General features: G+C 45.9%; 1 protein-coding gene across 1 annotated transcript; it reads left to right on the top strand.

The window, feature by feature from the left end:
* Positions 1-5,108: 5,108 nt before the first annotated feature.
* On the top strand, positions 5,109-242,392 carry ST6GALNAC2 (ST6 N-acetylgalactosaminide alpha-2,6-sialyltransferase 2). The gene is made up of 10 exons (XM_085616909.1): positions 5,109-6,036; positions 144,026-144,118; positions 160,892-160,946; positions 161,725-161,896; positions 206,051-206,213; positions 219,535-219,673; positions 225,088-225,191; positions 238,415-238,498; positions 238,694-238,793; positions 239,699-242,392. The coding sequence occupies exons 1-10, from the start codon at positions 5,897-5,899 to the stop codon at positions 239,864-239,866; spliced, it is 1,218 nt and encodes a 405-aa protein (XP_085473035.1). The 5' UTR covers positions 5,109-5,896; the 3' UTR covers positions 239,867-242,392.
* The last annotated feature ends 45,966 nt before the right edge of the window (positions 242,393-288,358 follow it).

Here is a 288,358-nt window from a genome sequence, read left to right on the forward strand (position 1 = left end):
GAGCGTCTTTTCAGACCACTCAGGCCAATCACTGCGCTGCTCTCAAGCATGAAAGCAGCGCTGGGGATTGGATGGGTGTCTGCGATGCTGCTCCAGTGCCTGCTGGGGCAAGGAAGTTCACCAAGGAGCGAGGCTAGAGGTGGCCAGCAGGATAACGTAAGTGTTCTTTTTTCCTAACTGTTTTTTTCTTTTTTTTAAATTATTACCCACACCCCCACTGTGCGGTCCCCCTCCCGCACTCCCCCAGACCATCTCCACCTGCCCTACCACCTATTAATTGTGTTGGCTGCCATTGACTGCACCGTAACAAAAGAATCTCTGTAACAAAAAGCAGTAACCCACTGAGCTATGCACATGAAATAATGTTCTGTGATTGGCATAGTAAACGCTGTTTGGGGCAGAGATATTAACTTCTGTGCTACCTTAGATGAGTCAAAACTACCACTGGACAAAACTCCAACGAGCAGGTACATTAATCACCAGAGTTATTTTGTCACTTTAGTGGTGTTAAAACTGCTGCACTGCTACAAAACCGGCCCCCAGTAACAAAAGCGCCCCCACGGACCCTTCCAGCCTCTCGAGGAAACGCCCGATGCCTGGTATAGCCAGTCCGGCTTTGCTGTCAATCCGTATGGTTTTAGGTCTCGCCTAGGCAGCGCATGCGCTGCATGCGTGGTCTCGAAGAGACATGTAGTATCTAAGATATGGGCTTCAAAAACGCACCACCTTTAGATTTGGTCCTCTTACTGTCCTTTAGAAATGCTGGCTCATCATTGGTGAATAAACTTAGTATTCCCGCCTTTTGTTCTGCCCTGGAGATTGACCCTGCTACATGAAAACTTTCACTACAGGCCATATGTTTTGATTCAGTGCACTTCTTTATCTTTCGCTCTGTCCTCGCTGCTGCTCCCAGTTCACTTAATCTCCATGCCCTTCCCAAAACACCTCCTGCACCTCGCAGCTTGTTTGGATTCGAAACAGCTGCTTTTCACTCCCTCTCATGAGCTGCTGCTGCCTCCCATTTATACATCCTACCTTAAAAACAATAAATTTGTGTGTCCCCCCGCCCCCCAACATTGAAACGTGGGTCATCCTCACAGGAGCCAAATGGGAAGCTTAAGACACAAGGCAGTGGGTTTGTGCGCTTACAGTGAGACTCCTATGAACCCTGTGGTCTTGACGCAGAGTCTGAATACATGGGCTACTGTGAGCTTGGTAATATTTGTACAAATTATTGCAGACTGTGCGGTAATGTTAATAATAAAACACATGATCTTTATTAGTTTTGTCATTCAGCCCCAAGAGGCCCTGGCAACATATATCACGGCAACCAAAATATTCTCGATAATGAACTAACGCATAGCGTGGTAGCAACAAACATCAAATATTGCATTCACTTTCAGGTCTCCCACACTCCCTCCCTCACCCCCATCCACATCCCCTTTTCACAGCAGATGACAACCCCAATACCACACAGCAATCATCATACTGTGGCACTGTCATCAGCAGCCCCTGGGGGAGATATTAACAGGTGCTCCTAAGGGCGGGCCCTTTCACATTCTGCCACTGGTGGCCGTTCACCTTGTACTTCAGAGAAAAAGGCAAGGCCGTTGGGAAGAGATTGGTGGACTAGGGCTGGCCCCAGACACTGACGACATGTTTTTGGCATGTGAAGTGGTTGGGGCTGGATCCAGACACTGTCCTATGGGCACTGAAGGCATGCCTGTGGCACGTGATGGCTGGGCCGGGGCTGGCACCAGACACAGTACTTTGGGCACTGAGGACATGTCTGTTGCATGTGATGGCTGGGCTGCAGCCAAGGATATTCCTACGGGTACTGAAGACTTGACAGTGGCATGTGAGGGGGGCTGGCACCAGAGCTGCAGAAAAGCTTATTTTGGTGAAAAGTTTTCAGGTTTTTGGAGGTGGGAGCCCAAGTGCCTTGTTCCATCAAATGACATTACCCCTTAACCCCCTCGCTCATTTGAGGCAGCTTTCTCCAGGGGACGTCTTGTGGAACAAAATCCCTAGTAGAAGTTGCAATTACAACAGAGGCCTGTTGTTAAGGTGCAGGTCAACCGGCTCTTGTATTGGAGGAGTTTGCCCAGCCATTTGTCCTCCCAATGTTGATAAGGCGACTATCGTCTAGTGGGTGATAGACCACAGCTACTGTTTAAAATATTGCAAAACTCTGACAATAAGCATAATTTGTTATAAAGAGGATCGCACTAATTTAGGTAGTCATTGTAACAAAAGCCTGATGTAAAAAAACATAATTTATTACACAGAGGATCGCAACAATATAGGAAATTATTGTAACAACAAGCACGATGTCAAAAAACATAATTTATTATACAGAGGACTACAACAGTATAGGTAATTATTGTAACAAGCTTGAAGTAAAAATCATAATTTATCACAAAAAGGGTCGCAATAATATAGGTACTTATTATGATATTAATAATAACGGTGTACATAGTTCACAACACAAACCAAATTGTCTCTCATGGATCTTTAGACAGCACCAGCCATCGATGCAAAACTCAGTAGCCCCCATTTTACCGACTTAGTAGTAACAACAGACCAAGCCAGCCCTGTCAGGTTTGAACCTGTGGTACATTTGAATCTAGAGCTGGCCTCTTATCAGGTCACCCGCCATGTTGGATGGCCTTGGCAGAAATTCCAGTTGTCGAGTTGCAAATGGGTTCTATCTGATCCAGTTGCATCCGTGGGTTCTAGGACAGTAAAGTACCTGTAAAAAGATGCAAGAAACACGTAGAACGACACTCAGAAACCAATAAAAAACATTATAAAAGATGCCCACTTCCAGAATCCACCTGGGGTCCACTAGGAAGCAGTTCACTGGATCTCCAAAAGGTTGCAGGGCAGCCAGAACCTGGATCCAGAGGTCAGCTGTTGTAATTGGGCAAGAGAAACTTTCACCAGGGGCGTTAACAAAACAAGCACAGCCAGAAGGCAGACTAGGTCTTGCTATGCCTGGGGAAGATTTAGAGCGCAGATTGTTTTGCACAAATTTCTCATATCAAACCCAGTGGTGATTCCACATTCTTAGTCCTCTAGATAGTGCTGCTACCCGCTACTCTGGTTTCGTCTGTAGTTCCTCATTCTGAGTCCTCTAGGCAGTGCTGCAGCTGCGTCTGGTCACCGTGGTAATGTCTCATTCTAAGTTTTCTAGACATTGCTACAGCTGCGTCCCTGGTTCCAGTGGTAATTCCTCATTCTAAGTCCTCTAGGCAGTGCTGCTGGCTGATTCTCTGGTACCAGTGGTCATTTTCCTTTCTTAGTCCTCTAGGCAGTGTCGGAGGTGTGTCTCTGTTCCCAGTTGTAATTCCACATTCATAGTTCTCTAGACAGTGCTGCTAGCTGGTTTTCGGGTACCAGTGGTAATTCCTCATTCTCAGTCCTCTAGGCAGTTCTGCTAGCTGCTTCTCCGGTCCCAGTGGTAATTCTTCATTCTTAGTCCTCTAGACAGTGCTGCAGCTGTGTCTCTGGTCCTAGCGGCAATTCCTCATTCTTAGTCCTCTAGACAGAGCTGCAGCTGTGTCTCTGGTCCCAGAAGTAATTCTACATTCTTAGTCCTCTAGGCAGTGTTGCGAGCTGCTTCTCTGGTCCAGTCGGTAATTCCTCATTCTAAGTGCTCTAGACAGTGCTGCAGCTGCTTATGTAGGCCCAGTGGCATTTCATCATTCCATTTCCTCTAGGCAGTGTTGCAGCTGTGCCTCTCTTCCCAGTGGCAATTCCTCATTCTTAGTCCTCTAGTAAAAAACATTATAATTTACAAACCCTAACTTTCAAATGCAAGAGCAATTGCATTGCAAATGCTTGTTTTGTGTGTTTGTGGGGGTGTAATCTGTGTTACAGAGAGCAAGTGTGAACCTGTGTGAGAATGTGTGAAAGAGAAAGCGGGAGTATGTGAGAGAAGATGTGGGTATATGAAAGTGTGGGTGTGAGACTGATTACCATGTGGATCTCTGTGCGTAAGAATAGGATAGAAGTTTTAAAAGGCTTGGCGAGGTTTACACTCCGTGTTCAAAGTTTGAATTGTAAAAAAAAGCAATGCCTCCTCTGAGAGAGGGGCATGTTTGCCTCTCCCAGCCCCCTCTGCATTGTAAACATGTCCACAATGGAGAGTTCACGCTGGGGTGGAGAGAGCCAGGCGAGTGGAGGCTGCGGATTCCTTTCATAGTCTTCACACCCACTGGGCTTTGCATATCTTTTGTCGGCCTGACCGAGGGCTGCCAGAAGGGGCAGGAAAATCCCAGACTCGGAGGCACAGCCGAAGTTTGTTCTTGTCCGTGTTTTCAATAGGGTGTTGTGCCAAGCCTCGGTACTGGCCATTCGTCGTTTTCTGTTGGTCAGTGCAAGCCTAGCGGGCCGGCTAAACTTTAATTGTGGCCACCTGAGCACGACCCAGCAGGGTTGCTTCTCGTTTAAAGAAACAGTAGCAGCTTTTTTCCGAAACGCTAATATTCTTATATTGGCAGAACAGGTGTTATGTGACTACGTTTTTGTACCTTTATAGGTAGATCTGGACAGTTCCCAGAGGGCATTTTAATTGGCAGTACCGATGGGGCAGCGATCCCAAGAGAACCGCTTCGCCTCAATTGGACGGTACAAGCCCTTCTGATTCCCGTTTCAGCCCAAGGGCTCCGAATTCATGCCAGATTTTCAGGAAAACCTTAGTTTCATTGCACGTAAATGGACAGTGAAAGTCCCTCAAAGCAAGACGGGCATATTTTAAACTGGGAAGTACCGGCGTCTCACAGGAACCGGGGGCCAGCTATAATCATATTGGGACAGTAACAAACTTTTCCGCCTTATGCCAGTAGCAACCAGCAGTTTGTTCCCAACATGACTTGCTAATTGTTTTAATGAGATTGCATACTATTCTTAGCAAGACTCTTGTGTCTTTCAGTGTGCAGCACTGCTGTGCCTCCTCTGAGACAGAGAGAGTACCAGCTCTCCTGTTTCTCATGTCAACGCGCGCGCTCCGTCTGATGTCTTTTTGTTGTGGGAGGGACAGGTGAAAGGAAGTACGGAATGTGAACCTGCATTTTTGCCCACATGACAGCAGCAAGCAAATGTTTAATCCCAAACACAGGGAAGAGGACCCAGGCTCGAGATAGCTGGAATCGGTGTGCCCTTGGCAAGTCTAAACCGGTCGAAAAGTCAGTTCCTCGCACCATCCCTCTGCTCCGCCCGCCCCTCCGCCCTCTTAGCAACAAGTAGCGGCATCAACACCTCGCAGCCAGAAGGTGCAGCTGCTGGCGGGTGCCTGCGAGAGGCAGGCACAGGGGAGGACGAAGAACAAGGGGGCAGATAAGGTGGAAGAAACGCGCGTGGGAGGGGATTCGTGAGTGTGCTACACACCCGGGAAGGGACCTCTCCGACAACAACAGAAGACTCCGGACTCCCGATGGGGAGGAAGTGAGTCTGTCAAAGATGGGGCACGGGGGCAGATCGCTGGGCGCTGCACCGGGTCCCCGCGGAGCTCGGTGGGGGGATTGAAGTACTGTTTTGGAAGTACAAGTGACCTCCCCCGCCTGCGACTTGTGAGGGTACATTCAGCTATACACCTACCGGCACACTGCCGAGCTTCGAATGTGTAGCTTCCCGGGCATACACAGAGCCCCACGGTCGGCGCATTAACCTACCCTACAGTTTTACTGGAATTGGAACCTTTGACTTCGTCGGCTCGCGCAGAGCTCTGCAGCCGGCGCATGCACCTAACGAGATTGGAACACATAGCACTCCATTGCCTCACCGCGCTCTCTTAAACGGACCTTGAACTGACCCATACACTCGCGTTCCCGCAGAGCCTGAAGTAACTGTTAGTTAAGGGGAGGGGCAGACTCCCCAAACGTAGCCTCCAGGAATGAAAGTATTTTGCCCACGGGCTCCCCGGCTGAACCGCTGCGGCCTCTTTTGGATGGCCATAGTCACCCTCTCCACTCTCCTCCTGGGGCACTATTACACCACAGAGGACCGCCGAGTACCCTTCACGAGGGGATCCAGGTAAGGCTTGTAGAGACCAAGCCCCTTTTCGGAACACGGGCCATTTTCTACAGTTATAAGTATTATGCTAACTTGTTACTGTCTTGATTTGTTTGACAAGTGAATGGGGGTGTTGTTGCAAGGATGTGGCCTAACGGCTAGAGCAGTCGACCTCGAAGCTGGGGAACCGGGTTCGAGCCTCGGGAGGCACGCTCAACATCATGTGATTGTGGGAAAATCACTTGAAGCCCCTGCTTAACAAAATGAATGTGTCCGTCTGTAACGCAGCTGGTGCTCACTAAAGCGCTCTGATACCTTCAGGTCGAGTTTGCGCTATAAGTAATTTTATCGACCCTTGGAGGATGAAGAGAAGACCCCCCACTCCCATTCACCCACCCAGCCCTAGAGCCAACGAAGAGATATTCAAAGTCCTTCAAATCTATTGCTTCAGGATAGGTTTTTCAGGGGGAGGGGGGGGCTTGGTGGTGGTGTTGCAGAAGAAGGAGGGAGAGGCAGTGCATTTTCTAAGCACCTGGGCATACAGATGTTAAAGTAAACTCTGCCTCGCGGGCTTCTTCTAACATGGGTTTAGTGAGAACTTCTGTGACAAAGGGTGCTTGATGCCGCCTCAGTGGGCAAGAAGGAGGTATTCTAACAGTGTACAACAGTTCCGGTAAATGTCTGCAGACAGGCCTATATGTCTTTAATTCTAAAACATACACGTTTGTTTGGTAGAGATGGTCAACAAAATTATCCACCGCAAGTATTGAGAACAGGTGATAATGTCCCGGAGCAGGCCAACAGCCACGGCTAACCCTGCTAGACTCTTAAAGTTTGTCAGATGGTAAGGCGGGGCTCACGGGACGGCACCTGCAGTATGTGCTGGCCCTTAGTGCCAATTTCAGCTACACTCACCAGCCCTCCCGCAGCAACATACAGGTAGCATAAATAAGCAGACAAGACAACTTTTTGGTGGAGAAAATTGCTGCAGGTTTATTAGCATACTAAATATGCCAACATGGTGGGTTATCTTACAGGCGATCCAAAGGCAAGCCGCCCCTCGCGGCCTACCACCTGATGGGCCAACTTGCATCATGGTCTTAGCCAATCGGTGCTTAGCGGTTGTGGTGAGGGCGAGGGGACAAAGAGGCAGCAAGGGGGGTGGGGGAGGACTATATACCTCTCCCTGAACACCCCCCCCCCCTGGCCAGAAGTGACGCGCGGGACCCCAGGAGGGGTCTCTGGCCAAAACACTAGGCTGCCTTGTGTGCCATCTTGTGGCACTAAAGGGGCCGCCCACTTATGAGGGACCCCTGCGGGGACTGTGTCAGTCAGCCTGCAGTTCAAGGCGAGAGGACGCATCTTAGTGGCGCAGCAGGCGCTCCACCTAAGCCACACCAGCTTCTAGGCCGAGGATGGGCGAAGGAAGACGGGTGCCAGCACATGTTTTATTTCTTTCTCAGTGTCTCTTCAGACATTTGCTAGGTTTCGCCGGCATAGTGCTTACACTGTTCTTGCAAAATCTCCTATGAAGAAGGAAAGAAATAATCTTAAAAGGGGCTTAGAGCCGCCCATTACTTACCTTTTACTTTCCATTGGTTGGCTCCCATGTCACTTTTGTTTGCATGGTTCCTATTGGTCAGAGCCTCCTCCTCACACCTGGCTTCCTCCTGGGCTTTCAGTCTTCCTCCATGCAGTGGAGCATGGACCAGGTACTGCTTCCTGGGACCAGTGTCTTTCCTCTGGTCAGCAGGTAATACTCCTTCTCTTTTTCTCCCCACATGCAATCTTAATGAGTGCATATCTCTGCAGTCCCTCTTCTTCACACCTGCTTGTTTGACCCCCTTCCTCCTGTTTGTTGTGTTTTTACACCCCTGTTCGTCATTGTTTTGAACCCACGCCATTGTTTTGACCCTCCCACTCACCGTTGTTTTGGCCCACCTGCCTCCTGCTCGCCACTGTTTTGAACCACCACCACCTCCTCCGTTCACCATTATTTTGACCCCCCCCACCGTTGTTTTGACCCATCACACCATCCCGCTCACCATTGTCTTGACCCACCCGACTCCTGGTCTCTGTTGTTTTGACCCTCCCACTTGCTGTTGTTTTTGACCAACCAGGCTCTCCCTTCTCCTGATTGCTGTTGTTTTTATCTACAACCCTTCCGTTCGCCCTTCTTTACAATCACCCCACCCTCCTCTCAACATCCGTTGTTTTCTCCTACCCACCGTTTTTTTGAGCCATTGTTTTCTAATGTTAGTTGGAACCACCCCGTCTCCCTCTTACCTCCAACTGCTCACCAATGTTTTGTGACATGTCAGAAGTGAGCCCTTGACACTGCTTTAATTGACCACTTTTATTAATTAATCCAATGTGGAAGATTGCAAAGTGATGCCAGATAAAATATTTTATTTGATGGCATTTGGGGAATGCATACTCCTCTTTAGGTGTATTGGTTCATATACCACAGCGGATTTGTTGACGTTGGAGACTCTCGTAATCAATGAGGGGTCACTAATGGTATATAGGTAAGAGTTTAAAAAAAAAAAAAGCAAAATGCACTGCTTAAAAGTGCAGTTCTCCTCTTAGGACCAAGGTGAGAAGCAGGGGCACTTGGATTTCAGGTAGCCCATTCATGTGTGGGACAATCATCCAGTCCTAGTGTTTCAGTCAATTGCATTTACAAGGTGCTGTTTTTGAGCTAATACAACAATCACAAAATGACAATTCCCACAATGCAACTGGGGGCTGGCTAACAACCAGGAGTGGCTGATTGTCACTGGGGACACAAGATACTTGGCAGCTATGTTTTTGGGGCTTAAGGGGTTACGTGCTGACATGGGCTTATTGTGATGAGAGATGAAACACATCTTAAAGAGGTAGCACCAGGTATACAAAGTAAGGTGAGGACCTACAACCAATTTCTCATCTCTCCAGGCGCACAGAGGTACTGTCCCTTGTTTTGAATCATCCCGCTTCCTTCTCCCGCTTGCCATTGTTTTTATCAGTGGCCCAAGCCCTCTGCCCACTGGCCATTGTTTTGACCCACCCCCTTCCCGCTCCTGTTTTAACCCACCCCTCTGCCGATCGCCGTTGTTTTGTCCCATGTCAGAAGTGAGATCTTTCTCATACTTTACTACTTCCAATTTGCCTCCTACTCTCCATTGTTTTCACCCACCCACCTCCACCCTTGTGTTGCTTGACAAATCTCCGCGAGCTGTTAGCCACGAGTTGACATAAAGGAACAAGCATTGGTAAATGCATTAGGTTTCACCTTTGTGATTAATAATAAGCTGTTTTTTGTTGTGAGTTGTAGCTTGCTGAGTAGTTGTACAATCGACGTTACAGAAAGTCTGTTAAAGTGTTATGACTTGTTTATGTGCAAAAGTTTGTGCTGTTACTAGTGGTATAGTGCGGGTAATACCAACATTTTGAAAAATGAAATGAGAGGGAATAATAGAGTTCATTGATGTAATAGCAGCATTATGTGTTTAGAGTAGTTCTGACAACCTTTGGCCCCGGGGCTACTGCACCCGCAGCACAATTGAAATCACAGCCCTGGTGCCTGCTAAATAACTGCATCTGTGACTGCCTGTTTAGTAGCAAAGTTTAGCAATATTCTGCAGTTAGTGGGGTCCTGGTATAGCAATATTTGGTGTTTAGAGGAGTTCTGACAACTTCTTGCCCCAGTGCCACTTCACCTGCTGCACCACTCAAATTAAGTCCCTTTTGACTGAAATGATGACTGCCTGTTTAGTACTCAAATATAGCAACATTGTGTGTTTAGAGGAGTTCTGACAACTTTTGGCCCCAGTGCCACTGCACCTGCTACATCAATTAAATCCAGTCCCTTTCAACTGCAAGGTAACTGCAATTTGACTGCCTGTTTAGCAGTTAGATATAGCAATATTGTGTGTTTAGAAGAGTTCTGACAACTTTTGGCCCCCAGTGCCACTGCACCTGCTGCACCATTCAAATCATGACCCTGTTGTCTGCCAAGTAATTGCACTTGTGACTGCCTGTTTAGTAGTAAAATATAGAAATTTTAGTTGTTTAGTGGGGTGTCTCTAGTATTTGGTCCTGGTGTCGCTGCACCTGCTGCACCATTAAAATCGTGACACTATTGTCTGCAAGATAACTGCACTTGTGACTTCCTGTTTAGTTAAAATTTTTAGCAATAATTTGGGTTTAGTGGGATCCCTAGAGCTATTACCCCTGTTACCTCTGCACCTGCTGCACCATTCACATCCGGTCCCTTTTAACTGCAATTTTAGAAGTAAAATATAGTATAGCACTTCTATATTAACTTTATTTTTAACGTGCAATGTTTATTACAACATTTAGAATTTGATCATAATGACCAAATAGATATGTTGAAAAATCAATCCGATAATGCCTACAACGTGCAAAGAAATGCACTAAGGCATGAATAGGAAATGCCACAAACTTTCTAAGTGGAAAGCATCTGCTTTACACAAATAAGCATTAAAAAGCAAGCATTCCAGAATACTGTTAGAAACTGTCTGCCTTTTTCTGTGGGAAGGTATCTTATCATGACAGTAAATGGGGCTTAAACAGTGTGAACAGCTTTAGTAGAAGAATCATAAATGCGTGCAGCCAGGGGAAGTTAACAAATAAAGTTCTAAACAAAAGCAAAACAAACTAATTCAGCGATGGGAACTGATAAGAGCCCCCTTTTAAGATATATTAAATAAAGAGATTTCATAAGCACAGGCAAGTGGAACTTAAAAAAGCACTATGATACGTTCAATGCTGGCCGTGTCATAGTGCTTTTTTCCCCCTTTAATTCAAGCCATGTGGCACAGCAACCCCTGCTGTTGTGCAACATGTAAAACAAAATTGACAAAGCCAAAAACAGGATTTTGCATAGGCAAAACCTACTGGTTTTGCCAATGCTTGTTAGCAGCTGCTACGTGCATTGTTTTGACAATAAGATCTTTTGCATGCTAGTTTATGTTTTTTCAAAGTGTGTAAATGTTGGCCCTTAAGCAGTGAGATGTGGTCTATTTGCGAGGGTGTCTCCCTAAGCTGTTTAACCCTTAATTGCCTACAAAAATGGCAGAATGTCAGGAGATACATTTTATTTTGCATTTCACAACTGCAGCTATGACCTATAATTGATCAGCTATTCCTGGCTTTTCAGCTAATAGCATATTGCATTATGGGGCATGTTGTGCTTTTAATACTGCCCTTATGTGCTGGAAACCCCATCCCGCAAAGCACTATTCGCAAAATTGACCAAAGTTGTCATACGTGCCATGGAGCCATTTGTCGGCTACCTTTTAAAATTGAACAAAGTTGTCTCTGCCAAATGTTGCAAGCATCAAACCAAAAGAAAATTCTGTTGACATATTTGTTTTAGGGTTCACTGTTTCTTTTACATCACATATCAAAACAAGCATTGGCAATGCAAATCGTTTTGCCCTTTGTGTAGTGGAGAGTTTTATACAGAGCTTCGTAACAAAGCTACACCATGGGCAGCAGCAGTGCACCATTTTCTAACACAAATACATAAATGGCAGGTAGCAGTGCACACAACGTTGCCACTGCCAAAATAAAGCTTCCCATTTACCCCCTACTCCACCCTCCCACCCCATGTCCGAGGCGGTAGCATACATTTACTACCTGCTGGTAAGTCTATGAACTAAACCCTATAGATTTGGGAAATCCATGTGATTTTTACAATTGGTAAATTCAGCCCCACATAGTAATTGTCCATTCCATGGGGTAGAAATCGCAATCCACGGCACTGGCACAGTGTTGCCACATGGTAACATTATTTTCACATGCAGGTACTGCATAACTTGTTATCAGCCCCTAAAGAGTGAGTGAGAGCAGTTACAACTGTTGTACACTAACTGTAAATACATATAAGAAGTACCCACTCATGGAGGAAACACCCAAACCTCGTATGGAATTAACATACAGTCATATACTTTTCATAGGATGATGTGGTATGCTTCAACAGTGGGTTGTACAACTAGCACTAGGAAGCATCCAAGAGTTCTACTGCTCACTAGTGGTACAGTCCTCTAGTTATGGGTTCCCTAGGTTGGGTGAGGTTATATCCCTTATGTTGGTATGTATCTTCTACCTTTATTTTTAAAATAGTGGTCAAGAGAGGGGTGTAGAAGGACTTTCAAGCTCTGCTAGGCATCTCAGGTCTGAGTAAGCGGTCTAAGAGCTTCCACAGAAGGAAAGGTCAGCAGCAGTAAGGCAGGGCAGCAAAACTTTAGCAGCGCCTTCACGCTTAACCTAAGCCACAAGGAAATGGGCATCCTACCAGCTCCATACCCAGGTTGCACCGCTTGAGTACTCACAACATTTTCCCAGCAGCTACAAAGTATGGTCTGTGGTGGGTCTAAAGGCCGTGTTGATGCCAGCTCGGTAGGAGAGGGGCTTTACTGGGGGAAGGGCGGGAGGGGGAGTAAGGAGGTTGTAGGGGAAGCAAAGCATGTACATTGAGTGGTCAATGAGTTATGGAGTTATTTTGAGGGTTTCTTTCACTGCTGCCCTCTAAATGAAGCCTCAGTCTACAAGAGTTATAGATTTGACAGTACTGTGTTATGCTGTATCTGAACCGCCATCCCTCTACCGCACTGGGGGTAAGCCTTCTCTGCTTGCTCTTTCGCTACCTTGGGAGAGTCAAGTGTACAAATGAAGTAACTTGATTATTGAATTGGAATGATTGCACAATATTAAACCAAAACACCTGGGATCAATCCCGGCTTCCCTACTTGACCAAATTGTGTGATACTAGGCAATTGTTTTATTTCACTTTCCCTACTTTTTCTTCATGATCACATATAAGAGCACATTGAAATACATGAGTTCTGGATATGCACTGTACAAATCATTTTCTTGTATTTCATTTATTATTAATTATGTCCATGTATACTAGCAACCCAGGGTACCCACAGGGTTCCACATAACAACTTACTTGTCTCTAAGTACATTCTTCGCATTGATGTTAGGGTGGGGGAGGCATTGATGTTTACACATTCAATTTTGAAAAAATGCTTCTCAATACACTGATATCTGTTGTACTAAGGTATAATGCTTCTGCATCTTTATGAAGTACTCTTTATTGGATTTTGAAGAGACTTTATCATATTTTTACAAGTTTGGTGCAACATGTCTAAAAAATGAATGTGTTCCTAAAGTTAAGTGGTGCAAGACACCTGATATGCATCTTTTCTTTTATGTAAATAAATTCTTGCTTGTTTAACCCCTTCGCCGCGGCGCAAATTCCTCCGCGGCGCTGAGGGGGTGCGGGGTGAGCGCGGCGCCGCCATGCTCGTGACGGAACCACGCCGTCATGAGTCACGGGCGAGCTGTGCTTATGACGGCGTGGTTCCGTCACGACACCGCCCACTCTTCATTTTGCCCGCACAGGCGGGGAATCAGCGACGCGTGGGCGGAGCGGCCGCAGCATGACAGAACCACTCCGTTATGAGCACACGCCGCCCGTGACTCATGACGGCGTGGTTCCATCATGCACACGCAAGGGGTTAATTAACATACTTTTGCATGTTGATGCTCTTTCAAGTAAACAGCAGCCCAGTGTTTTCATTCAGCAGGGGCTGCATGTGAAGGTCGGGATGGCTGCATGTGACCCCCGGGCCCTACTTTGAGTATCATTGCAGTACAACAGCAAGGGACCATGCAGGTCCAAGAGCTCATCAACAAGCTGCATGGACCCAGTACATTATAACAGTGCTTGATTTGAGCCCGTGGTTGCAGGTGGGAATCAACTGCACCTATTTTTTGGGACTGGCACACATTTTTCCTCAGCTGACTTTGACCCAGAGCAGGAAAGAGAAAAACACACAATGGGGAAATAAAGGAAAAGAGAAATACAGAAAAAACTGTGACACAGGATGTAAGTGGGAACCTGCAAGAAAGAGATAAAGAGGCAGGAAGTGGCTGGTGGCAGATTAAAGAGGCACGAGGTGAAATCAAGACAATTCAGCAATGATATTCAGCACCCTGACATTCAATAGCGCAGATCACTGGCTTCTGGTAAAACTTTGGACCCGGCACTTATTCTTTTACAAATTAAGCACAGATTATAGATATAAGTTAGTAAAATCAAAATGTCTTGTCCAATGCCAAACCTACAAATATAGGCAGAACTTCAGGGATAAAATAATCCAGTATCGGCAATGCTAGTTATCAGCTTTGTCAATGTGTTTTGAAGCCATGTTGTACTGCAGCATAGCTGCTGTGCAACATGATTGAAAGCAAAAAAAAAGCAATATGATTCTGCCAGCATGGACTGTGTCCTAGCCCTTCTTAAACAAGCATTGAAAATGCAATAGGCCTCGCCTTTTATTAAGTTAAAGCCATTTGCTTTGCTATATAATACCATTAGCAAAGCAAATGGCTGTAACTTAATAAAAGTCTCGCATTTATGCGAGTTTGAGCTATTGAATTTGCAAATAACAATGCCTTTTATTTTTGTTTCGTTATTCAAACATAAATAAAAGGCATTGTCATTTACAATGCCAATAGCTTAAACTCGCATTAATGCGAGACCTATTTATTGCAAATGCTTTTATAGGTAGAGCCTATGCAGCGCATGTTGTATTCACTCTGTGGGCTTACACCGCACTCATGTGAAGTAACAGTAGATGTTGGGGCACCCAAGATAATGTGCTACGTACCTAAACACTTATAAGGTCCCAAAGGCGACACCTATTGGCTATACCAATGCTTGTTTAAAGTTTGGGAGGGTGAGCAACTCAATTTGTTTCTGAAAAAAGGGTAAAGTACATACGAACACGCAATTTAAGATTCACACACAAAACCAGAAAGGGTGGACGCAGCTTTGGAAGATTATCCTGTGCCATCTGGAATGCTATAATGGCCAAAATCCACAACTTAAATCGACCAAAAGTCCTTCCCAAAAAATCTAAAAACGGCTACTTAGCCAAGCCTGTTATTTCACTTAATACTCTCTTTGACGCTCATAGGCTTGAATTGTTTATGTCTCAGTAAATAGTGTCAAGAATCCATTGGTGAGAGAGTGCTATACGCAAATAATTGACATAACATACACCATAGTGTCTCTTAGTTTAAACACATTACACTCGGACTGCTGAACTCGGACTGCTGAACTATCAGCAAGGTCTGGAAGACATAGGACATTCGGAAGCAGAAAAAGAAGGATGATCAAATATATAGTGAGAGTGTTGTGTGGCAAATAAAATGGTGTCTGGAGCACTATATTAGTCCTCCAATGGTTAAGTACGGCAATAAGGAATAACCCGGAAACACGCATTTGGCAAGGTGGCAGAGTAAGCTTTACGTATTGCATGCAGAAATCTTGGGATACGTCCCTAAGGTTGGGGTAGTACTGCAACAAAAGCTTTTCGGGGGAGGGCGGGCTCCCGATCCCAAACTCAAAAGTATCCCATCATAACCGACTATTTTCAGCAAGATTAGCATGCAGGTGCTGGATCCAAGCTGCAGACAAAAAAAATATGAAAAATAATCCAAGGCGGCGAAAAGAGGCCGATGCAACCAAAACTGGAATCATGCCTACTTGACAGGCAAAATACACAGGAGGGAAGGGCAATGTCAAGCATAGTGCAAGGTTGTGCACGTCTTAAAGGGATCATGCACGTCTTCGAGGGATTGATTATTAAGGGGAAAAAGGTACGCCGCGGTTGAGGGCCCTGTACATTCAAGAAGTACTGCAACCATGTTTGGGGTGCAGTGCACGCACTACTGTATGGGTGAGGCAATACTGCAGATTTGTGAGAAGGGGTGGTGCATATTAATGGGGCTGTACATGCGAAGGGGGCGAAGTGCATTGCTGTAACTGGGGTGATAAATATTTGAGGCAATGGGGAATCCATACAGAGAACGACATGCCAAATAGAAGTGGCATCCGCGGCGCAAACACTGAACTGGGCAGCCTGTCGCACACCCTCACCTCGTCCTGCAGCAGAGAACCCGACATGGTATCCCTGTCCTTGCTCTCAGCTCTCTCTACAACGTAAATCGTGCCCCGGCCGTGCAGCCTACCTGCCCTCCAACCGCCCAGTCTTAGGGTCCCCTCTCTGCAAATCCACCACCTGTGCACCCTCCCTCACCTCACCTCATTAATATAAGGTGCCGAGCGGCGGCGCTGCACGGACGGCTCCTCTGGGCCCAGCTGCGGCTCCTTCACTCCGCAGCGCCGCGGACATAGAGGCGCTCAGCGGGGCCGCAATTTTCTCCCTACTCCCGCGCGCCGCTACCAAGTTCCGGTCTGCAGAAACCGTGCACGCGCATGCGACACCCTGTAGCGTGACTGTAGGTGGCCCTCGCAGGACTGCAGCCACGACTTGAGGTAAACGGTGAATATTGTGGACAAATTATCCGCTTACTGAAGTAGTGGCCGTTTAAACAAGGTCTGAGGCAACGGAGCGCCGAGGTGCGCTGGAGGGAGGCATAAGGATGGGCAGCAAAAGGTCGGGTTACGGGGTAAGGCGGGGAAGCAGGCCTCGCAGGGGGAGGGTTGTTGGAAGCGGCAGGCCACGCATGAAAGGTTTTCTTGTCTTTATGGGGCCATTTGTTTGAAACACATATGCCCATAAAGATAAGAAAACCTTTTACCACAGACGTAAAGGAACCGAGCCAGTCCAACTGGGACGGCTCTAAAAGCGAAAAGTGTACGTCACGAGACGCTCTTTTCCAATGGCTGGCCACCGTTTAGCATAAACGGTGACGCCAGCCAATGGAAAAGAGGGGCGGGGCTTAAAGCCCAGTAGAGAAATCTAACCAAAACGTTAAATCTCGCCAGCGAGACTGCGCATGTCTGCGCAGTCTTACGCCAGGCGAGACCTAAAAATTACTGTCCGCCAGAAGCTGTGCTCCTTTAAAACATGATTAAAACACATTGACAAAGCCAGTCGATCTTGCATAGGTGAGACCCATTGCTTTGCTATTACTTGTTTATTTTGTTACATATCAGTCTGGGCTAGAATTTTTTTTTTTCTTGTTAAAGCATGCAAATCATAAAGAATATTGCATATTTGGCTGCAGTATAATAATTTAGTGTGTTGTTTCACTGCCAAACTGCAATTTCTTACATGGCCAAACGTATTACCACAACATAAGTTTCGAAAGACTGAGACTGAGCTGCTTGCTACCCTCATCTATAGCATTGGTTCACAATATCAACATGTCACTACACATCTTAAAATTATTGCCATCTGCCTGTTAGGTGGCACAGCATGCACCAGGCAACAGATGGCAAATACAGCTCACGATCCCAGACATGTATCTCAAAATTACTGTTCAACGATAGAAGTTAGACATGAAAGTGCTGTATCTAGCTTGTTGCTTTGGAAGAACGTGGATGTGAATGATTCTTTTAACAATTCATTAAAAACCCTATGACCCTCATAATGATGACAGAGGGGCAAGCAACCACAACATGCATCGTCGACTGGGGAAGCAACAAGATAAAAAAGTACTTAAAACCGAGCACGAGCAGTGGAAGGACAAGCATTGGGCACCGAAATTAGTTCTTGGGCTATGCTCCAGGGGTGGGGCAAACTTGCATAGAGGAAGTGAAACTGGTATGCACTGCTAAAAGAGAAGCAAGGAAATAGTGACAATGAATCCATGCAGCGGTAAGCTATAGATGGGCACTAGACCCCTTGTAAGCTAACAAAATATCTAACATGTGACAGAGCATGGGTTGCCTCAGGCTAGACCTAAAAAATAGCAGATGAGATGAGCTGCATAGTGTTTCCAGGTCTTCTTGATGTGCGGTACTTCTAGTGATACAAGCTAAATTACACGCCCCAAAATGACAAGTTCTTGGTTAAAAAGCCAGCACTTACTGAAGGTTTCACATATAGTATCGAACTACTGTGCAGCTGTAATGTCTCTCCGGTGCTAAAGTAGGTTGAAATCATACGTATGCTGTGTGATTTTTCCTAAGTATTCCTCTTGTGTGACTGACAAATAGAAGAGGTCTGTATGAACCTGTGACCATCCCTTAGTGTCCAAGGCATGCACTACTTCACACACTAAGCCATTGCCAACAGGGAAACAATGATTCAGTGGTTATCTGGGGCCTTTTCTCCCCGCAAGGACTGCAGAGCATTTTGGTATCTACTTACCCGCTCCATTTGCCATTGTGACCCAGATACATTCCGCTCTCACTATGGTAGCTGCTTCAATTTATTGGGACCATATTAAACTTTCCTAAACTTTCCCTGCTTCATTTCCTTGCATGGCTTCAAAGAAAGATCACATCACCATCCTATCTTCCCACTATATGTCCTACCTTTCTGACACACACAGTACTGTGCTCGTTTTATGCCCACCCTCTCTCACAAAGTGGTTGATCCCTTTAAGCCTTGTTGCAGCTTCATTTCCCAAAACCATGTGCTGCCCTTTCACCTGTTGCCACATAGCACACTCCAATGCCCTCTCATGACGTGTCTCATGCTTTGCCCATAGTCCCATGCACCACTTTCAGGTAAAATAAACTTGGTCTTCTGCTCCCGTTACCTACAAACATGTCTACTTTGTTGCCTTCTGCCATGCAACATCCATGCCCCTCACGTGTAGAGATATCCAGTCTCATTCTACTGCTACCAATGACCGCTCTCACTACCTCCCCTTCTAAAATGCCCTTTCCCATGCCACTGACTGTTGCCCTTCATTCTTTGCCATGTCCCGTACCATTGCCCAGAAGCTGAAACCTGCTACCATACCCGTCTGTTTCCCCTCTTAATATTAGTAGCATCTCTCTTCTACCACCCAGTTTGTTCCCTCCCCCTGCTGCCATACATCACAACCACGCTCTGACCCATCGCCATGCATCCTCTCAAGCCACATTGGCAATTACTACTCCCTTCCGCTTCCGATACCATGTTCAAATCCACTGACCTCTACCACTCCCGCACACGGTCCCTATAGTATGTGCCATCCCGTTGCTTGAGTGTCGGCCATTTTACTGTGCTAAGAATGATGCTGAAGTGACCCAAGTTGGGTTTCAGAATGCTCTAATATTCCTTTTCCAGTGGTGCCTCTGTTGAAGAAGCCGGTCACCACCCTGATTGGTTAGGAATTGGATCACTGTGCAGCCACTGCATGTTGATGTTCCCGGATCATGGCTGTTCCTTTCCTTACACACATCCTACACATTTGTGCCTGGAGTAATATACATATTTTTCAGGTTGAATATGCTCTATTAGCTCATGCCTTAATAAGCAAAGATTGGGCTCAAGGTGCCCACTCCTTGCATTATCCCAGCATCTCGCTTGCTCTCTTCTTGCTGTCCTCACCCGCCTTCTCCACCGTACCCATATCTCTTGCTCCCACTTGCTTCCCGCGCTCATGTTATACCCTGTCTCTTATCCTGCCACCACCACAAGGGAGCCTTTCCCTGCACCCCTGAGGACACAGCTGTTCCTGAAGATACTAGCGGACACCCTGTCACAAAGACTTTGAGTGCTTCTGGTGGGTGAAGCCACCCTTCCGCCCAGCACGACAGACCTGCATGCTGCGTTTCCTTGCCTGGAGTGCATGTCAGCCAGTTTCACTCCAGACAATCCACCGCTTTCTGTCTGGTATGCATATCGACTTGGTTGCGAAGCTCTGTTTGTCAGTGCCTAATTTGTCAAATAAATAGGTGCCAGGGCCCTCGGCAGGAGGGCACTGCAGCTGGCACCACCCATTGCCCCTGCCGGGGCTGCCAGTGACATAACCAATACAACTACACCCTCCAAGTGTGACAGTTCCGAATATTTCGGCTCTCAAAGCTATAACAATGGCTTGGGCAGCAGGTATTCATTATTTTTAATATACATTGAATTAATAAAAAACTGTTGTTGTGTTCATCTCTAATTTAGACAAACAGCACCACCATGTAGCAGACTGTGATAAGTGCCGATGTTGATAATTTAGTGATGGTGCCAAGCACCGGAAACCACCAGCTCAAATGAAGCACTGCTGTCTGTGCTCCTGGGATCACTGCATGCTGAGTGACCGAAAACCACTAGAAATGCCACTAGATCTGGCTTTAAAATGCTTAAAAACATAAGCATCCACAAAAGGAATACTACTCCTGGGACCTTTCAAACAAAATTACTGGTCTGGTGCCCATCATAACCCTCTCTCACTTGAAGCCAGCTAACAGTTGTACTATAGACTTAGAAGCCTTAGGGCCACCATTATGTCAAACTATGGAGAATAACTACATTTTACAAGCCAAAAGCCATAGAGTAACCGCAGAAAAATATGTGGCATTAAGGGCAGTGAGGCAGGGTTTGGGGAACCTGCATCCGAGTGCTTTAAGAGCATAAAAACAAACAGAGAAAATGAAAACTAGCAATGGCAAAGCCAATAGCTCTCGCCCATGGACAAGCCATTGGCTTTGGCAATCGGGTGGGGGAGAAGAGCTATGATGTGGCCAGCTTTGACTGTGTCATAGCTCTAATATAGTACATAAATTCCAGTGCGAGCAGCAGATGGCCAGTGGAGAGTCGCTAATCAAAAGCTGATTAATCTGTACTTATTGTTTTTAGCATAATTATAGATATACCACTTTTGGCACATAATCCATCACCTGTTGCATAATCTACAGATTTTAACAATAAAAAATTGTCTCAAACGGGTCGAAATTTTACTAAAAAAGCAGGGATACATGTTGCTGCGCAGTGGAGGGCCCTTTGCAAAGCTTGACTGGTCATTTTTAGGTCTCGCCAGACCCAGCGCATGCACTGGTCTGGCGAGACTTATTGAGAGGGCTCCAAAAAGTGCTACCAGGCGAGCCTAGAGCTACAGTGCATGTGCGCGGGCGCGCGTCACGCTTTACCGCGATTACGTTCACTTTCGCGGCCGCATGGGCGCTTTGAAGTTTGATCGCGATCACTTTAACTTTTGCGGCCGCTTGGCATAGCCAATAGGTCTCACTTTTGGGACCTTATAAGTATTTAGGTATGCAACTGTTGCATGGCTAAACACTTATAAGGTCCCAAAGGTGAGACCTATTGGCTATGCCAATGCTTGTTCTTTCTGTTGGTTATTGCTCTATTTGGGTGTTAAACTGGTTCTAATGAGGTGCAACCAATGCCCAGCCAATGTTAAGGAGAGTAAAAATGACAAAATAATGAAGTAAAACTATCACAAAATGTGCCTTATTACGCTGCATAATTTGCCTTTTATTGCAGCATAATTTAGTGAACTCTGCCCCATAATTTGGCCCTCCACTGCCACATAATTCCAGTGGACCTGGTATATGGTTGTAGTAGGGAGACTTTAATGTGAATTGTCATTTTATGTAGCATAATCAGGGCCTCTGGAATACAATGGAGGTGCAGTTGTGGAGTTTTACGTACAATTATGAAGTTGCCAAATTTGCTATAAAATCTACTGTCTCCTGCATAGTTTGCAGATTTCAACAAAAAATAATCGAAAACTTTTTTTAAAACACACAACACTGTGCAGTGCCAGACTCTGAGCAAAGTTTAACTTGTCACTTTTAAGTAGGTGATTACTGTATTCAGATATTAAAAGGGGACTAATGAGGTGAATCTTTTACCCAAATAGAAATAAAGTGACCTAAAATTTTGAAAAGATTAAATGATGCGTTCAGAGAATAGGATGCATTATGCAAGTTCCTTTTCTTTCCACCCTCTATAGTCAGTCAGTCAGTCAGTCAAAAAAGTCTTTATTCGATTCGCATCATAAAAGACATACTACACATATTAAGACAATTCAACTACAATACAATTCATTTTACAGTACAAAATCAGACTTATAAAACCTTTAAAATATTACATAAAATGGTAGATTAAAATGGTCGCAACATAATAAAAATACAATAAAGTGCAAATTGGGACACGTCATTTAACCCAGGGACCAAAATAAAATGCTAGTTAATGACAGCTAACACAGATCACGACTTAAGTTTCCTAGCCCTAAGGATCCATGCCCAGCTAATAAATAAAATCTATAGTTAACCATGAACATGCTGTGGCCCGCCATTCCTGTATAAGGAGATATTCAAGGAATCGTGCTGTATTAGTACACGGTAGGGAACGCTTCCAGATGTGAACAAGTTGGACACATCCACCAGAACACCCAATGAACACCAGGTGGCTGAGTACATAGGTCGGGTGCACCTATATCTGCTTTGGGTAAAGGCCAGAGTGGGCAACCACGCCCTGGCTATTTTGGAGTGCCCCTTGAGTTGGAGAAGGGTTTTGTTTTAGAGTACACAATATTGCTTGGGCACAATACTGCAAAATCAAACACACAATGCAATATACTGTACTATAGCTGTATTTATAAAGCGCTTCACACCTCTGATGAGACGCTGAAGGGCATTGGCACGTCTGTTGCAAGATGCATTGTGCACATGCTCGGATGGAAGACAGCCTGTCTGGTGTGGCTTGTAGCATGTTTCGGTGTCATGCATGAGGCCCTGAGCCGTGCTTATGTACAGAAATTACAACTTTCTCCGTGATTGTTATAGTAGCTCTATTTTGTTTGATCTGTGTTTCATGCACCATCTTTCATTTGGTGAAAAGTAAACCTGTAGCACACCAAAGATAACACAGAGGCCCTTCTTTCCAGTCATTGGTCACCAGGGGTATTTTTCAAGTGTGAAGTTTTGTGCAAGTAACTAGTGCCTGGAAATGGAGGCCACTGGGCCCACTTGATTTTGCTTGGCACTAGAATTTGTACATGTACTTTTGAATATTGTGCAGGAAAGGGGGCCTCCCTCGTTTTGCCCTCTGGCTCCTGATTCAAAGTGGGTATATATATAATTTAATTGTCAGTTTGAAACTTTTAGATACACTGTCTTTCTGTGCTGAGCCAAGGTGAGAACTGTCTGTGGTAGTTGACACTTTTCTAATTATCAAGAAATAATTGGAACTTTCGATTTTTTTCCCCCCATCAAAGCAGCCATGTTTTGCCTTCTACTTCAGGCTCTGCGTGATGTATCATGGACTTTCCTAAGTTCTACTGAACTCTCAGAAGCCTCTTTTACAGATTAAAAAAACACAGGATATGATTCAAGGACGCCCACGGCAGACTTACAACAGCTACAGTAAACGCCGGCTTTATATGCATCCGCCGTCCCCACACGCAAGTGAGGGGGGCACAACAGATGCAAACCACTCCTGCTTCTTATGCACACATTCTCTCACCCCACTCTTTACACAGGCAGTGAGGAAGGGATTGGTGCCCACAACAGATGCACGACACCTGCTCCAGGCCACGTTTTCACGTGCTAGAAACCGGGATTCTCGTGCGCAGCTGCCAAGCAGGCCCAGACCACAGAGGCGCAGCCGCGTGGACATAAATTAGCTCGGTGAAGGCGACCTCGCGGGCTGAAGCATTCAGCAGATGTCACAGCGACCAAGAAGAGACAAAGAGTTGGTTTCTGTGACAACACTGCATCCCCTCCAACCCTTTGACCCGGACTCTCCTTCTCTGCACGTCACACATCGCACTTCACCAGCCCACAGCATGGCGGGATCACCCATCACCAGCAGAGATCCCAGAATGAGAATTGGCCCCAGCCAGCGACATTTTAAGGATTTTGGTGGCCCTGGGCAGAAAAGCTTTTAATGTTTGACCCAATTTGGGCTTTTAATGCCCTCTTTGGACAGGTCGCTGACATTACATAGGCACACTGGTCCAAATTCTAAATACGTTTCCATTAATATTCAGGGATAGTGCTGTGTGCTTTCAATATTGTAATAGAGCATTACACAGGCACACTGGTCCAAATTCTAAATACGTTTCCATTAATATTCGGGAAAAGTGCTGTGTGCTTTCAATATTGTGATCGAGAATTACACAGGCACACTGGTACACATTCTAAATGCGTTTCCATTAATATTCGGGGATAGTGCTGTGTGCTTTCAATATTGTGATAGAGCATTACACAGGCACACTGGTACACATTCTAAATGCGTTTCCATTAATATTCGGGAAAAGTGCTGTGTGCTTTCAATATTGTGATCGAGAATTACACAGGCACACTGGTACACATTCTAAATGCGTTTCCATTAATATTCGGGGATAGTGCTGTGTGCTTTCAATGTTGTGATAGAGCATTACACAGGCACACTGGTCCAAATTCTAAATACGTTTCCATTAATATTCGGGAAAAGTGCTGTGTGCTTTCAATATTGTGATCGAGAATTACACAGGCACACTGGTACACATTCTAAATGCGTTTCCATTAATATTCGGGGATAGTGCTGTGTGCTTTCAATATTGTGATAGAGCATTACACAGGCACACTGGTACACATTCTAAATGCGTTTCCATTAATATTCGGGGATAGTGCTGTGTGCTTTCAATATTGTGATAGAGCATTACACAGGCACACTGGTACACATTCTAAATGCGTTTCCATTAATATTCGGGGATAGTGCTGTGTGCTTTCAATATTGTGAAAGAGCATTACACAGGCACACTGGTACACATTCTAAATGCGTTTCCATTAATATTCGGGGATAGTGCTGTGTGCTTTCAATATTGTGATAGAGCATTACACAGGCACACTGGTACACATTCTAAATGCGTTTCCATTAATATTCGGGGATAGTGCTGTGTGCTTTCAATATTGTGATAGAGCATTACACAGGCACACTGGTACACATTCTAAATGCGTTTCCATTAATATTCGGGAAAAGTGCTGTGTGCTTTCAATGTTGTGATAGAGCAGCAGCTCAGTGATATTATTGAAACTAATCTATTCGACCCACTGCCATTTCTCATATGTGAGGTCCTGTTTTGATCTAAAAGGAACTTGTTTGTGGATGTTGCATGATTTTGAAAAACACACAACACTGCAAAATGTCTGTAATAGACTTCCACACATCACCTGTATTTAAAAATGAATTAAAGCAAAAGGGTATTTAAACCAGTCTATGTTTAAGAATCATTTAATATCACCAGAGGAGGACTGTGTGGGGAATAGAGCTGTAACTATTAGGGCCCCCCCCTGAAAGAGTGGGGCCCTGTGCCAGAGCCCACTTTGCCCATGCCTTCAAACGTCTCTGGCCCCAGCTTTGTTACTTTCCCATTGACCTATTGTACAACCATGTAAAATTAAATAAACTGAACTGGCGCAGTGGATTGTGGGAATAAAATAAACAGACTTTTTATTTATTTTTTATAAAGAAAACACGAGCAGCTTGAGTGCCTTACCTCTGTATCCAATGATTTTCCCTTTATAGGTTTAGACAGGTGACACCATGTTGTAAGGCACTATATTCTCTTAGAAATCATTGTAACCTAAACTTCAGTCCAAAATATTTCGAAGGCTGATGTAATACATACGAGGTCTTCAGAATTGTTTAGGTTGAGCCCCCCCAGCTAACATTTTTTAGATGTCACACCCCCCCACCACCTGATAGAAATGTTTGGGATCTGGTACACTACATACTCTACCACCATATTCAGGGGTAATTACAATTAAATAAAAGACATATCCATCCAAATGCCCTTCCCAAACACCTATGAATTGTTATTTAATGCACACCTCTAGGGGTGTAATCAATCCTTTGGTAACATGCATCCATCACAAAGTAGATGAGAAAAAAGTGAATTGAACATACTAAATGAAATGAAAAAGGTGAAAAAAGTAAAGAAAAAAAACGAAGCGTAGACTACATCATTTCATAATGCGCATAAACTAAAACCTTTCACCTCCTCTTGATGCTACTCGACATGCTTGGTGTCAGTGAACCATCACCCGACATTAAAACCAAAAACGTGCGGATACATCTCTCTGTTCAACGGGAACAACATCATTACAACATGTTTCTCAATCGCAACTTGAATGTGCAATATACCTTGAACCGTAACCGCGCCCCATCTTGCCAAACACAGAAGTGGTAATGTACGATTTAAATGACCATGAGCGTCTCCAGAGTTTTTGAATCATCCCACGTGACAAAAAAACCATGAAACTAAACAAACTATGATCTCTCATTACGTGCCCCTTCTCAAACCCATAAAAAATAAAAACAGTGAAACATGCAAACATTTCTCCTCATTAAATGTTTAGTTTAAAAAACATAATCATTGACACAGAAACAAAATTGCTTTAAAATTCAAACTAATGATAAATTCGTCCATGGACAAGGTGCCTAAATGTCGCCAACTCAGTAAATGTCCACACTATCTTCATGAAATCGTTGCATAATTGAAACTGCAGGCAAAGCCAGCTGATGCGCTCAATGCCTTAATTTTATCAGAGTAGGGAATCTCCAGTGTTGAATTTTCCTTTAACTGTTTCTTTCACAAATGTTCATTTTCATCACAATTTTAACGTAAGGGTGCAAACTAACTGATTGGACAGAAAGAGGTATATGTCAATTCTTCAGAAATTCCAAGGTGACAGGCGACAATTACAACACATTTGAGCATCAAAAAAGTTTTTAACGCAGGCAATTTGGTGTGCATTCTACACATTCTAAATAATTGGCATGCCCATACAATGTAATGTAAAGAAACGTTGCCTCCTTTCTGTGAAGAACTAACGGTCCCGGGACTGTTCGTTCCGACCGCTGACGAGCTTCGCCTGCAGTGGGAGGCAGGGAGTCTCCTGTGCTGTGAAACCCAAAGCAAACTGCTTTCACTGTCTTTAACAATCCCAAAAGTATGGGCACCTTGTGCCCCATCGATGAGGAAAGTGGGAAACCATGAGATGCTAGGGTGGAGTGCGCGCCCCAAAGTTTGAAGAACTGTGACCTAGGGTGTGGCTTCTTTCCAAGTCTGCTAATGGGTTGCACAGTGAATGTATATTGACAGTGATGTGGGTTGCTTGTTTTATAAAAATCAATCTAAATTGTTAAAAAAATATTGTGAATGCAAGTACAGATGTACTCTTCTAAACTCCACATCCTGTGTACTTTGAAAATATAAGTATATAAATACCATTGCAAATTGAATGATGTTCTAGTCCTATCCATATCTGTGCATCCACGGGAAGCCGTCTCAGAACATGGCTCTGCAGCCTTTCATGCTTGTGTCGCCAGGTGCCCAACATTGATGCCTGAGCTGCTGTGCAACATGTAAAAAACAAGCATTGGCATAGCCAATAGGTCTCGCCTTTGGGACCTTATAAGTGTTTAGCAATGCAACAGTGGCATAACTAAATACTTATAAGGTCCCAAAAGCGAGACCTAATGGCTATGCAAAGCAGCCGTGCGGCCGCGAAAGTGAAAGTGATCGCTGATTGCGATCAGGATCAAACATCAAAGCGGCCGGGGGGGGGGCCGTGAAAGTATTCGCGGTAAAGCACAGCGCGCACGCCCGCGCACATGCACTGTAGCTCTAGGCTGGCCTGGTAGCACTTTTTGGAGCCCTCTCAATAAGTCTCGCCAGACCAGCGCATGCGCTGGGTCAGGCGAGACCCTATACGCCAATAAAGTGTGTGTTTGAGTGGTAGAATGAGTTACTGCCATAGGTTTTGGTGGTTGTCAATCTAAGGGTCTTGAGATGAGTAGTGCTGCCTTCTTTAATAGGCACCTACTCTCTGAATTTTATAGTGGGTTTGACTTCACCTCTGAGAGCTACTTTGAAGGTACTGGCGAGCTACCAGTAGCTCCCGAGCTACTCGTTCAAGACCCCTGGTTTAATTGCTGCTTGTTTTTTTCCACCTTGGCTCAGATAAAATAGCCAGTTTCTGCACAGTGAGTAGATGATGTGCTATTGTTTATTTTGCTAAAAACATAATACTACAAGTTAAGCCTTATTAAAACACTGTCAATAACAGCTCTGCTTTTGATAATACCCAGACTTGCGCCAAAAGCTCTTAGTCTCTCACCCTTGCACTAATCAGTGCAAGGGTTGGGTGTAGGGTAAAGCAACACCAGGGAGGAGGGTGTGAAACAGAGTGGAAAGCTGGAGTAGGGCGGGGGGGTGCTTGACAAACAACGGCGAAAGGGCATGGGTGGTTGACAAACAAAAGCAAGTGGGAGGAGGGCGGTGGTTGGTTGACAAACAACGGCGAGCAGGAGGGGGCGGGGTGGATGGAAAAAAATGGTGGGAGCAGTAAGTGGTGGAGGAAAAGCAACCGAGGGTGGGGGTGAAAAAGATGGACTGCTGGGGCATGCACTCAATAAGAGTACAGTCGAAAAGTAACAAAAGATTACCTGCGACCAGTGGAAGTACACTGGCCGCAGACAGGAAGTTCCACTTGGTCCATGCTCCACGGCAGCGACACAGACAAAGACCCAGGAGGAGGCACTGACCAATAGGAAGCAAGGAAATGACAGTGGCGTGGGAGCTTAATAATGGTAAGTAAAGGTAAGTAATGGATGGGGTATAAGCCTCTTTTAGGATTTCTTTTTCTTTACAAGCGATTTTGCAGGCACGGAGCATGTGCTTTGCAGGCGAAGCCTAAAAAGTGAACTGCCAAACCATGTACTTGGACAAAGATGACTGACTCGGAGGTTTACCTTGGAGTCTTGTATGCAGCTGCCATACGGCTGTTTCGCGTTGGTGCTTTTGACTTTCATAGGGTACTAGGGAGTAGCTGTCCCGTTCTGGGGTTCTGCTACCTCATTCTGTCCCTTTCACACAAACAGGAGGCTCTGTCTTTCGTCCCGGCAGCCGCCATTCTGGCAGGGGCGCTGGAATTACGGGCAGATTATTTTGAGAAATTTCCAACAGAGCTTGGATTCTATTTTCCTTCAGCCTTTGGTCTGTTCAGTGAGTCAAAGTTAAGTGTAATTAAACCAAAAAGGGACTGTCTGTTGCAAAGACTGTGTGCTTTTATCCATCTTTAAATGCCTTTGGCTGACTCATAGTGCCAGTAATGCTGGCCTGTGACAGAACAAATGTTTTGAGTGGAGTGAACACACAAACATGTGACATTTATTTTACCTCATATGATGTAACAAGACAGGAACCACTTTGCATCTTTTTTTTTTTGTGTATCTCCGGATTCCGTTGACAGCGATACACATACCAACCCACAAATTAGTGTATTTTATGACACAACAGGCAATCTAGTGGTAGGTTATGTTACCAGATTTTCGACTGTGGTATTCATGTTTTAGTCTGATTATTTATTTTATTTTTTTTTGGGGGGGGGGGGATGCGCGCAGCAGAAGCATGAATCATATGTTTTTATCAACTGCTAATGCAATTAAAAGTTTATTGTTGATGGTCCAGGATGGACTAAGTACAATTTCATAACATACAATACCAAAAATATCTTTATTTATAAGGAGCTCTGATAGTCAATGCAATGTCAAGAACAGAGCTCTACGGTATTCTAGGTAACAGTAGCTCAGAAAGGATGCCATGGACCCTGGTGCAAGCAAGGAAAATTACCTCTTTTGACAGATGTTGAGGAAGTAAAATATAGCAATTATCAGGGTTCAAATAATGGTCCTCTTGGCTCTGGGTTCTATGGCACTGCACCTGCTGCACAATAGTAGTTACTCCCCTGCTAGGTATTATCAAAAAATGAGTTCTTCATGACCCATGGAATTTTATGTCGCATAGCTGTGAGAGACTAAGAGCTTTTGGCGCAAGTCTGGGTATTATCAAAAGCAGAGCTGTTATTGACAGTGTTTTAATAAGGCTTAACTTGTAGTATTATGTTTTTAGCAAAATACACAATAGCACATCATCTACTCACTGTGCAGAAACTGGCTATTTTATCTGAGCCGAGGTGGAAAAAAACAAGCAGCAATTAAACCAGGGGTCTCGAACGAGTAGCTCGGGAGCTACTGGTAGCTCGCCAGTACCTTCAAAGTAGCTCTCAGAGGTGAAGTCAAACCCACTATAAAATTCAGAGAGTAGGTGCCTATTAAAGAAGGCAGCACTACTCATCTCAAGACCCTTAGATTGACAGCCACCAAAACCTATGGCAGTAACTCATACTCCCACTCAAACACACACTGTATTGGCGTATAGGGTCTGCCACTTGACACTCTGTATCCAATCTCAATATAACTAAGCCACAAGGAGATTGACCATGTTCTAGTCCCTGCTTTATCAATCACAACGTGTGTGAACAGTGGACCATGAAAGAAGTAGGCAGCATTAGCATGCGCAGTAATCAGTGCTGACCCACCAAGGTGTGAGACTGCAGGAGTCAGAGTGAACATGTGACAGTTGGGTGCATGATAAGCTCAAGACCTGAGGAGAACAGGGCATGATCCAGACCAGAGAAAATTAAGAGACTCATCAGCATTTATGTGCGTTCATAATAAACACTATTGTTTCCTGAAAGCTACTCCTGGTGTCGAGCCCCAGCAAATGTGTATGCTAGCCCCCATTATGAGGGTGTTATCTCTGATCTAATTGTGTCCGTTCTTGGCATAATAATGGTCATCCTTTTCTATTTTGGGTATTTTTGGTCAAGTTGTGGTATACTGGCAGCCATCATTTACATAGTAGGAGCATGACTGGCCTACAATGACCTATTCCTGGAATATTAATGGTAATGACTGATATATGGTTTCTGGCTTCTCTTCTGGAAAATTGAGTTTGTTTGCCCAAAATTGAAAGTGGTATTTGTTAGAAAATGTGCATTTTCAGAAACTAAACTGATGAATGATAATTCATGTTAAGCCGGGGAGACCTACTGTTGTACTTATGTCTTTTGTGCCGTAGGGCATGTCAAGATTTGAATGTTACTTCATAAGTCAGGTGGAGGCATTTTATATTGATGAATGTTTTCCTAGCATTTCTGATGGTAACCGCACCTAGAATAATTGGGTGATAACTACTGATAATCCTGCTTAGGTAGGTCATAGTGCAGTCACTGTTTTACAGTTCTAAAATTGGCTAGTAGCTCAGGAAGACTTTCTTTGAGCAGAAGTAGCTCTAACTACAGAACAGGTTGGAGACCCCTGATCTAAACAAACCTTTTTAAAATAATATCACAGAATATGCAAGTCTTAATTAAATATCAAGTAACAAGGATGGTCACTTGAGATTCAAGATTCAAAACAATCACAAATGTATCTACCTGTGATTTGATAATTATGGTGAGAGTAGAACTTCGCCCTACAATATTCGGATGCCAAATTCTGTGACTGAGTAACCTGTGGACATGATCCAGGTCCAATGTTGGAAGCAGCATTCTTCCATAGCTGAGCATTACGCTGTATACACATTTTACATAAATAAAAACTGATGATCACCTGTAACTAACAAACTCAACTTCCTGCACTCTCTGACTATACCTTCTTGAATTTAGCTATTACATTGTTGGTGTACTAACTTGTTTCCTTTCTGAAATCAGAACGTTCTTATAGAATTATTTATATAAAAACTAAATATTATCAGGAAATGTTTCTCCGCAAAGCACTACATTGAGGCATTGTTCGGTCTGGCGTAAGCCAAGACCTTTTGGTTTAATTACATTTATATGTATAATAGACTTACCTTTAGGGGCTTTAAGCCAACCCTCTTTCCTTAAGTGCAAGGCACTACTGAGTGATGTGTGCTTTTTAAGACCAAAACATAGTTTTATTGTTAGTCAGTGTTTTTTTTCTTTGATTGATGAGGCCATGGTAGCATTCCCAACTATTAAGTTTTGTAAAAACTATGACAAAGCAAGCATTGACAAAATCAAAAGAATGCTAACCAATGCCAGACCGTTAGGCTTTGCCAATGCTTAGTTAATTCTTGTAACACAGCAATTGAGATAGCAGTTCTACCTGTGATGTGTTTGAACCACGGCACAGTGCTTCTGATAGTCCTTATTTATCTGTTCATTGCATTTGTTATGAGCATTAATAAGCTGTGACGCTATGTTTTAGGCTGAGCAAGTTTTTGCTCACAAACATTCTGGTAGACTATTGATAACTCTGTCTGGGCACAGTAGTATTGCATGCTTTTTTGAGCTACAAAGGGCTACTACATCAGGGTAGTGTTACAAATTACAAAGCATTAGATTAATTCACAAGATCCCTATTAGACCACCTTAAGCTCAAAATCATACTTTAGGCGTGGCGGTCAGCGGCGTAGCTAGAGCTTGTGGCGCCCGGGGCTATCCCTCAGATTGCCGCCCTTACCCCCCCCAGGGATGGAGGGGGGGATAGAGGGCATGCACTTCAAAGAGGTCCGAGAGACACGTAGTATCGCCGCTAATAGTTACCTTGATCATGCAAGTTACATGCACATACATGACACGGTCCAAGGCTACACAGTTGAATACACCGGTGACTGGCAGTACAAAATTGAACACACAGACTGCATGATCTATCTGGGAACTCAGAAAAACCGCATGTGACATCCATCAGAGAGCTGCGTGAACAATTACCTGGTAATCCCCTCAACACAATGCAAACATGCACATACATGACACTGTTCATGTAACCTTCATCTACAGCTGACATTAAATGACCATACATCATGGTCCCCCCCCATTAAAGCAGTGGGGACCTGCACAAACGTGATGTGCTCTGTGGACCCAAAACCAACTTAACAGTGTCGAAGCCTGTGATTCTTTATCTTTCAAAAACAGCAAATTAATTATTCACAGGGAATGACTCACTGTGTGCCCTTAAAACTAAACGCAGCACAAAGGGGTCAGTCAGCTCCACCTTGCCAACACAGACCGGATACAAAGCCCACTCTGGTGGCCCAAAGGCAACAACCAGGGGTCGCTCCCTGTCATTACTTCCAAGCAGCAGCAACCAACTCCCTGGGAATGAAAAGACATGTGCTCTTGGTACCCAAAACCAGCTTGTAATAGTGCATCTCTCCTTCACAGCAGCCTCAGCACACACATGGTGCACAGCCTGCCTGTGGGCCCAAAGCTAAAATACAGGGAGGGGCGACACATTATGATCACAATCCTTAAACACAGTTGTGGGGGCCATGGGAACTTGTTCAACTCTATCCAAGACCCGGGACAAACTGTTCCGGCGCTGCGACACTCCTTGAATATTCAGAAGAAACAAGAAAAATAGGACCAGTAAAACTCACTCTTTTCCAAATCTCTTTCTAAATATTATCACTTTCCATGTAATGTTCCTTTGATGGGAAGAGGAGGTTTCTGAGGTGGGAGTATCAGGCAAGTGATTCTACGCAGGCTCCATCTGTTCGAGCCTTCATGGAGGATCCCTCTTCATTACTACATCCATCTGACTCCGGACTCTGCAACGCACTCCCTTACAGGCTCCCTCTGTGCGAGCCTTCAGGGAGAATCCTTCTTCATTACTACCTCCACCTGACCCCGGACTCGGCAACGCTCTCCCTTACAGGCTTGATTATCCACTACTCCTCTCTCCAGTGCACCTTATCTCACAGCTGACCTTGGGCCCCAGCCCCATATCAGGCACCATCGGGCTCCACTTTGCTTTTTCCCGGTAAAAACATTAGTAAAATCACCTTCAAACTTAAAACATTGAATATAGCAGTAAATATAATTAGCATGCACTTTAAAGTATGTTCCACAGTAGCCCTTATGACCCGACTGCTAATTAAATAAACAAAAACAGAAAGGCCATGACAGGGCCGGCTTTAGCGCTGATGCGACAGTCTTTTTTGGCGCCACACTAATAACCTTTTTATCCGTAAATACCTTCACTACCACCTTCCAACTGTGCCCCTCATCCCTCCATGGCCCCCCTAGTGACCTCCTCCTCAGATTCCCTCACTGCCTCATGCCACAAGTGCCCCTCATCTCCCCATAGCCCCTCCCCCTCATGACCTCCTCCTTGGACTCCCTCACTGCCACCATCCACCAGTGCCCCTTATCTCTCTGTAGCCTCTCCCTCTCATGACCTCCTCCTCAGACTCCCTCACTACCACCCTCCACCAGTGCTCCTCATCTCACCCTAGCTCCCCCTCCACACCATGACCTCTTCCTCGGATTCCCTCACTGTCACCCAGGGCACAAGTCCTAAAAAAAGAAGTGGGGGGACGCTGACATCACAACAGCAAGTGATGTCACGAAAGGTGGCTTGCACCATCAGACTCATTGCCTCCCCTCGCTCACCCCTTAGATGCCATTGCATCAGAGAAGCCAGCGCGTGAGCAGCATTCTGAATGAGCTCCGATCTCGCCCCAGAGAGGCCAAAGAGTAAATGTGTGGCTCGATTTGCTCCAGTAATCGAGCTCCCATTAAAATAAGTGAGGGGACGCCGTCCACCCGCCTGGTACCCTGACTCGAGCCCTGCAGTCACCCACCACCAGTGCCCCTCATCGCTCCACAGCCCCTCCAACTACCTCCTCCTCAGATTCCCTCACTGCCACCCTCCACCAGTGCCCCTCATCGCTCCGTAGCCCCTCTCTCATATGCATTTGTTGTTTAGCGCCACTCATATCAGTGTAGTGTATCAGCACTTTACACCACAAACACATTATACAGAGACAATGAATCATACAAGTATGTAAATCAGTCTACAGGGAATGTCACATAAGCCAATGAGGATTACAAGATGTAGGAATCACATGTCATCCATACTGGTGGGCAGTATATTTTGAGAGGGTTTGGTCTGGGGAAACACAACCTTAGGATTTAAAAAGTATTCCATGGGGGTCAGCTTTACTGATAAAAATGTGTATCTGCCCAAACATACTCATTTTAGCAACATTAGAATGATGAAAGACTGAGGAAGTTCTAACTATATCACAAAACAAAAAATCTATACCATTCATGTTTGTATGCAGCTCTTTGGTGACAGTTCATTGGTCACTGTCCTATGTTAGGATTGTAACTTCTGAACTGCAAGTAACATAAGGATCTCTGTGGCAAAGGCAGCAACCCACTGAGCTTCCACACAAAATACAGTTCATCTGCATTTAAAAACTACTAACAGACAAATTATTGCTCTCCTGCGGATCATTAATCACCAGCGTTATTGGGACATTTGTTATTGTCTTATTGTTGTTCTGCATCAGCCATGATAATGATAAAACCTGTGTAAATGAAGCGCACACGAAGTACGTGTCCTGCTGGGCCTGCGCATATTTTTAAAAAGAAAAGAAAATAGTCACACATTCTCTTACCTACTACTCCATTACGTCAAACTTTGTGTCACAGCCTGATGTGATAAGCAGCTGCAGGGGTCAGGAAAGGTGCTTTTCTCCTGCGCTGCAGAGAAAACGAATTATCCACGCAGCAGACTGCCCAGGCCACAAATTGGGTCCTCACGAGAGTGCGTAGTGGTGAAGCTCGTGACGCGTCACCGCTATGTTCTCATCGCGAGGGCCGGGCAAAAATGTAGCCCAGGGCCGTCATTGGTAGCGCTGGCGCGCGCTCTCCAAGATTGACGGCCCTGGAGCAGGCTGGGATGGGACCAGTTTACGCGGGCGGCGGGCAGATTAAAGACGGTCATGGACCATGGTGGCAATTGCAGCAGGGCACTGGCGCACTCAACCAAGTAGGTCAGTGCGCGCAGTGCGCAGCACTCTGCTTGCACTTAAACTGGGCCACCCGGTCGCGCGCACCGTTGCGGCCGCTGCGGCGGCGGACTTTATAATTTATTTAGCGACACTCACTGTGTCCCTAAATAAATTATAAAGGCCGCGGCCGCCGCAGCCGCAACGGGCCACCAGTGCCGAGCGGCCGCCCTAATATAGTGCCGCCTGGGGCGGTCCGCCCCCCCCTAGCTTCGCGCTTGGTGGCGGTCCTGAAAATTCTTCATATCACAATCCAGGGAAAGGGAGAAAAGGTAGCAAGGACGATTGTTCTCCAAATAAATGAACCACAAGTAGTGGTCCTTGCTGAAGTGTAAAAACTCTACTATCTATAGAGTATGCAAAGAAGTATTATTGTTTTCAAAACAAAAAGTCCTCGCCAGTGGTCGAAGTGCATTCAAAAAATATGGGAACTGTTATGTTGTGCAGAATGGGGGCACGGGGTGAGTCAGTGTGGAGGTGTGGAAAGAACTGTGAACATGTAAGACATTATTTTAAACTTGCATTCCACACAGTGCTGCTACAAAATAGACAAAAAGGTATAAGATAAAAAAAGTGCTTCCAAAATATGGATTTTAGTAATACCGAGAATGTACATAGTTCAATTTTTTTTAAAGTTCATACTTCACAGCTTAGATGGTAACTCTCTTACAATACCTCTATAAAGAATAAATGGTGTCGTCAGGAAGCATTTTTTTTTACTGTCTTTTAAAAGCACACACCACATCTAAGCTGGTAGCTCCCTTACAATACCTCTCAACAAGAATAAATGTGTGTCATCAGGAAGCTTCAAGTGAGTCCATCAATTAAAGGCAATGCCCACTTCCAAGCACCCTTTACATTTGCAGATTGACCAGTTGCCTACATTTGCATTTCTTTTAGGGAAGCAGGCACCCTGACAAGAAGGTTTGTTTATCTGTCTGCTCCTCCCTCAGTTTCACAGCACAGGAGACTCCCTGACTTAAACATCTTTTGAAGCATTTCAACTGTCGGAAGTAACTGTTCCGGGCCGGTTGTCTTTTCACAAAAAGTAAGGGAACTGTTTTTCTCAAATTAAAAAGGTATGGGCACATCGTGCCCCTTAGTTCCCACCTCCCCTCCCCCCAGTTTGACCACTGCTCCTCACCCGACCTTTGGGTGGCTTGCGTCCTGATTGGGCCCTTCTTGGCACCAGTCTCAATTATCCAAATGCGAGCTACTACCCTACTGTAGGGGAGCTCGTGAGATGTGCTATGAAGCTGGAAGTAGGCTGGCTATTATCTGGAGAGTGCCTGTGAATGATGGATAAACGGGCTAAGCTGCAGAGGGGAATGAGCATAAATGACTTACATTTCTCATGTGGAATAAAACCTACTATGATGCTCTGTGACTTTGATAGAGGTGTCTCATTGTATGAGCATACATCACAGACCATGGCACCTGAATGATGATCACTTACTGATGTCAAATCATGCCATACTGTAAAATATCATACATAAGTATACAGCTTGGGACCTGGTATGTGTCACACAGGGAAGGTGATGCCCATGGCTAACCGCTCAAGGGTTGCTTGGCTATGTGGGTTTTGGCCAGTACACCATGTGAAATATTCACTCTTGCTCTGAGAATCCGGAGTTGAGCTGTAATGCCACACAGCTCCAGACTATGAAAGCAAAAGGGGTTGGGGGAACTGTGCGTGTGTGAAGGGTCGGTAGCCGTCATTCAGCCCAATTGAAATGGTGGCCATCAGCTTTCCAGTGCCACAATGTGCATCAGTGGTCCAAAGTCAGTGGCTGGCCCTTCATCACACAAACACTAAATTAAAGTTTGTAGTACAACCAATCGGATTGTGGCTCAAGTAACATGGTGATTGGCTGTGTCAATGACCCTGCACAACCAATCACACTGCTACTGTGAGCTTAGGTCCTGCCAAGACTCCAGATGTGGGAATCTGTAGCCAGAGACTGACCTGGACTTTCAGATGATAAGATGGTGATGTGATGTCAACCCCTTGTGTCCAGTTTGCCGTGGCACAATAATGGTACCTTTTAGCAAACTTCGGCGATCTGTAGCATGATGATGCCCCTCTCTGCCGGAATGCTTGCCTTGGCATATAAGTGGTAATGCTTGGAGTATTGGGGATATCCGTAGTGGGATAGTTTCATCTCTGATATAACTCTGGCCTTGGCTTTATGGCGGTAATTCTAAGCATGTTGCGTGCAATCTTAATGATGCCCATTCTTGGTGTAAAACTGGCCATGGCACAACAGTGGTAATTATTGGCATATTATAGATACACTTGACATGAGCTCGTCACGGCATTAAAGTGGACTTTTTTTGGTGTATGGTGCACATCTCTGGCGTGGATCCCGATAATGGTCATGCAATGGCAAATCTATGAATGAGCGGTACACGTACATGCACATATATTATTTGGGAATGAGAAACTGTTACTTAGTCGCTAAATGTAGAAATAAATAGATAATATTTTAGGACAAAAATGTCTTTTTAAATGAAACTGATAAGCTTTTGTTATGGGGAATTTATAGCTACAAAATAATTGAAAACCTGTTTTTTGATCAGAGATAGTTTCTATAAAGGGACAAGCTGATGTAAGGAACAACATAATCATATTTTCGATTAAAGCCGATGGTTCAGTGAAAATCAACACTGCTAGCCTAAAGGCTAATGTGACTTTTGGCCTCTATGACCTCGCAAGGTCTCGCAGTGATAGCTCTGTTATACAAGTCATTTTCTCCATTTGAATACGGATTTATTTTCTGTATCCTCTTTAAAGTTATAAACTAGTTAAGTGACATTGGAACATTGTCGCTGCCTGTGATTTGAATGATCAGCCAGATGGATATATATTTTTTTCTTCTTCACAAATAATAAAGTGATTTTCACAACTCCAAGGCTTTTTATTTAAAAAACGTCTCTAGTAAAAGGACCACACCAGGTAGTTGTTTTTCCTTTATTAAACTTTTTGCAGCATATGCTTGGAATAAGCAATAAAGAGACACAACCATCGCACCAGCATGCCCTGCCCAGATCTGTACGCTTTATCAAAAATTGTTTCAAAATGTTCACAAGGGAGAGACCTCTATTGAACCCGCCTCCAAGAAGTCAGTCTTGATTGGTGCAGTTGGACAGAGATTTTTTCCACATTAAACAAGCATTTTCAATGCAATAGGTCTCGCATTTGCGAATATTTAAGCTATTGGCATTGTAAATGACAATACCTTTTATTTATGTGTTTTTAAAAGCATCACATACATAAAAGGCACTGTTATTTTTAATGCTAATAGCTCAAACTCTCGCAAATGCGAGACCGCTTTAATGGTGGCCGTTCCCTTTTTTTAGATGCTGTTTCTGTATTCAGGGTACAGTGAGCAGCGTCTAAACAAAGGGGTGCGTCCACATTAAAGTGCCGTATATTAAATAACTGAATCAGTGTGGCGGCTATAGTTAAAGCGGACCGCGCTGTAATTTGAATAAATACATTACTCTTAAAATAAAAGCGGGCGGATGCTGCGATGTCATGGGGGGGGGAGAGCATTAAAGAAAATAGTGCTCACCGACTTATAAAGCAGACCATGTAACAACACCAGTAAAAGGTCTTGTCGTTATGGGAAGTAACAAATGCAGACAAGGCGGTACCAAGGAGGGACTAACAAGCCTATTCACAAATGAAAAGCAACCATTTAGCAAAGACAGTAACAGGAGTCAATTAAAAAGATGGGCGGGTAAATGGGCGGAGCTTGTATGTCATACCTCAATACAACATGCTGCAAAGAAGTGCACGAGCTTCCTAAGCTCGACCTAAAAATCACCAGCAGCCTGCTGTGCCCAAGTGGTGCAAGGAACATGTTATGGTTGTCGAAATCTGGATCACAAAATAAATTCGAAACTTTTTAAAGGATGTTCTTGCATTTTTTTGGAACTCCGAACGTGCCAGCTCTTAGCATTGGCAGCGATGACAGACCAGAAAGTCTGCTGATATGTCAATCCGTTGCAAATTCCCGATAAGATCTAACTGCAGCCAGCCCTTTCCACTGCAGAAGAACCTGCTCTTGCCAATTGCACACCGAGAACAAACGGGAATTTCCCTCTTTCACTTCCCCCACACCATGGGAAGCTTACACTATACTAGCTTCCCTCGCATGGACCACAGTTAGAGGTCGCCTGGGGTAACCGCTGCTACCCCCGATTTTCCTCTTTAACCTGGACACAGCCCTTATGAACTGAAATGAAAGTAAGAGCTGACATTTTTCGTTCTGAAGTGTTATTCCGGCCCCCTTAAAGTCTTCAAAACTTATCCTAAGGTGTAATTGGGCTCCCTATCTGTTGTACCAACAATTTAAATGTAATCTTGGAAAAAAATATACATTAACGTTGCCCTTAAATAATGCAAAGATCTTGTGCTGGATTACACTGGTGGCGGTTGCTAGTACGAATGAAAGTCTAGTTAATTGGAATATTCCTTCCTTAGCCACACCCTTTATTTCAGCACATAACACTCTCTCTCACACTTCTGTCAGTTTCTGTGTAAGAACTATATGAATTTTCGTAAATCCCTGCGCACTCTAGCAAAATGACCCCTTCATCGAAAATTACGACTTTGTCACGTGCATAGCTTCTTCTAAAGTCTGCAGCATGAGTTGTGCTGCTGCACCTATAGACGAATGAAACTTTTGAAAGTATTTTTAGGTCTCGCCTAACAGCGCACACGTGCTTTTGCTGCAAGGGTATTGTTTACAGTAAAGGGCTTGAAGCCCATCCCTTACTTAACATTTGTTGGCTTAATTTTCTTTCTTTCTGACTGCCTCCTAATTGGCCATCATATAGCTCATGTCGCTTCGTTTTAGTTCTCTGGAGCATGGACCAAGTACCAATTGATTTAATTTGGTTAGCGTTCATCCGCTGTCCTTCTGCTGCTCATGCTGTGATTCAGGGTACTTTTTTTCATTCTTCTGTCAATCATTTAATCTTCCAGGCTACACCTTTTGGATTACTTTCACCTTTCATCCTACAGGTTTATTTGTTGTTGCTTTAATTTGTTTTGGAATTCAGTGCTTCCTTTTACAGCACCAAACAAATGGCATGGACTATTAAAGCAGTTTGTGATTTTGTTTTACAGTTCAACGCTTCCTACAATATTACCAAGCGAATAGCACACACTATTTAAGCAGTCAATGTGACTGCATATGTTTGTAGGCTGCTCCTCTTCTCTGCACAAAGCATGTGTAAACCAGACTCCACAGTCTTTCCAGACAAGCAGTCCAGCCACATGTTTCAGGCTAGGCTGTCACTAAGCAACATAAGCATTTTAGACATATCTGTGCCTTTTTAAACTTAAAGTATTTGGCTTTTAAAAGTGCCTCAATTTTGGGCAGCCATGCAGTTAATCAATTTCACCTTAAAACCTGTGTCTATTCCACCTCTTCTCTGTGCATACAAAATATGTGTCTGTTTAAAGAGCTTCTTTATTGTGCAGCTCAGCAACTACTCAATTTCTCTATAAAACCTGTCTCTAAGTCCACATTGTTATATGCACTTAGGTGCAAGAGATGTAGCCTAACAGCCACAGCTCCACTCCATTCCAATCTAATACACTCCACTTTATGCCACTCCAATATACCCCAGTCTACTCCACTCTACCCCGCTCCAATCTATTACACTCTAATCTACCCCACCCATTCCAATCTAACCTAATGTACCCCACTCCACTCTATCCCACCCCACTTCCCCCTACGCCAGTCTACCCTATTCAATCTATCCCAATCTACTTCACTCCACCCAAATCTACCCCACTCCACTCCACCTCAGTCTACCCTATTCAATCTACTGTACTCTACCCCACTCTACTACACTCCACTACAAACTACCCTGCTCGATCCCAATACACCACACTCCAATCTACCCCACTCTACTCCAGTCCACCGCAGTCTATCCCACTTCAGTCTACCCAGTCTTTCATTCCAGTCTACCTATATCCAACCCACTCTACCCCAATCCCCCACTCAATCTACTCCACTCTACCTAATCACCCTAATCTGCCCGCTCCAATCTACCCCACTCAAATCTATTAAGATCTACCACATGTCACTCCAATCTGCTCCAAACTACTAATATGCTCATATCTACCCCACTCCTCTGTACCCCAACCCACTCCACTCTAATCTACCCAAATTTATATCACTCCACTTAATCTACCCCTCTCCAATCTTCCCACTCCACTCTACCCAAATCTACCCCACTTCACTCTACCGCATTCCACTCCATTCTACCCCACTTCACTCTACCACAACCTACCCTCTCCAGTCTATCCCACTCCAGTCTATCCCACTCCACCTCCATCTGTGCCATGCTAATCTACTCCACTCCACCCAAATCTACCCCACTCAAATCTACCCTACTCCACTTCAGTCTACCCCACTGCACCCCACTACAAACTACCTCAATCTACCCCAATATACTGCACCCCAATCTAGCCCACTCTACTCCAGTCCACCCAAATCTATCCCACTCCAATCTACCCCAGTCTATCTAACTCCAGACTGCCCCAATCCAGTCCAATCTACCCCACATCACTTCAATCTACTCCACTGCACACAATCTACCCTAATCTACACCACTCCAATCTACTATAATCTATCACAATCTACCCCATTCCACTTAAATCTAACTTAATATACCTCAATCTACCGCACTCCTATTTACCTTACTCCAATCTACCCCACTCCAAACTAGCCCGATCCAATCTACCCCACTCCACTCCACTCTATCACACTCCAATCTATCACACCCCACTCAATCCACCTCACTCCACCCCAATTTACCGAACTCTACTTGATCTATGCCACTCAACTCCAAACTATCCCAACCTACTCCACTCTGATCTACCCAAATCTATCCCACTCCAATCTACACACTCTACCCTGATCTCTTCACTTCAATCGACCCCCCTCTTCTCCATTCCACTCCAAACTACCCCATTCTACCTTAATATTCCCCAATCTACCCCACTCCTATCTACCCCCACTCCAATCTACTTCACTCCAGTCTACCCCAATCAAATCTACCACAATCTACTCCACTCTACCCCACTCTATTCCCATCCAAACTACCCCACTCCAACCTACCAGATCTACCTTAATATACCCCATCCTACTGCACTCCTATCTACCTTACCCCAATTTGCCTAGTCTACTTCACTCCACTCTTCCTCAAGCTACCCCACTCCATTACACTTCAGTCTAACACACTCTAATCTACCCCACCCCAGTCGACCCCTGTCTAAACCAATCTACCCCACTCCATCCCAATCTGCCCCACTCCACCCCAATCTACCCCAACCTACCCATTCTACCCAAATCTATCATACTCCATTCCAGTCTACCCCTCTCCACCCTTTCTACCCTAATCTATCTCACTCCAATCTGCATCCCACTCCACTCACATCTACCCCTCTCTACTCCAATCTACCTCACTCCAATCTACCCCACTCCACTCTACCCCAGTCTATCCAATTTACCCCATTCAATTTACCTCACTCCACTGAATCTACCCTAATCCACCTCACTCCAATCTACCCCAATCCCATTCCACTCCAGTTTAGCCCAATCTACCTTAATATACCTGAACCTACCCCACTCATATCTACTTCACTCCAATCTATCCCATTCCACTCAAGTGTACCCTACTCCAATCAAGTCTACCCCACCCCACTCCAATCTAACTCACTCCATGCTAAATTACGAAACTCCACTCTACCCCACTCCATACCACCCCATCTACCCCAAAGTACCCAACTTCACCCTAATATAGCCCACTCAACTCCATCTACCCCACTTCACTCTACCCAATTAGAAGCTACCCAACTCCACTCCAATCTACCTCACTCACTCTACCTCACTCTAATCTACCTTCTCCACTTCAATTTACCCCACTCCACTCTACCCCATTCCAATCTTCACAACTCCACTCCAGTCCACCCAATCTCCCCCACTCACTCTACCCCACTCCAATCTACCTCCTCCACTTCAATTTACCCCACTTGTCCCTACTCTACCCCATTCCAATCTCCCTAATCCACTCCAATCTCCCCCCACTCACTCTACACCACTCCAATCTACCTCCTCCGCTTCAGTAACCCCACTCTACACCACTTTACTCAAATCTACATCCGTGTTCTCCACTCCAGTTTACCACATTCCACCCCACTCAACCGTGCTCCACTCCAATCTACTCCACCCCACCCTACTCTACTCTACCTCACTCCACCCAACCCCACTCCCTCTACTCCACTCCAACCTACTCCACTCAGCTCCAATCTACCCTAAACTTCCCCACACACTTCAATTTCCCCTCTCCACTCCAATCCACATTACCCCACTGCAGTTCAGTCTACCTCACTCTACCACTCACTAATCTAGCCCACTCCACTCTAACCCAGTCTACCCCACTCGACTCCAGCCCACCCCAATCTATCACACTCCACCTCAATAAACCCCACTCCACTCTACCTCACTCCACTCCATCCCACTCCAATTTATCCCACGCCACTGCAATCTGCTCCACTCTATCCTGATCTCCCCATTCAAATCTACCACGCTGCAATCTACCCCACTCCTATCTACCTCACTCAAATAAACCCCATTCCACTCAAGTCTACTCCAATCTACCCCACTTCCCTCCACTCTACCCCACTCCACTCTACTCCATTTCAATCTACCCCATTTCAATCTACCCACTCCACTCTAGACCAATCTATCCCACTCCAGTTCACCCCACTCTATCCCATTCCAGTTAACTTCACTCTACCCCACTGCGCTCCAATCTACCCCACTGCGCTCCAATCTACCCCACTGTGCTCCAATCGACCCCACTGTGCTCCAATCGACCCCACTGTGCTCCAATCGACCCCACTAATCCCTGATCTCCCCACTCTAATCTGCCCCAATCTACTCCACTCCAATCTACCCTTCCCAACCCAATACACTCCACCCCAATCTACTCCACTTCAATCTACCCCACTCCAATTTTCCTCACTCCACTTCAATCTACACTACTCCACCCTACCCCACTCCAATCTAGCCTAATCCACGCTACACCAATCTACCCCACTCTAGTCCACCCCAATCTATTCCACTCCACTACAATGTACCTCACTTTACCCTGATCAACCCACTGAAATCTATCTCACTCCAATCCATCGTACCCCAATCTAACCCATTCCACTCCAAGCTATCCATTCCACTCAATATACCCCACTCCACCCCAATTGACCTGTCTACCCTAATCTACCCTGTTACCCTAATCTACCCCACTCCAGTCTATCCCAATCCAGCCCATCCCACTCTACCCCAATCTACCTTAATATACCCCAAGCTACCTTACTCCTATCTACCTCACTCCATACTATACCATTCCACTCCACCCCAATCTATCCCAATCTAACCCACTCCACCCCAATCTACCCAAATCTACTCCACTCCACGTGCTCCAATCTACTCCACTCTACCCCAACATCCTTCAGTCCACTCACTCCAATATTCTCCTCTCCACTCCACTTTAATATTCTCCACTCTACCCCACCCACTCTACCTCACCCCACCCTGCCCCATTCCAATCTACCCCACTCTACTCCACTCTCCCCACTGCACCCTATCTTTCCCACCCACTCTACCCCGCTCCACTTGAATTTACCCCATCTACCCCACTTCAATCAACCCCTGTATACCCAGCTACACTCTACCCCACTCGAACCCAATCTACCACACTCCAACCCCACTCTCTCTGTCCCACTTCACTCCAGTCTACCAAAACCTAGCCCACTCCAATCTACCCAAATATATCTCACTTCAATCTACCCCATCCCCCTCCAATCCACTCCACACTAGCCTGATCTCCTCACTCCAATCTACCCATTCTACCCTCCTGCCCCAACCTGCCCTACTCCAATTCAATCTACCTCATTCCACTCCAATCTACCCCATACTGCTCAAATCTACCCACTCTACCCACTCCACTCCAATTTAACCCACTCCAATCTACAATAATCTACCCCAACCCAATCTACTCCATTCCACTCTGATCTACCCTGATCTACCTTAGTATACCCCAATCTACCGCACTCCTATCTTCCCCACTCCATTCTACTCCAATTTGCTCCATCTACTCCACTCCAAGCAACCCCGATATACACCACTCCACTCTACCCCACTGTACTCAACACTGCTCTAATCTACCCCACTCTTACCCACTCAACTCCAATCTAGCCTATGCCACTGCACTGTACCCCAACCACAATACCCCAAAGCATTCGACTCTAATCTACTTCACTCCAATCGACCTCACTCTACCCCTCTTCACTGCACTTGAATCTACTCCACTCCATCTACCCCACTCCAATCTGTCCCACTCTACCCCAATCTTTCCCTCTCAATCTACCCCACTCCAATCCACTCAATCCCACTGTACTCCACTCCACACCAATGTAGCCCACTCAAATCTACCCCACCCCATCCCACTCCACCCCACTAACATATAGCCGTTCCGAACAGCAACCACACTGGTGTACAAGGAGGCTAAAACACATTACCAAAGCTAATAGCTATTGCGTAGGTGAGATCTACTGGCTTTGCCAGTGCTTGTTATCCTTTCAATTCATGCTTCTCGTTGCTCCTTCACTCCTTAGAACCACATTCTCTTCAGCATTCTTCCTGGCCTCAGTCTGTTCCATTTCTTTCATGCAGAAATCAGATTCTTCTAAAATCTCTGCAATATTAATTTGTCTCTGGCTGACTATATTGACAGACATTGCCAATCTCTTATTGGCTTCTTCATACTCTTCTGAATTGTCTAATCCCATCGCCATTGGTACAAACACTAACTGGTTTTGACCTTCCTTTCCCAAAGCATTGGCTAACAATGCTCTCTTTCTTTTAAGTTCAAAGAATTTTATTGAAAAGAAATTGAAGTGACTGAACACAATATGCAAAATAAATTGTACATCTTCACATTCCAAGCTCATCCTATACAGAGGAAAAGTATCGGACCAATAACGTAAAGGTGAAACAGAAAAATACAGAACACTTGAGATATATGTGCCATTTAGATAAATAGAAAAGACTTATGGAACAATTAGGGAGTCCAGGGTGGTTTAAGAACCTCCTGTTGAGAAGGGTTTGGTAGCGAACATTGTTTAGCACTTGTATCAATAAACATTGACCAAACATTGAACATAAACCATAGATCCACGCGTTTTGCAGCCAAACATGGAGGAAATACAAAAGCAGTATCTAACCTGTGATTATGGCAGACAGTATACCACCAAGCCCTGTAAGAGATTTTCGATGAGTCTTTCCAATTGACAGTGATTTGTTGAAAGGCCACCGCTAATAATAAGTCAATCTTGACATTGAAAGGCGCATCAACCCAGATAGGAGAAAGACTACCTAAGAAGATATGAGTAAAGGAAAAAGGAAACTTAGTGTAGTAAATTAGGTTAATTTGAGCCCAAACTTGTTGTCAGAAGCTGTGTACCTGTGAGCAATTAAACAACATGTGAAATAAGTCAGCATTGGGAGAGGAACACGTCCAACACGTATCTGGGGTAGATGAGAAGTGTTTAGAAAGGGTAGCTGGTGTAAATAGCAGTCTATTGTAGACAAAAAATAATGTTTGGGTAATATTTGCTGCTCGTGAGGCCTTACGTAATTTAATCCATATGCCTTTCCATAGTGATAAAGGCCAACATGTAGTGAAGTCCCGTTCCCATGCTTTTTCAATTTTTGTGATCTGTCTGTTAGTGTCATTGCCCTGTAAGTATCTGTAAACAATAGACGCCTTAGGTATTGTCACTAACAAAGTCTGAAGACTGGTAGAGGGTTCTGGGCCAATAGAAGTGTCTTGAAAAGTGGGGAAATGTGAAAGAGATTCCAACACACTACTTTTGAGTAAGTTATACTTCTTGATAAAGGAGGCTGGTAAATTTAATAATATCATGAGCTTATCAAAAGATATGAATTGTGAATCTGAAAATAAATGATGAATCCAAACTAAGCCTCTCGGTCTCCAAGACTTCCAATAGAAAGGCTTATTATGGATCAACAAGTTTTTACTATGCCAAATTGTTGAATTTAAAAAGGAATCTTTTGTGAGCACAATTTAAGCAATTTGGAAGTGTGCTTTATTATAGGAGTAGAAATAGATTGTGTTTTACGTGAGAAGGAGAGATATTCACAAAAGGAATAAGGAGCTAAAAAGAGGCGTTCCATTGAGGTCCAAAGAGGACAGTCATCTGTGGAGTCGAGCAACCATAGAGAAGCCTGACGCAGCAAGAAAGATTTCTGATAAGCCTGGAAATCAGGGAAATTGACTCCTCCTTCTGATTTGGGGCAAATTCATTTTAGCAGGGACATTCTGGGTTTTTTATTACTCCACAAAAAAGAGGATAAAATGGAATTAACTTTTTAAAATAATTTAGAGGCAATTGGGACCGGGATGTGCGAAATAGTGAATAAAACTATAGGCGATAGCATCATCTTGATGGTATCCAAGCGACCCCACCAAGACAGATACAGAGGATGCCATTTAGAAGTCAAATCTGAAAGCTTTTGAATGCACTTGTTCATGCATAAAGTTACCTTTTCCGAAAATGAAGGTGTAAAATCTAGGCCCAAGGATTTAATGTTATTCGGACTCCAATTAAAACGGGAAGCTTGAAACTCTGAACTAAAAGTATACTTTGTCAAAGGCAAAATTTCGCATTTATCATTGTTTAACTTATATCCAGAAATGGAAGAGTAGGATTGCACCTCCGCTAAAAAAGCTGGAATCGATTCTTCTGGCTTGGAAATAAAGAGTAAAATATCATCGGTGTATGCTACAAGTTTAATGTGGACATTCGAGGATTGAAACTCGAAAATGTTAGGATTTTGATGCAATTTTTGGATAAAAATGGTTCGAGGGTTAAATTGAAAAGGAAAGGCGAAAGAGGACAACCTTGACGTACTCCTCTGCCTAAATAAAAAAAGGGGAGACTAAGCCATTAGCGCAAATTGCTGCGCGAGGATTAGAATAGAGAAGAGAAAGTAAATTTATGAAGTTAGGGCCAAATCCAAACCATTTGAGAGTATAGAATAAATATTTCCATTCAACTCTATCCAAAGCCTTTTCGGCGTCTAGTGCTATTGCCGCCAAAGAGTGATTAAGATGGGATGATTTGGATAGAATATCAAGAGTCGTGTGTTATCAGTAATGACTCTACCTTTGACGAAGCCAGATTGTTCTTTCCCTAAAATATTTGGTAAATCGGAATCTAGGCGTATGGCTAGGGCTTTAGAAAAAAATGTATAATCAATATTAACAAGTGAAATAGGTCTATAGGTTTTGCAATATCTGGAATCTTTACCTTCCTTGGGGATAAGACAAATGTGAGCTTCAGAAAAGGAACCGGAAGAATTATTGGCGGAAGAAAAAAAACTAATAAGAGAGTGTAACTTGGGAATTAAAAGCTGAGAGAAATGGGTATAAAATTCGACAGTGAAGCCAGGAGCTTTATCTTTTTTGAGATTTTGAAGAGCAGTAAAAAGTTCCTGCTGGGATAGATCCGATTCTAAGCGAGACAAATCCGGAGGGGCATCCTGAGGCTTCTGGATATTAGAGAAGAACTGCGACAACTAATGGTCCGTGGGTTGAGTTTCCGAAGAGTATAAGGATTTATAGAAGAGAGAGAACTCGTTCAGGATTTTGACGTCTTTAAACTTTAAAAATGAATGTTCATCAAAGACAGTCAATATTCAATTTATTTTGGCGAATCTTTAAATAATTCGCTAAGATTTTCCCGGCCTTGATTTTACCCCCATAGAAGTTTGCGCTTGATTTTACCAAGTAAAGGGAGGCATCCTCTGCTGACTTTTTATTAAATTTCAATTTAGCATTAATAAGAGCCCGTAAGCATTCCTCCAAATGGGATGTGTAGTATGAGTACTCTAGTGCCTTAATGTCTTGGAGGAGGTCTGTTGTAATCTTATGTGCATATTTCCGCTTCTTAGCAACAAAATTTATGATAAAGTCTCTCGCTGACGCCTTAAAGGCATCCCAAATAGTTGCGGGTGATAAAGATTCTGTGGAATTTCTGTCAAAGTAATCAACGAAGAAGGAAGTAAAGGAAGATAGGAATTTGGGGTCCAAAAGGAGAGTGTTATTAAAACTCTATCTTCTAGGGGCATTATTTCTGGGTAATATATCAAATCCAATGGAAATAGGTGCATGATCTGATAAAAGAATGGGACCAATATCTGCATATGTGAGGGATTGCAAAATATTATGAGAGACAAAGACATAGTCAATTCTTGACTGGGTATGGTGTGTTGAGGAGTAAAAGGAATATTCCCTAGTGGTTGGATTACAGAGGCACCAAGCTTCAAGCAATTTATGTTGGGCTATAGTATGAACAAAGGACTTCTGCGTTTTATTGGGGATGAAAGGCCCTTTGGAGTTCCTGTCTATAAAAGGGTCTAACACTTGGTTACAATCTCCAGCCATAATAAAATTATCCTCAATGCAATTAGTTATACAAATGGCCAAAGTATTCCAAAAAGAAGTATCACCCCCCGTAGGTGCGTATACATTAAGAAGAGAGAAAGGAACACCTTTGAGTGATAATTTAACAATAAGCCATCTCCCTGTAACATCAATTTCTTGCGACAATAATGTGACTTGCAACATAATATCCCAACACCATTACGTTTGCCATCCCCAGGAGAAAAATAAGCTTCACACACCCAACCTCTTTTTAATTTCAAAGACTCACTATCTGTAAGATGTGTTTCTTGTAAAAAGACAATGTCAGCATTTAACTTAGCTAAATGTGCTAAAACCCTCTGTCTTTTAATAGGAGAGTTTATTCCCCTAATGTCCCACAAAACCAACTTAAGCGTCATAACAGATTCAAACAGAGTATAAATAACAGTTTAAAACAATAGTCCGAATCACAACAATATGATAAGCAACATCAAAAGAATTCAAGTTTATGATGCTAAAATCCAAATCCATGTAAAGACATTGTAAATTGTTGAAGGAGAAAATAAGAAGAGTGACGTGAGCCTAGAATAATGAGAATTATAAGAAGTATACAAGCAAGGGGAAGAAAGGAGAGAGAGAACAGTCACATGAGAAAGATTTAGTACAAAAATAGGATGGTGAAGGAAAAAGATAGAGGAATGTGTTACAAAGCATAGAACGAAAGACAGAAGAAAAGACATACCAACACAAAACATACCTACACAAGGAAGACTCAGGGAGATACGGGAGGGGGGATGGAACCACATGGGATAGGCGATGCAACTGGGGTCAGCCAAACGGGAGATCCAGGAGAAACCACGATACGGGAATGAAAAATCTGTAAGGGCGCGGAATAATAAGGGTTAGAACCAACATTGAAACAACAATTGAGCTAAATTTTGTAACATCCAAAAACAGAAGCAACGTTAAAAAGCTGAGGAAGTAGTCTAAACAAATCAGCAACATGTAATCCTGTGGAACAGAGGACAGTGAACAGAAGGGAAGGCGATAAAAGATACAATGAACAGGAAACCAGGAAACAGAAAAACGGAACAATTCCAATAGAACAAACAAAATTCAAGGCAAGAGAACACTAAGAGATGTGGTTCAGGTAGTCTAAGGAACTAACTTAAAGATAAGATGCCACACAGGATAAACCAAAACCTGAATAAAAATGGGAAAGTTATATAAAAAACCAACATTGAGTAAATAAGGAATCATAGGGAAGATTAAACATGTAATCCAGGAGGGATCAGAGAATGTACAATTACAAGAAGTACATAAAGTCAAGAAGTATCCGAAGGAGAAGGTCGTTGAGTATCCATAGCATTTGGGTTACATGAATTAATAAAGCTCTGTAGCCTTACTGGATCGTCATACATTGTGGTTCTATTTTTTGTATGTAACCTTGAACAGGCATGGGTGAAAGAGGCCATAGCGGGCTCCCAGTGAGCGAAGAGCTGGCCTCAAATTAAGAAAAGCTTTTCGTCTGTTAGCAGTGGCCTTAGCATAGTCCTGCGCAAAAAACAAAGTTGAGCCAGACCAGGTAATGCGTTGAGCAGATTTAACCGCAGACAGCACCAATAACAGATCTGTGTACTCCAGGAAGTATATAATTACTCCTCTTGGTCGTTGTGAAGATGACATGTTGGAGGAAGGACGGCCTAGTCTGTGTGCTCTTTGAATATTTAGATTTGTGCCCTCAGCTAGACGTAATACCTTGGGAAGGAAAGACGCAAAGAAGAGGAGGGAGTCGGACCCCTAAACCCCCTCCTCCAAACCATAAATACGTAGATTATTCCTCCTGCTGCGATTTTTCAAGGTCCTCAATCTGCTTCTGGAGCATTGAAACTTGAGACTGAAGCTGGGAGACGTTCGCAGTCGTATCCTTAAAGGTGGAGATGCTCTGTTCAACTACAGTGACTCATGGGTCGATTTGAGACCAGTTGTCTGTGAGGATTTGTAGTTTAGAATTGGTTTCCTCCATAAAGGGTCGAAGGGCTCTTATCTCATCCAACAGCAACTCCATGGAGACTAGAGAAGCTGATTTAGGAGGAGAAGGGGAATTGTGCTTTAAGCGCTTAGTAAGCGACTTCCCAGGTGGTGTAGGTAGGGGATCCATATCAGCCGCCAGGGAGCTAGGCGGCCGCTGCAAAGAATCTTCTAGTTTTAGAGTAAGCAGTGAAAATCTTAGAATTTTTAATAAAGACATGCTTTTGTATCGTCTTTGTCGGTGAAACACCCTTCGTTCTGCCCATTAAAAAAAACCGATGTAGCCCCTTAGGCAAAAAATAGGCCAAAAAAAAAGGATCACTGTGAAGTAAAGTTATAGATAATAAAAGAAGCGACGTGAGTGGCAATCAAATGTTCAAATACACATCCAAATCAAATTCGCAGCATCTGGCAGTGCAGAGGCAAAATAGACAAGTTCACTGCTATAGTAATATTTGGTCAAGACACAAAAGAGAAAAGTCAGTGTGGCTCAAGCATTGTTGATTAGGGCTGCAGCAAATGGAACAAAATGATGTCTAAAGTTCCAATGGGCTGAGGTGAATGGGTCAAAGGAAATCATGGCAGCACACAAAATGGCTGTCAGAAATGCTCTTCCAGTCAAAAAAGCTTAAAGAATCAGCTTCTTGGTAAAAAGAGGGAAAAAAAAAAGAAAACCTCCATACTCCATGCATTAGAATGTGTTAAGCAGGAAACATGCCCAAAAAGATCAAATATACAAGTGAGGCAGCATTGGGGAGAGCCTCGCGGTAAATATAAAGTAATCTGCTGAACTCGGGTAAATCAAAATGGCGGCCGCAACTTCGTGTCTTCACAAAATGAACTCACTTGTAAAAAAAAATGCATGTACCGGTGAAGGTGAGCTTCGGCAAAACACTTGCGCTACTCAGCGCATGTTCCGACGTCTTATGTGCGTCGTCTTTTCGCCCGTCATAAAGGTGGACCGCGGAAACTCGCAGACCCTCCGGAGCACTTTACCCCAGCGCCGCCATACACCCGGGCGCCAAGCCACGCCCCCAATGCTCTTTCTTGATGGCCTAAAATTTAATCCACCCATTGCCTGAAAATAATTCTCAAAAATATCAATTGACTTCTCCCATTCTGTAGAAGGTGGACCTGGTTATGGAAAAAACATTAAAGTAGGCACAGCAATCTGTATGGGCCGGCTTTCAGTGTTTGTGATTGTCTTGCTTTGGTAACAAGAATCACACTAATGATGAGCACACAATATTTAACCTTATATGCTTGCACGCTATTATTCCACAGGTGTTTCTTTCACAAAAGTTATATTATTAAAATTGTTTTTTCTGTTTCCTGGTCTACTTTTCCTTGTAGTCCTCTTTCTGTCTCGATGTTTCTAATTTGCCAACTGCTCCCACGGGGAAGCACATCACAACTCATTGCGATAAAAGGAACATTACATGGGATTGTGATGCAGCAAAATTGAATGGCGTTAGTACTGTAATGCACTTGTAATAGGGAGGGCGGGCTATGTGTGACTGAGTACCCTGTCTGCCAAACTCTGAATCAAGCCCAAAGGTAGCTTTTGGCAGCCATCTAATGTCGCCAGCATTTTAGGCTATGTCCATACCTTTTAATCCACTGGTGAAACTTTGAGTTATCAGCCTGCCAGACCATATAAAAAAAAACATTTTCAGACTTAGTGAGTGATGGCCCAGATGCTTTGAAACATATTTTAAAGTGTAGCTTGGACTCTCTGCACTCACTTGGTCCATCTCCATGCTGCCATGACTCATGGGCATGCTGGGATGCGTGCCACTGGTTTTTCAGGAGATGTCACGGCTATGCTTAGGAGTTTGTTCTCCGATAGTGAGCAGCTACTCTGCTTGAAGGACGAGCCCTTTTTGGAATGCTTCCAGAATAGTGTTCTGCCTGTTCTCTGACCCTTGCCCCCCCTGCACGGCAATTCCACCAACAACAGTATCCTAATTTTTATGGATAGTCTAGGGCTGTGCAGTCTCCACAAAGCAGCTCAGCCCATTCAGACACCCCAGCAACTACACTCCTCTAGTTGGGGCAGGGGTGGATTGAAGGCGCATAGCCAACAGCAGTAGATCCGGTCCCCACCATCCTCTGCAGGCTTTGCTACTTACGAACCCACAGGGTTGCTCACTTGGAGGAGGTTTTTGGTTCTGATTGGGATGTCCTGACTGTGGAGGATAAGATTATGGTAGAAGGAGGATTATGAGTCTACGACTGATCACCTCTTGACACTTTAAATATTCATGTTGTCCTTTGCTTCGACATGAAGAATGGCCTAAATATTTCAACCAAAAGTAACACACCTCCTAGAACCCCTTTGGGGAACTTTTCACCTTTCAAGACAGTAATTTGGAAGGTGGCGAAAGCATTGAAATTTGCATCTCCTTCTGCGAAAGCAAAATCTACCTTTCTGACAGAAGTTTTGCAACCTTCTGCAGCAGGGGCAGAGCCCTTATTTCTATTGATCGAGGCCCTCCTGGAGCTATCGTTTCTGCATGTCAGAAACCTATTTAAGGCCCAACAGTCCATAGGCAGATTGCCAGATGCCATAGACTCACTCCAGATTACTCACATCATTTGTCCTCCCAAGCATCGCTGGAGCCTGGTTGTTTAGGCATTGTCCTTGAAGTAGAATCCCTTTGCTTTTTCTTTGTCTTCTTAGAAAGGGAATCCAGGAAGCTTAATAACCTTGCATCACAAAGTTTTTGCCTTTAGCAGTTTGGCCCTGCACAAAGCAAATGCCACCAGCCTTTGAGGCTGATATGCCCAATATTTATTGGAACTGGGGAAACTTACAGTTGCAAATCATATGAAAAAGCAGTTCACTGGCCTCAGAACAGGAAGCGTCCCTAATTTTCTGCCATACAGTTTCCAGCAGATGGGTCCCTGTGGGATGCTTGCAGGTTTACCTGGTCTCAGCCCTGCTGCATGCGATCTTACTTCTGTTTAAAACAGTGCGGAAAGTGTGAAAAGATCTGATGCAGTTGATTCGGATCACTCCAGACTGGACAATGAGGATCCGGTGTGCACATCTATTGGCACTCCGCATTTGACCACTTCTTCCCATACCGCAGAGAGCAGACCTGATCTCACAGCAGGATGGTCGGCTCCTCCACTTCAATCCCTAAAGGCTGCAGCTACTTGTGTGCAGACTGAGTTGTGCCAGCTAGAATACTGTTAGCTTCCTTATGAGGTTGCAGATGTCCTCTTGAGAGTCTAGAAGACTCCCATCAGATCCTTCTACACAAGCTGTTGAGAAACATGTTATGCACGGGTGTGGGTCAGATTTCATTAATTATTTCTGCCTGGCTGATGTCTCGATCTTTGACTGTCCCTTGCTCAGCAGGGGTGGCTGCAGCTACAGTTAAGGGCTACCATGCAGCTCTGCCAGCTTTTGTGTATTTCTGCCCAACCTTCCAACTGAAGGTTTACTTTACATGGACTACACTCCCTCTCCATTTATTATTCCTCGTGTGGATTTTGACCTTGCTTTCACCATTTTTAGGTCTCACCTCAGCCAGCGCATGCACTGGTCTGGCGAGACATTTAGTGAGTGGGATTTAGAAATCCGACCACAAGCTTTTGCTTGTGGCCTAAAGCTTGCGGTTAAGTGCGCGGGCACGCGCACAGCCGCCATGTGGCTTTCTTTGCGGCACCCTTACAGCGCGCGATCAGGTGCCATCTGGCTTTCCTCTCGCTTGCTCTTCCAAGCACCTCACTCTGCCCCTCCCCCACCACAGAGCGCGTGCCGTGGCCGCGCGTCTTGTTTCCTTCCCTTTCCTACCCATGCATGCCTCCCAGTTGTCTGTATTATTTCCTGCAGCCAGTTCACTCTTTCCACCTCTGCCAGTAATAGGGCCTGACCTTCCACCCCCCGTATTACCATTTACTGTGCCCCTGCCCGCACACTACTTGGCACGTCTCGCTTTCTACCGTGTCTGGCTGCCACTGTTTTGGTAGACTAACGCGGTGCACAAACGTGCACTGTTGCACCCGTACAGCTGCGCCCTGGATGTAAACTTCAGCGTTCACTGTCCAGTTGATCGCTGTTCTGGCCCTGTTCTTTCTTCCTTGCTCCCTCTTCGTTCTCATCGCTCTAATCTGTCACACTTCCTACTCATTTCCTTCCTAGTAGCTTCTTCCCTCTATTTACATGTTCCTTTCTCCCCCCCTCTCTTTAAGCAATTTTTTTCTTTCACTCTGTCTTTGCTCTTTCTGCTCTGTCTGTACTTCCGCAGAGCAGACCGTCTTGTATGAAGCACAGAACGGACGGGGTGGGGAAACTTAAGAGGAAACAATACATCTTTCTTAGTCCCCGTCAGGCTCCCTCCTCCTCAGTTTTCTCCTGCCAAGGGTTCAACGACTGCAACACAGTCCATCCAGAGGGGTACAGAACTGCACCCTGAAGGGGGAAGCGCAGCGGGTTGCACCTTTCTGTGGCTGAATGTGTGGGCGCAGGTGTTCGCTCAATTCAGACCTGAATGCACAGGTAGCAACCAGTGCATCTGCAGCAATCTTTACTAACCCCCCACCCTTGTTACTCATACTTTTGCCCGCATTAAAACAAACTAACACTTTACCATACTGCACTTCCTGCTTTCTCCCTCCCTCTTTCTTAAGTCACTTCTGCTTTAGCTACATGCCACTCCTATTTCCTTGCCATCTTCCGCGCTCCTAACCCTCCCTTTCTCCATCAGGCCCCTACTGTTTTTTTTTTTATAATACACCATACCATTTGCACACAATACTACCTTACTCTTACCCAACTGCTATTCGCTCGTTTTCTCCCTCCCTGTCTCTACCTACTACAGCATCCATTTTAATATAACAATTTGGAGCTTTACTGCAACTTTTGTATTTCGGCTACTTCTCGTTATTGTTTAATTGTTTTTATATGTTATTACCATCAGCACCACCACAGCGTCACTCAGCACCACCACAGCGTCACTCAGCACCACCACAGCGTCACTCAGCACTACCACAGCGTCACTCAGCACTACCACAGCGTCACTCAGGGCCAGCACAGCATCGCTCAGCACCACCACAGCATCAGTCTGCACCACCACATCATTACTCAGCACTACCACAGCATCACTCAGCACCACCACAGCATCACTCGGTACCACCACAGCATCACTCTAAAGCGCAACAGCGTCAATCAGCATCAACACAGCATCAGTCGGGCTGCCGCAGCATCACTCAGGGCCAGCACAGAATCACTCAATGCCACCACAGCATCAGTCAGCACCACCACAGCGTCCCTCAGCAACACCACAGCGTCCCTCAGCAACACCACAGCGTCCCTCAGCAACACCACAGCGTCCCTCAGCAACACCACAGCGTCCCTCAGCAACACCACAGCGTCCCTCAGCAACACCACAGCGTCCCTCAGCAACACCACAGCGTCCCTCAGCAACACCACAGCGTCCCTCAGCAACACCACAGCGTCCCTCAGCAACACCACAGCGTCCCTCAGCAACACCACAGCGTCCCTCAGCAACACCACAGCGTCCCTCAGCAACACCACAGCGTCCCTCAGCAGCACCACAGCGTCCCTCAGCAGCACCACAGCGTCCCTCAGCAGCACCACAGCGTCCCTCAGCAGCCCCACAGCGTCCCTCAGCAGCCCCACAGCGTCCCTCAGCGGCACCACAGCGTCCCTCAGCGGCACCACAGCTTCCCTCAGCATCACTCGGCACCACCACAGCATCACTCACCTTCACCACAGCATCACTCAGCACCACCACAGCATCACTTACCTTCACCACAGCATCACTTACCTTCACCACAACATCACTCACCTTCACCACAGCATCACTCAGTACTACCACAGCATCACTCAGTGCTTCTTACACTTTTTAATTACAACTTCTCACCATGCTGCACAGCAGCCACACTTCTCTATTGAACAGCTTAGAAACATTGGCAAAGTCAATAGCTCTACCTAAACACTTATAAGGCACCACAATGCATAGCCGATAGGTCTCGCCTTTGGAACATTATAAGTGTTTAGTTATCCAGCACAATATCCTTTATTAAACAACATCAACTGTTGCATGGCTAAACACTTATAAGGTCCCAAAAGCGAGACCTATTGGCTATGCCAATGCTTGTTTTAAATTGCTCTTAGAGTTTTTACTCTTCAGAATGATATGCATCACCCATTTGACAGATGTCTTTGTTATTTTGAGGGCCCAGGCCATCTAACATCGTCAAAAGTGATTTATTACAGCAAAAACAATTTCGCATTACAACCATCATCAAAATTGAACTGAAACCATTGTCTGGTCTGGCCTCGCGTGTGTCGGAGTGCTGCCCTGCAAGTGGCTGGTCTACCCCAGAGGCCCCTGTCAAGTATCGTTACATAGATCTGTGCCAATTGTTCTGCCACCCTCGGAGGTCAAGCTACCCTGCCATGTCATAATCGCCATTACATTGAGTATTTATATTCCTACATTTGTCATTAACTTGACTGCTGTACACGTGTTGGGTGTTCTAGTGCTTCCGCCATGTGTGCCTGCAGTCTTATGCTTTGGTTCAGGGGGTCGCTCTTCTATTTCACAGTGAGATTTGTCAAGATAGTGTCCGTTATTGTGGATTGCCCCACCCTTTCCTTTACGGTTGTTTTGCGAGGGGGTTGTTCTTCACGGTAGCCCTTCTGTACAGATCTTCTAACCATATCGTAATGAGTGGCGCTTCTGCAGCTTTCCATGATGTGGCTATTCTGCACTGTTTCCAATCAACAGCTCAATGACTTTACTTATGCCGTTGGATATTATATTTTTTGTTGTCTATGCATTTGTCAAAGCAAACAAGTGTCAGAAGTATTTCCCCAAGATCTGCCGGTTACTCCTGAAGTTAAGACCATCAGTGCCTTCCAGTGCTTTATTAACACTGTGATCGAGATTGGCTGCTGGTGTTCTGCAGCTCGGGCCCTCGTCTGCTGCTCTGCTGGAGCTGCAGCATGTTCTCTTCAGAGGAAGGCATGTCTGGTGTCGATTCATAAACTGTGTGAATTTCAATCTGGGCTTTCTAAACACGTTTTTGAAAATTGTAGGCTCTTTACCCTTTCTATGTCTGAGAGGTCCTTGCTTAGCGTTTGACTCCTATTTTCCTTTCAGCATCGTGGTATCTGTGTAAGACTTAAATGGTGTCATGTTGTATAGTGTTATGGCTGGTTAACTTGGCCAAATGTCAGTACTAGCTGTAATAAATTTGGCTTGGGTGATTCGTCTTGTCTTGTCTTACTTGAGGTATCCCTTTTAGCGCCTATGCACAGTTGTGTGGTTCAACTTCTTGCTCTGATAGCAGTTCTGTTAGTGATACTTACTTCTCTGCTCACAGAATTACAGAACTCCAGATCTTTTCTATCGGACTGCCCTTCAGTTTTCTACCTATATAGGTTGCTTGCCCAGTCTTCTAACCAAGGTGCTGTCTGTCTTTCATACAGGCCATTCTATTATCCTTCCATCTTTCTGCTACCAACATTCCCACTATCGACCAAGGAGGACCCTAGGCTGTATCCAAGGCGTGTGGTGTCGTACCATATCAACTGGACATATGACAAGATACAGGGTTGATGATCAGATCTTTGAGGGCTTTATTGGACCTAAAAGGGCAAAACTGGGACCAGGTGCATAATTTTATATTGGAGTCCTCAAGATCTGCTATGCCCTAACTAAGAAAGATTATCGAGAACGCCTTCATACTCATTCAACTAAGGCCATGGCTGCATCACCAGCTCTCTCCATATCCTCGTTGCTGATATCTGCTAGGCACCTACATGGTTGTTCTTGCATACTTCTGCAGAGCACTAATGCCTCATGTCCTCCGGACACAGTGACAGTACTTTGAGCCGAGTTGCATAATTTCTCTGGTTACTGGCACTGCTCAGTCCCATCTCCTATGGAGCACTGCTTTGGGTCTCATTTATAATTTTGGGAATTTGCAGAAAGATGTATCCATCAGAAGAAAATGTAACTTGCCTACAGAAACCATATTCTGGGCAGATTCATAATCTTACTGCAGATTATTCACAAACCTTTTCTTCCCCAATGAACTAGTGTCATGATTAATAACATACTATGGTATGGAACCATATTATGTGCTGTATTTGTCACTGATGTGGTTCTCTCAGTTCATCTCTGCACACCGTGATGGGGCATGGAAAAACATCAGGAACTGATGTCATTGCACAGGTTGGCACCTAATAAACTCCAGTGACCTCACATCTGGACATGGTGTCACACCTGGAGCCACACAGTGGCGTAACAATAGCCCACACAGTGCGGAGGGGCCCCTCTGACACTGTGCATGGGTGGGTCTGAGAACTCCTCTGAGTTCGGAGTGTGGGGCCCCCCTCTATGCACTTTGCAGGGGAGCCCCCTTAAGTTTTGTTATGCCACTGGAGCCACATGGTACCACCTTACAGAGCCAGAGAATAATTGATAAATAATTTTTCAGGATAAGTCTGAGGCCTAGAAGACGTATTCATAAGATTAGAACGATTCTGTTTGCACCAGAAATATCATTACTGAAGGTTAGTAATTTTCTCTTTTGTTCAAATAGAATGCAGAATGGCTCCACATTTAAATTCACTCTTATTTATGGCAATAGTAGGGGAGCGGGCCACCTCTCAACCTCTCAGACCTCCTTACACCAGGTTGACCCCTAAACTAACATAAATGATGACAGAAAATTGGAGGCATAAAATAATCTAGCCATAGACACAAAGAGGATTCTACGTTTTACAGACAACCTTATGCTTAAATTTCGAATTGGCAGAGGGAATCTCCCCAAATTGGGTTGACTAGATTGCATCTCTTTGTCCAGAGCAGTGTCTATAGGATTAACACGAGGAGAACCTTTATGTAGGGTGATCTGCCCCTCAACTTGGGTGGTCTTCCTGATCCATCCTGAAGCCCCACACCAAAGCTCATCCGCCAGCGTTTGCTAACCTGGACTTCTAAAGAGATCTATGCGACACACAGCCTGGCTCTGACCAATTCAAGACCACATACTGGAGCATATCTGAATCCTGATTATGCTTGTACCATTCGGTCATGCCCATCTGATACCTTCCATGCCTGGTAGGGGCAAAGACCAGCTATTGCTAAGGCAGAACTGGTTCTAAGGAGGCACTTTCTAAACAGACATCCTCCTTCACACTGCTGAAGGTGATTCTCTTGTTGATTTGGAGCAGTGGAGTTGTCGGAGGTGATGTGTTATTTGGCTGCGGCGGGGGATGTCCAGGACCAGTCTGGCTGCGGCATTTTGGATGGTCTGTAGTTTCCTTAGCTGTTTCTGGGTGACGCCGGTGTAGAGTACGTTGCCGTAGTCCAGTCTGCTAGGGATGAGTGCCTTGGTGACCGTCTTTCTGGCTTCTGTGGGGATCCATCTGAATGTGTTTCGAAGCAGGAGGAGCATATAAATGCATATTGAGGATACAGGGTTGATTTGGTGGTTCATTGTGAGAGAGGAGTCCAGTATGATACCGAGGTTGTGTACATGGTCCGGTGGGGCGGGAGGGGTTCCTAGTGTGGCAGGCTGACAGGGCAGGTACCAGGCTGACGGGGGTGCCAGGATGAGTACTTTGGTCTTGTCCGAGTTGAGCTGGAGGCATCTGTCTTTTATCCAGGTGGCAACGGCATTCATTCAGCGGTGAAAGTTGACTCTGGCAGCTGTGGGTTCGTTGGTGAGGGAGAGGATCAGCTGGGTGTCATCGGCGTAGGAGACTATGTTGAGTCCGTTGTTTCTAACGATGGCTGTGAGGGGGGCATGTAGATGTTGAAGAGGGTAGGGCACGAGGAGGAGCCCAGGGGCACTCTGCAGCTGATCTCTGTAGGTTCTGAGCAGATCGGGGGTAGTCTGACTTTCTGTGTTGGGCCTGTAAGGAAGGAGTGGATCCAGTCCAGTGTCTTGTCGTGAACGCAGGACTCGTGGAATCTCATGATTAGGGTGCGGTGGGCGATGGTGTCGAAGGCGGAAGAGAGGTCTAGTAGGATGAGGGCTAGCAGTAGAGGAGGGAGTGGATGTCGTTGGTGGCATCAAGGAATATGGTCTTGGTGCTGTGGTTACTTTAGAAGCAGAATTGGGAGGTGTTCAGGATGGAGGTTCTCTTCCATGAACTCAGAGACATAGGCATTTTCCGATGACCTTGGCTGGGAAGGGGAGGAGGGAGCTGGGCCGGAAGTTCTTTAGGTTTGTTGGTTCAGCTGACGGCTTCTTCAGCAGGGAGTTAATCTCAGCATGTTTCCAGTCATTGGGGAAGGTGGCGGTTTCAATGGAGCAGTTGATGGCACGGCAAAGCTCGGAGGCGTCTGCTCTATGGAAGATGTGTTACGAGTAAGAATCTGATGGGGCTCCGGAGTGGATGCTCTTCATGGTCTTGAATGTGTCGTCTGTGGTGAGCCGAGTCCAGTTAAGCACGATTTCTTTGGGGTGCAGTGTGGTTGCCCGCAGTGGTGGTGGGCTTTGTGGCAGGGTCTTGGGTGTTGAAGCTGTCATAGATCTGCCTGATCTTGTGGTGGAAGAAAGAGCCACATTTGTTGCAGAGGTCTTGGGAGGGTTGGACGTCTGTGGTCTCGCTGTTGGGCCTGGCAAACTCCTTCACGATGGCTAAGAGTTCTTTTTTGTTGTGTGTGTTGGTGTTGATTCTGTCTTGGAGGGCCATTTTCTTTGTGGTTTTGAGGAGCAGGTGGTGTGCGTTGATGGCGGTTTTGAAGGTTGCGTGGGTTTCCGGAGTTTTGTTGTTCTTGCATCTTTTCTCAAGTAGTCTGCAGGTGCGTCTGGACTCGTGGTGGGCAGGAGTGAACCAGCTGGCTTTCTTGGTGTTGCGTGCCTGGTGTCTTCTTGAGGGGTGCCAGAGTGTCGGCGTAGTTGGAGATCAATTGGTGAAGGTTGCGTGCTGCGGTGTTGGCGTCTGTTGGTGGTGTGGTCGTGCTGCGGAAGGCGACGAGAAGCTCTTCAGGGACCTTGTTTCAGCTACGACAGGTGGGGGGTGAGGGTAGTGGTGAACGGTGGGAGTGGTGATGGCAAAGGCTGTGTAAGCTGATGCGGTGACTAACTGCTTGAGTTAGATATTGGCATGGTTCTCCAGTAGGGAGGTGGTGTTCTGGTCATTGGGGTTGTCCAGGTGGAAGTTGAGGCCTCCGAGTAGGATATAATCGGTGGATGCGAGAGCCTAGGGTGTGATGAGGTCTATGATGGTGTCGGTGAATGGCAGGCTGGGTTCAGGGGGCCTGAAGACCAGGGTGTCTCGGAGGGTGGTGTTGGGGTTGGTCTGGATCTGGAAGTTGAGGTGTTCTATGGCTGTCGTTTGGTTGTTTAAGTGGTCAGTCGGAGGGTGTTTTTGTGAACGATGGCGGTGCCTCCTCCTGGTCGGTCGGCGCAGTCCTCGCGGGTGATTTTGTATACGGGTAGGCGGAATTTGCGAAATGCACTTTCGCGAATTATCGCGAAAATGTTAAAAATTATCGCAAACACGAAATATCGCGGGGATGCTGAAGTTTTTTTCCCGCATGTTCGAGATTTTCTGCATGGTTGCGGTTCGCCAACTTACCCATGTGGTTGCTCGCGGGCGCGGCCATCTTGTTTTCAGTTGTCTCGCGGTGCATGATCGCGAGAAGAAAGACGTGATCGCACGACGCATGACGTCACTGCGTGCGCGAAATGTCGCGAGACAGCGCAAATAGCTAAAAACAATACAACATCTCATGGAGAACGCGACCGGATCAAGAAAACTTGTCGGCGAACGCAGGGATTCAGGTAAGGCGATCGCGCGCGCGAGAATGTATTATTTTACAGCGCGAGCAAGAAACAAATTATCGCCAAGCTGCGGAATGCAGAAATTTTGACATTTTCGCGCTTTCCGCGGAACGCGAAAATGTCAAATTATCGCAATTTCCGCGAACGGAACGAAATTTTAGCCCAGGTCTAATTTTGTAGTCATCATGGATGGTGGTAGTGATGTCCGGTCCAGAACAGGGGTTGGTCCAGGTTTCCGTGAAAAAAGCAATGTCTGGAGAGGCGGCTTTGAGGAGGTCCCGGATTTCTGTGGTGTGTTTGTGGAGGGAGTGCGTGTTGAGGAGGATGTAGTGAGCCGGTCGGCGCTGTTGGTCGGCTGGGCGGAGAATGAGCTAGTGTGTTGGTTAAGGTGTGGCTGCAGTTCTGGCAGGAGAAGGGTCCTTGGGTCTCCTTCGGCGATTTTGAAGTGGCAGGCGGCGTGGCGTCCTGAGTAGAGGGCGAGGAGGGTGCTGGCGTCTTTGTGGTGGAAGGTCTGAGAACCAAGGTCCCTGGCACTGGGCGTGGAAGGGCACAGACAGTATTACCTTTGCTGCGCCAGCGGCCACCATTAAGTTGTGCTGGGGGGGGGGGGTGGGGGGGGGGGGGGCTTACCCGCTTTTCGATGGGAAACGCGGGGGATGGGAGGGGTCACGGGAGGGAACGGGCCACAGGGGATCGCAATGGTGACGTAGAAGCAAAAAACACAGGAAAAGGAAAGAAAAGCAGAAGCTGGACATGCAGAAAAAGAGAGACAGAAGGGCTGTCAAACAGCAGAGCAGTGACTCTATCACTAGACCACCAGGGATGGGGCATAGGCAGGAGCAGGGGCGTAACAAAAGCCCCTGCAGTGCGGGGGGCCCCTGAGCTCCATGGGGCCCCCTCAGCACAGTACCATGGCTTGAGAGCTTAGGAGTTAAGTCCGGAAGGGGGGGGGGGGTCTTCCATGCACTTTGCAGGGGCCCCCCCTCAAGTATTGTTACGCCACTGTGCAGGAGCCTGCTGGTGGAGGAGGGCCTCGAATTCTTGACCAGAGGGTCAGCAGCAGCGACGGGGGTAGCCACAGTTACCAGGTGGAGCTGTGCTGCGAAGGGTGCAGTGTGCTAGAAGGTCAGGTGAGTAGTGCCAGGAGATATCACCACCAGACAGGCGGGCAACTAGAGCCAAATTTCGGGGGGGGCTGAAAAACATTTCGGGGGGGGCTAAGTCTTCCAGCCATAGGCAGAGTGTCTGTAAGATGGGGCGAAAACTCAACAAAAGCCTCATTAACGTGTAAATGGTCTTTTAAAGACCCGTGAAGTACTCCGGTGCGGCTGCAATTAGACGGACGCCAGCCCGCGAGGCTGTCTCAGCCCGGCTGACACACATGACGGGGGGGGCTGAAGCCCGGTGAGCCCAATGGGTGTTGCGCGCCTGCCACCAGGTACGGTGCAGTGATATTATACTGGTTTGTTATGCATACCCTGGCTGTAGGAGCAGTGATCCACTTCTGATGTCCACCATCTTTCTTCACATAACTACCCCCGAACTAGATGCCCAAAGGCAGTTTTGTTGCTCATTGTACAGCTCTCAATACAACAGATCTTTATCTAAGGGGGGAAAAAGGATTTTTCTTATTTGCAACTTTTCTTTTGTCTGTTTCTTTCTCTAAGAGAAGAGTCGTGGACTGAGATAGATTAACTGTTGCTATAGTGCCAAGCAAAAAATCAGAATGCCAGGAACAGGCTGTGGTGAGTGTTTTCAATTCAACAGTAGCTGCTCTTACAGGCATGATTATCTCTGCATGGCTTCAACAATGCTGAAGCGACTGTGTGCTTAATGCAAGAACCCCGCATGCTTTTCTTGGAGGTAATTGCTCGACCAATAATAACGTCGGACATCTGTGGTGGGATCTGGGCATTGAGTGAGAGCCGATGGGTCTCTTGAGTACAGTGACTCGGGGGCACTAGTTGCTATTAAGGAGTGGAGAAACCAAAATGGTTATGTAATGAAACATATTTCCCTTTTTACCGAAGGACACCGAGGTCACGTAGAGTCCTTAAGTATCGTTTGTGCAGCTGGTGCAGTGTTACCAGAGCCTGAGTGGCGAACTGCATCCAAAATATGCGAATATTTTACTACATAACATGTGGGTATGGTGGCTTGCACTGGGGCCCAGGGCACCCTTGCCACACCACTAAAGTTCCAATCAACTCAACTGGCGCATTAGTATACCATTGGAGCTGGAAGTAGGGGTGCAGGGGTGTTGCAGCCTCCCCGAAATAAACGTGCTTGAATTCCGAAGGTGAACGAGCACTAAAGATGCGTTTAAATTTTGTTTTTATCTTGTTGCAGTTGTTCTGGGTTCAAAGACTGATGACTAATTTCATACTAGGTCGTCTGACAAATTACTGCTTAATCTTTTAACATGGGGATTTGTGTTTACTTTTTCTGACTGCAAAGTTAGAGGATTAAAGTGAACTTTATGACAATCTTGCTGGGTATATGGAGTGTGAAAGGAAAGGCTCTAATACATCAATTTGTTTCTAACACACAACAAAATGTGGATACCTCTAAATGAACTGTAGAAATATTTGTGAATCTTTCAAGTTGGGAAAGTCAAATGAAGCGCATTTTTGTATTTCTGACCTGTGATGGACACAAAGATTTAAATTTGATCAAATCAATACACCTGGTGATGCGTAAATTAAATATTCAGTGAAACTCAATTTCCTTGCATCGTTCGGACCCTAAATAGTTTTGCCACTAAAACTGCATGCTTGTTCAAATTTAGTGGCCATTTCAATGGAAATTGTGCTGTCTGTAAATGATAGTACATTCGTATGCCTTGCTTTTGTAATATATTTCCAACAGTGTGCTCCTAAATGCACCACAGATGCATACTGCACACTTACTGCTCTCCTCTGAATACATCTATTTGTGTGATGCTTGGATGTTTCGCAATCGCTATGACTTAAGAGATGTAATATTGATGGCAGGCCCACCACTCTGAAAACTGTCCCCCGCCACTGGACTATTCTGTGCCCCTCTCAACTGCCTTGACCTGCTTTGAGTTATTCGTGCTGTTGTTTTAGGTAGAACTTTGGAAAGACGCTGCATGTATCCTTGTGTTTGCTTCAGTGCCTTACTTGTGAACAGGCAATGTAGGTCAGTTATTCCAAATTGGTAATTCCTCATTTCACTCGGATTCCTATCCGGAAGTTTAACCAGCTTTTAGCTTTTCAAATGTATGGGTCATGAACGCCAAGATTAGGGTGTTCCCACATCTCTTGTTCTTGATTCAGATGGCATTTCAATATTACCGGCGACTCAAGAACACACCAAGAATGAGAGTCTCTGTTTTTTTCTTCTAATCGTCTCTCTTTTGGTTGGCCTGACTGGACATAGTTTCCTGTTAGGGTACGTCTTCTTGATATTATATTCAAGTTATTGAGGTTCTGCCCCCACATTACCTTGTGCCTTGCGCGCAGGCTCGTCAGTTGTGTTCTTTGTTTCACTGGGAGTCGATGGGTAGAGTCTATGTTGCTGCAGATGAGTAGATTTCTCTTTGCCGAGGATGGTAAACTCTGCTAGAGGAAGCTGAGAAATAAGTATTATAGGAAAATTCAAAGGGGAGGTCAGAGATATAGCAACTAAGATTCAACTGAAACACGTGAACAGTTAAGAGTTTGGGGCTTTGGAACCCTAGTGAGAAGTACAAGAGGGCACACGCAAGCGGAATCTTGTGCTATTCGATGCCCAAAGCGAACCAAAACCAGCAGTAAAGGCAGCAAAGGAAATGATGGTACAGGCAGAAACATGAATGTGTTACTACTGTAGGCCATGTGGGGGTTCTCACCTGCACTATTGTGTCCAGGTATAGACTCCTCATCTGAAGAGTTGCCTAGTTCTGCAGGCCATAATTGGACAATTGGATCTAGCTCTGAAGGACCCATCTAAAAACAGACTTACCCGGTGTACACCAAAAGTCCTAAGGAATAAGAGATGAATAGAAGTACACTGCAAGAAGGGAGATGTGTTAAAAAAAAATTAAACACACCAGACCAGCAAATGCAATAGTTAGGGTAGACAAATTCTAGCTTACCCATGGAACCTTAATCAAGATTGTTTGGTGAACAAAGAAATGCAATTTAATTCACAGAGGATCTGCCATACAGAAAAAGTATGGTGGCAAATACAGTAAGACATTTAAGAAGTGCTGGAAAATACACCCTGGATTATAGGAGATGGGAATAGGGCTGAACTCATTGTGGAACAGCCACCATTGGTACAGGAAGACCAAACTGCACCATGATGTTCTTTACCTGTTGCAAATTGTAATGTTTCTGTAACTTACCTTTGCTGATCACCTGGCACCACAGGAGCAGCAATAGACGCATGTGCTAAGTAACTCACAGCATTGTTTTTAGGCCTGTACTCTGAGGAGCAGAAAAATGGAGTGGGAACAAGGGAGCCAGAACAACTTTATATTTGTAATATCTGTAATTGTTTTCAGCTATGCTGTTTACCAGATGCAGGAGATTACTGGTGATAGGTTTGTGCTGCTTTCAGGGCTGTTGAGAAAGAATACAACCTGCGCTTGGAGGTGGCTCTCGATAAAGCGAAGCTATGATTGATTAAAGTTGTTATCTGCCTGGTACACATACATCACTCAGATGAATTATCGGTTAAGGAGCTCATTTTGCTACAGACTGATACTTGGGGTGAGTGGGTGGCAATTCCGCACTTGAGGGATATAGATACCACTACGTGTAGAATTCACTGGGTGCGATATTACTGCCATATTCCCAGTCTCGCAGTGTAATACTACATGTTTTCCCTAGATCCAAGGTGCAAAACTCCTGAGTGTGTGATAATTTTGACATATTTCCCTGGCGAAAGATTTGTGAGCGGGAGAAGTGAAATATTGCCTCCTATGTTGTAATACAATGGGGGTGAAGCCCTAAGGTAGTCCTTTAGACCCTCGCAGAGGTTCCTTCAGTGTGCATGGCAGAGATATCTGTTCTGTAAAGGGGGCTGCCCCCTTTACTGAGGTAGTTCCCCTCACAGAACACAGGTTTGACAATCAGATTTATGCTATGGTTAAAACATCTGCTTGGAAAACATTTGTTAAGAGAAAAGAAACTACCAAAGTAGAAATTTATTTTCTCTAAACAACAAAAATGGCCCCAAAGCATAGGGAGTTTTCTCCCTTGTTGTTGGAGCTATTTTGCATTTTCCCTGCCTGCGTCTCCCATTCCTCACACGACAGACGTGTGCCGGGAAAATCCATGATGGTTTCTGTTGGAAAGTGGATTATTAGTAGTTGTAGATATGCATCTGCCGCAGGCAAGAGGGCTCAGAAAATCATTCCAATGCTCAACCCTTGTTAGCTTGGCTGTGAGCAAGCAGGCTTAACTTCAAAGACAGTTCTGTAAAGCATTTAAAGACACTAATTCAGTAAATAAGGCACAATACCCAATAAAAAAATCCAACACCAATTTATAAAAATAGGAAATATTTTTATCTTTAAAATGACACTACAACAAAAAAAATCTAATGTAGGGAACCGGAGATATGAATTTTTAAAGATTTAGCACTATACAGCAAATAAAAACCTATAGCGCCTATTGAAACATCTGGTTGTGCTGCACCAGTACAAAGTCAAAATTAGTTTTGCAGTCCGACCGAGCGAGTACGATGCGGCCGTATGCTGTCGGACTCGGTTCGGTCGGACTCCCATAGAAGTAAATGGGAGCCGGTCGTACGACGCGTACATGGGCTCCCATTGACTGAATGGGTACGTCGCGGACAAGTGCACCCCCTACAGTGAGTACGCATCAGTGCCATCCGCACCGTACATGCTTGTGTTGGGGAGACCCATGGGTCTCCCCCCGTGTCCGAGTCGTAGGGCTGCGGGTGACAGGGGGTCCGACACGGACCCCCAAAGGCAACCACCCGGACGATTTACGGAACTTGTATAATCTATTTTAGGTGCAGGTTGTGGGGTTTATAGGGGTAAAGGGTGGAAAGTAATTTGTTTAATTAATGAGTTAATTAATAATCAAATTGAAAATTAAATATGGATTTTGTGTAATTTTAGGTGTGGGTTGTGGGGTTTATTGGGGTAAAGGTTGGAAAGTAATGTTTTGTTTAATTAAAAAGTAGTTGATCATTAATATTAATTTATATTTAATTAGGGTATTTGTTTTTATTTTGTGTGTGCAGGTTTTATTGGTATAGGGGTACAGTGTTGGTATTACATTTATTTAACTTACTTTATAATTAAGTACTATTCGCTTTAATTGAAAATAAGTTTTAATTTTGCAATTTTTTTTAAAGTTTGATTTTAGTTTGTTGTTGTGGGGATTATAGTGGTAAAGTGTCGGAAGTTCAATAATTTTTATGAGTTTTAATTTGTTTTTTAATTAATATTTCATTAACTGTTAATTAATTATGTTAGTTGAGGAAGTACATTTGTTTTTAAATTTAGATGTGAGTTGTGAATTGTGTGGTGTTACAGGGTAGGAAATAAAAAGTAAATTTATGTAGTAATGTTTTTGTTTCTAAATAATTTTACTAAACTTTTTTTTTGATTGGAAATTGTTTTTCCTTTATTTAATATAATATTTGTAGGTATTTGTTATATGTATTTAACATTATAAAATGTTTTTTTGAGAAATATTTATATTAAATATATTTGTATTTGAATTTTTCACGTTCTATATTTTATTTATTTATTTTGTTTTTGAAATATTTTTATTGTTAATTTTGTTTGTTTTTAATTTTGAACGGACTGGAGTGAGAACAATAATTGTTAACCCTCCGCTATCCAATACTTTCCCTACTGTTGCACTCACTGGAGTGAGAAATGTAAATTTGAAGATTTTTTAATAATTTAATGTCTTGTTTTAATTGAAAATAGAATGATTTTCTTAAATTAGATTTTATGTTCTTGACATACACCTTTACTTGTTTTAAAATGAATATATATGAATTATGTATGTGTGTTTAACTTATTTGAATTTATTATATTTTAATTTATTTTTAAATCTAGTTACTTTTTTATATTAATATAATTGATTTTTATTTTATGAAAATATATATAAATTAGATATTTTTTAGAACTATATTTATTACATCAATAATTTTGTACTTACCTGTTTGAGTATAGGGAGTCATTATTTTGCATTCTTTAGTTTTGCTTCAATATTTTTTACTTCCATATTTTTAGCATCGATATTTTGTCAGTGAACTCATGTCAATCACAGGGGTACCCTAACCCATAGTGTACCCTAGAATATGTATGTGTTTTCACTGTATTCCAAGTGTATGTTCAGCATAGCACTGGCCATGGGCCTTCTTGCTAGGCGGAGCCCAGGGACGGTCAGTCAGCTACCACCAGTACCATTCAGCAAAAAAAAAAAGGGGGTGCCCAGGGCACCGGATAACTTTGCAACAGTCGCTCTGCCCTTAAAGGGGTTCGGTGACCCCGCAGAGCAAACTGAGGATCTGCTGATGGTAACCCAGTGGTTCTCCCACCTGTAAATGGGGTAGGGAAAGCGCAGCATTGGCTGGGCGCAAATACCTGCACTTTTATTGTGTTACCCAAACCTTAAAAGTGTCTTTTCTGCTATGGGAAAAGATTCACACTATATAAAATGTAGCAACTGGAAACAGGAATAGGATAAGGAAAATAATACAAAATGATGCAGTCAGAAATGACAAAAACGGGAATGGTGGTATGTATTCATTTTCACGATCTCATTCTGTGTTACATGGGATAGCTGTGCTACTTCTCCTGATCATAAAAGATCTGTGAATCCGTGGGAACTGTTGTTTTTAGTAACGCAAACAAGATTGTAAGTACTATTGAACTCGCACTATAGCTCTGGTGCCTAGAGAGAATGTTATAAAACTTACATCATCTATGGGAAGTCTCCACTGTCAAAGCTGTGGCATTTAGTAGTAGGTGTAAGGATTGCCGGTAAAATCGGTATAACCTGAGTGAACTCTGCGGATAGGAAGAGAAAGTCCAGGGGCGTAACAAACACCCCCGCAGCTCCTGCGGTGCAGGGGGTCACAGTCTTCAGTATGGGAAGGGGGCCCCCTCAGCTCATCTGCAGAGGGCAATGAGATGCTTGCTCTAAAGCAGCTGCAATCTGCAGCCTGCTCTGAGCTAGTCTGCGCTGACCCAGGACTGAAGAGAAACAAAGTAACAAGATACATTGTTTCTCTTCAGTCAGAGCCCGGCTGGAACAAGGATGAGGGCCCTCAGCAGGACTCGGGCCTGGCAGGGCAAGCTGGAGAGCTGTGTTTCGCTGCCGAAAGTCCTTCTACATTGAACTAGCAGGGATTCAAAGTATCCTCCCTTTCAGCCACATGTTTAATCCGACCCAGAGAGCCAAATGCGATCCTTTTTAGGTCTTGGCTAGCGTGGCTGCGCACATGCGCAGCTCGCTCAACGAGAGTAACTTCTGTAAAGGGCTTTAAGCCCCGCCCCTCTTTTCCATTGGCCGACGTCACCGTTTATGCTAAATGGTGGCCAGCCATTGGAAAAGAGCTCTTTATGTCGTATACGTTAGGCTTTTTCGGCCGGCCCACTTGGAATGCCTCGCCTGCTTTCCTTCTGCCGTGAAAGGTTTCTTATCTTTATGGGGCCATGTGTTTCAAACACATGGCCCCATAAAGACAGTAAATTGGCTGCAGCGCGGTCCTGTTAAGTTGTGTGTGCCTGTGTCTGCCCCCTCCCATGGTTGAGACTCCACTCTGTGTATTTCTTTTGTAATGCATGGCTGCTGAAATCAATGAACACAAACTTGCCATTGGCGCCGGCGACTTGCAGCCTCTCATCCCTGTCCTGCCCCCGGGCGCTGTAACAACGCAAATACCACTTGCCGCCCGGGTAAGTTGATATTCCTAAATACCTTCCTTTTCATGCTTATTCACGTACTCTGGCTGCGACTAGGATCGACGAGCGAGTGCGCCTGCTCTCAAAAAGCAGCAGATCTCCCCTGTTACAGAAGCTCAAATCGGAGCACAACAGATGGTCGTTTAACTACAACCGAATGAAATTCAAGAGTCTTAAAGGTACAGTCACATAAGAAAAGCAAGAAACTGGCTTCTTATGACGCGCTGTCGCCAGTCGAAAGCGATGCTAGGACTTTCAAGACCGCTTTCGTTTGAAAACGAATGTTGATTTTTACACTCCCATATCTGGCACCTCACTCCACCCTTGCCCCAGCAACTCTGCCACTGGGGTCCTACTGCAAAACAAAACTCTTAAATCCTGGGAGAGCTTATTCCGAACACACCGACCTCACGTCTGAAACAGTGAGTTACATAAATGTAGCTAATGTGCTGCATAAGTGTCTCTAACTGACTGTTACCCTCCCTGCGTCTTTCCTTCAAAGGGAGGCCCGTGAGTGGGGCCAACACACGAGGAGGGTCTAGCCTGGCCGCTGGGCCCACCGCCTTTCACCAGGGTTGTTGTAGTAGGTTTCTTTTTATTTTCATTGCGTTTTTGCGTTTAAAATATGTATAGTTACTTACGGTGCACTTGTGCGTTTAAAATGTTTAGTTACTCTATCTTCATGTTTAAATGGAATGTGCAGTGCTGTACACAAGCCCCACCTCTCCCACGTTTACAGCTGCGGACGTCACGACCCCTTGCTGCTCGCAGAGAATTGTGAGGTGCAAAAGTATTAAAAGATCAATGAGGCTACTAAAGCTGGCCGTTGGGCAACTTGAATAGTCGATCCCCATACACCAATGGTTCCTAATTGATACATACTGCTTCTGAGCACAATCAAGCACATCTGCTGCACTCGGTAAACAGACCGCCCGAATGGCCACCGTCCATGTTAACTGCCCTCCGTGTTGCCTCCCACCCCGCAGAAAACATAAGTGGTGTGACATGCCTAGCGCGGACTGCTTTTTATGAGCCCACGCCGCTCGTGTCCATGTTGCACCCTCATGCGCCCACCTTCTGTTTTTTCCCGCTGTCCCTCCAATCACCAGTCCTACCAAAAATACGACTTTTCAAACCAAAGGCATCCTACCCATAAATGCTGTTGAAAAAGCACAAGAGGCTACTTAAAACTAACACTGTCCTCACGTGCCTAGCCCTAGTCCCTATAAATGTCGAAGTGTGCCCATGCTTGTTGACTAAATGAAGGTACTTGCATGGAAATCCTTATTCAAATATGGTAGCAATAGAAACATTTCTCAAAATCATTGGGATGTTTACAATAAAACCAAAACACTGACGCACACCACTGCGGTGCAAGGAGACTGGCATTCCTTTCCGTAATCAATGTTTTTAAATAACTTTCTTAATGTGCTTGCTCCCTTGTTTAAATTTGATACATTATGTACTAAAATGCATTTTTTGGCGAACGTGGTCATATGCCTACATACAAACGACTAGGGCACACAACGAGCATGAATCCATTCTTAATAACGAGCTAGACGTATAGAAGTGAAAGCAGCTAGACCTGTGATGAAGCCAACAGCGCGAAGCTCAATATGTTATTTGGAAACCTTATTAGCTCCTGTGATGTTTTGCCTTGCAGCCTCAATTAGTGCCCCACAGATATTTAGTTGCAGCAGTTCAAGCCACTAAACGCAGCTGCTCCCCAGCAGACCCTACGCATTGTTGTCTGTAAGGTTTTAATAAAAAATAGTGGCACTGAATAACCTAGAGGGACTATGTTTCCACAAATGTTGTATGTGGAAATTGTGTTTTCATAGATTCAAATATCCATTTTAACGAAGTTGCATGAACGGAAAAGTTGAATTCTAGATTTTCCTTATGCAAAGCATAACTTTTTTAAGTTTGTGCTCAGCGCATTACTTTAGTGCACAGAAATTCAGGGCGGAATCTGACTTGTTGTTGTTGTAGCAATTCATGTTAATTTTGAGTTTATGCTACATTTGTGTATTGTTCTACTAGTGCTGTGCAGAAAAACACAATTTTAATCGTATTTCTTCAAGACCAATGAGAGATCACTTTGCCTCTCACTTCCCAGAATGATCAAATTCCAACAAAGGACATTTTTTGTTTGAACGATTGCAGACAGACCGAGCAAACCAATCAGCCCAAACATGCCCTTTAAAAGGAGACTGTAAAAATTCCCAAAAAGTTCAATTGAGATCAGAAAGCCTCTAAAAGGAGAGAGAATGTCTATAGTTCGTGCAGTCACACGTTTCCAACCTATAGCAATTCAGAAAGCCCCGACTTCATTGAAGTACTTGAATTGATCAGAGACTCTGAAGACTGCTATTGGATCTCGCATACATCAAACAGGCAAGGTGAGCCGGTGTTCCTCCGAGCAAGGGAGAAGCCAGGAAATTAAAATACAACCCACTTTCAACCTAAGGTCTTATGGCACGAGCAGGCAAAACAAGTCATTTTGACCCTCCCCAGAAGAGCCTGCTTGTCTCTTCCACCCAAGCATCTATCCATTCATCTTTTCTTCCTTCCATGAACCTGCTGATATCCACCATTTCATCCTTACATTTTGTCATTCTTTCAGTCAACACTCAGTCTGTCACCATTCTGTCTATTCATCCGCTCATCCATATCCAAACCTCTCATCTATCTATAAACCTATCCATAACACAAACCCATCCTTTCACTCAGTCATCCATCCTTCCACTTATCCATCCACCCTTTCATCCATTCATCAATCCATCCATCCTTTCAGTGATTCATCCATCCATCCTTTTACTCATCATCCACCTTTTCACTTATCCAACCATATGCTTTATACATCCGTCCTCACTTATCCATCCATCCTTCGACCCAGCCATCCATTTACCTTTTTACTCAAACATCCTTTCACTAACTCCTCCATCTACGCTTTGACTTATTAGTCCATCCATTCACCCTTTCAATCATCCATCCGTCTACCCTTTCATCCAGCCATCCATCTACCCTCCCTTTCACTCATCCATTCATTCCTTCACTCACCCATCCTCACAGCTATTCTTTAAACTGACCCATCCAACCGTTCACTCATCCATCTACCCTCCACTCAGTCCATCAATCTGCTCATCAATCCATCCATTTACCCTTTCACTCATTGATAGATCCTTTCACTCACTCATCCATTCATCCATCCATTTTTCCACCCATCTATCCATTCTTTCACTCACTCATCTATCCTTCCTCTTTTATGCCTTGATCCATCCTTACATCAATCATTTTACTCACTCATTCATGCATGTATCCATCAATCTTTTCACTCACCTGCGATCCACCATTTCACTCACACATCTATACATCCATTTATGCTTTCACTCACTCATCCATCCATCCTTTCACTCATTAATCCATCCATCTTTTTGCTCATCATCCCTCCACCCTTTCACACCATCCATTCATTCATTCATCCATCCTTCCTTCCTTCCTTCCTTCCTCCCTTTCACTCATCCAACCTTACATCACATACCTTACATTAAATCACGGAGCAAACAAAGACTCAATAAATACATGCATGAGAGAAGTTTTTTTTGACAAAACCAATAAATCACAAATTATATGGATTTATGGACTAATTAATAGATTCTTTCTACCCCACCAAAGAGCTCAACAGTGAATTAAGCTAAAATGACAAAAACATGAACATATGTATCCCCCAGGCTAACCATTCATACAATACACTCACTACTTTACATAAGACAAATTTAATATGTACAATATATATAAAAAAGGCAGGGACCCACAAATAATGAAAGGCAAAAATACACCAGGTTGGTGTTGTCGGTAGTGTGTCGCCCAGGGGTCTCTGACTTGCACGGTGCCGACGCGTGTTTCGGTGCTGAGCCACCAAGTAGCTATCAACTTCCTCAGGGCACTGGAGATTAAGATTCTGGAGCGAGCACTAGGGTGGGGAAGTCCAGGCAGGATGGGACAGGGAAGGGGTTTGTAAGGCCAGCTCCGCCTCTATGTCACATGTACATTTGTTATAACCAGCAGCTCCGTAAAAGCAACAAAGCAAATAAACAATTAAGGCCATTCTCCCCTAAACAAGGATAAATTAAATGGACAACAAACGGTTTCCAAACAATTCACCCGGAAGAAAAAATGTGTGCAGAAATGAAATCTAGGAAACTGGTGTAGGAAGAGCCCAAAACGTTAGCGAAGGATAAAGAAGAAAAGAATTCCAGTCTGGAAATGGGTAGCTCCAAGAAGTTCACAATAGCCATAGGATATAAGGAGAGGGAGGTTCCTGTGTATCTGTAGAGACTAAGATCGTGACCTTATAGATGTGTCTAGAGGAGTATAAAGTGGTGACAAGTAAACTGCCAAGGTGACAGGTATATTAACGCTGGTCTACTATGGAAATGAGAAAGTCAGGAGTTGATACCAAAAGTGCTAGCCAACTTACTACAGGTCCGGTTGTAAGTCAATCCTCGAGAGTATTCTGGCGAACAACTGACCGGCACCACTGCTGGTATATGTAGGGTAAATAGATGTTCCAATGGGGGCAGTGTCCGTGGTAATGGCGTCAGAATGAGGAATGATCTGAAACACATACAGACCCAACTGTGAAGAAATAACACAAGGGGTAATGGGGTACAAGAACAGCCAATGGTCAGTAACAGAAGCGAGGGATCTTGCACATAGGTCGGTAGAAGAATTTTATACCTTCAGGAGGAAGTCCTGCCCAGTAACAAGAGAGAATCCGGTTAAAGCGTGGGCTTGTCACCAAGGTCGCTCTCATACAGTCGTAGATACCGAATAGGAGAAGTCACATATCTGCAACCAACACAGTAGAACAAGAATGAACTGAACAATATAACGGGGAAATGCATAATACCCCCAAAAAATTAGGGCGGCCATCTGGAAAGGATGAACGCCTAGGTTACTAATGCTGGTTAAGGAAGTTAAGAATGGTAATGTGAAGCGCAGTGGGGTAAAGGGGTCGTGGTGGAGGATAAAGTCTCGAAAGGTAAAGAACACCCACTTTAAAAAGGGGGCTTACAAAAGGCAGCGGGGGAGAAACGGTAATCTCTAAAGCCCGGACTAGAGGGAGAGAATACCAAAGGGCCGAGATTCTTACCTCGAGTTGTGAGGGTGGGCGCCGAGTCGCCCCGAATCCAGACACGGGCAAGCTGGGCGACGAAAGGTCCCAGGGGGCGGGAGGGAAACAGCGTTCTCCTCCAAGCGTGGCGGCAGGATGCCGGTAAATACGATGCTTCCGTGTAGAGTAAGAGATTCGTCTAGTCAGGATCTCAGGAAAAGGAGATGGAAGGCTGGCTGAAGATCCAAGTTATTTAGTAGGCAATGCAGTGATATGACGTAAAATGTCGACCAATTAGCAGATTTAAGCGATCATACAACACTCACGGGCATGCGTCCCAAATCGAAACTATGGAGTCCAATCGCACTCAATGTCAATGACTCGACATTCCTCCAAGATGGAGAGACCCTCGAGTAGTCCACTCTTTATTTCTCGTACCTCCACTGCAGAACCCTGCTCTTAATTCTGCCGTGTGATTGGACTCTGTAGTTTCGATTTGGGACGCTTGCCCGTGAGTGTTTTGTATGAATGGTTAGACTGGGGGATACATATGTTCATGTTTTTATCATTTTAGCTTAATTCACTGTTGAGCTCTTTGGTGGGGTAGAAATAATCTATTAATTAGTCCATAAATACATATCATTTGTGATTTATTGGTTTTGTCAAAACCTTTTTTCTCATGCATGTATTTATTGAGTCTTTGTTTGCTCTGTGATGAAATCCTAGAAACACTAACAAACGTGTAATTTTTATTTCCAATTAATATATATATGATTACTGTATTTCTGTGCATGGTACAGCTTTTTTATGTATTCAGTTCTCCTCTAAACTTCATGATTTGCCTCCTTTTATCCTTTCTGAGACGTTACTACACTCTTGAAATACTTAGTGGCAGGTGACAACCTCCTTCCTTGCCCCTGGGATTGGAATTTTCTGTCTTGTCATCATACCAACTCAGGACTACAGTTTAGAGCATAATCGTTCTCACGAGACAACTAAGAAACATCAACTCAAGGAATTATAATTATATGAAATTACACTCTACAAAATACAATAAAACTCCTCCTGAAAGGACCTAACAAGCATTAGCGCACTAGGTGTCGATTATCCTCCAGTGCTTGTCAGAATAGGTAACCATCACCAAAACACAACTACGGCAATCCGTGAAACTTGAGGAAAAAATATCTCTTCGTGGATTTTAATACAGTGTAGAAACAATCCACCCTTATGTGCATATTGGCTTTAACATATTCTTTACAAAATAAATAAGTTAGGCCAACCTTGTTATAATAAGTCGGGCCTACTGTATGGAGAATAAGCTTACTCAATGGCAACCAACAAGCATACAGTCCTAAAATAAAATGTTTATAAAATTACAGCAAAAAATACAGTCCTTTTAAAAGAGCTTAACAGGGATTATCACTGTGCAAATATTCTACCTCTGGGTTTGTCTGAGGAAGTAGTCACACCAAAACCCTTGCCAACTACTGTAATCTATGACTTTCCATGTCAAAAAATACTTCTCTAAAGACTTTAACCCAGTTTAATAACAATGCCTCTTGTATGCCTTTTGGCTATAACTTGCTTGTCACACTATGTGTCAGTCTTATTGACTTTGTTGTAACTTTAAACCATCAATTGATTAGACCTATAACCCTGATCATTAAATTGGCACTGTAATCAACTCAGTTATGCTATATTCAGCACAAGTTTCCCCACCACGCTAAAAGTGCAATACAAGCATTTTCATTCCAGAGGAAACACTCCACTGGGGTCTAATCAGATGTCCTATTCAAGTTAATCATCGTGTGCGGAACTAAAGCCCTTTGCTCAGTTGTGCTATAGAAAGCTCTTTTTTCTGTTTATCACATTATGTCTGTTAACAGCTGCTCTGTCAAGTCTGATCTGAACGCTGAAACATATACAGGTTTAGCACTGTGGGGCTGGGCTGGAGTTTGGCCTCAGACCAGGACCTGTGCCCAGAGTCCACAGTGTATGCTCAAAGGTTGTACACATCTTGTACGGCGGAAATTGGTTCAGTGGCACAAAGACTGGCTAAGAGCCTGGCCATGCCCAGAGCATGCCATACACTTCCGATGGCCATGCACAGCTGATCCTGAGGTATGGCGCCTTGTGCAGGACCAGAACCTTTGAGTGTCTGCATGCATATACATCTATTACACAGAGTAGCAAGTTTGGATGCCCAGAGGTTAGGCACGTGACAGCGAGGAGTGCGTATTTGCCACAGGCCAAAGTCTATCTGCAGTGAGATTGGGTAGGCAGTAGGGTGACAACAATAACAAACAGAGGAGTGGAGGGTCTAAGGGAACTTTTTAAGACCACAGCATAGACATATTCCCCAAACTATATATGATAAACACAAAAATATCCGTGGGTCTGAGCGAGCCTAAAAATCACTCGCAGAGCAACTGGCATTGACTACTAGACAAAGAGGGAAAAAAAAGGAAAGCAATCATACCCTCTTGTGTAGTTTGTGGAAAGTCCTTTTAAAAGGACGGAATCCTATCACTCATCATAATGGGGCACTTATTCGCCCTTCATTAAATCTTGCTGTGCTGCCTGAGAAAGGCGAGGCAACGCAGCAGGTGGCTTTTTAAACCGTTTAGCATGTGTTCCTGTGGTAAGAGAGGGTCGGAGGAAATGTGAGCCAGCCTGTACCACACGGTGATAATGTGCGCGCTCACTCGACTCTCTCAAAAATCGGGACATTTGAAAAAAGTGCCGGGACAGTCCTCGCGCAATAACCACTCCAACGCTGACCGTTAGCGTAAAAGGCCATTTATTTAGGACAGGGTTGACAACAGCAATTAACCAAACATCAATAACTTAACAACAATCCCCCAACGTCATGTCTTTCATCCCTCATCCATTCCCATACTCCAGTTACTCTCTCCCGCTTCACTCAGCGATCTCCTCCCTTCCCTCCATTCCTTCCACACATCTTTCAACCTCATCCAGCATCTCCAGCCATCGCACTCTTGCATTCCGCACCCCCATAATGCACCTGTAACCCCCTCCCCATGGGGGGTGAGTATGCCCGTCATAGATGCCCCATCCCTCCCTATACTGCCAACCAGGGAACCCCCGGAGGGTGGTTACCTGCCCCACCTAAGTTCAGTGCACCTTTCGCCCTCAATCCGGTCAGCACCAAATGAACTTGTTCCACAGTTTACTGATGACATCCCTCATTTCCATCATATAATATGCGTTACCTATGTGCGAAAGATGCACCCCATTATCGCGAAACACTAGAGGATCTTCCAGCCGCAAACCCGCATGTGCGATCACCTTGATCCCCGTGTTACCACAAAAAACCCTCATAGCACGGTTCAGTTTCCTTCACGCTTTTTCGATAGAAGCTGGCTTAAAAGCTCCCCTCCAGATTCTCCGCGGCACAAACTCTGTCCAAACAATGCATGCGCCTGCAAGATTGCTCTTCATGGCTTCCAAGTCGCGTTGCATCAAATGTAACCGGGAAACACCAGACTGCTTTATTAAGTCATTTCCCCCTAAATGGATCACCAGCATGTCCAGGCAACCTCTTTGGGCCACCTTCTTTGTGAGCCAGGGCAACAATGCCCCCCAGCACATCCCACGCTTCCCCCACTAGTGCACTTCATGGTAGCTGCTGCGCAGGCCCAGGCTACGGCCGTATACCTGCCTGTCTGCATACTTCTATGCCCAATGTACAAACGAGTGCCCGACAATCCAGGTAACCGTCTTGGCTCCCGGGCCCCCAACACAACCTATGAATAGAAACAAGTGTTAATACAAACTGTCCGCAAATGCAAAACTTTTGCAGCCCTCCTACCGCCAAACCTGACTTACTTACGCACGTAGCGCTCACAGCAACGAGATCATCACCGCCCAATTTGGCGTATCTTATCCTAGGACCACCCCAACCGCACCGCCGCTGTCGCCGCGCCTATGCAAAAGGAATGCGTACCAAACATAGCTGAATCCCTGCCCAGCCGTCTCAACGCCATTCGCAACACCGCCAGCAACTGATGCGCCGTCACTCTCTTCTGCGAAGCATGACAGAAAATTTCACCAGACACACCCCAAGCCCGCTGACAAAAACCTTGCCACTCCTGCACCGGGCACGCCCCTTTCACAACCTGTTTCACACAAACACCCACTTACCCCTGCCCGCTTGGTCAGTTTTAGAACGACCCAGCCAAATACCCAAACGTCGGCCATCCAAGCACACATCGTCAAACACTCTTCCCCCCCCCCCATTCCCCCGTGCACCCAACAACTCTGAGACCTGAAACGCTCCTAAAAACATCCAAATCATTCGTAAATGGAACAACTCAACTTCATGTACATCGTAACAACAATGCGGCAACTACGCCAACAAACCCAGCAAGAGCTCAAAAGTAATAGCTTCCCAAGGTGCCTCACCACCCCCCCCCTTCTTCACTCCGCTCCCGTCCCCAACCTTTCAACATCCGGCTTAACAAATTACTCCTGGCTGGATCATAGCCCATGTACAACATGCTGTAAAAAGAGATCCCCGCCAATTTCCCCCCAATCGTCGTCTGCGACAAACCTTTGTCAATGCAATCCAAAACAAAACGAATAACTCCCTGTTCACAGTCCTGCCGTGACGTGCCACGTCTCACTGGTCCATCCCAGAAAAGCTCCAAATTCAGACCACGCCAATCTGTAAGTACGCCCTGTAGATTCAGCCACGGACTTCATGACGAGGCCCACCACTCTCACTCCCCCCAGGCCCAGATGCCATCCGGCACCTTGGTCTTGCACGCATCTGCTCCTGGTGCCAGGCGCCTGAAACGCTGCCACTGCGAACGAGACAATGCATCCGCAACGTCATTGCTTGCGCCAGGGACATGCTGCATGTGAAACATCACATTCAGTCGCAAGCATTGTAACATAAAACTACGCAGCAGGTGCAGCACTCACAAGTCTCTTGCCTTCTGGCCATTCACCAAGTCCACTACTGTCCTGTTGTCTACATGAAACAAAACTGATCTGTTCTTGAACTCCGCGCCCCACACCTCCAAAGCGACCAACAGAGGAAAGAATTCCTAGAAAGCAATGCTCCTGCCCTGTTGCAGCCAATGTTCCGGCCATCATTCAGCGCACCACCTCCCGTCCCAGAAGATCCCAAAACCGGAAGCCCCTGCGGCATTAGAGGAGTTGCACCTGCCAGACCCTCTTATCTTCCTCAAAATCCAGTGACACACCATTGAACTCTGACAGAAACATCTGCCACACCCGAAGGTCCTGCCCTCTTCCCTTGGTAATGTGCCACTGCTCCGAGGGCATGGCCAGAGTGAAACATTGCGTAACAAGATGGCGTCCGCCACACTTGGAGCACTCGTGCTTGAATTTGCAGGGGTGTTGTGTGCAGAAACTCTTGTTAAAGTTCCAGCAGGCACCTGTGTTAGCCCCTGTGGGCTTGGGTGACTGACCTGTTGACTCAGTGTAAGTGCTCTGTCCTCCCGCCCCAGTGGAAGCGCCCTGCCCTCCCGCCCCAGACTGGGCGGGACAAGACTGAAAAGGCCGGTATGTGACCGGGAGGCCACTGGCCGTGTGTGTAGAAGCCGACTACTGAGAAGAGGCCATCCACTGCATCCAGAGTTCCTGATCTACCTCTCCCCATGGTTTATCCGGATTGACGCTAAGCCTGGCCCTAAACTCCTCATCGTAGCTGAGCCACGCAAAACTGCCGAAATGCATCTGAGCTTTCCGGATAATATCCATATACTAAGCAACGCTATCGCCCTGTCCAAATGCTTCTCGCAATATATACTTGCGTAGATCAGAAACACCAATGTCCAATTTTCCATATTTACCAGCACCCTTGGACGGCTAGTCAATTCCCACTCCTCCTCTTTGGAATCCTCCTTGGCCTGTATCTCACTATGCAAGAGCTTGAACACATCCGCATACTCATGCTTCCAAATACTGGACTTAGTTTTCTCTGACAAGTGGGATCCCAGTGCCATCGCCAAACCCATGTGCGGTAGTTTCTTCCTGTGTTTGTCTTCGCCCTTGTCATCCTTACCGCCCTGATCGTCAGTCTTATCAGTCTGTACGCTTGCGCCAACCAAGAGCTTACCACTACTCCCACAACACCACTGCTGCTGTTGCAGGCGCTCCTGGGTCCCTCACGGACCCCTCCCCCACACCCACCGACTAGCAGGCCTTCTTACGCCGCCCTTTAACACCATCCTCCCAAGCGCCCCACCAAGCACCCTCACCTGACAGCTGAGTAGGCATCTCCCGCTCTGCTTCTCAGGCGCCAACAGTCTTTTGGGCTGCCTTCTTCGTCTCGCTGGTGCTGGCCTGGGTAGCCTGCAAAACACCAAGCCTTTCTGCTGCTGCCTTCGGCCTCCCCCCAATCCCCACAGTCACGCACCTCGCCCTCTTCCAATTCCTCACTCTCGTCATCATAGTACAGCTGCTTCTCTTGCTCCACTGCATCTGCCACTCCCAACCTTTCTTGCACCACTCTCTTCCCACCTTTTCCTTTCACACCAGGCACAAAATCACACTCAGCTGTCGCTGGTGCCCGCTCCCTCGGTGGAGGGCAGGCTGCCGCGGACCCCCCTGTAACTTCTGCCCAGCGTCCTGGAGCCGTCTTACACCCTGCCGGCCCACCCATGCCTCTGCCAGCTATCACCGCTGGCTTGTGCCCCCCACCTGTTGGAACCTGAGGGGGCCCCAGCGCCACTGGGCCTCGAAGCTGTCATGGCCGTCCCTACTCCTAGTGTGGGGCCCATCTCATCCACCCAAACGCATTTGCCACGGGGCCCCTCGGCCCCCTGGCCACGCCCAGAACCCATGACCCCCACCACATGGGGGGCTGGGGCCCAGTTCCCCCGGTACAAGCCCCAAATCCCACCTCCCGGGCTGCACACAACACCTGCCACCGCAATTCTGTCTCCTGGATAATGCGACGTTGGTGGCGTATCCGCTCCTCAAGTGACATATCTTCCCACCTGGGCAGTCCCGACCGAAACTGCTGGTCCTCAAACCCCTGAGTCCCAGAAGGGCCCGGCACGCTGACCCTGGCTGCCTCCCCTTGCTTCTGCTTGCCACTGGCTTTCTCCGCCCCCCCCCCACTGGGGTTGACCCCCCACCTCCCCTGGACAGATCCATGGGCACCACCTCCCCAGCAAACTCAACCTCCCCCCTCGGACTCTTCCCCTGAGAGAAGGAGCTGGAAATCGTCAGCCGCACTCTTCTCCAAACCTGAACCTTCATCCCCCCCCTCCCTCCACAGCGTCCATCCCCACGTCCGTGCCCAAATGTTGCCACTCCTGGGGATGCAGAATAACCTGTGTGGAAGCGGATGCGGCGGCCTCTGCTTTGCGCTGCTGCAGGGGAGTGCACCCGCCCCTCCCCCGGGCCTGGAATCTCCCTGGTGGCTGCCGCATCTGTCTGCACCCGCGCTTTCCTTTCTCATCGGCCCCCATGACCTGGCCCCGCCCAGACGTACCTCCTCACAGTGATGGTGGCTCCTCCTGGCACGCCTTCAGTGCCGCCGCAACCCCGCCGAGGCCATGCGAGGCGTCCGGGTCATCCCGACCCACGCCTCATCAAGAACGCCGGGCCGCAGGAGATCCGCTCTCCCGGCGCGGCCCAGCAGCAGAAGCGCCGCGTGGACCGCCTCCGCGTCCGACGCCGCCATGGGGGTTCCGTGCTGTTGCCGCTCACCCTGGGGTCCGTAACTGCAAAAATAGCCCGTCCACGTCACACCAGGACGCTGCAACAAAGTGACAAATTACCGCCCAATCCGACCAGATGGGCCTACCTACTTAATTAAACCTCACAACTCACTATCGATTAACTCAAAGACCCTACCCTAATGGCGCTGAGGGCACGAAGAGGCTAAAACTCCTCCCCTGCCCTCTTTATACCCTAACCTTAACATCACCCCTAAACCAGCCCCCTAGCCCTAACTAACAACCCTGTCCTGGTCACGCGTGAAAGCCCCGGGGGAAGACTGGTCTGCTGACCCTACTTCCCCCCCAGGGGCTGCAATGAAACACCAGGACTGTCCGAGCAAATCCGCGACGTCTGGACACCCAAGTATACAGGAGTTTGGGCGCAGGGTTTGGGCGCAGGCCTGCCCAGTTGAGGTGGGTGCTTGGAAGGCGCACACATGTACGGGCTGCAGGCCTGGCACCAGCCATCCACCACTCCGCATGCCAATGATAATGGACTGCTGGTAATATATGCTTTCTTCTGCAGAAAAGACATAAACTTAATAATTTAAAAGAAAAAAAATCCCTTAAAAATACAGCATGAAAGTGAAGACGTGGTTACTAAACAAAAACGAAAACCCCGAAAAATGGCCATTTATGGTTAGCTTTAAAAACCATTAATCATTCCCACGCCAAGCAAACTTGCAGCTCTGAAAACCCGATCTGTCATTACAAAGAATAGCTTTACGAAGAAATATTTGTTATTTTTACAGAGTCACCACTACAGAGAAAAGTTATTACAGAAAAAATCCTTTACGGGAAACCACAACAGACAAACCTCAAAAGCCCGTTTTAATTAACATTTGGAACCCTAAGGGGAAAGACAAACTCCTTTGCAATGAAACCAGATTTCTTCAAACCACTCTTGTCTGACCCTAACCCTACACGTAATCCTGAACCAGACCTTCTAGTTCACAGGGTCCCACTTTGTGTCGCACAATGCCAGCTGCCTTCACATGGTCTTCTGGTAAAGAGGCGATTCCAGCTGCAGTTCAAACTCTGTACAGCTGAATCCCCTCCAGCGGGTGAAACCTCCCTGCCCAGGGCATCTCTAGCAGCCCCAGAAGGTTGTGTTTGTGGGGTGGCTAGTGGAAGTGCCGCCGCCTCCAACACCCCACCCACCTCCTCACACAGTGAAAAGTTTTCAGAAGTTGATAATTGGAAGTGAAGTGTCAGGATCTCCAGAACAGTCTTGAGGCATCCGACCTGCTAGATGGTGAGAGTGCAAAAACTAAACTAAAGAGAAGTGCGGGGAGATCCCCATAGGGTGTGCTTTCTGGGAGGCCGGCAGGGCTTGGGCAAAGTCAGTTATGTCTGGTTTATTGCACATTGAGAAATTGTCTCGTCTTATATAATACTGCTAAAAAAGAATCTAAAGGCAACTTTCTAGTTGTCTATTTGTGTCTAACCCATGGTATGAGGTAAAGGATGTCCCAGAAATAATACATTAACCTTAGGATCCCAAAGCACCCTCTGTTAGATTAGTGAATTACGTTTTTTTTTTTGCATCTACTTTTTTGTAAGGTCGTTTAAGGTATCTTGATTCACGTGTTCACGCTACCAAGACGTTCTAGTGTTTTTATGGTGTTGCAACACAGTATGAACGTTCAAGCGCCCTCGGGAGAGAAGCATATCTGATCTGTTACCGAGGTGTAAGAATTTTGTTCCATATAGTGTTACCGAGGAGCAGAGCTGTACTTAAATTCATGCCTAAACTATATCAAATCCGCACATGAATTCTGAGTACTAGCGGTAGTTTCAAAGCAGTCCTCTGAACTCATGCAAAAGTCACATGAATAAAAACACTTTTTTTGTTTAATGTGGGTTTGTGCGCCAGAGGTGTCCTCACGGTTGACTAATTTCTAGTTAAATATTAACATGCATGCATGAACACCGGCATCTTGAAATGATCTCTGTTTGGACAGGTTATAATGATGTTGTCCTAGGGCGTCACTTTAAGCTTTGCCGCAGGTGTTTTATGCATGATGGAGCTATGTTTATCTGCACTGATTTATTATTGACCTATGCATTTGGTAATCCAGCGGTGGATAGGCCTTTATTTGCAGTAATAGTTAGCTTTAATGGGAGTAAGTATTTTACCAACTTGATGGCGAAACCTTTGGTCCTGAATTAACAGACTGTCAATCATACAGGAGGTGGGCCATTGAGAGCTAGCAGGGAGGTATTTTACAGGGTCCTCGTATTTTTAAAAGAGACCTGGGCCCTTTTTGCCCCTGCATTGTTCAACTTCATAACAAAAGAGCCTGAGACTGTAGGTATTGCAGCTTCCAGGGTGCACCCAGGGCATACTGATCTGGTTTTACACTACTGAAAACTTAACAAAAAATATAACCTTTTGCTTTGGCATTCAAGTAGTACAGAAATAGTTTAGGAATAATTCTGATCGACTATGTCCAAACTTCTCTACAAACCTACGCAAAAAGCAGGCAGAAGAGCAGAGCTGCCCCCCTTTTATCACTCAAGCCACTTAGATAAAAGAAACAATTGAAAGCTGCGAGCAGGAGATTGTATCAGTGGCAGTGTCAAAAACTCAACAACTGCTAAACACAAAGTGAACTTCAAGTGCCACCAAAGCGATACACAAAACTAGACTTTTTTTTCTGACTCTTCATTGCTATATATATATCAGGCTCCAAGAAAGATGCAAAGCACTCACGGGACACGTTTCAGGTAGATTTATTTAGCAAATGCATTTCGACATTAAGCCTTCCTCAGTGCTGATCAATCCGGCATTACACAGATTTTGAATGCATAATCCCAGGATTTTATTGGAGGAACACAAAGTCATGGGCAGCAACGAAGGACTCCTTAGGTTGAGGTCATGATACCTCTCTCCCTGGCGGCCATGACAGCATGTCTTTGATGATATATCACCTGATCGTGAACACTTCATTACTTTTTTGTAAAGGTTCTCAGTCTCTCATAGACAATTTACAATTGAAATGTTAGATGTTGCTCACAAGCCTTATGACATATCCAGTCCCCCGAAGCTGAATCAGCCATTGTGCCTCCAGATTGCCGGTGCCACAGCACCGGCAATCTGAAGGCACAATGGCTGATTATATATATATATATATATATATATATATATATATATATATATATATATATATATATATATATATATATATATATATAGTCACAAAGGGAGGAATTTAGTGCTCCAGCAGTTTCTAATTGAAGTTCTGCGATCTCTGTTTTCCTGTGCTATACAATGCTTAATTTGTGTCAATATGAGTGAAACTGGTGCTTGTGAAAGGCAGTGAATTGAAAGTGCTGGGGTCTAAGGCACGCCACATTGGTGTCAAATCGTCATCTTGCCACACTGCCAACCAGTGCTATCCCCTTAAGCCAGCCTCCTTTGACGGTTTATCACACTGTCCCCCAGTGTCCTCTACCCAAGGTTCCCATCACTGACAACGAACGTTTTATGCTGTCCATCAATGCCCGGTGGTGAATATGGACACTGTTCATTGGAAGCTCCTTCACTGTCCGCATTGTCAATTCTGCGCAGCAATTATCCTAATTGTGGCTAAATGTACGAAGCATTTTTGTGGTCCGAAATGAGCCATCGGGCGGTGTCCGACCACAAAAATGCTTTTACAAAAGAGACCTGCACACTTTAAACAGTGCACAGTCAGCCCTCTGCCTACCTCTCCTCTCTTCTGCCACTCAGCAGGCCCACCCAGTCCTCACACTCAGATCAGGACGGGCAGATGAAAAAATGGTAATAAATTACCCTTTTATTTTTCATCTCTGGAGTTTTTGGGGGGCATTTAAGTGGGGCGACGCTCCTCCGCTCCACTGTAGGAGCCACCCTTGCATGTTGTCTCTTTGTTAGCACCTCACCCACCTATCCGTATCCGTTACTCACACTCTCCAACATTGCCAGCTTCACAAGTTGCCCACCAGGACAGGCTTCTCAGACTGACCACCTCTCATGCTGTCCACCAGTTTCTGCTCCTCCTCTACCAGCCAGTACCTGCTCATCACAAAGATCACCAGTGCCTGGTCCTCTCGTTTCACATTACTACCAGCTTTAACAGTGGTAATGAATCACATTACCAATCAAAGTGTACTCCTCACTCTGCCAACAAAAGCTAGTTCTTTAACCCCGTCTGTGCCCCGCCCTTTCCCCGCCCTGTGCCGGGCTTTTTATTAGCGGGCGGAGTTCATGACGAGATGGTCTCGTCATGGGCACAGCGCAACCGCGGCCCATGACGAGACCATCTCGTCATGGGCACTGAAGGGGTTAAGATGCCCATAAGGGCGAACTAGCACACTGACTTCAAGTACCAATCAATCACTGTGCTTTATTTGTTGAGACCACGCTCTGCCCACCAGGGCTGGGTCTTCACAATGACCACCAATGCCTGTTCCTCACAATTCACATTTGTGTCGCCTTCTCTCACTGCCACCAGTGACCATGAATCACACTGCCAATCAAAGTGTACTCTACACTCTGCCCAATATACCCTGCTCTTAAAACTGCCCATCAGCCCCTGCTCCTCATACTGACTTCAAGTGCCCATCACTCACTCAGCTCATCATTGTTGAGACCTCACACTGCCCAGCCCTCATGCTGCCCTTAGGTTTCTGCTTTTCACTCAGCCATCCAGTGGAACATCTTCACACTGCTCACCAGTGCCTGCTCCTCACATTGCTCATCAGTGCTGAATTCTCACACTGCCCTCCAGTGCCAGCTCCTCACACTGCACACAAGCCTCACACACGCTCCCTATCATTGTCACATCTGCTACCCAAGAATAGCCCACACAGCAGCTCCTATCTTTGGCCCCGCATCTCAGCTCATCGTGCTGCCCACTAGTACCAGTTTGTCACACAGTTCAATAGAGCGAGGTCCTTCCATTGTCCACCAGTGACGGATCATCCTAGTGGACACGATAAGACTCTATGACCAGTCAGTGTTTGGCCTCTCAGCTGCGCTGGCATCTATTGTGCTGGTTTTGATTTTCTTTTCAAGCCAATTCATACTAGTAGTCGTATTCTCTCTTGCTCTTCCTCAGCACTACTTTAAATAACATTATCATGTTCCAGCCCCTGCCTATCCTGCACATTTTCGTCTTTTGTATAACATTTCCCTCACTCTACTCTTCTTCTCGTCCTTTCACTTTATCAATATTTTTCTCTACTTATTGATCTACCCCTGTTTCCTCTCACCACCTCCTCCTTGCTTTCACTCTTTTTCCTGCTCCTGTTTTTTTTCTTTTTCCATTCCTTTATCACTGCCACTCACCATCTCTTCTTCTCTCAGCAGTAACTTCCTGTCTTGTGCATGCACAGGAGATGCGCTCCGAGGTGAAAAACTGGGAAGTACGGACAGGCTTCAGTCCTAGCTCTCAAATAACCCTCATTTAGGGTGTGACCTCGTTTTACCCAACTCTCCTTTACTAGACGCGCATCCACAATGGTGATGGAGAGTGGGGTCAACCTGCATTTCACCATCGTAGGAGTCGAGCAACTCTGATGGGCGATGTGTGAATATTGTCCATGGGCCCACACTGAGGTGCAGCTAGTTCAACACGAGAAAAGCAAAATACAAAAAACCAAATGCAAAACCATTAAGCAGCGATAAGGAAAACGCACGTGTTGCACTTCACAGTAGGATATTCCATAGAGATTGGCAATGAAGACCTATGTTTTACATGCGTTCATGAAGAGGGTAATGCCTCCATTGCTTACCAGTAATCTTCATTACTCAGAGTGTCCCTTCCTCATACTAGTACTTAAATTCTTGAATACAAGCCCTGCCCCTTTTTGTTTAAGCTTCTCTTCACTCTCTATTGAAATCCGGCTTAAACCCACCTACTTTCATAAAGGGCTTCCATGTCCTCCCCATATCCTATACTTTCTTTATGCCGGATCTTGGTTTTGGTTTCATGGGTCAGTCTGGACTTGCTGGGGGTGATGTGCTATTTCAAGACTCAAGGGTAACAGAGGGGCAGCATTGCAGTACCACAGGGTGCTGGAGGGAAAGACCCATGACCCAGCACCCCAAAAACCAATAGAGTGAATTCCGGGATCCTTATGCTATCGGAAACCCACTGAATGTAGTGTGATTGGTCAATTACTCCATGAAGGATACATAACCTACAATATTTAACAACCGTGAAGGGCATCCCAGAGCAAGGTTAAAAGATGCAAAAAGAGATGGCCTTTCCCATAGTTAATTCAGAAAGACAGATTGCTGATAGTGCCCTCAGAGTCTTGGCTAATCACAAATGTATGTATTTAGTGTTTCCGCACAGTGCTTTGAGACTCAGGCACGCTGCCTTACACTACAGCCTCTTGTTCACGATTTTCATGGTCCCTCTACCGGACTGTGGCACCGGATCCACAGGCAGCCAGAGGGATCTTGCTCTCCAGTGAAGGTTCAATCAAAAGTGCTGTTTTAGATGGAAAGCTCACAAAAGGAGATTTAACCATAGAGGAGTAAGTAAAAGTTGAGGCAAATCTGGGACCGCGCGTTCTATGCAGTGGTATGTAATGAGAATAATAAAGAGGCTTAAAAAAGGTGGCATTAATCACTGGCCCCCTGCTCCCAAAGTCCTCCAAGGTGCATCTTTTGGAACTAAAGGACTAGTGCATCCTGGCTGCCCCGTGGCTGTAGGACCCAGGCAATGAAGGACTTCCAGTTCACTTGACCGTCAGTTGCCATACCTCGTGTCCTGAGGCTGGGCAGTGCTTGGGTGTTGGGGCTTTCGCTCGGGTTGTCAGGACAAGTACAGGTTACTTATTACCTTCTTGTTTCTGGAGTATATCTACCCTGTTGTAAAGTATACATTGCTATGATAGTTTTGCACAACATCCCTGACGAAAAGGCATACATTGCAATCCCTCTTTCCACAATTATCGAATTATAAAGCATATTTTGCAAAGGCGCTTCCCACTTGCACTGCATGTAAGGGAATATTGCCATGACTATTTGCATAGTGCTCCTCTGTGCAAAGCATGTTTGCCATGACCATCTCAACACTGGCCCTACATGTAAAGCATACCTTCCCATGGCAGATTCTATAAAACCACTGTAGGTATTTGTGCTACCCTATCTCTCTACCCTGGCTAAATGAAAAGACAGAAACGCAAAACTAATGGTTAACTAGCATTGTAAAAGCCAATAGGTCTCACTTTTCTTAAACATGCAATAGCAAAGCTCATAGGTGTGTCTTTTTGTGAGGGGAAGTGTTTGGCAATTGGCAAAGTGTGTGTTGCTCAGTCTGGCCTAGAACGAAAATATCATATTGAAGACTGTTCTTGGCCTACAATAATATGGGAGCTTTGTTGAACAGACTGCATTGATGGACTTAAATGTTAACTTCCAAGAAGAGTGTTGTGACAAGGAGCCGTGTAGGCTGCTACTTAATGGCGGGGGCAGGTCGTTTTTTTTAGGGGGGGGTATTAAAAAGTCAATAAAACTCACTTTCCTGTCTTCCAGCCGTCGCCTCTCGGTCCTCTTCACCCGCTTCCAGGACTCCAGGGTCAGGAACAGGAACCACACAGGCTTCCAGACTCCCCTAGCTAATCACAACACTGTCGATAGCAGTGTTGTGATTGGTCTGAGCATCGTGGTTCGGCACTCAAAGAGGGAGTGGAAGGCTGGGTATGTTCTCCACCAGGCTGTGCAATACAGCCTCGTGGAGAACACGCAAAGTGCAGATGAAAGTTTGGCTGGACCCAAAAAGGCCGGCCAAACCGTCATGCACATTTAGAGTGCTCACCACTCCTCCCCCAGCTCCAGTCACAGCCAGCCCACCCCTAACCAGCTGAGCAACAAAGGAAAAATACAATTATAATAACAATGTGTTAGAAGGTGGTTCTGACACTATGGGCCGCCCGGATTTTTTGATTTTTGAGCACCTAATTGTTGAGCTTTTACTGTGTGGGAGCCTCATGAATTGGGACTCACCCACAGTGAACTCAGGATGTAAGAGACTGCATGGGGATTTTACCGGTGTTCCCCTGGCTTGACCAGGCCACTGCGCAGCAGCTGGAGTAAGGGACACCGGGCTGGTTACATGCAGACACATGTGTACCTGCGTGTGCACACAGGTACGGGCTGCGCAGGGGAGATTCCTAGCGTGCGCAGTCCAGGAGCAGCTACAAAGTGAATGGTGTGGCAGGACTTATGCAGTATTGGTTGGTGATATGGAATAGGCTTTATACGCTGGAAAGAAACATGCCAGGGAAAGTCAGTGTGTTTTACTGTGTTTTCACTTCATTATTTCCCTAAGGGAATGTGGGGCCCATGGCTAAATTAACTTCCACAAGGCCTACAGTTTCCAGACCTGTACTAAAGCCCATTGTATTGGAGGTGAAAAGACTATCCTGCAGAGTCCAAAGTCATATTTGTACTGCTTTTGAGTCATCCAGAACTGTCATATTTCTGTGAGCCAGCCAGGACCAGACCCAGGCTGAGGGCTGACCTCAGCTGGATGGATTGATAACCTTTCTTCCACACACGAGGGCCTCCTCTCCAGGAAGAGCAGATGGGAGGGGATACAGGCTCATCAATTAGCAGCTGTCACGGGGTGCCAGGCACCAGGCTGCACAAGGAGGGAAGGCAGCGTGGGGGATGAGGCTTCAGACATGTGGCCAGAAACCCTGGACGACGCCATTATTGAACAAGCTCAGAGGCTGGACAAGAAGGAGGGAGCAGGGGCAGGGACGTGATGTGTTGCTGTTTGATAGGACCAACAGAGATTCCTGCCAGCCCCCTACTCAACTTTTAAAAAGTGCTTGCACAGGAAGAGAAGGGCTCTCTGGGGTGTGCTCGGCTGAGGCTGAAGGTGCTGGAGCCTGGCGCAATGGGCAGTTGGAAGGAGAGACCCCCTGACTGCCCCCAGGACCCTATCAGCACCAGAAGAAGAGCCCAGGACTGGTGCACAGAAGCAGAGGCCTCTGCGTAGGGAGAAGAAGTCCCAGAAGGAGAGCCTGACGAGAGGCTGGCGCAGGGACCCAGTGAAGACAGCACCCTGCTGAGTCAGAGACCCTGAGGGCGGAGGAGAGTGTACCCAGTGGCGGGGGCTGGTGGAGAGGAGCATGAAGCGCCCCATGGTGCCTCGCCGGGCATTTGGAAATCTGCTGTTTTGGTGCTTTGCAGCCCCCAGAGGAGAGGGGTCACCCTCACTTGTGAAAAGGTGCTGGGGGAGCCGCTGGAGAGGCCCAGTCTTCCCCCCCACAGCACGAAGAAGTCTGCCATTTTGGTGCCCAGAGGAGGGGGTCACCCTCACCTGTGAAAAGGGGTGCAGGGGGGCTGCAGGAGCCCCGCAGTCTCCCCCAGCATAAAGAAGAACAGTCCACCCCTAAGTTTCACGGGGCATCTGAAAGAATAACCCCTTCAGGGCTCAGCCAGCCTTTAACACCTTCTAGGCTGGAACTTATGTTCTACAGCTGAGGGTGTACTATGAAGTGCATCACGGATTGAAGGGCTGAGTTGGGGGATGTCTGGAGAAGGGCATCCCCTGGAGGTGAAGTGGTGTAATTGCACCGAAATGCATTTACTATTGGTTATTTCTTTTTAGGTGGACTGAAAGTCACATGTGTAAAGTGAAGTACCTGTGTAAGGTGATGTTAAGCTAAATGGAGTTATGGTGCTGGACCTTCCTGCTAGGGGGTCGGGCTGTATTTACGTAATCTCATGCTTTTACCTGGGATTCCTTTTAAAGTGAAGAGGCACACTGCAGGAGAAGTGTAGCTGCCAGGAGTACTTCTTTTGAAGGGACTGTAAGTCACATGTGTAAGGAGATGTCATAAGCCAAGTGGGGCTATGTTGCCAGACAGTCCTTCTAGGGTGTCTGGCTGTATATGCGCAATCCTGTGATTTCATCTGTGATGCCTTTAGGGGCTGTAATTGCAATGCATTCAAATGATCAACCAAGGTGATGAGTACTGTCATTCTAAAGTGTGCGTAAACATGGATTCTTGCTGCTGCGCTTAGGTGAAGACCCCAGATAGCTAGCCCTTAAGATATAGAGGTGCATACTTTATGGTCAGTAGGAGATGCTCAGTCAGGGTCATGTGTCACCAAGGCAGGTTTACCCCTTTTTAATGCTTGTTGAGGTAATGGGGTGGGTCGCCACTGGAATGGTGCCAGTGCGCAGGGCCCTCGCTCCAGGTTATGTTCAACTAACTGCATTGGGGGCAAGTTGATGTGCATACATGGGAGTGGTGGTACTAGATCCCACCCCCCCCCCGTAGGAGGGGTGGAGATGTTATGCAATGTCACAAAGTAATTCTAACAGCTTATGTATATTTGTAAATTGGTGCATAGTATTGAGTGGTGTGTGTGTTTAATAAATGTACTCTTACTTTTATAAAGCAAAGTACAGACTGGACAATCAATTATTGAGTGTTATTTTTGTGAACCTGCAAATGGCGATTACTAGCCCACACCACCTCCCTTGAGTAAGCCTCAGACTGCTCTGCAACGCTACCCTCTGAGAGTCAGGCGCTACAATTGGGTGTTTGGTTCCCAGTGAAGGACAAATGTAGTCATGTTATTTGTGCAGGCCTCACAGATGCTGCCTCGTTTTCCAACACAATGCATTATAATCATTTTATTTTTTCATTTTTGACCTTCTCACTTAGCAGTGTGGTGCCGCTCCTCCCCCTTTGCAGAGGTGCCACCCCTAAAAAGCAGTCCGAGGATCACTTTTGCACTGAAGGTGGCGAACCCAAGCCATGAAGAGCAAAGTATTGCACAGCTGATATTTTGACCATGTGCCAGTATTTTGGGAGGCACAGGGTCAAGACTGATTTGCATATGGCCATGTCTAAACTGGGGTGGTGTAGTGGGCAAAAGAACGATGGATTTAACCCAGATTTCTTGACTGGGGGAGAATGTATGCATTGTCAGCATTCCGTCCATCATTTGTTTGTTGTAACGCTTTTCGCCCTAAGTGGGATGGGTTTTCCCAGACGTGGGACCCGTGCTCACTACGCCACTGGAGTCAAGCTATCCTGGCTGATGACGGCTGATAGCCAGAAACCGGTCCTAGGATGCTTGATTCCGGTCCAGGGAAGACATGGCTTTGCAGTTCGGGCTGGACTGTTCCCATGAGGCACAGGGTCAAGACTGATTTGCATATGGCCATGTCTAAACTGGGGTGGTGTAGTGGGCAAAAGAACGATGGATTTAACCCAGATCTCTTGACTGGGGGAGAATGTATGCATTGTCAGCATTCCGTCCATCATTTGTTTGTTGTAAAGTATTTTGGGTGCAGCAATAAGAAAGCTTATGTGTGTGTGTGTGCATGTCATTACTTTGTAAACAAAAATCTGCATGCGAATAAGGTAGCAAACAACTGAATTTGCCTGGGTGACTAATGAATCGCCTTAGGCTGCTGAGGCATACAACGAGGCACTTCCTAAAATTACAAGCTACATGTCAAGTTGCTTTTCAGTGGCGGCGGAGGAGCGTCGCCCCACTGCTTTTGAGCAGTGTAAAGTAAAGGAAATATAAAATGATGATAATTTGAGTTATCATTTTATGTTTCCTTTGCGGGCGGGTCGGCCGGGCTGCTTTGCTCTCGGAGCATTGCCTGTTCTGAAGTGCGCAATTACTGTTTTCTCGGCTCTCTCGGGCCGCCCAAAGTCATGTGCACTTTCCCCGTTCTCCATGCATGCTACATTACTGCCTGCGTGGAGAACAAGCCCAGGCCCCCATTCTATGGTTGAGCATCGAACCTGGATGCTCAAAACCAATCACAACCCTGCATTGCAGCATTGTGATTGATCTGGGGTGCCTGGCTGTTCTTCCTGTTCCTCGAGTCCCATGAGGGGAGCAGGAACAAGGAGCAGAGACGCGGGACCTGGCAGCAAGGTAAGCGTTTTTTTTTTAAATGTTTTATTGGGCTCTTGTAGTTCTATTTCTAGTACACATTGCTTCTTTCATTTGATTCCAAATCCCTAAATCTTATGAATATTTTTATTTGAAAAGCTAATCACTTCACATAAAATTAAACTTTTCATGATAACATATAGAGTAATCCTTTAACACTCATAAATGTATTAAATGTTCCTTATTTCGTATCAGATCATGTTTAATTTAACTTCAAATACACAAAATTAATCTCTTATTTACAATCTTGAGCTCATAATGATACACTTAAAAAAAGATGTATCTATACTAACCAGGCATCTCTCATTCAAACTGCCTATGTATGTTTTGTTTAGAGAGTATTATATGCCATCTTAAAATTTACATCAATATTTATATGATCTCAAAACTATTTCAGAAGATTATCTCCCAGAACATCAGCACCATTTTGTTGATGTTCTGTTCTCAATATTGTATACAAAGATTCAGCTGCTGTGTCACTTTTCACCTTAATCAGAATATTTTCTGTTGTGGCACCTGTTATGGTGACACTCTTCAATGAGAAGACGGTGTCTCTCTTGAAACAAGCATTGCCTTTGGGATTTATTGGCTGTCAATGGTTCTATTCATGGTTCTTAGGGGGGAAAAAGCATATGGAGAGACAGGCTGTCATTTTGTAGGGGCAAGGAAAAAGCACGGATACAAAATGACGGAAGGGCTTTATTTCATTTTGTTTTGCTAATCCAGTTTGGATCAGTAAACAATTTTTTTTTCAAAGTAGGGCAGGTTGTGAGAAACAACATGGAGGAAAGCGTAAGCCGCACAGTGGGCTTGGGTAGGGGGAAATCAACACAGAGTGTGGGAGGTGTATAGGAAGACGGAGGGCCTGGGTGGGGGAAAGAACACAAAAGACATGGGTGTGTCAGGGAGCAAACAGCTGATCGTGAGAGCACAATGTGGAACTGAGTGGGGGGGTATGTGGTCGATAAAGCAACGAGGTGGTCAAGTGGGGTGCATAAGCCCATGTGGGTGGAGGAAAATCGCACATCCAGGGCAAGAGTAACACAAGTGTGACGGAGGTGAAGGAGTACACGAGGTAGACTGCTGGAACGGCAAAACACATGCACTTTAACTGAGTGCTTAAACAAAAAGTAAAAAGTGGCATCTGGAAAGGGATCAGGTGAAGGGCAGAAGCAATGGTCCCATGCTCCAAGTAAGAGACAAACACAAGATGTGGAAGGAAAGCCTACAAGCGCTATCGAATGAGAAGCTAGCAAATAAGAGTGACAATGAAGCCAACCACTGGTAAGCAATGGACAGGCTCTAAGTCCACTGTAAATAACAAAATGTCTCACAAGCAACCATGCATGCACTGTCTTAGGCAGGACATAAAATGGGAGCGGTATGTTATCTATTGCATAGAAGCAATTACTCTGTATTCTGTAAGGGCAATTATTCCCCAAATTCAAAACATTCCAGTTGTAAATAAAATTTGGATCTTTAAAAAAAAAACATATTCTATGCTGCCTGAGAATGCTTCTCAATGGTACATGTTCTTAAATAGTGTTTTACAATTAATATGTACCCGGACTTCATATAATCTCCTAATGGACGCAAGACACCATTTCTGGGTTTTTGTTTAACAGCCTAATGCATTCTAGAACCAGTAGTCCCAGTTGATTGAATGCACATGAAAAGAATGTTTTGTAAAAGAAAAGCTCCGAATTGGAGTATCTTGGCCTTGCGGACATAAAATAACCTGGCGACCAGTGACATAAAGAAGCTGTGCTTAAAGCCAAAGAGTTCCATGATTTCATCTGGTTAGGGGGCATTATTCCAGGAATAATTCAAGTTGTTCCATGTGCTTTGTCAGTGCTGGTTTCTGAACAGTTTCAATTACTGACTACACTTGATAGCAGACGGGGCTGTCACAGCTTTTTGTGGGATACAGATTGTATCTGATATTCAACCTTTTTCCCCCACCTGCCTAATTCTGCCTCCACCCGAGACAACAAGCATCGACAAAGCCAATACGTCTGGGATTGGTAGCCAGTCTTTTGGTTTTGGCAATTCTTGTTTTGTGCAAAACCTTATTGTTGGTGAAGCAGTCAGGCAATAAATCTACAAAAAGCACTGGCTACAGCCAAAAACACACATTACCAAAGTAGTCCCTAACGCCATAAGAGGACTACTTTGTGCTTGGATGCGCTTCTTGTGAAAGCTATACCTGGCTGATGATCGCTATTCTGGGTGAAACCGGTCCTGGGTTGCTTGTGTTTTGTTTCAGGGAGGACCTGGCCTGACAATCTAGGCTGGAAAGTTCCCACTAGAGCACAGTCAAGACTGATTGGCATATGGCCGAATCCAAACTGAGGTAGCATGTTGTGCAGAATAACGATGAACTGGGATGCAGCCAGGGTAACTAGCAGTGGCTGAGATTAATTCATGCATTCCATCCATCACTTTTATGTGTGCTTCCTTCCTTGCATGATGTAACTCAAATGGAAATCAGCCAGTGGATGAAGTGTGCTAACCCACTGCCCCAGGATACATGCTGCAGTAGCTGGAAACAATGTGAATGATACAACAAACGACTAATGGATGAAGTCTGGCTGAAAATCCCTAAATGTAACTTTGTGTTCTACATTACTGTAGAAAAATCAAAAGGTCTTGGATAACACCAGACCTAAACAAGCATTTGCAATACAACAGGTCTCGCATTTATGCGAGTTATTGCTATTGGCATTGTAAATGGCAATGCTTTTTATTTATGTTTTATGTTTTTAAAACCTAAATGAAAGGCATTGTCATTTACGAAGCCAATAGCTTAAACTCGTGTAAATGCGAGACCTATTGCATTGCAAATGCTTGTTTATTATGTAACACCTCGTCTGGGGTAGAAGGCACTATATAAATGCAGATTTACATCGGTCATGTAACAGAAGAGCAGATCCCCCAAAAAACGCAAAACCTAGGCTAGAGTGTCCCAGCTGTCGTCTGTTAACTATGTCCCAAACATCAGGGCCTGCTGTTCTTTATTCTGCCAGCTCATGAAGCAAGCACACTGCGTCAAAGAGTGCATCAAGAAATGAGAGAATGGCAATCCTGAATGCCTGACTGCATTCATTCTCAAGGTCTGCCATCGAGCTCCACTGTGTGCACCCCACCCAGGCAGACTCAAGGTGGCCCAGGCCTGGACCCAAGCCGATGCGTCGCTGCAGCTGGCCCAGATGTTTGCCCTCTACTAGTTGCTCGCCGCTGCTCACCCCAGTTGTCGACTTTCAGCGCAGATACAAGCTTTTAATGCCAGGAGCCCCTGTGTGTGCCAGCAGCTGCATTAATGGCTCGGGGCTGATAACGGCGCCTGATGAAGAGGCGGCCACCGCCCTAGAGCAATTAATAAGGGGACGCACAGCGCACCAGCTATTGTCGGGGGTAGGGGTGGTCACAGAATAATGGCACGTGGGTCACCATAATCACGAGGCCAAATATCCGGCGGCCACCAAGTGCGAGGCATGCACCATTATATGCCAACTGTGGCAGCGCTGTGAATACAGCGTGTGACCATGGCAGGAAAGAGCAGTGAAGGCATGTTATTAAGTCAGCATCGCAAGCCCCAGAGCCCCACGCCTCCCGTCGGGTTACTCTGCAGACTATAAATTAAAGCGAAGCTGCACACCATGCTCCATTCCACAACCTTGTGGCGTGGGGAGCCTGGTTACACCAGTGCACTACCCGTTTCCACCACTAGGGAGCATGGGCCTTCACCTGCCCACGGGCAGCCCACCCCACATGCTTTCTACCAAGGAGGGCACACAGGCTACGACTGCCCCCAGCCCGCCTCTCCTCCGCCGGCGCTTTTGATGGCCTCAGCATTAGCAGTCGTGGCTGGCGGCTCGTCAGCAGTAAAACGGTTAAAACTAGATGGTAAATCTGACCCGGTAAAACCACGGCGATGTCAGTCGAGTCATCTGCTATCAATCTGAATGTCATATGACAGGAAAGAGGCTGAGATTAACAGGGAGACGGGGAAAGATAGAGAGAAAGTTGTTGAACAAAACAGAGGAGCGGGCCACAGTGACACTGGGTTGGTCACAGTGGCACTCAGTGGAAAACTCAGTGGGACACTGTTCGAAAGGGGGTAAGAACCCCGAGACACACACGGCCACACAGAGAAACAGGCGGAAACTGACTGGGAGACATAGTGTTGAAAAGACATGTAGAGAGTCAGAGTACCTGTGAGAACAGCGCCAGAGAAAGAGACCGGATGTGACAGAGGTATGGAGAGAGCAGGGGGCCACGGCGGCACAACGTGGTGCGCACAGTCAGGCATGTGAGGAGAAACACGAGGGTCACCGAGAAACATTCAAAAACACAGAAGAAAGAGACAGGGCGGCCAGCGAGGCGCTCTATGAAACATTTCAGTAGGATATTGAGAGAGGTAGATGAAGAGAGGAGGAAAAGAAAATCAAACATGGACACTGAGATAAAAGAGACTTTGGCACTGGAAGAAAGACACCGTTTGGCACAGAGGGAGCGTAAAGGGACCGCATTGGGGAGAAGATGAATGAACAGAGTGACATCAAGACGAAAAACTGGAACTGATGAAGCTGGGAGAACGAGGACAGCAGGCAGACTTGGTGTGACTGGATCACACTGAGGCCACTCAGTCAAGAGGCAGATTGCGACCTGGAGAGACGGATCAGAGTAGCAATGGAAGGAAGAGACAGAGAATGACATTCGGAGAACAGGACAAAGTGTCACCGAGAGATATAGACGAGAGGAAAAAATGCACTCAGTGAAGTAGAGTTACTCCGAGGGAGGCTGGGGTAAGGTGACAGCAGGGGTAGCTGGCACAAAGAGAAACAGGGACTCCGGGAGGAAAAGACATGGGGACGCCGAAAGAGTCAAAGTGTGACACTGAGAGAAAGAGACAAACATAGACCTCCCTTCGAGGGCAGAGGGGGGCTTGGAGAATATAGAAAGTTGTAGAGAGGATGATAAGAAGCAGAGGCACTGGGTAAAAGAGAGAGGGGACCCCAGTGGAACAGGGTGTCACTAGAGAGAAGGCACAGCCACAACTGAAGGAACCAGCACTCGCCATTGCGGGAAGACAGGGGCCATCATCTGTTTTCAGTCAGCTGCGTGTTTATATTTGCATCGCGCTTTCACTTTAAGTCAAAGCGTCATGCAAAAATAAACACGGGACTGAGTGAAAACAGATGGCCCCCATAAAGATAAGAAATTGCTTTGCGACAGCAGCAAAGCAGATGGCAAAAGGGCGCCAACAAAAAAACCTCATTTCCAAAGGCAGGCCACCGTTTAGCATAAATGGTGACGCCAGCCAATGAAAATGAGGGGCGGGGCTTCAAGTCCCCTTCTCAAATCTACTCTCACTATAGGTCTTGCCGAGCAAGCTGCGCAGGCGCTGCAATGCTAGGTGAGACCTAAAAAGCTAATTTGTTTGCAGTTGACTGCCAATCTCTTGCATTTGCTAATGCTTTCTAAAAATATTTTTCTAAATCTTTCTTACAGATAGTCAGAGGCTTGCACAGACATTCAGACAATCAGAGAAGTTGGCACAGATAGAGAGGCGTTGACAAAGACAGTAGGAGGGGCTTGCAAAGACCAACAGAAAGAGAGACTTAGCAGGCAGACAGAGGCGTGCACAGAGAGAAAGAGACTGATAGACAGACAGGCTTACACAGACCAAGAGAGGGGATTGCACAGATAGACCGCCTTGTAGAGACCGCCTTGTAGAGACCGCCTTGTAGAGACCGCCTTGTAGAGACCGACTTGTAGAGACCGACTTGTAGAGACCGACTTGTAGAGACCGACTTGTAGAGACCGACTTGTAGAGACCGACTTGTAGAGACCGACAGGCAGAGAGGCTTCGACAGATAGAAAGGCTTGCAGAGGCTTGCATATACAGAGGCCTGCTTAGACATACCGTCAGAGGCTTGCACAGATAGAGATACAAATATAGATAGACAGATAGGGTTCCATGGATAGATAGAACAAGAAACTGGAATAGAGTTAAAATTAGTAATATAATAGTTAAATGTCTATAATAGCAGGGCATACAAGAGTACTGAAGGCAAACTAGAAATCTGTACAAACAGGACATATGGAGTAAATCGATTTACAAATGTAACTGTAGCCCTCAATTAAAATATATACCAGAATAACTTACAGCACTGCAGTTCGAAATGCTCTTCATTGCACCCACACAAAAAATAACAACTTAATTAAATCAGTTTCAAATGGAATTTGGTATGCTGAGAAACAGAAGAAACCAGAAAAGAAAAAGGAAAAAAGAAAGACTGCTCCAAATAGAATTTACACCACCATCAGCAGGAGATAGGAACTGATAAAGCTGGAAAGTGCCCTGTGCTCCACATGAATTTAAACACAAAGGCAACACTAGAGCAATAAAGTAACAAGAATTTGCAATGCAATAGGTCTCGCATTTACATAAGTTTAAACTATTGGCATTTTAAAAACCAAAACATAAATTAAAGGCATCGTCATTTACAATGCCAATAGCTCAAACTCTCGTAAATGCGAGACCTCTTGCATATGCTTGTTAATATGTGCATCTGTTTCTGAGAACAAACCCTATGGATAGGGTATTAAGTCACTTCCTGCAATTGTGCTTCACTTAGAATGTACATGTTATCGAACTTACACAATCGTATTCTGTGGTTGTTTTTTGGGAACAACTTAATACCAGTCGCTTACTCTTTTTATAATGCCTGACTGAAAAAGATACATGCTAAATAAATGCTTACATGACAAAATGTAATACTTGTTTAGAGAAACGAAAAGAAGTTGAGCATAATCCCGAATCTGCGTTCAAAGGAAACACTAAAAGAGATAACACGTTTTTTTGGGAATAGGTGCCTTCACTGCTTAGCATTAGCAGTGTTACACTAAAGCAAAGAAGGGACACAGACCTAGACCTGGTGGGAGATGCAATGAACCGTACCAGGCTGAGAATCTAAAGCACGGTGTGCACGCTGCTTTCAACACCTTTTGAAGCAGCGCATGTCGGGCCTGCAGTAAGAGAAATTAATTAAAGAAAATAGTGCTTACAGACTAAATAACATGTACCGTGTAACAACCGAAGTAAAAGGGCCAGTCCTCATGAAAGGTTACAAATGAAGAATAGGCAGCACTAAGGAGGGACTAAAGCCTATTTATGAATTGGATGCCAGCATTTGCGAAGGACCATGAAACAAGCCAATGAAAAAATATGGGCAGAGAGTGGGCGGGCTTCAAGTGCATACTCCAATACTGCATGCCTTGCAGCAGCGCATGCGCTGCCCAGGCTCGACCTCAAAATGAAAAAAAAAGAGTTTTGGTGTAATGAAATGTTTGCCTAAGATCACAGAGTTTAAGCTGGGAACCCACGGTTTATCAAGGGTCTATAGTTTCACTTTGTTAAAATCAGACTGTAAATGGGTATCTATTTATGTTTCCTCATTTTAAGATTTTGTTTTTATCTTTTAGTGGGTTTTTCTGCAGTTTTTAAAATATAGTGCGAATTTAACCTAAAGGTATTGGAGCGCATTACGTAAGCACCAGCTACATTGCACAGCGTTACAGGCATTGTTTATAAGCACAGAGAGATTACTTGATTTGCCCAGAATCGCAGGATGTTGAGCCGACACTGAGACTAGAACCTAGTTCTCTAATGCCACAGTCAGCTGCTATAACCGTATGGCAACTTCCTGAGTATATATGTATATGTTTAGGTATTTATATAGCGCCGATCACCACTACGGGTATCTCAGCGCTGTACTCATACCGCTGAAGGAACCCTTCCTGGCTTTCCATGTGAGGTGTCCACTCCTGGGCACCCCCATGGTGAGGCCAGGCATCCCAGCGCTGTTGGGGCAGTTGTGGAGATTAAGCAAGCAATTGCCCAGAGTTGCAGCGTGGGACCCATGATTAGAATAGGCACTGAGGCGAGAATATCCGGTCCGCGGAATTTATAGCCCGAGACCCTGCCGCGATGGGAATCGAACCCTGGTCCCGGACCAGTGCTCTGCATCGAGGTCTGCCACTCTAACCGTTTGCAATGTGTAAAGTTGTGTGCTTGGATGGGGTTACTGCTACCCCTTTGCAAGCGAAACAGAGGCGCAATGTCGAGCACAACCGTGGGGAACAAAAGCAACTGACATTTAATTAATAATTAAGAAGACAGAAGGAGGGGCACTTTTCTTTTCAGATTGTGTTCATGGGTTTCTTTATCAGTCGCAGTCCCTTGGTCAAAAGGCAACACTTAAATAGCAACCTGCTCTGTTTTTCTCGTGGACTACTGCTGCTCTGATCCCGGACGCTCGCATATCGATGTACTAGTCAGCCCATGGCATGCAGCTGGTCTTTGAAAGTGACCTAGATTGAACTACTTCTGGCATTTGGTTCAATGTTTGCTTGCCATTAATTCCTGACTGCATATTGAATTGTGCTTTCTGCGATACTGATTGCACGTTTATTCTGCAGACCTCACGTCCGAAATATCTTGTGCATCAACTGGGGTTTGACTCCCAGTATAAACAAGCAACGAAAGCTGTAAAGTCATTAGTAACAGGATACTGGATGCCTGTAGACGCTGAGGGCACCACTCAAAGGGGTTTCAGTGGAGCACGGCCTGAAGTCCATGTACAGCATTTACCTTGCAGGAGCGAGCAGCGGCAGGCGCGATAATTGCAAACATGATGCCGCTGCTCGCTCCCGCAAGGTTAACGCTGTACATGCACGAGTGCTCTTTGGAAACAGTGCAGTACATGCATGAGTTTCCAAAAAGTACGGAGTGATTCCAAGAGGTCGCTCCAATGCAGCGCATTGCGCGCTGCGTAGGTGAGACCTAAAAAAAAAACACTGGCACCGAAGAGAACTACCATGTGCGCAGATGTGCACCTCGTGAAAGAGCAAAATGCAGTCTCCCAAAGTGAAGTTAGCCAGTGGCTCAAGAGGGCTAACCCCATGCTGAAGGCTGTAGTGTGCTGAAGGCTGTAGTGCGCAAAATGTGAATGACACAACAACATACAAGCAGATGAAGACACTTGGCTGAAAGCCCCTAAAAATAAATTATATATATACACTAACGCCAGACCTAAAAACTGGCTCCATCAAACGCTCTATAAAAACTGGAGTGGGCTGCATCACTCTGAAAGTATATTCGGCGTCCTACACAGTGGCTTCTGACAACCAATAATCCTCTGATGTATTTACGGCTCTTGATCTTGCAGGTACTCTATTACCCAAGTTAGGGTACATCTTCTTCCTTGTCCTCCCGCCTCTTAATTGTCCGAGCCTATGGATTAACACTTTCCACCCTTGATTGGCAAAGGGTGCCTGCTTCCCATGGGTTCTAATTTGACAGTCCTTTTTTCTGGGCTCAAGACTGTGGAAACAGCCCATAACCCCGCCACCATTAAAACTGAGTGCCCCAGACTGACAGCACTGTCATTTCAACAATGCACCTGACACTGGTAGCAAGCCAGGGAGCGCTCCATCGAAGTCGAGCAGCCAAACACTAACAACAGATCACAACCACATGATCATTAGCAAGGAGGGCTCCTCACACTGCAGAAGGCCCAAACTGCACTCCTATTATACATGAGAGGTCCCAACACAGACCGCAGGCCATGGCCACATTGCCCATAAGGAACAGGTAACGGTATCAAGTTAGAATGGCCCAGTCATTAAAATTAGAGGACAAGACACTGGGAGCATACAAGAATGCCCAATCCTTTAAAACTGGGGAACCAGACGCTGGCAGGATAACGAAACCCCAGTGTTATTAAAACAGGGTATCCGCAGGACAGAACCCCGTATCATTTAAACTGCGGATTTTATGTTTTTTTGGAAAAGTGGGACACGTGTGGTTGAGCCAAGGCAGGTTCCTCAGCATGAGATGGAGAGATCCTCATTTTGAGTTACAGCACAACACAAAGCAGGGCTAGTTTGCAGGATGAGCTAGCAAGAAGCTGGGCTAGAGGAAGTGATCTCGGGTGCATTCCTAGCAGTTAAGAAACACTCGCTTCATCCTCAAAAGCCTTCTTATATGCTAAAACTGTGCTCGCACCTTAGAAACCAATGAGGCCAGTCTGAGGTAGACAGACACCATTCTCTACTAGTATAGTGCACACCGCACACAAGAAACTCCATTGTCTCTACATATTTCTGCATTTTTTGCAGACAAGGGAACTAAACTCAGGGACAGCATATTAAGCAAATTGCCCAAGAGCACTCAGTTTGTCAAAGTGAGGAAGCTGAGACGTAAATCCAGTTTTCATTGTTTCAAAATATGTAATTGTGCCACTTGGCTATATCTCCCAAGTGAAACTCCCAATAATGCCTACCCGCAGCGTTCAAGACACGATGCACCGGATGGACACAGTTTGTAAATGTACAGTATAGTTTTCATAACTGATAAAGCTGCAGTTTTAGGTTTGACACTTTTACCAATCGTGGCAAACGTATTGAATTCTATACTTCAGTAGACTTTGGTCTGGTCCCCTTAGGCTATTCGCTCCCTTTGCTCTGGAGCCCTCAGCCATTGACCGGAGACATTGTCAATCACATCTTGGCTCAGCCTACAGCAATCTTGCTTCTCCTTCCTTTTCTGCTGGCTATTCTGGTGAGTCTGCAAGTGTCCTGGTAGCAATGGGGAGGGAACACTAACGAACGCATCTAAAACATGGATGCTAAAGAAACCAGCATTGGCAAAACCAGTTAGTCTTGCCTTTGGGACATAGTTGCTGAGAAGTACCTTGGTGATGATGTACAGTACCAGCTAGATGCTGTGAAGCATGAACAAAAGAAAAAAAGAAGTAAAAAGGTGAAATGAGCGGCGTCAGTGGCTCTGTCACTTTGCAGGCAAGGCAGGTGTAATAACGCTTACGCGCACCAATGAAATGATGCAGGGACCATATTATTATTTTTTTCCTGATCTGGGATGGATTGGTAAATAAAAAAAAAAGTGAAAGCGAAGTAACAAGTGCTTATATTTATTTTAAAGGGCTGCCTGAGTACTCTAAATTATATATATATATATATATATATATATATATATATATATATATATCTACTGGCGGTCGCCAGTAGATAGTTATAGTTAGGACCCTGTTTCCATAGGAAATCCGCAACATTCTATTTGGAATAACTTTGGCGCCGGTCGATGAATCCTCGCGAAATTTTCAAAATAGGTGGGGCGCTACGCTACGCTCCTACCCTGAAAGTCTCGGGGGGATTCGTCAAGCGGGGGCTGAGAAAAAAGGGGGGTCCCAAAACGTGTTTTTCCCATGCATTTTTCCATAGGACCTTTAGACACAGCTACAGCCCGAACGGCTGAACAGAGTTACTTGAAATTTGGCAGAGAGGTAGTCCTCAGGTCAAGGAAGTGCCTTTTGTAGGTCTGGTGTAAATCTGTTCAGTAGTTCCTGAGAAAATAGCATTTAAATCAATATATATATGTGGGCGGAGCCTAACCACACATCTCATCCTGAGATCTGATTGGCTGTCAGCACTTCATCCAAGAAGTGTTGGCAGCCATCTTGGGACCAATATACATGATAGCACCTCATTAAAAAGCATTGCAGTTAATAGAAGGTTTTAAGACTTTAGTTACATTATAAATCATTTGTTGATGGTACCATACTCATTTTAGGAATTGTGGTATGTTCTAAGGTGATTTCACCATGTGAAAAAGCCTTCTGCTGGGATATCATGATTGAGAGAAAAATATTTTCTCATGCTTTTACCACAGAGGTTTGGAAGGTGATCTATAAGCTAAACTGAGAGCTTATTTTCTGTAAATTCACATTATCTTTCTCAGTCATGTGAGAATGAAGTCTGACATTCTCAGTAAAACATGTACATCCAACAAGGGCAGAGACTGTCAGTTGATTCCTTTGTGTTCTACTGCAGCTTTCCAGAGTGTTCCAAAGAACTACTAGAGCGCTAACCGTCCTACTTATGATAAAAGTATGGCACACCTGAAGCCATCTTGCTTGGATTAAAGTGGTAACTCTGAAAACATTTAATTTAAAAAGGAACAAAATGAGGGGGTTCATTTTTCCATAAAAAGTATGATTAGTGCTGCAGAAAGAAAAATGAGGGCACATTTTGAGTGACTTCTCAAATCCTCTTCTATTTCATTAAAAAATTCTGACATGCAGACTGAAACATGCACTTTCAATACCAGCAGCAGTTTTCCCTGGTGAGCAGTAGCTTTACTACAGTGATCTAATGAGCAAAAAGAGTGCTAACATTCTGATTTTATGGCAAATGTGTGACACATTTGAATGCCTTCTTGATGGAATCAAAGTAAAAAACTGAAAGTATTTCCTACTGAGGAGACTGCAGTAAATGAGGAAATTAGGAAACTTCATAACAAATAAGTCTCCCAAGATGGCCACCAGAGACAAAAGAGCCCAAATGTAGCCCAAATATCACCCAGATGTAGCCCAAGTATAGCCCAATGACAGAATGTCCAAGAATGTTCTTAAAAACAACTAGAGCACTTACTGTCTTCATTATGACAAAAGTATGGCACACCTGAAGCCATCTTGATTGGAATAAACTGGTAACACTTAAAACATTTAATTTAAAAAGGAACACAATGAGGGGGTTCATTTTGCCATAGAAATTATGATTAATGCTGAAGAAAGAAAATGAGGGCACATTTTGAGTGACTTCTCAAATCCTCTTCTATTTCATTAAAAAATTCTGACATGCAGACTGAAACATGCACTTTTAATGCCAGGAGCAGACTTCCATGGTGAACAGTAGTTTTACTACAGTGATCTAATGAGCAACTAGAGTGCTAACATTCAGAATTTATGGCAAATGTGTGACATATCTGAATACCTTCATGATGGAATCAAAGTAAAAAACTGAAAGCATTTCCGACTGAGGAGACTGCAGTACATGAGGAAATTAGGAAACTTCATAACAAATGAATCTCCCAAAATGGCCACCGGAGACAAAAGAGCCCAAATGTAGCCCAAAATCACCCAGATATAGCCCAAATATAGCCCAATGACAGAAGTGTGCAAAACACTTATTATTTTGTGTTTTTGCAGTGTTATATAGTGCAGACTTGTCAGGTATTGGAGTGCTTTACATGAGCATTGGTTACATCACACAAGAACAAATTCATTTTGGTTGTAGACATGGGGAGACTAAGTGATTTGACCAGAATCACAGAATGTCGAGCTGAAGCAGAAACTTCAACCTGGTTCCCCAGTTGCAAAGTCTGCAGTTCTGGAAGTAACACCACATCCTCTCCCCTAAGTGCAACATTTAATCAAGTTGTCAACTAGATAAAAAAACATAAAGATAACAAATAATTTAAAAGTGCTTTGTCGCTATTTGAAAACTCAGAAAATATGTCCTTATTTTAGTCTTTTAGAGCACTAACCATAATTTTGATGCCAATAAGACCCTCTCATATATGTAATTTCTAAAGGAATGCTCTAGGTATTACAGTTTTGATTACATCAAGATGATGTCAGGCGTTCCACACTTTTGTAATAAATATAGAATGTTAGCAATCTAGTTGTTCATTAGGATACTGTTGAGAGGCAGAGGCCAGGGGCACGGACTCTGAAAATTGAAGGCAGGTAGGAGGGTGCAAAGGCAACAATTTAACCACACTGAGCAGGCAGGAAGGGCCGTGGAAGCACAACAGACTATGGAGGGCAGTGGAAAGGGGGGCAGGGGCAACAAACCAACAATACAGGACTTGCAAGAGAGGCTGTTGGAGGGAAGATCTATTACGGGTCAAGGAAGCTAGGGGCGGTCCCCAGAGCCCCGGGAGCCACCACAGAACTGAGCAGGAGAGTGAGTCAGGGACAAAAGGGGCACCTTAATTTGAGCCGGGGTGCCTAGGAACGCTTGCTCCAAAAATGAAGAAAACAGACATATGAGACATGGAATTGGAGGCAGAATACAATGGCAGTTTAATGAGAAGATGCAACTTCAAAGAAACCGCAGAATAGAGACAAAAAGTACAAAATACAGAATCCAGATAATCATACAGCTGTCATGATATTCTCTGTATCTCAATTAATGGACTGACAGAGAGAGAGAGAAAACACATCTATAAATGCATCATGAGAAACAAGTTACACCAAGGAAAATGTTACCTAGGGACACTCACATTTACTCTTAGAGCAAGCATTCCTGCAATTACAATACAACATCTTTTAAATGCAAAAGTAAAGAGAACAATGGTTAAACATAACATGACATTTCATATAGGTAAAATAGAATAAGATACTTCAAGCAAAGCAGAGCAAGACATTTTAAGCAAAGGAAGACAAGAGCTCCCAGTTCTTGGGGAAAACCTGCACAGCCTGTTAACCTACATACAGACGGTGAGGTTGTCCGTCGATATCTGTGGGTGCGCCCTTTTTATATCATTTTGTGGGCTCCTTTGCACGCTACATCTACCTACGTATGCTACCCAAAAGCTTCGTCTGCAGATTTTACCAGACATTTCGTCATTTACCCACTTAATGCTGACAATGGACTGGGTGAAAAGGTCAGTCTCTCAGGCCAATCGCTTATCGTAAGTTCCATAGAGCAAGCAGAAAATAATGGGTATTGTACAGGAATTCAATATATTAATGTATAAAATCTCCTCAGTTCTCCTAACTTGACGCTCTGCGGTTGCCACTTCCTTAAAAGCGGGAAACCTGCCCAGGAAGCAAGTACCAGTCCAGGATGCAGCCTACTGTATGTCGACAGCTTCAGGGGGATGTTGAACTTTGATACCGAGCACGGAGCACTCGGGTAGGGTGGGGGCTACTAGTTTGGAGCAGAAGGCCTCGCAGACCTGCCTTCAGACTGATATACACTAAAATTGCAGAGCTATGGTCAATTTAACAAAGAGGCCTACATATTGAACAGAAGGGCCTACACAGGGGTTTTATGCTGGCTGAGTGGTAAGGATGTCTCAGGATAATTATATAGCAACACAGGACCCGCTGGTCAATTTAATACGGCCTACAAATGCGGCTGGCAGGGCAAGGACAAGGGTCTCATACTTCAGGTGTGGACAGAACGGGCCAGGGGCCCCCTGTGATACAAAATCTACCCTCCTTCAAGGCTGTGGCAATGTAATAGACCATTGTGGGCAGAAGGAAGAGGCAATGGTAGTACAACCATACATGCCAACATACCCAATTCAGCCAGGAAACGTCCAATGTTTTTAAGCTCAAATGGGCTTTATTTGATCTGTCTCCTGTCTACAATATCCTCTTTTTCAATGTAACTCAAAGGGGAAAATCAATACCCCAGTTTTTTTTCAAAATCTCCCTCTTACCAAGTTCAAAATGTTCGCAAGTATGGTACATTGGATCATGGAAGGAAATGGGATAGGGACATGGACTTGGATAACAGAGGACAGGAGAGACATGGAGAGGTGCACCAAACTGACCCTGCAGGGCAGGCATCAGAGTTTGCAGCAGCACAATACACCACACAGGGCATGCAGGACGGGAGTGCAGCACAACAATCCATAGAAAGCAAGAGGGAGGGGACAGGACCATGCACATGGACAACAGAGAACAGAGGGGCAAGAGGCAATGGTAGCTAGCTGACCATAATGGACAGACGGGAGAGAAGGCTGCAGAATAACAGACCATAAAGGGCAGGAGGGACGGATCAGGGGCATTACAATGGAACAGACAAGCCAGGAGGGAGGGAGTAGGGGTCTGCACATGTAAACAGAGGGCTGGGGGCAAGGGGGCAGGGCAGGAGCAGCAAGATAGCCATGGAGGTCAGGCAGGATGGGCACTAGAAGCAAGACACAACATGAAGAGCAACAGTGAGACTGTGATGGCATACACACAGACCATGGAGGGAAGGTGGGAGGGGGTCAGGGGCAGCTAACTGACCACACAGGGAAGGTGGGAGGGGCCATGGCAGCACAGAAGACCATGCATGGCAAGTGGGAGGGTTAGTGGCAGCACAATGGCTATGATGGGCAAGAAGGAGGGTGCAGGGGCATGCACAAAGGACGATGGAGGATAGAAGGGAGGGTCAGGACCTGTGCACAGACAAGAAAGTTCAGGGGAAGGGGCCTCACAACAGACCACACGGGGCAGGCAGGAGGAGCAGTTGCAGCACAACAGACCAGGGAGGGCAGAAGGGTGTGGCAGTACAATGGACCATGTAGGACAGGAGGAAGAGGATAGAGGCATGGCATGTGGACAGGCAGGGTGGAGGTGGCAGGGACAGGTTACAGTCATCTGACAATGCTAGGCAGGTGGGAGGGGAGTGGCAGCTCAACAGAACACTCAGAGTAGATAGGAGTGGCAGGTCCATGGGACATGGTGGGCAAAAAGGATGGAGCAGGGGCATGCACAAAGACATCGGAGGGCAGGGGGAAGGAGAATAGGGGCAGCAAGCTAAGCACAGAGTTTAAGCAGGAGGTCAATGATGGGGCATAGAATTGGGCAATGGAGGGCAGGAGGAGTGGACTGGTACATCATACTAAATTGAGGGCAGTGGCAGCACATCAGACCATGCATGGCAGGAGGGAGGAGGCTAGTCCATGGATTCACACAACAGAGGATAGGGAGGAGGGGGATGGGGCAGCAAGCTAACTGTTCAGAGAAGGCGGGTATTAGAAACTTTATTGTTTTTAAAACATTTTGTCTGTGCAAACTACTTAAAATATGAACAAGTATGCAGCATAATCTCACTTTTATTCAGGAAGAAGAAGACGTTAGTGACTGTGACTCCGGGCTCACTTGGCAAAAACACCCCCTGACCCTCCACCCCCTATCGCAAAATGTAATGCCCGTGAAAAGGGTAGGTGAACACAGTGTTATATAGAACATAGTCCTGAGAGCACGATTGAAAATGAAAACTAGATATAGTGTATGGTATAAACTATGCACCAAAAAGTGTGATATAAGATGAACCGGGCGTGAAATATAATATGCAATACATTGTGCGCAATCACAGATTCATTGGAGAGCGCGAGATAGCACAGGCACTAGCGCGTGCTATGCGATATGCGCCTTGGAGTGTAATATGCACAGGGCAGTGTTGTGTAACCTAACTAGTCTCTAAAGTTGTAATATAAAATATGTGCTGGGGAGTGAAACGTTGCATATGCACTGTGACAAAGATATGGATCCCAAATTGTAATATGTATGGCATAGCACTGTGCGTTATAACATAGGCATCGAGGAAGGAACGTTAGATGGGGCAATATAACCCGTGCGAAGACAAGTGTGGCATGACATTTTCACGGGGTGGTGTTACAGTGCACATGGGCTAGAGAGTGTCATAGCATATGCACTAGCTAGTGGAATACAATACAGAGGTGTGTGGCACTCGGCAGGCAATGGTGGGTGTAACACAGCATTGGGCTCTGTCAGGAGCGCGCTGTGACTCGCAAGTGATGTTCGTCCCCTTTCCAGAGAGTAAAATAAAAAGTATTACACATCCGGCAGTGGATGTGTGTTTTATTAACTGTGAGGGGGGTTTCTTGCATAGTTTTGGTCGAATTTTTGTCGAATCCCCTTTGAATGGCTTGGTGTGCATGTGTATTAAATGTGCCCGTCAATAGCTACCCATGTTTGTATAAATAAACGACAAGGGTGTCTACCGGGATTAGGCACGGTAGAGCATCAGACATGTCAGAGCTTCACTAGTGGTGTAAATACATTCCACGTGGATTAATTGCATGCATAGTCGCCTTTTAATGAATATCACGCAAATCGTCATGGTGATAGGTACGTACGGTTTGTCCAGCATGTCCTAGGTGTGTCTATAAATATATATTTTTTAAAAATAATAAAAAACAGTGGCCGGCCCTGGGGATTGGGGTCAAAAAAATATGATTAGGAGACAGGCCCTGGGGGATGGGGTCATCAGGGCCAATAAATTAGAATAAGAAGGGGAACCACACAGCCCCCCTTCTTAAAAAAATAAAATAAATAAAAGACTGGCATCGTGCCGGAGGCCATGCCCCCTCCATGCAGCACTCTGCAAACGCGCCCTCAACAGGCATCTCCAGTATGCGCCAGGGAGCTGCGCTGCAGACAGGTGTTCTGAGGCCAAGCCCCTTTTTACACCTCTCTGCAACGCAGCTCTGTGGCGCTTACTGGAGCTACCTAGTGGTCTAGTGTGACCCTAGGGACCCTTAGGATTCAAGGGGACTTAATCTCTCAACTTAGAACAGCCACAGGGCGCGTTTACACAGTGGTGAAGGGAGGGGACGGGGCCTGAGGTGACGTGTGCAAACACGCACCATGGCACGTTTTAAATTGGGGATATAATTTCCCTTCAATACTGAGGGCCCCTGGGGGCTAACTAGCCCACCAAGTGCTTCCAGTAAGCGCCACTGAGCTGCATTGCAGAGAGGTGGTCCAGGCCGTGCCACTTTTTACACCTCTCTGCAACGCAGCTCTGTGGCACTTACTGGAGGTACCTAGTGGGCTAGTTGGACCCTAGGGACCCTCAGGACTCAAATGAACTTAATCTCCCAACTAAAAACGGACACAGGGCGTGTTTACACAATGGTGAAAGGAGGGGACGGGGCCTGAGTTAACGTGTGCAAAAACGCCCTGTGGCCTGTTTTAAGAGGTAGTTTTAATCCCCATGCCCTATTATATACTAGGGGCTTATAGAGGAGGTAAGGCTAATCACAGGGGGACCCCAACGCATAATGTTCCCTAGTGTATGTAGGTGTTTTCACTGTATTCTAAGTGTCTTTTAACATAGCACTGGCTCTAGGACTGGTTAGTCAGACTCAGTTACCACCAGTATCCGTCTGAAAAAGTTGAGGGTACAGGATGATTTTGCAACAAGGCTTCTTTCTGCTCTTCTTTTTGTTCTTTCTGCACGTTATCCTTCTTCCTGCACTTATCTTCGTATTTGAGGACTTCTGTTGCTTCTTTCTGCACTTCTTTTGTTTCTTTCTGTGCATTTTTTCTTCTTTCTTCACATGTCCTATCTCTGTAGGCATAGTTAGAAATTAGCATTTAAAAAACCTTTGAAATTAACAGAAAAAACCATAGGTTTCAGGCACGTTATAGTTAGGAATTAGCATTTAAAAAACCTCAGAAATTCACTGAAAAAACCATAGGTTTCAGGGGTGTTATAGTTAGCTGGACTTTTCACTTGTACAAAACCATTGAAATTCCCTCGTTATAGTTAGTTCAGCTAACTATAACTCGCGCGCCCGCAATGCACTGCTGATGATGTCACATATTACATCACTCATGACATGGTCAGTGACATCACTCATGACATCACTGATGACATCTCAAATGACATCACTGATGACATCACTGATGACATCATCCTTGTGATAGAGTGGCAGACCTCCTCTCACCCTAATATAACCTTTGATACACACATTCAAAAATAGAGACTAACATTTTCAAAACAATGGACATACCAATACCAGTTACAACAACCTCTTCAGTAATTCTAAGATCCACATACACATCCACTCATTCACCAACAGTCCAATACAGTCACTCATACATGTACTCACTCATCATATGTACTCATACACCTATACATCCTGTTACACAATGCCACTCATCCATAGAGTTACTCACACACATAGTCACTCATGCTAATAAAGAATCAAACATACATTTACTTGCATATACAGTTATACACACACCACCACACTTACTTCTACGGAAACTTACACATACTTAGTCTTTTAAACAATCACTTATAGAAACACATACTTATTCATACAGGAACTCTTTCAATCTCTCACTTTCACATATACTCACATATATACACCAATAGTCACATATACTAGTTTAAAACATATGTAGTTACTCATAAAGACACTATTGAGACAGTCATTCACTCACTAACACACCCATACACACACTCATCCACCCATACAGTCCTGCACACATACTGTGTTCAACACATACAAACAGTGAGTCACTCATTCATGCACCTATGCACTACGTAATACCCACCACCGAACCATGCAGACACTCAGACTGATACTCAAAAAACCAACTAATAACCTATATAGACACCCATGTAGCTACTCACCAACCCATGCAGCCACTTATACACAAAGTGAGAGACTGATACAGATATTTACATATTTAAACATTACTCACTAAGCCATGTATTCACTATGATACACTTAATCAGTCAGTTACACAATCAATTTTTCAAAAACAAATCATCCATTTAGACACTTATATACCCATTTATTCTTCCATCGACCTTGAGATATACATATATAAAACATATTTAATTTTCAGAATAACACACATTCACTGGATGATGTCATCAGTGATGTCATCAGTGATGTCATCAGTGATGTCATTTGAGATGTCATCAGTGATGTCATCAGTGATGTCACTGACCATTTCATGAGTGATGTAATATGTGACGTCATCAGCAGTGCATTGCGGGCGCGCGAGTTATAGTTAGCTGAACTAACTATAACGAGGGAATTTCAATGGTTTTGTACAAGTGAAAAGTCCAGCTAACTATAACACCCCTGAAACCTATGGTTTTTTCAGTGAATATATATATATATATATATATATATAATCTCCTTCAATTCCGTCTCACCAAAGGGTTCCTCACAATAACGGATATGAATCACGGTATTTGTGCTTCAGTATTTATTCAAATGCAGTCGCCATAACTCGTTGCGGCTCGTGATGATCACACACATCAGTGGGGCCAATGAAGGAGCAGATGGGTAAGCAATAGGAAGTGGTCGGAGAAAGGTAAAAGGCAGCATGTGAGGGAGCGCAACAAGTGGGTGGGGAAAAAGCACATGAGCGAGAAAGCAACACAAAGCTCATGGGAGGGGGACGTTTAGCTGAAGGAGAAGCACATAAGAGAGCGTGGGTGTAGATCTTTGCCGGTGGGGAGAAGTACATGAGAGAGAAATCTGGAAAACAAATGCACTTTCATAGAGTGCTGAAGCAAAAAACAGTAGTTCCCTAAAAGCAAACAGTAAAAGAATACAAGTCAGCCAAGTTAAAGGACAGTAAAGCGCCTGTGCTCCAGGGGAGGGACAGACACAAAATGGACAAGGACAACCTTTAAAAAGAAGTGAGTAAATGAGAATAAGAGTTAAGTCAATGAATGGTAAGCAATGTGGGGCTGTAAGCCCACTGCAAGTTCTTGGTAAGCCCGCAATAGGCTCTTCTAAACAGATAGCTCGTACTGTCTGGTAGGCGAGATGTGAAAAGGGTGCCTTTCTTCTCAGTAGCATCCATTTTACAGATGCGTTTGTCAGTGCTTGCTCTCTAGTACACAAATAAGCACTGACAAAGCATTTGGCAGGCAGTACAAACATGAAACCTTTTATTGGCTCTGCAAATGCTTGTTTTATTTTAAGTGCTCTCTTGTTCTGTAAAACACCAGTCGGTTCTATAATGGCAAATGTTCTATTCTTCTGCAAAGGAATCGTCACCTTTCAGATGCAAATGTCCATGCAACCCTTGTTTACATGGGTAGTTAGTGATTCCTTGAGAGGTGAACTATTTGTATTTGTTCATGTATAAAAATGAGTGCCCAGAAATGTTTTTTCCCCAAGACTTAAGTTAATGTGGTTACACACGGGATTGCTTTAATTGTTTACTTTTTAATTCAATAACGTGTTTCTTTATCTGTCAAAACAATCTCTTGTCTACAGCTTATTTTCTCTAGCATGCTGACCTGGTAATTTCTTTCAAATTAAAGTAATTCTCGAACGAAAATTTGAAATTGGCGCTAAAATCAAATTTTGACTTTTGCTTTGCTTGAAAAGTGACATTAGCATCAACATGCACTGGCCGCCACTTAGCACATACCCGGAAGCTGAACTCTGCTGGCTGTAATGCAATCCCTGTTGTCTGAAGCGAATCAACAAGGCTCTGACTGCTGCCGCACAAAGGTCAGGCCATGACCTTTCTGCCTGCTGTGACCTGTGGCTACTTCCTTCAGCGCGGCCCGCCTGTTGGTACAAGCCATGTATAATGAGTTCTCTCTGCATACTAGTCACGATGGGCCTGTTAACTCGCCATCGGTATATTAAATGGGACAGGACTGGGGGAATGAAGCAGGCCCCGAGGCCCGGCACTGGCAGCTCGTGTTGCCTTATGCCACTGACCTAAACAGACCTGAATGTTTGTAGGAACAGATTTCTGAACGGCAGATACTTGGGCAGCAGGAGTATGATTTTTTGAGGCGTTTGTTTTTGCAGTGCGTGTGTTCTTTCAGTCTGTGTTCAGATTGAGAATGCAGCATAGCGCACATGACGCACGATTTATGAGCCTAACATATACTATATCGTTATCATTTTAACGTATGACACAATATCACTGGAACTCCGCTTTTCCTGTCCCGGGCATTCCTTTCACAAACCCTCTTTATGAATTTCAACGGAACCGAAAGGAGTCTCCAACCCCCAAGGAGGCCTGCCAGTGACATGGAGTCATCAGTAATCCTAACTCCGTAGGGCGACATTGTCTGGGGATTATGCAAATGGAACGTCCTACTAGCCACATAAGAAACTAATGTTGTTGATCAGACTGTGTCCATCCGATACGTGTCAGCTGTCCCTGACGGTCTTCTTGCCCTTTCCCTACTATTTTTAGCCGCACATAAGGCCTGTCCCCTGGCACATCAAACGGTTCCTCACTACAGCATCTTGCAGACCCTGCCCGCGGCCTCCTCGAAGCCCTGGCACGATCCTCGTGCTCGTTTGCTGCAGCTTGTGAGGGTTGGATCTATACTAGGGCCACTCCAGTCGCTCTCCTCAGGACCTGCTGGTTCATCCTGCCTGCCCTTGGTGCATATAGGTCAAGTGCAAGCTGATGGCCCCTGAATCGAAAAACAATATTTGATGTACAATAACTCACTTATAAAGTAATAGTTTTTTTAAATCGTTTTATTATTCTTCCAAAAGGTGAGTCTTGGAGGTGGAGCGAATTGGGGGCCGTCATGAAGGGGGGGGGGGGGGGGACAGGGCACTGTTGTCGGTGCTCATGTGGGTTTGGCCGGACGTCCAAACCGACAGGCACACTGAAGCTGTCTCCAACCTGTGCTGCATTGCTGGGTTGGAGACATCAAGCACAGGTCTCCCAGTCTCACTGGGAGCGCAAATCATTGGCGCTCAGGCCAACCCTGACACTAATTTCATGCTGCCAGCAGCATGAGAGGAGCGTCCGGATTGGCCGCAGGGGATTCTGGGAACGTGTGCTGGAGAGGACGGAGCAGAAGAGTGGTGATGTTAAGGTAAGTTTTTTTTTTTTTTTTTTTTTTGTGCGTCTCTTTTGTTTAGCGTCTGTCGTGCCCTGTCTCACCACTCTGCCAGTGCCAGGACACGAGCTGCTACTGATAGTTTGAATGCCAAGTCCTATGACACACCTACCTAAAGACCAACCTAATCAACATGGAATTCCTCCTGCTCTTCAATAGCACCAAACGAGCAGATTCCAGCCTGGATACCTGAAATGACCCTGGACGGCTTGACCGACAGCTAACAGTGTCACTCGGATTCACCCTTTACCCATACCTCCCCTTGAAAAATAGCCTGCCAAAAAGCTAACACAGTATGGTCTAACTGTCCCTTTAAAAAAAAGGAAAGAAACCTTTCCTACCCGAAAGCCACTTCGGAACACTCCAGGCCCTGTTCCTCTCACCTGAATGAAGGTAAACCCAAGCTTAACAGCGTCTCTGAAATCACACTGGTCCCATGAAAGATATCTTACCTGCTGTAGCAGGCCTCATTAGGGGTCTGAAAAAGTTTTCCCACATCACCGAAAATTAAAGGAACTACATTACCCCTCTTCAAGTCTAGATGAATCCCAAACAAATGTGTGCCCGCTTTCAGCTACTTTTTGTGTCACGCGTCAGATTATCCCATTGTTACTGTGACGCTCAGGGCGCACTGTTGTATCACATTAGTGAACATGCCACAGGACACCACACAGCGCCACAACGTTTTTATTAACAACACACGTTAAATTGGAGGCTGAGTTATGCATCTGCATGAACACGTTGTGCGTATGGACCCAGCACGTTTGAAACATCCCAAACTAGAAAGCTTTATTACCCAGATCGGCAACGGAGAATTGAAACCGAAACTTAAAGTAAAATTATTGCGCAAGGTATAAAAACAAGCATTTGCAATGCAATAGGTCTCGCATTTATACGAGTTTGAGCTATTGGCATTGTAAATGACAATGCTCTTTATTTAAGTTTGTTTTTTTTTAAACCTAAATAAAAGGCACTGTCCTTTACAATGCCAATAGCTCAAACTCGTATAAATGCGAGACCTATTGCATTGCAAATGCTTGTTCGGTGTAGCAGGTAAACTGTGAGCTCTCCATCAACAGGGCAAGAGAAACCCAATTACAAAACACCTCGCTGTCAAGAGCCTTGTACGTGTCAGGCTTTTGTATGCGGAAGAGGTGAAGCTGAGACAACCGGCCCTCAAGGACAAACCGAGCCTTCGGGAACTTTCATTTACAAGTGGATGACAGAGCTGGGAGACGGAAGCAGACCCGCCTTCTCTGACTGCATCTGCCTATCTGAGGCTTTACTGAAACATTTACACATTATCATTGTAGCTAGTAGCTTGGTATGCGGTAGCGGTTATCCTGCCATCATAGCTGCACACACGCTGTTCAATATATTGATGGTAACTAAAATTGACTCTTTCTGCATAAAAAAAAAAATATATATTCTCCCCCACTCTCCTTACAGACTATGCATTGATCGTCTCCTCTTGTGGTCACAACTGGCCCTGGGAAAGGCATTGGCGCAGCCAAATGGATGGCACAGTGAGTTGAGTGCGCACCCCGACACATGTAGGGGTATGAAACCCAGAAGTGCCCACTCAGCCTTCCATCCTTCTGAGGGTAGTGAATGGAGCACCATTAAATTGGGTAATAGGAACACTTGTTACTTACAGCGCTTAGACTTGGCTAAAGTGCGCCATGGAGTGCTATATGAAAACAGGTTGTTAAGGTTAATGATATTAAAGCGTGGGCCGCAGCTCTGTGTGCGGCCTTGGCTTGAATCGCACGAGGAGGGCAAGAAGCAGAAGGCAGTGGCCATTTGCAGGTATATTTGTGTACTTGGCAAGCTGTGAGCTCCTACTTCATTCGAAACCTCCTGCACAAAACAAATATTTGCATGTAAATCTCCACACTTGCATGTCCTTTCTCCACCCTCCCACAACCAGCCATCCGGTTTATGCAAACACCCACTTTCGTGTGCGCTTCTCGTGCATTGTAGGTCTTGCCAAAATCATGCAAATACAAATTTACATTATGCAAAGTAATTTCACATTTTGCTTGCTCGCTATAGAACTTGCCAGACAGCCTGCTGCAGATGAATTAACAGCTACTCCGTAGAACGATTCATAAACACTGTTCCAGTGATTCTTCTTGCAGCAGTTACAGCGCTTAATTGTCGGGTTAGAATTGAGCGCTATATATAACATTTCTGACTCGTGTGAAAACTAGATACTTGGGATGACGAGTGAAGGTTACTAGCATCACTCTCTTTTCTGGAGCTCGAACATAACTTGTGTCTTTTGCAACAGGGATGACCGGGTTTAGCGGAAATTAAGCCTGCAGCAGGTAATTCCTTGTGCCATTAATTTTATTAAGAGCTCTGGAAAGGCTTAAACCAGCCTGTGAATCAGCCACTATGGAAGCCAGGGTCAAAGGGAATTGTGCTCTTTCAACTGGGGGACTTTTTGCTCTCAGTAAACAGCGGTGCTCACAAGCGAGTGTACTTTCTATCCTTTAAAATCCTGCGAAGCATGCACCCAGCACCGGCCGGGAAGGCGATGCTGGAGCCCATAAGTGCCCGCGGCAAATGCCGCCCAGGGGCGGGAACCTGTAATGGTTGACGGTCTAGAGGTTACGCTGTGCAACCGCACGTCATCCGCAGGCCAGGCGTGGCCTGCGGAATCCAATAAAGGGAGCCAGCCCGCTCGGGGGCGAAGTCTCCAACTGTATCACGGGTGTGGCGCGTATCATTTGCCTTGCGGCTCCGCGGCAGCCCGCGCCCCACTCCCCATCCGCCGAACCTGCCTCTCTGGGGGCCGACCAGCCTCGCGTGTTCCCGCAGCGGACCCCGGAGGCCCGCACTCCCTGCATCGGGACCGCCGTGCTCGCGCACGTGCGCATCGGTGGTGCTGCGGCCTAGCACCACGTGGGTGCCAACAGACACAGGCCCGTCGCTCTCTGGTCCCCGCGGTGCACACAGGGGCGTGCGATCCGCTGCCTGTCCCTCAAGCGGCGAGCAGTCCAAGTAAGAGCGCTCACTTCAATCAAGCATTGGTTGATCCAAATGGGGGGACGTTGGTATTCACATTGGCTGTGGTCACGAGGGGCAGCTCGCTAGCGCACTGGGCGCACTGGAACCCCGCTCACTGCCCCATACAGCACCCAGGGAAGTGACACTTGCCGGCCTAGCTGGGACGGAAGGGGGAAAACGGAGGAGAGACAGAAAAGGAGAGACTTACCACCCACCGCCCGTTTGGCAGTTTAGCTAGTGCGTGCAGGCCACAATGAGCAACAATGGTCAGGCGGCCGCACCAGGCCCAGGAGCAGCACCCGGCCCAGCGGTTGCGCCAGCCCCGCCCCTTTCCAGCATGCAGCTTCGGGGGTCTTACCCCCTTTCAGCGAGCTAGAAGACCCAGCCACAGCGGCGCCTCGGTGGAGGGTGTGGATAGAGCGCCTCAACAACTACTTCGTGGTCACAAGAGAGGTGGACAATACCATCAAAAGGTCATTACTATTACACTACGCGGGGGATGAAATATTCAAATTGTTCAAGCACCTACCAAACACAGGCACAGCCGCGGACTATGACGCAGCGGTGGCGGCCCTCGATGCCCACTTCGACCCACAGCTCAACCCAGATTTTGAGCGGTTCAAACTGCGCCAAGCCCGACAACGGGAGGGGGAGTCGATGGACGTCTTCTATGCCCGGCTGCGCGAGCTGACGAGCACCTGCACGGAAGACGACCAGCCGAAAGAGATACGCGCCCAGCTCATCCAAGGGTGCAGAGACAAGACGCTCAGAGGCCTCATCCTTCGCTAGCCAAAGATCGCGCTGGAGGACATGCTGGTGCTGGCAAGATAGCACAACTTATCAGCCGCCCGGGCCAACGAGATGGAGCAAGCCCTGGTCAAGCTCCCAGTGAAGACCGAGCACATCAAGACGGAGCGAGCGGACGCCATCCGAGCCAGACCGCGAGGAGAACCACCAAAGACCACACACCAAGAAGGGGCGAAGCAGAAGTGTGGATACTGCGGGTATGAGCCGCACGCGGCAAAGGACTGTCCCGCGCAAGGAAGGACATGCACCAACTGCGGTATCCCCAACCACTTCGTGTCAGTGTGCCGAAGACGCACCAGAGGCCGAGAGTTTCGAAACAGGAAACCACCGACCAAGGCGGTACGGCAACTGTCCGTGACCGAAAGAAGGCCACCCGTCGAGCAGACAAGAGGAAAAAGGTACCCAGACGTGAGCCAAGAGTCGTCGGACGATGACGAGGAGGAGGTACATATGATTTCGTTTGCGAGGGAACTCAAGTTACGCCGCAGGCCCCAACCGACGTGCGTGGTGCACGTGGCAGGGACGGAAGTGCAAGCCGTGATTGACACAGGAGCCACGGTGAATGTGATGGGCCTTCAACAGTACCGACGCCTAAGACCCCGCCCGCCGGTACAGACATCCAAGACGAAGATCTACGCATATGGGGCTGACACTCCCCTACCTCTGAAAGGGAAAATAACGGTCCCCGTTAAAGCCGACGAATACGAAGTGATGACAACGATCCATGTCATCGACAGGGAGGCGGACACCCTAATAAGCAGTCACACGGCAGAAGACCTGGGGCTGATATCCTTCGCCAGGAGGGTGCAGACACACCAAGTGGAGGAGCTGCTCAACCAGTTCCCGGAATTGTTCCGAGGCCTCGGGCGCATCAAGTGCGACCCTGTGAAGCTACACATCGATAAGACAGTCGTCCCTGTCGCATTGAGGCACAGAAGAATCCCATTCCACTTGCGCCCATTGGTGGAGAAAGAGTTAGACAACCTCGAAAGACTTGGCGTTATCGAGAAAGTATCCGGCCCGACGCCGTGGGTGTCCCCGATGGTTATAGCGGAAAAACCGAAACAACCAGGAGCGATACGGCTATGTGTCGACATGAGGCTCCCCAAGAAGGCCATAAAAAGGGAACGGCACATCACGCCGACAATGGATGACATCATAGCAGATGTAAACGGGTCGAAGTGGTTCTCGAAGATCGACCTTAACGCGGGATACCACCAGCTCCCGCTGGCCAAGGAGAGTCGCTACATCACAACATTCAGCACCCATCTGGGACTCAGGAGATACAAGAGGCTCAACTTCGGGATATCCTCGGCAGCAGAAGTGTTCCAGAATACCATCCGGGAAATGCTGTTGGGGCTCCCAGGGGTGTTGAACGTGAGCGATGACATTCTCATCCATTCGGCCACGGAGGCCGACCACTACAGACATCTCCGCAACACCCTGGCGCGCCTCCAAGAACACGGGGCCACCCTCCACAGAGACAAGTGCCAGTTTTTCCAACCGTCCCTGGAGTTCTTCGGATACATCTTCAACCAGGAAGGCATCCAGATAGACCCTCGGAAGTCCCAGTCGATCAAGGACGCCCCCGCGCCCACTTTGCCAACGGAGGTGTGCAGTTTTCTGGGCATGGCGACATACTGCGGGAGGTTCATCCCGGGACTGGCTACGCGAGCAGAACCCCTCCGAGCCCTCACCAAGTCGGATGCCCAGTGGCAGTGGGGACCGAAAGAGGAAGAGGCGTTCCAAGGCATCAAGGAGGCCCTCCTTGGAGAAGCTACGCTGGCGTACTTCGACCCGTCGAAGCGGACGGAAGTATTGGTCGACGCCAGCCCGGTAGGACTTGGTGCCATGCTGGGCCAGGAGCGAGAACCGGGCCGGTGGGCCGCCCTGTCATTTGCCAGCAAGTCCCTTATGCCTACCGAAACAAGGTATGCCCAAATAGAGCGAGAGGCGCTCGCCATCAAGTGGGCCTGTCACCACTTCCACTTGTACCTCAAGGGGCAACCGTTCACGATGGTGACTGATCACCAGCCACTCGTGCCACTTTTCAAGGGGACTTCACCGAACCCCCCCACCTCGCATCGAGAGGTGGGCAGTTCAGTTGCAACCATATGAAATGGAGGTGGTGTACCGACCTGGAGCCAAGAACCCGGCCGATTTTCTATCACGGCACCCGGACATGGCCACCACGTCCGAGGACGAGGACGACACGGAACAACATGTGCATCTGGTGTCCAAGGTAGCGTGCCCGAGGAACATGACCCTCGAAGATATAAAGGAAGCAGCCCTGACCGACGGAGTATACGCCCGAACACTGAGGGATCATGGGCACATTACTTGAGGCAAGCCAACTCATGGAGCCCGGAGGAACGGGAGTACACGACAAAGATGTGGCGTATCGGGCACGAGCTCAGTGCCACCCCAGACGGGGTCCTGCTGCGTGGACCTCGGCTAGTGATACCCCAGGCGTTATGACAGAAGGCAACCCAGATAGCCCACGGAGGACATCAAGGAATCACGAGAATGAAGTCCAGGATGAGGGAAAAAATCTGGTTCCCAGAGCTGGAGAAGATGGTAGAGGAGTATGTCAGGCGGTGTCCGCTGTGCCAACTGACTGGGGAGATGGAGCGGCCTGCGCCAATCATCACAGAAGACGCCTGCACAGCCCCGTGGTCTCGGGTCAGCATAGACTTCAGGAGTTTCCCAGGGGGGAAACGCACCCTTGTCCTAGTGGATGGATTCTCGAAGTACCCCATAGTGGAGGTCGTAGCGTCCACAGCCTTCGTCCACGTGGCACCGATTCCGGAGAAGACGTTTGCCATGTTTGGCTTCCCGGAAGAGATCCGCAGCAACAACGGTCCCCCGTTTCAGGGGGCTGAATTCGCCACATTCCTTGCCCAGAGAGGGATACGTCATCGACGCATAACACCCCAGTGGCCGCAGGCCAATGGAGACGTAGAGCGCTTCATGCGCACATTGAACAAGGTATTCCGAATTGCGGGTGTTGAACAGGCTGACCCCGAGAGGCGTCTACACGAGTTCCTGCGGGAATACAGAAGCTCTTCCCACTGTACCACTCAGAGGAGCCCATGGGCGCTGATGCTCCACGGCCCACGAAGAGACTTCCTCCCCACGTGTCCTGGGTGGGTGCCGCCCCAGTTGAGAGAGAGAGAGAGACACAAGATCGACGGACCCGCCGCAATGACCGTGCTAGCCACCGGCGGAGTGCGACAGAAAGGACAATCCACCCAGGGGCCACCGTACCCATACGGGATGGCTGCCCTGGAGGGAAGTTTAGAACCAACTACGAACCAGGGAGCTGGACAGTCACCGCCAATCAAGGGACCATGGTCACCGCCCAAAGAGGAGGCGAGGAAGTATCCCGCAATATTTCATGGTTCAAAGAAATACCCCAAGACCCCTCCGCAACTGGCACGGAAGGACCGGCAGACACCCCACCCCCCGCCACACGAGGAGGGGGCGAGACCATCACAGTCTCCACGGCCAGCCCCACTCCAGCCAGCGGGCCCAGTGCCAGTCCGTGCCTACGGAGCTCACCCAGGAGATACCACCTGAGACCCAACCCCGGGCCCAGCCAGGGACTGAGGGACTTTGCCTGCTGAGAGGTAGCCGGAAGCGGTGGATGCGGAGCACGCAAGTAACCCCACCTGTGTAACTGTACTAAGTGATTTGTCATGGGGTTGTTCTGAAATAAAGTGGAAGGGAAAGTTTTGTTTTGAATTTCAGATAAAGTTGGATAGGGATGTAATGGTTGACGGTCTAGAGGTTACGCTGTGCAACCGCATGTCATCCGCAGGCCAGGCGTGGCCTGCGGAATCTAATAAAGGGAGCCAGCCTGCTCGGGGGCGAGGTCTCCAACTGTATCACGGGTGTGGCGCGTATCATTTGCCTTGCAGCTCCGCGGCAGCCCGCGCCCCACTCCCCATCCGCCGGACCTGGACCTCCCTCTGTCACCCCTTCTCCCCCCCCCCCCCCACACAACAGAACCCTCCTCCAGCAAAGCCCGAGAAAATGGGGCCGCGCCAGATTGGTCGCCCCGCACACAACCCCTAGCCACCCAATCAGGAGAGGTGGGGGCTAGCGGCCGGGGGGTTCATAAAGGGGTGGCAAACCCAAACTTATCACATGAACCCCCCCAGGAAGAGTTGGTAACCCACCCACCCACACCAAAAGGAAGCAAGCGGCGCAGCCTCAGGGTTAAAGGGTAGGGTGAGGTCGAGGTTGGTAGAAGCCCAAGAAAAAATACCCTAAAAAAACTGTAAGCTAGGTAGATGAGCCGAATGACATCACACAGATACAGACAGAGTAGATGTGATGCTCGCACAGGGCCCTTGGGATGCCACACAGCAGGGGCACGGAGGAGCAGGCGAGTGGCCAGCAAGGGTCCAGAGCAAGCGGAAAGGCATGGAGGCCCACCAAATCGGTATCAAGGGAAGCCTGGAACCGTGAACGCAGGAATCTTGCTTAAAGGGGCTCCTCGAACAAGGACAGTGCTGTCATAAAAAGGAACAACAACAAATCTTAGAGGACAATGCACGTTTTAAAATTAACATGATGTTTATGAATGACCAAACGTAAGTTGTGAGATGTACAAATCATGTTTAATGAACTGCGGCCTTTCTATGCACCATATCATGTTGTCAAGATAATGATTATTGGGGAAAGGGAAGCAGCTTAGGACGCCGGGGCAAAAGAGGGGGAGGTGATTCGCCCCTGGGAGGGGTTTGTTGAAAGTAACACTTTTCAACAGCGTAACTATCTGGAAGCCGAACACAATGTGTTTTTCCCAGGACATTCTACCAATGCAGAAACAACACGTTGTCATACATCATAACATTTGATGCTTTGCAAGGCTGTGCTATGTTGTTACTTTGCATACTGCTTTAGGCTAAACTACTGTCACCTTTGAGAGGTGTGGGCCAGGGAAACAGGAAAGATAAACCAAGTGAGAGAAAATAAATATCTCCTTTTTGAGGTAATTAATAATTTCATATGCTTACTTTTCTTCATTTCCAGTCAGCCAGCATTTTTTTGGGAGTGCCTGTAGGATACTGGCTCTACATATACTATACCAAAGTAAGGCATATTGTGCAAAGAGTCCAGTTGATCCTCAGAGGTTTACAGAGGCTTAAATAATACCAAAAGCTCTATTCGTGGTATTGTGGTCGAGAAGTTAGGCTCATCAGAGGGCTGTGTTAAACATTTGTTGTACAAACTCTGGCAAAAAATGAATACACACACTCAAAGACTAAATCCAAGACCAATTGTTTTGTATAAAAAGTTATTACTTGGTTATTATATTTTAGAACCAAGAGGAACTCAGTTGCAGGTAAGTAACAATTTCAACAATAGTAATAATACTTTTCAAGATGCAGTAGGAATTATTTTGCAAAGCAGTAAACATGCTTGACAGTACTCGAAATACTTTGGTATTGTCAATCAGAAGCGGTAGAAGTTAGCAATTGTAGAAGATATTTAAATGCAATAGACAGGAATGCAATGCAATCTTTTGGAAAGAAAACAGTTATATGCATTTACAGGCAAGTATTCAACTTACCCATGTAAATATAAATGTGTAAATGTCCAGTATTTGTAAAGCGCTCAGCTACCTCCGGAGAGGTGTCCCGGTGCTAGGGGCCGTCGGGAAGATTAAGCGAGCTATTGCCCAGAGTCACATGGTGCTGGGCTGATCTGCCGCCGGTGCCAGGGATCGAACCGTAAGCCCCAGTCTCCAGAGTCAGTCGCCCTGGCCGCTGCGCCACACCTCTTTCCCATCTAGTCGTTAGGGGTTTTGCCAACACTGGGCAAGGTTCAGACCAGGTAGGAACTGCACCACCAGCGGCACTGAGACAGCCGGGTGCAGAGGTCACTGAGCCCAATGTTAGTCAAAGAAGACATGGGGCACCCACAAGAGGTGTGGTTTGCAGGTAAGTCCCCGTGGTTTCGGGGCACAGGCCTCTGAGGTTAAAGCAGGCACTGGGGAGCCACCAGGCAGCTCTAACCTTACACCACCAGTGGCACAGAGGTGGCTGGTTGCAGATCAGGGTCTGGCACCCAATGCGTTTAAATTGAGAATCTCGGTCACACACAGAGGCTGCAGGCTCAGACCAGGAGGCTGAATGAAGGTCACCACTGGCAGGGCAGATAAGTTGAAATTTTGTATGAGGGCAGTGCACTGTCGGCTGGGCTCCCTAAGGTAGGGGGTTGAGGATACTGGGGTGCCCTTTGGTGTCAGATTTTCCATTCTGGAGCTGGTCACGGTCAGGGGGACTCTTCAAGATGAGGCTGCAGGCGTCTTTGTGGAGTTCAGGAGAGGTCAGTCAATGCTGGGTTTGAGGTCAGGATTGATGGGGAGACTTCACTGAACAGGTGAGCCACTCCTACTCAGGCCGTGGGTGTCGGGTGCAGTGGTGGAAGGTATCACAGTTCCAGCTAGATCATGAGTCCTTCTAGTTGAATTCTTCTGAACAGGGCCACTGTCCTCGGGAGATCTGGTCTTTGTTGAAGTTGTGGGCAGTCTTCCTTTGGTTCTGGATGTCGCTCACCACAGGATAGGCCTTGTTGTCTTCGCAGGAACTTTCAGCAGGAGACAGGCTGGTAGGACTGGGGCAAAATCAGTAGTCGTCTTCAGGCTCAGCTGCACGTCGTCGTCTTCATACTTTTCTTCTTAGGTCGCAAGAATCTGAGGATCAAGGTTCAGGGGGGGCCCTTAATACTGAATTTACGGGCATTACAGATACTGCCAGGTAAGGGTGACTACACCCGTCATATGTCTCCTCCCTTTGGGGAGTGGGCATTCCCTGATCCTACTGGCTAAAATCATTCCATCCAACATGGAGGATTTTCTAGGGAAGGGTCACTTCAGCTTGGGACACCTTAGGGTGGTCCGGTCTGAAAAGGAACACACCTCTCCTGACTACAAATGTTCCTGCCGACTATGCCGTCCAAAGTGGGGCTTGGTCAAGGGGGCGGGCTTCTCAACTAGATGGAGAGGCAATGGTCAGCATAAATAAGGGTAGGAAGCCTTTGAGGCTTATCGCCCTGAATGGTGTTCCTGCTTGGAGGTAGGTGAGCAGCACCTCCACCCAAAGCAGGCTTTGTTCCTGACTGACAAGAACACTGGGGCTCCCATCCCACCTCATGGGGTCAAACACGTATGTGTGTGTGTGTGTGGCAGGGCTCCCACCTCAAGGGATCAAACATGTGTGTGTGGCAGGTTGGTGCAGGCCAGTCAGCAGGCAACGGGGGATTGTTCATTTTTCAGGGGACACCACTAGGATGCCCTCTGAGTGCATTTTGCAATAAAATCAACACTGGGATCAGTGTGGGTTTATTGTGCTGAGAAGTTTGAGATCAAATTTCCTAGCATTCAGTAAAGCCAGCATGGAGCTGTGGAGTTCTCCCAGCCCATGTACTCAATATGGCTTCACTTCACTTACAGTGTCTAAGAATGGACTAGGACAACTTAGAGCCATATGGCTCCTGCAGCTATGCCTTTACCTGTGGTATACTGCACACTGCCCTAGAGCTGTGAGGCCAGTGGCAGCTGGCAGGGGACGGGTGTAACGGAGTGGGAGAGGGGAGAGACAACTTTTTTATAAATCCACTTACCTTTTGCTGCTGGCCAGCCATCGCTCACCTTCGGTCCCTTCACTGCCTTCTCCTCTGCTTCCGTAGCGGAAGGAAACCGGAAGCACACATGCTCCTTCCCCTAAGCTAATCACAATTCTGCAATGCAGCATTGTGATTGGTCTGAGCCCCGTGGTTCGGAGCTCGGATGGGGGCTGTGAGGCTTTGCATGTTCCTCACCAGGCTGTGTAAAGCAAGCCTGGTGAGGAAAGGTTCAAAGTGGGCGGGACTGTTTGTCCGGCCCTAGAGGGCTAGCAAAGCAGTCATGCGCACCTGGAGTGGGCAAACCACTCCTCCCCCGTAACCCCAGCCCTGCCCTGCCCTAACCCAGCATGTGGTGAAAAAGAAAATTATAATAACCAGGTTATTATCATTGTATTTTTCCGCTGCACTGCTCTTCAAGCAGTGGGGAGACGCTCCATCACCTTAGCAGAATAGCCGCCCCTGTGTGAGGCCTGCTAGAGGGGTGACTTACCTATGCCTCCACAGGCAGTGGTTTGTAGGCATGGCACACAGGGATGTGTGCCATGTCGACTCTTTAGTTTTAGCTGCACCTAAATACACAGTCTGCAATGGCAATGCGTATGTGTTTGGTGAGGGGTTTCTGAGGGTGGCACAATACATGCTGCAGCCCTTAGAGACCCTCTTTGGTCACAAGGCCCTTATGACCAGTGGTACCTTTTACAAGGGACTTATATGTGTACCAATTGTGGAAACAATGGTACAGTTTAGGGAAAATAACACGGGTACTGTGGCCTGGTTAGCAGGAACCCAGTATACACTCAGTCAAAGTTGTATCAGATACCAGACAAAAAGTGGGGGTACTGCAACAGAACCCCATTTTCCTACAGTGCCTATGTAAAGGCTATTAAGAACTCTCTTGTGACACTAATTACGAAAATTAAATCAAATAGAGCCAGTGGTTAGCTCGAACTGGCATATTACTAGACAAGTATGCTATAGTATTAAAGATAGTTTATGCTAATGTTTAAGCACCCAGTTTGACTTCACCAACAGCATCCTAACAATGGCATTGAAGAAGTGTGCTGCCTCAACAATGGACAAAACTGTTGCCCTGCGACGGTTGCCACCTGGCCAGTATTATACCAGCTTAGCTGGAATTTTTCTGCCAAGGGCAGTAAAACTCAAATATGAGAAGCATTAAAAACGGACACTTTTCCCCTTTGAAGTGTAAACCTGAAACTTTAACTACGTGAAAAAATGACTTCAAAAATATTTTAGAGCTAACATTGTAAATAATTTTTTTTTTTAAAAAGAGACCATGTCCTTGTTCAAAAAGAATGCAGAGGATTTTATACAAACTTCTATTGAAGTACCGGCCAATAACACATCTTTCAGACCGAACCCAAACTATAAAGACTTATGTAGCTGAGCTTGAGAATGGCTAAAGAAAAGCGACTTTGAGCATGCCACCCTGTCAATGTGCAAATCAGGAATTGCTTCTGAAACAAGCTTAGGGTGGGTATGGATAATCAGTGTAAAAGGCAACCAGTTTTACTATTCTGTGTTGAAAGACACTTCCTGATTATTTGGACTTAATGAGGGACTCAAAGGGGACGTGAGAGAGGGAGTAGGAGGAGGAAGGAAGGAAAGGAGAGTGCAAAGGATGGAAAGAGAGAACTAATAAAAGAGACAAAGTCTCAGTACCAAAGGCAGATGGATACACATAGGTGTAGATGGTGGAGCTAGGCCCTGTGTTCAGTACTCTTACTCTAAGGTACAGCATTTTGCCAGAAACTCTTTCAGAAATCTAACACACGAGTCAAACTGTCATACTTCCCTCAAGCTTCCTTATTTTGAGGTCTGGATATTCACAGTACAGCTGTCAAACGACGGCTGTGCTTAATTTGTGAAAACAACAAAAAAATAAGTAGCAGTGCCCACGTCAGAGTACCACTGCAGCTTGCACCCCTTATTACTCCTGCCAGCCCTGCCAATGTCAGTACCAACACAACTCCTAATCAGCACACCCATACAAGATTGACAACTGAGACTATTACAGGCTCCCAAAGCTATAAGAATGGCTTGGGCGGCAGGTATTGGTTATTTTCAATGTATATTGATTCAATAAACAACTGTGATTTTGCTCATCCCTGAAAAGACACATAGTGCCATCATCTGGCAGATTGTCATCCGTACCGGTGTGGACAATTAATTGCCTAGCACTGCAAAAGCACCCTTTGCCACCAATTTGCATATAGTGGGCTATGTGTTTGCCACCTTCAGCCACTGTCTTAATTTGACCCGCCTTTTTTCCGCATTGTGTTGAGCTTTATCAACCACTTGTTGGTTCAGCCCAGTATCGTATTTCTCCCTCATGCAATAATATTGAATGTGTGGGTGCCTCCAATCGAATTCTTCTTTCAATGAGATGCCAGAAAGACTACTTTACAACTACAACCCTCTCTGTTCTGGCCTGCTGGCTCTCTTCCATGTGAATCGCTCTTGTGTGTTAATGCTACATGTGTGGGCACGGTAAAGCCAAATCTGTTGGCTTTGCTGGTGGTTTTTGGCGATGCTTTAAAATCTACTGAGCAGGTTTACAGTCAAAATAGGTCCACTTTGGTTCTGATCCATCCTGAAGACCACCTTCTGCTCGGCAAAATGTCACTATTTATTTTATTTTGGATATATCGAAGGCACAAGCTGCCACAAAAGCTGCAGGACACCTGACGAGGACGGGGAGGGATGGAAAAGCTGGAGGAGAGGCCAGAGAAAAGATAATGGAGTTGACGATCTAGTGAAAAACTTTAGAGACAGGACATTGTTGGTTGTCTTCGGAAGGAGGTGACACTAAGGATGTCCCTCAGTTGTAGAAAAGAAAGTTTCTGGGAGGAAGGTCTCTGTGAATCTTTACCACTGGAGTAGGGGGACCCCCACACACTTGGGTCTCGCTGCACACTGCTCCTTGAACTCGGCTCACACCCACGCCTCTGGTGGGAACTGAACATACCACCTTTTCTTAGGGCGTTCCGTGCATTCACTCCCCAAACCATCTATCAAAATATAAGACATTGAGTCAACATTAGACCCACAAATGTTTGCGCATGACGCACCCAGCACTGCGTAGAAGAACTCGGTGGTACGTGCTCCAGTATATAATGCATGTTTCAGACACACACCTAGCGAGACCCTGGGTCCATGCACAATCCATTACTTGTGTTCTCTGGTAGAAAATCGAGACCTTAAACACTTGAGCGCACTTTGTACATGGTGCACTTTCTTACACAACATTAAACCTAATGCCCTTGCACCTCCGATGCCTTTTACTCTCGCACACACAGAACTCCGTGTTTGTGCCTCATTCCAGAACTTTCTAATCTAGCGTTTCTCACATAAGCATAAACCACACAGAACTGAATACAATAAAATAACTACCAGAACATTCAACAGAATAAAAAATAATAATCATTTTATCAGAAACACCAGCGCTTACATTGCTTGAGCCAATCGCCCCATATACAATATTGCCTGGTAAGAATTGAATACATAATTAGAAGGCTCTGTAAAGTCTTGTATCCCTACCATACAGGTGCTGGGGTGAGAAACGCTTCTTTATTGCCTTGGCTGAGGGGCTGCATATCCGTCACAACCTGAACCTCCCCTGCAACTACCCCCCAGAGAACTACCTACGCCAGGAATCTAAAATCGAACAGATCCGTTAAACTGAACATGGAAACCCCATACCTACACGCACAATTTTGTGCCCGGTTCCACTCTAGTGCACAACTCGTACCCAGACGACTTTTGCACATGCAGTAACCCTGTGACTGCGCAGCAGAACACTGAACATTTCCGCCTGTACTAGGCTGGCACTACTGAGTTTAGGCCCATCGGACACACGCTGGCATCCCCTTCCCTGATTTAGGGTTCTTGGCACCAGACCTCGCGGTCACACGGTTCTATACGTCTAAAGCACCTTCCTCGGCAAGGTTCACGGCCTTGATTTGAAAAATAACAAAAGGCACTCTGACCAAGCTCGTGCCATCCTCCATCCCATTGTAAAATATGCAGTCCAGTCAAGCCATATAGATTACGCTCTTGCTGCCATAAACAAATGACCGATGTAAATGAACACCCACCTGAGACATGCGCAGCGAGATTTACGACGCCTATTGTTTGCTCACCAGATCATGTGACAGGACGCTCATTTTCATTACCAGCCCTATTAAAGGGACCATCCAGTAAAAAAACACAAAAAGAACATTTCTCTTTACTCTTCATTACAGTGACTAAAGATCGACCTCAAACTGGTGTAACATATTTGCTTCCGAAGCACAGGGTGCCCCATCAGCATGCATCCGCCGCCCACACTGCACACTGCTGTGGATGACTTGAACTTCTACTAGCCATCATCTCATGGGAGCTGGGCAGGTCTAGTGCCTTCGCTCTCGTTGATCACACATAAAAGGTGTCTCTGTGGATAGCAAACTGTGGGTCTCTTCTGAAGGTCTGAGACTGAGTCTTGGCTACTGCTACTCTCGAGGGAGAATGCCTGATGCTTGTGGACACAGGCGGTCTCATTTGTCAGGCCAGACACAAACTCTTTTTCTCTTGCGGCTTCCTCAGCAACTGCAATATTTCTGCATCGACCTTCAAACTGGGAGCCTTTTTAGGTTTGGGGTTTGACGCCTCCTCAGCCCCCGACATTGCCATCGCCATCCCGGATGGATACAAGATCATCAGGAGGGACCGCGTCAACCAGACTGGGGGAGGCATCGCCGTCGTCCACAAGAACACCATCCGCATCACGACCGACGCAGACGACACCTACACCGCCGCCGAACATCTCCACTTCCAGATTCACACCGACCCAACGACGACCCTCAGAGGCACCCTCATCTACAGACCCCCGGGACCACGCACACAATTCAGCGAAGACATCACGGACTTCATCAGCCCACACGCCCTCCCCTCCGCCGACTACATCCTCCTAGGGGACCTCAACTTCCACCTGGAGAACAACAAGGACCGCAACACCATCACCCTGCTGAGACAACCTCGCCAACCTCGGACTCAAGCAACTGGTCAACACCCCCACCCACTACGCCGGCCACACGCTTGACCCCGTCTTCTCATCCAGCAAGCACATTGCCTTCAGCCACTCCACCGGACTTCACTGGACCGACCACAGCTGCGTCCACTTCAGCTTCAGAAAAACCACTACCCACCACCACCCGCAAAGGGTTCCTCACAGAAGCTGGAGCAAGATCACCGCCAACCAGCTCACCACCTCCCTCAGCCAGAACCCACCTGCCAGCACACCGGACCCCAACGAAGCAGCCCGCAACTTCACACAGTGGCTGACGGCCTGCACCGACGACCTCGCACCACTGAAGAACCCTCCCAGCAAACCCAGAAGCAAGAAGGCCCCCTGGTTCACCGACGAACTCAAGGACTCCAAGAAGACCTACCGCACCCTCGAGAAAGCCGCACCCTCGAGAAAGCCTGGCTCCTCGACCTGACCACTGACAACATGACCGCCCTCAAACACGCAACCCGCAAGCACCACCAGCTCATCCGCACCACCAAGAAGAAATCACTGAAGGATCGACTGGACAACAACGCCCACGACAGCAAGGAACTCTTCAGCATCGTCAAGGAGTTCTCCAACCCCAGCACCGGCAACAACGACATCACCCTTCACAAGATCTCTGCGACTCTCTCGCCTCGTTCTTCCACCGCAAGATTGCCGACATCCACAACAGCTTCGGCGCACCATCCTCGCACCCAACCGTCGGACCAACGCACCCAACCGCCACCCTCCGCACCTGGACCGCTGTGACCACCGAAGACACAGCCCGCACGATGAACACCATCCACTCCGGATCTCCGACTGCCCCCTGCCCCCACCACGTCTTCAACAAGGCCGACTCCACCATCGCACCCCAACTCCGAGACGTCATCAACACCTCCTTCGACACCGCCACCTTCCCGGAGAGCTGGAAGCATGCCAAGCTCAGCGCCCTATTGAAGAAACCTTCAGCGGACCCCACCGACCTCAAAAACTTCTGCCCCATCTCGCTCCTCCCTTTTCCTGCCAAAGTCATCGAGAAGATCGCCAACAGACAGCTTGCCGCCTTCCTCGAGACGAATGGATTCCTCGACCCCTCGCAGTCCGGCTTCAGAGCCAACCACAGCACCGAGACCGCCCTCATCGCAGCCACCGACGACATCCGAGCCCTTCTCGACAACGGGGAAACAGCGGCACTCATCCTCCTGGACCTCTCCGCCGCGTTCGACACTGTCTGCCACCGCACCCTAGTCCAACGCCTCAGCAACACCGGCATCCAAGAGAAGGCATTGAAGTGGATCATCTCGTTCCTCGCTGGAAGAACACAGCGAGTCCGCCTCCCCCCCGTTTCGTTCCGAGGCCACCGAAGTCATCTGCGGCGTCCCGCAAGGCTCATCACTCAGCCCCACCCTCTTCAACGTCTACATGAGACCCCTCGCAGCCATCGCACGCCAACACAACCTCAACATCATCTCCTACGCCGACGACACCCAGCTGATCCTCTCCCTCACCAGAGACCCCGACACCGCCATAACCAGCCTCCACGAAGGGATGAAAGACGTCGCCGAGTGGATGAAGAACAGCCGCTTGAAACTGAACTCAGACAAGACGGAAGTCCTCATCCTTGGACCATCACCCTCCGCCTGGGACGACTCCTGGTGGCCCCCAGCCCTGGGCACCGCCCCCAAGCCGACAGACCACGCACGCAACCTGGGCTTCATCCTGGACTCCTCCCTCTCGATGACCAGACAAGTCAACGCCGTCTCCTCTACATGCTTTCACACCCTCCGCATCCTCTGCAAGATCTTCCGATGGATCCCGATCGAAACCAGGAATACGGTCACCCAGGCCCTCGTCACCAGCTGGCTGGACTACGGAAACACCCTCTACGCCGGAACCACAGCCAACTACAGAAAAGACTACAACGCATCCAGAACGCCTCCGCCCGACTCATCCTGGACATCCCTCGACGCAGCCACATCTCCGGCCACCTGAGGAACCTGCACTGGCTCCCCGTCAACAAGAGGATTACGTTCAGGCTCCTCACCCACGCACACAAGTCTCTCCACAACCTGGGCCCCAAGTACCTCAACGACCGCCTGACCTTCCACACGCCCACCCGCCAGCTACGGTCCGCTAGCTTCGCCCTCGCCGCCGTACCACGCATCCGAAGAGCCACCGCCGGAGGCAGATCCTTCTCCTACCTGGCGGCCAAGACATGGAACTCCCTCCCCATCCACCTTCGGCTGACCAAGGACCACCTCCCCTTCAGGAGACAACTCAAGACCTGGCTGTTCGAGCAGTAGCGGCCCCCTTCCCCCAAGCGCCTTGAGACCCTTCCGGGTGAGTAGCGCGCTATACAAGTGTTATGATTGATTGATTGATTAAGTGCTTGGTGACCCAGATGGCATGACCTCTTCGTATCCCACTCACTTCGAATCACTTGTTAAACTTTCTTAGATCGACATTGGGATCCTGGCTCTTCTAGTATTGAAATACGCACGAATATCTTGGCTTGCCTGCCCCCGGGTTTGGGGGTCTTGGAGACAGGTTATTGGGGAGCGTTCAGGTCGAACCCTCTCCATACGCGCGTCTTAGCTGGGCCTAACCCGGGGTTTTCTTTCGGACACTCAGTGGCTTTTCAGCCCCAGGAGCCCCCGAGGCCGCCGCATTCCAAGTAATCGGAGATAACATATCGCCCTCACAAAGCTCTCCTTGTTGCTCGGACAATAATGGCTTCCCTGTGCTGCTCGTGCCAACAATGTACCCCCCCTCCCCCCCCCCTGAGTTCTCCATAGCCGGACCGCGCCGAGCCCTTACCCTGCAGGGCGCCCTCGTCCCACCTCGCCTCCTCACGTCGGTTCATGTGACGCAGTTGGTATTCTGGACGCAGCACTCCTTTCTGCACATGCTACCAGATCAGTATAGCCTAACATGTGAGGAGGCAGCGGGGCTTCTATTGACATGGGAAGGCATCCAGTGTCTCCAAAAGGCTTGGAGGGCCCCGACATGAATCCTCCTCACCTGAATTTGCCCCGGCCCTACCATATTTTCAAAGTCGAACTGCCTGTCAGGAAATATTTCTGATTTCTTCTACGCCAGTCGACCTCTGAAAATGGCTACAGTAGAGGGAGGCTGATTTCTAGGACACAAGAAGCCTATTAAATAAAGAGCTCCTGTTATACTGCACATGTGCACCACAGTCTCACAACCCCATGGGTGTAGGAATGTTGGTATAACTAGAACTGCTTGAAAAAGTATGAATACTGTGAGCCGGGCTTCACACCTCTCCTTCACCTCACAGCCAGATCCCATGCCACAGTATGAGCGTGCCCAGAGTCAAGGTCAGGAGAAGAACAGGCTTTACATTTTTGTTCCTCTGTTAAGGAACCCAATGACATTCTTATGTGCAGTCTTTGGAGAGGGCAGGCTGAAAACCGTTGGAAAGCACCACCACGTCTTGTGCCATCACCGCATCACCAGAAGCCCTTCATCCTCTTAGCATGGCAGGAATGACGCATTCTATGACACCTTTTAACTAATAGCGTCCATATTTAAAAGTGTAGTGGTCTATGTGATTGATTACTGCTCTAAAAGTAACTCTGAGTGGATTTGGCCAAACCCCATTAGTAGCATATAACATAACGTCATCAGATGCTACAAAGTTCAGTGAAAATCTCAAGAATGGTTTCACTGGAATTGAAAGCACTCCATTCACCAATTTCACACTTTTTGCAATTTGCAGGAACTGCCCTTTATTGGTTCTGGACATGCACAAGGGAGTGGCATTGCAGAGAGCAGTCAACTTGCTTAACAAAATAGCAGATGCGAGATTGACTTTTTGAAAAATGGGAGGGTAGTAAAATCCAACCAGTCTCTTCTGGTTCAAATATTTTGTTGGAGCAACACCAAGACGTGTTGCCACATTTAAAAAAATAAAAATAAATAAGAAATCCGACGCCCAATTTGTTCTTGGGATTCTGGAACGCAATCTTCTTGTGTTAAATCAGAATGAACGTAAATGAATTAAAGCCGTTTAGGAAATGCTGCTTTGGTGTGGAGTTGGCATTTGTCTGGGCAGTTTTATATGTAAAGGAACAAGGAATTTCACATAGCCATTTTTTTCCTCATTTAATTCCTGTTTCAAGTTCTTGTTTCAAATGGAAGATACCGACTTCAATTTTTCCATACAGTTTCTTTAATTGGCTCTATAAATGTACAGGCCATGTTGCAACCATGTAGTAGATGCAAAGCGTTTGTGGGGCTTTTCGATACGCTTATTTTGTGATGCATTCATGATGTTTACAGGTGGTGGGGTTAGAAGTTTGTGTGTGTGTTTTGTAGGAATGGGACTAATTCGTAGAAGCAGGGTTTGTTTCCATCCACAATTTGCTTCATCATATAATACAATTAGTATTTTCAGAAACCAATTCGAAATGCAGAACTGCTTTCCAACATCTGAGAGAAGGTGCTTTTAGCTTACTGAGTGTATATGTTTATTTAGGTGGTAGATTCCATGCCTGGGGCCACGGGGATTCTTGTGAGATGAAAAGACACTGTCTTCATTACACAAAACAAACTTTAGTTGTTAGTTATCTCTTTTCATTGCTTGTTTTTTTTAAATGAAAGTGCTAGGGCGATCCCAGCTAAAGAGCATGTATTGTCTATCTCCGTGAATGTAGACACCGGAATGTATTGTAGGACAGGTCATCTTTGTGGTGGTGTCATGGTCATACAATACCAGTTTCAACCTGTGGTGTGTAGAGGCTATTAAGGTTCAGTGCTCCTCTGCGTCAGACATCTTTTCTTAGACCTCCACATTCGCACCACCATACAATTGCAGGTGATAACGCTCTTTACAAATACACATAAAATCACATAACATTGGAATCTTGGGTTTAAAGATCTTCTATGAAACCAGGAATAGGAGATAATGTAACTCCATCTTACCTTTATTTTTTATTTTATTTGAGGTTTTATAAAGTGTATACAAGGCCCTTGAGCACCAGTGCTAACATAGCAAAAGAAAAGATAGATGAACACAGTACAATAAGCATAGTTCTCAACATGTAACAAATCACATTTATAAAAAAGAAACAGTGGAACAGACACTGATGAAATAATGTTTGGACAGCGAATTGAACTTCGTATTAATAGTACTTGGGCACCGGGGCTTTGATGAAAGTAGATGGCTCTTATTGAATAAAACATCGAGGTACATTAACTTAAAGCAAAGGCTCAAGAAGGCCAGACCTCCCCAGAGTCTCTCGATGTGAGCAGTTTTAGTTGCAATCAGTGTGTACAAGGAACAGCTGATGCACGCCACTTATGCGAAACTTTACTCACGAAAAGAATGAGAACAGATGTAGTGACTGAATGTCCTGTAGCTGGACCGAGGAAGGTAAAGAAATAGTTACTAAGAAGAAATATGTTTAGATCGGTTCCGAAAACGGGTAAGCAGGGGATAGTATGGGGGCATGACAGAGAGAGTTTCAGACTCTCTGGGTGCACACCCACAAAAAATATTTTCTGAAAGTACATATTATTTATTGAAAATCGTTTTTTCAAGTAATAGAGAGTCTCTTGCTTTGGAGCTGCAGGGAACCGCCAACGAACTTCTATTTCTTGGCCGGGTAGCCCAAGTGTGTTGTGGGAGAGGTCAAGGGGATGAGTTTACGCAAAGTCAATCGTTGATTGGCTGTATTCAGTTTATTCATTCTCTCGGACAAAAAATAATCGACAGCTCCGTGAAAGCATTGCTATGGCAAGGACTAGTCAGGGGCTGTTTGCCCACGCTGGACCCAAAGTAAACTCGCCGGACCCTTGAGTGTGGGTCTGCCCCATCCAAGTTTCTGTATTGTTCAACAAACGATTGCATGTTTTTAAATGTGACTATCTTCAGTAACGTTACTAGTCAGCTGTACACGCTTTAAGCATGTTTGCGCCTAGAAACGAGTAATGCAGTGCTGTGTTTTACAAGGGTAATTATCAGTCATGTTTCAAGTCCAAGGACTTCCAAGAATGTATACATGAATGAGGTATGAACCACAATCCGTTATAAAGTCATGGAAGAACAAAGTGACTCACGATATGATATCTACGCCTTATCAACAAATGGTCACATCATAATTTTCCCCAGAGTCCTTTCAAAGCTCTTTTATAGCTCCTTCCGATGCACAGGTCTTCCAGCTGTAGATATGCGAAATAAATGTAAAATCTGCACGCCAGCATGCAGCTTGTTATGTGCTGAACGCATATGTGATGACATTTAATAAAGGTTGAATTTTAAAGCCACCCTTGTGGTTTTAAAAAATGTGCTACTTGGCAGTTCGATTTATGCTTTCCTGTGCCAAACTCCTGTTGTGCAATAAATACATATTCTACCATTCATATTTATTTATCAGCTAAGAGCTAAAATATATAGCATAGGGTATTTTATTTCCTATATTTTATGGTCCGACCATCACCCTTCGATAGTTTAGCTGGAGACATGAAGGCTAAAAGCAAAGTCCAATGTGAAATCAAACCCATCAGAAAAGATGTTAATTTGTTGCAAAAACATTTTAGAATCCGTTTAATGTAAGTGAGATTAAACAATGACGAGGTTTACAATGGGCAGGGGTATTCTATTGTTATTTAATTAAATTTAGTCTGCAAAAAATGAACATGTTCCCATAAATATTTAGTTTCTGCTCATGACTGTTCGGTTGAGGTAATAAAAGATTAGAAGTATGAAAAGATATTCCAAGATACAGAGGCGTTCTCAGCCTGTAGAATAAAGAGGTGTTACGCTAGGGCTGAGGCCACGTGCTTACTTGCTTCCTGTTTTGTGTTGTAGCTCCTTCCAGCAGGGTGCTCTGCGCTTGGGGTCGAAGATTGTGTTCAAGCGAGCTGTGACCGCCAGTGCGAACCAGGAGAATGTCCACAAAAGGTGAGTGGCTGCCACTGGTAGGTTTGTGGCCCACACCTCATGCAACTCTTTTACAGCACATGCTTCACATCACCCCATAATAACGTCCATGATACCTGCCTTCGACAGTCCTCCATGTACTTCCCTCATTATAAAGCGGACTGTCACACCACCTCACACATCAAACCACTGTTATGTGAATCTCACCAACCTTTATAGGTCTCACTTGTGAAGTACCTTATTTCAACACCCATCACAGATCTCAATTGTGGTACCTAGTTTTCGTCAATGCTCCGATATTTTACCCATGGAGCTAATGTCTCACTGTCCCCGCCCCCCCCCCCCTCTCATTTGTGGTACCTGCCGCTCATCACCCTCACTTTCGCATATCTCCCCTACAGAAACCACCTATTGGTTGTATGTGATTTCATAGAATATTTTTTTAGATTATGGACGACAACAGAGGGTGGTCACAAGGGACACAGAGCCAGCAGGCAGACAATGGAAAGTGGTCGGTAGGGGCTCTGGGCAAGCACATGGAGGATGGAGGACGACCTGGAGGGGTTCGGGGCAAGCCGACAGACAACAGAGGATGGTCAGGAGTGTCGGGTCAATGCCAGTTACTTTCTACATTACTCTGAAATGGAACAAATGTCCAACCATTAGGTGCGCTGCAGGAGATAACGAAGCAGATTTTTGATCCTCGGGAGAGGAGACATCTGTCCAGTAACTCTAAATTCACCTTCCGAATTGAATGTAGACTGCGTGAGTGCACCAGCCTGTCCTGTCCCCAACTCCATAAATGCTGCCTTTGTATGCCAAGGTCTGAGCTTTCATTTAACATGCGGAGGGTATTAGAAAAGAGAAAATGAATCCAATAAAGTCTAGCCTTTAGTCAAACCTAGAAACTATATACCTGTTGTGTTTTAAACAGATAAGCTGGGAAGTGTGGGCAACACAGAGAGAGGTGGGGAGGTGGTGGGGAATAAGGCATATGAGGAGATAGCAAGAAAACACATACACACCCATGGAGTGTGCAAAGAAAAACAGCAAAGTTTCTTGATGTGAGTCGTGGAAGAATGCAAGTCATCCCATCAGAAGAATGGTAAAGAAGCACTATTGTAGGGGAGAAAGAAACACAAGAAGAGAAAGGAGGGCCCCTGAAAAAGAAGCATGCATATGAGATTGTCAAGAAAGCCAAGCAACGGGCTGACCTAAAGCCCGCTTGCAGCATTGATGTTGTACACAAAACGTTTTTGCAACTGCTAAAAGCCGACTGTAGGTGAGAACTAAAAAATGGCCCAGAATGTTGTTTTTTTCTGCTCCTCTTATGCAATGGTGAGGAGAGAGGATTTGGGGAGCACATAAAAGAAAAAGGCAGGAGAAGATTTTTAGAGTAAGAATTACACTCTTTGAAAAGGCTGAGGATGCGATTTATGGAAGGTAGGTAGTATTAGTTAAAACAATCACTGGACCCATTGCAACTGCTTACATCAGTTATCTACCAGGGCATAGTAGCTGTGGCAGTTGGCATATCCAGTGGCGTAGCAATAGCCCCCACAACCCTCCGCAGTGTGGGGCGAGGGGGCCCGAGCTCCAGGGGCCACCTCCGGCACTGTGCACGGACGGCGGCCCCCCGCCTGAGAACTCCTGGCTGTGTCCCCTCCACATACTTTGAAGCAGGGCCGGCTTTAGCATTGGTGGCGCCTGGTGCGACAATCACTTTTGGCACCCCCACGTACCATGAACGCCTCCTAAGATTCTGTCACTACCACCTGCAAAAGTGCCCCTCATCCCTCGTATCATAAGATATTGCCAAGCACAGCGGCCCCCCGGAGGTCACTGTGCCCCCCTCCACAGGTCAACGTCCAGGGCGGCCGCACCAGTCGCACTGCCCTAAAGCCGGCCCTGCTTTGAAGGGGGCGCTCCCTCAAGTTACTTACACCTCTGAGAATATCCTACCATGCACTCTCTAGAGTGTGTAGAAATGTCATAGATGCCTGCCCTTGCTATCTGTTATACAGGGATCAGGGCCGGACTGGGAACGCAAACCGGCCCTGGCAGTCCAGTCAGACGGCTGAGCGCGGAAGGGGCGTGGGGGCAGGTGGTGGTTGGCTTGCTGGTGAGAAACACTGCTGCTGCTTTTAGAACAGGGAGCTGGTATTGCAGCACTGCTGCAAAACCGGCCCCCTGTACTAAAAAGAGCCCCCACCGCCCCATAACCGGCCCCCTACCCTTCTGGCTCACCGGGAAAAACGCCCACTGCCCGCTACGGTTAGTCCGGTCCTGACAGGGAAGCTACAGTGCACCAATGTTAGATTTTACAGCACTGCTTGATTTCCATACATTGTCACCTGTATGCATGGAACCGCATATCAATATGTTCCCCATCGGAGACTACCTGACTAGGAGCAGACAGAAGCAGCATTCTTTAAAGATACAGGTCGCATGTAATGCAGAGTGCCTTAGAACATACCTTGTTGCTTGGTACCCTGGCAGTGTGTGCTTTACAAGCCGCTGGTAAGAGGATAGCTTGGAAAGGGGTGCCTCTTAGGTTGGTAACAGCTCTGTCCCATATTGCTTTGTGTCCCATTATTTGCACCACTTGTACTCATACCATTCATCTTGGAGGTGACCGTGTATATGCCATTCCACCGTGGCTCTTGACACCCTCCCTGAGTCCAGTCGCCAAAGGAGAGGGGGTGCAGTGTTACCCCTGTCTGTGATGGAGAGCAGCTTCAGCCTTCTAAAAGACAGATTCCGGTACTTTCATAAAAGGCGGATGCACTGCAGAGTGCGCCAAGAAACTTACCTAATGCCATAAGGATGTTGCGCTAAGTTTCAAAACATTGAGGAAGCAACCTCCCAACCCCCCTGTGATGCAAACCAAGGTCCTGATGTGACTGAAGCTGCAAAAGGAAGGAAATGCAAACAGACATTCACCAACAGTAAAATTCAAGAGATAAGTGCCTCAACACCTTCTGTGTTAAAAAACAAAAAAAAACACATATCTATAAAGTTTAATTTTAAAACGAAAACCTGCTGTTTATGAACTGGTGTCTTTAGAAAATCCAAACGGAAAGTAAGTAGGTCTGAATATTATTCAATGATCATTTATTACTGTTAGCTCGAATTCGCAGAATTACATATTCTACCTGGAAACGCCACCAACTGGGGAACTTGTAAAATGACTGACTGAACGATTTCTGGAGGGAATCCCGCAGCACGCCTGCTTTGCTCAGGGGACTATGCTGCTTGAATCATTTCCATGCACAAGTTTATCCATGTGATTTCCAGCCCCACCTCCCTCAGACGTTTGGCTCCTCGCACGTCGTGCCGTGGCCACCTCAGACACGGGGACACCGCTGAGGCTGGAGGCTTGCTCACTCTTGGGTGCAGAAGCTCCTTCCACAGCACCAACATGAACTATTTGCAGCTCTTCCATTGCTGATGTCATCTGCTCCAGGCCCTTACCTCCACTGACCTCCACTGAAATGCCCCCTTTTATCCTGTAAGTTGACAGTGTGAGAAGTCAACACATGAGCAGCACAGGCCAGCCAGTCAGGGATCCTTCGTGGATCGCTCCGCAGAGAGCAGCCACTGCCTCACTCATTGCCTATCTTTGCGATTCCTTTTTTTAAATTTTAAATCTTAATTTAGACATCCAACACATACATATACTTATAATAGTGCAGTTACACAATATACATTTCAAGACGTATGTACAGGGTGTCAATTATTTTTCTTAAAACCCTCCTCTCCTTCTAACCTACACCCCCCTCAACCCCAAGGCCTAGTCCCCCTTCCCACCCCACCCTCGCCACGAAACCAAAGGAACCCAATTTAAATCAAACCTATACATGCTCGAGCCTTTAAGTTTGATATATAACAAAACTCACTTTAGAAGCTGATTTAAGTTTCTCAGCAAAAACCTAACTTACATAAATTAAGTCAAATAGTATTCTTGGCTCTTAAACCTCTTTGTGTGTATATCGATTTCTCCCAGCGATAGGTAGCTAGCAGTGTACTGAGGGAGGTTCTTTATCTAGCCAGACAGTAGCCAAGCAAAGCCTATCTACTGCCATAGTGGTGAAGAGCAAGACCCGATTTGGATCCATCATTGCTTGATTACTTACTCCCAGCATAATTACTTGCGGCGTAAGATCCACCTCAAATCCCAGCATATGCTTGATATAATTACCCACCTCACCCACTAAAGCTGATAATTGAGGGCAGGTTGTGAACATATGTACGCTATTTGCGGCAAAACAGCTTCAGCGAGAGCAGTGTATGCCTGTGGAGCCTCCCCATTTAGAGATCCGTGCTGGAGTGATATATAAGTTCAGCCAGATTTTAAAACATTGGACCTGTAAATTTGCAGAGAAAAAATGCAGTCTGGTTTAATAGTAGAAAGTCCTCGCATTCCCCCACCCCTGCTTGCACCAGGTCCTGCCAACGATTTGTATGCTTGATAAGATCCTCCTCCATTGTATTACTAAGTAATTTGCAAAATCTGGAAATTGGTGATTGAACCCCTAGTGCTAACTCCAGTAAGGGGACCCTGAATTACTTTCTGAAATAGATAATCCCTTACTTGTAAAAATTTAAAGAAATGATTATTTCCAATCCCGAATTTCCTCTTAATTGTATCAAACGAGTGTATTGTGTTATCCACCATAAGATCGCCAATATGCCTTATACCCTTGACTATTCAGATTTTCATATATCCATCTCGGAAAATTTCCGGCAATAAATCATTATCTTCCAGAGGGGTATATCTATGCAGCCTATTTATATTGAGTTTCTTCCTAACGGCCGCCCAAATCTTAAATGCTCCCAGCATAATCTTAAACTTTACTCTTTTAAAGTAAGCAAAATCAATATGTTGCATGAGACAGCCATGGGTTTCCGCCCCTATTACTAACCTATATATTGAGATATTGGGTGCTTCCTCAGTAACAGCCATCTCTTTTCCCAGCAATACAGCCATCTGTTGTAGGGCTGCTGCCCAGTAATAAATCTGGAGATTGGGAACAGACCACCCTCCCTGGTCTTTAGGTATGGTCATATATCTTGGTGCTCTACGGGGAAGTTTCCCAGCTAACAAAAATTTCAAGATTACTTGATTAAAAGCAGAAAACCAGATCTTGTTTATTTCTACTGGGATAGCTCTGAAAAAATATAAAATTCTGGGCAAAAATAACATTTTAATAACATTGCTCCTTCCTAGGAGTGTAATATGTAGACAGTTCATTCTATTAAAATCTACTTTTGTCTTATGTAACAGAGGGTCCAGGTTAATTTGCACAATTTCATCCACATTGGCAGAGATCTCGACCTGTAGATATCTGGCATTTCCAACAACCCGTGTGTCGTTCAGGCCTGCCCTGGTATTTTTAACAATCATCATCTTATTCTCATTAAGAAAGTATCCTGAAATTTTGCCAAAAACTTTGGCCTCCCTTTCTACCTCCTTAATAGCCTCCAATGGGTTAGCTGTCATCTGCGTATGCTAGTATCTTTGTATCTCAGCCAATAGCTTGAATGGCCTGTATCTTATTATTCTCCGCGATTTTCCTGATTAGAGGATCTATGTACAGTGCAAATAGTAGTGGGGAGCAAGGGCACCCCTGCCGTGTACCACGAGCAACTTTAATTACATCAGATGTAGCACCCATCAATGCAATCCTGGCCACGGGTTCCTGATACATACGTCGGATAGCACCAATAAAACCTTTACCGACTCTCTTTGCGATTCCATTGGGTGATGCCCATTCCTAATGCTCCAAATACATTTCCTAGGACACCTACTTTTTTCCCCAGGACCAGCATGGCCTTCAGTTGTTGACGATGGACCATCAGCATTGATATCTCTACAGCCCTGAATTACTCGGTGGGAGGTGAGACTCCACTCTCCGCTGAGTCTATTATGGAGGAGACCTCATCTCACTGCTTCTGGTTTGTCCAGAGGGAGAATGCAATGGTGGTTGGATAGGTCTAAGCCAGCACGGCAGGCTTCTACTGGCTGCCGCTCTAGCTTCTCAGCTGTTGGCAGTATTCATGTTGGATCTGTCAAACTCTACATCTTTGCCTCCTTTTTCTTTCTCATGTTGTGGCGGGAAAGCCTATAGAAAAGGCACTGCTTAGTCTTAATTTGCAAGGGCATTTATTATCATTTCTGAATGCCACTCATATAGTGTTTTGAGTGAGGTAAATTCATATGTCAGAAAAGGACTTTCTATTCGCTATCGAACGTTGTATCTCCTGGATTCCTTGCCAGAGCTTCTTTTTAGAGGTATCAAGCATATTTAACTTATCACCATCCTCATCAGCCACAATACATCCTTTCCACAAGAATTTTCAAATTTGATGTCAGAGGACTTGCTTCCTTTTACTGCCTCTTTCCTCGCTGGCCCTTGGCTTGTCATTCTTTCTGTGCTTTCTTCTGCTCCTGTGCACCCCTACTGTGTACTGTGTGCTCTTCTGGCAAGCAATGTGCTCCAGGGGCTTTTTTCCTGGTTGTGATGCCATTGGCTGCACAATTTGCAACAAACACCGTATTGCAAATCGAGAATTGGTATATTGCATTAGAGAATCCCAGGAAATCGACATTGGTAATGAAAGTACGTAGTAAATACGGTTGTGCACTTTTGAAAATTGCAATTCGGAGTTTATTGCAATTACCGATTGTCAAATAAATGTTTGCACGTTACTCCCCCAATTTCCTTGAACTCTATCGTTTTACTGTCCATCTAACTGGAAAAGTCTGTGGACCAAGGTATGACGGGGTGAAAGACTACTAGGTGCGCTTTTTACATTATCGACTGGTTTGTGACCTCACCTTCATTTTGTGATTTGACTGATATGGGCATTCTCAGATTCACAAATTTTTCTACCTCATTAGTATTTATGACGCAGGAGTCCTTTTAAGAGTTGCTATGATTGGTTAGAATTTATGGACGGGAGCCTGCTAGGGCCTGCATTCAGTGTATTTGCATTCACTAAATGCCAACATTTATTTACAGCAGACCATAGAATTTAGGTGGGCAGGATCTGCTTTAAAGAAAAAGGCAGCATTCAGCGAATGGGCACGGACTACTGTAGTTCTCCACAATGCCAGGTGCACATATTCACAAGATGGAAGCGGTCCCTTCAACAGCTTCCACCCTGACAACAGAATGCCATTTCCTTCAGGGACTTGGCATCAGATCAATGGCTTCCATCACAAACCGTATATATATATATATTTCATTGCAATTCAGTAGGAAGAAGGGACGCTAACTTTGTACTCCCTGCTCATGTCAAAAATCGTAATTAGTTGAAAGTGCATTTTGTTAGTCTTCAAGGCGACTTACGTTTTTATGGCTGCATACCCTGCCACCTAACAATTCGCAGGTTTTGCAACAATAAAAATGCATAGTATAATCAGTGCTTTCAGCCAGTGTATTGTTTGTCAACAGAGGCACTTATGACAATCTGCCACATTGTGGCAGTGTCTGTCTAATTAACAGATGAGCACAACAACAGTTGTATAATAATTCAATATACTTTAAATTGGCTAATAGCTTCCGCCCAAGCCAGTCTTATAGCTTCGGGGGCCTGGAATAGTCTCAATTGTCACATTTGTTTACTACTCCAAGTAAATACCAGTTGTGATCAAATCTGCACCTCTAGATTAATTTGGGCAGGGCAAACATACTAAGGTTTAACTGGACTGGTTAATTCCACCCCTGAAAACAGTGTTTCACCATTGAGCAGTGTGAAGTAGCACAAAGGAGGGTTTGCACTTCTTTGTACTCCAGCCTGTGATTGGCTATGGGATACACCACAAACACCCAAAAATGTTTGGTGCCAATGAGGGAAAAGAATATAGTCCTAAGTATTTGCAAATAGCACATCACCATCGGTCAGAGTAGCAGCAGGTTCGCGGTCTGCACTTCTGGGTATCTCTCTTAGTCCAACACTCTTGCCCCATTTCTTGCAAGCCTCAACCTGAAAATAACAGTGCAATCACCTCTCTCATTTGGAAATAAAGAATTCCCTTTCACCCTTTCTCTGTTGTACAACTTCTGAGCTCTAGTTTAAGGATTTTGAGACCAGCCCCATGCAAAAAATATATTTTGCCATGTGGATTCTCCATTATCCGTAGCAGCAATTGCATCTGTATTTATCGGCCACCCTCTTGCGGCAAATTTCGGTGGAGCTTCAAGCAAGCAGTCTACATTGGCCATAATGTTTCGTTCTGGCCATCGCTACCTGCTCGCGAACTTGCAACCAGAAGTAGGGGGGCAAGATGGCTCTGTCATCAGGACATTATATTTACAGCTATTGGCTTTTCCTTTGGAAAATATCAGTATGAGTTGTGTTAGTCCAATTTGGTCTGTTGGAGGAAACTAACGCAGCCACTTTCATGCGCCTTCTTAAATGAAAACTTAGGACAGTGTCCCAGTCCTAGGTATAAACCTGGCCTATTGATCCAAAAGCCGATTTTGATATAATTAAGGAAATAAAAGCAGCCATTTCTTTGTGTATTGAAGCTTTGTTTTAGAGCTAGGATTACTTTATTCAGCTGCTAAATACAACTGCCATATTTACTACTTGAATTTCCTGTAGCCACCTTTTATAGTAGCTCAATTATGTTACCAGTTCCAAAAAAACTACAAGTAAAAGCTATTCATATGAGCCTCGCCTACATGGCAGACAGACACTACAGCCCTCACAAACCCCTCCACCGAAGTAAACTGCCTGCTACTCTATTCAGCATGTTGTCCCATTTCCCCATTGCCTTCTCCTCCATCACAGCCCCTGCATCTTCTCCAAATGCAGTTTGCTGCCTCAGCCTTTCCCTGTAATTCGTATGTTTCATCTCATTTGGCATAGCAGGCATTCATGGCACCCTGCCTCCTCTGCCCACCCCCAACTTCCCTAGGAGCATGCTCACCCACTCTCATAAAACACCACACTAACTGTACCAGTCCAACTTCTTCCTTGCAAGCTATGTTGAGTCCACGAGCCATATTTCTTACCCCAAATGATCTTTTACATCCACAAAATGTCATTGATAAATGCCATTTTTGACTCATTACCCCCCTGCACCTCGTTGTTATAACTAAACATGGTTGTGTTGTAAGCATGCATACTGTCAAACAGATCTCCAAGACTGCCACTCATGTTAGGGTTTAAATTAAAACCAAACTAGTATTTGAAGCTTCACCCAAGACAACACAATTATACAGACTCACCCATTTTGAAACGCTGAACAGCTTACAGCATGTCTGAGAACCCCTGGCAGTGGTGATGTGCTCATCATCTTCTACCTTTCAGTGATTTATTTATTCAAGCTTCTTGAATACCAAATGCCATGGTTAGATTTAGCACATAGATAAAGAGCCCAACATACAAGTCACGACAAGCCAAGTACTGGTGTACATGTATATGCATCTGGTGGCATTGACTTGTGCCCTTGCATGCTTCATGTAGCTCATGAAGGACACTGGCATATTGTTCACATAGTTTAACTCTAGGTACTCACGCTTATTTGCAGATTTCCTTGATATAGCTTTTAAAAATTGTAATTTTGCCCGATTGTTAGGCCGGTTTTATTATTTTGCATAATTTTGCACAGTTGGGGCTTCTTGAAAACGAAGTTTAGGGCAGCGGTAGTAACTAAAAATGTACGAAAAAGGGGAAGTCTGACATTTTCCCCTCGCTGGAGACCAGTAGATGCGCCAAGTTTTGGCAGTTTGCACTCTAGCTGTCAAGGGAGCCCACATGCATAAAGCTGCGGCTGTTGCACGATCGCGCCACCAGCGCACCAAAGATGAGTCCATCGGATCCCATTAGCGTCCCGACAGTGGCCAGCACCAGCCACTTTGACAGTGGCACCTTAGGAGGTATACTGTGCATCTCCTACCCGAAGGACCTACTGCTCAGATTAGCTGCCATACAAAAGTGCCCCTTACACGTTCCACCACTTACACTTAAAAATGGCCACTCCTGCAATAAATGTGGCTTTCAAACGATTCCTACACCTTATTGCAAAAACACTGTTCTCGCTCCACAGGTCAATCAAAATAGCCAGTGGTTCTCCGCATCCTTGATTAATTTTCGTTTTTTACAAAAACATACCACCAACATTTTTCATTTTCTCTGTCTAGAACGACCAGATATGCTGTTTATGATGGAAACCTGGCTGTCAAAGGTCTCAGACACCAAAATTGCTAAAGCTATTCCCAAGGGTTACAAAATACTTGACCTTCACAGCCCTAATGTGTGGGGTAGCCATAGGCTTCAGGGAAAACTACACCTGTTCGATGATCCCAATTGAAGATCTAGATGGGGCAAAAGCATTGGGCTGCTGTCTCGCTTTATCCCCTCACCAATCCATAGCTGGGGTATTAATCGATAGACCTCCAGGCCCCACAAGGCCCTTTCTTAATTCCTTGGGCGATGCACTAGCTCTGCTGGCCTTAAGATATGTACATATTATAGTACTGGGAGATCTTAATTTGCACATGGATCAAACAGAAGATAAATAGGCGACTGCATCAGTATATACTATGGCATCCTACGAAAAGACCCAACATGTCTTTAAACCCCCACATCAAGCAGACCATGTACTGGACCAAGTCTTCTCCAATGTTGAACTGCAGACTTACAAACCCATTCCCGAAGTCTGGGCTGATAATTTTTTGATTAAGTCCGGATGGCCTGTCTTAAAAAATATTACCCCTCCCTGCAAGAGCTCCCCATGTGTCAAGAGCGTTACATAAGGTCCAGCAAACTGTGTTACTCCGCTCTCTGGAAGAGAGCGCTCTCTCTCTTTCGGGCTTAGTTGAGGAAGACACCAGCTTGGTCAATAGCTTGATTTGTAATACAACCCATAAGTTGGCGCTGGTTTCACGACCTGTACCCTGTAGAAATAAGCGGTCAGGTCCCTGGTATATAGACTGTTTCAGGGTAGAGAAGAAATGCTGCAAACACTTGGAAAGGCGGGGCCGAAAAGACTATAGAGCCATCGACAAAATCTCATACAAATCAGCAAAAAAGGATGTCGTTGATCAAAAGTGCAAAGAAACTCTATTTTGAAGAAAAGATAGGGGTAGCAGAGAATAAATCGAGGGAAATGTTCAAAGTCATAAAAAAAGTTGTTACTTTAGGCCTGTGCCAGAGGTGAACAACCATCTGCTGTGTGGTGTGAGCAGCGGGACCTCCTATTTTCAAAACAAGATCTCTAATATTTTAGCAAGATAAGGTAAACATGCCAACATTAATTCAAAGAGCTATATCAATAAAGCCCTAATTAGTTACTTACAGCAAACAGACTGGTAAAATCTCTAATATTCATTCAAAGCGAGTGTATACTTTAAAAATACAAATTTATGTTGAAAAGTCAGTTTATAAATAAGGGTACAAATGCAAATCACATTAATACAAAAGTGGCTGAGATAGATTGTTTATACATCAGCTAATTTCGCATAATCACTTTTGTTGTAACCCATTTCAAATATTTTCCAGTGAGATGAACATAATTGAATAAACAATTAACTTTTCCAAAGAGTTTTTCTTTATGCATGAAAATGGGTTGAATTGTCGACGTTTTGGTCGCTTTCATCTAAAAGACCATCTTCAGGACAAAATGTTCATATGTGGTCTGAAGACTGAAGACCCAAAATCAAGGAATGAATACAATCTCGATTGAGACCCGATCTCAATCGAGTATACACCTGTTTCCCCCCCTTTTTTCTGTGGATACACTGGCTTTGAAAGAATATTAGAGATTTTGCCAATCTGTTTGCTTTAAGTCACTAAATAGGACTTTATTGATATAGCTCGTTGAATCAATAAGATTTTCTTTAAAATAAATCGCTTGTAGGCATGTTTACCATATCTTGATCTAGATTTACCCAAGCTTCCAAGGGTTTATCTGGTTGGCCAATTTTATTTAGTATAATATTTAAGCAAGCCTGACCTTCTGTATACAGTTAGACGAGGGTTTGATTGGTATAGTGAACATGAATACGGTCACCGTAGTGGAGCCATCACTACCAATTTTTTACCATATGCCCTTGGAGGGGACACTGACGGCTATTCACAGCCTTGACTCCGGATCACCTACAGATTCTTGCCCTCCCAATCTGTTAGAACTAGGTGCGACTGTCATCAGCCCTCTAGTCAATAAGTGATTAATGCTTCTCTATCTATGACAACAGTACCACATACCTTGAAACAGGCAAAAATTCTCCCACTGTAAAAAAAAACAAAAAAAAACCCTCGCCAGACTCCAAGAACAGTCCAACTATAGACCGATATCTCTGTTGCCAGCTCTGTCCAATGTGCTGGAAAAGTTTGTAAACAAGCAATTCTCAAAGCATCTGGAAGGCAATAACGTGTTACACTCTAGTCAGTCTGGCTTTAGACCAAAGTTTATTACTGAAATAGCATTGATGAAGGTGACTGAATATATCAGAGGCACCATGGATACAGGGGGAAGGCTGTGCTGATCATGTTAGATCTGTCAGCTGCCTTTGACACGGTCCCCCGCTCCAGGCGCATCTCCAGTCAATTGAAGTGGAAGGTCAGGCCCTGATCTGGCTTGCATAGTTCTAGAGTGGCAGAGGGTCGGCGGTATGGGTCTCTCATTTCTCTTCACAACCCCTGAAATTAACAGTGGGGGTGCCTCATTTGTTACACCATTAGCACAGTTGGCAGCAGTCTTGGGCGCAAAAGTGATCTCCTATGCAGATGACACACAGCTCCTTTTCTCGTGCAAGAAGAGAGAAATGATTGCAGCAATTGTATTTCACTGAATGACCATCAATAAATTGAAGTGTAATGCAGACAAAGCAGAAGTCTGTTTTTCGGTCAAAATTCCCTGGCAACCTGGCAGATATTTTGGCCGTACGGGGCCCTCCCCCACCACTAGGCCCTCAAGGGGAAGTAATCAAAAATATCGGTGTCAAATTTAACAGCCCTCTTTCTTTTCAACCAAAAATTAATTTTGTGGTAGGCTTCTGCTTTGGTCTACCTCGCATTCTAAAGAAGTTGCTACATTTTCTCAAATTTTCCGGTCGAAAATTTATCGTCCAAGCACTTGACACATTGACATTGGTTAATAAAATCCAGGTGGTCCAGAATACGGCAGACCGCATTCTTCTCGCCCTTCCATTGAGAACACGTGTCCCCTCATCTTCGTATCCTGCACTAGCTTCCAGTGAAGAAGAGGATCCTGTTTAAAGCGCTGGTCTTAGTCCACAAAGCACTTCACCACCCAGGATCTGGTTACCTGAGTACTAGAATAAGCTTCTACCTCCCCTCAAGGAACATGCAATCCACAAACAACCCACGGGCAAGGATTCTCAAGATTCGCCATGCCAGAGCAGCAGGGCGTGCCTTATTCTATCTGCGGCCATCAGCATGGAAGAAGCTCCCCTTGAGCTCTGCTCAATGGAATCCGCTTCCATGTTCAGAAAAAGACTGAAGACCTGGCTGTTTGCACAAGAATAGAGGTCCTCTCAAAATGTGTTACACACTCAGGATTAGCTGTGTGCTATATCAATTCTGTTTCATTCATTAAGTTTGACTCTAAGGTACGACCCTTGCTTGTGGATATAATAGCATCCACCCGACAATAATGCTTTCCAAAAGGTCAGTACACAGGAACTAAGAAATTTGCATAAAATGTAGACCACTGTAAGAGCGTGATGTGATTTTAGAAGAGGTATGACGAGAAAAGAGGTCAACGGTGAGTAAACCAGATTGAGCTTAAAGTCTGAGTCTACAATCTAAACCTGTAGACCCTGTTGCACCTCAGGGATGGCAATTTGCCTAAATCTAGACCCTGTTGATTTGTGTTAACCTGTGGGATAGCTTAGCTCTGTGATGCCTCGTAAAAGGCCAGAAGCAGGGGCCAAGCTGGAGAAGGACCCACCTAAGGTTTTGTTAGCCACTGGTTTATTATACCTAGGTCTGAATATATGTGTGGGAGTTGTGACAAAACAACATCAATGTTGGAGGTGGCCGGTAACATGTCCTCACTTGCACAACGTTGAGCCCTGAGGCAGCCTTCAGGAGCATCTATAAAAACTAGAAAATATGGGAAATCCAGGTAGGGGTACTTTGCGCAGTCTTCCCCCCTCTCCCCCCAGATCCCTTCACTTTCACCCCCTCCCCAAACAATGCCTCCCCCCTCCCCCCCCAGGTTTTATGCTGACAAAGGGCCAGTTTGCAAATGCAGCACTGCTGAAATCCCCACCACAAATTAACTCTGGTCATTCGGTTGAGAGGTAAAAGGTCACTCATTCCTGTCAATATCCTGTGAAATCTTGCTGGACTCAGGACACGGCTTTGAGCCAAAACCGCCCCTCCTCCCTGCCCAAGGGCTTGATGGAGAATTTAGGTAAGGCCTCCTGATTTCCCGCCTGGGCAGTTGCCATCAAGCGGAGTAATTCCAAGTAACGGGGGCATGTCAATTACCTAAATTCCTGGGAAAGCAAAGGTATGTATGGTTGCCACAGGGTTCGATATGCATCATCTTGAGCTGACGGGTAAGGGTTAACTTTTCCATGCCCAGGACATGCCGAAGGCAGTGAAGCTACCCCAGGTGTGTCGGTGTTGTGTCCGTGCCCCACAATGCCAGAATGGTCTGGTATGCCACCCCCAGTACTATACTGATATGTCTTCCCCCTATGCGATGTGAGTGGAAATTTGAAGTCTTTGGGAAGACCTAGGATGGCGTAGGACGGGAATCTGGAGATTTGAGTCTGGAGATGAGTATCGATATCGTTTAACACAGAGTCCCAGAATGAGATCAAGTTGGGACCTTCTCTTAGAATGTGCAAAAGAGTGCCTTTGACAACACAATGCTGCCAACATTCATCACTGCGGACTGGGTTGTCCCTATAGAGTCTAACTGGAGTCATGTACCAATAAGTAGTGATTTTCATAGCTGTTTCTGAACTACTTGTGCTATGTGCAGAGTGTCACGCTCTGTAGCATATGTCTTCCCATTCTTTATTGGTTAGTTGCCTCCCAAGTTCAGCTTCCCAATGTAGTTGTGCAGGGATCTACGGTCAGCTATTGAAGGGAGAAGCAATGAATCGAGTTCCGAGACTAGGTGCTTGTTCGTCCGTTTAGTGAGAAGCCATTTTTCAAACTCCGTCAAGGGTCTCTAAGCCCCTTTCCTCATTGATGGGTAGGTGCCGTTACCGTTTAGCCTCAGAGATGACAAAGTAATTACGAAGGCCCTCAAACAGAATAGCTCCCTCCTCGTCGAAAAAGTGCCTTATAGCTCTGCAACTTGTCTCTTCCCAGATCTGAAAGGAGGGTCCCTGTCCCGGGGCGAACGCAGTATGACCACCCCCAGGGCCTTGGGGGGGGGGGGGAGGGGAAGGGAAGTAGACAGCCCCCATTTGACAGCCCAGTTGTCCCAGACACAGAGCATTGAGCCCATGACCAGGAAAATATATAGACTCTGGGCTCTGTGCACATGAAGTAAGAATGGAATCTTCCCCAATGAGGTTCAGGTGATTGCCCGATCCATAAACTACTATGGTTTCTCCAACTCCGTCCTGGACCATTTAACCACGTAGCGGGGGACTTCAAATCCCCTCTGCATGTGGGCACATTAACTCTTTCCGCATGTGAGTGTATGTATCTGCACAGATAAAATGAAATCAATTAAATTGTGTCTAGCGACTATATTTCACTGGATGACCATCAATCAATTTTAAGTACAATGCAGACAAAACCAAAATTTACGGTCAAAATTCCCTGGTAGCCTAGCAGATATTTTGGCCATATGGCACCCCCCACCAGGCCCTCCTTGGGAAGTAGTTAAATATCCTGGTGTCAAATTTGAAATCTGTCTGTCTTTTCACCCACAAATAAATTTTGTGGTAGGCTTCTGCTTTGGTCTGCTTCGCATTCTCAAGACAAGACGTTTCTGCATTTTCTCTCAGTTTCTGCCACAAAATCTGTCTTCCAAGCACTTCGCACACCGAGGTTGGACTATGTGAATGCTCTGTATCTGCGAATACCTGACTACCTGGTTATTAGACTTCAGGTGGTCCAGAATATGGCTGCCCGCATTTTTCTCAACCTACCGTTGAAAATGCATTTGTCCCCTCGTCTTCGTACCCTTTACGGACTCCCATTAAGGAAGCGGATCCGGTTTAAAGCTCTGGTTGTAGACCACAAAGTACTTCATCACACAGGAGCAGGTTACCTGAGCTCTACATTCAGCTTCTACCTCCCCTCCAGGAACCTGCGATACACAAACAGCCTACAGGCAAGGAATCCCAAGACTCGCTGTGCCAGGGCAGCAGGGCGGGACTTAGCCTATCTGGGGCAGTCAGCATGGAAAATGCTCTGCCTTGAACTCTGCTCTCTGGAATCAATTTCCATGTACAGAAAAATACTGAATACATGTCTGTTTGTACAAGAATAGAGACGATAAAGGTAGGATTTTGTTGAAAAAAAAATCCTCAATACCCTGACCTTCGCAGTGCACTTCAAATCACTATTAACCTATCACCGCTGCTCAGAGGAAAATAACCCAGTCTGGCTAGTTAAGGTGCTCCGCATAGAAGCAGAATCTCACAGCCGGGTGCACCAGACACTAGCCCCGTTACTAATGTGGTTTCCACGGGAGGAAAGTGCAATTATGCTCTTTAGTCAAGAAGACGACCACGATTATTCACACGTGAGCAGACCAAAGTTGTCGTAGCCATCTGAAATGCTGAACTTGACATGACGAAGAAGCGGAACTTATAACAATATCTGGTTTCTTTGCAGAGAGAAGGTGCCAAACCCCTTGGAAGCCGGGAGCACTAATATTACCCTCGAGAAGGTAAAGTAAAAGTGTAAAAAATACCTTTAAGCTGCTATATCTTCTTTCTAGTTCACCATCCCTCTATACATTATTTACGTTTTTTTATTGTTCTCTTATCTATTCTTCCTTTTATTTTTATGTTGTTGGCTACTCTTGCTCTTCTTTCACTTTTCTCATATTGGGTCATTGTAATTTTTCATTATTTGTTTTCTGCTTGTAAGATTTTGCTTTTATTTTTCTGTTATAGCCTCACCTATTCTACATCCCCCCCCTTCTCTTCCCCCCTTTCCTCTGTTCTGCTCTTCTTTGCTCTCCACTCCTCATGTTCGCCTAGCTTCCCCGCCTCTCTTTACCATCCTTTTCCTCCCCTGCCTTCCATTTACCTTCCCTTCCTCTTTTACTCTCTAACTGGCTCATCCTCCTTTGTTGTTCTCTTTTGCACTCATGGTTGTCATTATTCTCTGATACCATCCTTTTCTTTCTTTGATCACATGTCAGTGTCTTTTGGCTGAATCGTTATTTTTATCAGCTTCTCTTCCTTCTACTGTTGCAATATGAATGCTTCTTTGTGTGGTTATCAGCACTTCTTCATTTCATTGTTGTTTTGTTTTCTCTTCGTTCTTTTATTCTCTAGCACTTGCATTTCTTCCTCTCTCGCTCTCTCTCTCATCGTTATTATCCTTTCCATTCCTTTCTCCTTCATTTTGTGCGAGGTGTTGATCTCGCCTTCCCCCTCTCGCCCATGCATCGTGTCCACTCCTTGAGCTCTCAGAGCCTACTGTTCCTCTCTTCGCAGCCTGACTCCCCTTGCATCAATTCCCTGAAAGCCAAATTGAAAAAAGACAGTCATTATGGCAGTCTCTTCAACTTGGAGGTGCCGGTGTTGATGTGGGAGAAACATGTGAAGTCGTGGGATCGACTGCAGAAGTGGAGCCCTCCCTACGGATGGAAGGATCTTTCTCAGTCAGGTAAGTGACTCCGGGCACACTTACATCCTGGGCGGCTGAGGGGAAAGATCCACCTCTTGGATCCTGATCTGAGAAATCGGCATCATTATTGTTGGAGAGCTGGTCCTTCCAGGTGAGCACCATCAAGGCATATTCACATCCAGCAGGTGTGGGGGCAAGTACACTGATCGCCCCACACACTTATGTTGTGGCTGTGAGATGGTATTCATCAGGAACGATGACTTCTGATTAGTCGCATCCTGTGGATGAGGTGGCCAGTCGATCTTAAGAGACCCAAGTATATTCATGTCCAGTGGACCTGGTAACCAACCTTCTTAGGGGCCCGAGTTATGGCTCGTCCACATCCAGATGTGAGAGAGCCAATCACCTTGCTGCCCTCCGCGAAGCGCATTCATGCCAGGGAGGTGAAGGAGCAGGTCCTTCCCATTTGAGGATGGTTCCGGGCTATGCACCCTCAAAAAAGAACCTACACAATGCACCGTTTTAAAACGGAGTTCACAAACATTTAGCAATGGTCGTAGTTTTTAGATATAAAATGAATTGTTGTTGTTGGAGCCTTTTTTGAATGAAGGAATCTTCCACTCTGTTGTCCCCTGAGCTGGCAAAGAAGAGTAAAACCCTCCCTCTTAAATAAGGTCAAACCCTCTCCAGTCCACACACTATCATTGGTTGAGGCAGCGCTGCACCTTTCTGCTGCAGTGGAGGCTGAGTGGCATGACGAATTGATCTAGATTTATCCAATCAGATTTAACTAAAGGATTGTGACATAAACAGATTCAGGGTGAGAGAGAGAGGGGCAAGCAGTTAATACAAAGTTCGTAAATGTCCTGGTGTAGGACAGAGCTCTGGGGCAGCCTCATTTAAATGAGGACACCGTGCTGTTTGGAACCAGGATTCCTCTCACTGACACTGTGGTGCACTCGACGCACTTTCAGTAAAGGACCCCTCCAGCTCAGCCGGTGCACTGCTAGCCCTCGTGTTCTTTCAGAACTGCAACCTGTTGCTGCATGCACTACTGGCAATGCGGTTCACTGAGGAGGCCCAGCAAAGCCCTAGCAATGCCCCTCAGTCCTGCACTCTCCATTGCGCCTGATCTGCCAATATAGGAGTCTACACATAGTCGTAACCCTTGCCTCATTCATGACCTGCAGGACCCCCTCCTCTTTCATCACTGGGACACACAGTCAGTGTTGCAATGCACGTGATCGGCCTCTCTCCTGCTCCTCCTCCAGTGCAGGGGCCTCTCTCCTGCTCCTCCTCCAGTGCAGGGGCCTCTCTCCTGCTCCTCCTCCAGTGCAGGGGCCTCTCTCCTGCTCCTCCTCCAGTGCAGGGGCCTCTCTCCTGCTCCTCCAGTGCAGGGGCCTCTCTCCTGCTCCTCCTCCAGTGCAGGGGCCTCTCTCCTGCTCCTCCTCCAGTGCAGGGGCCTCTCTCCTGCTCCTCCTCCAGTGCAGGGGCCTCTCTCCTGCTCCTCCAGTGCAGGGGCCTCTCTCCTGCTCCTCCTCCAGTGCAGGGGCCTCTCTCCTGCTCCTCCAGTGCAGGGGCCTCTCTCCTGCTCCTCCTCCAGTGCAGGGGCCTCTCTCCTGCTCCTCCAGTGCAGGGGCCTCTCTCCTGCTCCTCCTCCAGTGCAGCGGCGTCTCTATGCACGGCTTTGCAAGTACACATCCACCACTCCCTAAGCATGTCTAGCTGTTGCAGCGCCCTCTCAGCTTTGATAATGTATCTCAGTTCGAGCCTGCAGTTCTCCTTTGTCCTCCAGGGCAGGAAGCCCATACAGCAATAACCGGCATCTCTTTCCCTACCTCAGCCCCGAGTATTCTCCACACAGCTCTAACAATGCACCACTGTCCCCATCCACAACCCCTGCCATCCCTTTCCAATGTCCATGGAATGATTGTCAGAACCCGTTGATGTACCATTATCACTGACTCTTCAGTGTCCCTGACCTTTCCCTCTGCAACCCCCTCCCCCCCACCCCCTCCCCAAACCATCTTCTAATGAGTAACGGTTCTTGGGATGAATGGGCGAGGAGGGACGAGTTGCCTGATCTTTTGACATTCTGATGCGTAAAGGCCATCAGTGTCTCTCAGATTAATTAACTTTTCCATCAGAAGGCCCTGGGACAGAGGCTCCCATTGTAGCCTGCTGCCAGCGTTCTGCAAGCAGATCTCCTTTCCAACTTCTGTCTACTCAAGATGCTGCTCATACGATGCACATGTCCTGCCCCTCTGGGGAGCTCGTGCTCATCTCCCTTCCCAATGGGGGTTTTGTTGTCCTGCATGGGTGACTCTCTTCAGAGGCCTTTTTAGATGCAGTGAAACTTGAGCTTTTTAACATGGCCTAAAATTAAAATACACTCTGTATTGTGACTACTTTGGGTGCATGCATGGAATGTTCTTCTTTATGGTGAGCAGCACACATCCAACCCCACCGCACACTGGCAAAGGAAGTAAACTCGCAATGAGAATGGCATAGGCGCTGGAGCAGACATGATTGAAACAATGCTCTGATGTCTTTGATATGGCCAGTGGAATAGACGTGAAGTTCAAGTGACATTCCACCTCTTTTAAGGCCAAATGTTGGGTAATCAAAACTGTGGGTCCAGAGCAAATCTTAGATGCTTGTGCCTTTGTTGGCCCAAGAGATCTTGACCGAGAGTCTAGTTGGGCAAAGCTAACCACATAGCTCAATCCATGCACAGTTTCAGTCATAAAGGCACATGGCATTTTCTGTTTCCCTCTAGGCGTTGGGGTCATGCAAATTAGCTGCAGTGATCACCCTGAATCCATATCCACTTGAAATATCTATCTAACCTTTAGTTTTTAATCACAAAATTCAGTTATCTGGAGCGATCAGGAGCTGCCTCAAGTCCCAACAAATGTTGCTTAAGGACTTTTCTGAAGCACTTAACACCAACTGCCACTTTTGCTCCCACTGAGGATGCCAGAGAACTGATCTTAGTCTTCGCGCATAACACGCTTCTCTGGATGAAGGTCTTATTGGTCTATTATCGGTCAGTTGAATTGCCAAAATCCCACACAGTCGGATACTACCTGTCTTCTTTTTCAAGGTTGATGTGTCAATGTTCATGGGCAAGAACAGCAAAATCGTCATCTATACTTCGGATGACAACTTCAAATATTTTTAACCCCATTTTCCGACTTTGCTTTACACATGGAAATATCTCGAGACTACTAACCTTCCCACACAAAAAAACAGATTCTACCACTGACTTACATGAGCACTATTACCAAACCTCCCCGTTCATCTGTGATCTTCCCCGTTCCTTTTAACTTACTCAGTCTTCTTTCCTCCCCTAGACTCTCAGTGAATTCTCCTATTCTCTGACTCATCGCCCATGTGAGCCTCTTTCCTTTCCAATTCACCTACCCAATCGCCAAACCTAACACACTCAAACCATTCTCCATTTATCCTTTTCAGGGATCACTTACCTCACCAATCTCCTTTTCTGATACATCGATGTTATGTTATGTTATCCGGATTTTAAAGCGCACAGCTGCTCCAGCAAAGGGGCGTCCCGGCGCTATAGTGGACAGAAAGCCAGACACAAGTAATACCACAAACAAGAACACAACAGAACTAAGATTCCAGAGGAAAGAGGAAGGTTTTAACTGCCTTCCTAAAAGCAAAAAGTTTGTTGATTGCTCGGATATAAACAGGGAGAGAATTCCAGAGCCTGGCAGCAAGAACTCTGAAAGAGCGACCTCCGGCCCTAGCTCTCTTAAAGTGCGGGACTGTGACCAAATAGTCACCTGAGGATCTGAGAAGGCGCGAGGGAACATAAGGCAGAATGAGATGCTCCAAAATCTGAGGAGAAGAGTGCTTCAGAATTTTAAACACAAGGCACAAAGATTTAAACTTAATCCTCTGAACAACAGGGAGCCAATGCAGTTTAACAATGGTATTTTTGGCCGAGCAAAATCTCGGTAAGCCGACCAGAGCCCTGGCGGCAGCATTTTGAACGCGTTGAAGTCTGGAGGGTTCAGCCAGATTAGCTCCCAACAAGAGAGAGCTTGCATAGTCCAACCTAGACAGAATCGTAGCTTGAACAATAAGCTGTCTGGTTGGAGCGTCAAAGAATTTAAAAATAGGTCTGAGCCCCCGTAAGATCCCAAAACGCGTAGCAGCAGTTTTCTTGGTGTGACAGGCAAAGCCAAGTTTGGAATCGAGCCAAATCCCAAGGTTCTTCACCTCAGTAACAGGAAGGGGAGTTGGACCAAGCTCGGATGGCCACCAATGATCACCCCATAGATGACTCTGCTTGCCGACAATGAGCACTTCAGTTTTTTTAGCGTTCAATTGCAGGCAGTTATCTGTCATCCAGCGGGCCACTGAGCTCAGTCCTTCGCGGAACTTGGCAGCCTCAAGGTCGGAGGCATCACTTAAATCAACCGCCAGCTGCGTGTCGTCAGCATAGGACAGCATAGTCCGGTTCCAACGCTTGGCGACAGCAGCCAGCGGTTGCACATAAAGGTTGAAAAGAGTGGGGCTCAATGCTGACCCCTGCGGCACACCCTGAGCGATAGGATAGGGTTTGGATTGAAAAGGAGGAGTAACAACCCTAAACGTACGACCGGATAAAAACGATCGAAACCACTCAAGTGCCACGTTATCGACACCAGCCTCACCCAAACGCTGTAATAAGATAGCGTGGGAGACGGTGTCAAAGGCGGCACTGAGATCGAGAAGCACCAGTGCCGCCGTTTGACCCGAGTCAACCACGGTACGCAGGTGCTCAACCATGAATAACAACGCAGTCTCAGTGCTATGGCCGGGTCGAAAGCCATTCTGCGAGGGATCCAGAATGTTAGCACGATGAAGATGGTTAGATAAGATGGCGTTAACATGAACCTCAGTAAGTTTTGCAGCCCACGGAAGAAGAGATATAGGGCGATAGTTCTCCAGCTTTAGTGGATCCAAGGCAGGTTTTTTTAAAATCGGCATCACCTGAGCTTGTTTCCAGCTAGCAGGGACACAACCAGACGTCAACGATAGATTGACAAGATCACCCAGGGGAGGGAAACAAAGTGACGCTGATTCTCTAAATTGTGCAGGTCGTAGAGGATCCCTGGGGGAGCCAGATTTAACTTTCGCCACAATTTTATTAAATTCTTCCATCGAAAGCTCTGGAAGAGAACACAAAGAGAAAATAGTCATAGAGCAGGGTTCCGGCTTCTCCACAGGAACAGATGGAACAGAGAAGGAGCGATAGATGACCTCCACCTTTTCCACAAAAAAGGCGGCCAGGTCCTCACAGTGCGAGGCAGAGCATATCTCAGCGACTGGGGCTCTACTGGCAGTGAGATCCTTAAGCACCTTAAATACTAATTTAGTAGGATTGGTGCTGATGTTAAATTCACAAGAGTAATAGGCCGCTCGGGCTTTATTAACCACTCTATGATATTTCCCAGTCCTAGCACGATAGATCGCTTTCCTATCTGGCGAGTAGGACTTACGCCAGGCTCTTTCAGCTTGTTTGCATGATTTCCTTAAGAGCCGGAGCGAATCATCGTACCATGGACTGGGTTCAACCCGACGGCACTTACTCTCAGCGATTGGGATCAGACAATCCAGGGCTCCAGTCAGCCAATTACAAAAGAGATCATATCCCGACTCAACATCCAAAAAAGGGCCTAGAGGATATTGATCAAGAAGCCGATGAAAATCAGCTAATTGCAGCTTTCTCCATGGACGCCTAAGAGGCACGGACAAAATTGCTTTTTGAGAAAGATCTTTAATCACAAGGTGAAGCTCTATAAGATGGTGATCAGTCCAGGCCATAGGCCTGGGAGGCAGCACTTTAGCCGCAGATAAATTGGTGAAAATCGGGTCCAAAATATGTCCACCAACATGAGTACAATCATTAACCAGCTGAAATAGCTGGAGAGCTTCCAAATCAGCAAGGGTACTACTAACAGCAGGAGAAAGAGGCGTATCGAAATGAAGATTTAAATCGCCAATGATGCTAAAGTTAGCAGCCCTTAAGGCTAGTGTGCTGACAGCTTCAGGGAGAGCTGACCTAAAGGCGGCGTCCGGGCCCGGAGGCCGGTAAATAAGTAGCCCAGAGAAAGTAAAATGTGGATTGACCGAGATGCGAAAGAAAGCACTTTCGCATCCAGCTATATCCATAACTTTCCATACGCATGTATAGCAGGATTTAATAACGGCCGCAATGCCACCTCCTCTCGAGTTGCGGTTGTGAGTAAAAATCACATACTCAGGGGGAAGAGCCAAGTTCACTGCAGCCGAAGCATCAACATGCGACCAAGTCTCTGACATAAACAGAACATCAGGGGCTGCGTCCGTAAGTAAGCCATACACATCCTGATGATGTTTGACCAAAGACCGCACATTAAGATGACAGACCTTAAAATTATGCGACTCCTGATAATTTACCAGTGGAGGCGTGATAGCAACAGGGCAGCCTAGGAGGACTTTCCCATATGCAGAGATGGGGGACAGGAGATGGAAGTCTGAACACGCACTTAGGGCAAATATTAGGGCCAGAAAGAGGATGAAGCGGAATATGCGTACAAGGCAATGGGTCACGAAGACTAAGCAGCACATCTCTGGTATACATGATACAGAAATAAGCAGAGAGACAACAGCCAGAAGAAAAGAACAGCAGTGCCCTACCTTAGCCCTGACTCGGCGCGGACGAGCGCAGACGGGCAGGACTCTGGCACGACTCAGGCGCAGGGAAGGCGCCCACACTGCGCGTCACCGCTGCGCGCTTGAGGGACTGACTTAAGTAGGGTGTCCACGAGTGCTCAGCACCACTGGGACACTCAAGATGGCGCCCAAGCAGTGTCACCCAGTCCCACTCGCAAGATGGCGACCAGAATCCCTCCCAGCTTCCTGAAACCCCGGAACCAGACCCGCTAAGCAGCGGTGTTACTACTATTACAGTGCAGGTAAGGGGGCATTCCCCAAACTAAAAACAGGGAGAAAATAAATTAAAAACAACACAGATAGAAAAACGGGAGCGTTTAAAATTATGTAGGACAATGCACAGCGCGTCTGCCCCACTGCACTAGATACAATGGCGCCTACACTGCAGCGCGAGTCAATGGCATACAAGGAATCACAGCTACCTGTCGATGGGAATATATGCTATTTTTTCCTAACTCCCAACCTCCTTTCAATCCAACGGACCATGTATTACTCATATTCCCACCTTCAAAAATCAAAGACCAAGCAGTACCTAAATCAACCCCTTGCACATCATCTCTAGAGCTTCAACACACTTCAGAACATCTAGGTAAACCAGATTAATGAAGGCCACTGTTACCAGGATCACTTATAAATCTTTAACTGTGCTCAACACCCACACACCATATCGAATTAAAAGATATACTAACAATCTAGGAAGGGCTCTTCACACCGGAGTCCTCCTCCACTGTTGAATACTTGACTATTTTTTTATTCCTTTCTCCACCTCGCTCTCAAACGTAAATTCTCAGCCAAACAGACCCAAACATGGAGACACCAGTCACATTAATGTCTCTTTGTTTGTGCCAAGAGTTACTTGTTCACCCAGATAAACAATATATCAATGCGATCATGGCCCAATACAATGAGAATATGTCAGAAATCTTGAATGAACTAGCCCTATACACAGTCGAGGCGAAAATCCAAGAATCCTCAGTACACTAAAACCTCGAATAAAGACCGAAAGTATCTTAGCACTATTAACTTCAACGTGCACATTAACCCTTCAGTACATTTTTAGAACATTTCTGTAAGGATTGTGGGAATTACAGACAACATATTGCTAATGCCAATGTTAGATTGATTCAAATGTAAATGGATGTAGCCAATGAACATCTGAAATCATCAAACCAACCACAAATCCTAATCTACTGGTTAGTGATTTCAAAGAAAATTATTTATTTGAAGAGAAAATCGTAAAGATTGAAACTTTCCTATCACTCACAAACAGTTACCACATTCTTAACTCGCCAGTTAAGAATTAATAGATGCGGACACCTTTCCAAGAGATCACTATGAGCAAAGTGTTTAACACTATAAAACTGTGTAAAACCCTTGTTTCAATTCACAGACCCAATTCCAGGCATGCATCTCAAAGACATAGGCACCCCAGCTGCCCTATGTTGAATGAAGCTTATCAATTTATTCCAGAGACAATGAGTGGTTTCTGGATTCTTCATCTGAGCTCAAGAAATCTCTCTCCTTCAATAATCCAGGAGAACACCAATAGGATCTGAGCAACTTCTCCTGCCCTGTGACAAACCTTTTTTCCTGGTAAAAGTCCTAGAAAGCCATGTAGCTACACAGTTAAAATAATTCTATCATAATCAATTTATCTGACAACCTTCAATAGGGTTTCATAATTGGTGTGTAGTATCAAGACCACCAATCAGCAAATATCAAGTGATCAATTACTCTTCCCAGGGGAAGGGGGCTTTTGTTCACTCATCCTTCCTTTAGCTTCAGTCTTATGAACATCTTTAGAGACTGCAGGGGAATTAATTCAAAAGTCCACAGATGCTTCACCTCATACACAAAGAATTGCAAACAGCAATGAAAAATAAGTGGTACCCTGATAGCACCCTCTTGGATTCGTTTTTCTCCGGGATTTATTCTGTCCCCTTCTCTTTTCAATCTTTCTGAAGCATTAAACAACTTTTATCACCTAAACTAGAATGATACTCAGCTACTTATCAAAGTCTCATCCCAAAACACTGCACCCCTGCCCTGACTCAGATTCTTGATGATATTCAATCCTCCTTCCTCAAATTGAATCCTTTAAAAGCACAGTGCCTGTATCTTGGCTGAGAGAGAACTCCATTGAAAATGCGACTGAGTTCCCTACTCGCCAAGACTATGAATCATCCACCTGCCCGTTTTAAATGTGGGCGGACTATAGTTTGATGATGGTTTGGCTATATGTCCTCCCACCTCCTTGAGAAGGGTTCACATGTAATGATTTTTCAACACCAGTCATCACAGGGAAAAACCTGGCAGTAAGGGGCATTGAAAAGTACTCAAAGCCCACCCACTGCCATGAGATTAAACTCCCATGACATGGGAGGAATTCTTTTTTTAAACAACAAAACACCGCTTTGGGATTTTCTTTCTTTTTTTTTTTTTGTTTTTAAATGTGTATATATATATTTTTTTTAATTTGGGCTGTCTAGCAAAGTTGCAATGCCTTGTTAGGGATTACCTTGATGGCAGTTCCTGTCAATGTTTGAGATGTCCGCCATGGTTGGATTTGCTTAAAATTCCAAAATGAAAGTTTGCACTTATTGACAGCAATGAATTATTCGGCTTAACACTATATAAAAATCAGAATTTGCAAACAATCATACATGTTCAAGCCAAATGCACCAGTCGCATCTCCAACCCTTGCATTGCAGTTCCAGATCTCAAAACTGTAGGTTAATCCTTGTCCCTCTCAAGATATGGGAACTCCCTATTATCGGGGATTCCAAAGAGACATCCTGCTTCTCTGAAAGCAGCCTCCCGCCCTACAGCAAGGTTGGCATCGGGCACTAAATATGCTGACCCATTCTCGTTCTCCCCACTCTTCAATGGCTACCCATCAAAGCTAGCAGCATCTTCAAGCTGGGTTGTGCCATTCACAAACTTCTGCAGTCTAGGGCCCCAAAAACCCTTAAACAAAACATACGTGTGCGGAGATCTCCTCATACGAGGCGGAGGATCTCCGCACACAAAGGACAACCGGAGGGGTTGACCTCCGCATGCTGGTTTGTGTATTGCTTTTCGTGGTGCATTAGTAGTACATTTGTAATACTTCTAACGTAACAAAAACAGTTTGTGAATAGGCTACCATTGACTTTAAAAGTTGAATACATGTGCTATGACATGTTTTACCAATTGTGACAGTAAACATATGGCAAACAATGATGTCATTAGTGTTGGAAGACTGGCGATTCTCCAAGCAAAGTGAAATGAGAATCAACATTTCATTAAAGACGCGGATGCTAACATTATATATAACATCTTTTATTGCCACTCCTGCAGCACCTTTAAAGACTTCACAATAGAACAGAACACTACAACTGGAACACACAAGTCCTTCAATACTCATACATCCCAACATTCTTCCTCTTTTAATGCAGTGAACTGGAACGTCTTCAAATAAACTCTTCTTCTTGAAAACGTCCATCTTCTTTTTAATATATCTTCCATTAGTCTGCATAAAATAAAATTTATTCTAACTCTTTTATGCCAACCCTTTTTTTTCTAACGCTAAACTTAACACTTTGTTTATATTCAAATTATCCCTAAATAACTACTTCCTCCATAGTTACCCAAAGGTATGTGGAGGGTGGGATAATGTTAGCCTCCGCGTCTTTAATGAAATTTTGATTCTCATTTCACTTTGCTTGGAGAATATTATGCATGTTCAAAGCCTTCCATAACAGTATTTGAAACATGCTCAATTGGTCTAAAGTAATGTCTTGCAAATGTTCCTGCATTTGACCAATCTCCTGCCTTTAAAATTTCCTCCAATCTACCACCTGACAAATACATTTTGCTTGCCATTGCACCACGTAAAGAATGTGATTTGAAAATTCCTACATCCAATCCACACACTTTTATCACATTTTTCACCCATCTGGAAATAGTAGCAGTACTAACAGGATGAAAGGGTTTCACATAAGAAATTAAGACTTGATTATCTCCATCCTTCCTATTCTCTAAGACCCTACTCTCATACTTCTGTAAACAACTCACAACACACAACTTCTTTTCCTCTTTAAATTCTGGATAAAAAACAGAAGTTGACATTGTTTTAGTTCTTTTACTAATTTAAAAAAATACACCATCTAGTCCTATAATTTTTTTCATCTATCTCCAAAGCTTTAACATCAGAAACCCTCTTTCATGATACCAAACACAACAAACACGCCGACTTCTCAGTAAGTCTCTTAATTTCCAAATATTTATTAGATGGCCATTGCAAAAACAAAGACCGCATAACATGAACATCCCATAAAACACTGTAACGTATCTTAGCTTTTCTCCTTATTCTCTTACTCTTCATGACCCTACATACCATCACATTTCTACCTACAGATTTCCCATCTATATATGAATGACCTGCCGAAATATCAGATCTATGACAATTAATGGTTAAATACTCCAACCCTTCATGAACTTTTTTTGTAAAAATGTTTTACAACTTTCACCATAGGAGCCTCCACGGGATCCAGACTCCTTTCCATGCACGAACTACTCCAAATTGTCCAAACTCCTTTGTATCTACTCCTTGTACCAGGGGCCCATGACTCTTCCAACAATTCTGCAGCCTCTTCTGAAAGACCTTTGACTCCGCTAGATCTCCTGACACTTTCCAAACAAAGTTCAAAACCCCGCTCAAAACCAAAGGATGATCTTCTTATTCTGCATTCTTGAGTAGTCCCTCTCTGGCAGGCATCAAAAACGGTTCCGCACAAGCTAGTTCCATTACTGATGGGAACCAAACTTGAGATACCCAAAAAGGTGTCTCTAGGACTATCTGACTCGTCTCCTGTCTCAACTTCAACAATACTCTCTGAATTATTGCGAAAGGTGGAAAAGCATAGCCCTTCCTCCCTTTCCATCCCTATTGAAATGCATCCATAGCAGCTGCTTTTGGGTCCGCTCTCCAACTGAAATATTCCTTCAACTGAAAAGTCAAACGACTTGCAAAAAGATAAACTTCCAAAGGACCCCACACACTGTTTATTCTACAAAAACAACTCCTGTCCAATTTCCAGTCGCTGAAATCCCTCATATTTCTTGAATTCCAATCTGCACACACATTCAGATCTCCTGGTAAATATTATGCTTTAATCACTATCTTGTGTTCTAGGCAAAAATTCCCAAAATCTTTCGCTAACTATGCTAGATTTCGGGACTTTGTCCCCCCCAATTTGTTTATATAAGACACTGCAGACATGTTGTCCATCCTCATCAGAACCGTATGTCCCTTTATCTTCTCCTTGAAACTCTGTAAAGCATATAAACCTGCTGTCAATTCTAAGTAATTTATATGACTGATTTTCTCTTCCCTCGACCATACACCACCTGTCTCCAATTCTTCCAGACGTGCTCCCCAACCTGTTGAGCTCGCATCTGACTCCATCACAAAATCTGGTGTAATTCCCAAAATTGATCACCCATTCCAAGCGTCCATATTGTCTAACCACCAGAAAAGCTCCTTCTTTGCTTCCATATCCCAAGCTACTCTGTCTCAAGGGATTTCCTTTCAATCTCTGAAGTGCACAATAATGCAGCGGCCCAGGAAAAATTGCCTGTACTGAAGATGACAAAAGGCCTATTATCCTTGCCAATTCTCTTAAAGAAACTGAATCCTTCTTTAAACTCTGTTGGATTTCCTTCTTTATCATTGTCCATTTATTCCCTGGTAAACATAACTGGCAAGTCTTGGTATCCACTTGAAAACCTAAAAACTCTTTCTCCTGTGTAGGTTCCATACAAGACTTCTCCCTGTTCAGAATAAAACCTTAATCTTCTATTATTTTTTTTTACCACTTCTTGCATTGTTTTCCTCAATTCTTCCTTGCTTTGCAATAAAATTAGGATATTGTCTAAATAAATTATCATCCTTATCCCTCTCTGCTGAAAGTAAGCAACCACTACTCTCATCACCTTTGTGAAACACCACGTTGCTGAAGATAGTCCAAATGGTAAACATCGGAATAGATACAGTTTTCCTTTCCATCTGAATTGTAAATACTGCCTACTCTCCTTCGCCATAGGAACTGTAAAATAAGCATCCTTGAGATCTAACTTTATCATATAATCCTGCTCTCTTTAAATAAATCCCTTAGACAATGTATCCCCTCCATTTTGAAATGACACTAAAAACCAGTTCAGATCTGAGATTTATCACTGGACGCCACCCTTTGTCTTTTTTCTCCACATGAAACAAATTGCTCACAAAACATTTTTCTTTTTCTTCTATTACTCTTATTGCATTCTTTGTAGTTAATGAAACTATCTCTAAATCCACTATTTTCTCTTGCTCTAATGACATTTTGATTTCTCATTGTTCTTTTTCCTGAAATGGAAGATCCATGAACTCTATTATAAAACCATGTACAGTTTCCAATACCCATGGATCTCTTGTTATCTTTTCCCATTCTTTCCTGGATAACTTCAATCTTACTCCTACTTTTAATTGGGAAGAACCAATAGAAATCCCCATACTCACCTTGTCCTCCATTATTGTAAGATACACATCCTCTAGAATATCTTCTGTTTCTTCCTGTCCTTGATCTACTCGGATAGAATCCTGTACCACACTGGTATCCTCTACCCCTATTTTGCCAGCCATTTTGTGATATGAATTGTGAACCATATTGGAACCTATGCATACCTCGGCCAGTAAAGGGACCCCTCCTACTGGCCCTTCCAAAAACACCAACACACTCCTCATATTTCCCTGTGCTTTATCCAACGCAGTGAAAGTTCCAACATACTTTTCTATTCCCTTCACCAGACCATCTCCAAACAACAATCCTTTTGTATCTTCCTTATCCTCTTTATGTGCCATATCTCCTAATTTAGGATTTATTTTCATCAATATCGCCTTCCTCCTCTCTTGCAATAAACCTGCATTTGCATTTCCTAGGAGAACTAATGCCCTTTGGCTCCATCCTCTCAACAAATCCACATCAACTTGCTCCTCATTAACGTATGCATCCTCTGCAATATATAAAATCCTTCCTAACGGTCCCAATACACCTAATAACTTATCTTGGCAGATCTTTAACGATCTCTCCAATCCTTTACTTGGATCTCTTCCAAGTTTAAATAAATAACTGATGAGAGCAGGGTCCAAATTAGGTGTCACACAAATTTTCTCTTCTATTCTGGGTCTTGAACATTCCGCTCTCATCATCCTACGCATCTATCCATCTAGAGGTATCTTAATCTAAGTTTTAATAAAGTTAGCCACATGATCCATTGGCCACCACTTCCTGCATCTCGGGTGTTTGATATTTAGTGGACTGAACATGTCACCTCCAAATGGATCTTTTATGCTCTCACTTGATGCTTCAACTTTCATATCCTCTAAATCTTCATAATTATCATCGTCTTGTTAATCCAAAACATATTCATCCATATTTTCATTTTCTTTTCCAGACATTATATTTTGGAATTCAAAATCCTCATCCTCCTGTGTGCTGCCAAGGGCACCTATTCATTTTGTGCCGCCAAGGACACCTTTCATTACGATTGGTTTTTCACCAACCTTTCCCTTTTGAGTCATATCTAACTCTTCTATATGTCTGTTTTTTTTACTTCTCTTTTTTCCCACATCAGTACTCATTCCTTCACCTTCTGATAATGAATAAAATTCTTCTCCTGAATCAATCTCCATTGACTTTTCACTTGCTTTTTCATCTTGTATTCTATTAACTTCTTAACTACTTTTTCATTTATTCTACTATTTGTCATTTCAATCCCATTACTCATATCCTTTTCCATCTTTAAATTCCAACTAGATTTAAATAATCTCCAAAAACTAAAAACTTTCTATTTCCACCGAACAATTCTTTAAACCTATATATATCCTCTTATAATTCCTACCGTTAAACTAGAAAAACACCTGTTGACATCAAAATAATCTGTGCAATGAAAAACGATCATTAACCGTCTATCGCGCTAACATATCTTCAATTCTTTCCCTTAGATTTAACCCAATCCAATTTGGCCGTCATGATCTTGCGAGAGTACATAAAACGTCCCTCTCGCGTTCAACGCGTATTACGTGCGTACTTCTTCAAACTAATAATACGGTCTACTCGCGTGCAGCTCAATCGCGTGCTTAACAATCTAAAAATAAACAGCACGCGATCCTGGCACGAACACGCTCTACTTGCGTGTGGTTCATTTAAAAATAAACAGCACGCGATCCCCATATCTCGTGATCAACAACACGCAAACCAAAATGGTAAATATTTCTTACTAATTACCCAATATTAACTGATAGTAAACCACATTATTTAAATGATAAAAAACACACAAAATAAATTTTTAAGCAATTAAATTTAGATAACCTTTCCCATATCTTTCCTTTTTTTTAAAATTTACCACCTACTTATCAACACACTACATTGAAACTGCTTCTAAAAATTAGAAGCTAGTTCACTTTAAACTTAATAAACATTTCTTAAATTGCCAAATACATACAATAAGTCTTACATTATAAAATAGGGAAACAAAAGTTTAGACTTATCCGTTTCAGGAGCAGCAATTAAGAGGAAGAATGTTGGGATGTAGGAGTATTTAAGGACTTTTGTGCTCCAGTTGTAGTGTTCTGTTCTATTGTGAAGTCTTTAAAGGTGCTGCAGGAGTGGCAATAAAAGATGTTATGCATAATGTTAGCCTACGTCACGGCAGCCCACTGCAGGCAGGGTCCGCGTGTAACTTGTGATCTCGAGTTGGCAATCAAGCAAAGCTGACTGAGCCTTACACATTCCTGAGGCTGATAAAACACACTTAGCTCTAAATAGATGGTTAATAACAAAAACATTACATAAATGCCAAGAAACTATTCCGCTTATGGCGGGTGCAGCAAAAATGATCCTTTTTACTTGTAAATGAGTGCATAAACCCCTGCACTAGCAGCTGGTTGTGCAATGAACATCTAACAGGTGTTCAGAGGAGGGGTGGACACTGAGATGCATAAACAGCGGTGATGCCGTTGAGCACTGTGGTGGTGGTGTTGCGCCTGCCATGTTCAAAACAGGAAGCGACATAAATAGGTTGGGTTTCCACAAAGCGTAGGTGTGGAAAGCTATTTCCGCAAACTGAATGCTTTCAGTGGGTTGTTTTAATTACTCGAAAAAAGCAATTCTCAAGTCCAAAGTTTATGAAAATGGAACTTATTTTTTATGCTTTTTTTACATTGGGTCAAATTCTAGGTTGTATCAAACAAGAATAAAAGTTGGGTCTAAATGATCAAATTCTCGGTTGTACAGCACAAGAATAAAAGTTGGGGCTACATTTTTAAATTCTAGGTTGTACAGCACAAGAATAAAAACTGGGGCCATTCATGCAGCACACATTGCAAACTGATTTGTCTCTTGGCAAAAATGTATTGTAACTGTCTGCATCTTAATAGGAAATATAGTGTATTTGCCTAACGTTTCTTCTATATTAGTGATTTGCATTGAAAATTAAGAATGTGCAAATCTCTATTTTATTTTTTGTTTAGGAAATTGTGCGGAATGGGTATTTTCGTATGAAAATTGAGCATGAGCATAACTCGCTTTCATAAGTCATGAATGAGGCCAGCAGGAGACTGATTCAAAGAGCAAATGTTCCATGGCCATTATTTTCGCAAGATATACTAGGGACTCGAAGGAGGGAATATCATGAAATATTGTTCCCACAAAATGAAAAATTTCATGAAACGTGCATAAACGGAAAAATTGGCACTTTTGAGGTCATAGCAAAAATCTCACCGTGCCATCCAATTTGCACAATGCAATGGAGGGGTTACGTTTTCATTGCTCTGATCTTAGTGTGCACTTCTTCTGATCACATGTTTAGACCTTGTTATGGTTCATGTAGGCTGTCATCCTTGCAAGATCAATGAAATGACTACCACGTTAGATTGTTTAATAACTGCTCCACCTAAAGCATAATAGCTAAAAGCAATTAGATGAAACCGGTGTATACAGAATAAGTTTATGGTATAAAAGATTGAGTTATATTTTTTCTTAGGAACGTGTGATTCTTTTCTTCCTGCATTTCTTTTTATTAATCAAACGTTAGAGGGTGCGTGTGCCAATATTTAGACAACTAAGGAGTTCTATATGAATTCCGTGAGAAAACGAATGGAGTAACCCCGCACCCCGAGTTACTGCTGGGTATAGTAATGACTGTTTACGGTATTTCTGCACCATTATGAATTTTGACCCACTCTGATTTCCAAACATTTTTCTCTCCTCTAAGGAATTTCCCCATTATATATGCCTCCTACCTTTCACTGGCAAAATGTTTCAGGGAAAAAATCCAGATGTAGGGGTTTCCCACGAAAATCCTAATCCCATTTTGCCAGCTAACTCCCGTTAGCAGCCAAATGGGGAATTAGTAGAAATGTGCAGTTGTAGTGTAGGAGTTTGAAGGGCCTCCTTCTGAGAACCTTCAACACAGGGTCCGACTGGCCAATAGCAATCAGGCACTGCTAGATGGGTCGGTCTGACAGGTCAGTGTGTGGGCAGGCTTTGTGGCTCTGTGGGGGCCGCCTCTGTAGCTGTGGCTGTGTGGGCCAGGGTTGTGACAATCAATGTAATGACAAGGATGCAGTAGCAGTTGGTTGTATGCCAGAATATGTTCAGAAATATTGCATGGCATAAATATTGTGTCCTAAATGGTGTCTACCAAAAATATTGTCTCATGTCTATTTTCTTTTATTTACTCAGATTAGGAGATATTACTGTAGACCATATTTAGGACACACTATTAACGACAGAGGATATCCTGGCTTTGATATTCTGGCATCACGCCATAGCAGGAAGCCCTGCGCTGGTGACAGTACAGTGCACAGTGACTGTGTGCATACAGCAGTTCAGGTGGCTCACGTGGTATCAAGAAACTGCATCATGTAATGAAGGATGTGCTGCAGCAGGCGGGGCAGTTGTTTTTGGAAAATAAATGAAATGCCATGGCACTAAACTGGGGTGGCATGGTGAGCAAAAGAATGATGAATTTAACCCAGATCTCTTGACTGGGGGTGAATGTTTTGATTGGTTCTGCATTCCGTCCATCAATTGTGTGTCTTTTGCTTTCTCGCCCTAAGTGCGCCACGTATACTCTGACGTGAATCCTGGGCTTACTGTGCCACTGGAATCAAGCTATCCTGGCTGAAGAGGGGTGAAACCCCGAAACCGGTCCTAGGATGCTTGTTTCCGGTCCAGGGAGGACCTGGCTTGGCAGTTCGGGCTGGACTGTTCCCATGAGGCACAGGGTCAAGACTGATTTGCATATAGCCAGGTCTAAACTGGGGTGGCATAATGATATAAAGAATGATGGATTTAACCCATATCTCTTGACTGGGGGTGAATGTTTTGATTTGTTCTGCATTCCGTCCATCAATTGTGTGTCTTTTGCTTTCGCACCCAACATGGCTGCTGCACACATGACCACACTCCAGTCTATCCTGCCCATAGTCGTATGGGTGCTGAATATATAAAAGAATATGCACTTCCAAACCCTACCGGAAGGAAGTGCCAGCAGCTGCTAGTTGGCTGAATGTGGATGGATGGGGCCAGTGTGAAAGCAGGCTGTATCGCTCACCTGGGGAGAGGTGCTGGTGGCCTTGCAGTGCTGTATGGGGGCACCTGACACAGTGGTGGACTTTCTGAACCATGCAGACAGCACTTTACACACGTGTAGAAGAGTTTCTGTGCCAGGCAGACAAACAATACATATTTTATATACATTTTCATCCTTTTAATTCCTAATATTTAAGTGTTTTGAAAAAAAAGATACTACATGCTAAGTGGAAGAGAAATATTCCCCACCTTATCAACGGTCTTCTCGCATTCGCTATTTGAGTAGGTTCTAGTCTGTCGTACACTTGCACAAAGGCTGTGTCTGCACAGTCAGAAAATAACATCTGTGTGCATTCTTCAATGATTTTTTGACTGTACAAGTTGGAAGGACCATATACCCAGATGTTAAGTAAAGGAGCCATTATGACAGCCTGTGGCAGCAATGGCGCACTTCACTGGTAGGGAAATATACAGCAGCTTAGCAATTCATCCCTACAAGCAAATGGCTGACCACTACATTAGCCCACCTACTTCCCCAAGACCGTGCTTCCGCGCTCCTCTTTACTTCTTCCCTGTCTTTTAGACCTCTTTTCCCCCCTCTCGCTTTTTCTGTTTCTTCATCTACCTCTTACTCTTTGCCCTGTGATGTACTCACATTTAGGACGACAAGAGTGCTTTGTCTATCGACCTTTATGGGAAGAGGAATTAGAGAGCATGTGAAAGGCTTCTCCTTCCAGTCTCTCATTCTAGGTAGAATGCTCAAATCTTTGGTGTGGAAGTCTCACACACATGAGGCATTCTGTGGAGTCCAGGGTGGGTGTGCTCCCAGATGTTCCTGTTGGCTAGCCCCAGTCAGGGAAGGGGAGGCACATGATAATCTTGTGATCCATGCAGTGCTGTTGCCCGGTGCCACATAACCCTAGGCCATGCTCTCCCCCACTGCTCATCATTTTCTGGGGGCCACTGCCTACAGAACATGCAGCCTACCCTAAGTTGAATACAAGCCTTAGGAGGTGGTGTGGCCTCAGAATATTAAACTTTCTTAAGCGCCCTCCTGCATCTTGCACAGTATTTTCCACGGATCGTATCACTCCAAGGCTGTGCCCTGTAGTCTCGGGCGAGGCTGGCTCCTTGGCTCATCCACCTACACTGCCTCATCTGCCCGTGCCCGCCATCTTTCTGGGGCCATCGCTTCAAGATGCCAATGGTTCTGTCTGGTCTTTCCTGGGTCGAACAACCAGCACCCGGCACATATGGAGTCCATGAAAAGACATATTTAACACGAGGTATAAATGCTGCTGATCTTTATCTCCCACCCCACACACCAAATTGTATTAATTTTCAATTTGCTTAGGGCGAGAGAGAGTTGCCATTCGAATTCCATGAGAGCTGCAAGGGAGTAGGCATGGCTGTGGCATCCACCCATAGGCTCTATCTCTGCTTTCTATCTTATAAAATGGCAGCGGTCACCTAGACTTGCCAGTGCAAGAGACTTGTTAGGGCTGCAGGGCCTATGCGGCAGACTTTTCAACCATGCAAATATATCCAGGGTGCTGCCAGAATTGCCTGGGGTAGAATAAGCACTTTTTCTGCATGCAAAATCCAGTGTTGAAAGCTCTGTTCACTTGAAAGTGGCATACCCCTTTTCAGCATCCTTTTATATTATAAATGAACACCCAACTCTATGCAGTGCCAGAGATCCGGCAGTCAAGGTGGTCACACCTTTCTGTTGTCCTGATGGCTGAAGAAGCTGATCCGCCCTAATCAATAAGATTGGAGCACACCACGAACCCGCAAGACTGGGCACGACTGCGCCTAACAGCTTAGTGTGCTCTGATGCCATTTTTGGATGCCAAAATGAAAATACCTGACGAATCGCGTCACTAACAATCATGACTGCAACACAGCCCAAGATGGCGGATAGCTGGAGAGACCTGCCATACTGAGCGTCACACCTGGGAGAGGCTGGACTCGCCTGCACACACATGAAATGACACAGGTGGTGGCTTGCTGTGGTGAGCCGGTTTTGACTGTGGACAGAGGTGAGGCCAGTTTTTACTCTTGCTGGTGACGTCTTGACTCCGGGAGTGCAGTATGTAGTGCAGGCCCTTGAGGTGGCCCTCCCCATACTTTGAGCTGGCTGAAACATCAGCAGAGTATGGGATAGTAGAGGGCCTTGGGAGACCACAGGAACAAGAGCCTTACAGTCAGAAATTACTGTTACAGTGCCTGGAGGCATGGCCCTCAGCAGTCAACTGGCCTGGAGGTGAATTCCACCTCCCTAGCCCAGACTGTGAGTGGCACCGCAAGGCAAGTCGCTGCACCCCCAACATTGATTGCCTATCTGACCCAGAACCCCTACTTAAAAATACAAGTGGGCCACCATCCACCAATAGTGTTTGAAGCAGTGCTGGCACTGCTGCTGTAAGTGGGCCACCCAAGTGGCGACAGGAACATCTGCAGGATTTTAATACTTTGGCACCAGATTGGGGTCTGCTATTGCCCCGACAAAACTGGGAATTTGGCGGGGCCCTGAACAACACAGTAGGTGTGCCGGACAGAATCACTGGCTGGTGCACAGGAATAGTAGCTTGGATGGGGTCCACGCAATGATCCATGGAATGAGGCTGCTTTGGAATATTTGGGACAAACTAAAAAATCAAATTGCCTCAAACCATGTCCTGGCCCATCCAGCCCTTTCAGCAATGTGTTACTGATTAGCTTGTAGAACCAGATTGGCCCCTATAAAACTCTGCTAACCTTTTGGATGCACCACCTAGACAGTCAACTCTCATGGTAGGACAAACAGGCCAACAAGAAGATGAAGCTAACCTTTGAGTTGAAATGAGCAAGCAGGATACTAAACACAATGGCAGAGTCGTAACTGCTGAGGCTCACTTGGCAGAACCCAATAATACAGTGTTTAAGGAACTGCTTGGGAGCATGCAGAAAAGCTTGCTTTCTATCGCCAGCAAGATGGATGCCCTAGATCACAGGATTGATTGCATGGTCACCAAGGTAGGCAAGCATGAATCGCTTAACAGCACATTTCAGACATCAAAGATGAGCTTAAAACGTAAAGAGAGAAACTTTTGATATTGTCAAAGTGCACTCCCTGATCTGAGCAAAGAATGAAGATCTTGAATTGTGCTCATTGAGCAACAACTTTCACATAATGACGGTGCCGGTATCAATGGGTAAACGTGAAATATTTATTGAGAATCGTCTGACATCCCTATTTGGAGTGGACAACTGCTCATGACTCCTAGAACCCCCCCGGATCATAAGACTAATGAACTATAGCATCAGAAATGAAGCACTCTGAATGGCCCATGTGAAAAGAACCTGTACTGCAATCGTAACAACATTTCTATCTCCCTGGGCTTCCAGCAAATGGTGCAGGCTGTGCGCAGAGAATATATAGTGGTGAAAAAGAAGTTGCAACAGGTAGGACTTGAATAGGCGATGCTCTAGCCAAACCCTTGAAAATTACACATCATGGTAAAACTCAACTTCAATACCCCACAACAAGCTACTTAAAATCAGTATGTCATGAAACAGATGACGCAGAAGAGAGGAGAATGCACCCATGACTTCTAATTTACTCTGATCAATGCAAGTTACAATAACCCTCAGTTCCTACTGTATATATTTAAGCTATGAATGCACCAAAAGACAGATTTATAATTTTTCTGTTATATGGCTACCCTGACCCCCTAGTTTTGCAGCATGAATCTTTCTGGATTCACTATGCTGTGCATTATTCCGCCATCTAGTGGTTGGGTCTGGGCGTCGACATCGCACCATTTGGTGTCCTCTTGTGACGTTGAAGCGCTTCCTCCGGAAGCTCACACTTTTGGGCGTTATCTTCAGATTCTTTTTTCTGACGTTGGGTCTGGATCGTCACCGAAGAGTTCCAGAGAGTTGGAAAGAGAATCGACAAACAGGAAAATGACAAAATCAAAGCTTCAACGCACCAGAGTACAGGTCAGGTAACCGGGACGACGAAGAGGAAGGATTAAACCCGAAAATTCAATGTACGACGGAAAATGCACACACAGGGGGCTCCCTGAGTGCGGGGACATACAAGAAACCATTCAAATTCTGCGACAATTGCCACCACAAATACGCACAGAAGGACCAGCATCCAGTCTGCAACCTCTGCCTGCTGCTCGACCATAACAGCGAGGACTGCAATGCCTGCTCGACGTTCATGCTGAAGACCCTCAGAGTAAGAGAGAGGCAGAGAAGGGCAAACTACACCATGCAGGGGCAAGGGCCGCCTCCATCGTTCCGAGACTTTGGCCTCTCCAGTGGAGAAGAGGACAACGTCGCTGAAGGACCGGAGGACTGCACAGTCGAGGTCGAAAATAAAATGGTGAAGGAGGTAAGAGAGTCGGCGACCCCCAGGCACTCGACCGACACTCGTAAGAGTGAAGCCAAGTCCCGCGAAGGCAACAGCACCCAAGGACAAACAGTCCAGCGGATCCTTCGAAAAGGACTCCCAGATGGCGAAAACCCAAGACAAATCAAAGTTGTCGAAGGCTGGCCTCGAAAAGGACCCCTCGAAGCCGAGGAAAGAAGGGTTTAAAGTGACGTCGATGACCTCAAAGCGAAGTGCCTAAACTCTCGATACCGTACAAGCGGCTGAGATGGAAAGAAAGAAGAGGAGGCACAAAAAAGGACTTCGATGAAAGGATGAAAAGGATGAGCCAGTACACCATCCCACCGAAGCTAGCGGCCGAAGCCGGCGACGAGGACCCTGAGCAGCCGAAAACACCGGAACCGGTTGAGGAACAGGAGGAAGAGGTCCTGTATTACTTCGAGGCCGAAGGCGAAGAGGATCAGCAAACTTACCAGGACTCAACGTCCTCAGAGGCGCAAGACTTGGAGTGGCAGGATCTCGACGCCGAAATACCGGAAGAAGGTGTCGACTCATATAGTTCGAGGCCTTCACCGCCGGACGATATAGGGATCTATAATATGGTGGTAAAATAGGCAGCAGAGACATTTGGACTGAAGTTGGAGGAGGAGAAGCCCAAGGCTTGTTTTCTCCTGGAGACCCTGCTACCTTCACAAACAAGGAGCCAGTTCTTGCCTATGCTCCAGAGTGTGCTGGACCAGTGCAGGGAGGCCTTCAGGGAGCCAGCTGTATGTAAATCAGTGACCCCGAGGACCGAAAAAAAGTACAAACATTCCTCCAAGGACCCTGCATACATTCAGGGATCAGTTCCAGCTGATTCAATAATAACAGCAACAGCTAGGAAAAGGGCCAATGTACCCACGAATGCCGGACCACCTCCGACAAGGAGAGTAGGAGAATGGACCTCATGGGGAGGAAAGTGGAAAGGAGTGCGGCTATTCAACGGCGCATCGCCAACTCAATCGCTCTAATCAACAGGCACGCATATCAGCACTGGGAGGAGGTGGGGCAACTCCTGAAGCATCTACTAGAGCAGTACCAGCAAAGGGCAGGCCACTTGGTAGAGGAAGGGAAAAACATGGCTAACATATGTATAAAGATGGCCCTGGATGCAGCAGAGACATCCAGCAGGCAGATGATGATTGGGTGATAGAGAGAAGGCACGCCTGGCTAAGGATATCAGGCTTCAAGCCGGAAGTACAGAACAACATCCTTAACACACCCTTCAACGGAGAACAGCTTTTGGAACTCCAGTTGACTCAGCTCTAAAAGGACAATGAGAGAGCAAGATCCATGGGAGTACTGCAGTTCAGCGGGATGAGAAGGGGTACACCTTCAAGAAGGCCAGCGGGTAGGGGAAACAACCAACCTGGAACATCGCACCAAGCCTTCCAACAAGGTCATCAAGAAAGCAACCAGGCCCAGCAGCAGCAGGGACAACAGCAGCAAAACTGGCAGTACCAGCCACAAGGCCAATCCTTTCGAGGGCGCTCAAATGGACGGGGACAGGCACGGAGAGAAGGGCAACAATCCACCTCCAAGTGACTTTGCCGTAAGGCAAACGTCCACCCAGGCGACACCTCTAGGGGGGGCGACAAAACCCAAAAATGATTCTACAAGACAAACAGTTCCTTGAACATATAACACCAGTAGGAGGCAGGATAAGGGACTTCTTCCAGGAACGGAGGAAGGTCACAACGGACAAATGGATACTAAACCTCATACAATACAGCTACTGTATAGAGCTAGAAAAACAACCTCCAAACAAAAGGCCAAACAACATGGTGCACTCGGCACAGGAATTTTCACTCTTGCTACTAGAGACACAGGAACTCCTCAACAAGGAGGCAATAAAGATAGTGCCATACGAGGAAAGAAAGAAAAAGGGGTTTACTCTAACTACTTCATTGTACCAAAAGTGGCAACTATAGACTTAAAAGACGCTTACTTACACAAACACCTACTAAGATTTGTGATCAACTAGACTCACTACCGGTTCACAGTGCTGGCATTTGGACTCAATTCCACACCAAGGGTGTTTACAAAATGCCTAGCAGCAGTAGCAGCGCACCTAAGAAGGCAAGGAATACATGTATACCCCTACCTCGACTACTGGCTCGTAAAGGCAAGCTCTTACAGCCAATGCAAACAACACATCCAGCAGGTCATACAAACGCAAATCCTACTGGGTTTTTCAATCCATTGGGGAAAGTCTTCAATAGAACTGGAACAGGTGAAGATATTCTTAGGGACAGAGATCAACACCATACAGGGCAAGGTGTTCCCCAGCACAAAGAGAACTTTGGCAATACTGAAGGAGACATGTCTTTACCACAAGGGGCAAGCTCTGACAGTGAGGACAGTGAGGACAGTGAGCAAACTAATGGGAATGATGGCATCATGCATACACCTGGTCCCAAATATTCGCCTCCACAGGAATGGATCCAGCAGCAATGGTCACAGGCAACAGGGAGTTGGAAAGATCTAGTGGTGCACCAGGAAATAGCGTGGTGGAACAAGGAAAACCTATCACAGGGTAAACCATTCAGACAACCAACTCCAACAGTGACCATTACACCAGACGCCTACCAGCTGCGGTGGGGCGCGCACATAAACCAACTCAAGGTGAGGGGGTTGTGGTCGCAGCAGGATGCGGTCAAACACATCAACTACCTAGTGCTAAAAACAGTGTTCCTAGCCTTAAAAGCTTTTCAGAAGGAGCTGTACGGAAACAGGGTGTTGATCCACACAGACAACACAACCACCATGTCCTACATCAACAAACAAGGAGGAACACAATCAGTGGCACTATCATGGACATGGGCCATTCCACTAAGAATAGACCTACTAGCAATACATCTCCCAGGGAAGGACAATGTGGAAGCAGACCGACTCAGCAGGCAGATGTCAGCATCCCACGAATGGGAGCTCAACCAACAGGAAATAGAAAAACTATTCCGGAAATGGGGTTCACCGCAAATAGACCTATTTGCAACACACCAAAATGCAAAATGCCAACACTTCGCATCCAGACAACCAGGCCATCGGTCCCAAGGGAATGCGCTATAGATAAGCTGGTCAAAGAAATTTGCCTACGCTTTCCCCCTCCCCGATACCAATGATATACAGGGTACTCAACAAATGCAGGATCAGCAACATGACGCTAATACTAATAGCACCTCAGTGGGCCAGACAGTCCTGGTTCTCACAAATAGTAGAGATGGCGCAAGCACCAGCACACAGGTTCCCCAAAAGAAGGGACCTGTTAACAATGCAGAACGAAAGGGTTCTGCACCCAGAACCAGAGAACCTCAGCCTAGCAGCTTGGCTCCTAAAGACTTGCACACTCGAATCTGCCAGAAAGCACAATGGCAATGCTATGGGAATCAAGGAGGCCTACCACATGGAAGTCTTACGTAGCAAAGTGGAAAAGATTCTCCCACTGGTGCATCAAGGAGAAACTGTAAAGGAGAGTTACCAAGGAATCAACAGTACTAAAATACTTAACGCATCTGCTGGAGAGTAATTTAAGCTATGCTTCACTAAAGGTGCACCTGTCAGTGATAGTGGCTTATACAAGGGGAGAAACAGGGAAAGTTTATTTACATCCCAGTTGGTGAAAAGATTCCTAGAGGGGGGCTAAAAGAATTGCACCCCTAAAAAGAATGCCACCACCGGCATGGGACCTCAACATAGTGCTGGCTCAACAGATAAAGGCATCGTTCGAACCCATTCACAAGGCTACACTACACATGCTTACCATAAAGACGGCATTCCTGGTAGCCATCACTTCGCTATGCAGAGTAAGTGAATTGCAAGCGCTAATGCTACAAGAACCCTACATTCAGATTGACAATGACAGGGTTGTAATGAGAACGGACCTGCATTTCATGCCAAAAGTGGTATCAAAGTTCCACATGAACGAGACGGTCCAACCATCCACAAGCGCAGAAAGGGCGTTACACACTCTGGACGCTAGGATAGCAGTAATGTACTACATAGAAAGAACAAAGGAATACAGGAAAACAAAGCAGTTCTTTGTGTCCTTCGCCAGCAGCTTTCTTGGACAGCCAGTAACCAAGAATACCATTGCACGATGGATTGCACAAGCAATACAATTCTGCCGCAAACAAGCAGGGCAAGAGTTACGGGGAGCAGCACAAACTCATTCAACAAGGAAGAAAGGCGCAACAATAGCGTTTCTAGCAAATACGCCCATCCAAGACTCTTCAGTGAACACGTTCACTAAACACTCTTGTGTAGATATTCAGATAGTAAGGAAGCACAAGTGGGACAGAAGGTGCTACAACATATATTCAATACTCAATGCTCATCTTCCACCATGCCACCAGAAACCTAGCAAACCGCTACAAAGTCTAAGCACAGCATAGTAATCCAGAAAGATTCACGCTGCAAAACATATAGTTTCTTACCTGTCAGTGTAGTTTTGCAGCTTGAAGACTTTCTGGGTTCACTAGCGAATCCACCCTCCGCCAGAAAGATGAGACAGGAGGACATTATTTAACAAGTAACTAGGAGGAAACAGAAAAAAAAGAATCCGAAGATGGCGCCCAAAAATGGGAGCTTCCAGGGAAAGCACATCTTCGTTACAAGAGTACACCAAATGGTAGGATGTCGACGCCCAGACCCAACCACTAGATGGCGTAATAATGGCCAGCATAGTGAATCCAGAAAGTCTTCAAGCTGCAAAACTACACCGACAGGTAAGAAACTATATGTGACTTGACATCTGGGTGACAGGTAAGCCCACTATCCATTGTAAGTTCTCCATACGCATCCTGTGCCCCATAAGTACATTACAGCAATGCCCTGGCACGCTCTGAGAGAACTCCCTCTGGCCACCTTTGCTCTTCTAGAGGGGTTTGACCTGCTCTAAAGGAATCCACCAGGCTAAACACCCATTTAATTCAAATCAAGAAAAAAGAAACTGGCAATTGTGGTTTTTTTACAACACAGATGTTGTCCCTTCCTTCAAGAAAAGGGTACCCAACCCGGGAGTCTAACTGCCCTTGTGCCCCAAAACTCTTATGACACAATGGTACTCACTCAAATAAAGGGAACGTGACCGAAATATCCAATAGTCTTGTATCTCATGAAAACAAGTTTATCAGCAAAGGTCCTTCAGTAATGGTCAGGTGAACATCCACAATCAGTTAATCGTACAACCCATTTACAATGCTAACGTGTTCCACATCACTTAGAACAGTTTAAATGTTATGTTGTATGGGGTGGGTGGGTAGGGATAGGGTCTTAATATTAACTGGCAGGTTTGGGCTCTTAATGGGGGGGAAGAGGTTTGGGGGATCAATGCAAGCAACAAGATCACCATTGAGGGTTTGGAAATGGGTAGCAGTAACGCAACCGTCTGAAATGCAGCACAGCCCAGCTTGTGCCCAAGGTGAGTTGTCCTCTTTAAATGGGTGTGGCTAATGCCAAATCCAGCTTTCTAATGTGGAACATCAGGGGTCTCAATGAACACTACAAAGTCAGACAAGTCATAGAATACCCCACAAGACATCATATAGCTATTGCGCTCCTACAGGAGACACCGCTGACCAGAGCAAATGAAGGGCATTTGCAAACATATGGGCCAGCCACAGCTTTGTCATCAAATTCGTCATATGCTATAGGAGTTGCAAACCTGGTTAAAAAGGAAACTATCGAGAACCATCATGACGATGACGAGTGGGGAGAAGATTTCAACAATATCCTTGACTAATACAGGACTAGTCATGACACCCTGATAGATTCGGAATTGGAGAATCAACTTGTGTGGGAGACTAAAAAAAAAAAAAAACTGGGTGTCTCATGGCATGTGAGATGGCCACTGCAGCGGGATGGTACATGCATATCAGCAGCCCATCGTATGTGATCAAGATTGGATTTCTTGCTAACAATGCAAGACTAACTCCTAGGTGGCAGAGGTGCATCATCTGGACAGGAGTCCTGTTGGAGCATGCACTGGTCCTACTGTCCATATGTCCCGGCTGCGCACATAAAGAAACTGGTCCCAAGAATTCCGACTGGGATTCTTTAGGCCATGATGTTGCACTCATGGTTGAGAAAAGAGATCTAAGAATACTTCGACAATAATATGGGCTCAGGGACTGAGATGGCCACCATAAAGGATGATTTTAAAGTTGTGGTAGAGGTATTGTGAGGGATTCCAGCTCCCTGCTTAGACATACAGAGAACATGAAAAATTGGAGCATGAGGTCCAAGCACTGGAGCAAACAGATGCAAACTGGGGATGAGTCACAGCTTGCAGACATCAGGGGCACAATATCCAAATATAAGGAGGTCGCAAATAGAGAGATAAATTTCATAATAAACATGAGACCGCATACAGATACAGGGAGGGTGACCGCCCTGGCAGGTCACTCCCTTCACTAATAAAGCAACCATGGGCGGGTAATAATATAGTACAAATCACTTCAGGTGACGGTAGCACCCTATATAATGCAGATGACATCTTGAAAGGCTTGTAATGTTCTATACAAATCCTTCTAACGCATACAGTACATGAGAACCGGCACAGATAAATGGATATCTTGAGGTTACAAGAATTGCATGGCTAAGAGCCATGCACAGGGGAGTCCTGAGTCAACTGTTTTCTCTGGAAGAGATCAAACAGGCAATAAAGGAACTGCCCAGGAGCAATGCCCCTAGACCCAATTGTCTTACGGCTAAAACCTTTAATGAACTCCCTGACTTCCTAGCCCCATACCTGCCCACTTTGTTGGAGGCAATGTGCCCTTTGAGGCTGCCTCCTCAATCATTGAGAGAGGCTCTATTGATCACACTGGTCAAGCCCGGAAAGGCAGCTAACAAATGTCACTTATACTACAGGTCCCTTTCTTTGATAAACTGTGATGCAAAAATGTGTGCAAAAATATTCCCCAGCAGAATTCTCCTGCTCATTCCAAACCTCGTACTGCTGGATCAGGGTGGATTTACTCTGGGTCGGGCAACACTCAACAGCACACAACTTGCGCACATTGTTCTCCCTGATCCATCAACTGGAACAGATTTAGAGACCGCGGCAATATTCCTGTACACCACTAAAGCCATTAACTCATTAGAATAGCAATATCTATTAAGCATAATACAAAGAATGAGCATGCTGCTAGCATTTGTTAACAAAATTAAACTACTGTATACAAGCCCAATGGCGTGACTCAGAATTAAAGGCCTCTTCTCATAACCATTTCCACGGGCACCAGACGAGCATATCCATTGTCCCCCATATTATTTGCGCTTGCCCTTCGAACCGTTTGCCGCCAAATTGCGGCAGCACCGTGTAGCCTGTGATTTGCTCTTCCCACCTACAGCATTTTATTTTGCTCTATGCTGAGTCTTTATCTCTGGCAACCACAACAGAGCTTAATCCTCTTACTCTGAGAATTCACCACTTGTGGGAGGTATTTAGATATTAAAATGAATTGGAGTAAGTAAGGGCCAGATGTACGACGGCCAAAATAGCGCCTCGCAAATTGCGAGTCTTTTGTGACTCGCAATTTGTGACTCGCAATTTGCGACTCGCAACTTGCGACTCGCAACTTGCGAGGCGCTATTTTGGATGTACAACAGTGTGTAACACACTGTGAGCGATTCCCAATGGGGTCGCAAATAGAGAGGCTCATGAATATTAATGAGCCTCTCGCAATTTGCGACCCCATTGGGAATGGCAGGCCCTCCCAGGTATGGTGGCCTGCTGGGCTCAGCAGACCACCATTTCTGATGGATACATCTGCCAGTGGATTCCTCACCTTGTGAATATCCCCTGCGCCAGCATTCCACGGAACTTTTCTTCCCCAGCATTCCACGTCGACGTGGGCGACGTCACAATACATCGGCTCCGCACGCGACTCCGTACGACGTCATCGGAGCCATAAGAAGCCCACGTCGGCGTGATGACGTCAGTTCCCTTTTTTCCGCGCCGTCGACGCGCAACGGTTTTTTCCCAGTGCTCTCTAGATACTTTGTAATCTAGTGGTGTATTCTTGTTAAAATCGGAATGTCTTCGACGAGGAAGTCGGGCTTTAAGCCCTGTAGGGAGTGCGGAGGCCTGATGTCCATGACGGATCCGCATCAGAATTGTTTATGGTGTCTCTCTTCTGATCATGATGTGGATGAGTGCGGGTGCTGTAGGAGCATGAATCCTAAAGCACTGAAGGAGAGGAAGACCAAACTCTTCATGAAGAAGATCGGTGAGGAGAAGAGAGGGAGGAAAAAGGAGAAGTCCAGGCGGGAGTCTTCGACTTCGAGGTCGTCGAAGTCGAAGAAGCACCATAAGAAGAGGAAGCATTCTTCTCGGCGTCGGTCCTCGAAGTCTAAGAGGTCGAGGTCGGCTTCGCCTCGTCGTCGTCAGAGCAAGATCTTGTCTCCTTTGCCTTCTCCGGATAAGTCGTCGAAGTCTCCCTCTCCGAAGCGGACTCCGGCTCGTTCCCCGACGCCGTCTCCGGCGCCGTCCAAGGCTTCGACTCCTGGTCGGGTGGAATCTGATGTGGAGCAGGAGCAGGAAGAGTCTGTCCCGGTGCCTGATGACTCCGTGGTTCCGGTGGAGGATTCGGAGGAGCCGACGCCGGTGGCTCCACAGGAGGATACAGGGGCAGTTCCTTATCCCCAATTCCCGGCTCCAGGTACGGATCCTTCGGGATTTCTGAATGCCATGTATGGCATTTTTCAGAGAGCATCCTTCCCATCCGGAGCACCAGCAGGTCCCGTGGGTCCGATGGCGTTTTCTCTGGGAGTGCCGCAGCAATATGCTCAGGCTCCTTTTATGCCTTTTATGCCGATGGCGCCTTCTTGGCAGTTTCCGGCGCCGGTTGGGAATCCGGCTCGACCTCGGATGGATGGTCAATCTTCGGAGCCTTCTTTGACGCCGAGGCCGACTCCATCGACGCCGCATCCGGCGCCGCCGACTCCACCTGTAGCGCCTCCGACGCCGATGCCTTTGGCTCCACCGACGCCGCGTACGACGTCGACGACGTCGGCTCCCCGGAATCGATCGAGGCGTGAAGCCCAAAGGGTTTTGGAGGAGGAAAGATTTCGTGCTGAGGTGGAAGAAGGTGAGGTCGACTCTTCTTCGGACGAGTTTGGAGGTATAGAGGTAGCAAGTGGTTTGGATACCACCCCGGAGTGGGAGCATGCTTCTGCAAGGTCTTCTCCACCACAGGAATTGGCGCCCTACCATGTTGTGATCAAGAAGGCCGCGGAGTTGTTAGATCTGCAGCTGCCCTCTGTGGAATACAAGTCCAATCTGCTCACAGAGGTGTTGCACTCCCCGACGTCGGCTTCTGAGCCTTTGCTACCTTTCAATGAGGCTCTCTTGGAACCAGTATTGGAGGTGTGGAAGAAGCCTCTGTCAGCTCCAGCAGTTTGCAGGCAGGTGGCAAGGAGATACAGGGTTGCGCCAGGAGACCCGGATTTTTTATCCACGCATCCTTCTCCGGAGAGCCTAGTGGTGCAGGCTTCATGTTCTAAACATGCCTCGGGTGCTTTCCCCCAATCTCCTGCTGATAGGGAGTCGAAGAAAGTGGATCAGGCGGCCAAAAAGTCTTTCTCCTCAGGAAGTATGGCATTGAAGTCATCAAATGCTACGTGCCTGCTGGGGCGTTATGTTCATGCCCTGATGGACTCTATTAAGACTCTGGCCCCTAAGTTACCTGAGGGGGATAAGTCGTCCTTCATGGAGGTTGTGGCGGACACTCAGGCAGCTGCCAGGCAGGTGATCCAGTCTGGGCTGGATACGGCGGACTCTGTGGCGAGAATTATGGGGTCGTCCATTGCCGCAAGGAGACAAGCTTGGCTCCGTTCCTCAGGGTTTTCTGCGGATGTCCAGGCCACGCTGGTGGATCTGCCCTTTGATGGACAAAAGTTGTTTGGGGAGAAGGCAGATTCTGCTCTTCAACGTTTTAAGGACAGTAGGTTAACGGCGAAGTCCTTGGGTCTGCAGGTTCCTGTGAGAGGTTCAACTTTCCGTAAGGTTAGGGGATTCGGAAGGTCATCCTTTCGCTCCTTCCGACAGCCACAACAACAGCAGCAACAACAGCAGCAGAATCCCCTCTATCGCTCCTATAGAGGGAAGCAAAGGGGTCGGAGAGGTTCTGGTCGTAACCCCTCTTCTTCCTCCTCCTCCTCTGCTCCAAATGAGGCTTCAGGGAAGCAGCCCTAGATCCCCCATCCCGGATCATGTAAGACCTGTGGGGGGTCGGGTGTCCTACTTTCTACGGGGTTGGAAATCTGTTACAACCGACCTTTGGGTTTTGAACCTCGTAGAGACTGGGTACGCCCTTCCCTTTCGGGAGTTTCCTCCCCCTTACCCTCCTTGCCAAGGTTATTGCTCGGAGGACCACCTGCTTCTCCTGCAGAAAGAAGTTCTGGCCTTGTTTCAGAAGGGCGCAATAGAGGTGGTTCCGGAGCAGGAAAGGGGTCAGGGATGCTACTCCCGGTATTTCCTGATCCCCAAGAAGGACGGCAGATTGCGTCCGATTCTGGACCTCAGAATCTTGAATTTTTACCTGAAACAGGAGAAGTTCAAGATGCTGACCCTTGCGCAGGTTCTTCAAGCGTTGCAGCAAGGAGACTGGATGGTGTCGCTCGACTTGCAGGACGCGTACTTCCATGTCCCAATCCTGAAGTCGCACAGGAAGTATCTCCGTTTTACGGTTGGGTCGCAACATTATCAGTTTGCGGTCCTCCCGTTTGGTCTTACTACTGCACCTCGAGTCTTCACAAAGGTGATGGCAGTGGTGGCTGCTCATCTCAGGAGGTCGGGGATTCCGGTTTTCCCCTACCTGGACGACTGGCTTCTGAAGGCAGAGTCCCCAGAGATGGTGCAGCGTCATCTGCAGGTGACAACTCAGCTGTTATTCGACTTGGGTTTTTCGATCAATGTGCCCAAGTCTCACCTGGTGCCCTCTCAACGCAACCTGTTTATAGGGGCAGTACTGGACACTACTGTGTGTCGAGCATTCCCTCCTCCTCAAAGGATTCTCGACATTCAGGAGATGGTCCCTTTATTCCACAGTGGAGCGGTTGTTCCAGTTCTGAAGGTCCTTCGCCTGCTCGGTCTGTTCGCTTCCTGCATTCTGTTGGTCAACCATGCACGCTGGCACATGAGGGCGCTCCAGTGGTGCCTCCGCAAGCAGTGGTATCAGCACAACGGGGATCTCGGGGAGTCGATCAAGATCTCCGGAGAAGCTGCAGCGGATCTGTCTTGGTGGGGCGTGGAGGGCAATCTGTCCCAAGGAAAGCCTTTCCATCTACCTCCATCGGTGGCCACAGTGATAACGGATGCCTCCACCCTAGGGTGGGGTGCTCATCTGGGGGATCTGGAGATCAAGGGTCTTTGGTCTCCAGAGGAGAGGTTGTTTCATATCAACCTTCTGGAGTTGCGGGCGATTCGTTTGGCACTCAAGGCCTTTCTCCCTTCCCTTCGCGGTCAGTCAGTTCAAGTCCTGACGGACAACACGACCGCGATGTGGTATATAAACAAACAGGGAGGAGTAGGGTCTCTTTGTCTCTGCAGAGAGGCCCTGCGTCTGTGGTCCTGGGCTCAGGACCATCGGATTTGTCTGATGGCAAATCATCTGGCCGGGGTGCTGAACGTGCGTGCGGACAGTCTCAGTCGGCAGTTCTCCGCCGACCACGAGTGGAGGCTCCATCCGGAGGTGGTTCGTCACGTCTTTCGGACGTGGGGGACTCCTTGGGTGGACCTGTTTGCCACCCGAGAGAACGCGCACTGCCCGTCATTCTGCAGTCTCCAGTATCCGATGCAGGGGGCGTTGGGGGACGCGTTTCAGTTGAGTTGGAGCTCAAGACTCCTTTACGCGTTTCCTCCCATACCCTTGATTCCTCGGGTTCTGAGGAAGATTCGCCAAGACCGGGCCCAAGTCATATTGGTCGCCCCGGATTGGCCAAGAAGGGTGTGGTATACAGATCTTCTCCACCTCTCCTCGTGCCCTCCGCTCCGTCTCCCTCTGAGGGCAGACCTCCTCTCGCAGTCGGAGGGGCAGGTTCTACACCCCCACCTCCAGAGCTTACACCTTCATGCCTGGAGATTGAACGGGGCAACCTGAGTTCCTTCTCTCTCCCACCTGATGTGGTGGACGTTATTTTATCGGCCAGGCGACACTCCACCAAGTCCATATACTCTTACAGGTGGTCTAAGTTTGTAAAGTGGTGTGGGGAGAGGTCCATTGACCCTTTAAAGGCTCATCTTTCTGATGTGCTTCAGTTTGCTCTTTCCTTGGCTCAGCAGGGCTGTGCTGTGGCCACGGTCAAGGGCTACCTTTCGGCCTTATCGGCATTTCTGTGCCTTCCAGATCAGCCTTCGTTATTTAAATCTCCGGTTGTTCTGAGGTTCATCAAGGGCCTTACAAACATGTTTCCTCCTACTCCATTTGTAATGCCTCAGTGGGACCTTAATCTTGTCTTAACCTTTTTAATGGGGTCCCCTTTTGAGCCTCTTCATAATTGTCCTTTGAGGCTGTTGTCCTTTAAGGTGGTTTTTCTTGTCGCCATAACCTCGGCAAGGAGGGTAAGTGAGCTTCAAGCTCTTAGTTCCAAACCTCCTTTTCTTACCTTACATGCTGAAAGGATGGTTCTCAGGACCAGGGCTGCTTTCCTGCCAAAAGTTGTTACTCCTTTCCATTTGGGGCAGTCTATTACCCTCCCTGTTTTCTATCCACCCCCTCATCCTTCCAAAGAAGAAGAAAGACTCCATCGCCTTGACCCGAAGAGGGCTATGAGTTTTTATTTGGACAGGACCAAGGACTTTCGTATTGATGACCAGCTTTTTATTGGCTACGTTGGTCGTTCTAAAGGTAAAGCGGTGCACAAGCGCACGCTGTCAAGATGGATTATACTGACCATCAAGATCTGCTACGCCCTGGCTGGTAAGACTCCTCCTGAGGGTATTCGTGCTCACTCTACTAGAGCTAAGTCTTCAACATCTGCTCTGGCCCGGGGTGTTCCTGTGGCAGATATTTGTAAGGCCGCGACTTGGGCCTCCCTCCATACTTTCGCAAAGCATTATTGCTTGGACTCTGAGATGAGGAGGGAGGGCCACTTCGCGCGCTCTGTCTTGCAAGACTTTCTGGTATAGAAAGGTGGACACCCTCCTCCGGGAGTGGGGACTGCTGTGGGAATCTATTCACAAGGTGAGGAATCCACTGGCAGATGTATCCATCAGAAGAACAAGTTACTTACCTTCGGTAACGCTTTTTCTGGTGGATACAGTATCTGCCTGTGGATTCCTCACCGACCCACCCGCCTCCCCGTTGTCCACCTTTTGTATACTATGAAATAGGTCTTGTTTGAAATGCTTATATTTTCTCTTGTACATTTGTAGGTAATGCTTGTTTGATTAGCATTCCTTTGTTTTGTATGCTATGTATATGTATTGGTTTTTCTATATACTGTGTATACTTGGGTTTGTCGTTGGTTCACCTGTTCGCCTCGAAGGCACGGAAAAAATGGGTGGAACTGACGTCATCACGCCGACGTGGGCTTCTTATGGCTCCGATGACGTCGTACGGAGTCGCGTGCGGAGCCGATGTATTGTGACGTCGCCCACGTCGACGTGGAATGCTGGGGAAGAAAAGTTCCGTGGAATGCTGGCGCAGGGGATATTCACAAGGTGAGGAATCCACAGGCAGATACTGTATCCACCAGAAAAAGCGTTACCGAAGGTAAGTAACTTGTTCGTCTGGGACTGCTTTAAAATAAAGCAGTTTTTTACAAAAAATGCAGCCCGTTTTCCTTAAAGGAAAATGGGATGCATTTAAAAAAGAAACAAATGAAACGTTTTGGTTTCATTTTTTAACGACAGGCAGTGGTCCCTGGGACCACTGCCTGCCCTTAAAAAATATTTTCCCCTGCGTTTGCAAAGGGGAAGGGGTCTTTCCTTTTGGGACCCCATTATCACCCTCCTGAAGAGGGTGGTAATTTGCAAGTGTTTTGCGCCCGCAATTGCGGACACAAAACATTCTTACATAGGGTTGCGCTCACTATTGGGAAGGGAACGTCTCTTCCGAATAGCGTGTCGCAAAACCCTATTTTGCGTGTCCCAAGAAATTGCGACTCTCAAAATAGGGTTTGTAAATTCCCCATGCTTTTTTTGCAAGCGCCCGTTTGCGCATGCAAAATTGGTTGAACATCTGGCCCTAAATGATAATGCCCCTGACTTCCAGCACAAAGACATTTCCTCCTTCCACCTAATGCCGCAGTAAAATCCTTTGAGATCTGGGTGAGTCCTAAAACTACCATATGGACTGAGAATTATGGAACATCAGTGACCAAATAAACTAAAGTTTAGATCTAGATAAGCAGCAGGCCACTTTGCACTCATGAAAATGATAGTTTTACCCAATTTACTCTGTCAATACCCCCATTCCGCTAACTAGGCAAATCATTCAGAATCTGAAGTCCCTCCTTAATAAATTGGTATGGACAGTCAAATAATACCAACTCAAGTGGGAAACATTGACACTTCACACTAATAGAGTGGTTTCATGGCCTCAGACTTTGAACTATACTATTTCTGCGCATGGGCACACTTTAGCCTCCTTTGGTTCCATCCGCAGACATACATGCCCCATCTGGCTGTTGAGGGAACCCTGGGAGGCTTCTTCCCACTGGCATTGCAAATATGCAGGAGCAGCTCCATCAGCTCACGGACATTTACTTGTACAATTGCACTCTCGAGGCTTGGGAAAAATTAAAAGCCAGCGCTGGATTTACTCTACTCGCCAGGCATCTCCTTGGTGGGACACCGGGCTAACAAAGCACAGAGGGAAAAGCAGCAACACAAGTATCCTAATTCAAACTCGCCACTTTGGGCACACTATATAACAAATGCAAGCTCATTCCACTTTTCACAAGCATTGGCAAAGCCAATAAGTCTTGCCTATTTAAGATCTGTTGGCTTTACCAATGTATTTTAGCTATGTTATACACTACTGTGGCTGCTGTTCAGCATGGCTAAATGTTGGTAGCTTAGAGGAGAGTGGAGTGGATTGTCAGAGTGTGGAGTCTCTTAAAGTGTCGTGGAGTGTTGTACAGTGGGGTATCATAGAGTGGAGTAGAATGTTGTGCAATGGCATAGAATGTAGTGGAGTAGAGTGTCATAGAGTGGAGTGTTATAGATTGGAGTGGAGTGTGGTGTAGTGGCATTAGTGGGGTAGAGTTGTGGCGTGGCATAGAGTGCAGTGTCTTATAGTGGAGTAAAGTGGCGTATAGTGGAGTGGCATAGAGAGGAGTAGAGTGTCATGAAATGGAGTGTCATCAAGTAGAGTTGCATAGAGTGGGGTGGAGTAGAGTGGCACAGAGTGCTGTAAAATGGAGTGGTTTGAAGTAGTGTCATAGAGTGGCGTGTCCTAGAGTGGCATAGAGTGGTGTAAAATGTTGTTGAGTGTCGTAGAGTGTCATAGAGAGTTGTAGAGTGGCATAGAGTACAGTGGAGTGACATAGAGTGCAGTAGTGTAGAGTAAAGTGGTGTAGAGTGTGGTAGTATATAGTTGAGTAGAGTGTCTTGAAGTGGAGTGTCAGAGTAGAGTAGAGTGGAGTACAGTAGCAGAGAGAGGAGTGGTATAGACCGGAGTGGCAGAGTGGAGTGTCGTATAGTGGAGAAGTGCAGAGTGGAGTGATGTAGAGTGAAGCAGCATAGAGTGTTGTGGAGTTGAGTGTTGTGAAGTGGCTTAGAGTGCTGTGGAGAGGCATGAAGTGGTGTAGAGTGGTGTAGAGTTTGTGGAGTTGCGTAGAATGGGGTAGCATAGATTGTCATAAAGTGGAGTGGAGAAAGTGTTGTAGAGGGGAGTAATGCAGATTGGAATAGTGTGTCCTAGAGTGAAGTGTCCTAGAGTGGAGTGGTGTAGAATGTCAGAGTAGAGGGGTGTGGAGTGGAATAGATTAAAGTTTCGTAGAGTAGAGTAGAGTGTTGTGGAGTGGCGTAGAATGAGGTAGTGCCATAGAGTAGAGTGGAGTGTCATGGAGTGGTACAAGGTAGCGTAGAGTAGTGTAGTGTTGTAAAGTGGAATAGAGTGGAGTAGTGTGTTGTGCAGTGTCATGGTGTTGAGTTGTGGCGTGGGATGGAGTGGAATAGTGTCCTAGAGGGGAGTGGTGTAGAGTGTCATAGAATGGCATTAGAGTGGAGTTGTGGAGTAGAATGTCATTTAGTGGAGTATGCATGGTGTAGTAGCGCACTGCCATTTCAGACAACACATTTTCAACTAAAATTATCACAACATTTGCATAGACATACATTTTAACTGATAAAATTATACAGTGCACAAACGTGTGTGGAAATTGGCATCACCTAATGTATTGTGTTGTTTTGATTGTATTAAAATTTGCCCCTACCACACTTCAGAACTTTTTTTTTTTAACTGCTTCATTTGTGCTATTTCCATTCTGACATATTCTGAAACATTTGTACACTTGATTTACTGCCATTTAAATGTTGTTGTGTGCTAGAATTTGTTTTACATCCAACAGCATCTCTTCCCCTTTTCCCCCCCAAGAACCCAGCTAGGTTGTCACATAAATCATCTCACTTTCCAGCCAGAGAGAGAAAAGTAAACTCCAATCTCCCTCGGAAGACAAAACTTAACATTCAACCACTGTCTTTGAATGCACAGAAAATGTGGCAGGACAAAAACGCAGCTTATAGGCCTTTTTGTTGCTCATTCACTTCTGAACTCCAGCTTGGTTGTTTGGGTGTTCTTCAGCACCCTCAAACTCCTACTTCCAGCACATATGGCATGGGCTTGAAGCTGAGGAAGAATATTGTTAAGTTAATGCTATTAGTAAAGAGCACTGACCAAAATAAACAGGCTGGGTGACGGAACATTGCTCCTCACAGGCATGTGAGATTGAGTATGTGGATAGTGTCCTAGATAAGCAGAATCAGTAAAGCAGAAAGATGGGAGGCAAGAAATGAAATAAACGTATAGAGCGCAAACAATTGCCCAAAGGCGTCAAGGCGCTGATAGCGATTAGTTTTAGGAAGAAGGAGAGCGGGAAGAAGATATAAAGCCCCGAACACAGCAGTTAGATATTGAAAATCCAAATTTTTAAGGCCTTAAGAAATGGAATCTGGGCTTGAAGACTAGAAATGGAAAGGAAAAGAATTCCAAAGCTTGGATGCCACCACCGAAAAGACTGTGCCTCCCCATCTTGATTTTCGATACTTAGGAACAGTTGAAGGATTTCTTCTTCAGGATTGCAACTGTCTGGGGGAAGGGGATATCGTTGGAATGTGTTTTTAAGTCCTCCAGGTCTGATGTTTTGGAAAGCCTTGTGAATGACACGAAGAGCCTTAAAAATGATTTGTTTGTTCACAGGCAGCCAGTGACGCTTCCGAATCCCTGCCGAGACTTTATTGCAATTGAGGAACATCAAGAATCAGTCTAGCTGCCGCATTCTGGACCAGCTGCAGTTTAGCTAGTATAGTATCTTTGATATGCAGGTAAAGAGCATTGCACTAATCCAGCCTGGATATATAATAAGTGCCAAGGCCACTTGTTTACACACCCTTTCCCGGGAGGACAGTGTTAGTAACCCAAAAACGGGTCAAACCTGTCTGGTTGACCTGCCTGTCAAAAGATACATTTTTGTTGACCAATACTCCAAGGTTTTTAGCGAAGTCGGTTGGAGTGGGACAAGCCCCCAGCCTATCTGGCCACCACATAGGTTCATATGGATGGTTGTCTGCTAAAGATGAGGACCTCCATCTTGTCTCCATTAAATCTTTGCTTTTTCATCCATGTGGCCACAACCTGGATACAGTTTTTGAAATTGGTAGCAATTGCCTCTGTGTCCTTAGTGATAGACACAAAAATGTGTGTGTCATCTGTATAGGATAAAGCTTGGAGCCCAAAAGACCTTCTAAATTCTGCCTATGGGGAGACATACAAGTTGAATAATGTAGGACTTGGGAGGAGCCCTGAGGAACCCCACATGGCAGAGTTAAGTCTCCGAACAGAACTGATTCCCCATAACTCTCTGAGACCTTTCATTCGGAAAAGATGCCAAGAGCTTCAGCACTAAGTCTGCGACCCTCAGTTCCTACAGCCAGTCAATAAGCAGGGCGGGGAGAGAGCAGGAATGGTGTCAAAGGCTGCAGATAAGTCCAAAAGGATCAAAGCCGCAGCCTGCACTGCATCCACCATGAAACGGATATTGTTGACTGCTAATATTAATGCAGTGTCCATGCCATGGTTACTCCTGAATCCAAACTGAGAGCCATGCAGCAGTTGATGTTGTTTCAAGTAGGTCATCTGCTGGGCATTCAGGTGTTTCTCTAGAATTTTAGTAGGTACAGGCAGCAAAGAAATAGACTAATAGTTTTTTAGATTGTCAGGGTCCAGATTAGGCTTTTTACGAAGGGGCTTGACAACAGCCTTTTTCCCAAGTTGAGGTAAGCACCCAGAAGTAATGGCTTTATTCAAGTTCCAGTGACATGGGAAACCATGATATTAGCTCCCAGTTGCAAGACTTTGGGTGAACAGGGTTCAAGAAACTTTTTCAAAGAATTAAGGCATGTGAACCGCCATGATAACGTTTACTGCTGTGATATACAAGGGAGACAACTGAAAACACATAAACGTTTGTCGAGTGCCTCATGAAAAAGAAAATTACGAGTTCCCAGAGAGCGAGTACTCTTGGAAGAATACAAGGAGCTAGTCAGAGAGCATGTCCTCAGTATGTCTTTACAGCTAGACCGCTCTGCTGTCTGGTAGGCTTCGATCTAAAGATCAAACTCCATATTTTTCTATAATACAAACTCTATGTAGCCAGCAGAATGCTGATGTCCTCCTTTCCTCGAAAGCCCTCCAGTTTTCAGCCACTGAAACCAGTTTTTTGCTGCCAAGACACCAAGGCGGTTGTTTACCATATTATACAGCTCCATGCAAGAAGTAGCTCAGATTCAGTCCCCTAAATCCAGAGACAAATGGAATTCTGAAATGCAAATCTGACTGTCTGAAAAGGAATGTGACTTCTGCTGCTAAAAAATTAGGATACTTGCAAAATGAACAGATGATGGACTAAATGCTGATTTCATCAAACATTTCCCCCCAGTTGCAGATCTGGGTTAAATCCATTGTTCTTTTGCACACCACGCCATTCCAGTTCAGACCCAGCCATATGCAAATCTGTCTTGACCCTGTTCCCAACGGGAGCAATCCAGCCCGAACTGCCAGGCCGGGGTTTCCCTGAACCAGAAACAAGCATCCTGAGACCTGTTTTGGAGTAACACCCCTCAAAAGTCAGGCTAAGTTGAATCTGGTGGCGTAGCGAGCACAGACCCACGTCTGGGCATACCCTTGGCGACAAATACAAAAAGAACATGATGTACAGAATGCTGAATTAATCAAACATTCACCCCCAGTCACAGATCTGGACTAAATCCATTGGTTTTTTTGAACGCCACGCCAACTAGGATACTGATATCGAATAGCAGATTTTGGAGAATACACTTGTGCCATCTACACAGCTAATACCACATCCCCAAGAGCATGTTGAATGCGGCCATAGAGACGGTGGTAACTGGCAATGCTGTGGTCAAGACGCAGTTGATTTCTCACACTTAGTTTGATTGTGTCCTAGAATACATCACTATTGGCAAAAAGTTACCCTTTATAAAATGGTGTGCAGGAAAGTACTCCTAGACCTGAAATTTGCACTACTGAGATATATAAAATGAATGCCAAACCAAGCAAGAAATGTATAACCCTGGTGCTGCTTCTGGCAAAAAGGGAGGTGGCCAGACACAGGGGCATAACACAAGCCGCTGCTCCGCAGGGATTCCGACCCCTTCAGGAGCCCACTTAACCCTTCAAGGGAGCCCCCACTCAGACCAAGATCAGTAAATATCTATGTGCTATGGGAGATTCAGTGGCCCCTCCTTACATTCTGCAAGTGGTCCCCATTGTGGGTAGAAGAGCAGGGATGTGTCAAAGTTTTTCTTTTTGATTGAGGTGGAATATAGTGAATTTCCCAACTCTGTTTATCTAACATTACCACAAATATTGCCTGCAGCAAGCACAACTGCCCTTGGTAACCCACCCTCAACAGTACATTCTAAGCACCATGTCTTAAAAAGTTCAAAGTTGCTTGACTCAGAAATGTGGCCTTTTTTTTTTTTTTCTACTGCCCAATTCGTAAATGGTTGTCACTTTTTTATTTTGGTGCCCAGGCCTCTTTTCGGTCCGAGTCCTACACTGCCTTCACAGAAACAAATTGGATACTGCTAGAGGGTTAAAAAGCACCCAGTGAAGCCCCAGTCAAAGAGTGTACAAGACCAAACTAAGTGGAAAAGTTGGCTCAATGGTTAGAGCGGCAGACCTCGATGCAGAGCACTGGTCCGGGACCAGGGTTCTATTCCCGTCACGGCAGGGTCTCGGGCTATAAATTCCGTGGACCGGATATTCTCGCCTCAGTGCCTATTCTAATCATGGGTCCCACGCTGCAACTCTGGGCAATAGCTTGCTTAATCTCCACAACGGCCCCAACAGCGCTGGGATGCCTGGCCTCACCATGGGGGTGCCCAGGAGTGGACACCTCACATGGAAAGCCAGGAAGGGTTCCTTCAGCGGTATGAGTACAGCGCTGAGATACCCGTAGTGGTGATCGGCGCTATATAAATACCTATACATTTACATTTACATACATTCACATTTACATATAATGTTTACACCAGTTGGTGGAAAACAAGGGGATCCCACTGCTTATCTCACATTAAGGGATCTCAGTTAATCTTACCTTCTGCCTTGGGCTATGTGGGGGCAGCATTGTGCCTCTTTAACCTAGTGGAGGGTAGCCGGCCACTCTCCACTTGCCTCCAGAAAAAGGTGAATGTCTTTGCAAAAATTCGAGTTTTAAATAGATGTATGCAGCAGGCACATAACCCATTCAAGTATCATTCCAATTGAAAATGTAAACTGGTGCCAGGCTCGGACTGGGACTTAAAATATGCCCAGGCACTAAAATAAGTGCCCCACACCAGCAAAGCATATAGAAAAAAAAAAAGTGGTAAGATGAGGGAAATCCACAGTAAAAACTGTCCCACCTGGCAATAAAACCGACCCACAATGGCTAAAAAAAACGTCCGTACTCTGGTCTGTTGGAGCAGCCCATCGGGTACTGCCCGCCATGATTGCTGCCACCCCTAAATACTTATTTTCCCAGGATATTTTGAAAAGCACACAGGTGGTCACTTTACAAGTTTCACTTGTTAACATCTGCCCTCTTATTGGCTACTTGAGTGTTTCAAATCATAATGAAATGCTGAACGGAATGTTTGAGTGTGCACTTTCTGCTCATCATGCATATGGCCCTGCCATGTTTTTGCAACAAATTGCTGCAACATAACGCTTTCTCCCCATTTATTTTCAGTTGTCTCCTCCACCCTGAAGCTTCTGAACCATTCTGCCAACAGCTGGATGTTTGACGCTAAACCACAGGCCGGGTGCGTGCGTTGTGCTGTAGTCGGGAACGGGGGCATCCTGAATGGGTCGCGACAGGGCAAAGCCATAGATGCCCATGACTTTGTGTTCAGGTATGAGAAAGGAAATCGCTAACTTTGTTCAAGCATTCTAGTTGTGACTACCCATTTTGGGACATTACTTGCTTTCCTTCCTTGTGACCCCCCCACCCCACCCCCCACCTGCCAGCCCTGAATTATTAGCCTGTAGCACTTTACTTTGCAGGTCTTGCAGATTATTTTTCCATTGCAGGTTTGGGTTCACAAATCCAAGGCTACCAAGTGCTGTGGACTAAAAATCCCAACTGCATATGTCAAATGTCATACCAACACCAGAGAAGCAGTAATGGCTCCAAATGCCGCACAAGTGACTATTACACCAAAGTAGATAAATGGTATACATTCACCCTTAGGGCCCTACTGCCTAAAGCCCCTCTTTGAAATAACCACAAAAAACATACCACAGGGGAGCATACAAAATCTAAATAAATGCAAAATATCAAAAATGCCTGGTCCAAATTTAGTCATTGTATACATCAGTTATTTATTTAGACCATTAAGGCCACCAAAGCCAGATATGTGTGAAGTAAATCTTTATTCTTTCAAACAATATATTGTGAATTCTAAGCCCAGTCAAAGCATTTCGTCCTTTCATCAGAACTACATCAGATATTACAAGAGTCTATTCGTGGAAGGATTCTATATTGATAACACACTGTCCCTCCAAAATATGAGCAATTCTTTCATATCCAGGTGCAATAAGTATTTTCCAATGTAGTCTGAGGGAGCTGTATCCACAATAAAGTATGATTGCTGGTACACTCTGAGATCACCCCTTACCAGAACATCTCTGGGCTCTCCTGGTGCAATGCTAAAAACCGTGGGGCACCCTCAGCTGACTTGCTGACTATGAAGCACAATCCATGCAAGAACACGTTGTGAATGAGCAGACTAGCACAGCTTAAGAAGCAGTCTGAGAACCTCTGCCTATTTAATAGAGGTAAGATTTACAAATGAAACAGTTCAGCACTTCTCAGAACAACAGATTATTATACTGGCCACATTTTTCACCTTTAGAATAAGGATGGGTGTCAAACTCTGCTCCGCCAGCTGAGTTTGCGGAGTTTAACCAACTCCGCGCTCTACTGGGAAAGGAGAGTTTAGCAAAAATTCCAATTCCGTGGCATGGCGGCGTTTGCCCCTGTCACCCACCCCTAGGAGGCCATGGCGGCTTACCTGGTATGTTCTCTGCCGTACCCGGGCTGTCCTCCTCCTGAGTCCTGGCTGTCTCCTCTCCCCGTCGGTGCAAAACCCCTATGCTGTACATTTTGGGAGGACTGCAGATGCACGCACGCATGTGCCCGCATGCTCAGTCCTCCCCAGATGTGTACATCTAGGGGTTTGGCACCAATAAGGAGAGGAGACAGCCAGGAGGAGGACAGCCCGGGCACTGCAGAGAACACACCAGGTAAGCCAAGCAGGTGGCAATCTGGGGGTCAGGCACCCTCCAGGTCTGCTGCCTGTATGCAAGTTAGAGCACAGTGGAGGTACACTGAGTTTTTAGGTAACTCTGTGGAATTCCGCACTGTGGCCCTCTGCCCACCCTTACTTTAGAACCTGGGCTGGACTGGGAACTAAAAGCAGACCTCCCAAAAACACTTGTCACATTTAGTAGAGCTAGGAACAGGTAGTGAGCATGCCTGGTCCTCTCTAGGGTTTTACCTGGGAGGATTTAGCAGTGTGAATCTTTTCTGGATTCACAAGCTTTACATTACTATGCCATATAGTCATAGAGTCTGGAACACTCCCCTTTTACAGTAGTCTCTCCCTTCTTTTTTCTTTTTCCTCCTTTTTTTTTTTTGTTTTTTTTGTTTGGTTGTGGGGCATCGAGGTACCACACCATTTGGTGCTTAGTCCAGCCTGTCCTGATGTCAGATGCACTCCCCAGAAGTCTCCTTTCGTGGTCGCAATCTTAAGATTTTTTTCCCCCGCTATTTGGTCTGGAAGTATCGCTGAAGCTCTCCAATTATCGAAGGAAAAGAGAGAAAAAAAGAGAAATCATCGTGAAATTTCGAAAATCCGAGAAGGTCATCATGATAGTAGAAGGAAGAGAATCCTTTCCGAAGAGTTCCACCAACTTCCACAAAACAAATGAAGAAAGTGGAACGTGCGTCGAACAAAAGACTGAGTAGGAAGAATGCATGGACAGTGGTACTGCTGCTCGCGTGAGATAGAGAATACATCTTTCCATTTTTGCCCAGAGTGCCACCACAAGTTTGCAGAGGACCAACCACCAGGTGTGCAATCTTTGACTGCAGAAAGATCACAACTCCAACTTGTGAGGCCTGCAAAGAAGATGCTGAGTACCTGAGAAAAGCAAAGGCAAGCACACTACACCATGCTGGAGCAGAAGGAAACAGACGTCGGACTATCAAGCAGGGAGGAGGATAATGCTGCCAAAGAGGCTGAAGAAGAGTGCTCGGATGCCGCGAGAGAGATCATCGACATTGAGCGCAATGCAGGACATCGAAGGAGAAGTGCACTCGGGTAACCCTGAAAAAGTTGGGAGAAGTCAAGCTGAAAGTGTTGGATTCTAGATCACAAAAGACTGCCTCTGTGCCAAATGTTTTGAAGACTGAAGACAATTTAAGGCAAAAGGATCCATTCGGGTCCCAAACAAAGAGTACTGCAGATGGCAGGGTCTCAAAGACACTGACGTCAAAAGACGATCGAAGTTGAGAGAAAAGCAAGAAGATGGCAATACAGCCAACAGCAGCCAAAACTTCGATGCTACAGAAAAGAGCAGTAAATACACTCGGTACCAAAGAACGCACTCTCAAATATAAGTGCAAAAGAAGATGGATAGAGGCTAAAATGGCCGCAATCCTTCAATAGAAGAATGACTTTGATGCCTCCCTCCAGGAATTCTGAATAAGGTAAAGCTTTTGATGGAATCGCACAGGAGGAGAAAGACTTGGGGAGGCAGGCAGGAGGGCTGAAACCCCCAGAGACACCAGAGCCACAAGAAGAGGAGGAACAAGAACTCCTCCATGAAGAAGGTAATCCAGTGTCACAGGGCCTGTTCCAGGATGTCGAAGGGTCCGAAAGCACAGAGGACCAATGCAGGACCTCAAGGCAGATTTAACTGAGGGACGTGTGGACACCTATCAAGGCCATCGCCCCAGATGACATCACCATGTATATCCAACTGGTAGAAATGGCGACCGAGCAGTATGGAGTTTATCTGGATGAAGAAAAATCACAAAAATGTTTTCTACTGGAAACTCTCCCACCCTCTGAGAGTAAGATACAATTCCTGCCAATGCTTCCAAGCATCTTAGATGAGGGAAGAGAGGCCTTCAAAGAACTGGCAACCTGCAGGTCAGTGACACCCCTGGGTCAAGAAGAAGCATAAGCATTCTTCTAAAGACCCAGCATACATTCAGGGCGATGCGGTGACGGACTCCATCAATGCAGTGGTTGACTCGATCATTGTAGCCACTGCCAAGAAAAAAGCCAATGTTCCAACCACCTCCGGGTCACCACCTGAAAAGGAGAGGAAAAGGATGGAAAAGGTGGGAATAAAGTTTGAGAGCGAGAGCTGCAACACACTTTTGTATTGCAAACTCGAACGCCCTGCTCAATAGGTACGCCCATCAGCTCTGGGAGGAGATGACCATGATGATGAAGCACCTGCCTGAACAATACCAAAAGAGAATTCAAGAACGATGGTTAGACCAAAATTATCGATTCCCCCCTCTCAATGGTGAACATCTTTTTGGAAGTACAGTAGACGAAACACTGCAGCAAATCAAAAAAGACACAGCAAAGTCGATAGATGCCCTATAGCTTGGGGCAGCAGAGAAGGGGAACCACCCCTACTGGAAGGCCAGTGGGAAGTGGAAGTTTGCAAATCATCACAACACATCAAGCCTGCCAACACATCAGCCAGGCATAAACACCGGCACAACAGTGACAATTTCAGGCACTACAGAGACAACCCTTTCAATGGAAAGTGCGAGGCAAAGGAGAGCTGTCAAGAGGGGAGGCAGCAACAAACAAGTGACTCACTAAAAATGGACTTTCATCCATCCACACAAAACACCTGTGGTAGGGGGAGCATAGGAGGCTTCTTCCAGGGGTGGAGGGACTTTACATCGGATAAAGGGATTTGCGACATCATCCAACACAGCTATAATATAGAACTGAAAAAACACCGACTAACTAGCGGCCCAAATCACACCACCCACATGAAGTAAGAAAAGACCTAGCTCCAACCAGCTCAATGAGGAGGTCTCCGCAGTCCGCATGGGCTGTGGGGGCCTGTGTTACGTCCCTGGGCAACCATAGACTTATACGATGCTCATCTACACATTGCAAGGAATCACAGGCACAAGAAGTTCTTGTGCTTCATATTACACAAAACACACTACCTTTTGACATAAAATCAGCTCCCAGAGTATTCACAAAGTTTCTAGAGGCCATAGCCACTCACCTGAGAAGAAAGGAACTACATGTGTACCCTTTCTAAGACGATTGGTTGGTGTGAACAAATTCTGCTCACAAGTGCAGAAACCGCATGAGAACAGTGATGACGACCCTCCACAGTTTGGGGTTCACAATAAACATGGAGAAGTCTTTTCCCACTCCAAAATAGGAGAATCTCCTCTTGGGAGCAAAAATAAACCCAGTACAGGTGAAGGCATTTACATGTGAGAAAAGAGTTCTGGCTATAACACAAGAAGCTCTCCGTTACCAGAAAGGTCGATCTCTGACAGTGAGTGCTGTGGGGAAATTACTAGGAATGATGGCTTTCTGCATACCACTAATACCACATGTGAGGCTACACACAAGATGATTAAGGATGGGTCCAAAGCCAATGGTCACAGGTGACAAAGAACTGTGAAGATCTAGTAGTTGTCACGCAGAGAGTGCAGGAGGAAATGAGTTGATGGAACAGAACAAATGACAGGAAGACCTATATGACGCCAACAGTGAGCATCACCACGGACGCCTCACGTATTGGATGGGGAGCTCATATGGAGAAACTTGACATCAGTGGGGTATGGACATCAAAGGAAGCAGTACAACTCACAAATCTACTGGAGTTACGGACAGTGTTCCCAGCCTTAAAATCATTTCAGAAGCAATTGTGGAAGAAATCAATGCAAATCCAAATAGACAATACAACATCGATGTTCTACTTCAACAAGCGAGGGGAAACCAAATCCTTTCCCCTCTCAAGACTAGCATAAAAGATATGGAGATGGGCCATCCAGAGCCAGATAACCATAACAGTTATACATCTACCAGGAGTAGGCAACTTGGAAGTAGACAATCTGAGCAGGCAAGCATCTGCCTCAAACAAGTGGGATCTGAAACTGAAGGTTATAGGGAAGATTTGCAAATGTTGGGGAACACCAGAAATAGACCTGTTCGTAACACCAGAAAATGCAAAATCCAAATACTTCGCATCCAGACACCCATACACCCACTCCCTAGGGAATGCACTGTCAATAAACTGGTCGGGGAAGTTTGCTTACGCTTTTCGCCTGAACCCACTACTCTCAATGGTGATCAACAAATGCAGGTGAGGCTCATACACACGCTCCCCAGCGGGCAAGACAAACTTGGTTACTGGGATCTGCTAGAGATGCCACACAATGTACTGAAACCGCCAGTGTCACAAGACCTGCTTTCCATGTAGGGAGGAAAGGTTCTTCACCCTGAATCAAACGCACTGAGTCTAACGGCATGGCTCATGGAAACATAGAACTTGGTCACTTGGGACTGCCAGAGATAGCGATTGCAGGTTTCAGGGAAGCAAAAAGACCAAGAACTAGGAAATGGAACCAAGCCAAATGGGTAAGATACATGCAGTGGTGAAAGAGATCTGGTCTGTTTCAGGTCAAGACACGTAAAACCAAAGTCATCAGATATCTAACACATCTGTTAGGGAAAAAACCAACTTGTGCTTCTATCAAAGTACATCTGGCAGTAATAGTGGCCTACACTAGGGGATGGATATGGAGAAGCTTCTTCACTGCACCAGTGATCAGAAGGTTTCTGGAGGGGGCAAAAAGAATAGTGCCAATGAGTGCACCTACACCCACATGGAACCTTAACGTTGTACTGACTCAATTGATGAAAGAAGCTTTTGAACCACTCCACAAGGCCACCTTGAAATTCATCACACTAAAAACTGTGTTTCTACTTGCTATGACGTTGCTCCGCAGAATTAGCAAGCTTCAATCACTCACTATACTGAAACCTTACATTGCAAATACACAAAGACAGAGCAGTCATGAGGACTGACCCCCACGTACTCTCTCAAGTCATATCCTGCATTAAAAAAACTATCCAGATACCACAAATTTTCAAAGAGCCAAAGACTAAAGCAGCAAGAGCATAACACATTGGATGCCTGCAGTGCGATAAGGTGTTACTTGGAAAAAAAGTCTGTCAGGAAAGGGAAACAACTCTTCATATCATTCACAGGCAAAAACAAAGGAGAACCAGTTACCAAGAATACCATTGCAAGATGGATAAATCGGACAATTCAAAAGTGCCACATAAAAGCTGGCATACAGCTAGAGACAAAACTAAAAGCACACTCAACAAGACTGAAAGGAGCTACAATTGCCTTCCAGGACAATTTTCCAATTAATGACATATGTATGGGAGCCACGTGGTTGTCAGTACGCATGTTGAGAAAACATACTGCATTGATGTACAGGTGAACAGAGGCACAAGTGGGACAGATCATACTGAAACATCTGTTTACCAGGGCAACCACATTACCAGCCCAGCCACCACAATGAAAAATGCTACAAAGTCAATGCACAGCATGTGGTTCCAGAAAATATTCACGCTACAAAACGAAATGGTTACTTACCTCTAGGAGTAGTTTTGCAGCTTGAAAAAGTTTCTTGATTTGCATGTGACCCACCCTCCTCCCCAGGAAATCAGGAGAGACAATTAAACAGGGACAAAGAAAGAGTGCAGACAAAGGCAAACACACAACTGTAAAAAAAAAAAATAAAACCATCCGAAGATGGCGACCACGAAAGGAGACTTCTTGGGAAGTGAGTCCGACGTCAGGAGAGGCTGGACTAAGCACCAAATGGTGAGGTACGTCAACGCCCAACAACAACAGAAAATAAATAGAGGAGAGACTGCTTTACAAGGGGAGAGGTTCGTACCCAACCACTAGATGGCAGAATAATGCACAGCATGTGAAACCAGAACATTTTTCAAGATGCAAAACGACTCCTAAAGGTAACTAACCATTTACATTCCCGCCTGCCAACCTCCAAGAAAAGTTTGAAAAAATTGAAAACAAATGGTGCATTTTGCTGCACAATTTCTCTTATATTGGCTAAAGGTGGTTTTATAGGCAGTTCAAGGAGAACTAATGTGGTATTGTAGGTTATGAGGGACAGGGGTTCTTGGTCCTAGGGCTGGTTCATGTTGATTATTTCTGGTGGGTTATTGATCTAACATACCTCGGAGTGGCAATATCTAGTAGGTGACCTGTATGGTCATGGTCACCGGTGGTCATGTTGTCCCAGCACACATTGCCAAGCCATTTCCAATAGTTTTCTCCAATATGTAAAGCTTCATTGCTTTGACTGTTTCCGATTTGTTACCCATATGTACAGCTACATTGCTTACCTAGGCAACCTGGCTTTCACGTTCTTCAGTTTCTGTACAAATGTCACCCAAGGCTGCAGTGTCATTATGTCACGGGGACAGCTATGGACGGCACAGTATGTACTGGAACTTAAGAGCGTAGAAAGGCAAGTGGCACCAAAAGTGCACACACTCTGCCCTTTCTCTCTCTTCAGCAGGCATCATCACTAAACACCCGTGGCTTATGCATCCGAGCCTCCAGAAAACAATGAACCAACGACACACATGCTCATCAGTGGCCAATGGGTGTGGACAGGAGGTGGGAGTTCTTTCAGGGCTGACTGCTGATGGTCAGTCAGTTCTGACGTGAAAGCAAGTACCTGGCTGCAACCTGCTGGGTGCACGCGTGGTCTAGAGGCATGAACCCCTATTTGGCTGGTAAAACAAAAACGCACAAGAGCACTTACTATAGTACGCTGTTATTTTTTTGCATACAGGATTTTCAACATTTAAATTTAAACTATATTAGCCCAATTAATGGCCAGGTGCTCACCTGTGCCACTACAAAAGCTCTTTATTAACCATCCGAACTTCCATAACGTGTGTGTTTTCACCCATTTCAGCATGAGTTCAGTTGAGTCAGGGGAGTCGTTGGAGTAGACGAGGGGAGGATTCAGCTTTGAAGGGATTCCACTTATAGTTGGGTATCGTCGATATATTGATGTATATTGATTTCATTGTTTCTGAGCACAGAGCCCAGTGGTTCTATGTACAGGTTAATTAGGTGGGAGGTGTGGATTGCCCTTTGTGGTGCACTACATTTTACAGTTAGTTTTTGATGTGTAAGAGGCCATTATGACAAAGTGGGATTTTGATTTTGTGATGGATCAGAATCCGTCTAGCATTTTGTCGTCTTTGTCCATCCAGAATAAAAGGATGAAACCAATAAATTGTTTACAAACTGGCTATCTTTTGAGCAAAAAGCTTACCTTTGTTGTTGTATGCATGTGAGGTAATTGTGCATCGCCCCAGTGCTCGCACCTTATCAGGCCACATAAGAACAGTATATGGAAATGCAAGAATACCTTAAAGAAAGAGGGAAAAGTTGAATTATGGGAGTACACTGTACCATAGCATTACTTGCTCTGTAGATAATCATCATGGACAATGTACTATGAACAAACACTTTTTATTGACTAACCTATTAAACAGAAAGTAAAAACAATCATAATTACCAAGTTCCTGCCTTAACTGGATCATGGCTCGTCTTTTCTCTAAATGTCAGGTTTTTTTCTCTCGTTTTTTTTCCCCCTATCAATTGTTGGATGTTATTGTGTAGGATTCTCTGCCTTACTTATTAAGTAACGTTTTGTCTTACCTTTTTAAGTTATATTTTGCTTGCATTTATGTACAATCTTATTAGTTCAACATGTTCGCCTCTCTTACCTTAACGTTTCCCTACTTTGTTCCCCATTCCATTACTGTGAAGAGCTCTGATACCCTTCGGGGTCTTGTTCGCGCTATACAAAACTTTTAAATAAATAAACCTTGGGAAAAGGCAATGGTAATTACGAGTAGACAATAGCTTTATACATGCAGTGGCGTTATGCAAAATAATGCCCCCTCTGTAGTATGTGATGAGAGGCCTCTAAGTCTCCTATATCTCACAGATATACATGGGCCTTGGGCTGAATGTGGGCCCCCTGAAAGGCTGGGGGCCCCTTGGAGGGTTGGGGGCCTCTCTACTCCGTAGGACTGCAGGAGCCTATGTTACGCCCCTGTATACACGGTCTCTATGGGGCCCAGTGTGCTTAGATCTACATAGGCAGACTACATCCTCCTCGGAGACCTGAACTGCCACCTCGAGAACAACAACGACAGCAACTCCACCACCCTGATCGACAACCTCGGATTCAGACACCTCGTCACAACGCTCACCCACTCCGCCGGGCACACGCTTGACCCCATCTTCTCCGCAAGCACCCACGTCACCTTTAGCCACGCCACCGAACTCTACTGGAGCGACCATCGCTGAATCCACTTCTCCTTCCAGAAACCCACCACCGCACTCAACGGAGCTGGAGCACAGTCACCGAAGACCAGCTAAACACCGGCCTCGCCCGAAGCCCACCTTCTGACCCCACCGACCCCAACCACAGAAAATGGATTGACGACTGCGCCAACATTCTCGCCCCGATCAAAAAATCCTCCAACAGACACACAGACCGGAAAGCTAGCTGGTTCACCGCCGACCTCCAGGCCTCCAAGCAGACTTGCTGAAAGCTCGAGAAGAAATGGCACCACGAACAGACACCGGACAGCTATGCAGCCCTCAAGCACGCCATCTGCAGGCACCATCACCTCATCCGAACTGCCAAAAGGACCTCCTTCAAAGACCGCCTCGACAACAACGTACACAACAGTAAAGAGCTCTTCAACATCGTGAAGGAACTCGCCAACACCAACGACATCCCACCATCGCAAGACCTGTGCGACTCCCTAGCCACCTTCTTCCATCGCAAGATCGCAGACACCCACGACCGCTTCAATTACCATACCCCCCGGACACCCACCAACACCTCCGCACCAACCCACTGCTCACCTGGACCCACATAGATGACGACACCACCAAAATCATGAACACCATCAACTCCGGCTCTCTCTCAGACCCATACCCGCACCACATCTTCAACAAAGCTAGCGCCACCATCTCACCCCATCTCCGCAAGATCATCAACATCTCCTTCGATACCGTGACCTTCCCAGAGAGCTGGAAGCACGTCGAGATCAACGCCTTACTCAAAAAACCCAAGGCGGACCCGAGGAACCTCAAGAACTTGCGGCCCATCTCCCTACTCCCGTTCCCGGCAAAGGTCATCAAAAAGAGCGTCAACAGACAACTAACCCGCTACCTCGAGGAGAACAACATCCTGGACCTGTCCCAGTCCGGGTTCTGCAGCAACCACAGTACCGAAACTGCCCTCATCATCGCCGCCACCGATGACATCAGGGCTCTGCTGGACAAAGGAGAAACCGCGGCCCTCATCCTCCTGGACCTCTCAGCCGCCTTTTACACTGTTTGCCACCACACTCTACGCACACGCCTCCACAACGCAGGGATCCCAGACAAGGCCCTGGAATGGACCACCTCCTTCCTCTCAGGCAGAACCCAGAGTGTCCCCCTCCCGCCATTCCGATCCAAAGCATCTAAGATCTGCGGTGTACTCAAAGGATCATCCCTCATCCCGACACTGTTCAACATCTACATGGCACCGCTCACCCACATAGCCCGATCACCCGACCTCAACATCATCTCCTATGCTGACGACACCCAGCTGATCCTCTCCCTCACCAAGGACCCCTCCACCGCTAAAACTAACCTCCACGAAGGAATGAAGGCTGTCGCCGAATGGATGAAGGACAGCTGACTGAAACTGAGCTCGGAGAAGACTGAGGTCCTCATCCTCTGCTCCATCCCCTCCGCCTGGGACGACTCCTGGTGGCCGACCACTCTGGGAACAGCACCGACCCCCACCGACCACGCACGCAACCTGGGGTTTATCCTCGACTCAGCACTCTCCATGACCAAGCAAGTCAACGCCGTCTCATCCGCCTGCTTTAACACCCTCCACTTGCTCCGCAAGATCTACAGATGGCTTCCCACCGAAACCAGATGGACAGTCACCCAGGCCCTCGTCAGCAGCAGGTTGGACTACAGCAACGCCCTCTACGCAGGAGCCTCTACCAAACTCCTGAAATGACTACAACAAATACGGAATGCCTCTGCACGCCTCATCCTCGACATCCCTCGCCACAGCCACATCACACCCCACCTGAGAGTCCTGCACTGGCTCCTCGTCAACAAGAGGATCACCTTCAAGCTCCTCACTCACACACACAAGGCACTTCACAACATACCACATACCTCAACAGACGACTCACCTTCTACCCCCGAACCTCCAGCTCCGCTCCGCCGACCTCGCCACCATCCCCCGCATCTGAAGAGCAACCTCCGGCAGCAGATCGTTCTCCCACCTCGCCGCCAAGACCTGGAACACCCTCCCCATCCACCTGCAGCAGACCCAGGACCTGCTAACCTTCAGGAGGGTGGGGGCCGGTTTTGCAGAGGTGGGGGACAGTTTTAGTTATTGGGGGCCGGTTTTGTAGCAGTGCTGCAATATCGGCCCCCAGTAACAAAAGTAGCAAACAAGTGTTTTCAGCCTCCTGGGACCAGGCAGTTCTTCCCCAGGGGCTGGTCCAAGAACATTTCCAGGGCTGCTTTGGGTCACCAGTCCGAGCCTGCAGATGACAGTAAGGCCTCCTGGGCACTGATGGTAGGTAGTAGTTTGAGTCGGAGTGTAGGCAGTGATAGAATGAGAGAACAAGCTGGCCATCAGAAAAACGATAAGGAAAGACTTCCGGTTGAAGTTCTGCAGCAATCTGCAAGTAAATGAGAATGCAGCACAACAATCTGGAAAGAAATCTATTCTCCATAGAATAATCCGAATGAAAACAGTTCAGCAGTCACTTGAAGTCTTTTTTTTCTTTGAGTGAGATGGGCAAAGAGGTCCCACTACACACTCCCTGGTGAGCTGGAGGAAAACACTTAGTCTGTGACCTCCTCTGGATGTCAGCTAAAGCACATTGGTGGCATACTCATCAGCAGGACAATGGATGCATATAACTGTGATTCTCATCTCACTGCAGCCACTGGGAGCTCCTGTGCCTCCCAGAATGGTACTTTGGGACTGGTAGCACGAAGTGGACCTCCAGGCTTACATAGGGTCAGCTCACCTTATAATTTACCTTCTCAAACAGGATTAGAGAGACACCCCCTGTTTTCAGGGCCGATACACCCTTCTGATCTCCTGGTAACAGTCAGCAGAGGCAGTCAGGTCACTGGTTCTCTTGTCTAATGAGGTTGATGACCCTACTAAGACAATTTCTCTATGTGGGTGGTTGTGTTTTGGATGATACAGGTGATAGCAGGGAATGTCAGGACATCCGGAGCCAAGCAGGGCCTGCTGTCCTCTACCCTTTCCATGTAGATTGCTTCTCTTTACTGCAGCCTGCTCTGGATCTAGGACTCGCAGGCTTCAGGTAGTTCTCCTACCTGACAAGGGAGTGATTCTGACAGCCAACAGTCTTCAAAGCATTGCAGTTGGAGTTGTACCATAGCACAGGCCAACATTTACCAGGTGCATAGGCTGATGTCCTTATTCCTGGGAGACACCGCTCACTAGTCTTTGAAGTATCTCAGGACAAAACATAAAGAGATGTGCTGCCAAAGAGCAGATGGAAACCACACACTGGTGCATTTGTATAGAGCAGATAGTGAAGACCTCTCAAAAAGGTTGGCACACCCAGGGGACGAACAAAAACATCCCATGCAGAGATCTCCTGTGTGAGTAGTGTAAACCATATTTTATTTAACATTCTTTTATTTGTAGTTTTGAATTACAGAGTATAAAGGTAGACCTTAAAGTGCCTGAATGGAAAGTAAAACCACTGACTTCTGATCTACTTGCATCTCATGTGGGCAACTTGATATATCGGTTGAGAGTCTACTGGATGCCCTAATCTGCACAGTCAGAAATGTTTTGGGCGTGGACATTTCACTGACAAAGGTGAGAAGGTACTCCAGACTTAATGTGTCACCATTAGATGAAGGCATACATTTAAAATGCTGCTCTTGCTCTTTACAACACCTGCTTTCAATATTCAGTGCCTCTTCCTAGCAATCCTTCACTTATTTTTGTTTCAGGTTGAATGGAGCAGTGACTGAGGGTTTTGAGGAGGATGTTGGCACCAAGACCTCCTTTTATGGATTCACAGTGAACACCATGAAGAACTCCCTGGTAGCCTATGAAGTGTATGGATTCAAGAAAGTACCACAGAGCAAGGTATGGTAAAGTTGGTGTACATTCTGCTGGGATTTTGTACAGCGATACTTAGTAATGGGAGATGTGAAATTACCATATCCAACCTGCTTGGCAGGTCCTTCAGAACCATGACTTAGTGCTAAAATGGGTGAATATTGTGTCAGTATTCACACTTACTCACATTAGGAGTTTGGTACAAATTACACCCACTTCTATGTTCATATGAACAACTACCACGAGGATGAGTTCATTTATAATAACGAACACAATCACAAGCAGTAATAAAATGTGCAATATGAGCACAAAACCATTTGTACACAAAAAATTGCATAGGGGCCATATTACAGAAAGTGCCCCAGGGGCGCAGTGGGCATTTGCACCCACTTTGTGCACCCCCAGAGGACTTTGGTATTACTGAGCCACAGACGCTTGTGTGTCCCCTTCTTTAATACCGATACGCTCGCGCACATGAAGCCTAGCACAATCTGCAGGGGGCATTCCCTCATTTGCATGTGTGTGTGATCCATGCAACTGAGGGAATGCCTTTGTCTCTGCGCCCACGCCGTATTACAGACCGGCACAAAAACAAAGAAGCTGTCATGAGGCGCACACTGACAGTGCACCATCTAAAAGGTGGAGCACTGACCATGCGCCCGCTGATGGCAGCCCTCTGCAGCGGGTAAAGGGGGTTCTATGGACCCCCCAGAAATCCCATTTGCATGCTGGTGCAGTCACTGATTGCACACACCTGGAAGGATATCTCTAATCCCCATTCAAATTGCAGGCAGGTTGCCGCCTGCACAGTAAAACACGGAGCGGCTTCAAAGCAGCTGCTCCATATTTCACTTGAATGCGCTGCCCCCCAGGGCTGCACGAGTTCACGGCTGTCCTGGGGGCAGCACACTCTCTGTATTAGGGCGCACTTTCCCTCTTTTAAGGAGCACCAAATCGTAATCCGGGAAAGGCGCCCTATACATTATAGGGCACCTGATGCACATAACACCTGTGGCACATATCAAATGTTATTTGCACTGGGGGGTATTTGAGCTGAATATTAACACCTATGTCAAAATATGAATGTTAGCACGTTGGCCTTTCGGCTGAAAAGCCAGGACTGGTGGTTTGTCATTTAAACTGGGATTTCCTCTATATGTGGGCATACTGGTCTCAACATCTTTCCCTCTGCATGCAACAGATTCTGTGCCAACAAGGTGGTGGATGACTCTTCTTTACACATCCGCCATCCAAACTTTATTGTACCCCTTAGACCTCTCTCATGTGCAACCTTTATGTTGCATCCATACTCTGCCATCTTCAGCCAGGAGAAACAGCAGCCTTTAACTGTCCAAAATATATTGGACACATCTTTGGTCCAACCATGCAGTTTGATTTTTATATCACTAATTTTGACTTCTTATCGGACTTCTCTTACTGCTTATGTTGGGATACCTCAACTCTTGCTCACAAGGTCTTCTCATTAGTGTGCAAATCCCCCCTTCCTCTATGAAAGGCCAATAAAGACTCAAATCTGAACAAATCTCCCTCCCGTGAGTAACCTGCCCTGAGCAACAGTCTTAAAGTTGATAATGCAAAGTTTCAGCAATGCCTATTTTTCATTCATTGAACAGTTAACCCTTCCAACAAATTCATTTTCCTGTGGGTGATAACGGGAAAAGTGATATGTATGATATTGTGGTCGCCCTATACTTTCGTCTGAAGAGACAAACTGGTTTCTTGTAAATCCCATCTGAAGAAAACATTCTTCATAAAAGATGTCACCGCGTGGATAGCTCAGTGGTTGATAAACTGAACACAGGGCACTTAGTGAGCTAATATGTATCCACATAGAATATTAGCGAACTGGTAACACTTTGAAAACTTGCAAAGTATACGACTCCATTTACATAACGGGCCCACCGGTAGGCCTAAAGCATGCCACCACCTGCAAAGTAGTCTAGACCACCAGAACTGTTTCGTCATGGCTCTCTTGGTCGAGGAAACTAGCTTCTTGATTAACGAAGCACTAGTACTAGGGATGGGGAAGGAGGGTGCTGGCAGTGAGCGTATGTATCACCCCTGAAATGAAATTCTACTTATTAAAAAGTTTTCACTCAGTTCGAAAATGCGATCTCTTACATATAACTGCCCTCACTAATACTGAGTAGTTTATGAAAATCATGTCTCTGCTACAAATTCAGACTTGCTAACACAGATGTTCTGCAAGGTAACAACCAGATCCTCTGCACTTCCCTCTCGTGAACCGACCTTGCTTACCATGCAGATGTAAATTCTTGCACCCAGGGAAAATATTCTTGCTTCTAAGCATGTCAAGAACATCATAGCTCTGTTCTAGCAGTGTTAATGAAATCAAAGCCAAGCAAATAGGACCCATCTAGGCTCCCTTTGGTTCCAATCCCACCTCAAACATTTGCTGATCCATTTAATACAAAAGTGTGTATTCCACATCATCTGTGAGTGAGCCACTGCTTCCTGCTCTATAACTGAATAGATGTGTTCCAATGAGCACAATGACTGGGAAGAATAAGTGATGGTGCAATAGCTTATTCAGTATGCAGTTATCATACTGCATTGAGCATGAGCAAATGGTGTATTGGTGTCAAGAGTGTTGTGGGGTACACACAATGCATTCTTACCCAGTGTCAAAACTCATCAGTTATTCAATGTTCTATGGCATTTCACATCTTTGCTTTAATGAGCTGTCAGGTGTTCCATTAACCCTGACAAATGATGCACACACTTAGAGTAGAATTCAAATAAAGTCGTGAAATACAAGATTTGGTCACGGCCCTGTGGAATGGATGTCTTCTCCGTTGTCTATCCAATAGTCCCCTTTGATCTCGTTCCATTGTGTAAAATGATGCGCTTAATGGGTTCCATTTGTTCTTGAAAAAAGCAACACTTCACATGTTTTCACAATCACTCCCCCTTCATAAAACCCAGTCAGACACTGCTCAGTCAAAGAATGTGTGTTTTGACATCTTTGGTGAAGACCATGCTATGATTATGGAAACACATGACGTCCTTGGAGCTTACAAATTGGTAATGCAGTACCCTCAGAAATGATGCCTTTATTGAGGTTATGCAAAGTCATTTGTGTAAATTGGTTGCCAAAGAAACCAGTCCAAATTGCAGTCTGGTGAATAGATATGTGCCCTCAGGATTTTAAAAGCTGTAAAGAGCCTGGAAGGTGGATGCCAAACAGTTTCAAGGTACGCTAAACGTGGATCGAGGTTAAAAGAACACACATTGCACTGAGGCAGGGGCTATCAGTGCAACAGTGCAATGGCTGCCAATTCTCTTCAGCATTTGCATTATTAATACACAGGGCCACACATGTCTGTTACAACTCTCTCCTGGAGAATTGCACTAACTCACGCTAATGTTATCACTTACTCCTAATCACTCGCAAACTGCTGTCATTGCTCCCCCCTCCCGATTTGTTGGGCTCGCTCACCTCTCCAATGCTCTCCCCCAGTGGCGCTGGATCAGTCACAGAGGTCGTCATATGCGCCTGGAGTATGTGGCTCTCTCCATGTTTACTAAACGATGCAGGTTATTTCACGACCCCATTTCAGGATGTAAATGTGTTTGTGAGCATGCATGAACTGCTCAAGCAGGTTGACATGAATCATAATAAACATGCAGAATGGACATGGGCCTGGACTTGGCACCAGAAAATGAAAGGCACCGTGAACTCGCAAGCTGTGCCAAATAAACTGTTGGCAACATACTAGCTAAACAACTGGACCTGCAAAAGAAAGTCAAAGGCAAAGAAGCATTTATTGAACAAAAATATATATTATGGTATGTAGACGCTTATCAGGAGACCCATATAGGCAGAGGGGTACCTAAAGAGGCAGACCTAAGACAACTGAAGGGTACGTTATGACAGAGAAAACACCCTGTGCAGTACAGCACTTGAATTCCTCCCTTACCCACCACAGCTGACAAACCATCCAACAGGATTCTAGATCTCCACTAACACTTCACTAGCAGCTCCACTGTTCTAATTGCTGTAGAGTGAATACATTGTACTGAATGGAAAGAAATCAAACACATGTACAAAGCATAGCCCCTCTAGTGAATGAAAAGGTACTCAATTGTTATTCAGCTTTTCAGAGCTCCTTGTTCCCCCATACCATGAGTCAAATACAGGGCTGTCTCACCCACTGGAAAGGGAACTGCTCCTTCACTGACACATCCCAGTGACAGCCTCGCCTCACCCGGTATAATCTCCCTTTGTGCAAACCTGTGTCTATTCCCACTTCTCACCCACCTGGCACTCTACAGCCTTACCACTCAACATCTGGACATATTACTCTTGTACATTATCCACCTTGCCTTCAACTTTCACTTCGCGTTCCTTCTGTGCACAATCACCACCCCACTCTTATCCATCCAACCTGCTGTCGAATTTTTACACACCATCCTTCTCCAGATGTGTCTTTACTGGCGGGAGAGTACACAACTGTCCTGTAAACCCAAAATGTTTCTTTTACCCCCTCCCTCCATGTCTGTCCACTACCTAGGACCACTGGCACATATTCCTTAACAAGGCAATCTTAGCTGATAGCGCATGGCACTCCTCTATTCATTATATAATTAACACATTTCACCTTGCTCTGCCCCAGCCATAGGCCACCCTCAAAGTAGCATATGATAAAGGGCCTCCAATGGTTGTTATTAGGATGTCTCTTCCCTTATGTAATGGATCACTGGCAAATCTACCATAGCCGTGGTTTATCAGCTCACTGCATCAGCATCGAACAATATCAGCCTGAAAAGTGGGGCCCGTGCATTATCACTCTGGTGACCTATTTGGGAAATTCATTAGCCACCTCTCATTCCTGTACACTGCTCCCTGAACTTCTTGCACATACATGCAAAATGTCCTTTCGTTTCCCAATGTATCCATCTGGGTGTCCTATACTTTTATTGTACTTTGCTTCTGCAACAGCAACGTAAGGTCAATGGCTGATGAGATTAACAAGCGTCTTTCTGCCTTTGATCTATCCTGGCCCTCTGACATTCCTATGGATGTCTGTTCTCTCCGAGAGACATGCCTTCAATTGCTGTCAATTGGCCCCATGTCGTGTGGGAAACCTTCAGCCAATCCAGTTGTGTTTAATCAATTGCAATCTGCATGTTGGGACTTGTGGGCCCGACATATAGTGGGGAGATATCAAATCATAACTCCCCCCTTTGATGATTGAGTAGCAAGGACTTGCTGATGATGTCACATGAGGTATGAGGACAATAGGAAGCCGTTTCTGTCCTCCCTCTTGCCCCCCCCTCCCCAGTTAGACCTCCTGCACCGCGTTCACTAGTACAAGGGATGATGGATCCCTCGCACTCGCTTCCTGATGAACTACATCCTATAGTTAATGGAATGTTCTTCTTTTAATTCCTCGCAGGACCTGCGCTACATATTCATCCCTTCTGACCTGAGAGATTACCTGATGTTGAAATCTGCCATTTTGGGCATTCAAGTTCCAGAAGGCAATGAAGCGGGTGACATGTGAGTAGCTTTAGCAGACTTGATGTGAATAGTTGCTATGTCATTAGCTTTTTCTGACTTCATTTGACTGTTCAAATAATACTAACATGCACAGATTAGCAAACTCCACTTGTATTTGCATTAATGCAATTGAAAGATATCTTATTATCTCCTTCCTGCTTTTTGTTGTTGTTTGCTATTGCCTTCCTTGCTCTGCTTAAAGCACTGACGCTTTGTACGAAAGATTAAAAAAAAAAAAAAACATCTTCCAGTCAAAGTACTCACTTGAAATCTCCTTAACTTAATGACTGCACTGGCTGTGTCAATGAAAGGTTTGTTAGATGTCTTAGACTTGCTGAAGGGGACTTCCAGCTCTGCTGGCTTTCCTGTTGCAATAATCTTAACCCTCCTCTGTACACTGCCTCATAATTTTGTATGTTTATATTATGGATGCCACTGGTATAAGAAGCACATCACACAAAGCAGCAGTACAGTTAAACACATTTTAGATTTAGAATCTATTCTTGAGCTTTTCAAACTTTCATTAAATGCTCACAGGATGTGTTGAATTTTATTACATCTTAATTTCTTATTTTACTTGCTATATGGCTGCATATGTTTATTAGAATGAAGTTACACCAGTATTTTTATTTGATCCCCATTTGGAGGCTACATGAGTCTACTGATTAAATAAATCTTACAACATACAAATTTAGGTTTGACCCACTTACTGGCAAAGTCATTGAGAAAGTGTTTTACGAGACGTCTGCATCTCAGTTGACCTCAGCTATGATATACTTTGTATAGATTGTTCTACTCTCCTTCATTTTTCACTTCTTCTAGTTGTGGCTGCAGAATGCTCCGTGGACAATTCATACTTCCAGTTCTTTACTTTCATTTTTTTTTTTTTTTAAATTAGTACATTTTGGGAGCTGTAGTCTTTGCGAAATGGAGCAAGTAGTAAGCATAGTAGTCTCTAGGTCTACTGTTTACCAATATTATTGGCCTAACGTATTAATAGATAAACTAATTGTCCACAACATCTTCTCTCACCTTCCCGGTGTCAAGCGCAATCGAACCTCGAAGAGCGCTATGACTTCTCCACTTTATACATAGTTGGACACATCATTTTGCCATGTTGGCACTTCTGGCTATTTGTTCTGGAAGCAGAAGCATAATGGGCTCATAAAAAACAATTGATGGATTTCGAATTTGTACATTTCCATTTTGATTTACATAGAGCTTCATAATTCGAGCCTTTTTAATTATGTACCTTCGGTACAAAGTCGAAGATAGGAGAGTTCTTTTAACTCTATTGATTGAGTCTATGATCTGAACAATGGAAGAAACTGAAGCTTCATTTTGTTGATTGTTGGAACATAAGGGGAGCATTATTTCATGAGTCCTATTCATATTAACAGAGATTGGCGCTATAAGGTGGACTTCACATATTCGTAGTTGGTCTGATATGCATTTAGGGAGGATCACTGAATTTCCATCATTACACCACCTTTGTTCAAGAAACAAGCTGGTGATCAACCAGCCCGCAGTCTACCAAAGCATCTTCAGTCATGAATGATTGATGACGCCTGAAAGAAAGTCATTGAAGCTCACTCTCATTAATAACATCTGATCGACGCTCCTCCCCATCCTGCACAGGTTGGGTTTGGGGTGCACTTTATTGGGCAGTGCGAAGAAGCTCCCTCTGTAACTGAGAACTTCATTTGGCAGTCCATGTAATCAGACACCTTTAACAAGCAAACCCATGTCTGAATGCCATGCAAACCACACAAAGTGGGGGGGAGGCACCATTGCTGAAAGACTGTGCATGAGATTGCTTAACCTGGCAGTCATACCCCATATCTAGCTGAGTAATACTCCGTGAAATTATAGTACTTTCTTTAAAGTAAAAAGACGAGCACTGGGATGGGCTGTGATTTATTCTGCGTGATATTTGATTGTTGAGTTTTGAGTCTCTGCCTCTCTGCACTACCTCCCCGAGAAACTTTTCATTTCTCGCCCTGGCTACCTTGACAGTAAAATGAGACAATGGTGTACTTGGCCTAGTATGGAGGATAGACACCGGTGGTTGTTTATATTCCCTTTTTATTTAATCGTGCATTCCCCAGTGTTACCGATTTCCAGGATGTTGTGTTGCTGTATTCATTTTCCTGTAGTATATTACTCTTGTATTGTGCATACTTTGAAGTGAGTGGCCACGCATGAGAGCTTTGGAGCGGAGGCTGAAGCCAGTGTGAGGTTCTAACTGTGCCTGGCAGTGGGTCATAAAGGGGTACAGAATGCATGCTCATCCAATCATTGGCTTCTCTGCAGAGCAATCTTCTTGTATTCCAGTTTGTGAAGGATGTGCACAGTTGTCAGAATTTTGACACAGTGAGAGTAAAAGAAAATGCAGTGCATACAATTGAGAGTATGTGTAGGACTTGGCCCTTTTTCCCTCAGTTGTTTTCATTTTTCGTGTTGCTACAGATTCAGGGAGCCATTTTAGCTACCCCTGAAACTTCTGTCTGAGGGCCTGGAGCACAAGATGGTGGCCACCTGTGACATCACCAGCATCCACTGGAACCTACCAGCACCTTCCAGAACATTCCAGGAGATTCCAGAACTCTGTGACAGTTGGAGACCGTTTAGAATGTTGGGAGGATAAGAGAGGCAGTTGGCAGTTGGAGCTGGCAGTTGGCACCTGACTGGTGAAGAGAGAGGAGCACAACAGTGAAGGAGGAAGGAGTGAAGCAGCAGGGGTGGAAACTTGTGCCTGGAGTGGGGTCCATAAACCCACCCTTGATACTTGTCCCTACTGATGGATCCCAGCCTATAGCCCTGTGTGGGAAGAAGACAGAAGAAACTTATCCTAAGGACCTGGACAGCAGGAACAGGCCTTAGAACCAAGAAAACAGCAAGATTCTGACCTGAGAACTGGTTTCCCTGGAGTCCGGCGTCGAGTAGCCTGAAGACCTGGAGCCCGAGGTGGAGAAGCGGCGCTGACTGAAGTAGCAGACGTCGTACCCGGAGCCGCCTGAGGTCGTGAGAGGGCGCCGACGGAGGTCGTGAGGAATACCAGAGGTCGAGGCGGAAGTGAACCGAGGTCGAGCGAGCGGCGTCATCGGAGGAGTGAAGTCCGCCCTCCGGAGTCGTCGGAGACCGAGGTAGAGGAGCACCGGAGGTCGGGAGTGAGGATCGCACTCCGGAGTCGCCCGGAGCCTGTGAGGAGGAGCACCGGAGGTCGGGGGTGAGGATCGCACCCCGGAGTCGCCGGAAGTCGACATCGAGGCCAGGCCGGCCGACGTCATCGGAGCCGAGAGCGCCATCGGACCGGAGCCGCCCGAAGTCGACATCGTGAAGAGACTGCCCGACGCCGTCGAATCGGAGGTCGAGATCGAACCGAGGCCACCGACATCGGACCGGAACCGCCTGCCGGCGTCGTCAAAGAACTGACATTGTGCCGAGGCCGCCGAGACCGAACCGGAACCGCCTCACGGCGTCGACACGACTCCAGCGGCGTCGGAACATCAGAAAAAGGGCAGTAAGTGGAGTAGAGGGCGCCTAAGGCCCTGTGGAGACCTGAGAGACTGCTCTAAGGGGCTAGGGAGGTGCTGAAACCAACCTGACTGTGCCTGGGGTGAACTGGGACTAACCTAGAGAGGTTGTGTGGAGAGAGAAAGCCAGGGCACTGGTATTCCCCCCTTTGATCTACCTCAGCTTAGGCCTCAGCCTTGTCCCAGCCAGGGAGTAGCCCCCCTCAAGCCTTCCACAACCCTACAAGCTGTGCCTGGGCCATATCAGCCCTTAAGAATTGAAGTGTCATCTGATTACATGAGTGTTGCTGTATACTTTTAATTATTTATTGGGGGTACTGTATTTATTGAATTTTTACCTATTTATTGCTGCACTATATTTATAGGTCCTCAGGACTTGTTGGTGTACAATATTTATTGGTACAGTATTTATTGCCTCAAAGTATTTAATTGTCTGTATATATTGCACTTGTATTTATGCCCTGTTATTTATGATCACCCCTATTTATTTCATCAAACAGCCAGTATTTATTTGACCTGCACTATTTAAATTTGTATATTGTGATTGTCTTATTTATTTTTCCAATCAGCAACTAAGAGAAAAAGATAAAGAAAGAATATTTTCATAATTTTTACGGTGTAGAGTCGTTTTTGGAACGGATGCACGCATGGTTATTGTATGGGTATATTGTATGCTTAGCACTGTGCCTGTTTCCTGACCACTCGAGCCAAGCTACCACAGTGTGTTCGGGGAGTCCACCACCACCCTGCGGAGTGGGAGTGGGCTGTTTCCAACAGTATGCTTTGTGTGTTTTGGGGAAGCGAAGTTGAGAAGATGCAAGGAAGTTCATTCTGGAGAGACTAAAAAGAGGGTGGTGAAGAGAAAAGAGACGTGGTTTAAGATATGTAGAGGGACGAGATGTGGAAAGAAAGGGTGGTGCATGTCTAAACGAATGAATATAACAGGAGTGATTGAGATACTCTAAAGACCACTACTCCTTCCACAGGACTCATTAACATGTAATTCAGTCTCAACAAATTTCAGAATTGAAACATTTTCAATGTTAATTATTTACACCAGAATTGTTGCTCATTCATCTTAAACAGCTAACAACCATTAATTAACAAAGCAATAGGCCTGGCTGGTTGTAGGTGTCTGTCAGATTTAATGTATTGCATTGCAGCATTTGTATAGCACCTACTATCACTATGTGAGGTGCTGAAGCCCTTGCCTATGTGGGTCGCATGCTCCACTGTGTAGGGTGTGTGTATGGAAAGAAGCTGTTTTAGTTTTGGTCCTATGTGGGAAGTGTTTCCAAGTCATGTGTGATGACCAGCGAGCTGTGGTTTTTGTGTTATGGGGCACATTGCATAGGATTGTATTGAATTATACAGCGTAAGAGACGGATGCAGATTTGTTTTTCAGCGTACTGGTAGCTTTGAACAGCTCTGAATGTCCATTTATGTTATTTTTTATGATACAGTGTGATTTTGTTTATAGCTGTAGTCCTGAGCTAGAATGGTTGAAGGGAGAGCGAAGTGGGGAGATCTGTCAGATGGGCATAGTTATTATCATCCCATATCTGAGTGTCATTGTGAGATGTAAAGACGATGTCGAGGGTATAGATATTTGGGACCTGCAGTACTGGACAAAATTAAAGTCCTCCAAATTGTCTAGCAGTGTGTGAAAGATGTCTTTATTTATTCCATGTGTGAAAATTTGATGTCTGTTTATTTGGCTGATCAGTGCTGGTGATGAACATCCCTGATAGCAGATAGGTCTTATGTGAATGCAAGAGGTATAAGTTACAATTTGTAGCTGATGTCTACATATTATGGTCTTAGTATTATTGTGGCCAAGAACTGTCATTTATGCAAGTACATAACTTTATAATGCTATAGTGAACTATAGGTCAGCCATTCTTAGCTTACCTGCATATCGAGCCATGTTGCTGGTTGGGTTGTTTCCAATCTATGGATTGTAAGCTGAGGATTGCACTGGAGGCTAGGTGTGTTTCTTGGCTCTGTTGCCCGAATGTGGAGTGGTGCAGGAAACAGCCATTGTTTTCAACTGTCTTCAGAGGTGTTTATGCTCCCGGGTGCTTCTAATGCTTGCTGCTAGTGATGGCGGCTTGTTGAGCCTAATCATTGAGTTATAGCTTGAGTCTAATTGGACAGTGTGCATGAAACCCATTTTTGAGTATACATTTCCACTTAGGATAGAAGGAGTAGGCTCAGAACAAAAATTGTCAAAGCCAATAAGTCCAGCTTTATATGTGTTGTATTAGAGCACTGGATACAGTAACGGAATGCTCAGAGAGGAACCAAAATATCAGTCAGGTGGGGATCTGTGGGAATCACAGAAATTTAGTTTGGGTGTTTAAGCCAGGCCCTTAATTACATAAGCCGTAACCATGTCCCTTTTAGAGACCATCCTCCCCTCCCCACCACGCACGCTCTTTTTGCATCCCACTTAAAGCTCTGGTTAATAGATAGTGGTTGTAGGTGGGTATTCCTTCTGAAATCACCTAATGAGGGCAGGTAAGTTCTGTGAAATGTTTTGAATTCAAAATTGATCTCTGAGTAGCACCGATTGCCCAGTGACCTTGTCTTGCTTCTTTCAATTCACAGATCTGGTTTACATTATTCCTTGCCTCCCAATTGCAGATTGCAAAACAGCAGTGACTGGTGTAATAAAATCACACCTTGATTATAGCCGCACTCTTTCTGTATGGGGACAAGTCCCAGGCGATCCAGAACTCAGCTGTTTGCTTTGTGTTAGGGTGTACAAGGTCGATCAAGTCACACCTTCTTAATACCCTGGGATTGGTCGCCATTTTCTACCGAGTTCACTTGAAGGGTGTGTGTACGAGCCATCAACAGTTATGGAACCAGCCTTCCTATTATAAAGGAAGATGTGCTCTATTGGATAGAAGGAGTCCCGCTACACTAGGGAATGACTTGGAGGAAGAGATTTGTGCATTTCGGTTCCTCCTCTCTGCACCAGCCCTCCCTCCTTTCTCACCTTTTGAAATCTAAGTTTCTGTTCAGAAAAGCTTCATAATTCTTACTCTACAGAGTATCGTTATTTGGTTGCTGTCAAGAATTCCTGTCATGCGAGGGGAGGAAAACGGTAACCAGCGAAAACGGACTACATCTCCCAGGATGCTTAGCGGTTGAGAGGTTATGTAAACAGGAGAGCTGTTACATAACTCGAGGAAAACACGCCCTTATGTAAACAGGAGAGCTGTTACATAAATCAAGGAAAACACGCCTTTATGTAAACAGGAGAGCTGTTACATAACTCAAGGAAAACACGCCCTATAAAGGGAGGAACCGGGAGGTACAACGCTGTCGGATATTGTGTTTACACCGACGTACCTGCTTAGTGAAGAGCAGTGTTCCGGTGTGGTGCTCCAGTAAGGCAAGAACGGAGGTAGGTCGAGTCGTTACTCCCTGGGCCGTGTCTTGCTCCATCGTCACCTGTGAAGGACCCGGAAGCTCTACCGGATAACCATTGAGCTTCGCTTTTTGACTCGGCTGAGTCAAAGCGCAGTGGCGCTTTTGCTGGTTGGAGTCGTAACTCCCAGCCCGACCAGAGATACAGGGACTGCCAGCTGTAACGCACACCAGGAGGTGTTTGCCGCGTTACAGACTCGGAAGTCCACAGGATCGATCGATCGATCGAGCGGCTGCTCTCGGTTCAGTCTTCTTTGCTTGTGATTGGGGTATCGGTGACGCATCACCAGGAGGTGACTCCGCGTCCCGGTGCAGTCTGAGGAAGAGGTTGAGCGGCTGCTCCCTTCAGGTAGAGACCCCGGCTGGGTGTTTCCCTGACTCCTCGATTCTCCCCAACACTCTTCGTGCCCCTCACAGCCTACCGATTGGCATTGTCGGCCATTTCATTTCTGCCCTCTGTTGGCATACGCCGGGATCGGCGTATATGCAGAGGACGGCTAGGACCATCCGTGCTGTGGGCTGGTAACGTACTTAGCCTGGAGGATTCCAGTGACTATAACCTTTGTTTATTCCTTGTATTATTTTTGCCTTCATTAAAATAACTAAACCTTCACAAGTGGTTGCGTTCTCATTATCGTGTCTGTTAAACGATCCTGAGACGTTCAGGGCGTTACAAAATATCCGACACTAATAACACTAACTGTCTCCCGGTCGATAACAGACATGGCAACACTTGATGATGTGCTGGCTGCTTTAGCGACCGTACAAATTGAATTGGCTGCCTCCAGGCAAGAAACAGCCGATGTAAAGGCCAGACTGGATGCTATCCAATTGGACCCGCTCACGCCCAGCACCTCCCTCACGAACCAGACCCCTGCGGTAGTAGTGGAAATGCCGGTAGCCGTCCCCTTGGCAACACCAGAGAGGTACAGTGGGGATCCTAACACAGTGCAGGTATTCCTCACACAAGTGGCGCTACATTTATCGTGCAAACCAAGGGCGTTCCCCACGAGTCAGGCTCGTGTGGCTTTCCTTATATCCTATTTGGCTGGAAACGCGGCACAATGGGCCGTACCTCTGGTGAGCAGGGACGACCCCATCTTATGTGATTGGGGTGCTTTTCGCGAGGAATTCCTGAAAGTCTTCGACAGAAGGGCTGACTCGTACACGGCAGACCGTGAAATGCTTGAGTTGAGACAGGGATCCAACGACCTGGTGCAGTATCTCAACGCGTTCCGAAGGCTGGTTGCGGAAACCAAGTGGCCTGTTGCTAAACAGACGGCGCTCTTCCATCACGGGCTGTGCGATGAGCTCAAGGACGCCGTGGCTCATATTGACCCACAACCCAAGACATGTGAGGGCCTTATCAACCTGGTATTACGGCTGGAACATAGGCTAAGTGAAAGAAAGGGGGATCATGGGAGAAAAGGAAAATCCCTTCCATCCTATGTGACAGTGGGAAGTCCTGAAACTACCACCGCATCCAAGGGAGAACCATGGACATCGGCGCAATACGAGCGAGCCTCACAGCCACGGAGAAAGAGTCACGCCGTAAACAAGGATTGTGCCTATATTGTGGCAAAAAAGGCCACTACGTACGTGAATGCCCTGCCAAACCGAAGACGTCACGTTATCGGGCCAACCGGTCGGTAACAGCCGTGGTGGACGTACCGGCGGAAAACTAGAGGACTCCCAGACCAAAGAAGGGGCATCTCGGAGTCACTCATCCATCCCTTCACTTTCCAACTCGGTCACTAATGGACAACGACACCTGTTTCTCACGGTGCACGTGGGAGTGCATGACCAGTGGATACCCGTTGTGGCCATGGTGGATTCAGGGGCCACTGGCATGTTTATGGACCACAACGAGGCATGCAGGCTAGGGCCAGTGCTTCTTCCCAAAGCTGTACCCGAAGACGTCTATGCTGTAGACGGAAGGCGATTGGTGACGGGGCCCATCGGGCAGCACACGGGGGTCCTTCCGATGAGATGTGGGAGGAACCATTTGGAACAAATCGATTTTAACATCATCCGAGCGCCCCAATATGGCGTCATATTGGGATTGCCGTGGCTACAGAAACACAACCCCTCTGTGGATTGGCCAACACATCGCATCGAACTGACGTCACCGTATTGCATCCTGCATTGTGGAATAAGAACGGAATCCCTTGACGCAGATGAGAGCGGGAGTCAGACGGTGGCTACAGCGGCAGAAAAAGATGTGGCTCTCCCCCAGGCTTATCACAGTTTTGAGGATGTATTTGATGAGGTGAAGGCGGAAGTGCTACCACCACATAGACAGTTTGACTGCCAGATCGACCTGGTGCCAGGGGCCAGCGTTCCCAGCGGCAGGCTGTATGCCCTGACGGAGCCTGAAAACGTGCATCTCCGGGGGTACCTGGATAAACTCCTCAAGCTAGGATTCATCCGCCCGTCCAAGTCTCCGGCCGCCTCGCCACTCTTCTTCATCCCGAAGGCTAATGGGGAGCTGAGAGCCTGTGTGGACTTTAGGGCATTGAATGCGATAACCGTAAAGAATCGGTACCCCTTGCCTCTCATCAGTGTACTTCTGGAACAGGTCAAGAAAGCTCGTATCTACACCAAGTTGGATTTGAAAGGGGCATACCATCTGGTGCGCATGAGGGACGGAGACGAGTGGAAGACCGCCTTTAAGACCAGGTTCGGCCTTTTTGAGTACCTAGTCATGCCGTTCGGTCTGTGCAACGCCCCGGCAGCCTTTCAGTACTTTTTGAATGAGGTATTCAGAGAGGAGATGGATATCTACGTGGTCGTATATATCGACGACATCCTCATCTATTCGTCCAGTGTGGAGGAGCACGTACACCACGTCAAAGCTGTGCTCCAAAAGCTGAGGGAAAACATGCTGTTTTGTAAACTCAGCAAGTGTGACTTCCACGTCACATCCGTGGAATTCCTCGGAGTGATGCTGAGTCCAGAGGGACAGGAGATGGCAGAACGAAAGATCAAGGCGGTGAAAGAATGGCCGGTGCCCCAAAGCGTGAAGGACGTCCAAAGTTTCATTGGCTTCGCCAACTTTTACAGGCGGTTTATAGATGGATTTTCAGGATTGGTGGCCCCAATCACACAGCTACTGAGGAAGTCCAAGGAGTTTGTCTGGTCCCCTGAAGCGAACAAAGCCTTTGAGGCCCTGAAAAGCGCCTTTGGTAAGGCGCCAGTGTTGGCTCACCCCGATCCGGATCTCCCCTACGTGGTGGAAGCGGACGCATCGGATGTGGCGCTGGGGGCTATCTTGTCCCAACGCAACCACGACACAGGGGTGCTTCATCCCGTTGCGTACATGTCCCGCAAACTCAACGACGCCGAACGCAACTACCATATTGCGGAGAAGGAGCTTCTCGCAATCAAGGACGCCTTCACCGAATGGAGGCATTGGTTGATGGGGGCAAGACATGTGGTATCGGTGTACACGGACCATCGGAACCTACAGTTCATGACGGCCACAAGACACCTTTCTCCCAGACAGCTGCGGTGGATGATCTTCTTTGCGGGGTTCAACTTCCGCATCACATATCGGCCGGGGACGGAAAACCGGAAGGCGGACGCTCTGTCCCGTCAATCTGCAGTTAAGGAACCATTGCCTGCGACCGAGCATTCCATCATTTCCCCGAGGATGGTATTGGGGGTTATCCAACCGGATACTTTCCTGAGGGGAATAAAGAGAGGGATCAGGTCATTCGCATGGCGGAGGTGGCTCCTCAGTCACAGAGAATGGCAGCTGAAGGACGGGATACCCCTGAAGGGCAGGTGCCTATTGATACCCACGCCTAGGCTAAGGAAACAAGCATTCATCTGGTGCCATTACTCTCCATGCGCAGGTCATTTGGGCTTTGAAAAAACGGTGGCTAGCATGGGACGGCATTTCTGGTGGCCAACCATGAGAGTGGATGTCAGGAGGTGGGGACAGGAGTGTCCTACGTGTGCTACCATGAAGGCCGACCATGGCCGAACCCAAGGGCTCTTGCATCCACTTCCGACCCCGGATAGACCATGGGATAGCATATCACTGGACTTCGTGGTGGGCCTACCGGTAGACCAGGGGATGACGGCAATACTGGTGGTGGTGGATTACTTGACGAAAATGGGGCACTTCATCCCCTGCAAGAGAGTCCCTACGGCCGGGGAATTGGCGTCACTACTCCTAAAGAATGTGGTACGACTGCATGGATTACCTGGGGTGATCGTGTCGGACCGGGGGTCGCAGTTTACTGCGCAATTCTGGAAGACTTGGTGCACTGCGCTGCATGTTAAGACCGCCCTGTCCACCAGCTACCACCCTCAAACGGACGGCCAAACCGAGCGCCTGAACCAAACGCTCAAACAGTATCTGCGATGTTTTGTGGACCAGGGCAGGGAAGAATGGGTCGACTTGCTATGGGTTGCAGAGATAGCCTATAACAACGCCACTCACAGCTCCACACAGGCATCTCCGTTCTATAGCAACTATGGCCAACATCCCAGGTTCTTGCCATTTCTACATCCGTTCAGAGAGGACAGGATTCCCGCCACAGCGGACAGGGTGGCACACATAAAAGACACGTTGATGCGCTCAAGGGCTGTCCTAATAGAGGCCAAGAGAAGATACAAGGCTGCGGCAGACAGGAAGAGAAGGCCCGGGCCACTGTACCGCACTGGAGACTACGTCTGGATATCCACAAGAAACATGAGGTTTCGAAAGAACAGTGTGTTCCATCCCAAGTACATGGGCCCCTATCGAATTACCAAGTGTATGGGTCCCGTGACCGTGAAGGTGTGCTTGCCCCAGTCATTGCGGATACACCCTGTCTTTCATGTATCATTGCTCAAACCAGCGCCCTCCAAGCCGTCTGGGACACCTAGGCCGGTATGCGTGGAGTCGGAGGTGGAGTATGAAGTGTCGGGCATACGGGCGTCCAAATGGCGCAGGGGGAAGCTGTGGTACCTGGTTGCGTGGAAAGGCTATGGCCCGGAGGAGCAGTCATGGGAACCGGCTGAAGGGGTTCATGCTCCGCGCTTGGTCTCCTTGTTCCATCGGCGTTTTCCTGCCCGCGCTGGACCCGTGGGGAGCCGCTGAGAGGGAGGATGTACTGTCAAGAATTCCTGTCATGCGAGGGGAGGAAAACGGTAACCATCGAAAACGGACTACATCTCCCAGGATGCTTAGCGGTTGAGAGGTTATGTAAACAGGAGAGCTGTTACATAAATCAAGGAAAACACGGCCTTATGTAAACAGGAGAGCTGTTACATAACTCAAGGAAAACACGCCCTATAAAGGGAGGAACCGGGAGGTACAACGCTGTCGGATATTGTGTTTACACCGACGTACCTGCTTAGTGAAGAGCAGTGTTCCGGAGTGGTGCTCCAGTAAGGCAAGAACGGAGGTAGGTCGAGTCGTTACTCCCTGGGCCGTGTCTTGCCCCATCGTCACCTGTGAAGGACCCGGAAGCTCTACCGGATAACCATTGAGCTTCGCTTTTTGACTCGGCTGAGTCAAAGCGCAGTGGCGCTTTTGCTGGTTGGAGTCGTAACTCCCAGCCCGACCAGAGATACAGGGACTGCCAGCTGTAACGCACACCAGGAGGTGTTTGCCGCGTTACAGACTCGGAAGTCCACAGGATCGATCGATCGAGCGGCTGCTCTCGGTTCAGTCTTCTTTGCTTGTGATTGGGGTATCGGTGACGCATCACCAGGAGGTGACTCCGCGTCCCGGTGCAGTCTGAGGAAGAGGTTGAGCGGCTGCTCCCTTCAGGTAGAGACCCCGGCTGGGTGTTTCCCTGACTCCTCGATTCTCCCCAACACTCTTCGTGCCCCTCACAGCCTACCGATTGGCATTGTCGGCCATTTCATTTCTGCCCTCTGTTGGCATACGCCGGGATCGGCGTATATGCAGAGGACGGCTAGGACCATCCGTGCTGTGGGCTGGTAACGTACTTAGCCTGGAGGATTCCAGTGACTATAACCTTTGTTTATTCCTTGTATTATTTTTGCCTTCATTAAAATAACTAAACCTTCACAAGTGGTTGCGTTCTCATTATCGTGTCTGTTAAACGATCCTGAGACGTTCAGGGCGTTGCAGTTGCTCAGTATTTTATATATAAGCGCCTGGATACCAATGGGTGTGGGGGGAGCCACTCTTTAAAAGTCCAATATAACATGACAAAAAGTATAACATGACATAACTATTTGGCTGAACACCAAATTCTGAAGCTTTCTTCTCTGCTCTGCTCACAGGCCGCAGAGCTACTTTGGACCAGAAGCCTCTGCTCACAAGTTTAAAATCCTGCATCCAGACTTTATAAAATATCTCACTGACAGGTAACAGTCTTTCTTCTGTCTCCCTCTGGTATCTCCCCTTGCAATTTTCCATCCCTCCTTTGCCACTTGCACACACTGTATGCATTTCCCTTTCTACTTTTCCTTCAGTCCTCCTTGAATGTAATCTGGTTTTTCAATCTTTGTTAAAAAAAAATGTTTTCCCCACTTCCTCTGACCCATTTTCCATCCTTTCAGGTTTTTGAAATCTAACTTGCTGAAATCCCAGTACGCCAACCTGTACATGCCTAGCACAGGGGCTCTGATGCTTCTGACTGCACTCCATACCTGTGACCAGGTGAGGTTACTGTGTCTATTTTAATACCCTGCCTGCACACCACAGTTTATATCTACAGTGGGTAAAATATATACATGAAATGGTCTCGGTCAACCCGGATATAGCACTGGCTGTGTCTGTTGGATCTATAAATAAAGCTTTCATTTTGACTGTCTCTTTGTGGGGAAGTCAGATGCATCTTCTCCCTCGCAACACAAAGTCAAAGCCATATAGTTGTCAATAGAAGCTCCTACCAACATATCCCAGCCCAGCTGTGTGCAGCTGACAACCATGCATCCTCCTGGAATAACATGATGGGCGAAGTCCTGCAGCCCACTCCTCCAGACACTAAATCATGTACAGTAACTATATTACACACTTTTATACAATAGAACACCACAGGGATCTTCCAATAAAACCACAGAGACTATCATTGACCACAATAGACAACAGACCCATTCTCATACAGACTGGACACACAGCTATGTATTGTCTGAGTGAGAGAGAAAACTCATAACCACATAGCACGGCATGCTCTGAACTACCAAGAGCCCTACGAGGCCATAGAATTAGGCATCAGCATGCAATATGAATGCTGATGACAAGTATGCTAGACGTAGCGCTCTTTATCCTATAGTATGGGCAGTCAAAGTACGATAGGCTAAAAAGGGGGGTAAATTATTAACATTAAGTTTCAATGCACTTAGTATGTGATCATATCTGCCCCAATTAATGGCCCTATCCTTTACCACAGATCAGTGAACCCAACTTATTTTACTTGCCATGTTAATGGGGCGCAAATATGTGGTTGAAAAACAGATCATAGGTAAATGTTCGAGATTAGCGAAGGACTGCGAGTTGTTTTGGGGTAGAGCATCAGCATACCTCCAAGAACAGTATTCATGAACACGATTTTCTCTCCTCAGGTCAGCGCCTACGGATTCATCACAGACAACTACAAGGATTTCTCTGACCACTATTACGAGCCTGTGAAGAAACCCCTGCAGTTTTATGCTAATCACGATATGCTGCTTGAGTCTGTTCTGTGGAAATCCTTGCACCAGCGTGGTCTTCTGCGGCTGTTCCATAGATAGCGGTGGCTTTTGTGGACCCTCCTCTCCTCCCAATACCAGAGCCGGCTTCTACTCTCACCAAAGCTAACCACAGAGCGGGAATGAAGACCGCCTACATTGAGGGAGTGACAGGCCTCGTGCTGGGTGGAGAGGGGCACAGAACATTAGATGCTCCCACTTCGGAAGCCACAGATGGGTCCTTGACCCGTGCCACAGTCCACTCTTATCCCTTCGTGATCTTGCCATACTATGATGCATTCCTCTGAAAAGGGCTTTTCCTTCGGGCATGGTTCAGCTTGGCAACGAGGAGAGGGGCACTCATGATGTACAATATTTCTTAACAAAAGTGTTGTTAACATGGTTAACTATAACAGAATGACGCAAACTCCCCTTGTCGAGATGCTCAGGATGAATATCCTGTCTTTGCAGGGTGGAGAGTTTGCCAGTATTCCGTTTTCATAAACACTACACCAGGATAGAGAAACTCCCGACAAAGGCCACTTGAATGTAAGGACGAGTCTTAACACCTCGATCTCTGACCACAGAAAATAGCCAGAACGTGCACTGTTGAAAATACCGGGCCATCTAGTTACAGAACATTAATCGACACCCACCAAGAATGAACCAGTTGGCAAGAGATCAGGCAGAACCGGATGGTGATTAGAACTTTGCTTATGTAGAGTGTGACATTGATTGATTGATTGATTGATTGATTGATTGATTGATTGAGTACAGCAAGTATGACAGGTCTACAAGAAGTAACCTTCCCCCTGCCCCTCCCCCTTTTATAAACATTTGAAACCAGTAGCCGATCAGCATTTATTAGGATGGCAACCCCTCCTTTCGTAGGCAACTGAGTTTCAAAGAAACTAGCATGTTTCAAAGAATAGAAATAATGTCTTTGCATCCTTCAAGGGAGAAAGTTAACCTACAAAATATTGGTGCACTCTTAAAGGTCACACTTTAATATAAATGAGGATCGTTAATTTATTTTCACTCCCTTTAGGTCTTCATACACTTCATACAACTTACTAGTAAGTCTCGATCAAGCTGTGTGCGACATCATTGTCAACTTTGAACAATCTCTGCCACTTCCATGGGCCTAGCTGTGTGCTGATGGCCCGTGATGTATAAGAAAGGCACACAACAGGGAGTGTCGGCACACAGCATGAAAACGGTGACCCCTATTTCTCCAATTTGAACTTTGAACCACCAAAGTCAAAACACTTTTTAAACGTCATTTTTATATGCAAAGTAGAGTTTTTACAAGAATTTTTAACATGGTGGAAAAAACCTCTGCTTGATTAAAGGAAAGAAATAATTTGATCAGATCCAAAAGGGATCTTAGAATAGTTCTTCCTTGGCCTGATGGCATGTGCTGGGCACCCATTCACCGCCTCGTCATGGTGCCTTATAAGCTTGCATTGATTGTTGGACTGGTTCAACTGGCTCCTTAGCTTTTTAATTCCTTCCCACTAAAATGTTGCATCCCCTCACCAGGAGAAAGAAACAGTCGCAAAAATGTTATGGATGGAGTTCTTGAATTAATCTCATCCTCCGGGAATTGTTTGGGGCCACGTTCCAGTCCAACACTCTTTCGCACAATGTCCCCTTAGACTGGAACCAAACTTATGCAAATCCGACTTGGTCCCGCTCCAATGGGATCAGTCCAGCCCTAGGTTGTTCTGTCTAGAATGGAGGGCAAAAAACAATGGACTGGGATGTGACCCAACTAAATTCAAGTGACTGGCATTAATTCAGACATTCTGCCCGTCAGCTAGTTGATTTAGTGCAATGCCATAAGTGCAGCAGTTACCCCTCACTGTACTGCTGGAAATAAGCTGCACCATACTAAACAAAAGTCTATAAAGTCCAAAACCGGTATTGGGTTGCTTGAGTCCCTGTTCAAAATGGATTTGGCCTAGCAGTTTGAGATGGATTATTCATATCTGAGCAGAACCAAGGCTGATTTCCATAGAGCTGAGTTCTGTCAGAGGCGACATGATGGGCATAAACACAATAGCGTGGATGCAGCTGAGCAATTACTTGTGGCTAAGAATAACCCAAGAATTCCACCCATCTCTTTTTTGTATTCTCCAGTTGTAAGAGGGCATTTTATGGACCATAAGATTAAAACGTTCAACCGATCAATAGACGTGATCCTGTTTTTAATAGTTCAGAGGCTAACATAAGAATTCCCATTTCTTTGCGACACTTGCTTTTGGCTAATCACAAGAACAGTCAGAGATCACTTTGTATCATTTATTTATATAATTCACATGTCATACAGAACCTCCAGGGACATTTATAAGGTCAGAGAATGGCGAGAATAAACGTAAAGGTCTATGCTCCACATCCTGTTTCACAAGAATTTACCTTTTTGAGGGCTTTTGGCTCAAGGAACATCCGGGGACAGTACTTCCCGATGACTGCTGTTCTGGTAGAGGTCATCCCTTGCATTTCACATTTCTTGGTGTTAATGAACTGACAATGAAATGTTTTATTCTTTTAAACTGCATAACAATCAAATAAAATAATTTTACACAATGTTTCATCTTATTAGCTTTAAACTCAGTACCAAAGATGATTGAATTTTGCTGGCAGATACTAGTTTATGACAATTTGACCAAGCTGAATGCGAGATTATCCTCTAATCAGATTAAGGTTTGCTGCAGGGCTCAAAGTCCATGCCGGGTGTAATTTCGTCTGGTGTGGGTCCCATGTCCTGAAAAGTGATTTCTGATGCATTCATCATCTGGCCCACAGTCATGTGATCTTGTTGGGTGATGCCATGATTCGGCTGATTGGTGGTTTTGAAACCGAAAAAGCCCGACTTGTTTTGTCCAGACAGTCTTGGAATGTATAATACTGCTCTTAAAGACTTAAAGAGAAAGGAAAATCCTTCACAGTCAAATAATATGCTGATAAACTGAGTTCCCAAACCAAACTGAATACCGTTCCAGAGTGAAATGGCAGATTTGTGATCTTGCCAGCAAGATTCTCCACTCTCTGGTTGTAAACCGAATGAAAGACTTTCAAGTTCTTGTTAGAAGGCCTGGCCTTGCTTCGTGATCTACATAGATCCCTGAGGCAACCACAGAGTGGAGGTTTTACAAACATCTTCAATGGAACAGGTTGTTCAAAACTGAGCTATTCCCTTTTGTTATTAGAGGTAAACCCAATTTGATTTCCTTCTTGACCTTTGTAGTACTAGGCAAAATCTTTCAACGACTGACAAAGTAAAAAAGAAGATGGGCTCCTGCTACGACTTCAGTGTGGTATTTGATGTTCTGGTAGTGACAGTAATATGGAGGGGACACGTCTATGACCTCCCGCTGGCACATCCGCCTCCACCCAGAATATTTAAACCTTAAGAAAGCCAGCCCGAGACCCTTTTTTGTTGTTTGGTAAAATATATCAAAATCTCAGGCCAAATTTGATTACATAATTAAAACTTGCAACATTTAAAAAATGTACACAACACTTTTCTTAACAAGGTTATAACAGATTATTTTCTCGTACATAGTAAGCTAGACGTCAAGTTACATACAACGCCATACATCTTTGTGCATAAACAATCTTTGTTATGAATTCTTAGCTTGCCCGTCCCCCTGGAAGATCTGACCGTTCTGAGCCCTCTATAGCCCTATCGTAGATCAGGAAAAGGACAAACGCTCTTATGCAAACCCCTGCCCTCTTCACTTGTGCCCGAGTCCCGCTCACCCAAGAACAAAACCTTACCTGGGGTACCCCTCGCCACCCACCGGATTGCAAGACAGAGCAACCAGGCCATGTGTTGGCCCCCTAGCACAGACCGCATCCTCTAACCACCCCAAAGTGCCACTGTCCCTTAGCACATTTGCACATGCGTGGGATGGTGAGTAAGGGCAATGACAGCGACCAACCTAAACCCCTGCAAAGTTGCAGCTTCTTTACCATTTGCTGCAAGCACCCCCTTTGAGATCCATGTGACACTGGTGATCTCTGTGCCTTAAGTGCCCTGGGGACCTGAACTGTCACTGCCAACCATGAATTCACCACAGACCAGCATGCTTCACCTACCATCTGGCCTCACCCCCGGCCCAGCACAAGCATCGGGAGATATTAACCGGCCAATGAAAGAAATTATGCACAGATGTTGTCCTGCAGCCAAAGAATCCTTTCAGGGAGAAAGAGCCTTCCTCCTTTGCTGCGTCCTGACATAGTCAACTTCAGAAGACTGGAGACTTTTTTGCTGCTGCTCAGGTGCTGTGCGGTATTGTTAAGAGACCGAGCAGTAGTGCTCCGCACCACAACAGTCTTGTCACTTTGTGAGAACAGGCAAAGGCTACCTCCAGAAAAGGCTTAGCAAGCCATAAAAACCTCAAACTCGAAGAGGCTCCAGCGCCCATCTTCATTAGATCATTCCCTTCCAAATGCAATACCAACAAAACCGAGGGCGGGAGCCCCCTTTATTCAGTTTCTTCCACAACCGCCCTCAAATTGTTGACACAAATCTCCTTTGCCATACCACCTCATAATTAGCCTGGCATGCTTCGCTTAGCTACATTGCAGCTTGTGAACCCTCATTATGTATGGATGGGAGGCTACACATCAAGACCCTGTGAAGAGACATGGGCCAGATGTGCGACCATTTCATTTTGCTCTAATTCCGATTTTTTTTGCAACTCACAAAATGAAATGTACTAATGTGTCTCAGACACATTTAACGATTCCCAATGGGGTCCCAATGAGGGTCGCAACTGACCTGCCTCATCAATATTTATGAGGCAGGTCGCAATTTGCAACCCATTGGCAATGGCCTGCAATCACAGCAGACCACCATGTTTATGATTGCTTTTTAAATAAAGCAATTTTTGTTTAAATGCAGCCTGTTTTCCTTAAAGGAAAACCAGATGCATTCAAAAAAGAAAAATCAAAAGCTGCCTTTTCATTTTTTGATTTTTTTCTTTTTTTTTTAGGGTGGGCAGTGCTCCGTGGGACCACTTCCTGCTCTTAAATAATGTTGGCGCCCACATTCACAAAGGAGAAGGGGTCCCTTAGGGACTCCTTCCTGTTTGCAAATGGGTTACACCTCCTTCACAGAATTGATAAAATATGAATCTTTTGCGACAGCATTCCAGTTGCAAAACATTCATACATGCCCCTACAACTTGGTATTAGGAACAGACACCCTTGGCATGCCCCTTACTCATACTGATTTGCAAACCCTATTTTGCGAGTTGGTAATAGATTATTGACTCGCAAAATAGGCTTAATATAGGCTGGATGCCGTTTTAGTAGCCGCAAATGGCCCGATTCTCTGTTTGCGACCGCTAAAATCAGTCGTACATGTGCCCCTTAGTGCCTAATTCACAGACAAGAACATATGGGAAGAAAACATTGTTTGTTACTAAAGGGCTGAAGGCTAATTGCAAAGATGAAGATACTGCCTGCAACTCCCCCATGCTCCCCACCCTTTGTACCATCTGCTCCTCCATACTAGAGGTAGCAGCAGATGTGGCTGCTCCAATGCAAAACAAATGGACCTGGAAGTGACTATCCCTCAAACAGGAAGTGACAGCTAACTGAAGGTGCTCCCAAATACAGGATCAAAATGATCTGCTTGGCCCAAGATGGCTGCCACATGTAGCGCTCCTGTATCCACGTCGTAAAACAGAACACTGAAAGGAGTCAGCCATTATTATTAAGGAGACCAGGAGGTAGCAGCAGAGGTAAGAAGATGGGAACGTGAATGGTCAATGGTGGTAGCCACACTCCATAATAAGGCAGCGTAAATTGCGAAACGTTGACCTCCAAATAATCATTACGGAAGGCAAAATTGTTTAGTCTATGCAATAAAACAGCAATAATAATAATACATCATAGGGAATTACCACCAAATCTATCTATTAGGGTAAAGATACTGTCAAGCACAAGGCCATGCAACGTTCAGTAAGAAGACTTACTAGTAATCTGCCTCCTTTGAAGTTCAAGAAACAATATTTTAAGTATTAAATCGAAGACAGGCTAACACGGGGACTGTTAAAAAGGAATTGGGGGTTAAGCTCTGGCTCTCGTTCCAGGAGGGACACTTCTTTATTGACTTTTGAACAGAGAAATCAGACTGGCATGGTAAATTTTAAGAAAAACAGGCTATACTGTGCAGAGATACATTAATACGTCCACTCGCACTAATGGGAAAATCTGCTCCATCACGATATTAGCTTTCAAGACCATCTATATTATACATCTTTAATGAGACAACTCTGCCATAAACTAACTGAATAGCCTATGGCACCACACTAATAAAAACAGCTTACTTGAAAACGTACCAACTAGTGGAAATCTTCCAAGGACATAAGCCGGAAGAGAAACACTTAACTCACTGCTCCGTCCTAGAGGAACATCAGACAGACCCTCTCTCCATCCTAGAGGAACATCAGACAGACCCTCCAGGATATCGTGATTTGCAAAATAATCGCGAAGTCGGCACTTTTGTAAAAGGGCCACGCTTTTTACAGGAGTGCCCACGAAATCATGGCTGGGCGGCAGACAAACACCCGTCTCCTGAGGAGATATGACACTTCACCCCGTCTAGACCCTTACTTATCGAAGATCAGAGAAGGCAAGTGCCCACCGTAGCAGGGAGGCGACAGCTGTCTCTCTGCCTTCAGCAGACCAGCGATCCCTCTGTGCCACCCCACACTGGTGGCATATGTGACCCTTTACAGGTGGCAGGTTTGATGCAGGTCAGGATATATTCTCGGCGTATCACACATGGCTGGCACCCGGATGAAAATGCAATTTCCAGAGTAAGACAGGCTTACATTAGTTATGGGCTGTAAACCGGGGCCCAATGGAGCCAGACTGATTGCCAAGGAGGGTGGGACGTGAATGACAACTCGGAGAGGGGCCTCCGTGTCTGCGGGATGGCAGGCAGTCACCTCCGGTGCCAGACTCAGAAACTACAAATGAGGGACCGGACAGACATTGTAATCAATCTCTTGATAGTTCAGTGGGTTGCACAAATGCTGCTGATAGCTGTGAGTCAACAGCAAGTGACAGGTGTAGTTCTGGATGAGTCTTATCTAACCACTGAAATGAACACTCAAATTGGGGCATCCACAGAGCCTTCACACTTATAGCAGTAGATGCTGTAGGCGTAGTTCAGTATTCATTTGTAGAACCTACGATCGAATTAAGAAACCTCTCTCATTACCTCCCACACAGCAAATGATGTGCATGGTCCTAAAAATGAAGGTTCCATACCAAGTCAAGAATAGCTTTGGTTAACAGAGTGGTATATCACCATGATGAAATGCCACCCAATGCACTGAAAACTTTAAAGGGGCCGCTAAGTGCAGAGACAACACCGCTCTCTCTCTCCATCCCTGCCCCACTAACCATCACATAGCCATTCCCTAATGTTGCTTTCTTTAATGATGTCACAACAGAACTCAAAGCCCAAGGTGACATCATCCACGGATGGCCACTTTAACTATGAGAATGGGAGAACCATGGTGGTCAGCAGTCCCCAGCCACAAAGGTTACCATCCGGCAGTGCTGTTTTTCCAGCCAAGGACACACTGCATGCTGGGATTGGTAGTTTCACTTTTCCTCTCTGTAAGTATGGGCCTAAGTCTAGGCCTAAGATACCAGGATGGTTAGTGCAGAGAATGCTCAAGGCCCTCCCCATTGGTTGGGGTCAGTGGCAGCTTTGAACGCTTCGTGTGTAATTGGATACCTTGTGCTTGGCAGGGACAATGTTTGGCAGGGACAGTGCTTGCCCCCCATTCTGGTTTGCAGCTCTATAGGTGGAAAACATTTATGCCTTAATTTGTCCCATTTTTTTTAAATGAAAGGGTGATGGAGAGGTCTAGTTCCCAAGCTAGTTAAATTGAAGATTTTGGTCTTTCAGAGATAGGAGTAGATAAAAGTTTGTATATCAAGGAAGCTTTAGGATTCGAGTCATGAGAGATGTCGTGTAAAGGAGTTAAGGGAATAAATGGAGTATTGTTAGCAGAAAAGGTTTTGATTGAAAGAAATTATTGACGTTCCTGTGATAAGTTCGAATATTGAGATGAGCAAGAAGAACGTAAATCATAACATTCTTGTATTGTATTAAAAGGTATAACAGAGTTATGGGATTCAAGTTGGTGGACATTTTGAATATTCTTCTCTTTCCAATGTTTGAAGTAGAAAGATGTATTGCAAAACTTACATTTACTGTACCAAATAGAAGAGGCAAGGAAGGCTTGATGAAAGTTAGAACCGTCAGTAAACCGTGAATGTAACCGGTGCTGAGAGTATTTTAAAATAGGATGCTTAGATATAAAAGTGCAATTGGACATAAAACAAATGTCATAAAAAGAAATGTTGTGTAATAACGTTCAAAATTAATCCAGCTAGATATCGGAGCATCGTGGTATTGTCTGTTCAGTGCATACACTTGTCTGATTAAAAAAGAAGTGTGATATAACTTAAAATTAGGAAATCGTACACCCCCTTTGTTTTTTGGTTTGGTTAATTCAGTAAAAGCAATACGAGCAGGTTTGTTATTCCAGATGGAATTGATATGGTTAAAATAGTAATTGAATATTTTAAAGGGTAACATAGAAAGCAGGAATGAAATGAGCGGTACAGTCATCATTTTAATGGTGTCCAATCTACCCCACCAGGATAAGTATAGGGGGACCATGATGAGAGTACGTTTTGAATCCTAATTTTCAAAGCACTAAAGTTATGGATAAGAGTTTGAGGAATGGTAGGAGAAAAACATACACCAAGGTATTTAATTTTAGATGGACACCATTTAAAGTTGGTGTCAGAATGTTAGAAGGCGACCTCAGAGGGGCCCGGAGGGGGCCCTGACTGCCCTGAGACCCACCCTCGAGGTATCGTAGCCAGGCACTGGCGGGAGACTCCTCAGGGGATGAACCTCGTATCTAGGATCGCACACTCGGCACCACACGACAGAGAGACACCACACGAGGAGTTCTTACGAGCAAATCTTTATCAGATTGGAGTGGTAGGATCTTTATGATCAGCACGGCAAATATATACAAGCAGAGCGTGGGCTCTCAGAGTCTTGGAGGGGAGTAGGAGGTAGCGGGACAGTCTTTGGGGATATGGATCAAATGCAGGAGCGTACCCGTCGCACAGCTCACAATCCTCGAGCTGGGGGATACGCTTGTCGTCGTGGGGTCCGGCGGGACCAAGAGAGTCTGTGGGAGCCGCGAGTCACTCAGCAGGGCTCGGATACAAGTTCGGTGGTCTTACGATCTTCGAGGAGCCGCGAGTCACTCAGCAAGGCTCAAGCATAAGTTCGGAGGTCTTACGATCTTCAGGGAGCCGCGAGTCGCTCAGCAAGGCTCAAGCACAAGTTCGGAGGTCTTACGATCTTCAGGGAGCCGCGAGTCACTCAGCAGGGCTCAGGTGTTCCAAGGCGAATCTGCCGGACAGTCCCAGAGCACCCCTTGTTATAGGACGACTTCTCTTTGATGTCCGGAGTCTGTGCAGGCAGGGGTCTTGTCACCTGGGGGTCGCTTGTTGGGGTTTCCTGCCATTGTCTTTTGATCCTTTCAGGGCCGGGTCGGGAGGAGTCCCAGACACCCAGCAGGCGTGGAGTCAGCCCTCGGGGAGGCCGGCAGGTCGATCGAAACCCACCGTCCCAGGGAAGCGCAGAGGTGTGATAGAAACTGCTCCTCCCTCTCTTATCCCAAGGGGAGCGTGATGTCCTCCAGCCGGAGTGGCGCCTCTAGGCCAGGGTCGCGCTGGGGCCGGGCGGCCATCTTGTTGCAGGAAGTGGGCACGCGGGCCTGGTGTGGCCGAAGGGCAGAAGGCCACGGACGGGGAAGTCCGGGTTGGGTGCGTGCGAGTTCTTGTGGGAAGGATCGGCTAGGCCGTGGGTTTGGGGGCTGGTGTGAGGTGCAGGGGTCAGGTCTAGCTATGTTACGAGGGCCGGGTCTAACACAGAGAACATGAATTGGTAGCATCGTGAGTTTAATGGTGAAATTTCAGTTTTAGAGAAATTTCATTTATAGCCTGATATTTTAGAATATAAGTAGATTTCCTTCAAGAAGGGGGTAAGGAAGTTAAGGGTTTCGAAAGGTAAATCAGGATATTATCTGCATAAGCAGACAATTTAATTTCAAGGGAACTGTGAAGGAAACAAGTTATCAAAGGTTTATGGGGAATGTGTTAAAGGGCTCGAGACATAAAAGAAATAAGAGGAGAGAGGAAACAACCTTGCCGTGTACCTCTGTGTAAGTTAAAAAAAGGGGATAAGAGACCGTTAACAGATACACATGCACGAGGATCTGAGTACAGTAATTTGATGAACGAAATAAATTTGGGGCCGAAACCAAACCACTGAGGAGTTTCGAACGTGAATTGACAATTTTTGAGACCAAAACCTTTTTCAGCATTGAGGGATAATGCAGCTAGAGGATCTGGATAACCTATACCCAGAGTAAGAATATTAGAGAACATTCTAGCATTAGCTGAGGAGAGCCTACCCTTATTAAAGCCAGACTGATCAGACTTAATAAGGAGGGGTATAACCCCTTCCAGGCAAGAATTTTTGCAAACATTTTGCAGTCATAATTAATTAATGAGATTGGGCAATAATTTTGACCAAAGGAAAGATCTTTATCAGGTTTAGGGAGAATTACAATGAGAGCATCAAGAAAGAAGCCTTCTGGTTTAGAATGCAATAGAAAAGAGGTAAAGAGCTCAAGTAAGTGTGGAGCAAAAATAGATGAAAAAGAGGATATAAATTTAATAGAGAACCAATCAGGGCCAGGATTTTTAGCTCTCTTTAAGGATTTAATATCATCTAAAATCTCTAGACGAGTAATATATTTTTCCAGGAGGGCCATGGCATCTGGAATAGAACAAGGAGAGGGGAGGCCATCAAAGAATGACGCAGTGTTGATTACGGTGGGATTGGTGTCTTGCAGATATAATGAATGGTAATAAGTCTGAAATGCCACAACAATGTCTGAGTCGGAGTGTAATAGAGTGTTAGTAAGGGTATTCCGAATAGGTCCAATGGTTTTCCTTTCTGATTTGACTTTTCAATAATTAGCCAACATTCTACCACTTGGTTTTGACAGCCATGATATTTGGATTTTGTTTTAAGTAGAATATTACAAGCATCAGTTGTGGCCAATTTGTTTAGATCAGATTTTGCCTTGATTAGATTCCGGAGGTGATCAGGGGATTTGTAAGTATAGTAAGAGTGTTCAAGGTCTTAATATGATTGAGGGAGGAGAGGTATTGGTAGTTCAATAACTTTTTCTTTCCAGCAGCTCTGAACGAGGCTTTAAAGGCATCCCAATTGTTTTGTACAGAGGTATCTCTTGATTTGTTAAATTGAAAAAATTGTTTTATAAAAGAAGTAGCATTTAAAATATAAGATTGGTTGGATAATAAGGAATTATGAAATCTCCATCTAGCCTGCTTGCGGGTGGCAAGGGATAAATCGAGAGAAACTGAGACCGGGGCGTGGTCAGAAATAAAAATAGAGCCAATCTCAGAAGATTGGAGCGAGGGAAGTAATGGTTTCGAGATCAAAACATAATCAATCCGAGACATAGAATGGTAAACATTAGAAAATATTTTAAATTCATAACTAGCGGGATTACTAGTCTTCCAAGCATCATAGAGTGGACAAGAGGCAATAGCAGTTTAAAATGCTTTATGAGAATTATCTGGTTTAAATTTACAATCTGATTTCTTATCAGAAAAGGGGTCAAGCCAATTATTTAAATCTCCAGCAACAATAATATTAGGGTTAGTAATTGAAGCTAATTTTAGTTTAAAATTGTGCCAAAATCCGGATCAGATTTAACCGGCCCATAGATGTTAAAAAAGGTGACATGTTTATTATCGACCATGGCATGAAGTATTACCCATAGTCCACTTGTGTCATTTTCAGCTGATACAATTTGTAGTTTCAAAGATTTATGACAAAGGATGGCAAAGCCACCTTTACGGTTGATAGCTGGCGAGAAAACAACCTCACCGACCCATTGACGTTTGAGTTTAAGAGATTCTACATCATTACAATGGGTTTCCTGCAAAAAAGCAATCTGACAATCAAGCTTTGATAAATGAGAGTACTTTTTGATGCTTAACAGGATGACCCAGACCACGAACGTTCCACTATACAACATTAAACATGTTAATGTTTAAGAAACAGGGGAATAATCACACTGATGATGAACTGCAAAAAACAATGGAGACAAAAGACGCTGGTCATAAAAGTCATAAAACATGAGGAAATTGATAAAACATAAAGAAGCAAATAAAATAATCATACATACAAATATAAGAAGGGGGAAGGGAAACAAGCGGAGAAGAGGGAAATTAGAGAGAGGATACAGGGAAAGAAGAAATGAAAAGAGAATAAAAGAAATGGAGAAGAACAGGAACAGATCAAGGGCAAAAATCCGGATCTGAAATATAAAGAGAAAGAGACAAGAACCGGGCACGTCGGCACTCAAGAACAAGAACAACAACGGAGGTAGATGGAACTGAAGGAGGTAAGAAAAATAGAGAAAATAAGATGTTACAAGATATCTAGGCTGCATAATCCATAATAAAAATAAAGACCGCAACAAGAAATAATGAGTTTTAAATCATTAACAGTTTACCAATTTAAGAACACTGAGTGTTTGTGTCCATAGGTGTTCTAGTGATAGAATGCAAAAACTGTCTTAGTTTAGATGGATCCTCGTATGAGCAAGAGACACTGTCAGGAAACCCCTATCAGAGAAAAGGGTATGCATGAGACGGTCTCCATCCCGTCTCATATCTCTCCCCATCTTTATTTACAGCCTGCATGGAGTCTGATGACGGGAATTCCTTTGTGTACCTCAGACGACGAGAGAAGCAGGTCTGGTCCCTTAAAGGACAGCGCTGAGCCGACCCACGTGGGGAGTCTCATGGTACAAGAAGAGGAAGAGGAAGAAGAAAGACAGAAGACGACAGACCGTGGGGCAGAAGGAGGAAGAGTGGAATCAGCAGAGGGGGTTGCTCCCGTTTTGAGGAAGGAGAGCGCAAAGGAGGAGAAGAGATCCGGTGCTACGCAAGGCGAACCAGACGACGGTGTCCCACTGACCCCTGACAAAGCGGACACGTCCCGCCACGGCCCCTGAGGGCCGTGGCTCTTCCAGGTGTGTGAGCGACTACAGAGTATCCTGGGGGGAAGACCGAAGGGGATCAGAAGGGGAACGCAAAGGAGAGGGGTACTAAGGTGAAGGACAAGGAGAAAAAGGCAATCGTTTGCTTGCATTTACCTTTCTCCTCCTGAATGCCTTTACTGTGTGGGTACTTCTTCCGGATTTCCCTTTCACTCGGGCACATACTTTCTTCACCTTTTTCTTTTAGCTTATCTTCACTTTCATCGGGTTCTTTCCTTTTTGTTGGGCTGGTGAATCCCCACTCCCTTCCCTGTGAGATATTAAGAAAAATATAGAAACACTTACCTGAGCCTTTCCTTTCTCCGAGGGAGAACGCTGGCCAGGAGACCTCCGTCCAAGGGACTGAAGCCGAAGACCCTGAAGACGAAGAAGGAGATAAAAGGAGGACTATATTAATTCCTGTATTGAAAAGGATATAAGAAATAAAAACTCATCTCCCACTAAAACGCTGTATTATTTCTTACAAAACCCCACCCACACATTGTGATATTTCACAGACACCTTCATGGGTAATTTTTCAAAGACAAGGATGCAAGATACCATAACAGATGTTCATAGATCTTAACTGTGGATGGAGAGGTAGGAATATTTTACATCTAGTGTTGGAAAGATCCTGTGAAATGAAGATGTTATGGTCAGACCAGACAAGACAGTGTTTTTCTCTGGAAACTTTTAATACATGCATCAGGTTGGTAAATTCTAAAAAAGAAAAAAGCACGTGGTTTGTTGGATTGAGGTTGAGGACAACCAAGACTATGTGCCTGCTAGATATTGAGAGAAGTCGAAGATTGAAGGATGAGAAGGTCATACAAACATTTCATTAAAAAAGAAAGAAGATCCATACCCTCAACATTTTCAGGTAGGCCATACAGTCGAAGATTGTTCCTTCTGTTGCGATTTCCAAGATCTTCGGTATGGAGTTTAAGCTTATAAATTTCTTGTTCCAGTAAGGTTACTTTAGGAGCCACGTTTGAGGAATACTTATATGTTGTTCCATTTCGGACATTTTACCTCCCATGCTGATCCATCGGTCCACAATCAGTTGTAGTTTTTCATTGGTGGTATTCATGAACGATTTTAGTGCACGTAGTTAATCTAAAATTGAGTCCAAGACCGTATTAGAGGATGACTGGACCGGAGATGGATGGTCATTTTTGGTTCTTTTCGGTTTAGTGCCAGATGAAGATGTTTTTGTGAGAGAGTCACTAGCCATCTTGACAAAATGTACTTGTCGATGAGGAAGTGTTTTTGAAGTAAAGATCCTTCCTATACAATAGGTGCTCAATGATATAGATCACAATGAGGATATAGAGATGTTTCATTCACAGTATTGATGAATGACACAACCAAATCCCACATGACGGGATTATAACATATAGCAAGCTATAGAGTAGAGATTAATGGAGGAACCCACAAACTTGTATAAATGCAGGAGACAAGATGTGAAGTGACTACTAAGGAGATACCTCACACGTGTGAATATCTTTTCACATCCTTTCAGGCTCGAGCCAATTTTTAGAGAGACCCAGGATTTGGCCGCCTCAATAGAAATCAGAAGAGTAACAGTAAAGGCAATATGCTAATAAAATGGTGTCTTCATTCTTGAGGGGATAGTGCAACTCAAACAACATGCTAAGCAAAAGAAGGATAGGGGTAAAGACGTTCCCTGTTCATACGCACCAATTGCCTCTAACATCGAAGAAAGTGCCTTCTAGAGCCTCTAGTAAGATGTATGTAGAGTCTTCATTGTTCAAATGCCGATGACCAACGCTATCTGAAATAATCACAGGAGAGGACAATTTGTCTGCTTTTAATGAGAGGACATCCAATTAAAAATATAATTCCTACTGTGGTGCATAAAGACTTCCTTCAGTCAGAGTTTGATGATGTAAAAAATAAGGAGGCTCAACCGAGTCAATATCTCTGCCTTGATTATTTCAAAAATACATATTTTCGAGTGACGCGAACGCCGCGCAAACAAAATAGCAGCCGTTCGCGTCAAGAAGACGAAGTTGCGGTGGAATCAGCTGATGGTGAGTTGCAGGCTCACCCGCTATTAGAAACGTGTGCCTCCATACAGAAGGAGGTGTATCCAGCCTGGGAAATTCAGGACGATGGCTTTAAGCGGCCCAAATCCCCTTTGTGAGCGCCTTGAGGAGAGACTGAGCTCACTTATCAGCCAGCATCTTGTCAAGTGCATAAGCCACACCCCTCCGAGATGTCCCTTTTGAACAGTGGTCTCGTCGGTCATGTGTGCTTAAAAGACCCAGTTTTGAAAATGTAAAAGCTTTCCTCTTACTGAAAGAATTTCCATAATGTGATACATTGTTAGACGTACATAAACACCTTAACAGGTCTGGGGACCATAGAAGTAATGATATTCCTAATTTTGGGATGAGCATCAACCCCGAACTGAAACACAATCAAACGAAGACCGTTTTCACCCTTATTGTGGCTCGTTAGTCGGGTGCAAGAGTGGTCTTGGGTTGCTTGTGTTCTGGGAGGACCTGCCAGATTAGACTGTTCTTATTGAAGCAAGTGAAGACTTATTTGCATATGGCTGGGTCCAAACTGATGTGGCATCGGGGGCAAAGGAACGATGGGTCGGAATGCTACCCCAAAGGAGTTCCAGTGGTTCAACTTATTGCAAGCATTTTGATGCAACATACATGAAGATTAGCCCTGGAGTCTGAATCCAGAGCTTCAGGGACTGTATAATTTGTGAGATAACTCAGATTTAGGAAGGCAGGATTTAGGAGACCATTTTGGAGTGAGATATAGTGGGAGCCCCTTTATCATGCCCTGCATAGGGGCCTCCTTGCGTTTTGATATGCCAGTGGGTCACACCATCTGCTCTTCTTAGATTCTGGGGATGCTATGTCCATGGCTAGGCCCTGTCGCTGGAAGCACGAGAAAAGCTAGTGTTGACCGTTTATGCTTTGCGCTTTTGTGTTTTCCGTTAAGAGTTGCATGCAAAGTAGGAGGAATGTCTGTTGGCCACTCCATTTCTATAGTTTCTTTTTACATTTTAGAACTATTTGGGGCTGTCATAGTCCACGAATGACATTGCTTTGCAACACTCAGGAAAAAGTCTAACAGTTGATGTGTACTGATCCTCATCACCCAATACGCAACCCCAAAAATATTTCCCCAAAAAAACAATCCCCCGTCCACTTGTGAACTGAGTATTGTGCTACCTTGAATGGTAAACCAGTTATGGTGGATAACGCCAAATCCCTAGGGTCGACAGTAGGTTTTTCCTACAAAGTTACATCTCTGCTATAGCCAAGAGTGCAAATCACATAATCCGGCTCCGTTGGGGCATCAGGCACTTTATTCTGGATCAAGACTTAAACACTTGTTTAAAGCACTTGTTCCTTCCAGACTGGATTATTGCAATTTGCTTCCCTGTAGCTACTCAAAATTCCTCTAGCCCTCGTTACCCCCATGCAGACCTCATCTACATACAGCTGTTCTGATTGTTTTCAGATCTAAGACATTTTTCCACAATACTCCTGTCCTTCTAACTCTGCAATTACTTTGTTTATTATCAAAACCGATTTTTGATATTTTATAAAGTGCATTAAAGCCCTTGGGCCACATTTCTGCTATAGAAAAACACACAAATAATTAGAAAATAAACATGAAAGCGCATACATCCATTTACTACCTTGCATCCCAGCTCATCTGCAGGCCACCATTCCTAGTCTGCAGAGAGTTCCATTGTCTGCAACATTGCAAGCGCACCGTCTGGTGTGCGCTCTGGTCTCAAACTGGGCTTGTTACATTGCTTTTGTATGATGCATTGTTGACATTTCTAAGTTTCACTTGGTGATATTGGCAACTTGAGATGCATTTTTATTTTTCAAAAACCGTTTATTTAAATAATCTCAAGTGGGAAGAAACGATTAATGAAATAAGACTGAACTTGTGCAATATTTCACTACAATTGTGTGAAAGTATTTTCAATTGAAAAGGTAATGACCCAAACACAAAACTGGTCTGAATGACCGCATTTGATGTGACATGTTGTAATGTATTTCCATCACTGAGGAGCTAACACAGTGGCATTACTCACAAACTTTATTCCATGAAAAATGTGATTTTGCAGCATGAATCGTTTTCTGGATTCACATGCTGTGAATTATTACGCCGTCTAGTGGTTGGGTTCCTACCAGAAGATCCGCAGGCAGCGGAGGCTACCAACACACCACAGCCTCTGAACAACAACCAGGGGTTGGGCAGTAACCAACTGCCCAGAGCATCAACAATGGCAGTACCCAACAGAACAGCCCTTTCGTGGAAGGGCAAAGGGAAGAGGTCATTCCACAAGAGGGAGCGGACAATCAAGTGAGTGACTCTCTCAGACAAACCTCAGAACAAAACACCTATGGGGAAGAAGTGGGGAATTTCTCTAGGAATGGAAGTCAATCACCTCAGACAAGTGGAAACCAAATATAATAACATATGGCTACTATATAGAACTCACTAAAAGGCCACCTTCTGCATCGCCACCAAAAGAAAACGCTGTGAGGGGAGGAACTAAGACATCTACACCACAAGGTGCAGGAGCTCCTCAAAAAGCGGACCATAGAAAGAGTCCCACAGCAGGAGACCCGAAGAGGCATCTATTTTCTAGTGCTAAAACGGGACTTAACCCAAAGACCAATTCTGTATCTCAGATACTTAGACAAGCTCATAAAGACCCAACGTTTCAAGATGATGACACTGCAGAGGATAATGCTGCTCTTGAGAAAAGGAAACTTAATGCTCACTGTAGACCTAAAGGATACCTATCTACACTTACCAAATGAATCAAGGACCTAGACAATACCTCAGATTCATAATAGAAAAGGTACACTTTCAGTTTCACTTTCAGCGACCCTTGACCCTACTTGCAGGTTAGGCCGCTCCTCATGCCACACAGCACCACCTGTTTTTCCGTGCCCAGCTGCTGCCATCTCTGTAAGTTCACCGCTCCCCTCGGCTCTGCCATTACTCTTGCCTGCTCATGTGTATTTGTCTGCCTCTGCCAATTGCTGCCTGATTATTGTATTCTGCCTTTTGCCTCTTTTCCTGTTAATTGTATTTGCCTTCTTGCCTGTTAATTGTATTGGCCTTTTTGCCTTTATTGCCCTTCTTCCCGCTTGCCTTCTGTATACCGTTTTTCCCGCCACTGCTCCCCTGCAGACCCACCCCCCCCGCTCGCCCATTCACCGCCCCGCTCCCACCTCCCAGCTGCTCCTTCCTCGCACCTCCGCCGCTGGCGCGCCAAAGGCAAGCCCATCTGCGCCCGTCCGTGCCTGGACCGCACCCAGCGCCAGGACCCCAGGCCCCCGCAAGCGCCAACACGCCTGTCTCCACTACAATGCCAACACCCTCTTTGCACTCAACACCGGAGGATCGCACTCCTGCTTCTGGGCCGCTCCAAAGTGCACCCAGGGACCCTTCTCCTGCCGGAACTGCAGCTTCACCAGCATCCGGCCCACCTGTTGCAGGGATTCTGCTTATGCGCAGAACTATGCGCAGGAACCCAGGCCCTCAGTGAATTGTGGTGTACCAAAAACTCACCTCAGAACCCCTTATCCGGCCAGCATCAGTGTACCATTCGTTATCCGAGGTTTAGCTCGGCGGTCCCAATGTATAGACAACCCAGAACAAGCGACTTAGTATATTTCTCAGGAATGGTGGGAATCAGAAATACCTTTTCGTAATTATTCTCGTACCAGTCCACAACAGAATAAACAGAGACACGGTAAAAGTTTAAAGCGTTTATTTTATAAACCTTGTGTCCTAAGATGCAGCAGTTTGGCTAATATAAGCAGACAAACGATTAAAATCAAAACCATCAGCATAGTTACAATACCATAGAAAATGAAAGGAGCAATCCTACTAAAATGACAGTGGATCTAAGCCACCTTCCTTTCTCTAACACACTAATAGTATTATTAGACTAATAAAAGGTCTCTAGGCTTGAATGGGGAACCCCATACCGTAAAGATCAGCTCAGTGAGTTCACATCACAGGATCAGCTATGCTCTGCTCCTAGGAACGCTCTTCTTCCGAATGTAATGAAAACATGTAACACTGCAATATTAAAAGCACCCGACTTTCAGGTATTTGCAGCTGCGTGCGTGTTATGGCTAAACTAGTGGGCCGATCAACCTGAACTCAACAACATGCACCGTCTAGCGACCCAGACTGTTTCTTTACACCGTGTACAGACCAAGGTCGCTGCTCACTGTTTGGGATGTTACCAACAGACAGTTCTCATGTGAAGCAAAGTCGAGTAAGCATTTCTCAATTTAATAACAAGTGACTACAGTGTCGTGTGCAAAAGCAGCAAAAGCGGCAAGATGGCTTTCTAACATTTAACGCGGTAATGCTAACTTAGCGTTGTACATAGGTAGATAACGATCTTCACTACTCCCTCCCTTGATCGGACCACTAACCAGTAGGGGCGCACTTGCAAGAACGCAGAGTTCAAGTTTGATAGAACGGAACCAAGGGCATGAACTTTAAGTCCATATAAAGTAAGTGAAAAAGTTCGAAGAAAAAAAACAAAGAAGAAAAATAACTCAAAGGAGTTAAGAAACCCATATAAAAGACAAAACAAAAAAAAAACTAATTAATAGATTTTGGACGAACTCGAAGTGCAAAGTCAATCCATTAATGTATAAGCACAATAAGTTGCAACAGCTTCCAAGAGGGAATCATTGGAACGTTCCGCAAAATTATCTGCCATCCAGTTCAGGACGGGGAAGGAACATACATGCTCCTCAACCACCGGGGCTTCCAGCACCAGAGGAGGACAACTGGCGTGTTCTTCAAGATAACTTCTTGCTAAGAAGTCAATCGCAGCCGTTCCGATGTCCCAATTCCCAAGGACTCCATGTGCCGCTCCACAGGCCATAATCCCGACGCCAGAACAGTCCAACTCATGAGCCACTAAGGGGCTCATAAGCCGATCATAATCTGGGGCAGGAGACACCGAGTTCGACAGACACAAATCCAGAGCCCATTGGAACGGACAGTCTAGGCAATGAAAGACGGGCTGCACACAAGTAAAGTAGGGAAACCGGAAGGACAATCCATAGGCTATGCTTAAAGTTGCCAGTGGTAAAGTGCCATAGTATTCAAGCATCCGGTTACGAAGATGGAGCAGCCGGGACATGTTGTCGTGTGACGCAAGTCGTGCATCCATAGCGCAGGGCGCAGATCAACAACAGTATTCCAGCTATGAGGGCGAGAAGCAAAGGGAGACCTCCGAAGACGCTGGAAAAAATAGAATGAAAAAAGGCCGGGATCACACCAAAAATAGTTTGAAAAGAGGTCACGAGGCCGGAGCCCATAAGTTTAAAAAACAAAAGCCATGCCACTTGTTGACGAGGCATTAAAGATAGTCTGAATCAGGGTCCCAAAATGAAGTGGGAGATCAGTATTCAAAAGCGCTTGCACCTCAGTGCGGGTGTTTGCTACGTGAAGGACAAATGTTTCCTGGGATGAAGTCAACGCGACTTCTTTTTGAGACAATAGAGCCCTTATTCTGCTCATCTTGTTGAACTCTGCTTTCAAGGTTGGAATGGAAGGCCAGATGGATACATCGAGCCGGCCACGCGTGGGTGGGAAAAGGACATTATTACAGCAAACTACTCGCTGTGATACGGTCACTATGTAGGGAATTCCCACTAACATCCCACAGCAAGCTTCATTATTTAACAGCAAATAACTACCGTTAGCAAGTAGCGTAAAAGATGGAGTTAAAACTGGCACAGGAATCCCTTTCAGGACGCAAGCTAAATTAGGGTCATGCACATTACATGCACCATGCAATTGAATGTGCCTACACACAACAGAGTGATCCGGAGTGGAAGTGCACTCTTCACCTTTCAAGTAAACCTCCTTGCTGTCTCTCACACATCTGTAAGTGAAAGGGAGTGACCAAACTTCATGCAGGAAGGCAGTACCGAGTTGTTCATATCTGCCTAAAGCATAATGTTTCATGCACGAACTAAACTTAAACAGGGGAAACGGCAACGTGATCAACCCATGTACAAGCCACACAGCAGAATTAAATTCAGCAACAGAGAAAGGCAAAGGTTCTAACTTTTCAATGTGTAGCAATGAATATGTAGCATCTTTCATGGACATGAATTGCTGTTTTGCAGTTAAATTAAAAGGAAGGAACAAAGATGAAGTATTCATGTAATCCCAAGGGACCTTCCCTGCCTTTAAAGTTTGCAACGTCCATGCAAACTGCATAATGGAGCGTAACTGATTTTGACCATGATACAATACAGACAAATCATCCTGCACAATGTCTACCACAGACGATACAATATTATCTAAGGTATAAATTCTAGAAGAGAGGGTGTTAATACTATTATCTATTACAGCCAACACTTTTTCCATATTGGCTTGATCAATAGCACGTAATCTGGATGCAGCCTCGATTTGAGATAACTTCCAAACTTCGTTATAAACAGTATACACCCATCGTTTGGGCCTGCCAACATAAGGACCCTTAACAAAATCATTCAAATCTATTTTGTCATTTAATTGTGCTAAATGAAGTTTAACAGACGCTAAAGTGGAATGTTGCAGCCAAGACTGGCATAACTTCCCTACTGAGTAGGTAGTTACAGTGTGAGAAGATTCAAAACGGGGGTCTACACGAACCTGTGTATACCCCTGCTTGAGATCCAGAAACCGATGTTGACAGGAGTCTGAACTCGTTTGCCACACCAACCACCCTTCCTGATTCAATGCAGAAATGTTGAAGGAGGTGTTGGAAACCTGTGTCTGCAACATAGCAAGTGGTAGATCTGTATGATTACCCCAATTGGGATAAGCACCCAGACCTGAAACGGAGGGAGAATTTAATCTTTTAGAGGTAGCCAATCCAAAACAGGTTGTCTGAAAAATGGACGAATTTAAAAACAACATGTGATTCGGGATAAGACAGGCACGATGCAAAGCCTCTGTTCCCTGTACTTGCCATCGTTTGGAGCCCCAAACCGATTTAAGATCGACAGTAGCTTTCCACAGATCATACCCGCCAATAGCCAATTCGTCCATAAAGGACTTGGAATACAACAATTTGGGGTGTGCCAGTCTAACTTTAGAAGCAGACTCAGGCGCAACTTTAAAATAAAAGGAGGCCGGATTTGACACACTAAAATCAGAAAAATATGTGAACTTTTCCACTAACGTGGCAGAGCTGCCCATCCTAGGGGCGGGGCAGTGTTCCCATTGCGTATAATTTACAAACTTTCTAAACGTATTTGCTTTGTGTAGGAAATGCGTGCCATAATGTTGATAACAAAATTGCTCATCATAATTAGCAGTATCTAAATACAAATCCTCAGCATCAAATGCAGCATAATATTTCAAATCAGAAAACAGTGCTTCTATGGCCTGAACATCCCAGTCATCTGAGTGAATGTCCTGCTTAACGACATCACCCATAGAAACACGAAATACATTTGGCACATTAATTACTTCAGTGGGGCCATGAATTTGAAATTTTACGGCATCCCAAGCGATCCCATCACGTACAGGCCAGGCAGTAATGTTCACAAAAGTCTGGTCCCTCTTCATAATGTTTGATGAGGAGTGAGGGGCCAAAGTCACATTAATTATTCGACTCGTTGATCTTTCTTTCAGGTAGTGCCCATTGATAAGTCTAAAAAGCACTAACACAAATCCAATGGACATAAACAAAAAAACACATATGAGCACCAGCCAAATGTAAGTCCAAGGGGGAATTAAAAAATGTCTTTTGAACCAGGCCACAAAAATCGAAACTTTGGACGTGGCAATGGAAGTCATTGAACGAGAATCAAAAGAGTCTTGTGAGTGGGCAACAGTGGTGGATTGTAAAACAGGCAAGGTAACATCCGCAGGATAAACATACTCAACCTCTTCAAGCATACCACTAGGTGTTGGTGGCAACAAGGGACCAGTAATGGCATGCATCTCGATGGCAACATCAGGCACTGTGTCAGAAGCTTGGGTCATAACAGAATTTCTCAGCATCCAAGGGCATGAAACTGTCATACTAAGAAGAATCGGCCACTCGTTGTAGTTTGACATTGTCAATTGAGATGTACCTGTTATCCTTTCGACCAGGAAGTGGAGGTAAAATGACTGTTCTAGTACCCTGTACTCCAAGCACTGGAACTGGTGCACGATAAGAGGGGCCGAACTCCTTCTTGTTCTCCACCTTCTCACGGACCAGATCACCAACTCGAGGTAGCCAGCCGACTACCGGAATCTGAAGTTCAGCATCAGATGAGGAGGGTATGTGTTCTTTCGCTAGACTGTCTCTGGCTTCTTGAAGATTCTGCAATACAGCACAGTGTTCATCTACGCCAAAGGGTGCGGCTGACCAGTGGCGGTGCGTCCACTGGGGGCGTTGGGGCGTTGCCCCCCCACCCCCGCCCGCGCCCGCACTGTAAACTCTTGGTTTATTTAAGTTGAGTTCAGCCGCAGCGGCTCCGAGGGAGAATTGACAATCATGACTGTCAGTCAGCATGACGTCGGACCGCCCACCCCCTTCAGAGTCTGAAGGGGGTGGGCGGTCTGGCGTCATGTTGAATGACAGTCATGATTGTCGGGGCAGGCAGCAGCACAAGCACAAGTGCGCATGAGTGGGGATGGTAGGCAATTTTTGCACCGTGCCCAGTCATGCGCACTGGTGCCTGCTCAGGCTGGCGCATGCCCATTAGGAGAGCGAACCTCGGTCTCCTAATGGGCAGGCGGGCAAAGCGTAACACTGCCCTGGCCTGCTCTACAGCGCTAGGATTGGCTGAGCGGGGTTTGCTAGTACTTCCCAGCAGTGATGCGGCTGTTCGACTGTTGGCGCCAGAACGGAGCGGACCCGAGGCCGGCGGCGCGGACCTGGTAAGGTAGGAATCGGATTGATTTTATTTTAAAACTCCCGGCCCCCTCCCCTGCGCGACACCCCCTCTTCTCCCCTCGCGAGCCGCGACTGCTTCAGAGGAGATTAAGGGAAATAACTTGTGTTTTACCCAATATTGCACGCAACAATAAACTTTATTGAATAAAGCAAAGTTAAGCTCAGGTTAAACTTCCCTGCAGCGGACCGACGACATTCCACTCTGCCGGCAGCCACAGACTCAGAGGTCCTTTCATCTCATGCCTTCCTGGGACGAGCCACACACACTACAGAAACCAACAGAAATACAGCTTATTCTCGTCCTCGCAAAAAGTAACAGCATCAGGCAACACTTCAAGTAACATCTAAACGGGATTTGGAACTGACACTTTCAAATGACCACAGTGCTAAGTCCAGAGGAAAACAGAAACGTGCACAGGCAGTACTAAAGAAAGGCTTACATTAAAGAACATATCTGTGTACACGCGCGGCACTTGTCCCCTTAAAATCATCAAAAAAGAACCTTGCAAGCAATATGAAGGTACATTTAGATATTTAAAATGCATGGGCTTTTAGTTTGATCTCTAGCTTTATGTGCGAATTCATGTGAACTAGCCGAGCACATATGTGCCCAGATGAACCGCCTTGCCAGGGAAGTCGAAGACATCTACAAGCGCCATTGTGGCTGCCCAGTGATGCCCGCGTAGTTCTCGTTGTATAGCCGCACCCAACAGTTAAGTGGATGACTCCACAGACTCCAGGTCACGTGGCCAGACTGGCATCGCATGTAACATGGAGTTGAATGGTCATTTAACCATTGGCCTAAGGATTAGGGCGCTGGACCTCGGACCTGGGGGAACAGGGTTCGAGTCTCGGTAATGACGCCGAACATCGTGTGATTCTGGGCAAATCACTTAATCTCCCCGTGCCTAACAAAAAAAAAAAAAATGATTGTGTGTCCTCATGTAGCGCCTCTGATACGTGATTGGATTCGGGTCAAGTTCGCACTATATAAAACTCTGCAAAAAGAGAAAAACCACAAGGTAGTAGTTATTTAAATTTAAAATATTTATAAAGCGCGACTGTCACCTGGCAGGTATCCTGGCGCTGGTAGCTACTCTTGTGGTTTATTGACGGGGGTGAACTGGAACTGGCTGGTTTTTTTTATAGGGACAGGGGAAAGAGCCATGTTTTGATACGTTTCCTGAATGGGAGGAGGTGAGGGATATGGCGAGTAGAAGCCACCCTGGCGGCCCGCTGCTGCCAGAATCGGCTTCGATGTTTTCTATTGTGTTTACCTCTATCCTCCAGGGTGGTACAGCCCACAGATGCCCAGGTTCACTTGGCACGCCACTTGGTGGACCCCGAGATATGCCTACCCAAGGGCTTGGCAGCAGTGCAGGCCTTCCCTGCTGCCAACAATATTTAAATAGCGCGGGGACAGCTGTGAAACCAACCAAGCGAGCCCAGCCTTGAAGAAAAGATGGAGCACACCGCTTTCAGAACAGGTAGGGGGGCCTAGTTTAGAGTTCGGTGGGTAGGATTCTCCATCACAACCATGAAGGAAATCCCGCCTGTCCTATTACAAGTACCATAGTGTGTGTGCCGCTGATATTAACAAATCCTCAACTTTGACTCCCATAATGTTTGCTTTATATTATACCACTTTGAAAAAAAACAACATTTCCAGAGCACCTTAGGCTGCCTGTTCATGGTCGGGCAAACTTCCCTGGTTTGTGCCCAGTGTATCCCTGTTCGGGCAGTGCGCCCTGTTGCAATGAATGTGCTGTTCCCGTTCTATATACGGAGGTTTCCTTTAACAGAACGTCCACATATGCCACACACAAAAATACAGAAACTGTCATCTTGGAAATAGCTATACTATTGGGAATGTAAGATTAAGTAAAATATGTGAAATATAAGCAGGTACTAAATTGCTGCCATGAATTTTTTTACGGCGACTTTTCGGACATCGGTCAGTGTTTCTGCTAGTAAAATTACGGACATAAATACCCGGTTTAAAAATGACACTTTTTAATTGCTTTTGGCTCTGAGACACGGAGGGATCCGTCCTCCTTCAAGATCTACCTCAGACAGTCTGAATAATATTGTGTTTGGGGTAATTGCGCCCAGGATAGGAGACATTCGACAGGGGAGGGAAGAAGTCACGACTTCCTTTGTCTCTGATTAAACTAATTATTTTCCACATTTCCTAATCGCTAAGTACTCCACTGTGTGACATACAATGTAATGTGTGGTAAAGGTGCTGTTCTGGGTGAAATTCCTGGTTGAGGATCTGTGGAAAGGGCGTGTGAGAGGGGTTGATTGGCACAGAGCACACCTTCACAAAGCTGGCACGCGCTGACCAGGGCAGCAGAAGTCACCCCAAGAAAATAGGAAGCGGCCAGCATCTGATGAAAGAGGCCGACCTCCTTTCATCTCAGAATAATTGAAATACAGAGTAAACGGCTCGAGGCTCAAAGAGGCCTCTCTGAACAGCAAGGCCCACCGCTCGCTGCCCTCACCTGAACACTTTCAGCTATCTGGAGTCTGGAGGTTGTACAGATGCGCGGGGCACATAGAAAATGTAAGTTAAATTCATTTCTAAAACCACAATCATTTATTTATCGACGGAGATTAGAGATAAAAAGAATCGAAAATATACACACTCTCTACTACAGTTCACTATTAGAATCACGCTTGGTCTTGTCATCATAGTGAAAGTTTATATTTGACATTTTTTTTGCATGGCGCAGTCTTGACAAGTGACTGGGCTTCTAGGCGCTGTTCAGAGGCTGACCAGTTCGAGCCGTTTGTGTGTTGTGGATCATTCCAGAAGAAAGTGCAGAAGGTGTTGGGGAGTAGGAAGGAAAGAGGAGGGAAGGAGATAATAAAAGCGATGACGAGAGCACGAAAAAAAAACTGGAGAGAGTTTGCGAGTCCTGAAACTAGAGCATCATGAAGATACATTCTAGTTTTGTTAAGTTTGTGATTGGACGTTCCACTTGACACACCAAAGGAAGCATGTAGTTCTTGAAAACACACTGTTCATGTCAAACACAGACGTAATTTGTGTTTCCATTTCCCAGTAAGTTGCATTTAAGTTTACAGATCTCTTTCAGTTTGGGAAACAATGCATCATCAAAGATGGGAAAAGGGAAGAGGTCAAAATCAATTTGTTTTCTACAGTAGTTAATTCCGTGCTTTATTCGTTTTGACATTTCTTAGCTATGAAGCAAATATTAGCTTTGAAAAGCCATTATCTCCAGCTCTTTCCTCTGCTTTTCGGCCATCCCCCTGACGTGTCGCTTTGGTTGTCTGCCTCAGCTCAGCATGCAGTAGCATTTGGCAAGTGAGTGGGCACTGTTTGCAGCTCAGTTTGACTGTATAATTCAATAGTGCTCATGTTGCAGGCTTCATTATGGCACATTTCATTACCTATTCCTCTGTCAAAGTACAGTACGCGCCATGCTTGTTTATGTACAGGAAGAAGGGCAAACACAATCTTGGTGAGAAACTGCTGCAGCGGCATTATCCAGAACATAACCTCTGTCTGGGATTGTGTCACTATACCTATGCGTACCTGTTTGTGCAGTATGATATATGAGTGTATGCCAACGTGCCACTCCCCCTGCAAGTGCTTATTTGTCCTTGGTGCAGTCACAGTGTCATGTGTGATTGTGCTGGACTCTTCCGTCGCTTTTAAGTGCCCTTGGTGCAATGTGCTGTGCGTGAGCGCGCAGTGCTGTGCTTGTGTGTGTGTGCCTGAAGCTGGGCTGTCGCACCCTGGGCCTGGCTCTCCCAGGAAGGCCTCTCTGCAACGAGCGGCATAGGACGACATTGAACCCCGTCCCCATTGAACCCTGAAGAGTACACCGTCTGGCCACACCACCCATGGGCGCACAAGCCCGGCTGCAGCTCTGCACACGTCCAATAAATAAGGAGAATTAATATGTGCGGAGGTGCTGCTGTCAAAGCAGGCAGCCTTTCAGATGGCGCGTCCCAATGTCAGGAAACAGGGAACATTTACTGCGCGTAATCTCGTCAAGATTAATACAGATTGAAAGGCGCAGCGTTGCGTTCTCCGAGCCATGCACTGCCAGGGAATACAGGCGTCCTGGGGTCGACTCAACCGAGATCACCGTCTGCATTGCATTGCATTTAATAGGTATTATGAACAGCGCATCGTGGTGAATGAGGTGACGTCATATTGTAGACAGTTACTGTAGTGTTCATTGTGGGAAAGACTTTGCTGCATCTTCCCGCTGAAGTCATCGCATGAGTCCCAGAGAAGCTCCTCCAGACAGCCAGCACCTCGAATATTTGTTTATTTACGTACTTAATGCAGGGATCGCCAGGGCTCTCAAAGCCGAGTTAAGTGATATTCTTTGTAGCCTCGCTACCAGTTATACAACAAACATATAGAGGTATGGAGCCCACTTTATACAGCCTAAAAAGTTAGCATAACAAATAGCAGAAGGCAAATAAACAGCACTGTCACTCTTAACATTGCTGCATTCAAATAGATGCTTTAATGAAACCAGGGAGATGGGGAAAGAGGCTGCGTTCAAAGCATACATTTCTGCTTGGCATAATTTATAATCGTGGGGGTTTCACCAAGTTAGTGTTCCTTTTATCTGCACTGGATGTGAAAAATGTCCTGTGCGCCATGTGGCTTTTTAACTGTAATTATGGCGGCCGCACCTTTCGCAACGCTTGATGTTTAACGCTCATTCTTGTTTTGTGGGCACTAGATATGGAAAATGTCTTGTGCGCGATGTTTTACTTTAGTTCTAGTGTCACACGCGCTTTATTTGTTAATATGGCGGTTGTGCAAGGGGGAGTGAGTTGCTGGCTACTCTACTTTCTATTTCTATTAGGGCCAAAGCTTGACTTCCTGATCACAATGGCTTTGCTTTACCTTTGTCACTTTATTTTGCACTTTTTACAAAGAGAGGAACAGAGAGAGATGGAGCTAAGCAGAGCCAGAATGAGAGAGTGTGGCAGAAAGAGAGGGGCATAACGGGTATGTTGAGCTAGAGAGAGAAAAAGAGGGACATAGGAAGTAAGACAGATATAGGTATGAGCATACGTACACAGTTATCTCTACTATAATCAGACACTGAAACAGACCATTGAATGTTGGAATGTAAAATCTTGTCCCGCTTTGGGGTAACTTAAAATTTTGTCTGCTATAGGAATTTTTAAATATGAGAGAATGTTAATTTGCTTTGGCAAGTCATGCATTGTAGACTGCACTTAACACACATGAAATGACACATGGGAGGCCTGCTTTGGCAGTGAATTTCTGAGTTTGAGTTGCATGGTCAATATTTGTGTGTCACTTTCATAGTTATTTAGACTGTGTTTCTGTTTTATACTGTTTCTGCCTACATATTGAGCCACAGTTTTGGTTGATTTTGATTGCAGTAGCTCAGTTTATTTGGTGATTCACAATTCCAATCATGGGTAAAACATGGCTTGTTGAACATAGATGAGATGTACTTGAAAATAATTGTTGGATTGCGTATTGCAGTTCAGGTTTTCAATCTGACAAATCTTTTTACTTCTTACCACCGAAATATGAGTGTCTTCCTGGTCGAGGACCACACTGCTTTTTCTCTTATCTGTCTTGTATCAAGACCCTGCTGGACTATGGGGTGAAAGAAAGCTTGAATAAGCAGCTACCTATGTTATTTGACATCTCTTTATTAATGTAATAACTGCACTTTCACAATTGCTTTATTAACCTTCCTGCTTTCTCAAATTTGCCACTCGTTTTTAAAAATTTTCTCGGGGGGGGTAATCCCCCCGGACCCCCCTTAGGTTGTTCGGGCTCGCTCGCTACGCTCGCTCGCTGCGGTGCAGTATGCCAATACTTTTACGCCTCACCACTTTCAAATGTCACCAGCCGCCACTGCGGCTGACGCCGCCATGTCTAGACCATCAAGGTCTGGGACAAACATTCGTACACCAAAGAGCATCATGTATGGGGTCCGCCCACCCAGAGACCTTCTAGGGAGATTATTAAGTGCACGTTGCACATCACACAAGTGGGCTAGCCAGTTCCGGCCAGTACCCAAAACTCTGGCTGTCAAAGATTGCTTTAAGTCACGGTTCATTCGCTCCACTACACTATTACCCTCAGGACGGTATGGAGACGAAAATTTGACTTGGACCCCCAAATTTCTCATGGCCTCTTTGTACGCCTTAGAGGCGAACGCCGGGCCCTGATCAGAATGAAAGGTACCACATGCAAAACTCCCAACAAAGACACGCAAATCTTTTATGACAGTGCGCGAATCAGCACTCCTTTGTGGCCACACCCACAGAAAACGTGTGCACGAATCAACTGCAACCAAGATGTGTTTGTACGCAGTATCAGAGGTAAAAGGACTGCAGTGATCTAAATAAACACAACCCAATGGTTTATTAGATACGTACAACTGAGTTTGTGGTGGGCGCGCCGTAGTCGAAGGTTTAATCTGCTGGCAAATGTCACAATTAAGAACATAAGCTCTGGCTTGTTTATACAAACCGCACCACCAGTAACATTGTTGTAACAGAGATACAGTAGCTGCAACGCCGGCATGCACGGACGCCATGCCCTCGTGAGCCACTAATATCAAAGAAGGTCTGCAGTCCGCGTTGGGAATCAACCTGTCACCAATGTCATTAATCCTCACTAATGGGACTTTATCAGGACTTAAGCAATAATGGTAACGAGCAGGGAAACCTCTCGGTGGCTTCGTTCCATGCTCTGTAGCAGCAATAGCTGCCAAGATGTCATCATCGATCTTACTTTTGGATCTTGTAACTGCTGCTACTAAGTATGTCGCCACTACTATTTTGCTGCCTCGTCAGCTAGGCTGTTGCCGACAGCATGGACACCAACTCGCTGGTGACCAAGAGTGTGAATTACATTCACGAGAGGCAGACTTTCTTTAAGATCTGCCACTCGAACCCAAAGCAGTTTATGCTTAATCGTGCTACCTTTGGAATCATGGTAATCATTCTGAGACCAAAAATGTAGATTGTCGTTGTAAAATTGAACACAATAAAAGGAGTCACTCACTATAAGGGTAGTGACTCGGGGATCAGCAAACTCTAGCGCTAGCACCAGAGCACGAAGCTCCGCCAACTGTGCGGTACAATCACCCAATGACTGCGTATGCACGACATCGGACTGGAATTCACCATTTACGAAAGTACCAACTACAATTGCGCAAGCCGCTGAATAGGCGTGCTTTGATCCAGTTGCGGGTTGCGCAGAACCGTCCGTCTATATGACACAATGGTAATCCTCGAGTGGGCGCAAGGACAGAGGAGCCGGATGAACGAATTCATACTGCAAAAACTCCTGAGTCTGAAGTGCCGCATCAAAGATAAAAGTGATGTCCGGCGAGGTCAAGGAAGTGGCCCATTGTATCCACCTAGGATGCAAAGCTTTAGAATTCGGTACACTTGCTTTTGTCACCGCCTCAAGGGCAGGATAGGGTGTTACCACCAACATGCGCTTTCCTTGCGACAGCGCTCGTTCTTTCAGAATCGCCATCTGTACCGCCGTCAGAACTTTCTCGACAGCGGAAAAACGCAGTTCAGCCGAAGTGTACAAGTGAGATTTGTAAGCAATGGGGACTGTATCGCCCTCATTGAACGTTAAGTATGTCAGACCAACTGCGCCGGGCACTATGCTTATGAACAGGTTAGTGTGGTTATCACGCGTCAGTAAGTATTTAGAAGCAAGAAGATCAGCTTGCAATAACTGCAAAATAGCTGAATGCTCTGGCAGCCAACAAGATTTGGAAAAAGTAGGTTGTACCAGTGTAAGTTTGACCGAAATTCAGAAAACCCAGCAGAGATTGTAATTTCTTCAGTGAAGTAGGAGCACGGAGGCATGCGCAATTCTCAAGAAAGTGCGGAGCCAATCCTCGACCTTCATTGTTGAGTTCGTACCCCAAGAACAACACTGTATATTCCGCAATGTGTGACTTAGCAAAGTTGAATTTGTAACTGAAGTCTGCAAACAAAACAATAATGCGATCAACGCGACGGAGATGCGGGTCCAACTCGTCATCTGTGAGATAAATGTCATCCACATACGAGTACGCATCAGGGTCTATACCCTCCAAGAGGGAGACCACGCGAGCGGCAAAGACTCCCGGGCTGTTCTTATAGCCCATTGGTAATCTTTTGAATTGTGTTTGTTTGCCACCAGAGGTGAACGCCGTCCACTCACTACTAAGAGAGGACAGGTTATGGCTGTAAAAGCCATTAGAAATGTCAAGTGTGGTTTTAAACCTTTTTCTCACGAGACTAGCGACGAGAGCCGAACTGTGGGTGTTCTGTACTGCACAGGTCCGGCAATGAGAGTTTAAGTGCTGGTAATCCAAAACTAGGCGGTACGACCCGTCCGGCTTCGTCACAGTGAACAAGGGATTATTCATAGGTGACACACATGTTTCGATTACTCCTTGATATTCCAATTGTTCAAGGATCGACGCGACGTGAGGTCTAGCTTCGCGACGCATGGGGTATTGGGGTTGAGGTTGGGGCATAGTCCGCAACGGAATCTCATGGCCGGAAGACATTTTATCCCAGCCAACCTGATTTCGATATAACGCAGGCGCTTGCACCTGAGCCCATTCCTCGGCGTACTTTTTAGCTAGGACCTTAGGCGCTGTGTGCCCAAAGGACGGGGGGATTACCTCCTCCCCTCTAGGAGCATCTAAAATGAAATCCGGGGGCCAATCTGCATACGCCAACAGAATATCATAGGTAGTGGTCAGATTATCCCAAAAAAAAACTTAAATTGTACGTTGTATGTCACCTTCAATTTGAATGACTAGATTATACAGTCTATCAGGGGGAGACACCCGGGTGTTAGCAGTTTCAATATTCACAAATATATCAGTTGCTGTCGCCACCAGATATGGACGCAGTGCTTGTCCCACTACTGTAACTTCCGCCGCGCTGTCTAGCAGAGTTAGCACCCATGTCAGGTTCAGAAGCTGCGTCCGTACCATCTGAGGCATACCTCGCTGTCAGTGCAGCAACTTTCTTCTTCTGAAACGGGGGTCTTTGACATGCAGATTCCTCCTGCTTGCCTTTGCCGTCAGTCTGTCGGGATTGCTCACGTGCTTGTGGGGCACCCCGACTTTTGCCACCGCCTCCGCCACCGGACTGTGAAGCCGATGTTTCCTGTGAAGAACGAGAACGTTGTTTAGAAACCCGAAATCGATCAGGTGACTTAATAGTAGCACGATCGCGCAGATCATAAGTGCGTTCACTACCTGACTGCACTGGAGAGGCAGGACGAGACCCCTGTTTCTGTTGCTGCTTCTCCTGTTTTTTCGCCCGCCAACTTTGCTTTGGAAAATTAGGGCGTTCGTCCTTACCAGACGAGTTTGCCTTTGTTTGCTGTATTAAATCAGGATTCTTCACAGTTGGTTTAACACCTAAAGCACTACGACCAACTTGTTTATAGGCATTCGCGATAATTTTCGCGAATTCCCTCGGCTTGTCGTCTTCGTTCACTGCGTCTAATTTATTAAGCACTTGGAATTGCATAGCATCTCCTTTGAGGTTGCCCAGTATCATGGTAGCAACCACATCGAACACTCCGACAAGCCGCATTCCCAATTCCACGGCAGCCTCCGCGCCGTGATTCTCCTGAACACGTTTAATAACGGAGGGCAGTACCGACAGAGACGGAGTGCCAAATGACGTCGCAGCAAAGACCTTGCCCCAGTTTTCACAAATCTGCCATATCTGGGACCAAGTCTTTCGGCAAAGTAATGGTAAGGATCCTGTGTTTTTCCACAGGAGTCCTATGCGGATAAACCGCTTCCAATTGGTCAAATTTCTCAGCAAGCCAATAAGGGAAATCATCCCTATTCTGGGGGCGCTTGCCCACAACCGAATTAACCATAACAGGACTAATAACCACCGCGTGGTGGTCCGTCGGTTGTCCCACAACAGCAGGTGCCCCCACCTGCACGTTGCGTGACACGTACTGCACTAAAGCCCTATGTACTGTAATAAGGGCAGTGTGAAGTATACGCAACTCGGCCACCGCCACCTGAAGATAGCGGGGATGAGGCGTATATCCGGCCAGTACCGGCCATGTGGCCCCTGCAATCGACAAAGGGCCCATTCTCACCGGTATAACCGCATGGGGAAATAACGCCAATAAACCAAATACTATGCTGCCAGACAGAAATAGGAATTTCCTGAGTCCTATATGGCGTATAGTTGGCCGGTAGCTGCATGGCAGTATAGGAGTGGAACGTATCATCGTCTTCACTCACTGCCGGCAAAGTAACCCAATAGTAGAACAACTCAAACGGAAACAACGCATCGGCACTTACCACAAAAATCACAGCCATACCATCGTCCGGCACCCCATACTGTGCCAAATGACGTTTCAGGGGTGCACGGCTATGAGCCGGAATATCGACCGCCATTAGGACACAAACAGTAAATCTACAGTCTATTAGTAGCACAAGGGTTCAGATTAAATAACCTTTTTAATGATCAAGCTTGAAGGAACCTATTTAGTCGAAACACAGGTAGGTTAAACCGTCACTCCCGTTATCTGGAAACCAGAGTGAGGGTGTTGTGGACTAATACAAGCCCTACTAAGGCGTCTCAAATCAATAGACCAAACGTTAGGTGCGCCATGTTGCAGGGATTCTGCTTATGCACAGAACTATGCGCAGGAACCCAGGCCCTCAGTGAATTGTGGTGTACCAAAAACTCACCTCAGAACCCAGAACCCCTTTTCCGGCCAGCATCAGTGTCCCATTCGTTATCCGAGGTTTAGCTCGGCGGTCCCAATGTATAGACAACCCAGAACAAGCGACTTAGTATATTTCTCAGGAATGGTGGGAATCAGAAATACCTTTTCGTAATTATTCTCGTACCAGTCCACAACAGAATAAACAGAGACACTGTAAAAGTTTAAAGAGTTTATTTTATAAACCTCGTGTCCTAAGATGCAGCAGTTTGGCTAACATAAGCAGACAAACGATTAAAATCAATACCATCAGCATAGTTACAATACCATAGAAAATGAAAGGAGCAATTATACTAAAATGACAGTGGATCTAAGCCACCTTCCTTTCTCTAACACACTAATAGTATTATTAGACTAATAAAAGGTCTCTAGGCTTGAATGGGGAACCCCATACCATAAAGATCAGCTCAGTGAGTTCACATCACAGGATCAGCTATGCTCTGCTCCTAGGAACGCTCTTCTTCCGGATGTAATGAAAACATGTAACACTGCAATATTAAAAGCACCCGACTTTCAGGTATTTACAGCTGCGTGCGTGTTATGGCTAAACTGGTGGGCCGATCAACCTGAACTCAACAACATGCACCGTCTAGCGACCCAGACTGTTTCTTTACACCGTGTACAGACCAAGGTCGCTGCTCACTGTTTGGGATGTTACCAACAGACAGTTCTCATGTGAAGCAAAGTCGAGTAAGCATTTCTTAATTTAACAACATGTGACTACAGTGTCGTGTGCAAAAGCAGCAAAAGCGGCAAGATGGCTTTTTAACATCTAACGCGGTTGTGCTAACTTAGCATTGTACATATGTAGATAACGATCTTCACTACACACCAACCCACCAACCAGGAAAGAACCCAACTACCTCAGATGCATTCTTCTCAACACCCGCTTCGCCCGCAAACATGCCGTTGAACTCTGGAACCTACTCGACTCAAACTCCCCAGACGTCGCCTTCCTGACAGAGACCTGGCTGAACCCCTCCTCGGCACCCGACATCGCCATAGCCATCCTGGAAGGCTACAAGATCACCCGTAGGGACTGCACCAACAGAGTAGGTGGTAGAATCGCCATCGTCCACAGGAACATAGAGTCTCAACCAACACCGACGACACCCTCAGCACCGCCGAACACCTGCACTTTCAGATCCACACCAACCCCAACACCACCCTCTGAGGAACACCCGTCTACAGACCCCTCTGGACACCGTCCACAGTTCAGCGACTCCATCGCCGACTTCGTCAGCACACACGCCCTCACCTCCACAGACTACATCCTCCTTGGGGACCTGAACTTCCACCTCGAGAACAACAACGACCGCAACTCCACCACCATGATTGACAACCTCACCAACCTCGGACTCAGACAATTCGTCACAACACCCACCCACTCCGCTGGCCACACTCTTGACCCCATCTTCCCCGCAAGCCCCCACGTCGCCTTCAACCACACCACCGAACTCCACTGGACCGACCATCGCTGCATCCACTTCACCTTTCGGAAACCCACCACGCACCACCGCACCCAACAGATGCCTCGCCGCTGCTGGAGCAAAGTCACCGAAGACCAGCTAACCACCACCCTCGCCCAGAGCCCACCCACTGACCCCAACTCCGCTGCCCGCAACCTCAGACAGTGGATCGACGACCACCTCCTTCCTCTCCGGCAGAACACAGAGCGTCCGCCTCCCCTCCCATTCCACTCCGAAGCCACCGAGATCATCTGCGGCGTACCCAGGGCTCATCCCTCAGCCCAACGCTGTTCAACATCTACATGGCACCGCTCGCCCACGTCACCCGACTGCATGACCTCAACATTATCTGTTACGCCGATGACATCCAGCTGATCCTCTCCCTCAACAAGGACCCCCACACTGCCAAAACCAACCTCCACGAAGGAATGAAGGCCGTCTCCGAACGGCTGAGGAACAGCTGGCTGAAGCTGAACTCAAACAAGACGGAGGTCCTCATCCTCAGATCCACCCCCTCGGCCTGGGACGACTCCTGGTCGCCAACAGCACTGGGAATAGCTCCAACACCCACAGACCACGCACGCAACCTAGGGGTCATCCTCAACTCCACCCTCCACATGCTCCGCAAGATCTACAAGTGGATCCCCACCGAAACGAGAACGGTCACCCAGGCCCTCGTCAGCAGCAGGTTGGACTACGGAAACGCCCTCTACGCAGGAGCCTCGGCCAAACTCCTGAAATGGCTTCAATGCATCCAGAACGCCTCTGCACGCCTGATCCTTGACATCCCTCACCGTAGACACATCACACCCCACCTGAGAGACCTGCACTGGCTCCCCATCAACAAGAGGATAACCTTCAAGCTCCTCACCCATGCACATAAGGCACTCCACAACACCGGACCAGCGTACCTCAACAAATGACTCAGCTTCTACACCCCCACCCGCCAGCTCCACTCCGCCGACCTCGCCCTTGCCACAGTCCCCCGCATCCAAAGAGAGACTTCTGGCAGCAGATCGTTCTCCCACCTCGCCGCCAAGACCTGGAACACCCTCCCCACCCACCTACAGCAGACCCAAGGCCTGCTGACCTTCAGAAGACTCCTCAAGACCTGGCTTTTCGAGCAGTAGCAACATTCCCCACCCCCCAGCGCCTTGAGACCCTCACGGGTAAGTAGTGCGCTTTATAAATGCTATGATTGATTGCTACCCTTCAGCATTAAATCCGCAGCAAGGGTGCTTACAAAATGCCTGGCAGCAGTAGCCATACACCTCAGAAGACAGAGCATACACATCTACCCATACCAGGGTGACTGATTGGCAAAGGCAAACTTGAGGCACAAGTGCCACCAGGACACGGAGACAGTAATCCACTTCTTGCATCAATTGGGTTTCATCATAGACCTGGAAAAGTCATCCTTATAATCAGAACAGAAGAAGGTGTTCCTAATGGCAACACTAAGCTCAAAGACAGTACAGGCCTACCTAGTGTCCACCAAAGTGATGCTCAGTCCCTGACAGTAAAGATTGTAATGAAGCTAATGGGCATGATGGCCTCATGCATTCCCCTCATACAGCTTGCAAGATTACACATGCGGCCAATCCAAGAGTGGCTCAACAACAGATGGTCACATGCCATGGGTAGTTGGGAGGATCTTGTGGTTGGCATTGCAAAACGTCATAGGAAATGAGCAGGTGGAACAAGAAAAATGTCATCGTGCGGAGACCCTTCTAGATGCCAATTCATACTGCAATCATGGCGGACCACCCCATACAGGATGGAAGAAAACATGGCAATCAACATACCTTACTTACCTAATAGGCAAAGGATTAATATATGGATCACTGAAGCTTCACCTAGCCACCATCGTAACTTACATTAGAGGACTCCCAGGTAACAGTATCTTCCCATGCCAGTGGTAAAGAGATTCTTGGAGGGGTCAAAGAGGGTAGCTCCACCCAGAGTGGCACCAACATCATTGTGGAACTTGAACATCATGCCAACGCAACTGGTGACAGAACCCTTCGAACTCATGCGCATGGCAAACCTCAAGTTCCGAATGCTAAAGACAGCCTTCCTAATAGCTGTCACATCACTGAGTACAGTCCGCGTACTACAAGCACTCACTACCTTAGAGCCCTGCCTTCAATTTCATAAGGCAAGGTGGTGTTGAGAACAAATCCCAAATTCCTAACCAAGCTAATGTGACAGTTTCACATCCGTGAAAGCATTCAGCTATGAGATGTTTTTCAAGAGCCAAAGATGCAGGCAGAAAGGGTTCTTCATACTTTGGACATGCGTAGGGCACTCATATTTTATCTGCAGGAGACAAAGACGTGAGCAAAGGGGCCTCAACTTTTCGCCTCCTTTTCAAGAACAAGTAAAAACATGCTAGTGAGCATGGGAACAATTTCACAATAGGTAAAACAACCAATCGAGACATGCTATGCAAACGCTGGAAAACCATTTCCTGTATGGCCCAGAGCACACTCCATGATGGAAAAAGGGGACAGCTCTAGCCTTCCTGGCAAATGGCCCATCCGTGACACCTGCCTGGTGGCAATATGGTTGTCCATACACACCTTCATCGTGTGGAATTCAAATGAACATAGAAAGACCAGTGGGACCGAAAGTACTACAGCGCCTGTTTGTAAATTCAAGCACATTTCAACCCAACTTCCCCAAGGAGACAAACACTGCTACAGAATCTATGCACAGCATGGGAATCCAGAGAAGGATTCATGCTGCAAAATGAAAAGGGTACTTACCAGTAGTAGTATAGGTCATGTGCTATCACCAGATTTCATTCTTTACTTGCTTGAGTACTTTTCCCATGAACTTGCACTTTTGTCACAAGGTAGCATTACTCCACTGCACAATCCACTTCAGTGCATCACCACCATGAGCCATTTCTTACCAGTCCTGCTTTAAGAAATTTGGTGGTATGGGATTGGGAAACAATAGGAACTTTTATTTTTGTTTTTTTTTTGTTACTTGGAGAGGCTCATTTTTCAGTTTCCAATAATTATTGTGTGTGTTCTCCATCTGTGCTCAAATCTCTTCATCCATTAGCTCGCTCTGTGTGGCACCACTTCTTCACAGATAGAACATCAAAAGACAAATACCTTGCATCCAACACATCACAAGTACATGCAAACATTACATGCCTCAGTATATCTATAAAACTAGAACACCAAACACTGCAAATTGTGAGTTTATGTGCTTTTATTACATTCTGCAGCACAGCACTTCATACTTAGAAAAATCATTTCAGAACCATACCTCAGCTTAAGAGTCAAATAAGCTCTGCCTTTACCTCAGGAAATGGACTTCATCTGCAGATCATCTACACATTATGTATCACTCTGCTCCTTTGTTGAATGTGGTGCACAAAGGGAGGCTTTTCTGGAGGATTTCTTCCTGCAGATTATTTTTTTGAAATTTTAACTGCTGTGTCAGGAGTGATGTAATAAGTGAGTTGAGAAGCAGTGCATGACAGGGACGCAAATTATAGTTAGTTCACTAAACTATAGCTTGTGAATTTGTGTTGTTTTGAGTACTAAACACTAGTTCTTATCTCATTTCGGCATCTAACTGTAACATCACTTTATCCCTTGTTTTTTTAGTGAATTTTTTGTTTTTTAAATATAAGCTGAGATTTTTTTTTATCCTGTTCTAAGTTGAACATATACCCAATATCCTCAAGTAACTTGTATCCAAACCCCCGTGGGCACAGAACTATCACTCGGCCGCCAACCCCCTGCTGTGCATAGCCTTGCCGCTGGATTCAAGCTAGCATGGCTGATGAGGGGTATTACCCTGAAAACCGGTCCCAGGATGCTTGTTTCCTGTCCAGGGAAGACCTGCTTGGCAGTTCGGTCTGGACTGTTCCCATGAGGCACAGGGTCAAGACTGATTTGCATATAGCTGGGTCTGAACTGGGGTGGCGAAGTGAGCTAAAAAATGATGATGGATTCAACCCACATCTGTGACTGGGGGTGAGTGTCTGAAAAGTTTCAGCACTCCGTCCATCATCTCCTTGTGTTTGTTTAGCCTTCAGCGGGCTCAGCATTGGTTTGACCGGTTGTCCAACGCACCGTGGGCAGCCAATACCCACTGCGCACAGCATTGGGCCTCTTTTTTCTCAAACATATTTTGTTCAGTACTGTGGTACTTCATTGCGGCCTCACAGGGTACAGGGTGCTGAAAATGCAATTCTGGGGTTGGCCACAGGGTTTGGCCTTTGGTCAGGCCAAGCACCCAACCACCCAAAAGCACTGAAGTCCCCCTCACTGCACACAGACTTCAGCCATGCACAGCAGTGGGTTGGCTCTGCAGTAAACTTACTGCAGGCAGCAAACCTCCATTGATCACGGTCTACAGCCTACACAAGGAGGGTTAGTCACACCATCTGGTATATGCCACCCAGTCAGCCACATGTAGCCAACGCCTGCAGCACTCGTGCTTCAAGTGACACCGACCCTTTTAAGTTAATTTGTTTAACGTTTTTATTATAGTCTTATTTTAAGGGGTTCATGGAGCCCAACAAGTGGTTTACATGTCCTTAGGTGCTCTTAGACCCTTGTTGGGCCCACTCTTAGGCCCACAGAGACAATTTCAGGTCTGTGAACTTGAGATGGTGTCCAACAGGGTTCACAGACCGCAAGGCAAGGTGCGCAGATCTCAAAGCCACCTATGGTAGGCCTCAACTTCTTAGCCAGAGAGTCAAAGGTTGCTACTCCTGCCCCTTTATAGCTCATTTACGTTTATTTTATTTTTCAAGATACAGGTATTGGGCCCTGCTTCCTGTAATGGTGGTTGAAACGGATTGTTAACTGAAACAACCAGCCAATCAGATGCTTTGGGTCCGCAGACTTGACTTGGACTCGAAATAGATGACAGTAAAAAACTGCTTTGTCCAATCCAATTCTTTTGTTTCTAATTTAATCTGTGGATTGTCTGTGAACCTAGGCTAGCAAACCGTATACAGAACGGTCCAGATATCTTTAACTTTTATAACTTTTCAGGCCCTTTGAAACATTTTTGGAATGCTAATTTCTCATATCCTTCTGACTGGATTGACATCAAACCAAGGAAAGCTACAACACTTTCTTGAGTAAAGTTCTACTTTCATGCCTAGTTTAGAGTCATTCCACTCTGCTGTTTTTTTCTGTAGGGGAAAGAATCATATGGGGGTTAAACTTTTTTGACCACTCCCCTTCAGCTCAACCTTGACAAATCTGCATGAAACTCAAATGGCAGCTGCAACTTAACGGGGATGGCACGGCGGACAGGGTGGGGGGCGTTAAACAAAAGAAAATGTAAAAAATGTAAAAGCACTTGCCTGCAGGCCGGCTGACGCCTATCAGTTTTCCTCGCCTGCTTTCAGGGGCAGGAACAGGAAGCACCCAGGCTTCCAGACTCCCCCAGACAATCTCGATGCTACTGATAGCAACGGCGTGATTGGTCTGAGTGCCGTGGTACAGTGCTCAAAGAGGGACTCTGGGCCTGGGCATGTTCTTCACCCAGAGTGTAGTACAGCCTAGGTGAAGAACATGCAAAGTGCGTATGACTGTTTGTCCGGCCCAAGGGGGCTGGCCAAACAGTCCTGTGCACTTAAGTGAGTGCCTACCGCTCCTCCCCTGGTCCTGTTAGAGCCAGCCCCGCCCCTAACCAGCCAGCCAAGGAAAAATAAAATGATAATGTTTGTGATAATCATTTTATTTTCCCTTTTTCAACTACTCACAGAGCAGTGGGGTGACTCACCTCCGCCTTAGCGGAGGAGCCGCCCCTGATAAAACCTTCTATGCTGAACCCAAATTGGATTAAGTTTTTGGGGGTGGAAAATTTTGTGCAGATTTGTCATCCGGCATCACAGTTATTCAGAAAACAAAAAAGTATTTAACCATAACTACATAGGCTATCAGAAAGGCCAGAGGCGACAATAGCTTTTTGCCGGGTCTGGCGGCTCAGTGGAGTAATGCTTCTAGTGCAGGGGCCTGTGATCGACCTCATGGTCACAAGTTCAAATCCCATTGGGTCCACTCAGCCTTTCATCCATCTGAGGTTGATAAAATAAGCACCATTGAGATGGATAATAATAAACATTTGTTATTCAGTGCCAAGATGCCTACTGGTGAACGGGAGCTTTAGAAATCCTTATGTTATTTGGTTCAAGGAATAGTTGAATACAGAATATGATTTTTAAAAACTCAGAGGGTAACTGAAAAAAAAAGTTAGAGTAAAATTACGGTTAGCTTTGGATATAAAACCTGAAAATATGTTAAAGAGCAATTATGGTTAACAAAACAAAATCTAAAAACCACTGAAATTCACCAGTTATGGTTCGGTAAACTATCTGTAACTTTTGCCCCACGCACTGCCAAAGACTGCCTATTCTATGTACTTCAAAGGTTTGGTCAAAACTAGCTCTGCCTTAGATGAAGGTTATTCATTGATGATTTTAAAATTATGATCTGCAAGTCCCTTATTTGTTTGGAATGGATGTCCAGTTTCTCCTAAACTTGACAACTGGGGATAAACAAAGCCATTATAAGGATCTTGTGCGAACAGCATGGTTATAATAATTTAGTATAAAAACTTGCGTCTCTATCCTTGTGTATGAGGATAAGACGTAATAAGAATATTTTCTTATAGCAAATTTTTCGAAGGCAAGTGCCATTGTGGTTTCAAACAACAGCGTTCTTAATAATTTCCTACACAGGCTAAAAAACCTCTCTTGAGACCAAGATGATCTCAACCCAGGACTATATAATGCTTTGTTCAGGGCAACAACCAAGGGTTGCTCTTAGAATAGCTTGCAACCAGCTCGAATGTATTTCTTCCCAAACATAAGAGTGCAGTGAGGCACAATCTTAACTGATGGCAGAATTTTACGAAAGCAAACTGAACAGCTAAAGACTGCTTTACTAAACCAAACTATAACCCTAATTGGGATTGGCTTGAAGAGTGTAGTAATTGTTGTGCAGAGCTGTACAACTAATACTCTTTGTATCCTTCATTGGCCCCTGAACACCAGTGAGTAGGGAACCCATCCAGACAAATATTTTCACAGACGTTGGCCTTCTACTTTAGGTCTCTCTCCCTCGACTGCCTTGCATTCCTCCCTCTGGGACACCAGCTGTTTAGGGAAGTTCCATATTCTCGTGGGTAAACTGATTGGAATACACTACATTACACTACTCTTGTGTTTGTAGCTCCTGCTTCCTTACTTTCTCCTATCCTCTGCCAGCATCTCCCCTCCCCCCACCCCCAAGTACTCTGAAGCTACTGACTGGTGCTTACTCTGGGATCAGACCAGAACAGCAAACAAAAAATAAATAAATAGATTTTGTTAATTATCCTTATATTTTTTTACAAACCACACACAAGTGCAGTTGGGATTTGAACATGTGCATACTATGCTCTTATGGCCTGCTGTTTCCATTAGCCAATCGGGATCAGTCAATTGACGGTTGGCATCCATACCTCTGTGGTCATTGTGCTTTGCTGTCAATGATGCAACAGATGAGGAGCAGATATTTGAAAGTTTCTCTGGTGCGTTGTGATTGGCTTGACTGTGCTGCTCAATCAAGAGGGGCTCCAACTAGCATTGCTCTGTCACTTAGAGGCCGGAGAATGTGAGTGTAACCCAAATACATGCAATATAGGAACACTAGGAAATAATTCTCCTTCCTCAAGGACTCTTTGAACTCTGGAGCATGTGAAAACAATAACTGCATAGACCTATTCTTGCAAAAACACCAACTACAAAACATGAACAACAGAAACCTCAACCTGAAAATTCTTCCTACAATAATTTCATCCTAGTCTAATCCGCCTCTGAGACACTTGTCGACAAACACGCATGGACTTGAGTTAGAATAGTGAATTACCCATTTTTAATATACGTGGGAGATTAGTTTGGTTAAATTAAGGAGTTCAGTACGAGTAGGACCCGCACACTACTGTATCCTGCCTTGTTTGGTAGCCACAACAGCAGGGCAGGTGCAGCACGGTTACCAGCTTGTAGATCAGCTCTGGAGGGACAGATTCTGGTGGCAGCGAGATGAATACATATGCAGATTTCATCCGAGTATACCTTTCATATAGCCCACGCTGTATGCCCGTAACCTGCCCCAGAGCTCTGGGGTCAGGCAGGTGACGACCCTTCGCTCTCCCTTGACTGTCGCGGTGGGTGAACCAACACAATGGCCAACCTGTAACATGAAACGTTTTCCCACTTTGTCTAATTGCATCAATTTTTAACCCGGTCCTTTCCTTTATGTTTCCTTAAAAAAGCCATTTTCCCTGACGGAGGGCAGAGAGTGGACTGGTGACAGAAGCACGTTGTGTAAAGGACTAAGTGTGAATGGACACGGGCAGAGAAAAGGAGGAGCAATTGGATAGGAGGAACCCCAATGGTGAAAGATAAGACCCCCTTGGAAAAATTACAATTTCCATGTTCCACATCAACCACTTATTATATATATATTTTCTAAATAAATTAATGATAAAGTAAATTAAGTACTATTTTGTTTTGTACAGAAACCATGTTGCCTTGTGGGCACTCACAGACTGCCTTATTATTCACATGTCCATATGTCGCGGGTTGCACTTCCTAGGATAATTATCATCCCTGTTTGCCAGTTAAGGGGTTTCGTGGGATCGAGATGAGCCCAGGTAACGGCGGAGTTGGGCAGTGATAGGAAGTACAATCAATCAATATTTATTGTTATAAGTTAATAAAAACCATCTCAATATTTTACAAATAATACAGGATAATAAAACTATTTGGAAAAAAATGCTTCGTTTTTCTTGTTAGTCAATTTCTTAAATGTGCACATTGTTATTTCAACATTTCAAGATATTAAAACATTTGGCATTTCACAGATGCTATTATTTCATTTCCTTCTAATTGTGACCAAAAACTTTCAGCTGAATTTTTTTTATTTTTTTAGTTCAACGTGTGTTATTAATTTTTATAGAAGAACACATTAGAAATTCTTTTACAGGGTTACCATAGGTTATACCATACCAATCACCTTTTAGACATTATGATTCTTAGCTATCAGTGAAGAAGAGAGAAAAGAAGACAGAAAAGGGCAGGATAGCAAGGGGTGAAAGATATAGGGGACAGGCACCTGAGAGTTGCATTGCTTATGAATTACATCTGACATACAGTGGGGATTTTGTCACACATGATGTCACACTTATTAAAGTGGTGAGTGCCTCAAAAAATGAGAAATTAAATTCTAATTTTTTAAGTTGTGCGGGGTACCAGAGTCCCATTCTGTTTTTTTTGGGTGGGGGGGGGGGGGGGGGGGAGACTGTCGTATTGTTGACTTCTACTCACAGTCATCTGATTGTTAAGTCATTATGCGGACCCTTTTTCTCGTGCTGGAGCTGCGTCCCTGGAGTTCTGTTTGAGTAATTTGTCTGCAGGTATGGATGCCCCTCTCGTTGAATAACCGTCTTAAAGATATGAGGCATGCTTTCCTTAATATGGGACATATGTAAACCAAATGCAAAAAAAATAGGAAGTACAGGTCATTCTATGTTGCAGCCCGTGCTGCTCCGTTGGACTCCTCTGTGACATTCCATGGCCTCTGCATCGTATAGTTCTGTATTCGGAGAGTTGGCGGAACCACGCAGTATTCGGGGGTCATGAGAGCTGCTGGGTCGCTGCTGCCATCGGGGATAGGATGCAAGCACCCACGAGTCTTGGGCACCGTTCATCTAGGGAACTGCCCATGTTCTGTAATTTATTTATTTATTTTTATTTATTTTATGCGTTTTTATAAAGCGCGGACTTTACCCGAAGGTGTCAGAGCGCCTCACAATAGGAACAGTAATGATACATGAGGAGAAAATTACAAGTGAGCATGTTACAAAAGCAAACGTTACGTTACATGAGGCAATAGTGACAATTGTGCATGTATCAAGAGCAAATAAAATACAAGGGGTAGCAAACGATACGTTACAAGAGGAAAAAGTGACGTGTGCATGTTACAAAAGAGTACAAAATACAAGTAGAAGCATAATACTGCAATAAATGGCAGACACTCAAACCACAAGAACACACTGGGAAGGCACTTCTATAGTCATGGAGAACAGAACTTCCCATAATGGAAGGACTTCCTTCAGAAAATAGAGAGGGCGTGAATTAAATTTGGAAGTGTCTTTGAAGGAGGAGAACTTTGAGGTCAGTTTTCAAGGCCTGGGAAGAGGTGGTGGTCCGGAGCTGAGGCGGAAGTGAGTTCCAGATTCTCACCGCGTTGCCTGAAAAGGATTGGGCCATTGAACTTTCCTTCTTGAAAGCTGGAGGTTCAAGCAATACATTTTCCGCATTACATGATGGTCTAGAGCCTCCAGAGAGTTTCAGTTTATTCGCCAGGTAGCGAGGAGAGGAGGAGTGCAAGGCTTTGTGGGTGATACAGGCAGTCTTGTAGATCGATCTTGCCTCGATGAGAAGCCAACGGAGGGTGGAAAAAATGGGTGTGATGTGGTCGCTTCTTTTGGCCCCATATATGAAGCGAGCTGCTGAATGGAGAACAGATTTAAGGAGGGACAGGTGGGATTTGGGGAGGCCAGTAAGAAGAGAATTGCAGTAGTCCAGTCTGGAGAGAACCAGCGATTGGACCAGGGTTTTAAGGTCTTGCTCCAGGAAGAAGCGACAAATCCCCCAAAGAAGGCGCAGTTGGTATCGAGCAGACTTTGCAATGGAATTGATGTGGGAGAGTAGATTGAGTTTTTTGTTGAGTATGACACCAAGGGATTTTGCGCTGTCGACTATGATGGGTTTATTGTTAAGTAGATTCATCTGATTCATCCATGATTAAACCGGGGGAGGAGAAAGTGAGGAGGAGAGGAGGAGGGATTCAGTTGTGGAGGGATTCAGAATCAGTTGATGAGTTAACATCCAGTTTTGAATGGAGTCGAGAGTAGAGCTTTGGATGGAGAGATCGTGAGTGGAGGCCACCTTAAGGTAGATTTGATTGTCGTCTGTATAGAGATGATAATGGATCCCGGATTTACTTAGGAGATTTCCCAATGGTTCTAAATAGAGATTGAACAATGTGGGTGCAAGTATAGAGCCTTGAGGAACACCTTGACCTACCGCCAAAGGAGATGAAAGACTGTTCACTATTTTGATCATTTGGGATCTATCGGAGAGGAAGGAAGCAAACCATTTAAGCACAGTGCCCTCCATGCCCATTCTCTGTTGAAGAGTGTTAAGGAGAGTGTTGTGATTGACAGTGTCAAAGGCTGCAGAAAGGTCAAGGAGAATTAGAAGACAAGACTCCCCCGAATCGAGTATCCACAGCGCATCATTAATCACTTGCAGCAGGGCTGTCTCAGTGCTGCAGTTTTGAATGAAGCCGGACTGTAAATTGTCAAGAAGATCATTGTCCTTGATATGATGAGAGAGTTGTTTCGCTACACATCTTTCAGTGATTTTCACAAGAAAAGGTAGGTTAGTGATGGGGCGGTAGTTGTTGAGGTTATTCGCATCAGCGGTGGGTTTTTTAAGCAGAGGGGTGACAATGCCCAGTTTTGAAGGAAACGGGAAGGGAGCCTTGACAGAGGGAGAAGTTAACCAGAGTGGTCCAATAGGAAAGAGAATGGGTATAGAAGTCAATGCAATGGAACTAGGGATGGGGTCAAGAGAATGGTTGGAGGGCTTTGTTTTGAGGATGCATTTGAGGAGGGCATCTTCAGAGATGGGGTCAAAGTTCTGCCAAATGGCTAAGGATGTGCGCTCCTTTGTAGGGGTAGGATGAATGACCTGATCCACAAGTGATTTCACTTTTTCATCAAAGAATATAGCGAATTCCGCTGCTTTCTTTGTAGAATCCTCCAACTTGGAGGTTGGTGGAGAGCAGTTTGGATTCTTGATGAGATCGAATAGTTTTTTGGGTCTATTTTTGGCTGAGTCGAGGAGGGTTCTGAAGTGCGACGCTTTTCCAAGGAAGATGTGCTTGTGGTACTTGGATCTTGCTGAACGAAGTGTGGCCAAATTATCGGTGGAGGGCGCTTGTCTCCATTGTTTCTCCAGGCATCTTAGGTACTTCCTTTCTTCATAGAGGGATTTGTTGAACCAAGGTGCTGAGGGAGTAGGCCTTTTCTTTTTGCTTTGGAGAGGAGCGACGTTAT

This window comes from Triturus cristatus, chromosome 7 (assembly GCF_964204655.1).
Source record: "Triturus cristatus chromosome 7, aTriCri1.1, whole genome shotgun sequence".
Taxonomy (NCBI): domain Eukaryota; kingdom Metazoa; phylum Chordata; class Amphibia; order Caudata; family Salamandridae; genus Triturus; species Triturus cristatus.

What these genes read in the sequence shown, in the direction of transcription:
- ST6GALNAC2 (XM_085616909.1), top strand. Translation starts at nt 5,897, where the DNA reads ATGAAAGTATTTTGCCCACGGGCTCCCCGGCTGAACCGCTGCGGCCTC. An exon ending in CCCTTCACGAGGGGATCCAG is followed by an intron (nt 6,037 to 144,025) that starts GTAAGGCTTGTA and finishes TTTGTGTTGTAG; the next exon opens with CTCCTTCCAGCAGGGTGCTC. An exon ending in GGCAATGAAGCGGGTGACAT is followed by an intron (nt 225,192 to 238,414) that starts GTGAGTAGCTTT and finishes CTCTGCTCACAG; the next exon opens with GCCGCAGAGCTACTTTGGAC.